Below are 288,358 nucleotides of genomic sequence, written 5' to 3' on the forward strand. Positions count from 1 at the left end.
TAAATATCAAATTAAGCCATTTTATTTCAGGTTAAAAAAATCTAAAAAGACATTATTTCTTCATAAAACTAATACTGAAGTTATATTTTTACTACAAGATGCTGAAGAAGCAAATCTTTATGACTTGACAGCATCACAGCAGAAAGTATATCAGGACTATTAAGCACAAAAACAACTTTCACTTCAAGCACTCACTCTCACCCCTTTTATAAATTGTGTAAGTCTGGCAAAATATTTCAGTAAAATATTATCATCTTATTGCCTGTATATTTTATCACTCACTATTATCACCCACTGTTCTTCCAGTATTTAGTGTTTGTCAGTCCTAGAGACAGAAGCCTAAGAAAGGAATTTCAGCGTGATTTATGTAACTGTCATATGCTTCTAAAAATAAATAAATATGTGTACCTGAAGATTATGCCTTTCTCAGATGACAGGGTTTTTTTTAAATCAAAAGTTATCAGACATTTAGAAAATAACATATCTTCAATTTAAAAAAAAATTTAGTGTATTTGGAAAACACAAAACACTTAATGATTGCTACTCAAATTACATTCTTACAGACTGCAAACCAAGAATCAAAGACACTTTGTGTTTGTAGCCAGAAATAAGAGGGAACTGCAATTTTACATGCCAATAATGTCACTAGCTGCTTGAAGAATAAGAAAAAAATGAAAAGGAACATCTTAGACAATCTGTTCTGGAATGCAATAGATTTCTCTGGCCTGGAGAACAAAACTTTCCCTTTGTTTTAAGGGTACCTATCACTAAACAAATTGTTCCATTGCAGACATGCAGCAATAATGTAATTGAAATGGCCAGTGCCCTTGTAATGCATGTCGTGTAATTCACTTTTTTTTACTTTATGATCCACGGTTTTGTCTGAAGTAAGGTGGCAAAAAGAATAGAATTATGCTGTCAAGCCATTACCAACAAAGTATTTGGACTTGCAACATGGAGAATACCTTAGTTGTGCTCTTGTCAGAGATGGAATTAAAAGTAGTCTGGTACAGGGTCAGATCAATTTTAGAAATGCATGCTTTGAGAAGCTATACTGTGCTGATGTAGTGATAGATAAATGACTAATTTCAGATTTCAAAGAAGTTCTGCATAAAAATTTCGACTGGCCTGAATTTTCTGATTAATCAGATTGTTTTACTTTAAAATATTTCAGCAAAACAGCATCATTTACAAAAATCTTCCAAAGGAGTACAGGCAGAATATATCTAATTTTGTCCTTGTTTCATGACAGCTCAAGTGCTACACCACCAAAGAGTCAATTCTGCTAAACAGAAGATGACCAAGCCATGACCCTGAAATCGAGTGGCAAGAACTGATTCCCATCCGTGCTTGTTAAAGTTGGTCTTGTGTAAGGCAAATTGCCCATGTGTGTCCTGAAAAGCACTCTGTCTTGAATCTCCCCTGGGTCCTTTGTGCTCTATTTGACAAAATTAGTATTTTTTTTCTGGAAATGTAGGACGTGAGGTTTTATGGGTTACTTGAGTGTACAGTGCTGTTGAGGGAGAGCTGGAGGGCTGCCTAAGGGAGAAAAATCCAAGACTGGTGGCATTTTCTCAGTACCCGTCTGGGTGACCTGGGATCAAACTGCTGGGATGGAGACCTTGACAAACCTGCTCTGACTTTCCAACTTGATACACTTTAGCCTTAGACTTGTCATGTCACTACAGATCTGTTCAGCTGTGTGGGCTGACCCTGGTGGATGCCAGACACCCACCAAAGGTTCTCTATCTCTCTCCTCCTCATCTGAGGAAATATAATAATATATATAAAATATATGAGGGGTTCATGGGTTGAGACAAGGGCAGGGACAGATCACTCACCAAATACCATCACGGGCAAATCAGATTTCAAAAGTTCTGTCCATAAATCACATCACATTTATAAATTTATTACTCTCAATCACCATTCACAGAACCCATTGACTCAGGGTATAAAACCCCTGTATTTTAAAACATTGAATACCGAGTCAATATTCACTGAACGCAACAGTGATGAATTCCATAAACTTCTACAGATTTTGATATTTTTTTTCAGAATGGGAGCTTTCATGTAAAAATAAATTCTCACACACTTTGGCTGTGAAAATAGCCTTCATTCCCTAAATCAATAGATTTCTGTCTTGTTCATTCTGCAGTCAAGACAGACTGAACAACATAACACCTGCAGAAGTGTAGATATCTTTCATCTGGATAGGATTTTAACTTCAAGGTCAGTATTTGACTCTTGAAATGGTTAGGGCCCAGTTTTCAGTTTGTAACAAAGTACAGAGATTTTGTAACCAAAATCACTGTTTAGTTTCCAGTTATTCCTGCTTCAGCAGAGGTAAATATGATATTGCCTCCTTCCCAAAGCAACTGCAGGGAACAAGAGTCTCACCACCTCAAGCAGCATCCCAGGAAGCAGCTTTTGGCACAGCTCATGCTGCTCCTGCATTAGGGTCAGTCTGGCAGAGACAGACCAAGTTCCTTCAGCCTTTTTGCTGCCCAGGTCTGACAAGGGAATTACAGCCTTGTCCCAAGCTTAACAAGACAATTTAACAAACAGATTCCAGATGGCCAAACCTGTATTTTTACACACAGCATCTGATATCTGACACCTGTGTGGGATGTTATGCAATCCCCCTTCAACCAGATAATAAAATGTTCTCTTTTTGTTTTGTTTTGTTTTGTTTTGTTTTGTTCTACACAGGTAAGTGAAAACCAAATCGAACTGAACTGCATGATATTAATTTTGCCCTTCATTCTAAGCAGTTCTTAAGTCTCAGCCACAACTGTCACTGGTTTTACAGTGTTAAAAACTCACTGACTTCTCATGGAAAATATTGACCAGCATTCAATAGTGGCAAAAAATATGTCCCCTCATGAATTATAATGACAAACAGCTTCCACTCTACACTGGTGGAAACATTGATTATTACAGTTTTGCTTATGTTTCACATTTGGGACAAAAATCTTTTGTATAGATTTTCTTGTAAAAGAAGAGAGGCTATATTGACAAAGGTGAATATCTAATATTATTGGAAGACATCTCTGAAAGCACTTAAAGTAGAAAACACTTGAGAAAAAAAATAAATGCACTAATAAAATTGCAAAGGAACTTTCTGAGAGCACTGTAAAATCAAATAATGCTGGATTGTCTCTTGGATTCCAAGTGGTTCAGGAAAGTAGCTGAAGTGTTGTGAAGCACGTCTGAAATTTCTGTGTGCTTATGCTGTGTGAGTGCTTGGCCCCCATTTATTCCCATTTTCCAGGAATGTTTACATTTGTGGATCTTAATTTTTTTTTAGGCACCACAAATTTACCTAAATTTCTATGGACCAGTGATGCAGAAAGATTTCAGCAAATGCTCCTGTCCTACAATGAAAAGCATTTACCCCCATATTGCTGTGCACAGACAAGTCAGTTTTGCTGAAAACTGTGAGAGATGCCAGAGGGGTCATTGTGGTAGAAAAAGCACATGTACACTTAAAAATTTGAACAGGCTGATATTTTAGATATAAAAATTAATGTAAAATATTGTGTCCCATAATAATAACAATAGAACTCCTTTTTTGCATAAATTTATGCTTTCAAGTAAAAGAAGGTTTTCTTCTTGAAAGAATTTCATAACAGAGTTTTGAAAAACTGTTTTGTCACTGTGTTAGGCTGACCTTGGTCAATGGCCACACACCCACGCAGCCACAATTTCACTCCTCTTCAACAGGACAGGGTGAGAAAAGAGAATAAAAAAGCTCATGGTTTTGAGGCAAAGACAGAGGGATGCTGTAGCAATTAGTGTCACGGATAAAACAGACTTGGCTTGAGAAAATTCATTTAATTTCTTTAAAATTAAAATAGATATGGATGGTGAGATACAAAGAAAAATTCCCTCCACCCTTTATTGTCAGGCTTTACTACACTCCTTCATCCATAGCTCTCTGACCTTGTTCCATCCTGAGCAGCCCAAGGGGAATGGGAGTTATGGCCAGCTTGTAACAGTTTCAGTCCTTCCTCACACTCTTTGTTTCAGTGAGGTCTCTCCACCTAGCTGCAGCTTCCTTCAGGGAATATCCATCTGCCACAGCATGGGCTCCTCCACAGGCTGCAGTGGGGTATCTTCTTCACCATAATCCTCCATGGGCTGTGGGGGGTCAGACTGCTTCCCTCCAGCTGCTCCATGGGCTGCAGGAATATCTCGGCTCTGGCACCTGAAACCCTTCCCTCCCTCTTTCTTCACTGACCCTGGTGTCTGTGGGATGACGTCTCATGCTTTTATTTTTTTCTCACTGGACTCTCTCACAAACTCTGCCATGAAGCATTTTGCCCTCTCTTCAGTATGTTTCCTGAAGGCATCACCAGCAGCATTGCTGGAAGTGCTGGCAGTGTCCAGCATGGGGCAACCCCTGGCCTCTCCTCACAGAGACCAGCACTGCCATTCCCCCTCTACCACCAACTCCTGGGCACCAATGCCCAATACAAAATCTGATATCTCCTTCCAGAAAAATGTAAAATAGTTCTCAATTGGTGTTTTTTTCACTTTTTCAGTTAAAACTTCCCAGAAAGGAGTGAACTGCTTTTATAACATGCTATAACTTCCTTCCTTGCATTTTAATGTTCAAAAGATTCCTTTTTTTCGGTTCCCATTTGCCAAATGAAAAAGCAGATTTTTCTCTCTGTGATTAAAAGAATCATAAAGTTATGGCTTAAACCCCCCAATGCATTCTATTCTGTATTCTGCAAATGTTTCTAATTAGCTCACTGGATGAAGTGGCAAAATGCATTAAAAGACTGGGATTTTTGGTGTTTTGTTTTCTTAGTTGGAGGTCAAAAATCCTTGGAACTGTAACAAACAGAAATAATTGTGGGGCATGGCTATAAGGCACAATAAGTACACAGCTCATAGCCTTTGGAATACGTGGATGAAAAAAAAAGTATTTTTAGAAGAAAGAGTCATTAGAGGCTGTTAGAAACAAGGATTTCACTCTGGCTTAATCAGCAAATAACATAATTCTAATAGCACATAAGTGATTTTTTCTAAGTAGAAGAATAATTACTAGGTTAGGACTGAGCAAAAAATAAGGATTACCTGCAGTTCTGCTTATTTTTGTGACATTAATAACTCTAAAAGTGCCCCATTTTGTAGGACTTACATACACACTGTTTTACCATTTATGCAATTAAGAAAATTAATTTCAGTAGAGAATAATCCACAAAATAACTCTCTTCTTAGAAATAAAAAGATGAAAATATCTATATGAAAGGATAGATATTTTCTAATATCAAATGGAGAGACTAATGGAGGAAGTTTAAAATTATGAATAAAAAAGAATTAATCTTTCTGTCTCCTGTGCTTGATGTTGAATTTCAGACTGATTTTAGAGGTGAAGACATGCAGTAATTTACCTTGAAAACCTAAAAAAAAGTTGTATCAGTTTTCCCTTTAACCATGTGTCAAATAGAATCAGTTCCTAATTACTGACCAGGTAAGGAAGTTGCTGTTGCTACAGTATATCCAGAGTCATTAATTTGGGAAGAGATGGTAGCGTTTTTTCTGTACTTTTAGTGTGTCTGGAAGATTGCACAGAGGAACTGTAGTCTATAACTGCAGCCGCTGCTGTAATAATGCAGCTAATTAATAGCAATTCATTATGTCATTTATACTATATAAAACTTAACTTTTCTTTCAGGAGCCAGATGCGCTGTTCAATAATCACTCAGAGCAAAAGAGTTTTACACTTTTAAACCTTAGTGCCTAAGTTCTAGCTGATCAGCATTGTATGACTTCAACATCTGTGCACTCCAACTGGTTCCAAATACCTTTTTTAAAAAGTTGAGGTATTTTAACTGAATTTATTTAATTGGAGTTGTAGAGGCAATTTAGCAGCCACCTTACACTGCTATTTTTAGTCTCACTTTAGATTAAAACTAACCTTCTTATTCATTCAAGCAAATCCACGACATTGGATTGATTATAAATTGGATTAGTGACAGTAGCTACAGTTTCACTGGCAATGCTGGAGGACTAGAACAGCACAAAGGGCAAAATTTGCAAAGCAGACTTGGATGAGTATTTGTCTTGTTACGTGCCACTAGCAATTTAAAAATCCAACTTATTTACCCACTACAATCCCAAATTTCTCTGTGCAGAGAACAATTGAACAGATTTTTTTCCTTAGTTTATAACTAAGGAAAAGACATATTTGGAAAATTATTTCACTTACCCACATGCTCTGGTTCAGCAGGCATGCTCAGAGCTTCTGAATCTGCATAAATAATGTTAATAAACTACTTCTCAATAAATAATTAGGGTTTGTATAAGAAATATGGAAGATCAGATGAAATTCCTTTCTTTGATCTGGAGTATGAATTTGTACTTTAGTTTCTCACATTCTCATTCCTTGTGGGCAGCACAGGCAGCAGCCTATTTATTCTTTCTCTGGTCTGCTTTATGCATGCTAAAACTCTGGGTTTGCCTGAAAATAACAATGACTCTGTGGACAGATGATCTGCACAATCACCAGGGCTTCAGATCCCCATTAACATCCTTGCTGCAGAGAAGTTTAATAAGAGAGAGTTTTCCACATCATAATACCCCTCAAAGAGACATACAGAATCAACTCATGCAAGAAAGCATGTTTCATACTGCTGAAATAAAGATTAAAATTAATAGCATGTAGAAAACAAAATTTTAATTAGGAGAAATGTCTGTCAGGACTATCCAGTGACCAAAGTGGGAATACTGATGTGCAGCGAGAAAGATGTCTCCCTAAAAGTTAGGTTTCAATTTGTTGGATTAATCAGTTCAGTTGTGGTTGAAGTGGTCCATGATATTTCCTTGTAGCTGGCGTCAGACAGATTACTTTCTAGTGAGCATGTAGATTTACCTGAGCCTTACACCTCGGTGTCTGCCTCCTTCTCTGTTTGTAAAGCATGTACCCCCATACATTTATGGACTTTGTAGACATCCGTACAGATACATCACCAGGTCACTGAGGGCACTACCACGCCTTACTGTCCCTGCCCAGCTCCACCTACTCCCCACATCACCCATGGTCGCAGGATCCCCCTTTTGGCCCACATGGGGATCATCTGTCCCTGCCCCAGCTGGGGTGTTATTCTGCAGTCCTTTCTCTGGCCCTGCCACTCAGAAGAACCTTGAGTTTCTCTGCACATAATCCATCTTGTGGGTGGACCATCAAGAGCCCACCTCCTTTTGCCCCTTTCTGGTGCCCCTGGCTGGCCTCTTGCCCTTGCTCTTCATTTGCCATGCCTTGTAAGGCCTGGTTGTTGATGATCCTGTTACTGGTACCTGGTGTTGCCCACCCTATGGGCCTGTCCCCCATAGAGAAGGCACAGCCTGTGATGTGGTCATCCTTGACCCCTGTGCCTCAGGGACCAGCTGTCCCTTGCTTCACTCTTACATATGTATCCTATGAGCTAAATTAAGAGCTGTGAAATTCACTAGGCACGTTAGCATTGTCTTGTGACACTTAGTAATCTTGGAATAAATTCCTGTTAGAATTATAGGTCCAGCTGTTTTCTGAGCAATAAGTCCATCAAAGTTCTTCAGGAAGACCAAAAGAAGCCAAACTGAACCTACGTCTGGTCAAAGATAATAGCTTGAAGCAGATTGGAATTAGCAAAACCTCACTTCCGGGTCAAACCATGACAACTCTTCATTAGGGAAACAATTCACCTGTCAGCAAATCCTTGTTTGGAGAAAAAATGAAACAGAAACTTGAACTGACAGCATCCAGGCTTAGTATCCCAGGAAAATTGTTTGCGTGTTTGTGACATACTTCTAAAAGGCAGAAGGCTGTAGGCTTCATTCCAGACTATATTATTATATCATATAACATTGCCTCACTTCTTAGTGAGGGAATATTATATAATATGATAATATAACCTGGAATAGCCCTGTTATATTCCCTTACTTATTAGTTGTTTGTGTGAAACAATGTGTTTCAAAGGTAAACTGACAACCCACAACTTTTTATTTTCTTTCATTTTCTACTGAAAAGAGCACTTAAAACCTGTGCAATTATTTATCCTGAGCAGCATTTGGAATGTGTGACCAGCTAACCATGCCATGGGCTTCAGGACTTATGAACTTTGTGCTAACATCAAGAACAACAGTGAAGTTCCTTGTCTTTGGATACCTGCCCCTGAAGCTTTGCAGTCTGCTTTGAAAGCATTTTGTTTTTCTCTCAGGTATTGGTAGTCGATAGTAGTTACTTCACACTACATTTAATTCTTCTCTTCTCTTCTCTTCTCTTCTCTTCTCTTCTCTTCTCTTCTCTTCTCTTTTCCCTCTCTCCCTTTCTCTTTTTTTTCACTTTTAGGTGTGGCACTAGAAGGATTCTTTTGGTATATTAAATTGGTTTGACCATTGGATCTGTTATGTTTCATAACATAAGTTTATGTTTCATAAGATAGATCTGTATATTTCATGACAGATAAATCCATTACAATAAAAGCAGCGGAATTGGCAGTTGAACAAGAAGCCTGTTCCTCTAGAACATTTGGTTGCCCCCTTAGTACTAAGACAACAATCTCACCAACTGCAGTAGCCTCACGCCTCACTCAAGTCACTAGAAGTGTTAAAAAGTATCAATTAGAAAATAAAGTTTCCTGTGGACTAAAATCTCAGACATTTTCAGGCATACATGTACCTAAAGAACAAGTTTTAAAAAGATTCCTATAATCGGTGCCACCTATTTATGCTTGAAATCACGTTTTTGCTGCCAGACATATGCAGAGACATATTCTGTAAGTCAGTAAGTGGCTCAGAGCTTTGCTCTACCTGAAGCTTACAGAATCCTCCAAACCATTTTTGCCAGCAGCCTGAATCAATGGGAAGTATGGAATACACCTAAAGACAGAATCTTCCTAAAGCACTGTCAGATATCTGATTGTGTTACCCCAGAAAAGTTATATCTAAAGCATAAGAATTTTCCATTGCAATTGTGAAAACAGGGAAAGATTCCTACCTAACCAGAGTTAGTCAAATGATGGAACACTTCTTTCTCTTCAGTTCAACACTGGCTTGTGTATGGCAATTGCCTTCTGAAAAATCTTGGCTAATGTACATACCTTGTGGCAACATGACATCTAGGTCACGGCAAAGACAGAATGCCTTCAAAAACATGGACCTACTATATTATTTCCCCTATATTTTTCTTTCCTTCAGGTACATGTTTCACTTGATTTCTGAGCTTCACTTGGGAGCACAGGAAGTTATCACATCCATTGAAGTTTCTGAAGCTTGAGACCTTTGTTACAATATACTCCAAAATTTGGTTCAGAGTTATGTTTTGTGACCTCCACTGATAATAAATTGCTTTCTGACTCACAAATGAAGCAGCTACTCTTAAGGCTTAAACCTGACCAGAAAGTAAGCCCCACTCATTCCCTCCAACACCAGTGAGATGGGGGAGAGAATCGAAAAAGTGAGAAAACTCATGGGATGAGGTAAAGACAGTTTAATAGGTCAAGCAAATGCCACACATGTCAGCGCAGAAAAACAAGGAATTTATCCACCACTTCCCATTGGCAGAGGACCTGGTGGTTCAGCCACCTCCAGGAAAGTCAGTCTCTGTCACACATAATGGCGAATTGGGAAGACAAATGCCATCACTACAAGCATGTTACCTCCCACTTAATTTTTCTTCACACAGATTTATATGCTGAGCATGATGCCATATGGCATGGAATATCCCTTTGGGTCTTTTGAGGCAGGTTGTCCTGGTTGTTTCCCCTCCCAGCTTCTTGTGCACCTCCAGCCCTCACTGGTGGGGTGAAGTGAGAGGTAGAAACGGCTTTGATACATTGTAAGTGTTACTCAACAATAATAAAAGCATTTCGTTGTTATCAATACTATTTTCATCAAAAATCGAAAACAGAGGCCCATACCAGCTACTATGAATAAAATTAACTTTACTCCAACCAAAACTAGCACAGTTACTTATGTTAAGTGTTTTAAAAATCTCTGTCATTCCACATAGTATTTGCAATGAAGATAGGTCTGCAGATCTTCTGGTTCTCCTCTCCTCAAATATAAAATATGTACATTCTGATGCTAAAAATATACTGCAGGCTGTTGTGGCACTCCACTTAGGTGAACAGAACACAGTGGCCCTTATTGTAACTTACTGGTGTTTGTTTGAAACTGTCCTGGCATTTTACAGGACAGTTATAGAGAAATAGAGAAATAGAGAAAGTAATGAAAACTATTTTCTGACAGATCTGCAGTTTTAGGGGATTTGTTGTTTAAAAGAAATGTTTGTCCTTTGTAAAAGAAATTATAATCATACATCTCTTCTACTCTTCTTTGACTACTAGTTTCAACATAGACAATGAAGAATAGAGGTGTGGCATCAACTTGCAAGTTACTTGATTTTTTCTTTTAATTTAAAACTTGCCTTTTTATATATCAGTCCTTAATGAAACCCAGGAACTGCTGGCCAATTAATAGATGCATCAGATCAAGAACAAAACATTTTAAGGAATGCTGTACAGTTGTAAAGTCATGGGTTGCATAAGTTTCCAGAAAAGGTTCGATTCAGAAGAAAATGCTGTTCTGCAAGCAAGTCTGAAAATCGTCTTAACTTACCAGATGTTGTCCATGAATCAAGGGTATTTAAAACTCTTTTAGAAATCTAGGGGTTTTTTCATCTAGGAACTGGGTAAATGACAGAGTAGAATACTCTCAATTTACTAAATATCTGATAATTGCATCTTGTCTGATTAAGCACCATTGTTGCATGGGTTTCTGTTCCATTTTCAATGTAAAATACAATCAATTCCACTTTTAAAATTATTTAATACATTGAGAAAAAAAAAGAAAAATACATTGGTTTAAAACTGGATTATACTATATAGGTTTAAAGAGACAGAGAATATCAGAACAGAGGGTGGAGGAACGGCAAAGCTAATGGGGCACATTTTGGTTATTGTTATTGCTGCTTTGTTTAGTAGCTCTCTAAACTATTAAATTCTGACAGCAAAAGATTCTGTCTGTAAGTCAGTCATGATTTTTAACATGAACAAATATAAACAGGACAAAGTCTAAGTTCAAAAGTAGGTCAGTGCTATTTACCTGTAGGTGGCAGAAAATTATATATAAATCTTAGACTCTAGTTGACTTAGCATGATGACTTTCTCTGTGTTGAAATGTAATGAGTTTTGTGAGCTACTTGGATTTTAAAGTATTTGTACATAAGCTTTGTTTCTCTGTTTTTGTTTTGTCCTCAAAAAAAAGTTTTATTGTGTGTGTAATTGTCTCCATACGAATGAAGTCAGGCAGAAAGTACAAACCAGTGACTTTGAAACAGCAGCAGTCTCTCCTGGAAAGAACAGGGCCTGGGGACATATAAGTCTCTAAAGACACACAATCATCTTCAAGCACAGCACAGAATTCTTTACTGCTTGTTCACTGCAGTTATACACTTGATATGATGACTCAAAAGAATGATTTGGTGAACGGAGATGTAGGCTCACTAAATAGACTGGCAACGTCAGAAAATTTAGGTTCTTATGGACTTGTAAGGTCAGAAAATTGTAAGTTCTTAGAAAGAATATATAAAATTGACTTGAAAGTTATTTGGCATGCTTCCTAGTACCATGCACTCCTGTAGGATACAAAAGATATTAAAATTAAGTCATTAATAAAATAGATTGCAAATTTTAAAAAATAAACCCAGAATGGTCATTATTCTAGACGCTATGCAATCATTGTAAACTATTCCAACACAAGCCCACCCCAAACCTTTCAAACTCAGAGTGTTTTGTGGGTGTTCCCAGAGCATCCACTGAGACTTTACCTTCTCAATAAATTAAAGCATTATTAAAGCTGCACTAATTATCTGTGTGCTTTCCATTGCATATCAAGAGATTATACTCTTTAAAGCAAAATAGCAAAAAGGACACTTTGCTGTGTCAGGATAATAAAGTCTTCATTACATTCTAGCCTTCTTTTTTTTCCTTTCCTTTTTTTTTTTTTTAATGGGGAAGATATAGCAATTTTTGCTAAAGTTAATTGGCAGTGGAGAGACTTAAAATAAGCATTTACCCTAAGGACATGGATTAAAGAACAAGCTCATGCAATTTTTACCCTGGAGGAGGTGTTTGGTTTGTGGGTCACTGATTCAGCAAGACAGAGATAGAAAGAGGTGACCTGAACACTGCATCGTTCAATGGGTAGAGAGAGGTTAAAGGTGAGCTGTAGCATTTACAGCACTAGCTCCTATACACAGATTGCATTAACAAAACTTCTTCCTGAAGCTGATGCCACTCTGTCTTTGCCATATCAGTGCACTCTCCTTCCAAATTAGCTGGAATTTTGGTCTCCAGCAATGAACAGGACATTTATGGGTTTTTTTCTACCCAAAGGATGGTTTAAAAGGCTAACAAGGGGAAACAGTTGCTACATTGCTGCCAAGAATGTTAATTTACTATGGCTGAAGTGAGCACTGGGGCCTTCATGTCCTGGGCATGCTTCCCACATCTCCCTTCTAGGAGCAAGAGTAGGGTTTTACTCACAAGTATCTTAAAGACCTCTACAGACTGCAGCGAGGATAAAGTTTAAAGCTTTTCTTTTTGCCACCTTTTAGCTGAGCTTTTGTCCAGCTTGGGAAAGCAGCATTTCTTGCCTTGTCCATTAACTTCCTCAGGTTTCTGAAAAGCTGCTTGTGAAAATATGACCACAAGCTCTCCTCTTCTTCCCTTATGGCCTCATGTGATATAAGAGAAAGTCTGTGAATGGTCTTGTGAGATATTTCTTCCTTAATAACTCTGCTTTGGGAGCAGACAGGCAATAAATAAAACTGAAATTTACCTATAGATATTTCAGATTTTAAGAAAATTGATAATTTATTCACTATCATCTTTATTGTTTTTCAGAGGAGAAAAATGGCTGGATAACAACGGAAGCCAAATCACAGAGTCACATAACCGGAAAATATTCTGAGTTGGAAGGGACCCACAAGGATCATCAATGTCCAACTCCTGGCCCTGAACAGGACCATTCCCAAGAATTTCACCATGTGTCTAAGAGCATTGTCCAAATGTGTCCTGAACTCTGTCAGGCTTGGTGCTGCGGCCTCTTCCTTGGGGAGCTTGTTCCAGGGCCAAGCCACCCTCTGGGTGAAGAAACTTTTCCTAATGTCCAACCTAAACTTTTTTTGACACAACTTCATGCTCTTCCCTGATCAGCAGATAGAAGAGATCAGTGTCTGCCTCTCCTCTTGCCCTCATGGAGAAGCCATAAGTGCAACGAGGCCTCCTCTCAGTCTCCTCCAGGCTGAACAGACCAAGTGACCTCAGCCACTACTCACGGCTTCACCTCCAGACCCTTCACCATCTTTGTTGCCCTCCTTTGGACTCTGTCTAATAGTTTAATGTGTTCCTTTCATTGTGGCACCCAAAACTGCCCCCAGCATTCGAGGTGAGGTCGCCCCAGTGCAGAGCAGAGCGGGATAATCCTCTCCCTTGTCCAGCTGGCCATGCTGTGCCTGATGCCCCCTGGGACTCATTTGGCCCTCCTGGCTTCCAGGGCACTGCTACTTCACATTTTTCTGTTGACCAGGACCCCCAGGTCTCTTTCTGCAGCACTGCTCTCCAGCCTCTCATTGCCCTGGAAATGAACCATTCTCAACCACCCAGTGCAGAGCAGAGCGGGACAATCCTCTCCCCTGTCCAGCTGGCCATGCTGTGCCTGATGCCCCCTGGGACTCATTTGGCCCTCCTGGCTTCCAGGGCACTGCTACTTCACATTTTTCTGTTGACCAGGACCCCCAGGTCTCTTTCTGCAGCACTGCTCTCCAGCCTCTCATTGCCCTGGGAATGAACCATTCTCAACCCAGGGTTAGCCCATCCCAGGTGCAGAATCCAGCACCTGTTAAACTTCGTACAGCTGGTGATAGCCCATCTCTCTAATTTGTTGGGGTCTCTCTGCAGGGCCTCTATGCCTTCAAGGTAGTCAACAGCTCCTCCTAATTTACTATCACCAATAAAACTTAGTATCCCATCAAGTCCTGAGTCCATGTCATTTATGAATCTTGCTGTCTTTTCCTGATCTTGACATCATAATACTAGGGGTGATAACTTACCTCTTCCACAGTAGAAAACAGTGGTTCATGTAGCATTTTGGAAGTGATTGCCTCAGCAATATTGGAGACGTCTCTCCAGAAGTACTGCAACTGAGACTCTGAAGCCCCTTGAGTACAGTCATCAGTAAATAAGTGGTTGACAGGGCTTTTACTGAAACACTGGTTAGAAAGAACCAAACCAAAGCACAACACCCTGCTGGTTATAAGGAATTTAAGCAGTAGTTTTTGGGTGCTAAAAGATAAAAGAATAAATCATGAAATATTGAAGTAGTTAATTGTTGTATCTGCAAAACATTTGTTTTTATTCATGTAGAATTGGAATTACTTTGATGAACAGAAGTATCCCTAGAAAACCTAATTAAGCAATAGAATCTCTTCTCCACTTATCTAATTCAAAAGATGTCCTCTGACCAATTTTTCTCACTGTCTCAATAATTTCTTTCAATATTAGTATGTAAATAATTTTATATGAAGTATATCACTTTCAGTGTAAGTCATGCAAACAACCCAGTATTTCCTACAGCCCAGTTGGTAGCTGCTGTAAGGAAGAAGTTGGTAGGTGCCGTATGGAAGGAAAAGGATTCAGACAAGACAAAGGTAATCTTTGTAATGGGTCTCCAGCATCCCATTCTAGCAGGATAAAAACAATGTTGGAAGTCGAAGGGGAGATCAGCTTCACATTTCTGGTGTGGCATGGAGTCCATAGCATTAAAACTTAATTACGTAGAACTAAACTTTTGCTTTAGAGAAGGGGGAAAAAAAAGTGTCATAGACCATTAGATTTTAAACAATTTAATGATCAAGAAATGAAGTTTAGAGTTAAGTGGAACTTCTTTGTTTCTTTCACTCTTTTCAGGTTTCCTGAATATTTTTTACACAAACCTAACTTATATTGCCAGTAGTCATCATTCTCATTTTTCAGAGGGGGAATAAATTCCATTGTTTTTCTATATTAAATTGACATTCATAAAATCTGGTCTTTCAAGGTCAATTTTTCTTAAATATTTATATAGTTTCAACATTTTCTTATGAGAAATCTCTAAGTACTGTGCTTCACATTTGGATAAGAAAGTGCTGAATATTATGGGCTTTTGCTGTGTCTCCAATCAATGAATTCCATTATTTTATTTTAATCTCCAAATATGTGATGACTTACCTGCTTTCTCATGAAGTTAGGTAGTTAAATTCTGAAGGTCAGAGTAACTATGACCGTGCTCAGCCAACAACTGGAAGATACTAGATGAAACATTAACTGTGACTCAGTGTTCTTCCTATAAGGAGCTGTTGCCAAGAGCACAGCCGTGGGTGTAGGTATTTATCGTGTTCAGGCTTCAGTAAGCTTCATCATGATAATTAATTCATGAGATAAAGAAGGTATACATGATTAAGGTCATTTCATCACCAAACAAAAAGTGAGAAGTTGTCTCTTAGCCCTGGTACTCGTGCTATTTATAAGTCCAAGTTCAGAGGGAAGTCTAGAAACCAAAGGCTGCTTTGATGATTTGTGCGACATGTCTTCAAATGAAGAAGCAAATATGATGGAAAGGTCCCTAGGGGTTTTCTTCTGCCTGCAGACATAACCTCTTTTTTCCTTGGATTTAGTTTCAATTAACTCCTCGTCAGCTATGTGCTGAGTTCAGCAAGGCACTAGACCAGTCAACAGTCTTCATAAAGTGTGACAAAAAATATTTTTGAATACAATCTGAATTATTTATCAGAGTCTATTATATCCTAGCCTTTCTTCCATGTTGTTTTGTTAACCATGGGTATGATGATTCAGTATTACTTAGCATTTTTGTGTGGTTATTTATGGTCCCACACAGTCTCTGCAAAAGATACTTTCTCTAATGTGATCATATTTTGCATTCCTTTTTTCTGTCACAGTGAATGGATCTCTAGATATTTGGTTTATATCTTTTTATGCTCTACATTTTTTCACTTTCTACCTTTCTTTAGGTTTACTAAATAACATCTAAATCAGTGTATCCCCAAGACAAGAAGTAAATCATTTATTACAGGTAGAGTCTGCAACTATATCTATATTTATTATTATAAAAAGGATTGACCCAGATGACTAATTTAAATGCAGCCATAAAAAATGTTTGTCCAGAACAAGGTACAATTTAGAATGCATTTGAAAGCTCTCTGGAGCTGACTGACAAAAGAGACATCTTTAAATATTACTTCTAGCCATGATTTGATATTAAAACATGTTTTATGTGCTATACCTTGAAAGCCAGCCTCTATTCTGCTTTCATATTGTTGTTTGCTATGTCAGAAACTGTGATAAATGACACTGCCTAGGCTGGAGATTTCCACAAAAAAAAAATCAGCATTTCATCCAAGAACATGATGATGATGAGACAAACTTTTAATAAACTAGCCCAAAACTAATCAGAAAGGTGTTGTGGTACCCAGGGATCTGACTTTATCCTAGCTGCTTAATGGAGTGAGAACTTAAATAAGTACTCATACTCTAGGAAAGATAGCTACCTGAAAAATTACTTCAGAAGTCCTTTTATGGACCTGCCATGTTCCTACAGGGAGTCTCCACTCAAAAATTTTGCATGAATCTTCCAGAAGTCTGGTAGAAATTATTATGGAATTCCTTGGTATGTGTAGATATGGTTTTCTTTCACTGGTTAACACTTGGGAAGGTCCTAAGGAACCTAAGTGGTATTCAACTTCTGCTTACACACCAGCAGGATACAGGAAAGTTACTGGGCTAATTGTAGAGGTATATTATACAGATAGTTGTACTCAAAAAGGTCAGAATGGAAGATGGGAACAACATCTCTCCATTCAACAACACTTCATTTTAGTAAGCAGACTAAACCTGCTATCTCCTAAACAACACTTCCCTCCAAATATTCTTTTCATTATACTCACTGTACAAGTTACTAAAAACCTAATATAGTAATAAGATTAATAATTTCCAAGCATGTTTGTTACTATATGTGCTTGTTACTGCTCAAAAGGTTGAAGGTTTTCCTCCGTTTTAAGTATTACAGAAGAAAACAAACACAGACTGAATTTTTTACTGGTGGTGTGATTTAAGCCCAGCTGGAAATTAGACACCATGTGGCCATTCGTTCAACCCTCCTCTCTTCCCCCCACCCCACTGGAATGAGGAGGAGAGTCAAAAGTAAAAGTTATAGGTTCAGACAAGAATAACTTAATAATTAAAAACAAAGTAAAGCACAATAATAGTGGTAAATAATAATAACAACACTAATAAGAAAAATAGACACAAATAAACAAGTGATGTGCCATGCAATTACTCACCATCCACTGACCAATGCCAGGCCCCTCTTCCCAAACTCAGATCAGTCCCCCCTTCTGGGTAACTCACCCCAGTTGGTCTAATGGGTATGATATTCTGTGATGTGGAGTATCCTTGTGGCCAGCTCAGATCACCTGTCCCAGCTGTACATCTGCTCAGTTTCTTTTGTGTATCTTCTCACCGGAACAGCATGAGACACACACACATAAAAATGTCCTTGACTTAGGATAAACACAAATCAGCAAAACCCAAAAGGTCTGTGTGTTATCAGCATTATTCTCATTCTGAATCTGAAACACAGCACTGTATCAGCTACTGGGAAGAAATTATCTGAACCAAGACCAAGAAAACTGGCTTTCATCTAACATAGCAGTGAGGATATTGTATGATGAAATGCGGCCTAAAAAAAGCTTAAAGCAAGCACTGAATGTTACAGTTAGTCCTTGAGAATTTCTGCAGAGCTGGTAACACCCCAGATGCCTGCAGAAGGTGCCTTGAGGATGATGCCCATTGATTTCCTGTTAAAGGGTCATTTTCTAAGAGATGTGTAGCAACTCAGTGCATTTCTATGATAAGGGGAGGGAAAGGAGCAGTAAAGATTCAAGATACATTTACTAGTAGTAGTAGCAGCAGCAGCAGCAGCAGCAGCAGCAAGGAGGAAAATAGATTAAATTGGCTAAGACCACGTACAGCATCTACTAAAAGTGATAAATATTGGCAGCCAAGTGACAGAGCAGGATCTAGTTATTGCAGGACTATGGATATACTTTTTTTTGTAAGTCTGGTAGTGCTCAGTATTTTCATTAAAAACCTGTTTAATGGAGAAAATTATGAGAAAATGTTAAAATCACATTGGTCGGAAAGAGAACTTGGGCTCTTTGGAAGACAGCCTGAGAATTCAGAATGGTCCATTGCAAATCATCAGTTGTCTTGATACGAATGACACCACCAAACAGACTTGCTAGGTAGGCAAGGAAAGAGAAGCTGGATTTTTGGTAGAGGTTGATAATAAGCACTAGTAGCAATAGAAAAGCCTTTGAACTTTATAAGACGTTATTTTCACAAGGCATATATGAAAATTTTCGACTGAAAATGACATCATCAAAAGGACACCAAAAACACTTTGGAAATTTGAATGTCAAGACAGGTTAAAGGAATTTGCCTTTGACTAGAAAAAACTGTGACTGAACTATTTTCCAGTATAAGAAGTTGCTATTAATGAGCATGATCAATTGTTCATCATATCTCATGAATGCAGTGCAATAAGTATTCAGCTTAATTTACAGCAAAGAAATTTTGGATAGACCAGGAAAATGTGGCCCTCAATATAAGACTTGCTAGAACAGGCTGTTTAATAGGCTATGGAAAGAGTATAATTTCAAGATTTAAAAGAAGTCACACAAGTTTCTGACATGGACAGGCTGGCTATACTTGAATTTCCTCAAAACAGAAAGTAAATCATCTTTCAAGGGAAGGCTGTTTGCTTTTGTTTTGGATTCCCAACCCCCAACCCATTTCTATGATTTTTGCTTATAAAATTTTGTACTTAAAAGATAAAGTTTACTTTTCTGCCTAACATTGTGTATTTCACAAGGCAATTTATCCCATGACAAATTTTCATGTTCAAAGCATCACATCCAGTTTATCAAACAATCTGGGAGCTATTAGGCTTATAGAAAATTCCCACTATCTTACTTAGCTGCTCTTGACACAGCAATAATAATGAAGCCAATATGCTAAACCAGGTTTCTGCTAGATCAGCTACATGCAATCACTAATGCATAGAAAGATTCTAAACAGAATTATGAAAATAAATCATACAGATGATAAATTGTAGAAATGGGGCAAAAAATTACATTAATAGTATATTAAACTCATTAATGAGTATCTTAGAGAAAAGGTGACGTAGAACTATGCGAAGAATCTTTAGAAAAATATTTTGTAACCCCATAAAAACTACAGCACAAATGACATCAGCCTTTGAAGCAATACCTGAGGAGGAATTATATAGCCAGAACATCATGTTGCAGATGGTTATCAGCAGAATTCGAAGGACATTCAAGAAGCAAGCTTTAGAACTACATACAACTCTTACTTAAACCATGGGTCATGGTAAAGTTCTCGGAGGAAGAAAATGCAGACAAAGAAACTATGAGTCTTCCATAATGAAAGGAACAAAACTATTCAGCTTCTGGTAAAAACCCCACAGTGAAGGCATTGGGCCAGAGACAATGACTTAGAAAAATACCCTGAGATAAAGCATTAGAGCAGATCATTGTGATTACAGGAAAAGAGCATGTCATATCCACCTGCAAATCTTTAGTTGAATAGGAGCTGACCAATAAAACTGGCTGTATCAGCTTAGTCATATAATAACTCAGCTGATCTTAGTAGTAAGAGGAGCTATTACTGTTTTCTCCAAGAAAATACAGGTGCTGCCTCTTTTTTAAGTTTCTACAAATCAAAGAGGAAAAAAGACCAGATACCTTACTAATACTTATATTTCCTACTGAGATCACAATGTTGTTTTAGCCAGATTCCAATATATTTGTAGTCTGAGGGTAATAAAAAAGTTTGCAGTCTACTCTTCTGATTTATATAAGGCTAACTCATTTCCAATGACCTATACAACAACTCATGTCGGTAATATTAATTGCATAATAATAGGCTGATGAATGAGATGATAGTTGGTATGACTGTGAGAAGGCAAAAGCTGAAAAAAATAATCATATATTCAGGGAAAACAATTAAAAAATTGCAAAACCTAAGTAGTAAAGAGGTCTCAGGAAAATGCCATACTGACTATGTTAGACTCATCTCATATTTCCAGATAAGTTCCTTCAGGAATGAGCATTCAGAAGTGTAGTCAATGTAATGAAAGAAAGAAATAATTTTGGTAATATAGCTAAATATGAAGACTATGGAAGTAAGCATTACAATAATTGCATATAAATTGTTCGCATTGTTTTTTCACACGTCTTTCCTATTAATACAAACTGTAATCCTCCTGTATTTTCAATCTTTTAAGTTTATAATTTAACATCACTGAAATTCAATATGCAAATGAGAAGTTTTAGCCACAGCAGAAAAGATGAAGCCAACCAAACATGGACTTAGACCTTGAGGGAAAGAACTGGAAATTTTGAGCTTCATTCTTCTATAGGGTCTTACATGTTCAAACTTCTGTATGAGCAGTCATTAGTGAAAAATGTCTCCTTTCATCATCTCATGCTAATTACTGAGAGAAGAAGCAAAATGTTAGTAGCACTAATGTACACTACACAAAATAATACCCTGCCATATATTAATTAGCATGAGAGTAGGAAAGAAAACTGTCTTTAGGAAATATCCCAGGAGTGCAAAAGGAACAGGAAAGAATAATCCTGTTTCAAAGTACTTGAAGGTAACAAGATAAAAAGCCAAACAAAACAAGCAAATCTTAAGAGCTGACTGCAATGTTTTGCTATTTTTTCTTTTTCAAATTGTCATAGTGAAAGGGGAAGTATCTTTTAAATGATGAATCTTCATTCATTCTCATTTAGCTTGTTGCCTGTATTCAGATTAAATAGTAGCTGTCTGCACCTCAATTAAGTATTATTACCAAGTCATCTTTGATTATAACCCTGTTTGTTCCCCATAGCGAGCTTGTAAATCACTCAAGTTGAGCACTGTGCCTTCCTCAGATGCCCTGCAGGGTGAAGACTGATTCCTCAAACATTTCTTGGAATTGGTCTCTTCCCCTAGGCTTTCTCTTACTGGAATTTTAATGTGATTTTACACTAGTTTGTTCTGTTTTAGAAGTCTGTGGCAACATTTCCTTTTTGTTTTAATTAATTTTCCCAACAATTTTCTTTTTCAATGAGAAATGCAAAACTTCGCAATACTTTGAAGAACAACATCTGTTCATTTGCATGGAGAAAATTTTATTTTGTCTGTTATTTTTCATTCCACTAGTAATTGACAAGTGAGGAAAATTGAAGTATCTTCTGGCAGAAGGAAGGGAAATAAGAATTTTTTTCCTCACGTATATATAAAGTGAAAGCTACACAGTTGTTTAAAATTATACCAAAGATGCTGTATTTGAAAACTTTGAAACAACCAAAGCCAAGATATTATGACTGTTCAAAAATAATTTGCTCCAGAACAGGCATTTTCATTAAATAAAAATAAGCATTTCTGCATGTCAGACTTACGTCCCTCATGTGGCCACATGTGGAAAGTGCTGTTAAATTTTTCAGTGACATGAAAGCCTAGTCCAGGAGGAAGTGGCTTTTCTCCCATTACCTCTTTGAGGTTTGAAATCTTTATGGTGTGGGATACTCCTTAAAAATGTAATTCACATCTGGCTTCTGAAGTTTTTAGGCACATGAGGAAAGACAGAATATCCTAGCAAAATTCAGAGTCGATTAAGAGAAGACTGCAGCCATGTGGAAAATCATAGCACCACATGTGATTTAAAAATATAGATGAGGACTTAAACAAATAGAGTAATAATTTAATGTTGATTTACCTGCAGATTGAAGGATATGCTTGAACATTGTAAACTAATTCAAGGGACTAATTCTGTATGTATTTACTAATACTGTATGCATTAGTTGTGCACATTCCTTCTTAAGTGATTTCTCAGAAAGCTTCTTCTCTAGCAAAGAAACTATTCTTTTTTTTTTTTTTTTAAGAGTCCAATACAACCTCCTTCGTATCTTTGTTAGCAAAAGGGTAAATTTTATGCCAATTACTCTGATACATTTTTTTTCCATAAGTATTTAATAATCTGTCATATAAAGACTTCCTAACACAAATATTTTGAAAACCAAAGCAAGAGCAAGCACAGAGTTCTCTGTAAAGCCATGATACATACCTATATTACACAAAGAAATTATGAAAAGCAGATATCATTAATAAATGGTGTTGATCAATATCTCCATGCATTTCAAATAACTGAATTTTGGATTAATGTCTCTGTGTTTTACAATAAATCTACAGGAAATATGGAAATAGCTGTGGTAATTTTTTTTCCCCACTGTTAATTCTGTGTTTTTCCCAGGACAATCAAAAAATCATCTCCACTCTAGAAAAAATATGAGATTACGTGGAATAAAATTACAATGGATTTAGAATTCAATATTCAGCTTTTACGTTTACTTTATTGCACAAACCTTACATATTTTGACTTGATTAAGTTAAGGAAAAAAAAAAAAAGGAATTCCAGTAGGCATACTTTTCTTATTTCAGGTAGCAAATATTAAATCATATTTGAATGCAGAAGTAAAATCTCAATAAAAGCAATAACAAAAACATCAATTTGCAAGTATTTTTCCATGTAAGTAATTGAAATTGTGAATAATTTGTGAATACATTTTATTCTGACATATTCATAAACTAATTATAAACTTCTAAAATCTTAGTTTTGTAAGTTTCATTTTTCTGCCCATAAAATATACTGGTATACTGCTCTGAGTCTCCTACTACTGTAGTTAAGTCATATTTTGCATGCAGGTAAAAATACTTATTTTTCAATACTTCAGTCTCTTTGTCAACAGTGAAATTGGAAGCTTGGAAGGTGGCAAAAGAAGTAAGTGAATGTATATATTTAGAGAATATAATCTTCTTTGTTTACATCATATATAGCAGTCTCACTTGTATCTTATAGATACTGGTGGTATGGCAAAGCTCCAAATAATTTTCTCACCTGAAAGTGGACATAAAAAATGTGTCAGTCGTAAATCAGATGCAACAATGCTGGAGACTTTTTCATTGCTCATATATTCAAAGGACTGTACAATTTAACTCCCTTGTGGAGGTGTTGTTCGTTGGTAAAATAGATATATTTTTTCCTCTGGAATCTTCAGATTTGTTTATTTAAAATTTTATATATATATATACATATATATGCTATGAGGATATGGACACTATTTTAAGAAGACTCAAGAGACATATTTAGGACTTCCTGTGACCATTAGTCTTACTGTCTGGAGTATTAAAAATTGATACTTTTATATTTTGAACTTGATTTTACTTTCATTGTTTCCACATTGACTTTCTTGGACTACAGCACTTATTCTATATGGACAATTTAAAAAAAAATCAGCCTCAACACAGGAGAATGGTTACACAGGTAGAGGAAGGGGGTACAAAAAGGGGTACATCATCTGGGGAGAATAAGGGGATACAAAATCAAAACTATTACAAAGTATTACAAAGTATAAAAGCACGCTACAACAAGCCTAAAATAAATGCAAGGCATTGATAAACAGACACAACAGAACCCATCTGAAATGACCATCACCCATAAGAAGCTGTCAGACAGACTATATCCATTGGAAGGTAATATCATAAAAATCCTCATTTTTTCACAAAGCCATTATGATTTGCATGCATCATCCTTGGTATTCCATCACCTGGAATAAAGCCAGCAGAAAAATCCACAGACCTGGAAATCTTCAATGTATTTTCCCTCACTGGAGACAGTAGCTAGCAGTGACTTTGCTCCAGCTCTGTGCTGTGCATTGTGCCAGGGCTTCTTTGCTCTGTTTATTAAGCTGGCGACACAGGCAATGCTAACTCTGGCATTGTAATTCTGTTTGCAATCAGAATTGGTTGTTTCAGTCAGAAAAGCCAAGCCGAGAAAGTATCAGCATACTGATCATCTCTCAATAACTTTTCATCCAAATTTCCTCAGGGAATGTGAGGGAGGAAGGGGACTTTGATCAGAAAGCTGAGTAGTTCAGAAAGTTCCTGAATAGTTGAACCTGAAAAGCAAGTTTTCACTCAGCTCAGCCATGTCATCTCCTTTTAATCTGGGTGTGTGGTGGATTCAATATGCTGGACTAAAAAGCAGTGGCAGTAGAAAACTGCATGTGAAGAAGCTCAAAAGAACAAGAATGAGATCCTTGTTGCAGTTGGGTTTCTGTGTCCTGTTACACCATATGCAATTATGCAGATAACTAAGATATATCTCAAAATCCACTCAAGGTACTGTAGGCAGGAGCAGTAGTTTATTTAGATTTATAGAAAACATGTTAATAAAGATATCTGGATGTCACCTAGTCCATTCCCTGGCCCAAAGGCAGAGTCCATTGAGAGGATGCAACAGGTGGAGCTGGTGTAGCCGTACTGAGCTACAGTCTGCCCAGCATGTCAACAACTGCTCTGATGCAAAAAGCTGAGGCATAAAAGCCTGAAAAAAAAAAGTCCTTCCTGCTGTTCCTACATTTTGTTTCTTCTGGAGAAGTACAGTCCCTCATCATATTGGTAAACCTTACTGTCACTGCAGTTCATTGTTAGTTACATCTGTCCTAGGAAATTAAATCTGGCAGAAGCATGGTCTGAAGTACAGGCATGAAAGCATCTCATGCAGAGGTCAGCTTGCTTTCAGGCATGGCTGCAGCTTGTGCCAAATAACCTCTGCCTGGCTCCTGTTCAAAAGATAGCACAAGCCAGAAATGCTTCCCAGTATGCAAACAGTAAAATCCGTGGAAACACAAGGGTTTAGTCATACAGACAAACTCTGCTGTGCCAGGGCCACAGAACAGGGTCTGTAAGGTTTCCTTATATTAGTAGAGCTACAGTCACTTAGGAAATGAGCCAAAAATCTAATTTTCCTTCAACTTTTCCCATCTTTGATGATCTGGGACTTATCACTTCTTACTTTTGGATCAGATTTCCATATTTACTGTTGAAGAAATGGGGATATGTCCTTGTCCCTCTACTAACACATATTTCTGGCATCACAGAATTCAGCAATCACAATTTTTCAATACTGAGACCAGAAGAAAAGGAGGTTTACAGCAGAACCTGAAACTGGGTCCATTTTTTTTTTTTTTTTTATTCTGTACCAATAACTGAATCTCAGGACTGTCCTTTGTGTTACCTAACTAGTGTTTAGTGTTTGATTCTGTCTTCATGGCATTTTATTACAAAGGTGACGTTGCATTCGTATCCTAAATCCCTTAGTGCATTCTGAAATCTGGCAAATCAGTCATGTTTCCACATTCATAGCATGTTACGAACAACCCAGGCCAGCTCAATGCATGAATTACATGCCAAAAAGACACAGTATAGTCACCATAACATGAGCATAACATTGCTCCCGAAATTGACTGTAAACTGGAGGCAAGCATAGGGAGATGCTTAATTGTTTTTCAGGAGAAAAGAAAGGTATGCATTGGGATAAGGAGATTGTGCATTACGTACATTATGTACAAGAATTATGTTACCATTTGAATCTGTTCCAAGGAGTTCCATTTTACACCAGAAAAAGTCCTTTAAGTCTGCCATAGCCCTTCTGAATTCTTAATTGAAGAATGTTGACTTCTTTCTACTCAATAATGACATAATGCACACCACCATCAAAATACAATTATATAGCGCTGCTATGGCAAATGAAACAACTACTTACTTGAAAAATTAATATTAGGAGAGTAACTCATTTTTTGCCATCTTCTAATACAATTTTGCTGCTGGAAATCTCCAAGGAAAGGTACCACTGGGCACTGGTGCAGCTCCTTGTGGCACATGAAGAACTGCTCTCTGGAACAGAAGACTGCTATGTTAGGTGGCCACTAGGAGCCTAATTAACATTTTCACTGAGTACTGCTTTCTTAATCTGAGAGCCAAATCAGATTTCGCTTCCAAGGCATTGCATCTAAAACAATAAATCAAACTGAAATACTGCTTGGCCATCTTCCAATGGGCTGCTAAATGCTGGCTCCTCCAAAAGCTAGAGATCAGAATCACTATCAATGCAGGAAAAAGTATAAGCTTTGATCTGTGAGTATATTGTCTGTACCCATCTGCATTTTATTGTCTCTACCTATCTGCATTTTCCATTCTTTCTTACTGTCATAGCCATTTTCAAATGTCTTGAAGCACTGCTGAAGAACAAGCAACAGATAAAGATGCTGAGCAATCTTAATCTAAAACAAAAATATCATTATTTTTCAGTGACTTCAAGACATTAGTCCTAGCACAAAACCCTCTAACAGTAACGAACCAGACTTTATATGTGCTGATCTGGCAGCTTTGTGCCAATTTCACTGACGTTTAATGCATTACACTTGGCAAAATTTGGGGTGCGTGCCAGCTCTGATGTTGAGCAGGCAAGTATATGTCCCATATAACAAACTGTTGTCAGTATTTTTGTAGATTTTGTGTAGTTTTTTTTATCACCTAGTAGCTAGGCAGCTGAGAAACTCAAACATTTACTTTATCATTTAGGAACAGCTTTTAGATTTCCTACAGTCCCTGGAGGATTTGGGGTCTTCTAAATGAATTGAGTATTTATGATAAATAAATAGTGTATTATGTCTGTGATAGATGAATTTTTCTCCCCACTAATGGTCTTCTGGCCAGTCTAGGAACTGAGGACTGTTGTTGGATGAAAAAGAGATATTGCAATATGGTGCCCGGAGGGGGTTATACCAGAGAATGAAATGAGAGAGGACCTTTTTCATGGGTATTGATAAAACCATAATTTTTTTTTTTTAAATATTCTAATTGTGGGAGCTTATTTGGTTTTGAATCTTATTTGGATTTGAATACTAAGAACATTTTTTCTTCCATAACTTTCTTACTTGCACAAAATTCTACATTCCATAGAATATCTAAGGAAAATATTAAAATCTTTAATTAATATAATAAAGCTCCACTGCCATGGATGAAGTCACAGTGGTTGACATCAACTGAGAATCTATCACAGAAATGAGATGTGGCTAATGGTTGTGAAGTGCACTTCTTTTTGCAAATTGTGAAAGACAAAAATGTGATATTTTTAGAAGCAATATTGTAAGAGACAACTTATGCATGCATGATATTAATGGCAAAAGACATTAAGCTCTGAAGGATTACTTTTCCTTTCTTGCATACCAATGCATTATTTTATACTTAACTGATATCTCAGATGGCTATCTCTTCTTCCACTCCTTTATTTATGTAATATGTTTTCGCCTTTTTCCCTTTTGCACATTTTGTTTGTCTTGTTATTTTTAGGGTCTGAACATTTATTCTGGGAATAGGTTTTGTCTGTTAGAATGAGTCATGCCCTACCTGCTTCTCTCATCCATACAAGCTCACAGGCAGAACTGAAATGTCCCTTATGTCTTCAGAGCAGGAAGAGTGTCTCTTGGTAGCATGTAATTTATTTCATATAATAGAGCTTTTATCGCAGGTGTACAGTGAACAACAGCTACTTTTGACTTGTTTACAGGTGAGTTTGGTTCTGGTTTGTTTTCTTTTAAATCCCAGTGGAGATAACCTCTACTAGATTCACATTTATGACCTGCAGACTAATACAAAACTGTTGGGTTTCTTACTGTTTAGTAAAACACATACTTATTCATTCCTATATAGTTTTCCTCTGTTTCTCATGTTGTGATGTCAATATTCAGTGCATGGCTATACATGATTTTATAGACAGTGTGTTTTATGTCTCCATTGAGAACTTATTTTTCATGATTTTTGTTATAACAGTGAAGTTTTTGGTATCATTGTGCATTTCCTTTGTAGGCAAATAGCATTTCATTCAGTTACATCTTTGAATTTCCTTTAAGCTGAGTTGTGTTCATGATGGCCATCAGATATGGTAATTACATTATCTCTTGCAATTAGGATAGTGATCCTTTTGCTTCTTTGACACACACTCACATGTGTGATGCATTCATGCATCATACATACAGGGAAGTGGCAATTCCAAAAGAAAATGTGTTGGAATACATTGGATATATTTTATAATTAAATGTAGCTATTTTAATCAGAAATATTGCCTTTTTAAGGCATATATTTGTGGATAAAACCTCCCATTAAAACTGGAGCTATTAAGAAGAATTAGAAAGTAGGTTTCTTTGGATAATTGCATCAGCATAACCACTGTAAGCATAACTTACTCTTTTTTTAAATTTCAGTCGTGGCCACAATATGTAAGATAATCTTTTTTGTTCCTCTTTCAACTCCCACACTTCACTCAATTTTTCTTCTTAAATTGGATTAGAATCTCTTGAGTAGAAGCAATTACCTTGACTCCTTAAATTCTCTGTCAAAGAAAGAAGGTCTCTGGAACACAAGGAAGGAACAATCTTCAGGATTGTTTTTCCTTTGTTGTAAAATCTGCCAATCACTTTCCAGGGAGGAACTGAAAAGAAGAGGAGAAGATGAGGAGGAAAATGAAAAAACATGTCAGAAACAGCACATGCATTTCTGTTTCTGTTTTACATTTTTTACTTTATGGTCAAAAGTCCAAAACTATAATTATTTTAAATCTGAATAATTGTAATCTTTCAGTCCTTTTACTTTGTCTGCAGAGATCTTTGTGAAGTAGACTCTTGAGAACATTATTCTCAGCCTTTGTAAATTGCAACAGTTCCATAGTGGATGTACAAAGTTTGTAAACAATTATATTTTTGGACCTTAGAGTCACAGACACACACTGAAATAACTGGCATGTAGGGAAACATAGCTTGTGGACTTCTCAAATATACAGGTTTGTTCAGTGATTCTAACTGAACTTGAGACTAAGTTTGCATGAATTGCATACAGAAGGATCAAGAGAGAGATGTAGAAGGCAAAGCAAATGTATAATGCATATGCAGTAGTTCAATGCACAAAAGGAATCTGATGAATACTTTATAAGCCTAATTTATAAGTGCATCCTGACTCCCTCAGTGTGCACTGTTTAAATTAAAAGTTTGTACATCTTGGATGGCATTCTCAGATTGTATCAACACCTCAGGGTCCTTTATCTCATTCCTAGCAATGGAACGTGGGTTTTGTGCACGTTTGACAGAGTAAAATGAGACCCAATACTAAGATACACAAAGAGAATGTGGCTGTGAACTTTGAAATTGTGTTGGCTCATTTCCTTCAATTCTTCTAATTGCTTAAAAATCTAATACATATGGGAATTTTTTTCAGCTTAGTTATAATGCTACTGCTAAACACTTGAGTAGGTTGTGGATGTCACAAACAGCTAATGTAGGCCAAGACAAAGTAGTTGAGTTAAAAGGACTACATCAGTGGATGTATGATAATTTAGACTTACACTGTCTTTTCTAATTGTTCTGCAAAGTAAGGAGAAAGACAAAGATGATTTGCTTACCCTAAGAAGCGACAGGATGAACATCTGTTTTTATGAAAGAGTGATACTTCCAAAAGCTTAGATTTAGAACACCTCCATTAGAAATGGCATGTTCTAAACTCAGAGTAAGTGAACTTTAAACTCCTCATCCAACAAAAAAAAAAACTTCAGTAGTGCCTGGAAACTTACAGGTACAAAGCCTTTAGAAGATATGACAGTAAATTAATCAGTTACGTTAATTTTCAGATCAAAAAGAATTAACTATGTATTGAGAAGGATTCTTATCTTCTCAAGCTGAACCTCTAACTACTGTTTTCACAAATGCATAAAAAGCACCAAGGCAAAGATACACAGTATTATGGGCAAGTCTGTAAATCTGTACATTTATCAAATGCCTGACTTTAGGTCCAGACGTGTGATGATGGAAAAAAGGACCATGAAAACTACAGACTATCACTGAAAGTAACTGGTGTGCTTACAAAAGCATAGAACTCCTCGTGTTTTACTAAGATATTGTGTCAGCAAGAACGAACAACAGAAGTGGCCCCTTTTATGCATTGAAGAACATATTTTCCCAGATCTTTTCCAACTGCAACATACTATTATAATTACTTTTAGATTTAATTTCTCTAAACTTGGGCATACCAAAAACCAATATATTTTAGCTTTCCAGTCAAATTACTTTTTAAAGTTTTCATACCTTATTTTTTTGCTATAAATTCTATAAGTAAATTTTTATCCTAAGAAAATTTCAAACCCTGGTTATCTTTTGGGAATTATTAAAATGATTTCATAGAGGGTTGTTTTATCCTGTTTTCCAGTGTCTACATCTTCAACCAAATTTGGCAATATAGCCTCTTTTCTAAAGAAACACTGAAGAATTAAATGCTTCGTGGGCATGATACTATAAACTCAAGTCATATAATTCAAATGAAGTATATTTGATTGTGAATCTGTATTATTTCAGTTATATAAATCAGCAATAACACTGACTTTTTTCTCTTTCTTCACTTTTAAAAAATGAACAGCATTGCATTAAATGAGGATGTGTTTACTTAGGAAATGTGATAATGGGAGCAGATATAATTATTTTAATTGCTGAAATTGTCTGGCTAGTAGATATTTAGCTGAAGATTTAGGTAAATCTGGGTTATCTGTCACCAGGAAGGGCAAGTCTAGTGGTGGTGCCTCTAGAATGCTCCAAAAGAATAAGCAAAGTAATGCCTGTAGGCAAAGGGAATAACAAACAAGAGGCAAACGTATGGAGATTTGATGCCAAGCTGTGATTATGAGTATTACAGCCCTCTAAAGAGAGATATTAGACAGTAGTCTGTGATCATTTTTTGTATAACACAGTGAATAAAATAATCCCTGAGCAGTGAGGAGATAAAGCTCCTACAGAGCCTGGGTCTTCACAACTGTGAAAACTAACTCACATGATTCCCAAAGCACAGATTCAGACCTCAAATCTCTCAGTTTAGGGAGCTGCCAGCAATGAGGATCCTGTAACTGGTTTTGGACCTATGAATATTCAAGCTGCCAATTCAAGCACCTCAAAAACTGCAGATTTTAGAAGATCCACTAGAGAAAGTTATATTTTATGTTTCTACTGCTGAGAGTAAAACCAATAATTTGTATTTCATCAAAATGCGCAGAAAGATCCCTCAGCTGAATGTTTTTGAGTCTGTAGCCCTTTGAAGGAAGATGACATTTTCTATGGAAATCTGTGCTACACTATTAGATTAAAATACATGAGGCAGGTACGTACTGAAGGACATAATATATGCATGATGGAATAAAACAGAAATGTCACTGTAGCACAAAGAGGTTACTAGAGGTTATTCTCTTAAAATCTTTCAATCTGAGGGAGGTGGAGAGGGAGGCAACTTTTATATCAAAAGGTCATTTTGGTCTAGCAGTCTAGAGCTATTCAGCTAGACAATCTGTTTCCCTCTCAGTGTTTGTTCCGTTCTTTCAAGTCTATGTCTTTAGCACTCAAAACCAACTGGAATGAAATGTTTACTTTTGAATGTCAAATAATTGCTTTTCCCCTCTTTATTAAATATGGAGATATATATATATATATATATATGCAAAAATGGGTATATTATGAAAACATGCATGTATATAATGCATGCATATATACATTGAATCACTGAGTTGGAAAAAACCCTTGAAATCATTGAGTAAACCCAGAAATGCAAGTCCACCACTAAGTCTTGTCCCTAAGTCCCACATGTCTCTGAAACACCTCCAGGGGTGGCAATTCTACCACTGCCCTGGGCAGCCTGTTCCCCTTTCAACCCTTTCAGTGAAGAAATTTTTCCCAATATACAATCTAGAGCTCTTCTGGCTCTAATTGAGTTTGTTTCTCTTTGTGTTATCACTTATTACCTGGGACAAGAGATTGACCCTCCAGTTCAATAAGTCCTCCTTTTACGTAGTTGCAGGGAGCAATAAGGTCTCTCCCAAGCCTTCTTTTCTTCAGCCTAAAAAAACTGCAGCTTCCTCAGCTGCTCCTCTTAAGATTTGTGCTCCAGACTCTTTTCCACCTCCACTGCACTTTTCTGCACGTGATCCAGAGCCTCAGTGTCCTTCTTGTAGTGAGGGGCCCAAAACTGAACACAGTTCTCAAGGTGTGGCCTCAGCAATACTGAATACAAGGGGACAATCATCACCCTGGTCCTGCCACCCACACTATTTCTGACACAGGCCAGGCTGCCTCTGGTCTTCTTGTCCACCTGGGCACACCTGGGTCATGTTCAGCCCCTGTCAAACATCACCCCCAGGTCCTTTTCCACTGAGCATCTTTCCAGCCACTCTTGCCCAGCCTGTAGAGCTGCATGGAGTTGTTGTGACTTGGTGGAAGGACCTTGCTCTTGGCCTTGCTGAACCTCATGCAATTGAATTCAGCTCATTGACTCATCCAGCCCAGATCCTCCTGCAGAGCCTTCCTTCCCTTCAGCAGAACAACAAACTTCTTCCCAACTTGGTGCCATCTTCAAACTAACAGAGGGTTCTCTCAACCCTCTTGTTCAGATCATTGATGACGTTAGACAGGACTGGCCCCAACACTGAGCCCTGGAGAACATTCACCACCACTCTCTGGGCCTGAGCATCCAGCAGTTCTTTACCCAGCAAAAAACCTGTCTAAGCCATGGGCTGCCAGATTTTCCAGTGGAATGCTGTGGGAGACAATGTCAAATGCTTTACTAAGTCTATGTAGATGGCATTTACAGCCTTCCTCTCATCTATTAAGCACGCCACCCTGTTGTAGAAGGAGATCAGGTTGGTCAAGCAGGACCTGCCTGTGTTAAACCCATGCTGACTGGGCCTGATCCCCTGGTTGTCCTGTACATGCCATGTGATGACACTCAAAATTATCTCCTCCATGACCTTCTGTTACACCAAGGTCAGGTGTTCACAGAATGCTCCTTTCAATCTTTATTGGTGTCACAGAATCCTCCTTTCAATCTTTATTGTGTCACAGTTTTTAACTTCCAGTCAACTGAGACCTCCCCAGTCAAACAGGACTCCTGCTGGTAAATGATGGAGAATGGCTCAGTGGCATTTGCACCAGCTTCCTCAGTACCTCAGGGTGGATGGATCCCATCCAGTCCCATAGATTTCTTGGATTATGGGGGTTTCATGCTGGTTCCCATCCATCTCGTTCCAGATCAAGGACAGGGTAACCCAAGAACAATTGCTCTTACTGTTAAAGATTGTGGTAAAGAAGGCATTAATTAAATCAAGCATTTTTGTCATTCATTGTCACTATGTTTTCCCCAAAATTGAATAAAAGAGGGAGATTTTCCTTAGCTCTCCTTGTATTTTTTTTTTTCTGATGCATTTATAGAAATGTTTTTTATTGCCTTATGTGCCAATTGTGGGATTAAGTTGTAGTTAAGCTTGGGCCCTTTTAATTTTCTCCCCACATAACCTCTCAATATCCTTGTAGTCTTTTCAAGGTGCCTGTGCCTTCTTCTAAAGATCATAAAATCCCATTTTTCCCCCTAAGTACATAGATATTATATATGTTGGACTATGAATTATTTATTTAATTGATGAATTATTATTTCATGTTATATTAACCTGACTAATTTGAATATAATACTGTGAATTTGATAATATTGAGAAACAGGAGTCCACATTCATCAAGATTTTAAAAATCATTATAGATGCGCTAGACAAAATATTTTCCTTTTCTCAACAACCATTTTGTGACCTTGTAATGCATTTTAAAATTATATCTACTGTAATAGAAATAAATAAGGGGTTTTGGAGGTTTTTGCTTTTAAGCAAAATAAGAAAATTATCCCTGGAGTCTTTGCCTTGCGTCCCTCTGGTCACACTTTTCAGATTTTGTTAATATCCTATTAAAACCTACAGCAAAAGGATTAATACTTTCATAGTGTATTTATGTTACTGCTTGCATGAGATCACTAGGGGGACAACAATTTCATGTACCTTTTTGTTTCTTTCTCTGAACTGAGAAAATAATGGTTTGCTTTTCTCTAGGAAGGCAACGTTGATGGCTACATTGCTGCCACAGGTCTCAGCATTTTAGTGAGAAGGGGTGTGTTTGAAATTCCTGTTTAGACAAAAAAAAAACCCACAAAACCCAAAACTTTGAAAATTCATTTGCAAGGCATTTCCCAAGAGAGTATGTTTGACATATTATACCTTTCTACCTTAGTAGATTTAAAACTGAATCATATTTGGCAAAGTGAGGTTGTATTTTATTGTGAAAATTTCACAATAGAGCCATGTGTCCCTAAAGTCCTTAAAGAATGATGGTTGTCCTGATAGCGATCTTATGGTTTCTAAACATGATGAATTGCTTTTGAGATTTATACATCTGGTACTAAAAATGCATGAAATGTTATGTCTGGCTGTTTTATTTTAGAAGAAAACCCTTCACATAGCAGACCTGGACACGGTGTAAAAGGATATTGCAACTCAATGTTTCAATTGCATGACAGATTGGAAGCTAGGACCCAACAGCTCCTAAAGCTTTTATAAGTATTACAAAGTATGAGGCAGTGTAAAATTACTATGGTCTTCACATCCAAACTACTTTTTGACAGAAAATGTAATATTTCCGTGAATTAGGTCTCACATGAATTAATCATTAATTAAAAACAATGATAACCACCATATAAAAAAACGCACTCCAAAACCAACCAGATCACTGGAGAGAAGACATCAGTACTGCTCCTCTTCTTCCCCTCTTGAGGAAGCTTGTACAATGGCAAGTTCCTATTTCTGGCTCAAAAATTAACATGTCTAAAATTAACAAGTCCAGGCTGAGGATATTGCTTGGGTGTGTAATAAAAGCTCTTGTGCACAACCTGGCTGTCTAAGCACAGCTGTGGGAAAGAGCCTCAATGCTGACATGTATTTCTATATTCTCAGTAGTCAGCCCTCCCCCTGCTCAGGCAGAGTGGGACAGGCAGGATGAGTCCCTTAACACTGCCTGTGTTTGTGTGAGGCCTCTGTGTGTCTGCATTACCTGTGCAACTGGCAGTTTACTGAACAATAATGTACTGAACAATGTGGTGTGCATGTGAGGACTGCAGGTACGCTCACTGCTGGGTGGGAGAGGGGACATGCCTCCTGTCTGCATGATTTGCCAATTCCAAACCAATATTGTTTGCTTCTGCACTGGAAACTCATTTCCTGTGGACTCGTCCGGTATGATCCCAAGTGTTTTCAAAGCTGTGGCTTACCAGGACAGTTCATTCTGTGTGAAAGGACTCCTTATGTTTAGGTGGTGCTTAAATGGCTCTGGTCACTTTTGTTACTGTTTGGTGCAAAATTCTCTCTTAGACTTTTCTCTCTAAGATATAGTCAGTAAAATACAGAGCACATGCCAAGGGAGGGGTGGTCATACCCCGACTGGGGGTAACTTTGGGATGGAGGCATGCCTTGATATTATAATTAGGTTACAATGAACCAAGCTCATTGGAGGAGAGCAATTTCAGCACAGCTGCAGGCTCACAAGCAGGACATGTCCCCTGCCTGCCCTGGCTGGCAGGTGCTGGGCCATTTCTCAGCTGCAAAGCACCATCAGGTTGCCCTCTCTGCAAAGATTTCAGCAGAGCCTGGCCATGGTGTCGGCTCTGCTCCCCTCTCTCCCTTTTCCATCCCCCTTGGCAGGTGCTATGGATGCAGATAATAGGTGGGAGGAATTATCATGGAATAGCTTTTGAGCATGCCAGCTGCATTCCATCCAGGGCACAGCAATTGTATTTTACCATATAATTCCTGTACAGTTATAACTTTTGTTAAGATGCAAATATTACTTCTCAGTTTCCTCTAATTTTATCCCCAGTCCCATACTACAAATTTAATTTTTTTTTCTAAGTCTGATTTTATTATGACAAGCTTATACTAAAGAGGTTATTCTATTTCATCTTTTTATATATTGGCACAACATTAATTTTTGTTCCAGATGTTTCCTGAATTTCTTCCACGTTTCAATACTTTTGAAAATCAACCTTGACAGTGTAGAGAACTCCTCTGACACTTCTGTTATAATACTTTGGTGCAAATTTCACAGACATGCTGATGATACATCCAAGTGAGAGGGAGAGGGAGAGTTTAACATCCTTCAGAGTAACTTTTGTAATGGAAATTTTTTTATTGTGAACTATGAATGGATTATATTATCTGGATATTTCCCAAAAGAGAACAGTGATACTGAAGGAGACCTTTTGCTTTGTCCACTGATAATAATTGTGTATTCATTATATTTTATTTTATTCCATGTTCAAATACAAAGAAGCCATACCTCAAATAGAAAAACTAACCCCGTATTCTCCTTGCTTATTTGCTACCCTGGAAGCTTTGAGTCCATCACTTAGGTCAGTGTGTTGAAACAGCTTTGCCATGATAGGCATGGATGGGAGAATTCCCAGGAGACCTCCTCATGCTCTACAGTCACTTTAATCCAAGAAAACACATAGTAAGAAAAGGCACAGAGATATTAATTTCACTAAGTAGCTGAAGGGCTGCAATTACATATTACATTTTACTATGTCCTTACATGGTGATTTGTCACATTTACACTAGAATAAAAGTGAAAAAGAAGCGGAATCAACAATCCAAACAAAATCTACTTGATGGATATCTTAACCTTACTTCATACAGCTTAGACCTGATGTAGCTATTGCTCCCATCCACAGTGTGGAAAGATAGCTCAAAAACACTGCTTAATGTAGGGAACCTGGCTTAATGTAGGGAAAATTAATTTTTTTTTTTCAGTCTGTAATACTTGTTTATAATTCTGAGATGCTAACTTCTTACTGTGCTGATCAGAGGGAGTACACCTAGTAATCCTGAGTTATTAAGCTCCATATTTGAAGGGATAAAAGAGAACAAGGGAAAAAGAGTGATAAAAGAGCAGTCTCATCTCTTTGTAGATAGAATGGACAGCTAGGGCTTTACATGTATTCTACTTAGGATCCACTTTTTTGTTTGCCATTACAGGTTTGTTTTACTTTATTTTGTCTTAATTTTAGATCTTACACAGAAATTTTTATTTGTAAAATTTACAGCCATAATTGTAAAATTAAATAGGCAAAATAGCTCATTTTGGTAGATCTGACATCTTCTTTTCAATGGCCATTAAGTTGTGGAGTTACAGGTATAACATTCCTGACACCAGTGGTCTTAATTACAAACCCTTTACTTAAAATATAATATAATAATATTAAAGAAAATTTTGTTTAAAAAGCTGAAATGCATCACTGATAGGTTTCCAATATTTCAAATGCTGTTTGCTCTCTGGCTTGTAAGTTTTTAACTTATCACAATTATACTTTTTTGTTTGTGTTTTGTGATTAATTCCATCTGCAAAGCTCACATCTGCTGATTGTTTATGTCTGTAATCAGCTGTGCAATCAGACATCTAAAGGAGTTGAATAACTCAACTAGTTTGCATGCATTTCCAAAATCCCCTGCAGGTATGGGGCCGGGGGAGTATCATCCTATCATCAGTGAGCGATAATTGAAGAATTCTCAGCTCTGTGTTGGACTCTAGAAAGGGGTGAGGCTTTGCAGTGGTGATTCTTACTCCAAGCATGTTGAATAGACAGACAGTTCTGCATTGCTGGTGCAAGGCGCTCTGGGCACTGAAGGCGGCTCCTGGCACCAAAGGGGATTCAGTGAGATCTGAATTGCCATCTGGCCACTCTGCAACAGTCACATGATCTCTGTTCATATGCACATTTTCCTCATGGTCATTGATACATTTTTCCTATCATTCCTTTGGGATAATATGATTAATGTCAGCTACTTTATGTCGTAGAAGCTCTCCTAGCTTACAACAGTTTAGCTTTTAATTCTGAATGTACACGGTAAACGTGGTCCATGCAATGGGTTGGCTTTGCATTTCAGGAATCCCAGTGATTTAATCTCTAACATCAAAAGGGATTTTTGTTGAAATCACTAGCGATGACTGTGCCAGCATACTGAGCTGTAAACTCAGAAATATGAGGATAAGATTCACTGTAAAACAAAGATCTAGGTGATGTTTCCCCATCAAAATCCTTGATGAGGTGATAAATTTTACCTTTTGACAAACAAATCTCAGGTTGTTTTTAATTCAATTAGTAGAATGCACATTTTCTCTCTTCACATTTGAAGTAGCTTGTGTTTTATCTAGGTATCTTTTGGGTCAGGGTCTGTTATCGAAGACAGGGACTCTGCCTAATTAATAAGTCCCAACAACCGTGGGAACTCAGAGTTCTTGAACTTTTTGATTTTGAATGGATTATATGAAATTTTATCAGACATTTCTTTGGATATTTTACTTTTAAGAAGAAAAGTTACTGAGCAAAACAGGTAAAAACAACAAATTTTTTGCTTTTTCTATGGATACAAACCCCAGCTATGAAAATAATATTAATTTGGCAAGAACAGTTGATTCTTTTTGGTTATCAAGGTAAATGACATTAATTTTGATGTATAGCCATTCATTTGAAGTCAGCATTTATATTATTTCTTTTTATGTAAACCTAACTGGACTTAAAAATACCATACCAACAATGACACCTCAGCCATGAAACCCAGCAAGGAAGATGGAATTCAATCACCAGTATTAAATTCAAATACATGTTGATGACCTCTTATCTTCAAAGATGAACTCATATGAAGCATAGTGTTCAATCTTGCCAAACATAATAATCTGTTGTTAGGAATTTAAACATATATTAATCCTTGCATTTAACTTGAAACACATGCTAAGCCCAAGTGTTTATACCTGTCAGGGGGATGGGAAGAAGAAGGTAACAGGGGAAAGAGATGGGCTAAAAGGAGATTGCCTGCCTATTCTTGTGTGATGTATAGCCCATTTAACAGATTTTATGAGCTGCAATTACCCATGCCTCTCATGAGAGACATTTTTCCTTCATTGTAGCCATCCTACTCAAACAAAAAATGTGTGACACACTTTTAGTCTTATCACTGCCACCAAAACAGGTAGCAAGGTGCTATCATAATTTGTTATAAATCATTATAGTCTGCAATACTATTTAAAGTTTTCTATAGAATTGTTCACATAAATTAATTGCAGATGAACTTTGCCTAGCCTGATGGCACAAAGTGGATTGGCTATTCAGCTATATAACAAACTCAGTGCACAGAATTAATGGAAGTCTTCCAGCAAATCATAACCCCCCCTAAAGCCAGATGTTTTTCTAGTCTCTAATGGTAATTGGTCCTTATCCAGGTCTTAGAAACAGCATATCTGAGAAAATAGTTTTATTCTGTCCTGGTTCCAAAGAAGACAGGGTTAATTTTTGCAGTAGCCAAGAGGGGCCAGGCTGAGATCCACCTCATGTTACTGCTGGGGGGAGGAGGAAGGGATTCTCTCTTCCAGGGAGAAGGCGTTTTCTCCTGGTGGTGGAGAAAATGCAGCAGAAGGAGACATCCACTATGGTCTATTATCAGGGAGTCTTTCTGTGTGAATAATTTCTTTTCTTATACCATTTGTTATTAATATTGTTGTTGTTACTGTTTGTTTTCTTGTCTCATTGCTGTTGCCAGGAAATTGTTCTTACCTCAACACATGATCTTTACTTTTTGTGCCTCTAGTTCTTGTCTCCCACCCTCTGAAGGAGAAAGGGAGGGAAAAATTGGGTGGAGTGAGTGGTAGCAGGAGTTTAGTGGGAGCACCAAATTGAAGAATAACATTCTTAAACCATGACCACTTGCATGTCTTTGAAGTGACTATTTTGTTTGGCAGTTACTTAACTCTGATAACCAAACACAAAAAATGAACCAAACAACAGCAACAAAAAACAAAAACAAACAAAACCAAACCCCCCACAAAACCAAACAAACCAGCTAATACTCCTATAAAACAGCCACAGCCACAGCATCCCCAGCCTATAACGTTGCAGGGGGTTATTGTGGCCAAAATGCAGCAAATAGTAAAAGTAAATATCATTGAGAAATATCAAAGTTTTTTAAAGCTTGGATGGAGAAGAGCCAAACAGATTCTATAATCAGAAATGTCTTCCACATGAATGCAGCGAACAGGCTGGGCTTTTGCTTCCTTCCTTCCTTCCTTCCTTCCTTCCTTCCTTCCTTCCTTCCTTCCTTCCTTCCTTCCCCTTGTCCTTCCTCCCTTCCCTTCCCCCGTCCCCTTTGCAAAATTTCACACAGGTGTGAACTTCACCAAGGATACAGCACTCTCTGCTGAGGTTATAAGGGGTATTAATTTCAAATCAGACTCAGAACTGGCTTTAAGAAGAGCACAGATGACAGCTGTGAACCAGCTCCCTTCATGTAGATGTCAAAAAGTTCCTTCGTACCAGGAGAGGTTTGCAACCTGTTCCTGATACGATTGAGTCCTCACTAGAAAGTCAGCACTGAAAGGACCTGTGCCCTTTAGACAATTTCGCAAACCAAGTTCCTTCAACCAACAAAAATAATTGTTTGATGAATGGAATATGTTTAGGATACATGGAATGTGATTAGGACACATGGAAAGTGTTTAGGACACTCCAGACAAAAAAAAATTAATTTCAAACATGGATTTCAGTCACATATGTGCTCCATAACATTGATAAAATCATTTTGCTAAGAGTTATATAACGTAGGTTAAGAATATGCGACAGGATGAAATTACATGATTAATAAATCTCCTTTAAAGCAAGTAAGATTTGCTTTAAAGAGGGGGAAAATCCACCATGTTTTTTCTGTCTCATATTGCACCAAAAACCATAAAATCAATTACCTAATATGTTTGCTCTGAAAAAGCCAAATTTTTTTCAATGTTTCAGATGCAGCCATCTGAAATAAGAACAATGTTGAGGGCTATAATGGATCAGTTTACAAGGCTGCAGTCGTAGGCCTCCAGGAAATCCATTTTGACTTAATCAGCTTTCCAATTTTTCAGGTAAAATGTAGCAGTTCTGGATCATATCCAAGAATGAGGATACAGTAATAAAAAAGACTCAATACATTTTGCATAGTCTTCACAATTTTAAATCAAGATGGTATTTTAGCAAGCATTAACACTTGTTTTCCCTCATGTTCCCTGTTCCGTCCCATTTTTTGGGTACTGTAATGAAAACTCTTCTCTCCCTACTTAAAACCAGATTATGAAATCCTTGTCTCTGAAGATGTTATGCACCAAGTTAAATACCTGAAATATTTCTATGTCACAAAACTAGTGTTTGCTGAAATTGCATTCTGCTACAGCAAAAAGACACTTCACAAGGTGCAGCACTATTGAACATCTTTCAGCATTTTCTGAAAAGGAAAAACATTCCCTAGTGTAGCACTTACCTTCTCTTTCTTCAGTGCAACTACCACAGTCCAGTGCTTTACCGTGTCTCAGCTGGTTAACTCAGGAGCATGAGAAGCAGCAGCTGAGATAACCACTGAGAACAGCAGCTGCTCTTGTGTGTCACAAAGTCACTTCTCTGTATTTCTGGCAAAGTGTACAGAAATTTTTCTGCAAGTTAAGCCTAACTGCATTTCACATATTTCTGTTTACCTCTAAAGTTCATGTATAATAGGCAAAACTGAGAACAGAGATAAAACTTGTGCATTTCTGAATTTGTTTAGTTAACAGCTAGAACGACTCTTCTCATTTTCATGGTCACTGGCAGAGAATCAGAGGCTAAGAATGATTGATCTATGTGTGTCTTCCTCTTTCCCTACATGTTTCTACCTATACTATCTTTGGAAAAAGTCATTGGAAATAAAACTATTTTGTAGAAATACCATATTTATATTCTTCCCTGAACAAGCTGCATTATTTTGTGAGGAGCTGGTGGCAAGCATACTATCAGTTGTAGATCTGTGTGATCTCCTAATAGACACTTCCTTTGCACAAAAAGTAAGATGGTTATCTGGGCAAAGGACATTTGAAATGCCTAATGTTTGTTTTTTTTTTATTTTATCACATTGGAGTGTAAGACAGTAGTTATACCTGCAGCCATACAGTGATTTGGATTGGATACTGTTACTCTTAGACACATTGCCCACATTCTAGGTATGTAGGTAGAAGTAATTAATTAAATTACTAGCAAGACATTGAGATGATACAGTGGGAATTGCTTTGTCAAATTTACAGGAAACTTAATTAACCTCGGTTATCCAGCTCCTGAAGTTCTCTAAATGAGGAAAAGTTGTCTGTCAAAGACTAGTCAGTAACACCACCATAAAACACTTTACTCAAGTAACCGTGATAGCATGGATGAAATGCAGTCAAAATCAATATCTCCTTCTATGGGCCAATTGCTCTAGTTGCCATAGGGGCCGACTCTGAATCTGTAGAAACCTCAGTTACATAACCAAGTGCCTTTGAATATGTTTTTGAGTTGAGTTTTGCTTCTGTTAATGTAAAAAAATTTCCTGTCATAATTACTGCTTTTACAGTTTTGCTAAGGAAGACTTTACTGTTTCTCTTCTTTCATTTCATTTGGAGTGCTAGGTCCTAGATGGTTTATACCATGGGTCAAGTCCTGGTCTTCAGCTCCCTTCTACTATTTTGTTCTTCTCCACTAAATAATGCCTCCTCTGCTACTTTTTGAATCACAGGAGCTTTGGATATTAACAATGATCCTGTTAATATTTTATTTCATATTTCAGTTTCATATTGGAGATATTCTGGGGAAAGAGCCACAAAGAGAGAAGTGAGAGCTGGAATGTTCTCTCTTTCTGCTGAAGCTTGTTTCAATCGCCACAGTGAGCCAGCACCTAACATTTTGAATATGATGGCTTAGAGCCCATAAATCAAAGGGCTGAAGAGCAGAAGAGAGCAAAAGACTTTCTTATGCTTCCCCCTGCCCTCTAGTATATACATACATTTTTTTTTTACACTGAGCTACCTTGTGTAAACACAGCCACTGGCATGTGCAACTCCTGCTGGACTTTGCTTCCTTGGTTCTTGAAGTTTTGGAAGGGGTTTATTTTGAGTCCTTGCCCTTCTTCTGTCCTTCATCGTAATACTGTAATTAGACCCACAACTTAGACTTATTGGCCAAAGGGAAGATTAACATAAAGTGTTGATGAGAGACATGTTTCCCTTGGGACACAGAAGTGTTCTGAGAGAGCTTCTTTTTCTTCATTCCACTATTTCCATTTATTTCCATTAGTTTTACAAAAAAAAAAAAAAAAAATCCTACCTTCTCAATGCCAGTAGATTTGGCCATAAACTAGGAACAAATGTATGGAAACAAATTAATTGGAAAAAAAGGGGTTGATATATTTTTGCTGTTTAACGTTATTCTAATATTAAAAAAATAGTAACAAATTTTTATATGGCCTGTGGAATTGTGGAATTTACTGACTAGATAGTGGTTTTAAATTTATCTAGATTTTTAAAAAATTCAGATTTCTGTATGGAAAACCAGTATCTAGAGCTAGCAAGAAAGCAGCAAATGTCAAGCTTCATTCTCTATTTGCTAAAGATACATATGAATTTTAAAATACTAGAAAATAATTGCATTTCTTCTTCTTATGAATTTTCTTACAATTTTTCTTTTCTAATTTGGATTCTACTGAAGACATTTTTTGGAATAAATGCAACATGGGTGATTCTGGGCAGAAGTTTCTTTGGTTTAAGTATAACATTCTTTAGAAAGATATCCAATCCAAACGGGGAATGAATATCTGAGCTTTTTCTGATCTTTATTTGTAGAAGGCAAATGCCAAGCTTCACAGAAGTCAGACTGCATTTTAAAATTAATCCTGTTCCAAGGCAATGAATTTTTATTTGAATATATTCAATGAAACCCCATTTATGTAGATGTTTTCAACCTGGAAATTCTACCAAAATTAATCCTGTTGAAGTTCCAGTAAAATGTAAATCCTAACTCATTTGTGAGGTAGAAAGGAGTTTAAGTTTCAGTACAATAGTTTGTACATCACAAACTTGTCTTTTTTTTTAATTTATTTTCATGACTGAATTTAGCTCCATCTTGCTGCACTGATCCTATTTTCCAATGGTAAAAACTTACTTGGTGACAAATTTTTTCTGGAGGCTGGAATCCTTCTCAGGATATGCCTGAAGCACATGTTCTATATTAAGCCAAATAAAATTAAATGTATCCTTAAAATTAAGCTTGTGCTTATTCTTTGCTTAATAAAAATTAATTAAGCATGTGTTAATTATTTACTGGCATTGAAGTCTGCTTGCTGAGCGAGAAGATAGACTTTTTGGATTCATTTTTAACAGTCCTCTTCATAAAAACACAGATGGAGCATTCAAATGTCCTGATTGCTCACATGTTCTCATGATCTGTAGCCAGGATCTGGTATGGGTTTTTTTCAGTTCAGTCAGAACAGGACTTCATCTGGAAAGCAGCAGATGGAAGGAAGGGAGGGGATCCAAGTTTTTAATCCTTTTTTCCTTTTTTTCTTTTCTGAACAGATGTTGTTGAGATGATCGAGCTACAGAGCCACAAATCCAACCAAAAACTGGGTAAAGAAATATATACAAACATATGTTGATACTTGGTACGTGGTTAATCAGGCAGGCTACAGTCATCTACTGCTGACATGAATATCTCCCTCGCATATAATGGAGATGACAAGATTTTTAGGGCTACTGTAGAAGGATTTAATTTTGTGTGCTGTTTTGATTTTTCATTCAGTCAAGAGAAAAGCTAACAACAGTCAAAATTACTTTAGTAACAGTTAAATGGATAAGCACAGGACCAGGAAGTTAGTGAACAACAAGCTGAAAAGTATGTGGAAGAAATTTTACCAGAATTACAGGAAGGTTATGGCATATGGCTCAGGTTCACAGACTTCAGTCTGGGGCTATAATTTCACTGACAACTGTCAGGTGGGATACTAAAAAAATAGAAAAATAATTGTATACAATAGGAATTGCTGATGAGTTAAGGAGCAGTATTTTTATGATTAGCAATTTTCATAAAGATAAGGCTATTAAATTAGAACTATGCTGATCTAACCATGGGGGTCATGATGAAGTAATTCTGATTTTGTCAGTGATATATTTATTGCATCTAGATCTTTAAAACCAAAATTCATTACTCTGATGACAATTCTTTCAAAGTAAAGTATAAATGAGATGCCTCACTTTCTTTTTTTGCAAAACTCACCAGTTAAATTAAATATATGCAAAACTTTGAAAAAGTTACTAATTACAGCTTATTAAAGCTTCTTCTATGTAGTAACTTCCTTGCTGAAATTCAGTAATTATGAATGAAGGGGATCCCAACAGGCACCTGTTTTACACTTGAAAGCTCAAAATTATTGCTCTACAGTAAAACATTGTGCTATGTAACATAAGTCAAAGGAGGAATTGCACAGCAATAGTTCTGTTATCTTGTCTGGGAAGATCAGAAATGGAGTTCAGCTTGGATGGGACAGGTTGTTGTCACTATACAAATAGTTATGACTGCAATACCCATGGCCAAAAGAAACAACATAATATGGAGAATACTTACACTAAATCAATATTTACTCTTTTTTGAAAAAATGTCTCCAGATCCTTAGAATGGAAAGAATTTAACTGCAAAGCATTATACTGTATGTACAAAAAGATTCTGGTATAATCTAGGTCATATCTGACTGATCCTATAGAATAAAATGTCCTTAATTTCTTGAGGTATAAACAGACAACTATAAAAGAAAATAATAATAGTCTACATAAAAGATGTAAAATTTTGAGGTTTTTATAAATACAGAAGGAAGAAAATCTAAGGAAATTCACTATGAATATTGAAGAGTCCATAACTGATTATTTTCTTTTCCTGACAAAATACCCTTAAATCTAAACCAGTTAAACACCAGGAATGCCTAGAAAATATTTTTGTGAGGAAGATCATATATAAACATACAATACTAAAAAAACTGAATGTCAGAGCAGCCTTCTCACAATACATGGAAATTTTCTGATTTGACATATTTCAGCCCTCTTGTATTTATGGAGTTTGGTATTTTACCAAGACTGTAAAGTACCTCATGGATACCCATTAGAAATGTAGGGATTTAAGTGCTGAATACAATAATTAATTTTATAAAACTGTCATAAAGCTACATAAATACTACAGCTTTCTTTAGACAAGGTAAAAGACATTGCTTTCATCATGTCATACATGAAATTGTGAACTTCACCAAAATCTGTCTATGTACCTAGCATTTTATAAAGAGGCCTTTACTCTTGTACTGACAATACACCAGAAAGAGACAGGAGTAAGAAGGACAGCTGACAACATAAACATTTAATAGAAGTTATGGCAGCCAGAAAAAGACATTTTAAGTATTAATCTAAACCAAATCTGCAATTTTTGCACTTTAAAAATACACAGTAAAATTCTCTGTAGGAAAATTCGTGAAAAACAAGGACTCAAGGACAAGGTAAGAATGGAAACTAAGAACAGTCCACTGAAAGCTATTTGGATAAAGGAATTAGGGCCATAACTTTGTATCAGAACTGAAGCAGAGAGACACACTCATTTCACAAGAATGAAAGAGAAGGCTACATGGCACATGGACTGTAAGAAGGACGTAAGGAAATGAAAGAAACATGATGCAAAGCATTTTGGCTCAATTCTAAGATCATAAAAAGTTGTATAGCTCATAGCAGGTGATCAAAATATCAGAAAAGATAATGACAGAATTACAGAATAATGGTTTTGAGGGATGTCTGGAAGTCATCTCATTCAATCTCTAAGAAGAAAACAAAAAATAACACAGAATGTAAAATAGAATCCCTGTTGCAAAGAAGTGGAAAAAAAAAAAGACAACACAACACAAGTGGAATAGATGGGCAGGCATGGTGATGCGTTAAGATTTTAGCCTTTATATTTTTCAAATCCTGTGCAGCATTAGTGCATAACTCTAAACTTCATATAAAGTGTTAACTACTGTCTTCAGAGTGTGGTCAGACAAAACAATTCCTCTGGGCCTGGAATCCAAGGACACTCTACAGCCAGAGGTCCTGAAAAGTATAAACAAAAGTAAATTGAGGGGGGAGTGGTGGGGAGAGTGATCTGGGGGAATATGACTTCATTAACTGAAGCTGGAATTGGACAGTTAACCTGTGATATGCAAACAGACCAAACTTTGTGTGAAAAACCCGTGACCATTGTCCATCTTGGGTGTAGCCGTTGTCAGGCTTTTGACTGCCCAAGGTTTATGTATTGAAGGCCTTTAATAAATACCCACTTTATTGTCTTAACTTTGTCTAGCCTCTATTCTAGGTAGCCTCTCCAAGGCATCAATGGGATGAGGAAAAGAATAAACATATTGATAGCAATAATGGTGTCAAAAATGTTTTAATGGGATAAAAGGCAATCCAGAACAGATTTCTGATTAAGATGTAAACAGTAAGTAATTCAAGTGGAAACAGAACAAGATGCTTCCAATGCAGTTACAATAAACTGTCTAAATAGCTCCATAATATTCCGAGAAAACATTATGATGTGAATAGAACAAGGCTGGATTCACTTAACAGAAAGATGCTGCTTTAATTTTGCATTTATCAAAAGGACAAATCATAAACATTACAGACAATTTATCAAAGGTAATGTGCAAAAGACTGAAAGTTAACAGGATTTTTCTGCTCTGGTTTTGAGGAAGAAAGTAGAAGATGAAAAACAATCATAAAATTGAAATAAAATTTCATTTCACTTAAAATTTATCTCCAGCCAAAAACATGTTCATAGGCATTAGGCATCAATCATATGCTGGTAAACCAAACAGTTCTGGTTTGAAATCTTCCATGGACTTCAGCACCAGTGTTGCCTCCTTTGTAAAATCTGGACTTAAATTTTCATCTGGAATCATGACCACTTGCATTCCTGCTGCCCGGGCTCCTTTGACTCCCTGTGGTGAATCTTCAAACACGAGACACTGAAAAACAAGAAGGTGAGGAGAAAAAAATAATTATGATGTTACTATGAACTTCTAATAGCTTGTTTTAAAAGAGAGAATGATCCTGAATGAAACTTAGTAGGAAAACTAAATTTTGTTCTTGTCTTAGACACCCCTAATTAGAACAAGAGCAAACCTCTCAGTTTGAACATCTGCACGGCAATTAACCTTTAATTAATTTCAATTCAAAAAACATCAATACACTTACTTAAATCCCAGAAAGTGGTTATCCAGATGTTCCTAAGTGCTTTAATAGGGATGTGTTTAATCACAAGTGTAAAGTAAAATTAAGCAAGTGCCTAAATAAGCAGGCAATTCAACTTTTTCAAACCAACTTTCAAACCTGCAAAATGGCAAAAGCAGTGTTTTCACTCATAGGTGTGGCATTTCCTACACACACAAGTTATGGGGAGCACTAAACTACCTAGGTCAACAATAGAACTTCGGATGAGTGGAGACAGACACTACTTATCAGAATAGTGCTGTCAAAGTCATACTCTATTTACTTAATTCTTCAAAATCAATGATGAGAAAGAAAACAAGCAATTATATTGGAAGGTTACATTTAGAGAAGAAAGACTTTAGTCAGGTAGAACTTCCATGCCTTACAATAGTCACAATCATTCCAGACTGCAGTTTGGAAGCAAAGCTAAAATTTTAAAAAATAATCATACATTATTTATGTGTATTTTGTAATTTAATGTTGGAATACTGAATAATAAACTAATAAGATAAACATATAAAAATCATATGATCTGAAATTTTATATAATGAAAGATAATGTTTCTGGAGCTAATTCCAGAATTTATATAATGAAGTGTCTCTTCCTGCCTCTTTCTGTCCATGACCTGCAAATTCAGTTTGGATTTTTGGTCATGGATAACCCAAAGCAACTTCTGGCATCCAAGGACCTGAAAAATTCTGACCTATACTGACACATGGTTTCTAACACTTCTCCAATTCATACTGCATTTATTATTAATATTAGCACTGCTACTATTATAATGCCAAAATCACTGCAACAAGTAATTTTAGTAATTGAAACCAGATATTGGGATAGTTAGGGCAATTTTCCTCACATCTAGTAATCAATGCTCTCAGGCATGGTGTTATTCCTGAGCCTGTCCTGTGCAGGGCCAGGAGCTGAACTTTGATAATCCTTGTGAGTCCTTTCAAACTCAGAATATTCTATGATTCTATGAACGTACAACATTATACTGCACCTTTTAGGTTCTGAAACACACAACTATTTCACTGCAGAACATAAAGGATGCACAGTGTTTGTTCTGGCTGTTCTCTAAAGGAACCAAGTTGCAACTTGCAAAAGCTTTATTACATACAAACAAAAACATTTTGCAAGATGTATTAAATGTCCGCCCCATATTTACCCTTCTATGGTATATATGGGACTGTGGATGGCATATATGGACTGTGGAAGGAGAAAAATGAAAGAACCCTCTCCTGATTTCCTTTCTTTTTAAAATATTTATTCTTGCCTTTCAACATATCAGCAACAACTTGGAGTTTGTGAAGTGAAAAGTAAAAGCTGCTTTCTACCTTGCTTGTAATAAAGTAAAACCTAATTAATAATTTTTAGTGAGCCAGAGGAATCACACCAATCTCTTTTGTGCTTATTTCCTTCATACGGTCACTGCCTTCCTGTTTGAACAATGTGATACTTTTAAAAGTTGATCATTATCACTATTACAAACTACAACTACGTAACCAGCTGATCCTGGAAAGCTTCGTACAATTGCTATTAGAATGGAAGAATGGCTCTGCCTATAGGTTTTGTTCTTAACAATAGCTTAGTTCATGACCTTAAGCACTCTGAGGACAATAAATGAAACTCTGACAGGCTTTGCTTTTTGAAGAATAAGCTTAAATGTTGCACAGAAGAGCATTAGCAAGGCCTTTCAGAAACCTTTTCTGATCCAGCTCATACAAAAGAATGTACTTCACTGCTCTGCCTTGAAAGACCTAACTGACTTCCATGATGTCACTAAGCTTACTGTATGAGAGGAGCCAATGATTATGGAAGGCAATATGCATAATGAAAAGCTTAACTATTTCCCTGGAACTAGACACAATTAAAACTCTTAATTACCAAAGAAACCAGGCAAATGACCCATAATTACAGTGTCTAGCATGTTACAGGAAATAAGTGTATTAGGTCTCCCTTATGTCTTTCTTTTTACTGAAACTTACTGTCAACAGCACAGTCACATTTTTAATAGATGACAAAAGGTTTACAGAGGTTCACACACAAAATGGATTTATTACACATAGAGATGTTAGAAACTCTTCACTGTCCTGGACCACCCACACACTAAATTTAGAGATATCAAAGCAGCCAAGTTCTTTCCCATTTTGCATAAATATTGCAACATCAGCATCACTCCAACTGAGAGACAGATGAGATTTATACAGACTTCAGCTGAGATTCTGGCTGCTTCTGTGCATTATTTCTAAAACTTGTGTCACTGATCAATACTACTTCTATGAGATCTCTCAAAAGGTCATACTAATATAGGACAGTTCTCACTTTGGAATGAACTAAATGCTTTAAAAATTACAGCAAAGTATATTAATTTATATTTCACTATATGAATCTAGAAAAAGAAAAATTAATCATGTAACCAGAGGAAGAAATAATATTACTGCAGCACCTCATTACCTCATCCTCCTACATTAAACGCAAAATATAAGAAAAGAGTGTTAGTTAGGCTCTTGGTATATACAGCAGGCCCTCTCTAAACTATATACTGCAAAAGTCTGGGTGGAATAGTTATGTGACTAACAAGGACATCCATAAGTGTTACTGCAGTTAGTGATAACCAAGAAAGCTGGAAGGATAAAAGATTAACATCAGTTTTAAAATTAAGATTTTGGAAGATCTGTGAATATAATATATATGCATAGGGACTGCTTATCTAACAAGTATCCTTGACTACATATGACACCACTACATCAGCTCTAAAACAGACTGAAGGATGAGACTAAAGATGCCATGATTTATATGTACAGAATTCATCTGCAAGTTTAACACTACCATCTATTGTTCTGTAAGAAAAAAATGAAAAGAAAGTTTTCATCACCTGTCCTCCAACGACACAGAAACATTTGGTATCAGAATGTGACATATTATGTTTTGGGCTTCTTAAGGATTGCATCTCACACTGTAACTTCTTCCTTTTTTAATTGATGTTTTTCCCCTTCCTAATCTAATCAACTGGTCAAAAGCATGATGGGAGATTTGTAAAATTTGCACTGTAGAAATATTTGATACCCATATACATTAATTTATATATATATATGCACAATAGAGTCTTCTATAAATGTTTAAGGACTAATTTAAATGTCATTATAAAAGCCTAAAAAAAAAAAAAAAAAGCCTCTAAAATTAAAGCCCCAGCACAGGCTGCAAGAAGAAATTCACCAAGTACAGCAGGTCTCGTGGATATCAGAATGACAGTTGATTTCTGTAAACCAAAAGGTGCTCAGGCATTCCATTTCTACAGATAACTTGCTGACCATTGCCAGAAGTGTTTTTATTCTTTTCTTTGTAAAAAACTAGCCCATACTATATGGTTAAAATTCAAAACTAAGTAGCATCTAAGAAGTAAATTATCAGTCTGAAACGTATTGCTACTGTAATCATGGCTTGTGGTTTGTTCAACAGCTTTTGTAATTTTTCCTTGCTCAATTTTTTTTAGATTTTCAAAATAATTCCAGTACTAACCAAATGTGTTAGTCATGTGAGTGACTCAGAAATTTTTAAGAACCATAATATAATTCAGAATACAACACAGATCCATCCATATCCCATACAAAATATTGAGATGCTTAAAAGGGGCTGTTTGTCATTTGTGGGAGGTGGTGGAAACTTGCAAAATGAGAGAGGAAACAACAGTTTTTACATCATAACACAGATGTTGGGCTATTTTTTAGCTCAATTTATATTTTCTTTTTTCTTATGTTTTCACTGTCCAAATACCTGGGAACAAGGGGAAAATGTATTTCTGGGTGACCCATTTACCATCAAAGTTACTTAAACATTGTTGAATTAATCCATTTTAAGCAGCTGCATTATTTGCAGTTTTGGCCTCCTACTGTGTTAATTCTCTGATGAATTAAGAAAAAACAATAATGAAATAATGTATTTAATGTTTCTCTCGTAATCTTTGGACTTACACTCCCTCCAGAAATAGTTGGGAAAAATTCCAATAGTGAATACAGTAATAAATTACATTTCATTTTATTTTAAGGACGTGCCAATTTGACCAGCCAGGGATAACAGAATCATAATAAATATGCTGCTAAGAAAGTAATGCAGCTTACAGCCCTACAACCTGGTTCCATTAAGGAAAATGAGAAGTAAGCCAAGATGTTTTTAAATGCTATAACAAACGAATAAACAGGAAACTAAAAATCAACTTAATTAAGCACCAGAAGATTCAGAATACTAACTACAACCACCATTCTTTATGAGTCAATGATTCATATTAAGAAGTGTTTGAAAATTACATGCACATATGCTTTTTAATTCAGATTTTTATTAACTCACTACTAGGAGTATGTTACAGACCAATATAAGAATCAAATTATTTACCATAAAATGTACAAAACAAAAAAATCATTAGCATAATTTCAAAAAGGAAAACAGAAATAAAAAAAGTGTTGCATCTGCACATAATTAGATCACTCTGGGTTTCTAGCTCTCACATAAATGCCACTTTACATTTCAGACCACACCATCAGTTCCTTTCTCACACACCAGTTCATGGAACATTATCTCAAGGAAGGCCAGAAGGATTAAAATGGTTTGGATGGAGAAGAAGGAAGAGAAATTTCAGATTTTTTGCTTGTTTTCAAGACTTGATCAAATGAAAGAAAGTGTTTCTGTGAGTGACAGTCAGGCCCAGACACAGTGGCTCTGTGAGGCAGGGAGAAGGTCACATTTACATGAGGGGTTACTCTGATCATTCCAGATGGCTGGAGCACTCTTTTCACAGAGCACTGTGTGTTTAGAGGACAGCACACTGGGAACTTTGTATGGTAACTTGTGTTACAGGCCTCAAGAAATTCTCAGGCGTTTCTGAAACAGTGTCCAATTATCCTGGCAGCAGAAATCTAACTCAATCAACTGCAGCTTGGATTAGCCATAGAAGGGTATTGTTCCTTTATGGAGAACACAAGGCAAATACTCAAGATGTTCTCTACTGAGGCTACTCATATTGCATAACATGCTGGAGTTTTATGTCACTTATCTCTAAAACTGGCCTAAAAAGTAATTCTGTACAATGAAATAGTTAATTTGTGCTGCCTTCCCTTCCACAGAAAACTACCTTTATCACACCCACTGACTTCCTTGTCATGTAATACACAACACATTGTGTGTTACACAATACACAATGTGTAATACACAACACAATGCACCTTGCATGCAGAGCTCAGAACTGCAGGACAAAATACACTGAGGGGGTGCATGAAGGCTATTTGGAAACACCCTATTCAATACATGTCCAGCCAAAGCAGGCTGCTCAGGTCCCTGGCCAGGTGAGCTTTGAGCATTTTCAAATATGCAGATTCCACATACCTCCTGGACACTTGTTCCCATACGATGAAACCATATGGTGAAACCAGCCCTATGGTGAAAATGGTTTTCCAAGAATCTAGGGGTTTCTTGTGTTCCACCTCCTGCCTGTTGCCTACTGCACGATCACTCTGCACCTTGGAGAAGAGGCTGAGCCCATCTTGAGAGCAAACACATCAGAGATACAAACCAGGTACACCCAAAGGAAAAACTGTTTTGATGCATCCAAATTCTAAGTCTTGAACTGAAACTGGAAGTAGGCACGAAAAGTATTTCCTGAATAAAAGCAATGAACTTTTTGCCACAGGGAATGTGGACAAACCCACAGGTGCAGGCTGCCAGAGCAGGTACCCTTCCTGTTTGTTTTGGGTAACTGGGCACCATCACTTGCCTACAACTGCCTCAGCAGGTGCTGCAGAAGGCACCTGATTCTCATGGAACAAGCTAATTTTTTTAAATCTATTTTGGCAATAGTTTGTTTTTGTTCTATAATGCCTCCTTGACCAGTGTTATTTTCCCACACAAAAAGATCAGCTTGCATAGTGAAATTTACAGGAATTTGATCTAAACATTATTTAATGATTGTGTAATCTTTAATGGATGTGTTAATAACAGCCCACATATGCTTCAGACATAAGGTCATTTTCTAGTTTCTTCAATAAAAAGAGAAAGGGTCTGAAAAGGCATTAACCTTTAAACAGGTTTTCATTGGGAGTGCAAAAACATAATGGAAAAGGTCCTTTTTTTTCTATTCAATACAAGCTTCTCACTGAACTGTACAAAAGAGTGTCACCAGTCTGGAGTGACTTGGTGAGATATAGCTGCATTACACTTTAGCTCTTCCTGATCAGGAAAAAAAAGAGCCTTTCTTTCAAAATTCAAAGCTGAGTGGTATTGTAGAAAATATTTAAGATTATTAGCATAAAACTCCAAGCACAAAGCCAGAAACTACCACCCTTAAATAAAACAAACAAAACACTAACAAAATTCTAACACGGATTTTCTATGTATTTCAACTACAGAAAAAAAAAAAAAACCCAAACCACATGAAAAATGGAAATTCTCTCTTCTCAATACAGATTTTCAGAGGGAAGTAGAGAAGAATGTACAAAACTAAGTTCGAAAAAAAAAAATTAACTCCTAAAGTTAAGAGGAGTATAAATGTTCCTGTTGGGCAGTATCTGAGTCACACAGGTTCATCCCTTCAACCTACCATGTTATACCTGGCATGCCTAAAGCTGACTGTACATGTAAATCCACAACAGCTATGCAAGTATTTCTGAATGTGCTCCTTCAACAGTAGCCCACCTGTGGCCATTGCGTCATGATAAGGAATGTCATAATTCTACAATTTATTTTTGCAACTGCAATCTAAAAATATCACATCTGAAATGAAAAGCCTCATTACATCAATAACCAGATCTATTTAAGTAACTGTCCTGTGATTTCAAAAGATGACTTCTCAGTCTTTTAGTTTGCAAAGCTGCTTTGACTCTGCGAGAAAATGAAACTCAGAACTCAAAATTTCTTTCATAATTCTCTTTACCTGAGAAATTATTTCTGTGTGCTAAATACAATATTTCTAAAAAATGTGAAATCTACCACCAAAAGTAAAAGAATTCATTATAAAACCCCTATTTCTATATGCACTATTTACAATATAGTTCCTTTTGGAACTATTTATTATGAGAAATAATTAATTCCATGGACCCACTCTCCTAACCCTGAATGAGGGATTAACTGTAAGTGCATTCAAGTTCTACTAGATCAATACAATTATTATTGGTAAAACCAAAATTTTTAATAAAAATGTATTATGTATTAAGAGGAAAGTTAAAAAAAATAATAATTTTTTTTTTTAGATTCCAGTAGAGAATTTGTGTTTTTCACATTAATCTCTAGCTTGTTTTTCTCATCTTCCTTTGTTTATTTTAGGGAAGCAATAGTTAGATAGGTATTTTTCTCTATGAAAAATGCAGAGAAGAAAAGCCAGTGAATATCAAGCAGTTTTATGTGAATCAACCATTAAAACAGGCTGCTCCTCTAGAAAATTTCTTTCTACTAAAACTCCAAGCCCAAATATTTCTGTAAATAAGAAAGTTAATATACTCTTAAAAATGAATTCACATGTAGAAAGTTAAGTCTTAATCTCAAAATATTTCAACATGTTTTTGCTGAAATTCCCCTTATATCTAGCCATTTTATATACCACATAGAAGCACTTTTTAAAATGCAATGATGACACAGTTATCAAGCTGCCCCTATTTTTCTATTAGACCAGCTCTACCAGATAAGAGAATGCTAACAGTCACTTCAACCAAGGGCTTTTAGTTCTTATTTTTGACTCAGGTATGCTTACAGGAAGAGTAATGGGTCATTTTCCATGAAAGGAATAAGGTGTGCATATAAATGAATGCATAATTAGAGTAAACAATGAACAAAAATAGAAAAATGTGTTTATTTAACTCTGTATGAACACCCGTGGACAAACACATGGTGTATATGGTCTCCATACAGATAGTGTCTCTCTGTGGCACAAGGCTTATTCAGTTTAAGAGATCCATTAGATCAGTAACTAACAGAGCCATGACACTGGCTTACCATGAACATTATTTTGGAAATACTAGCCATGGTATCAGTAACTTGTTACTATGCTTGTCACACAACTTCTGTCCTAACTTCTTTTGGGTACTCAGTTCTTCAAAGAAACAAGTTCATCAGTATCTGGGTTCTCATTAGCTTTTCAATATAATTTTTAATCTAAACCTCTCTCCCATTCTGTATATTTCAACCACAAATAATGTTCAGATTCAACAGGGTATAAAGCTGACAGATGGCAGACTAATTCAAAAAGAAAACTACCACACATTTGCCTGTAAAACAACCTCTCATGGGCAAAGTCCTCAAAACACTTCATCAGGCCATATGCTTAAGTGAAAACTACTTGCTCATCCAACAGAATAATGGCTTTATATTAAAAGTAAGAATCACTTAATGAATCTGCTGATCTGAAGTATCCTGCATTTGCTGACCTTCAACAGTTTGAGTGAATCTTTAGAAAAGGGATGAGGGTGGTTAATTTCCCATTTAAGCTGTGTCCATGTCTTTGAAACTTTTTGAATTGTTACTCTAAAGCTTGTTGCCACATCATTTTGCTATAAAATCATTAACTAACTATTGCTTTTTAATGGACCCCACATAATATACATATGTACACAGAAAATGTGCAAATGATATGTAAGTATTGTATGGACTCAGAATCACACTATTCCAGAATGGCTGGTTATAGTGTGGTGTTATAATGCTAAGGTTGTGGGTTTGATCCCTGTATGGGCCATTCACTTAAGAGGTGGACTCATGCTCCTTGTGGATCCCATCCAACTCAGAATATTCTGTGATTCTGTGATTCTGTGACTGAGATTGGAAGCAACCTCTGAAGGTCACCTGAGCCAACCTCCTGCTCAAGCAGGGACACCTACAGCCCAGGACAAGGTCTAGACAGTGTTTGAGTATCTCCAAGGAGGGAGACTCTGCCACCTCTCTGGGTTACCTGCAACAGTGCTCAGTCAACCTCATGGTGAAAAAGTATTTCCTGATGCTCAGAGGGAACCTCCTCTCTTTCAGTTTGTGTCCATTGCCTCTGACCACTAAAGAATGCCTGGCTCTTTGCATTCTCCCTTCAGGTATTTACTTGCATTAATGTTTCCCTGAGCCTTCTATTCTCCAAGCGCACTTTGCCTTTCGTCAAATGTGTTATGCTGAAATCCCTTAATTATCTTGGTGTCCCTTTGCTGGACTCCCTCCAGCAGCTCAATCTCTCTTGTACTGGGTAATGCAGAACTGTTCCCAGTATTTTCCAGGTGTGGCCTTACTAGTGCTGAGTAGAGGGACAAGATCAATTCCCTCAATCTGCTGGCAAGACACCTCCTCATCAGCCACCTTTGCTGCAATGGCACATTGCTGACTCATGGTCAACTCAGTGTCCACCAGACATTGTAATTACCTTTTTTTCTAACCACAGGAAATAAATCAATTGGGTTTTCTTTCCTGTTCAAAAGTGTGCAGCTAGATTCATTGCAGAGACAGATGGCACTGTAATGGAACTTGTAAATTTAAAGGTCTGAATGAAAAATGTGCAAAAAATACAGACAAAACTTAATGCTAAGTGACCATTAGAAAACCTATGATGAGCATATAAAGCAATCCATTAGGAAGTGTCTCAGTCACCCCAATACTGATATAAACACATTTCTTCATAGTTAAATCAAAGACAAATTGTGTTCTCTGCAAATGGCTGCAGTCAAATTACAGAGAAGCACCTGAATGAGAGTTAATGTGCTTATAAGACATGCTCAGATGGAAAAGAAAAATCTGATTTTTCTCTGTGTTAACAAAGTCCATTCTGCTTTCTTCTATTTAAAAACAAATTATGTGTATTTATATATTAGTTAAACTACCATGGCATACTGGAGTGATTTTACATTGCTCTAACCATCACAACACATGACCTGAAAGAAAGTACCTCTAATAAAGTAATACAATGAGTTCAGAAATAGATGCCAAGATATTGCCAAGAATGTGGATAAATTGGCAAGCAACTGAGGGCTACAAGCAGCATTTTACTGATAACTTGGAAGCTTCAGCACTCAGACATTATATAAAGATTCCCTAGGGAAACCAGACTGCAGCAGGTGTGTCAAGGTGAAAAAAGTATCACTGCCACACAGTCCACTGAATTATATGTTCTGGCTACCAGGTAAACTATGCTGTGACTAAAAAAAAAAAAAAAAAAGAGGATATGCTGCCTTTCAGATGAACATGCAAAAGAGAATCTTTGTGATTCAGCACACAGGAATTGGTGCAGGTGATTTTTTTTTCCTACTTTTGTTTCTGTTTTTTTTTTTTTTGTTTGTTTGTTTGTTTGTTTGTTTTTTAAGAAGTTGTAGTGATCTATTATAGTCTATTTCTATTATATTTCAGGTCTTTGCTAATTGATTCCAGCTGCCTCTAGTGAGCTTATGGGTAAGATTCATCATTCAATGGAGAAAATTGATAAATGAAATAGCAAATATGTCTAAAGATTGAGGACTGAAAATCTCATCCACACATAAAGACTGACTCTGGGATTTATGTTCTGGGTCTGCAGATCTTAAAGGTGTGGCTAAAAATACCTGTTTTATAGTCTTCAAAGCTTTGTAAGTTCCAGTTTTAGCAAGCAGAACAGTGTGAGAAAAGACACCAACAATTTTTTTTTCTCCATTGACCTTGCATCTGCAGAAAAAACCACTTCAGTACTTTTAAAGCCATAGAGAACAGCCTCCTCATTGACAACAAAACTATGAGTTTAAAAGGTAATTCTACTGGATATCAAGATGATAGATTAAAACTGTAAAGAAACAATTACTCTGTCTAGAAACACTGTTATTATATGCTCAACTAGGTCACATTTTAACTTTGTTACAAAAAGTAACAAGAAGAAAATCTTACAAAATCAAGTGATAATTATCCTTTTGAGCTAGTTCACATGGATACCCCAGTATCTTACACCTTGATGAGGAGTGAAGATGTTGTTCATGACTCTCAAAATGTTTTTCTAAATCAGATGTTCTTGTACTTTGCAGTGGTATTGCTGCAGGCTTCCAGCCAAGGTTCAAGTTTTACTATTTTCCCCATAAACTAAAAAAAGTTTTCTCTCTGCTTTGGTTGCCTTCCTGGCTACCTTCTTTGAAGAAAAGGAACACAGTTCAGGTAGGCTAATCTTAATGAATAAGAATCTCTCCTTCCAAGTACTCTGTGGTTATGAAACATAATATTAATACTATTTCAAAGAGCATGTATGGAACATAAGCACCTAAAATGGACATGTTTCTACAGAGAGGGATCTGAACATTTTCATATGCCGAAATACACACATATATGCAAACACATTAGTTTATGTGATAGAACTGTATAGGGGAAGAAGAATAACAGAAACAACATGGGCAGATGGGGGAGCCTGAAACACCCTGGGTCAGCTGCTCACAGACACACCCCAGCAGCCACACACACCAGCAGCCTACCAGAAGTTCATTCCTGTGCTGCCTGATGGGGCAGGATGAGCCCCAGCAGCCCTGTGAGACCCTGGTCCAGCCACTCCTGGTTCCATAAGGCCAGAACCACACAGACATGTCAACAGGAGAAGCTCCATGAGCCAGGGTACCCTGCGCGAATGGGAGACAGAAGGGGTTGGTGGGGTGCCAGTAGGGGCTGTCTGCATCAGTCTGTGTAGTCTGTCCTGTCTCCTCCAATTAAACTCCATTTCTAACAGTTTTTGTGGGCAAGGTTTACTGTTGTGCACACAAATGTGCATGGAGTGTCAGTCCTGCCATGGGACCAGGAGTCCCACATGCCCACAGTACAGCAGTGCAGTGATGACAGTAGGCAAGTGAGGGCTAGCAAAGAACATGCTGGAGTAGCTGGCAAGTAGATGAAGTATCCAGAAAGCCAGGCATGACCAGGCATGACCCTATGGGCAAGAGCACAGTCAGTCCTGGCTCCTGGAGGGACAGGGTTAGTCCTTGGGACAGTCCAAGAGATTTGTCTGTGTGTGCAGGAGAGACTCTGAGGAATGATGAAAGCCCAAGACTGGGATCCAGGGACAACTGACTACCTAAATCCAGCTGCTGGAAGGATCCTCATTGCAGGATGAATATAGGCAAGACTTGTCTCATATGTCTATGCATGAAAGTGACATAACAGTAACCCCGCAAGATCAATGTAGGTATTTGTTTGAAAACATTGATTTAAATTCTCTAAAATTCCAAGGCTTATTCAGAGCTGCAAAAATTAATGGAAGGTGTCTACTCTATGAACACAGGTACTTTTTGAAGAAGTACAGCATTTTAAACACTTGCCAACTAAGTTGATTTTGGTTTATGTTTTCCACACCAAACAAACAAAGAAAAAAACCCACCCAAAAAAGCCACACAAACTGTGGAAGACCCACAAACAAAGGCTTTTGCAAATAAAATGAGAGCCACAGTCAATCTAAACAATACTGATCCCTTTGCTGTATTTATAAGGAAATGCAAAAAGATGGTTGGCTTGTTTGGTTTTGTCAGGCAACACAAGCTTTTAATATCTCTAGTCATTCAGACGTTTGACTAAGATTTATTAACCCGTCAAACAAAAGCAATTTCACAACATATACAACTGCAGTTCATTTCAGAACATTTATTGCTCTGTAAACAGAAAATCCAGACTCTGCTTAAGCAATCTATTTCTTTTCTTCCTCTCGAAGCAAGAAGGAAGGCACAGTAGTAGGAGAAATTCTAAGTGAAAAAGAAAGAAGTATTTACAAACTTATACACTTTTATGGTGACTACCTCAACTGAGAAAACATCCCTCACCTTTGGGTAGTATGGAGAGGGGAAGGGCAAACAGAATAGGGGCACAGCTCCATGTTTACTTTGCACATTTTCTGCTATGCAGCTCAGTTAAAATGGCTATGAGAGATGTTTAGAAAGGAGGCAGCTCACTAGGAGACTAAAACAGAAGGAGTATGAAACCTACCTGGAACATGACCAGGTTATCCAATCTCCCTTTATAGAGAGAAACACGTGATGCTAGGGAATGGGTTACTGCTGTTTGGGGATAGAGCCTCATCTAATAGCCTGACAACGGGGAGGCAGACACAGCTCCATGCCCCAGCCCAAACAGTAGCAAGGCTGAGCACAAATCTCCCAGCAGGCACCAGAAAACACACATATAAATAAATAACTAAATATATATATCTATATACATAAGGCTAGACACACAGATCACTGCAGTTATACTCAGCACTCCCAAGGACCCCACAGAGTCATTCATGCCTCTTCTCTAGAGCTCACAGGCTTGCACTTTAGCCTGGCCACTGGCTCTGCAGATGTCTGGGCTGGGCCCCTGTGACCTGCAGTCCCAGGCTGTGGGCTGACACCTCATTTTGCCATTGCCAGCACCCAGATTCATGCCTGCTCCAGCTGCTGGCACCATGAACACATGGGCCTCTGCCTGAGTCTGGTTGCTGGCCACACACACACAGAGGCCATAGACCAGATGTCCTTCGACCAGGAAGTGTTAGAAGTGGAATTTGCTAACACAGAGCACACTATACTGGTAAGGTGCATGGCCAGACAAATGTGTTACCTATATACACATCCAATGCTTTTATTCTCTTATGTCTCTATTTCCCTCCAATAAATCCTGACTGAACCCCAAATTCTCTCTCCCTGCATTCCATACTGAGTGCCACACCCTAGGGTCTCCTCAGTCCAAAAAGATTGGTCCAGCATTTACCTTGATAGTGCTTCTGGGACAACCCCGGGAGGGCCTGAACAGGCTGTCCCTCCCTTTGAGATCTTAATCTGAACTTATGCCTACCTTTGGGACTCTGTGCTGCCCTGACCATATGGAGATGGGCACCTGATGGATGATGACTTCTGTGACAGATGTAGGAACTGTTGGGAAGGTGTGACTTGGGATCCCCCACCTGCTGTCACCTCTCTCAGCTCTTTTGTGGGTCTGCAAACAAGCTTTTAACAGCAACCCCAACATCTGCCTCTGGTAGCAGATCCTCCTTAGGATCCATCCAGCTCTGTGCAAGTTTATGCATCACATGCTGCTTGATTCCTAACATACAAGACCAGGAATCCAAGTAGTTTCTTTTACAGGTCTTTATAACCAGGGCCTGACATGCCATACACTATGCTAAATATAGAAATCAATAGAAGAAAAAATTATGCTCAAATCAGACATCCTATTTTATCCTTTCTTCTCAATGCTGCTATTATTCCAATGTTCAGTTTGATCCTAAAGCAATACACCACACCATGTCACACGCATTATTATGTCTTTATACTGCCGAGTAACTGAAATCCTTTTATTAAAATACAGCATTCTGTGATGGATTTCTTCATCCTTGGACTGACATTGAGCCTGAAGCTCTTACTAGTAATCACTTTACACAAAGCCAGATCACATACTCAACTCAGACAGAAAAGCTAAGGACTCAATTGGCAGATTTTTAAAAATGGTGTGAAAGCTGGTGAGACTGAATTATTCTAGCAAATAATAGACACATTTCAAAATTTCTGAGAAAAACTACACTGAAGGCCTTTTCTAAGTATTCTACTTACAGAACATTCATTCACTATTCATTAGCACTCTTTTATTTAAACAAAATCAGAGAAACAAGGATGTTACTGCACTAAATATTAATCATCTTAAAGAAAATTAAGGCTCTCACTTACTAATATCAGCTGTATAAAGGAGCTGTAAATATGAAGCTATCACTAAAACAGTCTTCCACCAGCCTACTCAAAGTCAACGATGATCCTTCAAACATACTTGCTCCTCAAGATTGGTAGGATGATAAGGGGGAAAAAAATCAATTGACAGGAGAAAGGGACAGTAATAAATTGTCCAAACATTTTAGAATTACTAGTTTATGCAATACAAGGATAGAAGATGAAACTCTGTCATCAGTGATCCTAAAGAAAACTTCTTTACTTTGAGAGACATGCCAAAGTGCACATTTGCAGCTGATTTTTCTTTCCACTATCTTTATGAGGTTTTAAATTTAGACATGTAGCATCCTCAATATTTGAAGAGTTTTTGCTGTAATGTTAGGTCTGTCACATCATCTACCAATCCTCATGAGACAGAATGCTTAGTTTCAAAAAAGTAAATGCTTTTACTATTTCAGTATATACATCATTAACTTATAGACCATTTCCTCACACTTCATCTACACTCCCTAAAAAATGCTTGAGAAAGCCATAAGGACAAATGGGCTACTGCACACTAGTAACTCTTTATTATTTATAATGCAGGTATATAGATTACTTAGTGTAGTTACAAATTAAAGTTTTCATTTTCACCTTCAAGGCCCTATATTATCTTACCCACAATTACTTATGTCTTGCTTTTATTTCCTTCTACTCCCTAGACATCTTCTATTCTTTCACTTAATTGCATTCTTTATCTTTTTCTCCCACTTCCAGCTGTATGTCTTATATCATGCTGACCTCTGTGCCTTGTGCAGTCTTCATGCCTACATTCTTCATCCTTCTCCAGCAGTATATTTAAAAATACAGTCTTTCTGGAATCATTGGTACATGCTCTTCTTCCTCCCTTTCTTATTGCTGGGCTATTAACTAAAATTTGTCGTGCTTAAATCACTTTTGCTCCTTGTTGGACCAGGGCAGCAGAGAACACAGCTGAAAGCAGATTTGTCTGATTTACTTCTTATTTCTATTAGGAATGACCTCTGTTAACTCTAACTCTGAGGAGAATTGAGGGACAATACTTGCTTGCCATCTAAAATGAGAAATTGGAATCTTGTTCACTTAAAAAGCCACAGTGTTCATTAAATAAATTGCAATCAGTGTGTGCTTATAGTGGTTAGTTACTACAAGCTACATCTGTACTTCTTATAGTCTTAGATATTTCTATTTATTTCATAGTGCTCCAACAATTGACCAGAGCAGACTCCATGCCTGTGATCCAGCATACATGAATATGATGCTTTTTATCCCCTCATGGTTTAATGTTTTATGTTACTTAATGTTTACTTAATGTAAATGTAATGTTTAATGTATTTACATTTACTTAAATGTAAATATGATGACCACACTGAGCAGCATACAAACATCAGGAAACCAGGGAAGCATTCCCAGATGCAGTATCAGTCATAGCATTATTCCTGACTTCTAGAACACATGACTACAGGAATTCCACCTTTCCAAACTTCAAACACCTACCCTACACAATATAACTCTTCACGGAATTATCATATGACCATTGTACTACATTGTAGTTATTACTACAACTAAAAAAAAAATACATCTTCTGAGGAACGTCTTAAAGACTGCAAACATTTTTTGCTGAAATTAAAAAAAAAATCCTCTCAATGAAAATTTTTGGCCTGAAAATTTAAAAAATCACAACTGATATCAATCTTCAAATTGTAGCTATTGTAGCTAATCTCCAGCTTGCAAATGCTTCCTACCTCAGATACATGATCATTCTTTCTAAAATTAAAGGTTCTGGTTGAGCTTGCTTGGGAAAACTGCATTAATGAAAGTGAAAAGCAGTAAGATAGGTTACATACTATTATGCTAAAAGTGCCCATGGCACTTTTTTGAATCAGTAGTATTTTGAGTCTTCAATAGTTCTGAAGTTCAGGACAATAGGCAATCTCTAATGTCTCCAGACTGAGATACAGGATGCAATAATATGTTCTGGAGACAAACTGAGTAGATCACTGTGACCAGTTGTCTGTTCAGGAGAAAGAAGACAATTTCCTAATGGAGGAAAACATGTTCTGTAACAGAAGATATTTTCAGCAATGGATGAAATCTCATCAACTACTCTTTGCTAGTCAGCAAAACATTGAGGCTTTGAAGCAACTAATTTATGAAGGAGTTACTAACATCAAAAGCCATTTCCATTACCATGCCACTATATTAGAAAATAGTTGTAGTTAAATTTTAAAATAATTCTGGTGCTATTCAGGGAAGTATCAACTAGCAATCCTTATCTCTATATTTAGTAAAATCTGCTGACAACACAAAGTTTTGTAGGTCATCTGGGATAACATCTGTAAGAACTTTGGAGTGACAAAGTAGTCTATTGGGCAGTCAATTGTCAAATTAAATGAAATGGTAAAGAAATGTGGCAGTACACATTAGCTGGAAGAAAATAAATTGCATACATTTTCTAATATTTGGTTTAAATACTGGACATCGCTGAAAACAGCTCAGTGAAAACTCAAGACTTGGAAGACCAGCTCAGTGAAAACTTAGAGCTTGGGTGATATTGTTTATATTCACAGACGTATATAAAATGGTCTCATCTGGAATGCTCTATGTACAATATCCCACAGACATTATTCTATGTTAAAATGGTTTCAATAGGAAAAGTCTGAAGAAATGCAAACAGAATGCTTATAAACAAAAAACCATATCACTGCCCCACCTCCACAAAAAATCCCAAACACAACCATTTCAAATGGTCAGGTTTTGAACAGACTCTAAAGAGCTTAATTTAAGGGGCAAAAATAAAAAGGGATGTGACAAGCAGTATTTACAATACTGACTGGCAGATCAATTGCTTCTTATCTGTCTCACTCATAACATATAAAAGCTGACACTGAAACATATGCAACATATAGAGAATTCATTGTCCCAGGCACACATCAGTATAAAGAAAAACTACAGATCCTGTGGGAGGGTTACTATAGCCTATTTTTGTCTGTTTTTGTTAAAAGCAACTTGATATGGGAACAATAGAATTTAAGTGGATAAATTAACCCCCTCTAGCTAAAAGGGGATTATTAAACTGTGATAATTAGCTGTCACCAGAGATGGTACCAAATAAGCCAGACACTGAATCTGAGAATGAACAGCAATTCCTGTATTTAGTATCATTTTGGCAAAAATGAAAAGTTTTTTTTTTTTTTGTTTTTTTTTTTTTTTTTTGTTTTTTTTTTTTTTTTTTTTTTTTTTTTTTGTTTTGTTTTTTTTCTAATGGAATAGAAGGACAACATTTCTACCATTGCTTGGAACTGTATTTTACTTTAAATCAGAATCACTCTAGTCTAACTGAAGTTTAACTGGAACCATTTTCATCTTGGCTTTGAATTATGCTATTATTCTAAGAAAAAAGGTGCTGAAATGGAAATGCTAAGCACCCTTTTTTAGCAGACAAGTCTTCAGTTCTTTTGTATACTACAAGGCCTTTTATCTTTATAACATCTATCACAATAACAATGAAGAAAAAATCTTCAGTACTGCTTTATGGAGTACACTTTGTAATCACCTTCTAAGTGCACTTATTTTGTGATGCAGCAATCAGTCGGAGGAAAAATCTTTGCCCTGTTTAGACTATAAATAATTTACCAGTGTTAATTGATGGTTCCTTATGTAGGTTTTATGCAATCATGCCAAAAAGACAGACTGTTACAAATTCTTTATCACACAACAGAATAAGAAAACCCTACCATGTAATACCAGCTCTCTGAAAATTGCCTACAACCACATCTCCACAAAGAACAAGTAATTTAAACAAACTGAGAGTAAGGAAAAAAAACCAAACAAAAACTCTTCATTCTCTAGCCTTAGCATATTAAAACAACTCATAGCTGATGTAGTCTTTCAGAGGTCTACAGAGATTTCCTCATTACATTAATTTACAAAGAACCAAACAAAAATAATGCCAACAATGCAATTTCTTCTTTCAGTCTTCATTCTTTGTCCTGAAGTGGTTGAAAACCACTGTTACAACAAGCTGTGGGTGATAACAAAGGCAACTCCAGATACAGAGAGAATCAATGCACTAGATCTTATTGAAAGAGGATTTATTCATGCTTGCTATAATTCAAAAGACATTAAAAACATTTTTTGTGAAAATTCTTGTTAATTAAAATCTAATTATTCAATGACTGCTGTTTGGCATTTCTAAGAAAACGCTCAAGGTCTTGAAAGAAAGAAAAGATAAATCAGTGAGCAAGTTATTATAAAACAAGGATTTTCCCCCTCTTTTTTCCTACTTACCATGCATAATTAATATGTGATAATACCCATAATGAGTTCCCTAAAACAATTAGCAACACATCTCCAGTGACCTGCTAATCTGAATATATCGCTTTTTGAATTTGGAGGTGCACCAGTCTTTTTGTGCTTACACACTCACCTCACGTAGAAGCAAAGAAGGCTGCAGAGCATAATTTATTATTCTGCATCACATTTCATCAAGTCCCTTAGCAGCTACTTGATACATTATCAAGACAAATGCAAGGAAAAAAAAAAGTATTCCTACCTCTCCACCCTCCCAAGTAGAGTACCCCAAAGACTAAGAACTAATTATAATCCTTCTTACCCCTTCCAATCATTAAGATACCTTCAGTGAAAGCAAACCTTGACCAGGTTACTTTTTGTATGGAATTTCAATGACTTTTTCATCTCCGTAAGACAAATACATCCATAAATAAATATGTACTGCAGTAACAAGGGCAATGTCTGGAACACTTAAAAGTTAAATTACTTGCAAGCCATACAACATCTCATTTTTCTTCCACAAATATATAATAAAGATTGCCAGCATGGGGAGGGGTAGGTTAGGAGAGTGCGTGAGTGCACGTGTGAACACACAAGAACACATGCTTCAGAAGAAAAGGGAGGAAGTAAATCAACCATAGGAACTGAGAGCAGGATAATTGAAAAAAAACTGAAAACGAACAAAGAAACAATCTCCTTCCTTTAATTATCTTTTAAGTATAAAATAGTGGCTTATTATGAATTTAGGGAAAAGATGCCTGTGTATAGTACTGTAGAGTACCAGACCTTAGCCTGTTTTGTCTCAAATATGCAGAGTATTGCTACAAGAAAGGGGATCAGAGGAAAGGGTCCCATGGAGGTGGGGCAGTGCTGTACTGAGCCAACTTTCTGCTCCCCTCTAAGACTTGTGCTCAATTCCCCCCACCCCAACTCATTACCTTTGTTTACTGGTATCGTGGCTTGTTTGTGAGCCAGCACTTTCTGAAGTGTTTCTGTGGGAGTTGTGAAGTGTACAAAGCTAAGGGCTTGTTAGCTGATACTTTTTGTGGGAATGCATTGTAAGAATTTAAGGGCATTTTAGCCAACACCTTTTGAGTGTAAACATTGGGCTGGTTGCCACAGTTAAGATTACTGTATAATAAAACATAAGAGTTCCCTGACATATGGTCCAGTGCCTTTGTTCCACCTGACAAGAACTTATAACCAACATCACACCCTCTACTCATGGGTTGTGACAAGCAGATCTTCAGAAGTCCTAGATTGTGAGACACAATGAAATACCTCATGTTCTTTTCTCTACAGCTGGAAGGCAATCTTCCTAACAACAGGCTTCATCATCCAGCCTGGGAGACACAAGTAAGGGCTACATTCTTAGACTAGGTAGCAGCTGAGGAAGGTGCAGGATTCAGCCAACAGGCTGTCCAACAGTGTATCACAATAGAAGTACATTCCACTACAGTGCTGTATCTTTGCATCCCAAGCTGAAAAGCGTCTAGAAATATATATTAAACTATATTGTTTGATACCTAATTACTTTAAATTTGCTCAGTATACAATTTAAAAGTATGATTCATTAATAATTTATTCCTTTAAATTTCTCCAGTGTTTATCTGATATCAATAGCTTCTCCAGCAGGGAGAGGAACCCATAAAAGAAGTTATGCTGTTTATTATTTTCCAAGTGCCCCATAATAGCAGGAATTCAAGAACTAGTCCAGCAACATATACTAAATAATCAAAAAACAACTTGCCTTCTAGAAATGCCTTTAGTCACATTGCAGAACCAGAAAAGTAAAGGCTTCAGGAATTCAGGAAAAACTTCTAGCCAAGAACCTTTCTGAGTAAAGAGCTGATGTATCATGTGGAAACTAGGACAATTCCCAAGGAAGCAAAAAAGGTTGGGAGACTGAATTTCTCAGGTTCAAAAGTATGCAAAAATATGTTTTCCTCCATTTTTTTCATGAAGTGGTCTACGCAATGGAAAAGACCAGGATAAAACTCTCTTCTGATCTGCTTTAAAAAGAAAGCAGAAGTTCCAGATTGCTGTTATGTTCTCTGTGGAGAATTTTTCTTGGCAGTGTAGAAATGTGCTGGAACTACTTTTCCAATTATGCTTTACAAAAGACTAACAGCTAGATATTTTTGGTTCCTGATAAAAAGACAGGCAATTTTCCTGTTAAGACTGGGCAATTTTGGATGTCTACATAAAGTAAAAAACACCATTCCTCCAAAAAAGCTTCAAAATCAGAAAAAGGGAGGATCCTTGGACTTGGCACCTCACCTTGGTTAGAAGGCAGACAAGTTGAAACATTATTTTCCCGAGCCCATAGATACACCCTTTTAGATTTCAACTGCTATCCACTTTCAACAATTCAGGGCATGTTTTACATGACAGAACTCAACTAATCTGGGCAGACACAAATGCTGGGGCATTCATAGTTCATTCACCTTTTAATCACTTCATGTACAATAAGAGTGAAACCTATGTAATCTATATTTAATCTACAATCTATTTTAGGGAGTGAACTCTGCTTTTGCTGCAAACCACTTAAGCAAGGTGTGTTACTCAGGAGCAGTGATTTCAGCCTCTCATGACACTGAATCAGTTGCTCAGCTGTCCTACCACCTCCCAGGGTGTACCATCCCCACCAGGGCACACTTCTGCCATGGGAGAATCCTCTCTGCTGTGTTTGGAAGCTGGTCACTGTGTAGCACAATATGCCAGGCTAACAAGAACACTGACAGAGTACAGCCCTCAGATGAGGGACAACTAGAAAACACACCCCAGAAACACTCAAACATCTGAGACCTTAATTCAGTCTACTAACCATATAGCTACACTGGAGTTGGCATCAGCAAATCAGACAACGCAAGAAGTTCTTTATTGACCCTAACCCATCAAATGCCTTAATGAACTGTAATACATCAGTAGAGAAAAGAAAGTCCAGTAGCTTCTGAAAAGAAAGACTAAATTCTGCTTTCTACCTCAAAATGCAGCTTCAGCCAGAAAGAGTTGTGGAGCAACACTGATCTCTCTTCATAATAAGCAGCCACTGGTCTGTGCTGTATCTGCCTCTGTCAAACCACACTGTCTGAGAACAACAGTGATCATCTACAAACTGTTAGTCACCTCTCCTCCTGAATGCAGCCTAGCACTTTAAACTTTATACCCTGACCATTACCATCACAGGTTATATCCACTGGAAAAAACAAGTATCTAACAATATGCTAAAACAGCTGGCGAGAACTGTGAGTCCAAGGAAACAAGGCAGAAGGGCTTGGATAAATCAGAATGGTTCATACCATGAACAGCTATTTAGACGGTTGTTTCAGATGAGAAAAAATTGGTAATCTAAGCCTATGCAAAGAAAAACTAGAGCCAAGCTTGAAGAAAAAGACATTGACGTATATTTGAACTAAGCTGAAAAATGTCAGTGGTTTTACACTTAATGCCTTTATTTCTAAAATAAAAAAATTGTGAATCGTAAACTCAGGAAAGAGTATAAGCCAATAAAATTGAAAAGGGACAGATTTATGGTGACTAAAACATTGATTTGAACAGCAGGGATTCCAATTTACAGCTCAGTGCACCACTTATGAATGGTTGTTCATGTCTGTAATTTCTGTACTTTAAATAAAGTACTCCTAATACATTCAACCTCCAGGTATACACAAGGAATAACAGCAACATCACTAATTAAATACTGTTTATCTGAAAACCATAGTGAGTAAAATATATACACTACATGCATACAGTAAAAATGGAGAAGTTGAGTGGGGAAAAAAAAAGTAGAAAAAGTTTAAAAATGAAGTGGATAATAGCGAAAACCAGTTTTAGCATCCTTTTTTATAACGGCCCACAATACCAATGGTCACATTAAGTGCTAAATTAGCCTTCTTTATCCTGTTTTAGTTGCACAATATACAATAAAATTACAAGATATTGGAATGTCATTATGTTCTGAATCTACTGTTCTTTCATTATATCTTCTAGAGCAAAAAAGTCACAGGAAATTTCTCTTTGAACTTCTCCATTCTATGACAAAATGCCCACTGAGATTCATAAATCCTAATGCCATTTAATCAGTCTGAAAAAATTTTAATGAGCTCTCTCTAGATTTGGTACAGAGATTATTTGTAACTATGGGATCAATTAATTAATTAGAAATGGAATAAATGGCAAAGAAATAGTGTTTTAAATTAAGGCAATGATTTACATCACTTGGAACTTTTTAAATAGAACAGATTGATTCTTCATAAGAGAGTTATGACCATTTGTATCACTACAATCTATCCCTCTGTTTAAAAAGTGAATATAAATGGATTTATTTGCTTTTAAACTACTACTAAGGTCCTTCATTTTACAGAAAAGCTATAAGCAAATCAACCAAAATACTGGAAAGCAATGCCTTAGCCTTCAATGCCCTTAAGCAGGAAGTTAATTAATCTGTGTGGTTTTGATGACAGAAATATATTGGAAATATGAATAAATGTTGGCATGCAAATGTCAGAAACCCTCTTATTCAGAGCCATATTTAAAATAAATTTATTTGCATGCCATTTTTGTTATTATGAAACAAAAGTTCTTCAAGATAGCACTGAAAATTACCATTGATATATAAATATATATATGTATAAATTATGAAAATACACCAAAAAAATGGCCTGGTTACTATAAACTCTTTTAAATAAAAAATTAATATTCTGGTATATCAAATTCCAAAAGCATGATTTTAAATAATGTGAGCTCTGTAAGTTATAGAGGAACAGAAAAATATTGTTCAGCAAAAGCCTATCTTTTTTCCTTTTTTTTTTTTTTTTTCCCAGATCAAATCTGTGAAGTTAATCACTGAATCACAGGATGAGTGAGATTGCAAGGGACCTCCAGAGCTCATCTGGTCCAGCCTCCTCCATTGCACAGGACTGTGTCCAGACATACTTTGTGTATCTCCACTACCTCCTGGACAACCTTTGCAAGTGCTTGGCCATCCTCACAGTACAAAAAACTGTTTCCTTGTGCTCAGTGTCCTGTGTATGTCTGTGTCCATTGCTTCTGGTTCCATCACTGGGCATCATTGAAAAAAGTCTGTCTCCTTCTTCATTACAGTCTTTCTTCAGGTATTCATATGCATTAATAAGATCCTATTGAGCATTCTCTTAATTCATTCACCACTAAAGCAGATGTTAAACAGGGCTGTACCCAGTATTCACCCTCAGAGCACACCACTAATCACTGGCAGCCAACTGTGCCACTGATCACAATCCTCTGAGCCTGGTCACTCAGCCAGTTTTCAAACCATTTCACTGTCTGCTCATCCACATCATATGGGCGAGAATGTCACAGGCATCACTGCAGTTCAGGTAGACAAAGCCACTGCTCTCACCATGTCCTCCAGGACAGTCACTTCATCAAAGAAGTTAACCAGGTTTGTTAAGCATGACTTTCCCTTGGTGTAGCCATACTGATTTCTCCTGATGGTTTGCTTATCCTTACTGTGCCTGGAAATGATTTTCAGGATAAGTTGTTAAATCATCTCTTTTCAGGGATTGGGATGAGGCTGAGAAGCCTGCAGCTTCATGGGTCATCCTTCTTGCCTGGCTTCAACACAGGAGTGATATTTGCTGTCTACAGCCTTCGAGCACTTCTCCCAATGGCCATGATAGATCAAAGATTATGGAAAATGTTCTTTTAATGACATCTTCCAGATCTCTCAGCACTTGAGAGTGCATCTCATTAGTATGCCTGGATTTATTAATGTTCTGTTTGTTAAAGTATTCCCTGACCAGAATCCAAAAGGAAATAATACTATGAAAAGCTCCAGATAGTTTTCATACAAGTTGCATCTGTGCATTTGAGAGCAAAATTTGGAATATATTTTAAAAATAAATTTTATTAAAATACAAAATTTCTAGTATTGAATTTCCAGATCATATTTTGACTATCTGGTTGATTTACTTAACTACTCATATGACCAGGCATTGGCACTAGTGTTGGAAGTTCATATGATGCTTCATGCAGCACAAGATAGGAAACCTAGGCTGAATTTGCAAGCTGTATCTTTTTTGAAGTTCCTGTGCTATCATTTTATCATTATGCTTATTAAGTTCCTAGTTAAGCGAAGACTGCAAACCAAAAGATCAACATCTAACAAATTTCAAGATGAATATTTATGACATCTTTCAATGACAGCATAGCAGATATCATATCCATTTATATATCACTTAAATACTGGTCTACTTGCACAAGTATGCCTGCACAGCAAGAGCCACTTGCTGATATGACACTACAGCTAAATTCTGGGTTTGGTTTTCTCTATGCCTACATTGTATTTTTTGCTAACAGCAGCAACAAAGTTTTGAAGCAAACTTGAAAGTTCTCATTTTCTCTCCGATAGCTGGTTTCACTGGGTAGTTTTGGTATGTACTAGGTTGCTCTAGCCAGCAGCTCCAGTGAAAGTTCTCTGCAGGCACTCATCAAGCAACCACCAATGTTTAAGAGTACATAAAGCTCCAAAGAACCTCATCTCAGCCCGGGATCACAGTAAATCCAATCCAATTGAAAACATTCAAATAATAAATAACATAGATATATGAGCCCAAGCACTGCCTATGGTGCTCTAACAAGTTGTTTTTCTTAAGTCCAATTATTTGCTTATGTAGATATTAGCTTTACCTCCTGATACCTGGCTGCATCCTTGCATGTTAATGACTGCTGGCATGAAACCCAAACCTGTAGCTCTATTAGTTCTTTGCTTGGGACAAAACACTGCAGATGACACTATTACACTGCAACTAGTCACAAATGTTTTGGATAGTTTCACATGCACTGTTTTCACTTCCTTCCTCTTGGGAATTCTGTGCAATTGTACATCAGCAAATCAGACAACGCAAGAAGTTCTTTATTGACCCTAACCCATCAAATGCCTTAATGAACTGTAATACATCAGTAGAGAAAAGAAAGTCCAGTAGCTTCTGAAAAGAAAGACTAAATTCTGCTTTCTACCTCAAAATGCAGCTTCAGCCAGAAAGAGTTGTGGAGCAACACTGATCTCTCTTCATAATAAGCAGCCACTGGTCTGTGCTGTATCTGCCTCTGTCAAACCACACTGTCTGAGAACAACAGTGATCATCTACAAACTGTTAGTCACCTCTCCTCCTGAATGCAGCCTAGCACTTTAAACTTTATACCCTGACCATTACCATCACAGGTTATATCCACTGGAAAAAACAAGTATCTAACAATATGCTAAAACAGCTGGCGAGAACTGTGAGTCCAAGGAAACAAGGCAGAAGGGCTTGGATAAATCAGAATGGTTCATACCATGAACAGCTATTTAGACGGTTGTTTCAGATGAGAAAAAATTGGTAATCTAAGCCTATGCAAAGAAAAACTAGAGCCAAGCTTGAAGAAAAAGACATTGACGTATATTTGAACTAAGCTGAAAAATGTCAGTGGTTTTACACTTAATGCCTTTATTTCTAAAATAAAAAAATTGTGAATCGTAAACTCAGGAAAGAGTATAAGCCAATAAAATTGAAAAGGGACAGATTTATGGTGACTAAAACATTGATTTGAACAGCAGGGATTCCAATTTACAGCTCAGTGCACCACTTATGAATGGTTGTTCATGTCTGTAATTTCTGTACTTTAAATAAAGTACTCCTAATACATTCAACCTCCAGGTATACACAAGGAATAACAGCAACATCACTAATTAAATACTGTTTATCTGAAAACCATAGTGAGTAAAATATATACACTACATGCATACAGTAAAAATGGAGAAGTTGAGTGGGGAAAAAAAGGTAGAAAAAGTTTAAAAATTAAGTGGATAATAGAGAAAACCAGTTTTAGCATCCTTTTTTATAACGGCCCACAATACCAATGGTCACATTAAGTGCTAAATTAGCCTTCTTTATCCTGTTTTAGTTGTACAATATAGAATAAAATTACAAAATATTGGAATGTCATTATGTTCTGAATCTACTGTTCTTTCATTATGTCTTCTAGAGCAAAAAAGTCACAGGAAATTTCTCTTTGAACTTCTCCATTCTATGACAAAATGCCCACTGAGATTCATAAATCCTAATGCTATTTAATCAGTCTGAAAAAATTTTAATGAGCTCTCTCTAGATTTGGTACAGAGATTATTTGTAACTATGGGATCAATTAATTAATTAGAAATGGAAGAAATGGCAAAGAAATAGTGTTTTAAATTAAGGCAATGATTTACATCACTTGGAACTTTTTAAATAGAACAGATTGATTCTTCATAAGAGAGTTATGACCATTTGTATCACTACAATCTATCCCTCTGTTTAAAAAGTGAATATAAATGGATTTATTTGCTTTTAAACTACTACTAAGGTCCTTCATTTTACAGAAAAGCTATAAGCAAATAAACCAAAATACTGGAAAGCAATGCCTTAGCCTTCAATGCCCTTAAGCAGGAAGTTAATTAATCTGTGTGGTTTTGATGACAGAAATATATTGGAAATATGAATAAATGTTGGCATGCAAATGTCAGAAACCCTCTTATTCAGAGCCATATTTAAAATAAATTTATTTGCATGCCATTTTTGTTATTATGAAACAAAAGTTCTTCAAGATAGCACTGAAAATTACCATTGATATATAAATATATATATGTATAAATTATGAAAATACACCAAAAAATGGCCTGGTTACTATAAACTCTTTTAAATAAAAAATTAATATTCTGGTATATCAAATTCCAAAAGCATGATTTTAAATAATGTGAGCTCTGTTAGTTATAGAGGAACAGAAAAATATTGTTCAGCAAAAGCCTATCTTTTTTCCTTTTTTTTTTTTTTTTTCCCAGATCAAATCTGTGAAGTTAATCACTGAATCACAGGATGAGTGAGATTGCAAGGGACCTCCAGAGCTCATCTGGTCCAGCCTCCTCCATTGCACAGGACTGTGTCCAGACATACTTTGTGTATCTCCACTACCTCCTGGACAACCTTTGCAAGTGCTTGGCCATCCTCACAGTACAAAAAAGTGTTTCCTTGTGCTCAGTGTCCTGTGTATGTCTGTGTCCATTGCTTCTGGTTCCATCACTGGGCATCATTGAAAAAAGTCTGTCTCCTTCTTCATTACAGTCTTTCTTCAGGTATTCATATGCATTAATAAGATCCTATTGAGCATTCTCTTAATTCATGCACACCACTAAAGCAGATGTTAAACAGGGCTGTACCCAGTATTCACCCTCAGAGCACACCACTAATCACTGGCACCCAACTGTGCCACTGATCACAATCCTCTGAGCCTGGTCACTCAGCCAGTTTTCAAACCATTTCACTGTCTGCTCATCCACATCATATGGGCGAGAATGTCACAGGCATCACTGCAGTTCAGGTAGACAAAGCCACTGCTCTCACCATGTCCTCCAGGACAGTCACTTCATCAAAGAAGTTAACCAGGTTTGTTAAGCATGACTTTCCCTTGGTGTAGCCATACTGATTTCTCCTGATGGTTTGCTTATCCTTACTGTGCCTGGAAATGATTTTCAGGATAAGTTGTTAAATCATCTCTTTTCAGGGATCGGGATGAGGCTGAGAAGCCTGCAGCTTCATGGGTCATCCTTCTTGCCTGGCTTCAACACAGGAGTGATATTTGCTGTCTACTGCCTTCGAGCACTTCTCCCAATGGCCATGATAGATCAAAGATTATGGAAAATGTTCTTTTAATGACATCTTCCAGATCTCTCAGCACTTGAGAGTGCATCTCATTAGTATGCCTGGATTTATTAATGTTCTGTTTGTTAAAGTATTCCCTGACCAGAATCCAAAAGGAAATAATACTATGAAAAGCTCCAGATAGTTTTCATACAAGTTGCATCTGTGCATTTGAGAGCAAAATTTGGAATATATTTTAAAAATAAATTTTATTAAAATACAAAATTTCTAGTATTGAATTTCCAGATCATATTTTGACTATCTGGCTGATTTACTTAACTACTCATATGACCAGGCATTGGCACTAGTGTTGGAAGTTCATATGATGCTTCATGCAGCACAAGATAGGAAACCTAGGCTGAATTTGCAAGCTGTATCTTTTTTGAAGTTCCTGTGCTATCATTTTATCATTATGCTTATTAAGTTCCTAGTTAAGCGAAGACTGCAAACCGAAAGATCAACATCTAACAAATTTCAAGACGAATATTTATGACATCCTTCAATGACAGCATAGCAGATATCATATCCATTTATATATCACTTAAATACTGGTCTACTTGCACAAGTATGCCTGCACAGCAAGAGCCACTTGCTGATATGACACTACAGCTAGCAGCCAGCCAGCAGCTCCAGTGAAAGTTCTCTGCAGGCACTCATCAAGCAACCACCAATGTTTAAGAGTACATAAAGCTCCAAAGAACCTCATCTCAGCCCGGGATCACAGTAAATCCAATCCAATTGAAAACATTCAAATAATAAATAACATAGATATATGAGCCCAAGCACTGCCTATGGTGCTCTAACAAGTTGTTTTTCTTAAGTCCAATTATTTGCTTATGTAGATATTAGCTTTACCTCCTGATACCTGGCTGCATCCTTGCATGTTAATGACTGCTGGCATGAAACCCAAACCTGTAGCTCTATTAGTTCTTTGCTTGGGACAAAACACTGCAGATGACACTATTACACTGCAACTAGTCACAAATGTTTTGGATAGTTTCACATGCACTGTTTTCACTTCCTTCCTCTTGGGAATTCTGTGCAATTGTAAATTTTCCACACTAACATTTGTGACTTTTGTAGATGAAACAAAAAAAAAGTTCAGCTGAATTATCTGCACTCAGGAAAGTTGATGCTGTAAACTTCTAACAAAGGAAAAATATGGATTCAAATATCTAGGCCCTTCTTCAAAGAAAAGTTAACAAAATTAAAAATACACAACTACTATTAACGATCTGTGACTTTGATTGTCTAACATACCTTTAAAGTTTAAAAATATTAAGTGTAATACAGATGCTATTGTTTCCTCATATTTTTTTTTTCAAAGCTAACACAACTAAAGAATACAAGTATCTACACAGTGTCACTGGTTCACTGGTTTTGTTGCTTCCTTTTGGTTTGTTTTTAAACTTTTTGTTCTTGTTAAGTATTACTATCTTGTGGGTTTTCTGAAACAGAACCACATAAACTAAGAGTTTTGAAAAAGCTGTCCTGCTCCTCCCATGAAATTATAGTTTAATTTGCCATTAACACAGCTGACATTCAATTTCCTTGGCTGTGTACATTTGGCATATCATTTCCGAACATGCAAGCTTACAAAGAAGTAGATTCACACATACAGAACATCAAAAGAAATTGCAACAGAAAAACAATCAAACCAAAACCCAAACCCAGTCTGGCTAACTCTGTTCAAAAGTAAACCACACTGCACCAAACTTAATTCACTTTGTATTCCCAGGCAATGAAAATACCATTTAGACTCTGGGTGAGATTTTGAAGTATAAAAGGTGAGGAATCTTAGCTAATCATTCCATAGGTACTTGTGTAGTACCAATAATTCTACTGAGAGAACAGTAATCACAGTCTAATCTACATAAATTTCTTCCTTAAAATTAGCATGCAACACATTTTCTGCAGTAATGAAAATAACTCCAAAACTTCAGAACTTACATTCCACTTGGCAATTTAAAGGCAATTTAATTTAAAATAAAAATGAAGACATTGTTTTAACTAACTCTCAGTTTATGTGAAATTTTCTCCCTACAGATTTCTACTTCAGAATAGTTTGTAAAGTTATATATAAGACAGGAAAAATTAACATATCTTTTATTTGAAAAAGATTGCTCAAACTGATAATTTTAAATCGGAAACAAGGACTATGATCTCAGAGATTTAGGCTGCTAGTGGAAAGATATACCTTCAGAAAAATATATGTCCTCATCACAAAGAACTATATTTAATGTTCCGACACTTAAGAGGTAAATCAGTCATGAATGTTTCCAAACTCTGAACAGTGAAGTTAAGTTTGCAGATTTATATATACAGCAGAAAATCATTACACTTTCCTATTACTGCATGCTACCACGTAGCAAATCAGAGCAATCTGCAACACAAACTCTAAATGTAGTGGATGGAAATCCCTCTCTTTGACAGCACAAACATCTTTGAAAATGGGGGTTGCTGACTTTAATAATGTTTATATTAATCTAAGTCTTTATTATATTAAAAAAAATTAATCCAAATATAGCTTAAACAGAAAATTCCTAAATTTAATTTGTGCCCTCCCCCTCTTACCTTCTCTGGCGGTGCAGGAGGTTCAAATCTCTTTGCACAAAGTAAAAATGGATCAGGATTCGGCTTGCCACGCTTCAACTCAGGATCCTCTCCCAACACAATATGATGAAAAAGACTAAATAAGTCTTTGTGTCTGCTTGTTTTTATCTCAAATGATGATACACTCGAGCTGGTGGCAACACCAATGGGTATCTTGTGTTTGTGTAAATGATGGATCAGCTTACTGACTCCTGAAAGACAAATATACACATTTTAGTTTACTATAAACTCTTTTAAATCAAAAATTAATATTCTGGTACTTCAAATTCCAAAAGCATGATTTTAAATAATGTGAGCTCTGCAAATTATAGAGGAACAAAAAAAATATTGTTCAGCAAAAGCCTTTCTTTTTTCCTGTTCTTTTTTTTTTTTTTCCCAGATCAAATCTATGGTTTTGGATTTTATAAATATGCATATAAGTTGGTATATGTATTAATGTTTATACACAATTACAAAGCATTTAGCAATACTTCAACAATGCTGTCTTACTGAACATAATAAACCTATTTCAAACAGTCAGTGTAAAAGAAAATTCTTGCTGTATCTGAAATGTTCCTTCTACACTCAAAAATCATGGAACATTCTGTAAGTTATATACACACTTTTTCAGTTATCAAAAAATTATTTTCTCAAAATCTGTCAAAAATGTGATTAACATCACTACATAATGAGACCCACTAGAAACTCATTAAGCAATGTCCCCACATTATGTAAGTTTATTAGTTAAAACTCTAAGAGTTTGAGAGAACATTTTCTTTCATATACAGTTATGCTCCTGGAAAAAAAAAAAAATCAAACATGTATACTCTTCTCACTGGATTGCAAAGTCTTAATTCCTGAAGCAGGTATCCAGCTGGCTCAAACCAGCCCATAAAAGAGCTCAGTTTCTCTCTTTTGCAATTACTAAAGCAAGTAACACTGGGCAGAGGAGAGCAGCTGTCAGTCACTGTTGTTAATACCAGAGCTTTATCTATTGATGCTGTGAACGCAGAGTAAGGAACACCTCAAGCCTAATGGGTAGAAACTTCAATCTGATCCAGTTTTCTAGGGAAGGTTAATGCAGTGAACAGTGAAAACACAACCAGTCTAAGAGGGATGCATACTTTGTTATTCAGTGCAAGTTTTGAGTCTTCTCTGAAGGGTTTTTAATGCTTCTTTGCTGAAGCATTGTAAATGCTGGATACCTTTCCCAGACAAAACAATTAGCATTATCTAATGAAGAACAAGTGTGGATGTCTGGTCTTTATCAATTCCCAAAAGAAAATTCTCCACACTTGTGAAATAATTTCAGCTGTGCTTTTTGGCATTAATCCCAACTGTACCGGACACAGGATATTAGTTTCCGTTAGTTTAGGTTCAAGTAGAGTCCGGTGGACTTTTGGCTCCTTGAAACAACTTGAGCACAATTCTATTTTCATGTTCCAACTACATTAATTCTTATCCTATTTTTTCATGCCTGGTTATACAAAAATAATCTTATTCCCTTCCTCCTGATTCACTGTCATCATTAGTGGTCTCCACTCCCTTAAACCATTCCTACTCTTCCTTTGTGACCTCAGCATCTCTGATTTGTATTTCCCTTGTGATCCAGCCATTCAATTCTATAAACAACTGTGTTATCTGCCATACATTTTTCCCAAGTACAGTCATATGCCCAACTTTGACAAACTGTAAGTGCTCCTGATAACAAAGCATGTAGATTAGTGAATAGGTGCAATAACTAATCTATCTGTCTGGAAACAGGACTTGTAGGTATGACTCTCTGCAGATTTCTCGTTTATTCTCCAGAATCGAATGAAACAATTAATAACTGATATTTCCAGCTCCATGCTTGTATTTGAAGATGGCCTTTGAACTTTAAATACATGCACTTCTCTAATGTTAGATTTTGAGATGGACAGATAGAACAAGCACTACTCTTCCTCTAAGGTCAATACATCAGCTATTTAAAAGCTTTCTTATGCTCCATTAAGTGGTTATACTAAGCAAGCGCACTTTTTCCAAAATGATGCTACTATGTCCTCTCACTAAAATACGATGTTAAATATGAGCTAGCTTTTTATTCCAGATAGTTTATATCTTCATTCTGAATCATGTGAAGTAAGTCTATATTAAATTAATGGAAGCACTGGTTCCTTAATGTAAAGCAGTAGTATAAGTGTCTCTTCCCTAAAATAAAATGCATTCATTCTAAGGAATTTAATAAACTGGAATGTTTAGCAAGGCTAGCATACGTAAGTGTTGTAAGACAAAGCAGTCCAAGGATTACACAAGCAGAAGACTTTTCCTACCTCCTACACCCTTGCTATGATATGGTTAGTTTTCTCTAAGGTTGTACTCTTTTCAAATAACTAATTTTCTTCACTCCCACTGCATCACAGCTTCAGTTCATCTCTCACTGGGTATACTTATTCTATGTTTCTATTGGAGGTAGCCAGCCAGAGAGAAGCACTATTGCAGAAATGTTATTTCTCCAGGGTTCTCTCTTGTATTCCTTCAGCATGTCATGATTTCAGTGTGTAAATGTGTATGCATGTGTGTTTGATTTTTCTTTTTGGCTTCCCTCACAACAAGGGAGCTAAAATGCAGTTGCCCCTAATATCTCCAGAGAGAAAATATTTACATTATTCAGAGAACATGCCACTTAAAAAAATTATTATTTGCATAGATGTAAATAGAGCAAAATAGAAAAAAATTGCAGGGGGCAAATCAGCTGCCAGAAAAAAAAATTAAACTGCATTTAGAAGAATAACTAGCATAACTTGACAAGCTCAGAACAGTAGCAGCTGAAAAATATTTTAATTTCAGGTTTGCTTTCCTCTTTGTAAAGCTGTACATCAGGAAAATCTATTTTTGTTTTTATCAATTACCACCAGTTTAGTTCTAGACACTTTGCCACTACATCAAATTACTGACACAATTATTTTACTAATTCAGCATATAATTCTTCATTAAGAAGATAATATCTTCCTTAATATCTTTCTAATGCTTTTTTTTTTTTAAGAAAACATTAGCAGAAGGGGAATTGAGGAACTGCTTTAAAGATCCATAAGAAACATCCCCCAGCAAATACTGTGTCATGATATCTTCTACAGCTACAAAGATTTTTCAGTGAAATGACAATTCAAAACTCAATGGCTATGAAGAAGGATACTGAAAATTCCCTTGATCTCCCTAACTTCTAATTTACTTGTGGCACCATGTAAGGGATCATGGCCCACCCATCCCAGAGGGACCCCTCTGCTAAACTTCTTGCGACTACCCTCCACCTCTCCTACTGAAAGCTTAGTAACATAGAGCAAGAATAAAAATTTGAGAAATATCAAAAGAAATAAGGATCTCTGTTTTTCCAGCATAAGAATACACTCCAAATGTTGCACACAGGCAATAAATATGCCCACAGGCAATAAATATCTTATGCAGAACAACATAAATTCTTCAAGTAGTTATAAAAAATTAGGAATAAACATCCCACATTGCTATGATTTATTTCCAAATATACTCTTGTTTCTAGATAGTAAAAGAGGAAAGTACTGTATCTTTACACTATCTCTTTAAGTAAGAAGTTTTAGATCAACACAGAACTTTAATATACACTAACTACAACAGCTAAGCATCAGTGACTATTGCACAGAAAAATAGGTGAAAAGAATTGTAAGCAGAGTTTTGTTACAGAAGCAGTAAAGAAGGAGGATCAACTTTAAATGTCAGCATCTTTAAAACCCAATTAATCACAAATGTCAATGAAGTTATCAACTTTGAGGGAAAAAAAGAAAACAAATTAAATGAACAGAAAGGACCTATTTCTTCTGAGACCACAGACATATTTAAAAGAAGGAGATTTGCTCTTTTGTTCTGAAACTTGCGGAAAAGCATATACATTATTTTATTTTTTTGAAAAATGAACTTTTATCCCTCCATTAGACTCCACATGTGGTGTTGTTCTTCTTAGATTCAGCTGATAACATGGTGACTAATAGATTGGATCAACTGACAAACTAAAAATAAAACTTATACTGAACAACAAAACCCTTGGGCTAACTGTCACATTTTCCTTCTAATTGACTAATACATACATGTACACCAGGAGTTCAGGAAACCAAATAATGTTACACTAAAATGATCTAATGAGAATCCCTATCTAATTATTTACATGCTATTACAAGACTATTTTCTACATTATTCCTTTTAAGCTATTATATTTTATAATCAAATGACATTATAGATCATGAAGTGAAAATTAACAAGATGAAACTCCAGAAAGCTGACTCAAATTGATCGAAAATGAAGGGAATTTTTATTTTCCTTTTAGCTTTATACAAACATAATCTCTGTGTCATGCACAAGAGTTTAAAACAGTGAACAGCACATACATTCTTGCTACATTTTATTTTATATAATTTCAAAATTTCTACCATCCATTTTCTTGTATTTATCTCTCCCTGAACAAAACACTGTTCTTAACTTGTACCAATTCTGTATATACAGATTCAGATCTATTTCTTTTAAAATGCTTTCAGATAAAGAAGGAAAGACTATAAAGCTCTTCTATTTTTTAAAAATGTTAATCTCCAACCAAACTTTCATCTATGAACATGTTACAGCAGTATATAAGAATATTTTTCAAGATAAACGAAAAAGTGATCTCCATGCTAAACTTGTAAAACACGTGAGATAAGGAAGAGAACTATACACACCACTTCAGGACTGAACCCTAATTTCAGTTTCCTCTGTTCCCCAACTGAATATCTCTTGTGTTGCATATCAGTAAAACCTTATAAAAGGAAGGCCTTATAAAATGGCTCAGGCCTGTTACTTTGGTTAACTAGAAAAGGACTGTGGGAAAGAGACTCAGCTGAATTAGGGGTAGAAAACAAGTTACGTAACCATGGTGCGTTCACATCGTAGTGCATGGTGAATTATGCTTGTTATGATTTGAATTATGTTTGTTATGATTTAAAAGTATGTAGCTGATAATGGGCTAACTGCTCAAAAAGGCCTGGGTTTTGCAATAAAGCAGCTCTCCTTTGCACCTGCCTGGGGGACTCTGTGTCACTACGGACCCCCATTCACCCACACTGGTGTTTATATTTCTGCTTGCAGTTGGTATATTTGAAGGCATAACACCATCATGCAGACAATCACACAGTAAGCTTTGACAGTACCTTAGCCTGAAAATCCACTGTTTGATGTTTTATACACACAGCTGAAGTCCTACAGTCTTCCAGTTTTAGGAAAACAGCTGGTTTGTGTACTGTCAGCACAGAGTGCAGGAGCACATAAATACTCAGACCTAAAAAGACAGCCCCCCTGTCTTCTCTAATGTCTCAGTCCTAAAAAGATAAACATAAGCTATGTAAGGAAAAAGCCCTTAAAAATGAACTTCACATGACCTTTTCTCAAGAAAGTATACACTGAAAATAGGACCAATAGGACCATAATAAGTTAAACACCTAGAATTTATAAGGTAGATTCTATGAAAACTAAGCTTAAAAATTACATTACAGGATCTCCTACATGGCTGAGAAGCCCTCAAATATACAGTGTCATTTTCAGTGGCATATGCTTTCACAAACACCACAGTGTACTATGCCCCTCTTGCCATTGCTTAGTTCTTCCCTGATTGGCACCTAGGTACCAATTACATCTTATTTCTGATAAATAGCATTTTATCCACAATGCAATCCCAGAAAGAAAATCAAGAACTCAATAGGAAAGAGAGAAATAGCAAATGTGTGTGTGTGTTGCTGCTCTTAATTTATCTGAAAGCTAGCATTCTCTGCTAGGAAGGACATATAGCAGACATATCCACGTTTTCCTACCCTTAAACAAAATCCAAACAGCTCCCAGGGCTTTCAGATCTGTCCCAACCATCATACATAATATTCCTTTAAAATTTACAACTAATTTAGCTGAACTGTTAACCAACTGGAAAACTTTTTGAGCAGGCTGGAAGAGAGAACCATCATATACAATAATACCTCATATTCTTCTAAATGATCACTGTCCTTATTAAAATAATTACAGTGTCAGACATCTAATAATCTAAGAAACAATATAAAGTAGGATTACTTTAGTTCAAGACAGTAAATAATAATAACAATAACAATAATAATAATATGTCTATACATAAATACAGTATATTTCTTAACCTAATTAAATGGAAGCACCAAGTAGACAATGAAAACAGGTTATATTGTGAAGTTTCTATAGATTCTGTGTATTCTTCAGATTCAAGTGGAAGTTCATATTAAATTATTACAGAAAGTGAAAGGCTACATGCATGGAAATAAAAACTTTAGCTAGGCTTAGGGTGATTATTCTGTCTTTCTCTTCATAGTTGGTTTTTTTTTGGAAAGTAAACACATGCAAACTCTGAAAACTCAAAATAGAAAACATGTATTTTAAAAGTGATATGAAGATGACTTACTATGTTCAAAAGCTTCTCCACACTCTGATTAGATTAATAAAAATACTACTTTTCATTTCACAGAATCACAGAATAAGCTGACTTGGAAGAGTTCCACAAGGGTCATCAGGTCCAAGAACATTTACTCACACAGGCCTCAAATAGTTATGATTAAAGTAACAATTTTAGTGCTACCCACTGCTGTTATGTATCCTTTGACATAGTTTTGGGGACTACAAAAATACTTCAGAAAAAGTGAGGTATTTAGGAAATTTTACAGATTGTCTTATCCCTCTCCTCAGGTGGTTACTGGTTACTTGATAAGTGATCCAGTTACAATCCTGTGCTGTGTTTGTCTATATTTTATAATCACAATCATTTGGTTGCCAGTCAATTTTCTCTGTTGAAAAGATACTCATTCTCCTTATTTAAGTAAGGTTTGAAGACCACTTTCCTTTGTGCTATGTACTAATGGGTACTATTAGTCATACTTATTTTAATGTCAACTGTAATGATAAGCCAAAGGAAAGGTTTTCTTTCCAAACTTTTTGATAAGAAACATGGTGGTTTGAAAAAATAGGGTATGGAAATACATTACAAAGTTCTTTTTAACAGAGAACAAAAACTGTATTCCATGGGCAACCAGATCTTTCCTTATGTATATTTTATCTATACATGCTTAAGCTTTCTTGGGAGGGGTAGTGGGGGTGGTGTAAGTTATTTATTTATTTAATCTGACTTTTTACTCTCATTCAAAAACACAATTGTTTTTATTTTTATTTTCATATCATGTTTGACTAATCTGTTAATCTGCTACCTCTTTTATTCTGTTTCCCTTTTCCTTTGCTGACATAGGTGTATTGTTTGTTTCTCTTTCCCTACTATAATTTTGGACCTTGTCTATGCCATTTTGCCTATGCTAATACAACCACACTTGCTAAGCCTTGTAGCTGAGATGCAGCATATTCTGAAGAAGAAACAACATGGGCTACAGACTTTTTAAAAGAACAAAGTATTAATTAACAGATTTTCAGACCTGTGCATTGAAATATTTGTTGGAAGAAGGATATCAATCACCATATTCTTTCCTCATGTATTTTGTGCACAAATTTGTAGAATGTTGGAAAGGACCTTGAAGAGTCCAACTCCCTGCCATGTGCAGGCAAACTTTTGTTAGATCCAGTTGCTCCAAGACCCATCCAGCCTGTCCTTGAAAACTCCAAGGGATGGGACATCCCTAGCTTCTCTAGGCAATCTTTTCTGGTGCCTCACCACACTCACAGAAAAGAATTTATTCCTAATATCTAACCTAAACCTACTACCTTTCAGTTTGAAGTCATTCCCCATTCTCCTGTCACTACAAGTCTTTGTAAAAAGTCCTTGTCCAGATTTCTTATGAGATACTGAAAGGTGCTATCAGGTCTCCCTTAAGTCTTCTCTTCTCCAGGCTGAACAACCCCTATTCTCTCAGTCAGCCTTCATAGAGAGATGCTTCATTCCTCTGATCAGATGATCACTGGTCCTCCTCTGAACTCGTTCCAACAGGTGCACATCCTTCTCATGTTGGGTGCCCCACAGCTGGATCCAGCACTCCAGGTGGGGTCTCAAAAAGAACAGAGTAGAAGGGCAGAATTGCCTCCCTTGACCCGCTGGCCATGCTTCTTTAGATGCAGTCCAGTTCACAGTTGGCTTTCTGGGATGCGAGCACACATTGCCAGCTTGTGTTGAGCTTCTTGTCAATCAACACCCCCAAGCCTCTCTTGTTATGGCTGCTCTCAATCCATTCTCTTCCCTGCCTGTATTGGTGCTTGGGATTACCTCAAATCAGGTGCAGGACCTTGCACTTGGTCTTGGTGACCGTCATGAGCTTTTCCTCGACACACCTCTCAAGCCTGTCCAAGTCCCCTCCGATGACACCTCTTCCCTTCAGCATGCTGACTGGGCCACACAGACCAGTATCATCAGCAAATCTGTTAAGGGGGCACTCAATCCCACTGTCCATGTTGCCAAAAAAAATGTTAAATGGCAAAGGTAAAATACAACTTTGCGCTTGTCTCACATTCAGTACTCCTACACGTACATCTACCACAGCATTGCTCTTCATTCACCACTGTGCAGATACAGTTACTTTTCTACTCACCCAAAGCAGCACAAGAACAGAGGACACCTGATCTCTGTGTGAAAATCAAGGTTCTTTAGACACATATATTCAAATCCACTTCATTTTGCTGTAATGTTGCACAAAACAAGCTGTCCAAGAGTGTGTGGTGTATATCCAGAAGAAAAGATTTACTGCTGAGAAAAAGACTAAAGGAAACCAAAGTGGTCCATGCAGTGTTTAAATTAACTGTGCATACATTATACATGTCTTGATAATTTATGTCCACTTGTACACAAATGGAAATCTCAAGGATAAATATAGCTTGTGTATTAAAAAGACTACTCCTTTCTTCCAAAATCATTTACAGTTCCCACACTGAATGTGATATGACACCACATGAATGTGGTAGAGCTTTTCAAGATTTCATCACTTTCTTTAATCAAAGTTAACATTTGCACTCAGCTTTGTCACGTTGATTAGATTTCTAACCAATATTATAATAATCTTTAAGTTCACAAAAACAAATCTATGGCAAGAAACCTCAGCAGCCTCTGAACACTAAGAGCACTCAGCAAAACAAAACAACTTCACAAAGAAAAAGAAGATACTGTTTCTTAACTTAAGTAATAAAATTATTTTAAATATTTTTATGAAGTCTGGTGTGCTACAACAATGGCAAGCCCATCACTGATGCTATTAATTTTACACACTTGCTCTCAATCCTTAGGTGAAGTCAAGATTGCTGCTGTGCAGGTGACAGTGTGACAGAGGTGGGGTTATCCACTGCTTGGTTTAATTGCCAAGAATGCTTTAAACTGGTCAGCCCTGAACAGGCAGTTGGACTAGATGACATTTGTAGGTCCCTTCCAACTGAAATAGTTATATTCTACTCTATTCTATTTCTGAATCTCATGAAACTATGAAAACACAACTCTCAGATCAACCTGCTTCCTTTTTTTGTTATGACATACTGTTTAAAAATGCCTTTTGCAATAGTATGGCATTCTTTCATTAAGCTACAAAAGTGGAAGTGGAAACTACCAGTCTACCCCCACTCTTTGGAAGGCCATGACTATAAATATGGAATTTTGTCTTCTCATCTTATTGCTCCCTAAAAAGTATTAGAGACCCTTCTGTTCAGAAAGACTTCCTATTCATCAAATCATTACTTTCATTTGAATCTGGACATACTGAGACATGCATGACCATAGAAGAAACATAAGTATTAAATTTTATATCATTCAAAACCTGCATCAACTATGTTGCTGATTTCCTGACAAAAGCATGTTTGGGATGCAGCCCTTTAGGACTTAATGTAAAGGTCAAATGTTTGATATCAGCCTAACAGGAAGCATCATTCTGTAGTTTGCAGCTAATTAGTTAATCTCTAGGGGTTACAGGCTCACTGAGCCCAGCATGGACTCACTAGAGCCTCCCACCATTAGAACAAAAACAGTAAGGAAGAGAAAAGTTCATGGTAGGAAGTCTGTTTAACTGTCAAGGGCACAATGTGAATCAAGAAAGCAATGGTTAAGCAAACTAGACTTCTGGTTGAATTGAACTGCTCAAGAAAAAAGAAATTTGGAGTGAGTTGCCATTGAAATTTAAACTGTTATCCTTTCTTCTCTTTTTGTGCTTTCTGACTGGCTTCATTTGGTACTAAAATTGAGGTATGAAATTATCTTCTCATGGTTGCAAAGGACAGTCAAGTATACTTGAACTGGAAAATAGTTTACAGATCACATTCCGCGCTGGCTGAAGAAGTGATGCAACAACTAAATCCCAGTCATCATGAAAACGGTCCAGGAATGGAAAATGTCTGAAAGGCATACACAGCCACACAATCCTTAAAGATTTGTGTTTTGCGATAATGATGATGAGCCAAAACCCAGAGACTACAGTGAAGAATAACAGTAGTTTCATAATCCTGACATGATTATAGCAACTGTTGGTAGTTGCATAATTTGGAGTTCAGTTTTTGTCACTGTATATATTCTAGGTTTATGCAAAAGCACACATATATACGTATAGGTAAATATACATATGCATGGTTTTCTTCTGTTCTGCTTGTCATTCCCTCATCTTCTGACTAAACACTTCCCTGCAACATAGAAAAACTCAAAATGCATTTGCAGAAACAGAAAGACTACTGCATTACTCTTGTAGATAAAAATGTCTGTATTCTGACAGAAATATTTAGAAAAGCAGCACAGCAGGCCTGTCATTTTTAAAGTGTCTTCTCGGATTAATTTCTTTCTATACTGAATCAAAATTACCATTCTTTAAGATTCTTTCAGAGCTAAAAATAAATCTAACTGTGAAAATAGTTACCCAAAATAGTTCCCAAATAGTTACCAGAAAATTCCATATTATAAATGGATGGTGCCTCTTCTTAAATGAAATTTGTATTTTGACCACAGCCTGATGTATTGAAGCTTGTCTGTCAGTTTGGTCATACTGAAATAGCCCAGATTCTGTCTTCAGCCACTTAAGTCTCAGAGGTGTCGTACACTAAGTGGTATGCCTGTCATATAGCCTGTGCCATGGTTTAACCCCAGCAGGACGCTAGGTACCACACAGCTTCTCACTTTGTGCGCATTCCTACCAGTAGGTCAGGAAGAAGAATCAGGAAAAAAAACAACTTGTGGGTTGAGATAAGAACAGATTAATAATAAAAATGAAGTAGTAATGATAATATTAATTCTACCAGTTGTAAAATGAAAGGGAAAGGGGAAGAGACAGACAAAATCTGAGAAGAGTGATGCAACAATTGCTCACCACCTGTTGACTGATGCCCCTACCATCCTCAAGCCACAGCTGGTCCCTTTCCTGGGTAACAACCTCAGTTTATACAGTGGGCATGATGTGCTATGGTATGGAATATCCCTTTGGCCAGAACAGATAAACTGTCTTGGCCATGCTCCCTCCTGTCTTATTGTGCACCTATTCACTGGCAGAGCATAAGAAAATGAAAAATCCTTGATTTGGGGTAAGCACTACTTAAACATCAGTGTGTTATCAACTTTATTCTTGTACTAAATCCAAGACACAGCACTGCACCTGGTACTAAGAAGAAAATAAACTCTATCTCAGTCAGAACTAGGACAAGTTTCTAACTTGTCAGATGAAGAACTGCTTTGCCAATTAAATATTCATTCAACTTCCACACTATCCTTAGCCATCACTGACATATCTGTAATTTTCTTGATTTAGGAATTTACAGCACTATCATCTTTGGCAAGATCATGTGCATAGCTCATCCAGAAAAAAGTACCACTTTATTTGAGTCACTTTTTCAAACATCATTGGCCACTGTTTAGCAGTGCTTTCCACCAAATCAAATTTCAATCTAATTTTTTTCACAACTTTTAGAAACGGTTTGAAAAATAGAATGTCACCTGTCTATTAACTGTCAAAAGATGACCAGAGACACAGAACTTTAGAGTCCTCTTACACTGCTAACATGACAATTAACTTTCACTTTCCTGTATTTACCTGTAACCATCTGAAAGATCAGTTTAGTCAGAGAACAATGGTAAACTCAAAATGTTAACATAATCTTACATCTTGCACAAAACTTTCAAGAAGCCCATGCTTAATTGAACAACATTGACTGTAGAATAAATCCACAATCCGTTAATAAACATCCTCAGAAGATACAAAAAGACAGAATTGGATTACAAAATCTGGTTAACTGGTAAACAGTTCTTAAAGAAACTGAATTGTAAGTAGCTGGAAACATTTTCCCCTATCTTATTAGCTGTCATCAACCTGGTTTCCCAAAATTCATGGCAATTCAGCTTGTATCCTAGTTCACATCAATTCTACTTTAGAATATGGACTGAAAAAATTATCATGTGTATTTAGTTGAACTGAGAAGATAATAGTTGAACAATTTTGGTGATGATGAAAATGTTTACTTGCTTCTCCTAGTACGAATTTTGCTTGTTTCATCCATAATAGTCCAGCTTCAATGAGAACAAAATTCACTTCATGAAACAGTAGAAAACCTCATGTTTCCTCTGGCTAATCTGTTCCATTACCTTTCTAACTCTGTTCAAGCCAGCTCAGCCACATTATCACAGTCTTCAGCAGGCATGGAATATCTCCTCTGTGCTACCCAACATTTTACCTAGTCTGTTCATCTGGCATTTTCTAAACCCATACAAGGTGTTTTTGTTTGGCTTGCAAGAGATATATTTGAAAAGTCAGTCCCAGAAGCTTGAGATGAAAAACAAAAGACACATCAATACAACTTGTTTTCTGGAAAGTTTATCTAGGCTTACAATGTCAGGTGGATGCGTAAGTGACCGAGATGCAATTTGAAAAATCATGCTTATAAAAGACATTAGAAAGATAACTAAGAGTGAGAACTAAGTTAGACACAAAATATACTAAAGCTTTTTAAGCTGCTGAAAAAAATCACACTTTTTTATTTTTGCTACTTGTTACTTATTCCTAACATATCACATATTTTTAACTTTCATCTTCTTAATGCATTATGAAACGAGGCATAAAAAGTTGCCCTAAAAATTAAAATATTAATGTACTGTGGAAATTGTCAGAACAAACGAGCACACATTCAAAGAGAAAAAATAACTGTTAAACATGTACAGTGACATACAGTTATTTCACTTCTAATACTTTTTTTATAGTCCTCTCCTTCTGTTTTGTTTTTTTTTTTTCCCATCATAAATTATTGATACTTGCTCCATAAAGTTTAACATTCTACTTAAAGTTAGCAGCAATCCCAGCTTTACATACTGATAGTGTTGTGTGGCTGAAGATTTCTCTTTAAGCATTTCAAATCTAAATGTAATTCAATACAAAAGAATGCATTCACACTACAGGTAAGATTCATCCTCTTGCTTATCTTGAGTTACCTTGTTGAAGCTACTCACTTGAGCATCCTACACAATCACTGGTAGAAGACTTATCTTCAGAAGGTAAGGAAATTCCCATCTTAGGATAACCTGAAAAACCCTCTTTCTCCACTGACACACTCAGATGCTGTACTTGAATTACAATATTTGGGTTAGGCGAGAATAATTCCTACAGAAAGAACCCATGGGCCCACATACTTTTATATGTGCAGGCAAATGCATCTGTGTTTAACAAAGTCAGACTATGCTCACAGCCACGTAAAACACAGCTGCCAAAAGCAGTTACAAAAAATCTCTAGTTTACCAAACAGAATTCATGCACATGTATCTAGTCTTTTTTGCTCTTTTAAAACATGAAAAAAGCTTTTCTCCATGTAAACAGGGCAAAAAAAAAAATCTGTCAACATTAAAAGGCAAAATATCCTCTTAAACAGGTAAATAAAAGGCAGATTTAGTAATTTTTTTAAAACAAGAGCAATGAAACATAATCTGTAAGAGTGACAGTTTTATGGAAGGCAGATTACAAACTTCTACCTTGATTAGCATTTAAATAATTCCCTAAAGAGGTTATAAATGCTGCAAAGAAACATACCTGGCATCAGCCCAGCAGTATGGAATATCTTCTCCAGCATTGTTTTACTTTCATTGAATAACTCTTCTTTGGTTATTGGAAGATCTAGAATATCTCGAATAATCCCTGCTGCTTCTGGGGCTTGTCTACCCAGAACCTGGGATTTCACATCCCAGTTATAGCTCTTTCCATAACGCTGACAGATCTCGTCATACACTTTTGTATACAGAATCTCAGTGTCTGAAAAAAAAAATAAAAGAAAAAAGAAATTTAAACCTATGTATAAACAAGTAGACAGCTGGTCTTGCTAAGAGACCACATAAAAGGTCAGAGCATGAACTGCCAGGAGCCAGAGGGCATGTAGCAGAGTGGATAAAATGCCTCCCTTTATTTGCAGGAGGGAACGAAGGCTTCTACCATCACCTCAGAGGTACCCAGGTTTTTCAAGCTGTCATTCTGCATTAAGAAAAATGTATCTTAGCGTCTCAACAAATAACTATCTGGACCTGCTCTTTCATCACCTTTCTTCACTATCCAAGTTAGCAAGCAATGTCTTAATATAAATACTCTATTTATGCTTTTCATGAGAAAGAAAAGAAAGGAAGGAAAGAAATCTGGTACTTTGGGGGGATGCCATTACATATTCCATGTAAATTAAAAAAAGAAAAAAGATTTAATTATTTAAGAGTGCCTTTGAGAGGAAGCTTCTAAGTGCCTTCAAAGACATTATGGTCATTATTACAGAGCTGCTGGCACCACTGCATTTACAAGAGATTACTCAAGCAAAACACACTCACTTGTATTTCCAGTAGATTTCAGACAAGAGCAAACTTCAGACTCAATTTTGGCAGTTATACTATCAGCTTATATCTCAAAGGTGGTATTAGGTTTAAAGATATTTTTTTAAATACAAACAAACAATTCATCCTTTCCTTCCTTCCTCCCCCTACACATTTTTTAAAAAGAAGGTAATTAGCATTGAATTTAACACTAATATGGGGATGACATGTACTTCCAGCTCTTGTCTTCATTTCAGCAAAGATCTCAAACACTGGCTTTTCTACCAGAGTGTTTATCTTTTAAGTAATCTCCTCTGAAAAGTCAGCTACTGCTGTTAACCATGTTTTAATTTCCTTTGCATGCATGTCTCTGCCTTCTGTATCTCTAAAGATATGTCTATTATCATCACTTTAGAAATAAAAGGCAAAATCAAGGAAAGAAAGAAGTTGCTCTTACGAGATTTATTTAGAGAAACTAGGGACTTCACTTATCAACGTGTCCTTTGCCATGTAAAATATTTTTAATGGAGATAATAAAATGCTGAAATTATTCATATAAATATTGTGTCACTTCCTGAATACATAAGAATTATGCAGGAGTTAAGCTTTAACAGAGGTACTATGAAGAACAGTCTGAAAAGAAAAGCACGGAGCCCGTGACTACAACAGATGCCAAGACCTTCCCTGCAGTCTGACAAACACTCTTTACTTCACCGCAGTAATGTCATCCTGAGATCAGCAGATGAGTCTCATCTGAAAGTGAATGAGAAACACAGGGGCCATTTCACCATGGTGTGAACCTACAGCAGTGCAGAATAGATTCTCTGCCACCTGTCAGAGTGCTCTAGTCCATGTCTCCTCTCAGTAACTAGAGGGGATGCTGGGCAAAAAGATCACATGAAGACCCAACATACTTGTCTGGAATGTTTAACAGAGCACCAAAGGGTTCACAAAAACCTCCTGCCTTAAAATAGAGGCAAAAAACCCCTGTACTACTGTAAATGCTCCTCAAACAACTACACATAAGGGAAAAAAATTACAAGGGATCTTGGAGACCTCTCAAACACACAGGAAAGGTATCACAACTGAAATGCAGGCAAATGGGGGCTCTGAAAAGTGTTAAGCTGGCTGACAGAAGAAAGGAGAAAAGAAAAAAGAACAATAACAAAAATTCCTCAATTTTGCTTGAAAATGCCAGCTGGTACTCTCTGCAAGCTAGGAACGTAAATTAAGAATACAATTTTTTTAATTCACAGCTCTCACTTTCCTTTTTTTAAAAAAGACTATTTTTTCTTCCATATCTCAGACTCATCAAGTGAAGGACATAAAATTCTTATTCTAAGTTTAAACTTGAAACTGAAAATCAATCGTCATCCTATTAAATAGTACAAACTAAGCAGAATTAAAACAAAGCAAGGAAACAAAAATTCTAGAACATGAAAATTTTCCTATGGGTCTCTACAGTAATTACACGTTAATCTATTTGAAGTGAAAGGTTCAACTTTATAGCTAAATATACTACTTTAACAGCCTCCTGCATTTCAAATATTACATAGCTGACTTGTAAATGAAATTTTATTTCTTTTCCTTAGAAAAATCAACATGATTTTAATTTTCATGAGTAGATGACAAAAGCATGGATGTAGGCATTTTACTTTCTGAAATAGATATGTTTCACTATGACACATGAATAAAAACTGAAATCTGAGGAAAAAATTATGTACACATACACTGTAAAATCCAGCTGGAATCTGAGAAGATCACTGCGGATAAAGCTGCATTTCTACATACATGTATAACAGATAAGAACGTGTTTCTTTTGATTGAAGACAAAGAAAGATCTATATGCTTCCCTAATAATTAAAGAGCATTACATGAATATTAAATAATGATATAACTTCAAGATTTCTTATTCCTATTGGAAAGGAGCAATCTCAAAAAAAAAAGGCAGGCTAGCTTTTTCACCATTGTAGCAAGAAAGAAACCACACACAGTTCAAATGATTGATCAGAGTTTAAATATATCAGTGAAGCATAATTTCATCCTGCTATAAACCTACTATACAAAACAAATTATATCTATCTCCCACACATGAATAAAACCCATTGATGAAATGACACAAGCAAGAAGAATTAGAAGTCCAACTCAAGTGCCTAATACAAGCACCTACAAGTATTTACTCTGGTATGTTCAAGATACCCACACACATCTAATGTTAAATAGGTAATTTGGGCAAGACTCACACTTCATGGCATAAGCAGCCAGATGATGCCCTACAGCATCCCAAGTGTTTCACACTCACACATTTCAGCAAGTGAATCCAGCCCCAGCTGCTAGCCTCCATCAGGAATACAAACGGAGAACACAACAGGACATATGTGGCAGTAGCCTGTTCTAATAATGGAAAGGAAAAGCAAGAATCCTTAGCTTCTGCAATTCTGAGTAAATGCATACGTTTTCAAAATACTTTTTATTTCTAGCTCTCATCTCTTGAAATATCTTTTACATGGACATTATCAGCCCAATATTCTGTCCATCTGGTTGCTACATTTCTCTGAGAATGAGTAATATTCATTCCCTAGTCACATATCATCTTCTAGTCATTTTTATAGTGACCCTTCTTCAATATATAAGCACCGTCAGCTCCACTGGTGTTGCTTAGAGTGTGTAAAAGCCAGCCACAATAAATACAAATAAAGTGACCAAAATCCAGAGGCACTGGATTACTCAGTTTGTGATCTGGCACAAAAATATGCTGACATGTATTCAGGAAGACCTGCAGGTCACTTGGAAACACACGACAGTGAACGTATGAAGTGCACGATCTGCTCAAATCACTGCAGAGTCACAATTAGATGTGCAGACCTACCTAGGCTGGGTGTACAGCAAACATTAAAACAGTATGGAAGCCTCATGTTTATCACTTCCACAACAAGACAGTTTAAGACAGAAAATTATGACTTCATGAACACAGAACTTAATTTTAGAAGGTTATACACCTTGTGATTGATTATTATGTTATTGTTACTCTAAAATAATCTCTAGTTCATCAAGTAGATGAGATTAGTAGGCATGAAACCTCCTTTTAGCCATAGCTCATCTTAATCACTAGTTTTGAGTTCTTTGTTTGAATAACCCATCTCAATTTTGCATTAAGCTTCCCAGATGAAGTCCACCTATGATTTATCCTTCTGCTGGAAGCCTAAACCATCTTAAAAAGAGTTTTAATTGTGTGTGCATTCAATATATTTCAGTAATTCAAAATCAGACCCTGGACAACTAAACTGCAGGATTTTTTAAAAAAATTATTATTTTTCTTATTGATAGAAAAGTAACCAAAGAGAAGAATTTTAAGTTTCTTGTGTCCATACCTGTGAGGAAATTTCTATTCACATGCAGAAGAGAATAATTTTCAGTATTCAATTTAGCATAATTTAGACACAATCAGTCATTTCCACCAACATTTTGGCCCAGGACTGAGAAAGACTCATTAGATTTTGCCATCATCAATAGCGAATGAAAATAGGTGTTAAAAACTATGATTTTGCTTTCCTATCAGCTTTCACATTATTTCCATAATCTCTTTAGAGTATGCAACAGTGTAAAGAAACACACAAATTACTGAAATGCTCAGCTGGGTTACAGGAGATAAATACAATTATAAACCAGAATATAATTATAGAAGTGTGAATTTTTACTTTGCTTTTTTGCAACTAATTTGGTGGCATTTAGTGCAGTATAAACTGTTAACTTGCAAACAAATCTATACAAGAGCTGAAATGGGGACAACTGGGACTAGATCAATCAAGATTAGATATATCCTCTACACTTATAGTAATGACATTCACATTTTCTCTCACTTTTGATCAGGATATAACACAGGCCTTGGTGTTGTGTGTTTATTCTCCCATTGTATCAACTGAACAATGTTAAAGAACATGAAATTTAAACACAGCAGTGGCAAAGCTAAAATAGTGACAGATTTCCCATCAGAAACACTATGCTTGTCCAGTCCAGAGCACCACATGCTCAGTCATAGATCCTTTCGCCCACCTATTTCAATATCAGCAAAATCATGTACATAGAGTTCTTCTTCCTCTCCCTCTCCCAAACACATGGAAGACATGGCTGAGCAGCTCATGGACCAGTTGTGTCAAGTCTGTGAGACTCAGAAGTAAAAGAAATGCTGCAGCACTGCATGAAAGCCAGGGAATTGATGTCTTTCAGCTGTCTCTGTACTGTAAAGAGATCTCTCATCAATCCTGCTATTCTACAACCTCTCTCCCCACAGACAAGTACCTGCTTTTAGCTCATTCAGTTACTTGAACCAATTCTTGAAATACGTGGATTTCAACAACTGAGGATGTGAGCATCAAACAGTGAGCCATTCAACACATTTCCAAATGGTATGTGGACAGCCACAAATTTTAGGAAGCACCACTGGCAAGATAAAAGCCACAAGGTTATCCACAAATTTGCAAGATTACTGGTAGTTTTGGTAAGCAGGAAAAGAGAAAAGAATGGGAAACCAATGGCCTCTGAACAGCAAACTTAGAGTGGAACATGGAACATCCTCTCAACACAAAGTAGTCAATGTATTATTATCCACAATTTATAAATTACAGCTCCATCTCAGACCCAAAAAACCCACAAAATCAAAAATGGTTGCTGAGGGAGCAATAGTCTATGTCACTGAATAAAGGTTTGTGCATAACTCATTCCCCATTCTTTTTTTTCTCCCTTATTTCTCTCAGAGAGAATCTGAGACTTTCCTCTTACAATATCAGCAAACAAGACAGATAAAACAAATATGAACAAAGCAAAAGAGTAGCAAGGATACAACTGCTGCTGAAACAGGTCTGAAATTGAAAAAGTTAGTTTAAATCACCAGAACCACTTAAGAATTATAGTTGAAGCCTCCTGAGTTAGCAGGAGGCAAGTTAGCAGTAAGAAAAGAGAAAATAAAGACCTTTTTTTTTTTTTTTTAATCAGACAACTGACAGACAGACAACTATAGCAGACAACTGTCTTGCAATTTGTGTCAAAAGGTCAGTTTTGCACTTCCCCCTCAACATTCCTCCATTCACACTTTCATTACTATGAAAGCTAGTTTAAAAATGTATGACTATGGTCACCCATGATGGCTAAAAGGAAAAATAATGCAGCAGTTTTACAGCTGACCTCAAAATCACTTACAGCAGCCCAGAAAAAGTAGGGATGAGGAAGGCGGGCAACAGACATTACCTTTTGCATAATAGCCTAACTATTAGAGCACTAGCTCAGAAAACAAAACTCAGTCCTTCAATCCACCCTAAGGGCCTAAGGCCGTTTTTCTAACATAACCTGACATTTTTTTACGCTATTATGTTATGTACATATATACACTTGTATACAGATAAACCATTTATATGCTGGTACATATATATATATATATATATACACACACATATGTATATATATATACACACACATATATACATATACATATATATACATACATATATATATATGTAAAGCATACAGATTTTTTTTTTAATATATTTACTTTTATATGGTGTATGTGTAGAACTGTGTTTTATGGCAAAAGTGTCCTTTAAAGAAGGAAACTTACGATGAGTATTAGCCAATGAATACAAATCAACCTGGAGCCTCTTGACTTAGGGGCTTATTAGAGGAATGTAGTTCAAAATGCTTAGCACTGAAAGTACAAAAGGAAAAGGGATGTTCAGTTCTTTATTGTAGTATTCCTCCATTCCTTACATGAACTTATTTAGGAAGAAAAATGAAATCTAAATTTGTCATCTTAGACATACCCACTTCACTGCCACAGGAGGAAATAAGCACTGTTTTCACACATGCTCAAGTGAAACATTTGAGCCATGCCTAAATGTCAAGGCTGATGTACCCAATCAGGCAAACTGAACCTAAAGGCAGTCTGGACCACCAAACCAAGGGAAATGCTGCTATCATATTCATGTCTTGTACCTTTCCACTCTCATAACCAGTACCACTTAAATTCATCTTACTGTTCCCTGGAAGTTAAAGGAAGGTGAAGTACCTATTAAAACAAACATCAAGCACCAAATAATGGCTACTTCAAAATCATAAGCTACTTACAAAGAACAAGTTATTTAGTAATCCATTTTACATGATTGATAAACCATAACTTCCAAAGATACAGAAAAAAAATAATTGCTGAAAATTAAAATTACTGCTTCCAATTTAACTGAGTAATGATTTGTAAACCATTAAGTTTTTGATTAGCATTTAGAAAAACTCACTGAAAAGATCCATTATTCATTTTAGTAAGGAGCAGGTCTAAGACTATTCTGGAGCTTTAATTTTTGCAAACCTACTTCTTATTTTCCCTTGTACTTGAATGTTAATGTAAGTACACTCCAACGCAGACAAACGTTGCATTGTGATTACTTTACTAAGTCCAGAGAAACATGTTGCTACTGGCTAATTCAGTGCTGTCTGTCTGTTTGCCCCTCTCTGAGAGATCCTACCATGAATTCAAGTAATTGCTAGCAGGTTTAAAAAGGAAGTAAATTTGATTCTCAAACAACAGCCGCTGCATGAAACTGTTCCCAAATGAGTATCACGTATTTCCCCCTGTGGGCTTGTATTACTAGGGGAATTTTTAAATGGCAGCCACAGAGGAAGCCAATTTCTCATTTTATAAGCAGAAAAACATGGTACTTCTATGGGGAGAGGAAGAAACTTCCGAACAAATACAAAAGGCTTTTTGTTTACATTAATACAGCAGACATATCTTAATGCTATCTTGTATTCATGTATACACCTTGTCCTTATTTCTTAATGCCACAGTGAAGTGAAAGAAACAGTTCACAAATAAAGCATGCAAACTTTTTCAATGTGGAGTGGTAAACAGTACGCTGGCACCAATGCAAAACACATGAAAACGTAAAGAGAAGTCTGCATTTCAATTCCAGAGCACGAGGGAATCAAACATTGAAATACAAAATATACATGACTTAATACAAAACATTCTAAAACTGTACTTATTAAGCATCATCTGTGTGACAGCATCTCATTAGTATAAAAATAGAAAAGCTGTTGATTCATAGCAACTGCTTGATAGTCTTTCTTAGGCTCTTAACCATTAAAGACAGAACTATGTAAACAAAAGTTAATATGGTGCCTGCAAAACCCTGCCTGTTGGGTGGAAATCTACAGTTTACAGAGACCAGCTTCTTAAAATGTGTATGGGGAGACGCAAGTCAGGCAACAGTTACACTGTCATTAGTATATGAGCTACTATAACATGGAAATTCATACAAGCAATGGTCTCAACCAGAGGAGCAATTACCAGCTCTGAACACCCTATCAGCTTATAGCATATTCACAAGGGAGTTAGCCTTTCACCAAGGAGGTATCTCCTCTTCTTGAGATGTTGCTGAAAACACAGAGCAGCAGTTCACTGGCCCAAGGAATGCAAAGCAAGGTTTAAAAGGTTGTTTTGAAATTAGATGCTCCAAGATACTTGTATAAAACCACTCCCCCACAAGGTAGATGAAACCAGAAGTGTCACTGTGTTATCAAAGTCAGCAGAAGAATAGCTAATTGTATCTTCTTAATTAACAATCTGGTAGGTCGTCCCTGTTTGGGCCAGGTACCCAGCCAAGCCCCAAGCTACTCTGTCATTCTCCTCCTCCTCAGCTGGACAAGGGAATGAAAATATAACAAAAGATTCACGGGTCAAGATGAGGGCAGGGAGAGATCACCCACCAGTTACCATCACAGGCAAAACAGACACAATTTGGGGAAATTATATCTGAGTAGGGGAATCAGAAATAAAACCAAATTTTAAAGAACTTTCCTTTACACCCGTCCCATCTTCCTAGGCTTAGCTTTATTCCTAACTTCTCCAACTTCTCTCCTGGAGCAGCACAGGTGAACAGAGAAGAAGGGTTGTGGTCAGCTCGTCACACATCTCTGCTGTTCCTTTCTCTGCAGGAGTAGGACTCCTCCAGCACAGGGAGCACATCCTCCCCCTCCTTCTTCACCAACCTCGATGCCTGCAGGCCTGTTTCTCTCACATATTCTAGCTCCTCTGCCCTGGCTGCTGTTGTTCACAAGGTGTTCTTTACCTTCTTAAGTCTGTTATCCCAGAGGTGCTTTCACTGTCACTGATGAGCTCAGCCTTCGCAGGTCTGTCTTGATCTGGCTGGCATTGATTCCGTCGGACATCAAGAAAGCTTCTGGCATTTTCCCACAGAAGCTACCCCTGTAACCCACCCTTCCCCACAACTCCTTGCTACCAAAATCTTGCCAAAAAAAAAGCCAAATAAAAATACATACTTTCTCTGGGAAGAGCTACCTATAAGAAACATAACCTTCCTTAAACAGATATCCCAGAGCTGTTCTGTTTAACCCACAACCTAAAAGAGCAGAAATGGAAAAACAAAAAGGTATGAAAGGAGAAAAAAGGTCAGGAAACTTTATTCCTTCCTCAAAAAGAAACACAACAAAATCAGGCCATAGCGAAAATTCTCTTCAGCACACCACAGGTCTCTCCTAATACCAATTTCCTTATTCTCAAAAAGCTTTTATCTTTCTAAGAATGTATGCATATATTCTCAGAGAGATTTTATATATATATATATATATATATATATTTTTTTAAGACTTGATCAAGCTGCAAATTCAAGGTGTTCAACTTTCAGTGTTACATGTTTTTAAATCACTTTCTGTAATACTGTCAAAATGTCTGTTTCCTCAACAGTGGAAACATTTTAAGACAGAGTGATTTCAATAGGGGAAAAAAAAAAAACAAACAACATTACATTTCTACTGTGGCCTTGAACAATGTTCTAAATTTAATGGTGGCAATGTGTCAAACGTACTACCACAGAGAAGGCACAGAGAACTACAGATTAATAAAGACAATCTCTTCTGTCCACTGAAGAGTGCCTAAAATTTTTGAGGTTAATCTGTTGATGGAGTGATTTCTCTGCGGTGATAACACCAAGAGCAGAAAACCAAACATCATCAAACAGCTTGGTTTTCCAAGAGCAAGGACATTTCATCATGGCTGACTATCTACATACAAGAGCAAAGTAACAGAAATACTGCAGAAGACCAGGTCACAATAATTCTTTAATAGTTGTATACCAAGCACTTCTTAGACTACCTATAATCTAAAATACACAAAAAAGAATCAAACCTTTGATATTCATGAGGAAAGTATTATACAGTGAATTGAAAATTATGTTTTATGAGCTGCAATGACTGTTTGTTTGAAAACAGTAGAAAATTCAAACCCATTATATAGATACCAATAAAACATAATACAACATAACAGGGAACTTCCACACAGGTGAGCCATAGGCTTCTCTGAAGATGCATGACCACCGCCCTCACCTCCCATGCGGGACTGAGGATCAGAACAGAGAGCTAGTCTCTCAGAGTACTCAAAGGCCTCACACAACAAAAAGAGTTGTCCTGTCTCCAGACTCAGCAGTAAGCCAGATGCAAGTTCTAACTGAGTCTTAGGTCAAATACAGCCTGTAGCCCAGAGAAAGACCACCTAAAGTTAGAACTGTCACAAATTATGGTCTTTTGGTTTCCCAACATCATTGGTAAAAGCACAGAAATAGTGGAAGACTGCAATTTGCTTTAGAATATAATCAACTTGCTTAAGATCGTCAGGATGAAATAAAACTTACACTTGGCCATAGAAACTTTTAACTATTCCCTATTGAACCCACTGGGAGATAGATACATAAACCATGGAATGTATTGGGTTGAAAGGGTCCCTTCAAATACAACTTATTCCAATCCCCTTGACAGGGGCAGGGACACCTTTCACTAGATCAGGTTGCTCATAGCCCCATCCAACACACAATGCTTTTGTGTTTGTGAGCTAAAATACCATTTGTACTTCAGAACCTGAACCACAGGCTGACAAATGCTGTGCATAGAGAACACCTCATATGGCAAAAAGAATGCCTATTCACAGGAAATTAGGCCAGTCACTCAAATGCTGTCATACTGTATCAGTACCAGGTCTTTGTAACAATATTCCCCAATAAACTGCCACTTACAGAGGTTAGTACACAATAACGGATTTTTAACAGCATTCATTTTCTTCATGAGTATTTTCACAACAATTCTCAGTCCTGATGCTGAAGAGCTGCATAGTTTTTCTCCCAGTATGCATCTGAAATTTTGCTGAAAAGCTTTAGCCTCTCTGCTTACATGTTTTAGTCTACCTCGTAATACAAGTATAGAACTTATACTAGTTATTCATTAGTATTAATTCTAACTACAGTTCTATAGTTAGAACTACAACTAGTTTAGTTATTATATAACTAAAAATAGACTGAGTTAACTTTCATTAAGTGGAAAATCTTACCAGAATATTTTAAGTTAGCCTTCTGTCATGAAAATTATTGCCCAAAATTCCTACCTCCCATCATATAAAATCTCTACTTAATATGGCAGATGCAGATTAGGAAGCCCGAAAAACAATAGCAAATAGCATCAACTACAGTTCAAGTAAGACATGAAAGAAACATTTCAAAATTAAATATCTGATGCAAAATACCTGTGAAAGGATTTCAAATCACCTCAGTTTGAAACCACCCCAGGGGCATTCATCTGCAAAAAACTTCATCAACCTCTATGCTGCCGTAAGAATTTAAAAATTATGGTTGCCTGCCTCAAACCCTGTTACCACTGAAGGATTTTGCCCATTGTGACAAAATATGTAAAGAAGCAAATGCTCATCTGCAACCACTGAAGGTGTCTACCCCAAATATACCTGCATTGATTCCAGGAACTTGGACTGTAAATTAAGCCACCTGACAGGAAGCTGAGAAAAGATAAAGGTGGTACTGTTGTCTGAGTGTTATCTCAGACTAGAGGGAGGTAAAAAAAGCTGTGGGAGAAGACTATATCACTGGTAATGGACAAGGAAAACCAACTGAGCAACACTGCTAAAAATCAGATCAGACTAAATCCGGCAGGGGGAGATCAGAGCCCACTGACTCAAGAAAGCCGCTGACTCAAAATCCAGAAGGACTGAGCATGGGATTAATTAGCATTAGAAGTGAGGGAATCATTTTACCAATAGAATAAGAGAACTATGTAGCCAAAGAACACAAATTTCTTTGTTTGCTAAAATGTATAAATAGTGAAAAATTTTTCACAACTTCGGGACCCTAACCACCAAGAAGCCCAGGGTGAAGAAGGACCAATGGGATGCTCTGGATCCTTGGGTGGTGACTATATGTTGCTTAATCTGTCTGTCAGTCTGTCTCTCCCTCCTCTCTTTTTTATCTTTCTACCTCACACTTTACTGTTAAATAAAATCCATACTTTTGATTTGGGCATATGATCCTGCTTTCACCTTAATTCAGATAGAAGCATCTCCCAGTAATGAGATCTTAACAACTGCACACTATTATTTTATTGTAGTAGAAGTGACACAGACAACACTTAAAAGATTGGCACATGTCAGGAACCTAAAGGCTGAAGTACTGGATCCAGCGCCCACTTTGAGTAAAGTATTTTAGCTTTTAAAGCTTTGCTGAGAGTGTCCCTTTCTTGGCAAAGAGGAGCTAATCAAGAAATCTTAACTCCCATGCTTGAGTCAAACTGACCTTGTATTATTTTAGCACATTACGAAAACTTTAAAGTAGCATAAGGTCTTCAAACATCAAAATGCATTTAACCTAAATACTACTATCTCTTGTTTAAAATGGGAAAAATAATAAAACAGTATCAGAGATATTTTATAAGAAGACATAAAACTTATTTACAGGACAATCCTGAAAGTATACTGTAATTACAAAAAGGTTCAGAGAGAGAATCTCACTAACATGTCAGTGAACACAATTCACATGAGGACTACAGGAGAAATGGAAACCTGGAAGGAGTCTCTCTGACAGTAGCTATTAGGGTTATATTCTTAGGTATCTCAAAGGGGAGAGGCTGAATCTTCTTTTGCTAGAGAGTGGTTCTGGGCATAATGGAAATATTACTTTATGACTCTCAGTGTGACAGCTTAGAGTTACAAGAAACACTGCTGTGTATCCTACTAAATGAAATAAAAAAAAATGTGTTTAGAGACTCAAAGAGTGCAAGAAATTTCAGTCCATCATTTCATTCTTCCATATGAGTAATGTGATAAAAAAAGAGAGATACTGAGAACTGAACTAGAAGTCATTCCCCTTTCCCTCAATCTTTCTTTCCTTCTGCCTCAGTTCTGCAAGCTGAGGTCAAAGTTTACATCTTGAGACACAAACAGCTTCACTCTCCAGGGGCTGAAATTTAATAAGCCTGACACAGGAGTTACTACTCTGGGGTGTTCTTAGTTTTACTGTAACATTGCTTGCAAAAGACAGGCTGGGAAATTATATGCTCAATAAGCAGATAGAAGAGATTTTTTACTTTATTTACAAAAATAGCCTAAACTTCCTTCACTCTATCTAAAAACTAAAGAAGGAAAAAAAAATCCAGTACCCTTTCTCCCACAATCAGCAAAAGGAAAAGCATCTGATTTATTTGCTGAATACATTCGGCTGAGCCACTGCACTTAATGACTTCTGGATAAAAAGTCCTATCCTTTTTGACCCATTATGTTTATTTAACTGACAGAACACATCCTAGGCATACAGTTAGAGCTGCATAACCAGTTATACACGGTAACTTACATGTTTCCTAAATGTAAGGAAAAAATAACTATGAGGTGTACAAGTTCAATAATAATAAAATAGATGGTCAGCCAAGGACCTTTCTTTTCTGCAAGAGATGCACACAGTCTAGGCCACATCTTTCTAACAGCCTCTGGGTAGTAGTTTTCAAAGAGATTAAAAACTGCACAAAAATGCAAACTTGGTTTTTGCATTTTGGTTTGCATAAACAAGCAGAACTACCTTTTTTTTCTTCTATTTTCTGAAAAGCAAATCTAAGTATTAATAAAATAATCCAATTGTATAGAACATTGCAATCAGAGAAAAGAGAACTACACATTGCTGACTACCCACTCCTGACTACAGCTACTGTCTACATTCTCTAATACAAAGGGTTGCTTTAGTCATTGACTTGTCGTAAGCAAAGAGATTGGAGATTTTCTCCTTGTGTTAGGTTGACACAGATCACGGTGGTATTGCTACAGGACTGTCAGGTTCTCATAATATCTGTTATGAACTTGTATTCTATACAACTTTAAAATTTTTTCACTAACAAATAAAATTGAAATTACACAAAAATAATAAAGCTGTTTTCTTCAGGAGAGGGATTTCTTCTTCACAGTACTCTCTACCTTAATTATTAATTATAGAAAATCTAGCATGTCTCTTGAGATTTTAAGTCCCTACACTGGACTCACAGAGGAGCTTAAGTAGCTCTTGAACTGGAAATAGGAGTCATCTACACTGTCAGTTCCAAAGTGATTAAATTGCATCATCATCATTATTCTGTGAAAAAAATAATTTCTTTGGTAGTCTGCAATTGTTTCCAAGGCTCCACTATAGACAATTAAAGTGGGTAAAAATTAAAGTAGGTAATACATTTTCCAGAATTAGACAGCCATTAAGTACATTTATACAATAGATGTAATCACAGATAATTGTAAATTATTTTGTTGAATATATGATTTACACTTCTGGGCTTCCATTATCAATACCACTTTTTTACAGATTGAAGGAAGGGAGTAGCTACTGTTATTTAAACAGAACTACGGGATATTGTAACCAATTCCTTTACTTCTACCCATCTGTAACCTACTCCATATTACACCTTTGATATCCTATATCGCCTAGGTATTGGGCACTTTGTAACCAGTCATAAATACAATTTTTCTGACTTATTTATTTATATGAGGGCCTCCTCTGAGAAAAAGAATGGCACAAAGAGCAAAAAAATAAAGCTGTTTTCTTCAGGAGAGGGATTTCTTCTTCACAGTACTCTCTACCCTAATTATTAATGGGGTTTGGGAAAAGTTATTTATATACACTATCAAATCAGCTGCCAAGTCAAGATGACTCAGACAAAATGAGAATTTCAAGATGGTAATGAGAATAATTTCTAGGAAAATCAGATCAAATCTTAGTTGAAGCTAAACTTATGGAGGTTTGGTTTTTATTTTTCTAAAGCAAGCCTGTTTTTAATTCACAACACAAGAACGCTTTAAAGGAACAGGATGAGAGAAGAAAGGTACATGTAGGGTCCAACCCTGAAAGAATGAATAGGTACTGAAAGTATTTTTCATATTGTTAAGTCTCCTGAGCTATATTTAGGAATGTTAGAGTATCAATGTAGTTTCTCATAGATACAATTAGAATGTAAAGCAGAGAACCGAAGCTCACAATTTCAGTATGTAAGACATTATGAAGAGAAAGGTAAACTAAGTATCTACTGAAAAGTACCCAGGGGAAAATAAGTACTATGCCTTCTTTTTTGTTACACAGAAATACAGAAATATCTGGATCAAACAGGAATACTTACATTAGTCCCTGAAAGCTGCAAAGAGAACGAAGAAAAAGAAAACATTAATCTGTTCCATGCTGATCTACAGTATTAGAAAAGGGAATGGGTTAAGAGAGGAATAACTTCCACAGTTTTGTGATAAATTTCAGAATTTTCCTTTTTCCCCTCTTAATATAAACTTCTAAGTTAAAACATAGAGCCACTTCTCAATAAACCAGGGGAATGAGTAGAGAAAAAATATGCTAACACACAATTTAACATCTTGTATTATTGTCTATGGGAGAGGCATGGGAAACATGAGGATTTATGTCGTGAGCACTTTAACCAGTATAATGCAGACAGGTACCAGCTGCAGACCCTGAAATGTCAACTCTTAAGGCTAGGAGTTTTGATTAGGGAAAAACCAGGCCTGGTTTAATAAACATAAGTCTTACAATCCAGTTTTACTGTTAGCTCTCCACTATGCTAAGAGACTTCTTCAAGAAATTTTTTGACATATCTTTAAGGCATTTCTCTTTGACAACTTAAGTTACTGAAGAGCTGCTCATTATCTTAATAGTTATTTAAATTAAAGAATCCTCTCCTTTGTATACATACACATACATGAAAAGACATTCCCTGTATCTCTAAAGCTTTAAACAGGAATTGTAGGGTCTTGTAGAGCACTGGAAAATTTCCAAACACAAGGAATATTATTTAAAAAGTTCTAGAGTGTGTAAAAGAAACAGATACCTAGAACAAAAAATGAATTAACAATACAGAAAGCCTAACTCTATAATAACATTTCAAAGACCTTCTATTTATGAAAAGTATTTGAGACAAAAGCAACACTTAACATAACATATCCAAGGAATGATATCCATATATCCATATCTGATAAATTCAGAATTTAGAGCAACCTTGGAAAAAACAATAAACATAAAATAAATTAAAAAATTCTAATGCTATGACACCTCCCAAGAAGCAAGCAAAGCTAAGACATTCCCTAGGAGACCAAGATGCCATATGAAAACTGCTGTATAAAGTATATTTGCATACACGTGTAAGTATAAACTCTTAGATACTGTTAACACTGCCATTAATAAGTGCAGTTACTCCTTGGGGTCCAATGTATAGATGTTTTGGAAATCGCAGGCTCTATGTGCACCCTAGGACGTAGAAACACTCATGTCACATGTTATTTCAAGTCTTCTCCCAATATATGCACAGACTGTCACCCTTCTGCACCATCCTGCTTTCCCTAGGAGAGGAATGGTCTGGACAGCAGTAGTGGCGCCACAGCAGACTGCAGAAAGCTCTCCTTTGACAGCAGCTCAGGAGCTAGCCTGAGCAGGGGAGGTTGTGTCTGACAGGTCACAGCCACCCAGAAATTTTGCAGTGGTAAAATATAAGGTTATTGAAAGATGCAGAGGTAGGTATGAAGAATCATGTAATAGGCAGCTAAATCATACATCAAAAGTCCTTCAAAACTTTGGATACGATTAGCTAGTAAAATTGATATTTTTTTAAAATCCCTAAAATAAAACTCTTTATTATTATTATTAAAAATAATACAACTGGCACTTTATGAAAAGAGGTATAAAGATGTAAACCTTTTTTTTTAACTTAAGAACTTAGAATTTTATCTTGTTACTGTTAAATCCATATATTCACTACCTGCTCTCTAAAACAAGTTGCAAAAGAATAAGGGGAATAGTTCACTTCCATTTTGAAAAAGGCAAAGCCATGATAAACAGTAAACTATGCAAAATGAACTCTGAATCAAACATTCCAAGGAATTAAATTTTGCAATACATTAGAATTTGCAATCAACTGACACATAAAACATTTGACATTTTAAAACACAAAAAACCAGAACAGCAACACGCCTTCTTGCTCTTTACTCCTAGATGCCTTCATCCATGAAAAATGAAAACACTTAAATTAAAAATGTTAGAAGGATAAATATAAGAAAAATATGATCTACAACAATAATAACAGTGAAAGTTATTAGGCAGCAGAATAGCAATTAGATAGACTATAATACCTTAGTGGCACAAATACTTTCATTTTCCTGAGACATGTTCCCCATGAAACACTGTTTTTAATTTTTAAAGACTAGAAATTTATTACATTGTGATAAGCTCTTTATGGCTCCATCTCCCCTGAGCCATAAAGCAAAGAACATTTTGTTAGTCCAGTAATAATATAATGCTATAGAGAAGACTCGGTCCTAGCATGAAAAGATCCACCATTTTACATGGTGTAATTTTTTGTAATAATGATTTTGTATCAGAATGCTGACTTTATCCAAGGTTATGTCACTTTATAGGCATGCATGAGTATACTCTTCTGCCCTGGAGAGACAGGTCAGAGGAGATTACTGTATGTAAATTACAAAACAAACAAAGAAAATTATTTTTACCATAGAACAATTTATTCAAATGAAATATGTCTCTGTATACTCATGCTCCACCTTAAACCATTTAATTTCTCGTACTTCAAACCTTCTGATACACTTTAATCCTATTTTTTTTCATTAAACACACATTATCCTTCATTTCATTCTTCTAGTGCTAGTACAATTTTTTTCCTCTTGCTTAGAAATGTTCCCAAATTACCAGTACTAGTGTCAAACTCATAAAACATCCCAATCCAAAAAATATAATCCCACTTATTACTGGTCAGTAATCAAATAAAGGTATATTCTATTAGTTTGAATAGGTACTCCGTATCAGCTTACATTACACACAAATGGAGCGATTAAAGCAGAAGATAATTTTGAGGACACAACGTTCCAAAAGATGCCCTGACATAAACAGGTTATTTCCTGTATACCGTGACACTGTGAAAGAGAACCTGAGTGAACTCATATTTATGCACAGCAGACAATCCATGCCCAGGGCTGAGCAGCTTGGCAGCAAACCCAGTGAGTGCAGCACGTGCGAGCATAGGGCTGCTGCAAAGGGCTAGCACGAGCCCATCCAGTGGAGAGCAAAGGTGACACGAGGCCCTGTTGCAGCAGGTCACAGAGCACACATTAATGAGCTGGAAGAATGAGACACCGTAACACTGCCCATATTGTATAATGACAAAGGTCATGAGCACATTCACAGAGATGTTAGCCAGAAAGACTGGACTGACAAATAATGAAGTGGGCTTTCCTCTTAAATGCCTTGCATTACCCTGAGACAAACTGCATGTGAAATTTACGACAAAAGAACGACACACAGGTAGAGGCAATCCAAAAACAAGCAGCAGAGAAAAAAGCAATGTTTGGAGTGCTAACACATAAGTGGTGCCCTGTAACGACTGAAGCACAGACTCAGACCAGCAGGAAATCTGAATGCTTGATTCAAAGAAGCCAGCTGGTTTTATACACTTTGTCAAGGCACAGTATTTCCTCTCATGGTAATTCTCACTATGTGACCTGTCCCATGTTGCAATGTCAGCAACACACTTTCTAAATGTCCTTCTGTGGAATGATCATGTGCTGTTCACCGTCTGTCAGCTTCTGGCAGGCTCCTCTCCGTAGGGCTCTGCCACGTGGCACCTCCTCCTCCAAGGTCAGGTGGAGACAGCCTCTCTGGGCCACCACATGCTCCTTTGTGCCACCATGTGCTCCTTTGTGCCACCACAGCGTTCTGCGGGCACGTACCACAGCCTGTAACTCAATTCTATCCTATCTCTTCCCACAGTGCCAAAAGGAAATCATTCAAGAACTAGAAATTACTTGCTTCATGAGACACAGTCTACTAGTACTTATTTGATGACTTTTACAAAAATATGTCATATATCTCTAAAGAGAAAGAGGAAGAAAAGTAAGAATATATTTTAAAAACAAACCAGTTATTATATATAACAATACCTTGGAAAAGTACATGAGAAAGAGTAATGTACGGTTAGATGAAAGTTTTTCCAAAATGCAGCATCAGATATACTGCCAAACTGCTACTGAATATGGTACTCATTATAAGAGGAATAAAAAGATTATTAAAAGCTGCACAAATACAGAAAACATACATGGAGACAGCAACAGTTGATACTGTCAACAGGTATGCAACCCTTCAAGAAACAAAATATTGCTTAAAAAAAAAAAGTTAAAAAAAGTTTTTAGCCATGAAAAAAAAGAGCCACAAAAGATACATTCTTCCCCAGTTATTGAAGCAAAGGAAGAAAAAACAGAGACTAAAAAATACAGGATGGTTTTCTCCTAAGTATCAAAAAAAATCTTGATGAAGGTTAACACTACCTCAACAAACCTTAGGTCAGAACAACAATTTTCTTAATATTATAATTCAAGAGATGCAAAAAGGGATAAGTCAAGGTCAGGAGCCTCTGAGAGAACCACTGTAAGCCATAAAAATTATCTTTGTTATATAATTCTCAGTAGTCTTATGAAAGAAATTAGTATCAATACAAAGATGTACATAAACACATAATAGGAGCAGCAACAATCATTAGCAGTATCTACTTCATGCCAGAGATGTCCATAATGAATGCAATAAAGTTTGAGAGAAGATATTTGGCTTAATTGCTTCTGTAGTTTTAGTTAACATAGTTCCTGGTCTTAAAAAGAGCAACGGTCATAGTGTGAAAATTATCATCTCCATTAAGGTCTGTTGCCAATATAAAAGAAAAAGAGTTAAAAATAATAGCAACCACAATCACCCTTCCTCCTCCTCCATTAGAAGTATAAATGCCAGTATTCAAGAGCGGGATTGTGTTCCAGAGAAAATATACCAGCAGAATTCATAGACCAGAAACTGCCTTGCCCAAATTAAGATGTTCTGAAAAATTCCACTCTAAAGAGCTCAATTAGCCAACTCACAACAAGGCTACATTGAATGAATTACAGCTACTCAGAACAAGAGCTGCAGAGCTGGTACAGAGTGTAACTATTGCCAGTATGTAGAATAATAAATCCAGGGTTGTTAATGCTGTTTTTCTTAAATAAGAAGAAAATTGGAATACAGCAGCTAGAAATTGTGTTATTATAATGGAAAATTCTACGCACCTTTTCTTTGTGTGTAATTCTGTTCCATTTATGATACCTTATTATTTACATTAAAGAAAAATAATTGGAACTTTATACACATGACAGTTTACGTATGCAACAAATTCTTATCATCTACAAACAGATTTGAAAATCCACTTTTAGGCGTAGCAAGAGACTAATTATAAATGGTCAAACTGTTGTATGCGCCTCTAAAATCACTAAACAGAACCTTTACACTCCCAGCATTTTCAAAACATACCTCTTCACTTACTACGGGCTCTCTATACAATTGCAAGTGTGTAACAGTCAGAAAACAAAAGCCACATTATTGAAAGGGAAATTGAAAAACTCTTGGGATTAACTTGTTTGGCATGTGGTTTCTCTCTTTTTTTTTTTTTTTCCCCTTACTTTACAGCCAAATGTTTTGGGTCTGGGGAAACTCATAAATAAGCACCAAAATTACATTGCATTTGTGTGTAATTCCTGTGCAACATTAAAATCAAATCATGGATCTTTCAGCTTGGGAGCATTCCTTGGTTAATTTCTCAAGAAAAAAAAAAAATCATTGTTCATGCTGCCACGGCATTTTGAAATGCGGTAGCCACTACAGAAATCAAAACCAAAACCCACAAAAAAAAAAAAACAAAAAAAAAAACCTGTTGAATGTTGAACTTACTCTGATTCTGGATTATTCTAACCACAAACAACAAGCAACCTTGTGGATGGGCAATTCGCAAATCAATCAAGGGAATAACAGAAGTCAGACTCTGGGTTAGTATGTTTGTTATGTTCTTGCCAAAATTTTTCTTGCTGTTAGATTAAAATGTTAGCTTTCAAGCATATGACAAATCTTATTTACCATATTTATGGTTAGTTAATTCTCAAAGAGGAGATGCTTTACTTATGTCCGAGAATTGCTCATGAAGCATCTATAGGGTATTCTAATCCAATAATATCCTTAATCTCTTTAATTTTGCAAGACATTTCAAGTACTGAACATAGGGGCAAGAGAATATTTTCCTTTCCCTCTTTGTTCCCAAAATCAGATGGAATGTGACAATGACAACAAAGTAAGTTTCCACTACACAGAAGCAGAAAATAGGCTTACAAAGATTGCCAGGTTGTAGCCTAAGAAGATTAATTCCTGCACTTAAGGCATAACATAAACCAATCTAGAAAGGACTGATGTTTAATGGAATTTGTGTTATTTGTTTGGATGCAGAAGAACTAGGAAGCTGTTTTAAATAAAAGACAGCATGCACATAAGCAAACTCCAGCATAGAACTCTCATCAGTTTCCTTGTAACAACCATCTCCTAGGCAACATGTGCAATAAAATGAAAGTAAGAGTACATTTTTGACTTCTGACCTTGTGACAATGAGTAGGTAACACTGGGGAGAAAGAAAACGTGCTGAAATTCTTGTGAATCTCACAACACTACAACAAATTTAACTGCAAGCTAATTCCTTCTATATTATAGACCAGAGATGACCTGTCTGGCCAGCCATGCAGAAGTGTCTTAGAAGTGGCACAAAACACAGCGGTCTCTACACAAATGAGACAGCGGCTATTAAAGCAGCAACTTCTGATCCCAATTGCCTTAACTACTTTTCATCCCTCTGGAAATGGTCACTAGCTGGCATACCTGTGCCTGTGCAGTCCAACATGACTTTGAGTTATGGTGAAGGTATCTTACAAAACTAAGCTGCTTTAGGAACCATCTCTCATATGTGAACACACCGATTTATCTCATGTAAAGATACTCTTTTCCAACACTAAGGAGCACTGACAAGGATAATAATTTACATGAAACAATCCTTACTCCTATGAGAAATATAAACAAAAATAAATACATGACTAAACTTCCTATACTAAAGTGTTATGCTCTTTGCATGTTAATTTAGCTCTAGTTCAGCTTTAAGCACAATGCTAAGAAATATCTTATCTTTGCAGCCATTTTCTTAGTTCATTTGTCAGTTGGGAAAGGTTACTATTACACGTAATAGATACATATTTTAATATTGCCTTTTTGCAAGTATTAAAATGGGTTTTATATGCGTGGTGTTAAAGTAACTTTGTTATAAAGATATAGTTTGTATTTCTGTTGTTAATTAAGCTTAGACATAGTGAAATAGCTATGCTTGCGTTAAATGCCTGCTGGATGGGATAACATTCAATAAACACAGGATGAGGACACCTGCTACAGATATGCCAAATATCAGCGCTCACCATTTGAAGGAAGCATGGGCCAAGGCCCAGACTAGAAGTGATAAAGAGGAGCCAAAACCACAGCCCAAAAACATGCATGCTCTTAAAAGGCGGACCCAAGTAGGAGCTGTGTAAAATAGTTCCTGGAAAATGTAAACTAGTTTATGGATATGCATATGGATCTATGAACATACAACAAGCTGATGTAAGGGAAAAGGTATTTAAGGGGTATCCCTGAAGGTGATGGTGTGGTCTTAGACGAGTGCCAAGATGCACCTGGCCGTAATAACCTTTGCTTTATGGTCCATATCTCCTATTGTCCTTTAATAAAATTTTTAAACTTTCACAAGAGAGTGAATGTGTTTTTCACACTACATGTAGCTTGTAGAGAATTTTAAATGTTTTCCACCCCCTATAAATTTAAGCACACATCATGAAAGGCAACATTCAATCCCATTTGTGTTTTGGTAGTAGGGTAGCTATTGGCTACAATTATATAACAATTGTAGCTTTTTAAGCTACTTGTCATAGCTTAAAAAGAAACTTATGCAGTGAGTTTATAAGATAGCTCCTGGGGGGCATTGCTCTGGTTTTATATTTTGCACAAGTTAATAGATTTTTTTCTTCTCTATCTTTAGCATTGATTTTGTATGTTTATACAATATGCTAAAATGCCAGGATCCAAACTGTACAACTATAATAACCGGACTTATTTAGGAATCAAATAACTCTAGTTTCTGTTGTTGTTGTTATTCTTATTTTCTATTAACCCTGTACTATTTGTTGGATAAGTGCATAGGTAGGTTTAATATTTCTAATATTATTATTTAATTTATTATATTTAATTAATTTATTATATTTATTAATTTATTTATTTATTAATATTTAGATTATTTTAGTATTTTTAACTATACCACATGCTAGCGGTTAGAACAGTACTCTTCTGTAGGTACAGACTACCGCATTTTAAGAAAAAGCAATCTACTATTCTGAGCATTTAATGTCATTATTTGCTGTAGGAAATCAAGTAGAAATTTAACTTAAGAAATGTAATGCCTTAATTAAAGTGCTGGGAGGTTTTGTTGTGGTTTTTTTTGTTGTTGTTGTCTTGGTTTTTTTGTTTGTTTTTTTTTTGTTGTTGTTGTTGTTTTTGAGAAAGTACAGCAGTACAACAAAAATTGAGATGTAGTTATTCCTTCCTTTGTACTACACAGTGCACCACTAATCAGTTATGATACTTAATTAGAGGGTGATCAGTCACTGGAACTGGCTCCCCCAGGCAGTCATCATGGCACCAAGGCTGTCAGAGTTCAAGGAGCATTTGGACAAGGTTCTCAGTCCTCTGCTTTAGTTTTCAGAAGTCCTGCAAGGAGCTGGACTCAATGAACCTTACGCTTATGCTAAGGATGGGATGGAGTTGAGCTGCAGGCTGTGGCACGCACCTGCAGAAGCACATGGCGGCACAGAGCTGACCTGACCTTGGGAGGAGGTGTCACGCGACAGACCCCTATGGAGAGGAGCCTGCTGGAAGCTGACAGACAGGTGAACAGCGCGTGATCACCCCTAAGATTCTTTCCAAGAGCTCAAAGGGAAAGATTAGGTAATAAAAAAAAGGAAGGGTAGATTGCATTGATTAGAAATGCAGACAAAGGAGGCTGACAGACAGGTGAACAGTGCGTGATCACCCCTAAGACTTCATCCAAGAGCTCAAAGGGAAAGATTAGGTAATAAAAAAAAAGGAAGAGTACATTGCATTGATTGGGAATGCAGAAAAAACTGGTGTTAGATAACCTTTGAAACAATGATACAGAAGGACTATGAATGAAAGGGCTGAAGGACTTCCACAGGCAGCTCAGAGGCAATAACTTCTGTGTTGAAAGTAAGCTGATACACCAAGGTGCAACTCAAGGACAACTTAATCAGCCTCAATTATATTAGAGGGAGGGGGGAGATAAAATATCAGTTGATCAGACTCAGCAACACTTTCACACAGCCAAGGATTAGCCAGTAAAGTATAGGCTGCAGGTTTTATAGGGTAACACTTGGATTTTTTCCAAAGTCAAGAACCTTGTGAACTCCTCATTTAAGGACTTTATACCCACAAAGATTTTGGAAATCTGTCTATCAGAAGATATCCTACCTTTCTTAATCAGAAGTATGTCAATTACAGAAAGCAAGTTCATAGCACATCACATCTGATGAACTTAATGCTCAATTATTCTCATCATTTATAGATCAATTTATATTTGTTCGATAAGATCAGTAGGGTTTAGGTGAAAACATATAAAAATAATCATGTACATTTGCAAACACTACTTTTTTTGGAAAAATTTTTGCAAAACCTGAAGCTTCAGATTCTAAAAATTGCAATCAAATGTCTAAATTTGATTTGAAACTATGCAATCAACCAACCACTTAAAAAAATTAGCAATAGATATTCAATAACAAAACTTTTATTTGTGCCCTTTGAAAGGAAGTACATTTGGGCCATTTCTGTAGCTTCTTGAAATATATATGTTATTCATTTTATAACCTCCAATGAACACATTAAAAAATTCTTAAGAAAATTACAGGGTTCTTATGTAGGTTAACATCAATATGAACATTTGTCTCATACAGAAGATTTACAGTAGGTAGGTTGGGCAGAGGGAATCTAATTTGTGCATGCCTTTTATCAGTCTTTCCCCCAAATCATTCCAAATTTCTTGAAACATTTAGGAATCTTGGGAAAGTCCAAGCAGTCTCCTGAATGCCTTTTTGCCTCCCAAGGATCACTGCTCACCATGAAACAAATAGGCTCACCAAGAATGTTAAACGTTTCATAGTATTCAGAGGCTGAAACATACTGAAGTCCTCTGAAATGAAGTGCACAGAATGAAAGTCACCAAAATAACGTCACTTTTACTCCTCTGTACTGGAAGATACTTGAAGAGTATTTTCAGTCTAATTCCTTGCAGCTGAAAGATTTCTGAAATACAATACATACTTTATATGTAACTTTTTAAAATAGAAGAAGTGACATATATGTATCATTACCAATACCATCCCATTAAGTTGACTATTGTCTGTGTGAAGGAGATTTCACCTTCTGACAAAGAGCAGTAGTAACGAAAAAAAAGCTTTCCTGACACTTCTAAGAATGAAATTAAAATAACTGGTTCTAGATTACAGGATTACACACACACACACACACACACACACACACATATATATATATACGTGTGTGTGTGTATCCCCAGGCTGTCTGAGACTCCAGAGAAGTCGAAAATGTAACTAAAATCTAAATGCAACTCAATCACTGTTTTGCATAGCATAGCTATTTTTGTTTTAAAAGGTAAATGTGGATCACCTTCACCTCTTATAGCTCTGAAGGAGGGAAAAGAGCACCTTTCTTGGAAACACAGTGTAATTCATCAGACTTCACAGCAGTCTTCCCAGAAATTGCAACAATTCAGGTTTTGTAGAAAGAAGGCACACACCTCCAGTTCACACCTTTTAGGAATTCACGTATATCCAAAACTGCTTCCTGTGTAATAACTCACAATAACTATTTCAATATAACTAAGTCACATGCCAAAATATTTCATTATTCTTCATCAGAGGGTCCTGATTCAGCGAATAGTTAAGAGCAGACTTAAAAACTGTCCTGGTTATAGCGACTATTCAAACATCCATATCTAATCGAGCTGCAGGAGGGGAAGCATCATGCTATACAGTAACCCTGCAAAGCAGAAAGTCTACTAATACCAAAACTAAGAGAAAACTATCAGAGTGGTGTCCAGGCTCATCAGCTGGAGAAGGTAGCTCTGAAGGCTGCCGAGCGCTGTCCAGCCCTCGGAGACCCGCGGCTCCCGGCCCTCGGCAGTGCGCGGCCCGGGGGTCCCTCAGCCGCACGCCGCATGCCCGTTCTGCTCCCCACCCACTCGCCCTGGCTGCCAGCCCCAGCCCGCCCCTCACCGCTCTCCCCACAGCCACCCCAGCCTGCTCAGCCCTCCGCCAGCCAGCGCAAGCGCCCCGCTCACGCCCAGCCCCTGGTCTGTTACTTTAAGGCGAAATCTGCGCCCGAAAGGCAGCAAGTAGAGGAAGCAGGAGAAGAAATTAACTCGTTTCCTGTTGCTTTAATCCCTTCACCCTGGTTTTAGCAGCGCCGCCCGGGGCGTTCTGGCTGCTCTCCCGGAGCGAGGAGGCCGTGAATGAGCAGCCACAGCCCGGGCTGCTCCGGCCGCGGGAGGCGGAGGGGAGGGGAAAGGGAAGGGAAAGAGGCTGCCCGCCGCCAGCTACGGCCCCTCGCTGTCGGGGCAGGCGGGCCGGGCCTGGTGGCGCGGTGGAACCCACCGGCGCGGGGCGGAGCGGGGACCTGGCCGTGGAAGGGAGAGGGGTTCAGGCTACGCACCCAGCAGCAGCCCGTCCATGTCAAAGATCAGGTGAGTGACCGGGCGCAGCGCGGTCGCCGAGGAGGAGGAAGCGGCCATGGCGAGGCAGAGCAGCCGGGGCGCAGGAGCAGGAGCCGAGGCAGATGGAGCCCGCGCGGTGCGAGACTGGCCAGGCCGGAAACCTAACGGGGAGATCGGGGTAGGGCGGCGGTTTATAGCGGCACCCGGGGCGGGCCGGGCCGGGCCTGCCGGACCTGCCGGACCTTTGTTCTGTCTTGTTCTACTTTTTTAAGCAAAGTCCATTTTTCTTCTTGGGGCCTCTTATCTTGCAGAACAGCGCTTCTTGCCCAGAGAGGTTGTGGAGTCTCCCTCTCTGGAAACATTCAAGAGCCATCTGGATGCAATTCTGTGCAGCGTGCTTTGGGATGACCCTGCTTAAGCAGGGAGGTTGGCCCGGACGACCCATGGTGGTCCCTTCCAACCAGACCTGTTTTGTGATTCCTGAGTCCTGTTTGGTGCTGCTGGTGGGAAATACAGAACAGTTGCTCTCACGTTGATGTGTTAGACGATGTCTCTTCTGCATACCTGTGTAGAGATTTACAGGGGTACTATTACCACCAGACTATAGTTGAAACAAAAAGATCTGTGTAAAACTGTGAGGGATGAGTAAAGTAATGGAGAGAAAAAATCTGTGAGAAGGGAGTAAATCTATCTCTTACAGGTTGCTGTGTGCAAGAATGGTTAATTGAAAGCTGTTTTGGGTGTTGTATGTTTTTTTCTGAAACATTCAGGAAGTTCTGAAGTTCAAGAAACAAGACTGTTCTTAAGTTGAAACAAAATCATCCTGCATGGACACTTCACCCAATTTTTACTGGGCAGTTGGGAGGGAAAGAGGGCACCTACTCATCATTTTTCCCTTTTGTATTTTTTCATGCAGGTAACTCTCCACTGGGCATCAAGATCATTGAAGCACCAGTTGCAGAGGCAGACATGAAAAGAGCTGAACCAGGCTCGCAAGGTGACATACTGGCTTGAAGATGTGTACTGCTGTGCCATTCTGTGTGAGGGTAGTGGTTGGTTGCAGCTTCACATAGGGGGAGTCCTCCTGTCTCATTTGTAGGTAGGCATTGCAGCAATTCCATTTTCCTAACAGTGCCTTCATTTGAATTGGCAACGTTTCACCATTTTAGCAAGTTAGTGGGGGCCATTAAAGCCTTAACTGTAGGTGTCACATAGCTATATTTGAATTTTAATTTAGGGTTGTTAAGCATCTTACCTACCCCCAAAACCTGTCCCTTGAAAGTACATTCACCCTACATTTGTGTGAAATGTAGACACAGAATTCTCCTGACACCTTCTCCTGTTTGGGAAATAAGTCAAATAAAACATCCTTGGCCTTTACTTGTACTTTTTGAATAATAAAACTTGACTTTCAAACAACATTTTTTTGAGTTTTGGGTTGGTTTTCTCTTATTTATTTTGTCTCATTCTGTAATGATAATGCTGCTTAGGCCCTCTCTGTGTAGGATAGGAAAAGGATTGTGCACAGTACCTTCAATATCTTTTAAAAATTCCGTATGTAGTCATGGAATTTGTTCCTGTGTAGATTTAAGGAAATGGCTCCTAAGCTTTGAGGGGGTTTTTTTGTAACCTTACAATATATGAGTATTAAAAATGCCCACGGCTGTTTCGTTTCTGCAATAAATACTGTGCAACAAGTCAATATTCCAGTTTTGTTTCCAGCAAACATTTATAGTTTCTTTTGTAGTACACTTAGGTGGGAGCATAGCTAGAATCAATAGAGGTAAAATCATAAATACAGTAGGTCAAGAAAGGTGTTAACCTCTTAAAGGCAATTAAAAAATAGTAATTTCAGTAGTTATAATGGTTGTGTTGCACTGTCCTGAGAAAGAATGTGATTCTGCTGTAAGAGACAAATATTTAAAGGGGATGGGTAATGATGTTGTATGACAGTGGTACCTGAGGCAGATTTATTAACTTTCTAATTAACAAATATTGTACAAATCTGCTTTTTAATTGTATGTATGGTGACAGAGTAAAACCTTCATGTGTTATTCAACAGATGTAGCTTTTTCTTGTTACCTTGATTAATTGTTCTAATTAGAAAAAAGTATTTGATCACAACTTCCATTGCTTCTAGCTCCTAAAAAGGGGAGAAAATTACTATTTTTAGCATGTAAATTCCTAGTTCATCTGAGAAAACAAGGGTTTTGCAAAACTCTTCAATATTTAAAGTGGAAATAAGTCGTAGGCAATCTATGTGAAAGTAGCCCACAAAATTAAAGTGTAATACAGAAGCTGAACATTTTTAGGGTTAAATGGTCTGGGTTACAAATCCTATGGTACACGTTTCAGGACTGTCACATTGCTGACAGGCTGATGACCTCAATTTGCTTTGCTTTGCTCTGGCTCATCAGTGATAATCAGTGTGATGTTAGCTTACTTGATTCTTCAAAGCTGTGTTCAAACACAGGAAAATCTTCCCAAGATAGAAAACTGTTTAGGTTTATTCTGTGTGATTAAGTCTTTTTACTAACAGAATGAAATGAAGTAAAAGTCCAAGTAACATGGTAGAGCATAATTTTCTAAATACATAAGGAAGAAATTGTGCTGATCTAAGTTTTGTTTGAGCGGTCTTAAATATCTGTATCTAACGACTCATCAGTAGTATTTGGTTTTGTTGTTGGGTTATTTTTTCCTTGAAAGGGAGTGAAAATTTGATTTTGAAAATTTGATGTTAAGAATTGTAGAATTGATTTTTTGCTTGCTGCTATTTTTTATTACTTATTTGAAGCTGGCTTTGAGTTATGAGGATTTCAATAACTTTAGAATTGTGGGAAGCATATTGTAGTTGAAGCGCAGTAGTTATGAACACCAATAATTAATTATATTCCTACAGACCTGACGTATGCCTATTCTTGAGAAGAATGAACTTCAATGTAACAATTAAGATGTAATTCTGTAACTGGACTTGAATCCTGGAAAGTTTGAAGAGCACAATTTTAACTTCATGTACATTGTAAAAATAATTGTTGCTATCTGGGGATACACCAAAGCAGATATATGGTGTTTTAAGGTACATATATATATGGATGTCCAGTTTTGTAAACACCTGGACATTTTAAATTAGCTGCCTGTAGGTAGCTGTACTTAATGCCAAACAAATCTATTTTCTCTGGTTTTGTAATAATATGTTAAAATCTCATTGGTTTTATTGTTCTTGAATGTGAGATAAAGTGAAAATAGGTGCTGTGGGGTTATTAAGTATGCAACACAATGTTTTATATACTAGGTAATTGTAATAGTTTTTAAACTTCTATATTTGTTTGAGTTTTCTTTACTTTGAAGCTGGAAGTTTTGTACCTCACTGAAATTTATGTGACTGAGTTCTTTCCTGGAGAGTAAAAGCGCCAGAATATACTTAAGTGTTTTCATAGGTAATACATTTGATTCAGTAATTGCAGTTTCCTATTTCACTATTTCATACTGTGCTCGAAGCACCAATTCACTTACCTATTTTTTATGCCATTCATAGGAGCATCATGCACTATGTGTTTCACACAGAAATGACTGACTTTATTTTTCTTTTTCTGCAGGCGCCTTGACAAAGAGGATAAACAGATTATAATCCATTTTGGTTTGAGTATTAAAAAAGAATCGAAAGACTTGAATAAATCCAGTAGTTTAAAAGCTTTCATAATGCTTTACATAAACAGCTGTTAAACCCACTATTAGGAACAAATTACTTGGAATGATTAAGAATTAAATGTAAATTCAGGTATCAGCTGAGATTCTCAACAGTTGCTATAGTTAAGCCTATAAGCCTTCAGAAAATGAAACCCCTCTGAGTGCTGGATGTCACCAAACATGAGCTTTTCACCTCAAGATTATGAATTACATGATTTGTATTGTTTCAGTTCATGTTTTTGTAGGTACAAAATGGAAGATGACCATATGTCTTAAAGCAATTAAATAGTACCATGGAACTCCTGATCTAGGTCATGTTTTATTGATTACATAAGTTAAAAGGGTGTATATGCTCTTTTAATCAATCACATGTGTCTTCTCTCAGCCAGGCAAATAGGGATAGGAGAGCCATGTGTTTTCTAGATTTTGGTATTGACAACCAGTTACAGGTGAGATAGTTACAAAGGCAAGGAAGATGATGTGTTATGCTGCAGGAGAATGAAGTGAAGATATGTGTTACATGTGTTCATCTCAGTAAATTTAGATGAGGCACTATAGAAAGGTTCATTTTTAGATGTCAATTGCTGTATTTATTGGTGGGATTGTACAACAGAACAAAGTTTCTGAAGCTGGGAAACGAAGATTTAATATCATGCTTTAGGGCCATTATTGCTTTTGTTAAGGTCACTGAGAACCGTTTACTCTCCTTTATGGATTGTGACTTAGCTTGTTGACATACTTTTTTGGTCTTTTAATAAAATATTGGCTGCAAACAGGCAAACTGTTCAGGTAATTAGCAGTGTGTCATTGTAATGAAAATCCTGAAGTGCCTAATGGCTGGGTCCTGCTTAGCCTTAAACTATCAGGAAGGTTAGAACAGAAGGGATTGCATTTCCAGATATTATATGAAGTATTGTATCCTGCTTTATTTTTCCTGTGATATGGATTTGCTGTAACTTTTTTTTGTTATGGTATAACTTTCATTTATTTATCTAACTTCCCATTCTTACTGGAACTTAAAATATTTGTTATTAACTTGGTTTTATGTCTTGTCTGCATGTGGATTTAATTGCTTTTTTGTTCATTTTACTACAGTTTGATTGTTACAGATTAATCAAAAGGTTTTGTATTTCTGCTGTCATGTGGAATGCACATTCTGTGAACCTTTCTGAGCAAGTCATCTATAACTTGGTTTCTGGCAGTAAAGGTGAAACTGAATGCAGTCACCCTTCCAGTGGTCCCTTTCAGCCTTGGGTTCCGAAGCTCAAACTTTTCAAAGGCTGTGGTAATTAGATCTTCAGATGGAGAAGAGAGAGAAGGAATTGTGATTCTCAGGATCACAAGGTCTCTAAGCCACTGATCTGTAATGCTGCTTCATGTTCAGGTTTTATATGCACGTTCCCTTTTTGGGATGCAACAAGCTGGGGAGTTGAATCTCCAGAGCTCAGACATTCTGCCTACTCTGTGGCTGTGTGCCCTTAAAAGTTTGTATCTATCCAGAAGATTTGAGTAGAAATAAATGAACTGGCTGACACTCAGCCCAGAATGGCTGCATGATCAGGAAGAACATGCTGACAGCCTGGGAAGTGCAGGGAGGTAGCTGGAGGCCAGCTATTGTACAGAACTGTGACCTTTTTTTCTTTGCAGTGATTCTCAGCTTCTAGAATTACCTAGGCAGAAAAGCAATAGTACTGTACTGATACATATAAAAAATAACAACTCTGATCAGGAAGAAGAAATGGTGCGGAGAGGAGAAGGGGCAATGCCAAGCAGACTTAGCCAGCTTCTTGAGTCCCCATTGCAGCAGAGTTGTATTAGACATCCAGGCTGTTCCTTACTGTGGAAGCTGGGACTTTTCCTTGATTGCCAGTTAGTGTGCCTCCCAAACAAGTCATAATTCAATTTTTTGAATTCTCTTGCCCCAGAAGCTACTGCTCTGTTCTCCTTCTCCCATGTACAGACACACAAAAGTACTGGTAGTATACCTCAGAACATGCTCTTGTGTACAGGCAATGGCAAATAGGCTTTGTTACCACTACCAAGTAAGGCGCTGAATAATTTTTGGGCGAGGAAATAGTTCCATCACTAAGCTGTCCACTTACTTTAAGTTCAGTTTATGTTTACCTATCTTAAGGAATTAGGTTCTGTGTATTGTAACAAAACAGATAAGGAAACAATGTAGCTTTTTTTCTTGCTTTAGACTTTCAATTGAATTGTTCTTTGTAGAAGACCAATAGCAGTCTCTTGTTTTCATAAGACATTTATAAAACAAGGAACACCACTCATAAATACTAATACAGTTAGGTGGTTAGATATTAGGGAGTCCTAGAAGAATGCAATGAAGTTCAAGTGTTGTCAAGCCAATCAGGCCCTGACTTTTTTCCCTAAGTGAGCTAGCTCCTCTAATCAGGTAATCTCAAACATTTCACCTTGAGTTCTGTAAAGTGAATGATTGCTTACACTGACACCAGAGGTTTAAAAGAGTCCTATATTTCCATTTCATGTACTTATAGGTAAGACCACAAGAGACATTCAAGCTCTAGATGAATTCTTTGCAATAGAATTGTATAGGCTTAAAATATCTGTCCAGATATTATGCTTAAAATTTTGTGAATCTTTCAGTGAATCTTTTGCTTTGCTAGGATATCCTGTGTTTTTCCTCTACTCTTTTTTTTTTGTCTTACAAATTTCATTTCTTTAATCTATTGCTGTAAGTTATGCTTTCTGAAGCTTTTAGTATTTTGATTACTCTTCAGCATTTTAGGTTTTCTGTATCCTTAGAGAAGTCCAGCACATGAGGACATTTATTGTAGCTGTGGGGTTTATAAATGACAAATAGAAAGTCATTTTTTGCCTTCTTAGTCCCAGATAGATCACCACCTTTGAATTAACATAAGAGCTGAATTACTGTCTTTGCCATAGTTTGGTTTTTACTGCTGATTAGTCAGGTTGTACCCCATGTTGTGCCAAGGCAAAAGCTCAAAACTTTTGTTGCTGTTTCTCCAATTTAAAATGTTCTTTATGGTTTGCTTCTATATGTAGTTTCACTAATTAAGAAGAGTCAGTGTCATGCTTCAGTGAAAGAGATCAGGGACAGTATCTCTAGCCCATTAAGAGCTTATTACCTCTTCATACAGTTCAAAATCTCTTTACGCATTTTTAAGTATGAAAAACTACTATCTTGCAAGCCTAATGAGGCAGATATCTGCAAGAATCTGTGCTGCAGAATGAATTGTTGTATCCTGGTTTTGGAAATGTTGTATGTGTCATTTAGACCAGTGACTGCTGCAAGCAGAAGGGAATAAGTATTATATTAATGACTGTGTTTGACAGCCTGGCTTCATAATCTGTTTTTCACTGACTTTTCCTTTTTATGCTAATAGTTATGCTCTCATCTGGAAAAATTAGAGTAATACGATTTTCCAAAAGCTATTAACAAGACTTTTAATATTAAGATGGCTATATATCGTAATGTACCATGCCAAAACTAAGCTTTTGTTGTGGTCTTGAAATGGGGCATGGTTAGGGTGTATTCTGGAGTTGCAGATCATGGAGGAAAGCCTACAGGCTTCAGGGGGCATAGAGCTTCGTTCAGGATGTGGCATTCTTGTCATCAACCATCAACTAGGTGAACTTTCTGAAGTTGGTGGAAATAAAGTAAAACCCTGCCTGATTTCAATTTTTCAATATTTGGGTGATTGTTGATTCTTGAAGGACCTGACAAAGTGGGGGGACATGAATATTCATATGCTTTTTCTGACTTCATCACATCCAGGGAATAAAATAAATGATCTTGTTGATCAAATGAAAAATATTTTTCCTACCTGTTCAAGCCCATCTTTGTTTAAAAATCATGTTTTGTTTATGACTTGCAGTACCTTAGACAAGTATTATTTGATAGTCAGAAACTGTGGTTATAGCAACTATAAAACCTGAATCTTTATTCTTGCATGGCATAGCCAACACATCAGCTAAACTCCCATGTGTAAGTCTTAACAAAAGTTAATCACAACCATTAAAAAAACCTTTAGACCAAACCTTTAGACAGTGTCATAGAGTTCTATGTACAAAAGGTTTTGGGACTTCCTCAGAGCTGTATAAAGTCCTCTGCAATCCACAGATTTCACAAGTTCATGTAATAACTTTCTATCAAGATACCTACATGACTACACAATTTTCAGAGGGAAACTTGCCAATGTTTTTTTGGACTAAGCTGAAGAATGAAGTTTAAGCATCTTTTCTCACTGGAGGTTTTTTAATGTTCTCTAGAATCCAATAACCCAATTGTACATAGTCCCTAGAATAGCAAAACTGTTATCTTTAAATTCTGGGTAAGTGTCTTTCAAAAATATCCTTTGAAATTAGCTATATTCCTTGCGTTTCGCTATGATAAGTTAACAAATACCTTTTGTTTCATCTTAGCTGTGTTGCTGCTATGTTTCATTTGAATCTAAATAAAATACAAGTTTGTATTAGCAGATTTATTTGGAAGCAGAAGCATTTACACGTGCACCAACGTGTAGGCAGGTTAAGATAGCAGTGTACCATGTTTTGTTTTTACCAAGACACTGGACTGTACATGGAAGATGAACATAGTGTGATGAAGTTGGATCCTAAGCTTCTAAAACTTTGGCGGAGATGTTTTGATGAACTGAAACAAAGGGTCTGACTTGCTGCAGCTCTGCTTTACCACTAAATTTTAGTAAATGGAGTCATGCATCCTTCTTCCTCCTTTTCATCCCAAACACTAATTAAAACCATAATTTCCTTTAGCAGTTCAATGAATTGAACTCTTTTATACATATGAACATTCATAAATATATCAGTAGATACTGGCTCCCAATTTGTGACCGGAAGTCCAAGGCACCTTAAAAAATAATGTTTCTAACATATTATGAAAGAAAAAAAATGGACTCTGTGTTCATATCTGACTCTGTGTTTCCGTGTGGAAAAAGAAACCCAAACCACAAAAACACCTGTTGGCCAAAATGGAAAATATAATCTGTTAAGTAACATGGATCATTGGAGACTACATTACTGGGTGACGTAGTACTCTCTTGGCCATGCCTAAATGCTGCCTCCCTGTTGGCATTTCCGTTTTCACTCCTGCTTAAGCTTTGAAGTCAGCAAGTAATTGTCACTTTAGCACCCTTTAGTGATGTTTAATCAAACACAGAAAAGAAACACAAACAAACAAACAAACCCCCTCTATTCAGTCTTCCTTCACTACTCAGATATGAGAGGATGTTTATTTTTACACTCATTACCTCATTGTAATTTTTTGCATACTGTTATAATTAGAATGAATAGATCTTTATACATTGCATTTTAGTTTTCCATATCAAATGCCTTAAATTGTCATGCTAATTCACATAGACCAGTCTGCTTTTCATCAATTTTATCTATATTTTGTCATACATATCCTTGTTTTATCATTACTTTCTTCTAATTTACATAATCATAAGGTTTTGAATGAATGTCAGTAATAATTTGTATTAATAAAATTTACTGTAAGTAGTTATTATGCATTTAAGAGCTGCAGTGTATGTACGCAAGAAATGTGTTTTGTCAGTAGATGTTGCTTCTCATCTGTTGTATCTCTAGTACTGCTTCTTTTGTCTATATACAGGGCTTTTTTAATACCTTCTAAAATATTATTAATCTAAAAATATAATTAATCAAAGGGATTAAAAGCAATTGGCTATTTATTTTAGAGAGATTGACAATATTTTTTGAAAATGTTTTTTATATTCGCTTACGAAAGCCTTGAATAAATGCAAGACAATAGTGCAATTTTTCAAAGGCTTAAGATAGGGCTAGCATTTCCTATCAGCATTTGAGATGGAGAAAAGGTGGGTAATTTAAAATTCTTTAAAAGTTGTTAATGTGGAATGTTATTTTAAAATAGACAGAGGAAAAATGCAGAGGAAAGCTCAGGACAAGCTGTACTGATTTCCTGAACCACAGAAAAATGTAATTTAAACTTTGCATTTAGGCAGCTTTTCAAAAATCTTGGTTCAATTTGATTTCTCAGAGTCATTGTGAGCTCTTAGGTTTTGCCTGGAAGAAAAGTAAAATTTCATACTTAGGCTGTAAGGCTTGGATTCTGTCAAGTTTCACCAGCAGTAGTTGTCACAAATCTTTGGACATCCATCTTTCTCTTCCTGATCAAATTTCTTTGTGACAAATACATAAATTGGGGTGAGGAGGACAATAGCTAAGAAGGAAGGTAATATGTCAACTAGCTAGGACTTTTTGAAGTTTAATGGATGATTTTTCATGTTAGGGTCCTTGGGCTTTCTGGAAGCAGTCATTTTCTGGGAGCACATATAGTTTCTAAGACAATGCATATTAAAGAAACCAGGATGGGCTATAGCGTATGGTATTTATAAAAAGAGAATCTCAAAATATTCTGTGCCTCCAAAAGTTTGAAAAATGCTGATCTGAAATTATACTTTAAAAGGTGTTTCAGTGTAGTTTGTACAAAATTGCTATGTAAATATTCTGTAGGAATGCTTCCCATGTGTACGGAAGGCAGAAATGTACTTGAGTTTCTGGCATAGCCCTTATTTTCCAAAAATACAGTGCAAATTCACAAAAAACTCTAACAGGAGATCTTCAGTAACAAACTAAAACAAGCATCTTAGTTAAGCATATCTATATATCCATTATGAGAACACTTTGTTTTGTACTAGTGAAGCAGTGTCTTATCAAGAAATCCTGTCAGTCTTGCATAAAATATCTTTTTCAGTGTTGTCCTTCTTCCCCTCCACTCTTCTGTTTCACTTCACATGACTGGACTTTGTACCCATATACTGATAAGTGCACAGCCATCTTGTTTGCATAGGAGAGGCAAAAACTGAAACAATTCCATGGTGCAAGGTAAAACACCCTTTCTGCCCCAAAGTCACATATATATAGTTTATATTGTAAACATTGGGGTAATGCGTAGTTTCAGTTCATGTTCTTCCACAGCTCAAAGAAATTCTTTATGGCAGGAAATTAGAGAAATAATAACATATTTGATGTTGTCTTTTCTGTGTTAACTTAAAACAATGTATTTTTTACAATGAAGAAGACATTGCTGAAACCATGCACTCATGTCTATAAGATGCTATCAAATATAGTGGCAAATTATTTTGTAACAGAATGCACTTTGTTGTCAGGTATTGCAATGGAGTAGAATATTCCCTGCTTTGAACAGAATAAAAAGAGTATAAGCATTAATTTAATTGTGAAAGCATTTTGAAGAAAATAGAAAGCGGGATCTTCATGAGCTAGAAGGTTTTCCAGCTGTGCCACAGCAGTTTTTTCTTAGCACTTAAGCTCTGGTTGTTTAAAAAGTAATGTTAAAATTGTATGTAATATTGATTATGGAGTCTGTTTCAAGGATCAAATGGAAATGAATTGTTAAATAGTTTTGGAGTGGGGTAGGTTCTGAAATAAGCTTGTAGTTTTGAAGCGGCTAGTTCATGTGCAGTGTATGTAATCTGAAAAAGTCCATTCAGTTCAAAGGTGGAAGTAACTTTTAAAGGGATATTAAATAAATCTAATCTTTTCCTTTGTAACCTCATACACATTCAACTTGCAAACTGGGAGTAAACGCAGCTACTGAGGGGAGAGTGTAAGAGGAATCTCTGAGATAGAGGAGAATGGCAAAAAGTAACAGAGAAAGGGAAAATGTAAGAAAAATTCATGGCTTCTGGATAGGTTGTATTTGCTAGGCTTAAACATAAAAAATTGCATTTGAGCAACCATGCTGAGGCAAGAAGAAGGAAGATGAAAGAGAAGCCTGTAGAACCAAAACAAGTGTTGGAACGGAATCTGACCATACATATTGCTTGCTATGCAGTTTTATAATGACTCATTAATAATATGTATTCCATAGATCCTGTTTTCTCCCAAACACGTATTTTGCTTTTGCCCTCAGGGTGCTGTGTGGGTGGATTTTAGTAAATATATGCTAAAACCCCATCAGTCCAACAGCTGAGGCTGCACTAACGCAGAGGAGAGCCCCAATCGCCAGTAGGGAGCACTGTGTGCTGCTGGCCCGTGGAGGAGCCCATGTTGAGGGAAGTCGTGGAGGAGGCAGGCAGCGAGGCACCGAAGCGCTCAGAGCAGTGACTAGTGCTAGAGAGGCAGTGACAATAGCAGCACCTGCGCAAGCAGAATCAGAGGAGTCGAGCCACTGCATCCGTAAGGTATTTAGCCTCAGTTTGCATTGGTGGCGCACTGATACGGGATTCTTGAGTAACAAGGGATTTGAAATAGGGTATAGCATGATTTAGAAAGATTGGGATTGCAGAAGAGTTTGTGGGGTGGCTTCTTGATTGTATGAGCGGAAGTTTGGGGATGAGGATGAATGAAATAAAAGTAGTTTAGGTGAGAAGTTAAGTTGAGAGCAGGACTACAGGACAATTGAGATGGCTTTTTAAGATGTGCCTAATAAGAATTGTGACTATGGCACTCTGAACACAAGTTTGAACAGCTTCAGGTATGCAATGACACTGATTTTGGATTTTTTTGTATTGTGGACCAACATTTCAAATTTGGTGCAAAAATGGCCTCTTCTTTTTTCTACAATGCTAAAGAATCAGATGACTAACCATACTCATAAGGAAGTCTTAGGGTACAGATCTCAAACAGATCTGTTTTTCTCTGTTATTGTTTATATTCTGCACTGCTGACAGAACTGACTATTATAATGAAGAAAACTAGAAGGTATCGACATGGGTTAGTCTCTTACAAGAGTAACTCTTAGCATCGCATGTCCAGGTCCTCTATTATTATAATAGACAGCTGGGTATGTTCTCTAGTAGTAGTTCTCTGTATTAGTTGTCTAATAATAGTAGTAAAGTATTGTCCTGAAAAAAGGCATTTTGGACAGAGGAATTGATACGTTCTTTTCTCACTGATGAACAGAATCCATCCTTTAAAAACATGGTTGTGTTGTACCTAAAGGCACAAAGCAAAGGAAAACATCTTTTCTTAAAAACGTATTTAAAAACATTCTCATACAGTTGGGAAAGCACGTTATTTGCTTCAGAAATACTGGCAGCATGCTCTAGACCAAGCCAAAACATAATGAGACCCCTGGAGCTATTACTGAGAAACTTTCAAATGTTAATGGAAAAGCTAATGCTGGTGTACCACAAGAAAAGGTGTGCCATAAGAAAATAGAAAAACGCCTTTTCTGAATACCTTTTAGTTTATTTATGATCTTAAAATGTCATACAAAATAAGGTGAAAATTAAATAAATTCCTATAGTTTTGAGCTACTGATAATTTTCATTTTGTCATCTTGGGATTGCCTGAGGGCAACAGCTTGTCCTCAGCTCCTATGTGCAAAAAAAAAAAAAAATGCTGTTCTGTTTTAATAGCAAGAATTTACAAGTTTCGTAGAGTTCCTATGTAAGCAAGGAGTAAATAACTAGAGAAAAAGAAGGGGAGAAAGGAAGGGATGGAGCAAGAGTCTCCTACTTGCACAGGGCAGAACAAACCAAGGTACCTCTGGCTTAAATTGCTGTTTTTCCTGTATTGCTGTAATACGATATTTGCATTTCTACAGTTTATTCAAGTATTTTTATTTTCTGTCTGTCTCTTAAGAATCTGCTTAGTCTCTTGTACTGTAGACATATATTTTTTGTCGTAGAATTATTTGCTGTTTCGGTAGCCTTCATTTTAAGACATTAATTTTATTTTTTACTTAGTCCTATGATGTTTAAAGTCTATCCCTCAAATATTTGGCCAAGCTAAGTATAGACACTTTTTTTTTTATTAAAGGGAAAGACAGTTATTCGTTTGTAGAATTATTGAAATTAGTAAATGATCAAATAATTGGAATTGAGACACAGATTTGGTTAATGTGTCTTGTTTTGTGAATGTCTTTGCCTTTTGGCTGCCATATTTTTTAGCAGACTCTTGATCTATGTAGTTTACAATCAGACTGCTATATAACCACTATGCAGCTCATCATCCTTCTTTTCTTAATTGTGTAAATGTTCTTTCTAGGGTAAACATTTTCCTGGTTTGTAAGACTCCTAATTTCATGATCCTTAGATATTGTTTTCAATTTTGTTTTGCAGTGATTGTATTTTATTTTTAAGCTGTTTTGTACCTTTATTTTTTTAGTGAATACTACTAGTGGAGTGCCTTGTCATTAAAGGTGGTAAGAAAATTACTTACCATCTTATTCCCCCCCCCCATCCCCTTTTCTAAAGCTCTTTTTTATTATGTTATTTGAGGGGAAAATAGAAATGGTGAATGGATAAAGCTATAATCTTTGTTTTAATTTTGTATTAGATGCTAAAAATTGGATAATTTGAGAGTTAGTCTTTTAACTCAAGTCAAAATAATGCAGTAAAAATATCTCCCAGCCTAAAAGAACAAAAAGAGTGGTTTGTGGTTTGTTTTCTCCTTGTAAGTGCTAAACAGGCTATTTTTCGTGTTTACAAATAAGGGAGAGTAATTTTTTTTTTAATTGCCTAATTTAAAAAAGAAAATACATTTTTGGTTTTTTTTTGTTTAAACCTAGATTTTTTTCCTGCTATAATGACTTTTGTAAAAAAAATTTCCAAACAATTTCATTCATAACTATTTGCAGAATGAGGACAACATTCCATGAATATTAGTTGTAGGACAAAAGTAACATAAACCAGATTTTCCGGTTTTAGAAGCTGTAGGGAAGGAGCTTGGTCTTTAATAAGCTACTGCTACTACTTGTCTATTTTTAATGTCTCTTACCTATGCAAATTAAGAGGAAGGAGATGTTTGTTTATGTCCTGTGAGCCTCCTTCTTACAGCAGCAACATCATAAGTCGGTTGGTCTCAAGTTTGGGTTTTTTTTTTTCTTAATAATCTTTGCCATTTCACTCCCTGGTGAAAAGTTCACTTTTATATCTAGATGGATTCAGTAACAGCAAAGAAATTTTTGGCTCCTGGTAATCAATGAAAATAATTTGCCATTGTATCCATTTATTCCTTTTCATTTTAAATGTGGTGGGTTGGCCCTGGCTAACAGCCAAGAACTCACACAGCTGCTCACTCCCTGCCTTCCTTCCCCAGGGATATGGGGAAAAATTAGTCGGAATGCGAGTGAAAAACTGGTGGTGAAACAAAGACAGGTAAATCCCTGCAATAGGCAAAACCACTTGGGGAATACAAATTAATTTATTGATAGGTAGCATAAATATTTAATTAGTTGGAGTATTGGGAAACAAAACAAAACAAAAAAAGGACAAACATATAATTTTACAGGAAAAACAGTTTTCTTCCCACTCTCCCAGGTTCAGCTTCAGATTCAGCTCTTTCACTTTCCTAGTCTCCACACCTTCACTCCTGACATGTCCACCTGTGTTACTGCTGATGCAGTGTGAGACACTTCCTACTGCTCTGGCTATTTTGTTCCTTCTTCTCCTCTCCCACTGCTTCTCACAGCCTTCTCTCTCTGTTCCTCTCCCTTCCCCACCCCATATTTTTGCCCTTTCTTAAATATGTTTCCCTCAGGGTGCACCTGTGATCAGCAGTGGGTCCATTGCAGAGCTGGCTGGAACTGATTATGTTCAGCACAGAGCAGCTCCTGGCCTGTCCTCAAAGAGGCATCTCCTGGAGTGTCCTTCCACTGTCAAAACAGCCTACCTCTTCTTCTACTTCTTATGTGACAGGACAAACGCTTGCATCACTGTTCCATGATTGGAATGAATGATTTTCCCATGGTGTGATGGGAGTCAGGAGAACATGGAAGATACTTGTACGTGTGAGTGGTGTCATGACCATAATGTTCACTGTCCATGTGACTTGCTGAACAGTGCCCATGGACAGTAACAGACTTTTTCTTACCATGTATCAGGAATTTAAGTGTTTTTTCTTCTGTGACAACGTCCTCATGAAGGCAAGTATCAGGATCTAGTGATCACTGGCGAGTCACTGGCTGTTTTGGTTGCCTTGTGTGTGTCGCTTGTAGGAAAGTAGGCAGGGAGTAGATGGGCTAAGCTCAGAGTCTGTTGGCTGGTCACCTCTGACAAGAGCTTCTTGATGTATCATCCTGCTTGAATAAATTCTGTTCTTTTAGAACTACATCAAAATAAAGTTTATTTTTCCAATCAGATTTGTGACTGCAACCTAAACACATGTTGGCTATAGCAGACTTCAATTAGAGAATTACCAATATTCCTATAAAATAATAATTGCTGTTGGATTGATCACTCTTGTCCCTTTTGTTTTAGAGTAATGAAAGAATAAAATATTTAAGATGGAATGTTCATCATATTGCTATACAGTCTGGAAAGGAAAAATACTTAAATTAATCCCTTGGGGGAAAATTTCGCTATTAATACTCCTGAAGAAAGAATCTAACTGCCCAGTTCTTAGATTTCTAGTAGGAATTACTACTCACAGAATAAGAAATCGTTACACCAGCAAGGTTGGTAGAGTACATCATACTAATTGAAATCTTCATGTCTGTTTATTACAAAAAGGGATTTTTTCCATATTTCATGCTGAGAGCATACAGACAACCGATCATCAGGGTGGAATTTATTTCATGTAACTATTACTTTTTTATAAATCTAGTCTAAACTAGGTCTTAAGACTTTCTAGTCTGTGGAAAGAGGTCACAAGCATTCCTTCCAAAATTTCTTGATACCAGTCTTAAGGAAAAAATTTTAAAGTGCCTGTATCTTCCTATTAATTAAAAATAAAGCTTAGGTAATTAACTCAGATTAAATGCCTAACATGAAGATGAATAAATTAATATGGATTTTCACTCATGGTTTGCATCATGAGTGTCTATTTGCTGTGGGCCATGTAGGTACTTAAGTTCTACATGGGTAAAATCACTCTTGGTTGAATTTAGCCATGTCTTAATTTTTCTATCTATTACAATCAGCAATATTGAGAGTCCTTAAGTGTTATCATAATGAGAGAAAAACAATAGAACTGGTATAAAAATAATAACTGTTTGAGAACAAACTAATTCAAATGCCTTTTTTATTTAAATGAAGCATTGTTTTGGTAATAGCATAACATATCAGGTCATTTTGTTATGTGTTACTTGCTAGCCTTATGTAGCAAAGAAAATTAACTGGCCATTTCCCTGCAATTTTCTCTGGTAAACTACTCTGTCTGATGAAGTGATTGTAGGTAGAGGAATATAGTGTTATAAAATCCAAAGCTTTGATCTTGACAGATTCCAGAGGATTCCATTAGGTAATTCAGGGGAGAGAGGTGGGTTTGGTTGGGGTTGTTTGAGTTGTTGGTTTGGGATTTTTGTTCTGTTTGGTTTCATGTTTTCCTCTGATAGACCTTCAAAGGCTACCATTTCGGTGAAAAGGTTTTAGAATCTGCTTTCAAATTAAAGGAAAATAAAATTCAGTGTTAAGCGGTTGGTTGTACTACTGTCCCTTCAGTGACTTAGAGCAGGACATAAATAACAACCTTCAGATCTGTGCTCTAACCCTATGAAGGCAGTGTGTTGGTGAAGTTGAGTGTTTTAATCAAATACTAGTTGTAATTAGAACTTCTATTTAAATTTTTAAACACTTCAGTGAATATGAATGGAAACTGAAAGGAGACTAGTTTGGCTCAGTTAGTCAAAGGTGAAGGGTTTGTGACCAGTCAGTGAGATGAAGCTGTGGTTTCTATTGTTGTCATGTTCAAGTGGATGTGACCAAACTGTTAATTTGATGTGTAAGAGTCACAGTCTTGCAGAGCTTTACAGTCTTTATCTGCTTGCAGAACTCTAAAGTGCACAATTTGAGGCACATAAGTTCTTTTGCACGTCCATTTGACACTCTTGAAGAAGGTGTTGTCAAAAATAGTAATTTCACTCAACATCTGCGTATATAAAAAAAAACCCTGACTCAACATCTTTCAAAACTGTTAAGTAAGCTAAATATAATGGCAGAGTTTTGCTAAGCCCTCAAAGTATGTAAGAAACACTTCTTTTAATTGGTTTGGATACTTATATCTTGTCTCCAGAAAGTGACATGACATAGTCAGTAGTAGTTAGTTACTCATGATTGGCTTTTTTTGTGTTTTAAAAGATTTTTCATTCTGAGGATGGTGCACAACTGGCAAATAAGATTAACTACCTGTTTTATCTTGAGGATATTTCTTATGTTGCTGATCAGAGCCCATAAACAAAATCAACTTTTTAATGAGCATTTGGCTAATGGAGAATATTACGAAACAGTAGAAGGGTAAAAATGTATGTGCTCTAATATGTGTATCTAATTATATAGGATTTTTATTACAAATCAAATAATAACATTATAACACAAAAAATTGTATTTTACTCCATTCAGGTTATAATTTGCTACCAGAAAGAATGTTTATTATTTAATAATACTGCATTTAAGTTCTGTAATTTAGTTGAGACAAAAGTAGAAAATTCTTGAGAGACCATTTTAAAAAGATACCTAAGCTAAACTTAGATCTGGTAGGGGATCTGTGACTTCATCTCTATTTAATTCAGATTCAATAATTATTCGCATGTAAAAAACATGATTTTGTTTAAATGTTTTTCCCAGCTTATATAAAGTGAAATTTCTTTCATGCAGTGGGAAAACTTTAGTGAATTAATTACAGATTTTCATATATGTATATAATTATGATGCATACTGAAATATAATGAAAAATTTCAGTAAAACAGTTATATTACATCAAAGATTCAACAGATATTACCGACTTGTAAGAAGATAATTAATTGAGAGAATTTAGAAAATCTTAAACTGATACCAGAAAAGAAGCAATTATACATAATATTACTTTGCCATTTCTTAAAATTTAAAAGCCTACTCTTTTTTTTTTTGTTTGTTTCTCACTAAGCTGAAGAATTTTCTCTGCAGAATCTTATGGAGGGCAGGACTTTCTCTAGTTTGTTTACATTGTGATTTTTTGTATGACTTTTGAGAAATTTTTGGAGTTTGAGCATTCTGTTGAGCAAGGTTGTTTTTTTTTTCTTTTTTTGCATACTGCTTAAGGACAGCACAGCATTTTTTAAATGAGGTCAATATCTTTAAATGTTGCTTATTTCATCAGAAAATATTGTACCTTCAAGGATAAAGTATATTAAGCATTTTCTCAAAGGGTTGTTTTACATTAAAAGAGTAGTTTGCAGATAAATTGCTTAATCAAAGTTAATAAAAATGCTGAGATGATTCAGTTGGGAAGAGATGTTTGAAAGACTTTAATTTAATTGTTCTTGTAAAGATGCATGTGTCTGTAGTTGCTGGATAAACACATCATGTGATGGGTGAGCAGCTGGCTCATGAGTCAGGTGCAAGGGGTTACAGGGAGTGGAGTGACTGGTGACCTGTCACTAGTGGGGTTCCACAGGGCTCCATTGTAGACCCAGTACTCTTCAACACCTTCATAAACAATGCAGGAGTGAAAGTATACTAAATAAGCTTGCCAATGATGCTAAACTGGGAGGATCTGTTCACTTCTTTGAAGGCAGAGAAACCCTGCAGAGACCTCAACAAATTAAAAGGACAGGGCAATCACCAACCATATGACGTTCAATAAGGGCAGGTGCCAGATTCTACACCTGGGATGGTGCAATCCTGGATGTATGGACAGACTTGGGAAGGAGAGGCTGGAGAGCAGTGCCAGGAAAGGGACCTGGGGGCGCTGATCGATGAGCCAGCAGTGCCCTGGCAGCCAGGAGGGACAACCCTGCCCTGGGGGCATCAGGCACAGCACGGCCAGCTGGGCAAGGGAGGGGATTGTCCTGCTCTGCTCTGAGCTGGGGCGGGCTCACCTCGAGTGCTGGGGGCAGTTTTGAGTGCCAAAGTATAAGAAACATATTAAAATATTAGAGAAGGCAACAAAGATGGTGGAGGGCCTTGAGAAGAAGGCTCAAAGAGGAGCGACTGAGATAATTTGGTTTGTTCATCCTGGAGAATGGAAGACCAAGTGCAAACCTCATTGCAGTTACAGCTTCCTCGTGAGGGTAAGAGGAAGAGTAGGCACTGATCTCTCTGGTGATCGGCGACAAGACTCGAGAGAATGGCCTGAAGCTGTGCCAGGGAAGGTTTATGTTGGATATTAGAGAAAGGCTCTTCACAAAGAGGGTGGCTGGGCACTGGAACAGGCTCCTCAAGGAAGTGGCCGCAGCATCTAGCCTGACAAGAGCTCAGGAAGTGTTTGGATAATGCTCACGGGCACATGGTGTGACTCTTCGGGATGTCCTGTGCAGGGCCAGGAGTTGGACTTTGATGATCCTTGTAGGTCCCCGACTTAGAATATTCTATAATTCTATGACAGCCATATCTTGAGTCAGTTACCCTGATGGAAAAAAAAAAAAAAAACAAACCAAAAAAAACCCCCAAAAACAAAAAAACCCACCTCTTTGACCAGCATTTTTTAATGAAGAAAATAAAAGCTTAAAAGAAGTGTTTGGTGAACTAGTGGATTGTATTTGTCTGGGGCTTTTCTTTTGTTCATTTATTCTTACATATTTGTACTTTGGGGTTTTTTAATGCTAATATAAAATATGTATTAGAATCACAAAAATATAATTTGGAGATACTTAGAAAAAGTAGGACATGTGTATATACCTCCACATACATGTGTGTATGTGCATATTGACATATCTGTGTGTGTATGTATTCATGTCTCTAGGTTCCTATACAGTGATTTAAGTATTGTAGGTTGAAATAAGGTATGTGAAATACAAATTCTTTTCTGGCTATTGTTGTAGGAGATTAAGCACCTCTTGAATCTATTCAACTTATCAGCCACCTTAGAAAGGAAGAAGCTACTTTTAGTTCTACTATATCATGGGGAAAATGAAGCAGAGGTTAAACCTTGTACTTAAGTGCCCCACACGCAAAAAAGAAGGAAAAGTGATGCCAAATGAATGTGAAACACAAGCCTTCAAAGCTGATGCCTACTGAAGGAACATCCAAAGAGTGTTACAGAACTAAAAAAATAAAATCAAATTTTTTCAGTGCAAGAAACCAAACCAAACCACAAGTTAATAAATTAAAAATAGACTGTAACAAATCCACGAAGGTTAAAATATCCATGAAGAAATGCTCATTACAATGTTCTCCTCTCCAAAATGCCTTTAATGCTGACTGCCAAAAGCTGAAAGGCTGTGCTAGTAAAAGAGATTTTTGCCAGGTTTTTTGGGTTTTTTTTTAAGTTTTCTTAAGCATTTGAGTTGGCTCTGGACAGAGAGGAAACATTACTTAGCTGGAAGCTTCATCTGATTTTGTGTTATCATTTTTCTGTTAGGACTACACCAGGAGAAACCCTGGTGTAATACAGACAGCCCTCAGCATTCTCAGAGATTCATTCATCTCACGTCCTTCCCTTTTAGCTCCTTGGAATTTCTTTGCTGTTGTCTGTTCCACTCAATTTCATCCATCTGATTTTTCTTCCTTTCTATGCGCATCCTTTCAAGACACATGAAAATCTGCTGCAGAAGGAGTACACCAGAGCAATCATAGTTGTTTGGATTATTTTTTTCCCTGTTTCCTTGTTGATTTCACTTCAGGGACATGATATCAGGTGAAGGCAAATAGCTCAATGTGTGAGATTATCTACAGATACTTCAGAGTAGAGAAGTATCCAGCAGTATTGTATGAGAGACAACATTCAATAACCTTTTGGCTGATTGACAAAATGAGAAATGGAGGTATTAAATGAGGCTACCTTCTGCAAGCCTTGCAAGCATCCATGCAGCTCTCTACATAATGTCACCAGCATATAATGTTCCCTTTTTCAACATGCCTGTTGCCATTGGCCTTTGAGACCTTTGCAGTCTGAACATAAGAGTAGGAACATAAGATCTGGCTGCAGTTTGTTCCTGTCCTCTTGGGTCGATTAGGGTGTTAATTGTTCTCTTGGAATGCATGGGAAGCAAATAACTTTTGTTTATCCTCTCAGGGAAGAAAGGCAAGTTTGCACCATAGTAGGGGCTACACAGCTTCATTAGTATGGTTATTTGATGAAGGATGAATTGGATGTATCCTATGCAGAAATGCATTTACTCTTTTACACTTACAGTTTGTGTATTTATTTATCATGTCTGAAGTGAAGTAGATTGCTTTCCATGGGATAAACAAGAGAACAATATACTGCAGTGATAAGGCTGGGATCTTTAGCTGAGTCTAAGCCAGAACTATGATCACCAAAGTGTTTATAAAATGTACCTTAAGCAGTAAAAAATAGCTAATATACTAAACGAGTTAAAGCCTTCTTTGTACCTATACTTTGTGACAGAACAGCAGTAGTGAATTTGGAATCAGAAGTCCCAGTCTGTTTTGGTTGATCCCTGCTATTTTGATCTCTTCTTAGTTATTTTAGTCCCAAATCTTATCTTCCCAGGTTCTTTCCAATCAGTTCTCTTCACTGACCGTAATAATAACTCCTCAGCTCTTTCCTCCCAGACATTCCCAGTTCTCTCCCACCTCTGTTCCTCAGTTTTGCTTTCCTGTTCACTGTCATCCCTTTCAGCTTCTTTATTACTGTGCCATTTCTCCTCATTTCTGCCTGCAATTCTCATTCCAGCTGGTTATCAACTTCCATTCTTGCTATTAACATCAGAGTAAAGCCTTCTAGTTCTGCCTATTTGTCTCCTCTACAAATAACTTTACCCACCTCATTTCTTCGTGAATCTGTCTCCTTTAATGTCTAGTCTCTGTACCAGGTCTTTCAAATTTGACTTCCTTCTCTCCAGTTACATTATCTACCATAATTCATTGATTTACAAGATTTTTCTTTCTTGACCAGCTATCCCCATTCTCTCTGGAAATTATTGTCTCTATCTCCTTTTTCAGCTCTTTCACTTAGAAATTTCTACCTAAGTCCTAGTTTCTTTCACTTGTCTGAGAATAATGCAGAGTGCAGGCGTGACTCAAGCCTCTCCTGCATTTTAAAAAGGCTGCTTTTGTCCAGAAAAGATGGGAATCTTACTAAGAGACAGAAGAGAGTCTCTGTTCTTTTTGATGTGTGTGCCTGGCACAGCCCATTACACCCTGAAGGCACTCAGTTTCAGCCAGGACATGGTCAGTGCAGTTTAACACAGGGACACAACAAGCTCTGATTAAGGTAAAACAGCATTCATATCATGCACATCTGCAAATACTCTGCTTTTACTATAAAAGCATATAATGGTGTATTGTGTACAATACATCCTTTTTCCTGTTTTAGGTTGGATATGGCATGGGCATTGTTTATAGAACATTGTGATATGATGTAAAATATTTTTAATTGATTTTGCTATAGACCCTGGTATTTGTAATGTTTGTGAAGAGCCTTTTCTTAAATACTCCTTACAATAATTTCATAGTGCATCTCTTCACCCTCTTTTCCATACTATTTATAACTTTTCGGAAACTTCAGCTGGGTTTTTTTCCCCCATTGTTGAAGAGAAATTCAGTAATTTACTTCATTAGTGGAATTAATTAACTTTTTTTTCTGCAGTGAGCCTTGGAGGTTTAAGTCCTATCTGTGTTCCTCAAATAGCATTTGTAAATGGGAAAAAAACCCAGCCAAACAAAAAAGACCAAACCAAACCAAAAAAGCAAACATACACACACAGACACAAACACACACAGACAAAAAAAAAAAAAAAAAAAAAAAAAAAAAAAAAAAAAAAAAAAAAAAAGAGAAAAAAATCCCCCAAGCGTCGTTAGCTCTCATGATTTATTACTATATAATAGTACGTGTATATGCAAAATTGCCACTGAGGTTGTACCTGGTTCTTTATTTGTCTTTATTTAAAGGCTTCATCTGTGTAAGGGAGTGGAAGGAAAAATTAGCCATATACTAAAATATGCATTTTTGTTTTTAATAAGTATGGTAGAAAAAATGCTTTAAAAAACTTCCAAGAAAAAAAAAAAGCCATCTAAAAGCATTCAATCTTTCTTTTTTTCTTTTACTATGCAAAGTGTAATAATAAGTATAAATTAGGTTAACAATCTATTTATTATATTTTCCACCTGTTCTTACACACCAGGAAGAAGATGGGGCTCCTTTTACTTCTAATAATTTGCCAGTGTGCCATAAACAATATCAAAACACACAGTGTTTCAAAGCCCAATATAATTTTACTGATGGCTGATGATCTTGGTATTGGAGACTTGGGATGTTACGGGAACAGAACCTTAAGGTAGGACGATAATTTGGTGGAGTCATAGCTTTATATTTAGTTTTCAATGGATTTTTAAAATTAAAAATGCCAGAACATTCAGAAGTTTGATTAGTTTTTTTTTTTTTTATGAGTAACCAAACTTGATATCTTTTCCAGAGATTTAAATATTCAATCCTTATTTTCTTTTTTTGATCAAAGACTTAGCTAATGCATTTATTTTGCTGAAAAGTTGCATTATAAACAGAGGATTGAGCAACCAACCAAATAAGGGTAGCTCTAGAGAGCTAAAGTATAATCAACAATTTTCTTCTAGAATATACATGACACAAGTACTATGAATTAAACATATTTTGAAACACTTATGATTTGGGACAAGCTTGTTGTTAACTAACTGGAAATAAAGAGCTGATATTTGTCCTTAATTTATCTTCATAGAGTAGTCAATCTATTAATTAAAGCAAATGTTAATGTACTTGAATAATACATCAGTGTGCCCTGGGATGTTTCTTGCTACCAGCTTAAATGTGATGGTTGTGTAAACAGAGCAAGTGATATCTAGCCATTGTGTTTCAGTGGTGCAAAGTTAAATAAAACATTCAGACTAGAAGCACTGTCTGTCAAATGTTAAATGCTCTTTTTCCTGCTGATGTTAGTTAGAAGTAAAATCTTCTCATAACTCAGATTAAAAATACAAATCAAGTTACAACTTCTGGTTTTAAACAAGGAAAAATATATAGAACATTGATGCTTGGATCACTCCCCTCGCAGGCACCAGAACAACCTCAAGATCTATATTCTCTGCTGAGAGAATTCTGAATTAGATTTTTGGAATATGATGAATTTTCATCTTTTTGATGATTGTTATCATTTGGTGGCTTTACAGATAGAAAATAATTCCATTGGGAAATTAATGTTTCTGTCTATTCAGACTTAGATGATGGGAGCACTAGTGTGCCTTGAGGTCACGGTCATTAATCTCCAGGGTCAGAGAGCTATTAGAGCATGCTTCAGCTGCTGGCCAGTCTGCATTAGTAATTTTTATCTGTAGAGCCAAGGACACAGATTTCTTCCTGCAGGACCCGATTTTAATCTGCATGACAAGCCAGGTCACAGACAAGTTTCCCATGCAGATATGGTAGCTGGGTTGTGCCCCTGGGTCTAATATAGCAGACATAATCATGTCAGATATGTAGATATTGTTAATATAGAGCATAACACAGAGTCATAATCATTTGAATCTCTTCTAATAGCTTATAGTACCACACAACATTATCCCTGCCCCGAAAAGCTTTTACTGGAGAGTGGCTGAAGATGCACCAAGTAGGGAGCAAGGAAGCACAACCTTTCTCTAGTCTCTCTTACCCTCATTACTGAAGCAAAAAAAAATTACAGTTCTGGTCAAGGAACACATTAAAAATGGTTGCAATATTATATATCCAGATGCTGCAGTTTAACACTGACCATGAAGAATAGAAGAAAGTGGAGAAAAATATTTTTGCTGCAATGTTACAGTGTCTCTTTTCAGACACCTCATGTAAAAATATTTGACGTGATAGGATTTGGAATTGCAATCCCACCACGCATTTGATAATTTACATACAGTAAATTAACTGGATTTTCCTGATAGTTCTTTCCTCAGATGCCTTGTTCTTATCATGCTTGTGTCCAAATAACCATCTTTGCTTTTGTATTTTTTTCACCTGCTTGTGTTTTTCCAGAACCCCTAATATTGACAGGCTAGCAGAAGAAGGAGTGACACTTACTCAGCATATAGCAGCATCCCCACTTTGTACTCCAAGCAGGGCAGCTTTCCTGACAGGGAGATATCCTATAAGATCAGGTAAAATCCCATCACTTTATTTATATATAAATATTTTATTTTATTTATAGCAAACTGTATGAAGGTATTTTGTCTGACCTTCCTTGATTTATCATTACGAGATTAAGTAATGGTAAATGATCAGTGACTGATCAAGCTCAGCAGGGTTGGTCTACATTAGAAATATTTCATATATGTGGGGAATTTTCACATTTCAGAAGAGTTGACACAAAAATGAAGTTTTTTTAGTGAGTAAAATAATTTTATTTGTTTAAATAGCAACAAAAGCAATCTGACTGTGGTTGTTTAATGCCAACCATGTCCTGGACTGCATCAGGCACATCACCAGCCAGGCAAGGGAGGGGATTGTTGTGAACTGCTCTGTGCTAGGGTGGCCTCACCACAAGTGCTGTGTACACCAAACCTGACAGAGTTCAAGAAGTGTTTGGACAATACTCTGGGGTACATGGTGTGACTCATGGGGATGTCCTGTGCAGGGCTGGATGTTGAATTCAAAGATCCCTTTAGGTCCCTTCCAGCTAATCATATCTTGTGATTCTCTGTGATTCTGTGAAGTTCCTCCACTATTCAATGACCCTAGGCTCTTTGCCTGCCTCCAAAGTTGCATTCAGGCTGCTCCCACTGTGTTGGTGGGCAGCCCAAGTATTGAACACCACAGAGATGCATCTAGAAAGACTCAGTGGAAGAACCCAATGTAAATACTTCTTCTCAGACATTTCTATTTCTGCTAAACCTTTTTGTTTGGACCGATGCCTCGGGTTTTAGCTTTTATATGTTTCAGATTCTATTCTGCTTTAGTGTGTAAGTCTAGGCTTCATATTAGGGGATAGTAAGCTCTCTCCACAGAATAGGTACACAAAGCAATTCCTTCTCTAGCTGGGGACCCAAGGATAGCAGATCCAGATCTCAAACACAAGAGCGTAAACAACGGTGGACCGAACAGAGAAAACAAGAAGGATGGGACTTCATGGGCTAAAGCTGTAATTGGAAAATTAGCTCCAATATGCTAATGGACCAGAACTTACAAAAATGTGAGACCCCGTGACCTGTTGCCCATTTTGTGGCCATTTTGGGTTATGCTGCCCAAGGAGGATCTATTTGAGGCCTCTTAATAAATACCTATTTTACTCTTTAGCTCCATCTAATCTCTGTTCTAGGTCATCCTTCACAAGGCATCAAGACAAATTGTTGGTGTTGGGTTTGTGGTTTGGTTTTCTTTTTTTTTTTTTTTTTTGAGTGGGGGAGGTAGGGGCAGGACAGTTCATTAAGGTGCTCAAGTTGCCTCAAAAACTGGGAAGAGAGCAAAAAATATCTCATCTATTTGAAGTGTTATTTTTGTTCCATATCTACCCATACACAGCATTAAGCATCCTGTGAATACATACATTTAATTTCTGTTACTTTCAAAGTACCTGATCCAAAGCATATTTGAGTCCATGAAGATCTAGTCTGTTTATTTTAGTGTGACTGAGCCTCTCAGTGCTTAGCCATGCAATTTTAACTTTCCCTTAACATCATTTTTAGCAAGGATCATTATACATTAATCAGATCACTTGTTCATTAGTGATAAAACATCCTGTCCTTGCTTCTGGGAATGAAAGCAAAGCAGGACTCTGGAGCCTACTTGATACGTTCGTGCTCACTCAAATCAAGTAACAAGCTTCTGCAAAAGTGCCAGCTAATATAACTTGCTAAATTTTCCATTGCATTCATCTGCAAAGGAAAATTTTATATACTTGTTACAGATACATTGCTATTAATATTTACTGTAGGTAAAGTCACAGGTCACGTTCCATTATGTTGCTTTTTCTTATTGAGAAATTAGGACTTGAACTAATTTTTTTCTTCACTGATCAGCTCTCAGACATACTTAATAATTTCCATGTAGGTACAAAAATTGAACTTTGTCTTACTTAAGTTACAAAATTTCTAAATATGGATTGTTTCTGAATATCAGTGAAGAACTAGTAAAGGCTTATTGTAGAAGACACTAGAATCATAATGTAGAAAATATGTTAGAAATATAAATCTCCTGCTAATAAAGCTGAAGAAAAAGATTCCAATATGCTGTATTGGATGAGACACAAGCTCAGAGAAAGGTAATGATGAAAAAAAAATAGAAATCATGCTTCTGTACTTTCATTCTGATAACTTAATGGAATTACACTGATTTCAGTTACAAGAGCTTGAAATATGTAAAAATAAATATAAATAAGTAAAATATAGATAAATATATGACTAAAGCTATCTGAAGTATTGATCAGCAAAACTATCTGGGGTGAAAAACTGAAGTCAGTATTTAAAGGGTAGGTTGAGCTCTCTTTAATAAACCAGTCTAACAAGTCTTTTTCTCATGTAACCAAAATGGATACCTGAGGGAGGATTCTGGTTGTCTACATCAGTCATGTAACTTGGGCACTGTAATCATCCAGTTGCATAATTTAGATTTCCTGAAGATACATCTGCACAGATTTGCATAGATATTCTCTGTTCTTACTGTCTATTTTCAGTGCCAGCTCTCATCTGGAATCCTAGTAATCTAATTTTCATGAACCTGAGCTCTCAAATTCCTCATCCTGAGAGCACTTTGTAAGCTCATTTGTGTTTCTCATACTCTTAGCATATAGAAATTACTGTGCCTTATTTAGATGTTGTCTTGTTAGCCAGTACCTGATGCTCCTTTAGTGCACTCATTCAGTGTGCATTGGATGATGTGTCTTTATGCCACTGGAGCACCCCATCAGTGCTGACAGCTCAAGCCACTCTATTTACAGGATCAGATTCCCTCTTGCTCTTTCTGACCTCATGATATTTACATGCCCAGAAGTAAGACTGCCCTATTTCAATATGCCTTCTCTCAAAAAAACCTTAAGGGCTTGTAGAAAACCACATATGAGAACAGGGGAAATTCTCAAAGTAGAACTTGGGAATGATCTCACTTAGTCCTCATCTTCTTTCCCTCCCTGTGTAAAACAAAAATAAATTATGCAAGCTCAACTTCTTAAAATTTTGCTATACCTTAGAAAATCTACAGAAGAGGCTGCAGCTGTTTATGTGATGTCTGGCCTCATGGTTATAAGATCAAATTTTTTTCTCCACATCTGTTTCTGGTGTCACTACAGGAAAGACCTCACTCGTCTAAATGAATGATTGTATCTTCCACTTGCAACACTTAGTGTCTGATTGTAATATGTCATTTAAGTGATACCACCTAAGGCAAAAAATTGCATGCAGAACTAATGAATGGAAAATCTTTCTTTGTATTATCCTGGTCTCATTCATTTGTACTGTATTTAGGAATGGCTGCCTTCTCACGAGTTGGTGTCTTCTTATTTTCTGCCTCTTCTGGAGGACTTCCTTCTGAAGAAATAACTTTTTCCAAACTCCTGAAGCAGAAAGGTTACACAACAGCTCTAATAGGTAAAATTGCAAACATGCACAGCACTGTTCTCTGTCATTTCAATGAAAAGACCATTAGCTTCCCGTATAGGCTTTTAAGGGCCTGCATTAAGCTTTTCTCCCCCACAGCATAATGAATTTATTTTTCTGGAACAAAGCTGAGCACATTCCCATGCTTATGTGAAGCACTAGTCAGGTAAGTACATCTAATTCACTTGTGTAGTTTTAGTCTCATTTTGTAAGGTACTGAAGAAACATGATGAACAAACTGAAAATTATTCAAGCTCTTGAAAAGTTTTCAGTAGAAATAGGAGTTTGATTACATCAGAGATACAATGAGTGGTTGATCAAAGGAGTACAAGCCAGCGCTTGGTTGTTTTAATTTCACCAGTGTTCAAATTCCCATAAAGTAAGTAGCGATGTACCTGGGCTACCATCTTAGTCATCAGACAGAAATGGACATTTCTAGGAATTTTTTTCATATTATCTGGTAGATATTTCATATAAAAATGTATTTCTCTCTCATTATAAAGATAGCTCAGACAACTGATTGCAGCACAAATATCCAGTGATGGGCAAAAGGAATCATAGTAGGTTAATATTAAATAGAATTGGAATTAATGTCATAAAAGTATAACATTAAAGATTTTTGAATTTTTTTTTCTTAATTTGGTGACTGACTTATTACACTCCACACTACTTATATTTCAGAAGATTCTTGAGAAGTTCAACTTGTATTACATAGTGTGTTTCTGTACTGGAATTGCCAGGGAATAGTTGTGCAGCGAACGTCATACTGGAATAATACTGAATTAATTTAGATGAAGGATGCACACAATTTATTTTTTAAATGGAACAGAAACTCGATTTTGAGAGTAATTTTTGTTTAAAAACAGGCGGTTTAGCAAGGCTAACAATTCACACCACTGTTCTGCATTATGTAGATAAACCAGTGTCAGCATTCTAACTAAAAATCCTACTTAGCTATACCCCAGTCTTATAAAGCATAAAATACCATGATGTCCTGAAAGATTGAAAATAGAAAACCAGAAATTTTTATTAGAAATTTATTTAATGTAAGTAAGTGTATTTGAACCATAGTACAAAAAAGCCGTTCATAATTTGTCATATTCCTTATGGACTTCATTTCTATTTCTCCATATTCAATTAAAGACTGAGTTTTTTCTGTTTGTAACAAGCACAGTAATACAACTCATTTTCTGGGGCTGACCCAGTTAATGTTCTTTTTTTAACTACTTTTGCTGCAGCATGACAGCTTGCCACTTAGATCTCCAGAAGTTCTTTCCATGATGCTTAATGAACAGTTCTTCCAAGTGGCCTGAGTGATAGCTATGAGACCATAAAATGTAATATTACCATATCCTTAGAATATAATGAAGGTTTCCAAAAATCAAAAAGTGCATTAAAATTAGGGATAAAGCATATGTAAATGACAGAAAGAAAAATTATGTAGATTTGAACACTAGATAGGCAGTCTGATTCACAACCAGTATATTTTCTGCTTTTGCTGTTGTTCTTATCACATCATATTGGTCTAGGTCAGGGAGTCTTTGCTTGGTTCAATCTAACTCAGCAGTTCCCGAAGAATTAATTGTCAAATCCTGCACCAGTGATGGATTGCCATAAGGGTAATTTGAAGCCTTTCTGATCCTGAAGCCTGTAGTGTCATTTCTATTTTTTTTTTTTTTTTTTTGCCAGTCTCCTCCCTGAGGACATTATTTTTCTTCCCTAGGCACATTGGTTTCTTTTTAAAAATTTTTTTTGTCCTCTGAATATATGCTTTCTTTTGTTTGATATGTCCCAAAATATATTTTATCTATAAATCTACTTTATGTATACACTTTTCTAGCTCATTGTTTTCCCCTGTGACATGAAGAAGGTGACAACCAATAGATCTGTCAGGAAAGCACACAATCAGATCTGCAACAAAATTAAGTTCTATCAAAAAAAGCAGATGCATAGAACACTTAATATTTCACCAGTGGGAAGAAATGCTGATGTTTTGTTGGAAATAGCTATTCATAATGCAAAAATTTCCCTTATATTTGATAGTATTTTGACTACTGCTTTACTCAATTAGAGCTGACTAAAGGTTAATTTTTCCTCATTGTTGCTATCCAGTGTGTTGTCCAGCATCCAGAGAAGTTTAAAATCCACCTATATAGCTTATTTCCAAACTGAAAATACTAATTGATAACTGGTATTTATTTCTTTCATAATGAATATTATAATGTTTGGGCACATCACAATAGTAAGGTGTCCAAGACTGACTGAGTCTATGGAGTGGAGTTAATACAACAGTTATTCATAAAACAGCCAAAAGTATGTCCATGTTAATACCATATGCACATGCACTTTTTATAAGTTTTGCTATGTACTTCAAATAAATATATTTCCTAAGAACATAAAATATTTCTGTTTGCATCTTGCTCCGCATCTTGTATCTTTCCATTTATCTGAAAAGCACAAAATCATTGCAAAAGAAATATATCATTATATAAAAATCAGTCTTTGTATCAAGACCACTGCAGTACTGTTCCCTTTTCCACTATCTGAGGGAAAAATAGAGGGGAAACATGGATTTCTGTAGTGTCTTCAGGATTCAAATAAGGGAGTTTCAAGTGATATTTCTTGGCTGAATAGGACTTGCCTCTCACTTCCACTTGCCTTTCACTGCATTGCTTTCGTTCTGCAGAAGTCTTAATTGTGGCTGATGGAGAGGGAAAAAAGTCTAGGTCTCAAATTATTACAGTACTCATAATTTACAATTAACAGCATAAATTTCACTGAAAAGCTTGGTAGAATCTGTTGAAATGCTTATGATGCTTGTGTGAAGTGTCCATTCTATGAAGCATCACTTGGCAAAGAGATGAGAGCATTTTTCATTGCTCTCAGATTCAGAAGGGCCCCAGAATCTAAGCACATTACAGTAATCTGTTCAAGCACTAGCTCTAGGCAGGGGTTATTGTCACAAGGAGTGAAACAAAACATGTATTGTGCACCCAGCCATCACTTGCTTTTTTAGAGTAGTGCAGGATCTATCAAAACCTTCTACCTCCCCAGCCATTTAAGAATGGCAGTTGTGTCATTCCGTCTCAGCTCCCAGTATAATTTGAGTGGGGGCTTCTGTTGCTTTTCCTGCTAACCTGATCTCTGCTTTGTTTGGCTTAAGTTGCTTCTCAACAAATCTTTTTCTGAGGCCCAAGTTTGTCTTGACATTGAACAATTTGTTGTGCTTGCTAAAGAAGCCCTTTCTATAAAAATAGGACTTATATTTCCCCCTGCCCTAATTTGTTACTGCAAGGTTTTTCTGTCCTGAGTTGTAGTTGAGATCCAGTTTAAAAATCCACTACATATCATAATAAGTAACCTTGAAAGTATATTTAATTTGTTTGAATTTCTTTTTGATATTTTCTTACTGAATTATAGGTGCTTTGAGATTAACATAGAAAAAAAAATTTGAAGCCTGAAGAGCATTTATATTCATGATTATAAGCCTCTACCTTTAAATCACTTATCTAACTTGATGACATTTGTTTCATGCTCACTCTGTTGCACATCTGGGTTTGTGATTATTCCATTAAGACACTCATTCAAACATAAGAGAAAAATTGAAGCATTTCTTCTCAAAAATCTGCATCTTTGGGTGCTGGGAATGCAAATCAGAGTTCCAGCCTTACCCAGCCCTTTAAAGCACCATTATAACTTCTGAAATTTCAGTACAATGGTGTGTACTTCTTGTTTTTTTAAATGATTACAATAATTTTTACTGAACCATGTCAAAAGTAGTGACCAGAATCATTCTGTTCAGAATACCACCTCCGGTGAGGGGCCATCTAACAGGGAAAAGTTATGATGGAATGAGAAAGGTGTAGAGGCATTAATTTCACTGGCATAAAAGCAGACCTGAAAATTTTTTATACCTGCTTTGATGATATACAGAAGTTATTTTTAACTTAAGACCATCAAGAGACATACAAGGACAACTGGACTCAACTAAGCACTCAGATTAAAGATTTTGAGCTTTTTCTCCACCTTTGCTGACAGATGAACTTAGGCATATGACATTCTCATCCTATAACTCAGTTCTTTGTGGAAGATAAATAAGAACATCCAGCTAATTTGCTAAATTTTAAAAAAGCAGAACTGATCCCCATGTTCACCCTCTTTGGTACTGCAGTACCTACATTTGTCACAGCCAAAGGAAAAAGTGCAGGACGAATGTGCTGTTCTGGAGACCCAGGAGGAGATGTTCAGGGCTGTTTGCATCAGGACTCTTACAGATGTGCAAAAGCTGTGATGATTTGAAAAAGGGGAAAATTCTGTGTATGCTTTTTTTTTTTTTCTGTTTTGCATTTACTGCCATGAGTATTCTTAATTCTCTGAAACAAGTATTTCAAATTTCTATGGGGTAAGTTATGGGAATGAAGACTTACTGGGTTTGTAGATTTTCTTGTTTATTTCTTTTGCAGTCACAACCCCTGAATTATGCTTGTCATGTTTAGGTGTTTGATTCAGAAAAATAAATAAAGTTTGGCCCAGCAGTATATAATGTCATCTGTTTTGTCGAGGCCAGCATGCTTTTTGAAAATATTCAGCACATTTTCTTGCTGAGAGCAAAGGCATAGCTCTATCTCAATAAGCTTAACTGAATTTGAATTTTTTTATAATTATGCATTTTGATTTAAGTAACAGCTACCAATTAGATCTGTTGTGCTAAGCAATGGATAAGCATGTGGTAAGAGGTTGTACCTGAGTCATGGAATAAATTCTCTAGATACTTACCATAATCAGCATGAATATAGATTGCATTAGTATAATGCAAATCAGGCTCGGTGGTTTCTTATGTCAGACAGTGTCCAACATTATTGCAGAATTAGAATGATTTCCTAGTGGTACAAAATGCTGTGAGAGAGTATTTGACAGCAATTTACTTGTTACTTTTGTTTTTTATTTATATATATGAAATATATAAATACAAAATAATTGGCCTCACTATATATATATATATATGTGTGTGTGTGTGTGTGTGTGTGTATTTTGAGGGATATTGGCAATTTCAAAGATTTTGCAATCATTTAAATAATAAATGCTTTAGTAATTTTCCTATTCTTGATTTATTTTCTATTTGTTACTGTTTTCCTATTATTATTTTGTCTTTTTTTTTTTAACTAGTCAAATTATTTGCCAGAAAACTTCAGAAAAGATATTTTGTACTTCCATATTTGTTCCTCTTCAATCAGTAGCTGCTAAAACCAGTATTTTCTTATGACAACTACACATGCTTAGTTTCCAAAGTTAACTGTCTGTTAGGGCTCTGTTGCACTTCAATGACCTGCTAGCCCACTCACAATTTAACGTTCTTCAGCAACAGCCATGTTAAGCTATTTCTAACTGAGATGAAGAGGGAGATATAAAAAAAAATCTTTGATGGAGGCACAAAGAAAGTTTAAATAGAAAATAGGGATCCACACAATAAATGCTGGGAGCAGGGGGATATCAGCCAGATAGTGACGGTTTAATGTTTGAAGTAATGCACATTAAAAGTAAGTTTGATGATTTAACTACAAAAATACTCCCTGTCCTTCTCTCTTTGTAGGAAAGTGGCATCTTGGGATGAACTGTGAAAGCAGTAATGACTTCTGTCACCACCCCCTCAGTCATGGATTTGATTACTTTTATGGCCTTCCCGTGACCAATTTTAGAGACTGCAAACCTGGCCAAGGCAGTGTATTTTTAAAAGGTGTTCAGAAAGACCTTGTCATCCCAATCCAAATCACTGGAATTGCCCTTGTGTCTTTGGCAGTAGTGCAGTACACTGGCCTTCTCAAAGTACCCTTCCAAGCATTAGGTTACTTCTTGTTAATAATCACAATTTCACTTGTGGTTTTGATTTTTTTCTTCTATAATTTTCGACAACTAAACTGCTTTTTAATGAGGGACCATCAGATTATCCAGCAGCCACTGTCCTATGAGAACCTTACTCAGAGGCTGACAAAAGAAGCCATGCAGTTTATTGAAAGGTAGGTTTCTAACTGTGTTTTAAGTTAACATTGGCATCTCGTAATGACAGTGCTTTTGAAAATTAGAAGTGAGCTGATGAGCTCAAGGAATATGTCATTATATATTATTGTAATTTTTTTCCTTTAAAAGATGACTGAATTTAATCTTGTTGGTAGGAATGACTGGTTTTCTCCTATCAGGTATGTAATTTATTTCTCTATAAAATGAAAAATGTTTTATTCTTAAGAATGTCATGTAATTTGAAATATGAATAATTTTTTGTGGTGTGACTTCATTCTGTGAAAGCAAAATGCAGAGTCATAATTCATGACTTTTCTGGAATGGGGAGATACTCTTCATGATTAAGTTGATGCATCCATTAAAAGGCATTCATATGGCTAATTTTTTAAGATACTGGCATTTTAGATGACTCCACTTTTATAACAGTAATTTTTAAAATATTTGATTTTCAGAAATTAATGTGCTAGCTTCTGTGCCTGGGACAGAATAACCCCAGGCACCAGGACAGCTGCTGGAAAGCAGCTCTGTGGAGAAGGACCTTGGGTGCTGGTGGACAACAAGCTGTCTATGAGGCAGCAGTGTGTCCTGGGGGCCAAGAAGGCCAGTGGGATCCTGGGGTGCATTAGGGAGAGCACTGCCAGCAGGGAGATGATCCTGCCCCTCTGCTCAGCCCTGGTGAGGCCACACCTGAAATGTTGTGTCCGGCTCTGGGATCCAGAGAGATGCAGAGCTCCTGGAGCAGGTCCAGCAGAGGTCAATAAAGTCAATTAAAGGACTGGAGCATCTCTCTTATGAGGAAAGGCTCAGGTAGCTGTGCCTGTTCAGCCTCAAGAAGAGGCAACTGAGAGAGAACCTCGTCACTGTACATAAGTATTTGCAGGGAGGTGTCAAGAGGACACACCCAGGCTCTGCTCAGTAATGCCAAGCAATAGGACAAGCGACAATGGGCAGAAACTGATGCACAGGAAGTTCCAGCTGAATATGAGAAAGATCTTTCCTGTGTCGGTGACAGTGCCTTGGAACAGTTAACCAGAGGGATTTTTAGTCTCCCTCACTAGAGATATGTAAGAGCTGTCTGGACATAATACTGTGCCATGTTCTCTTGGATGACCCTGAGGGATGTTGGACCAGATGACCCCACTGTTGTCCCTTCCATTATATCCATGATGTATTCTGTGATTCTGTGAAACAAATGGGTGTTTTGAAAACAGTGTTTTTAATAGTCATCGTATTGGGCCCCCTAAACATTGGGTTTACAAAACGCAAGTCATGGTTCATTTTTGCTAAGTCAGTTACTTTATCGTAATTGTCACCAGAAGGCTCTTAATGGGATTAAGTAAAAAATGTATACATTTGTATATTCTAAAATAGAAATCAATATATTTACAGAAAAAACATTTAATCAATTTAACTTCTGGAGAAAATATGTGTGTGTATTTTTCTCCACCATTTTTGACACAATTTGCAGTATTTTTAAAAATACTAAATCAAGGTAAAATCATATTCTAAGATATAGAATTACTATTATCCTGAATTTCTATTCTACATCCCTGAATCACTAGTCTTTAAAGTGTGAAGTATTAGTTTCTGTGGATACATGCAAATGGTGTCATTGCTGGATGAAAACATGTAACAGGAATCTGCAGCTAAATTTTGTAGACTTAATGACTGTACAGAGCAGCTGCTTCTAGCTGTTAGCAAGAAAAAATGTTCATCTAAAATCTTGATCTCATACTGCAATTTTTTATCATTTCCATCCTTATGAATATTTGATGGCTGTTTCTGCACATTATACTGAAAAAATGTTTTTTATAACAAATTTCCTTAAATGAGTAAGTCTTCCCAACAATCAACATTTTCATAAGTATTTATAAATTAACTAAACCATCTTCATTTCCTCTTGGTGATGGGTATAGATATAAAGATGCCTTCTCAGATACATTGTAACTAATTTAACAGTGAAGTACTTTGTTATTACAAACACATGAACAAACATATTTGAAAATTGTTAAGAGATTATGTGCTTAGTGACCAAGCATTTGGTGATTTCAAAAGACTCTCAAGTGCATTAACTATTTGTTGGTATATTCTTCCACTACTTGCAAGTATATAAAGTGCCTGTAGTGATACTCTTTTGGGTATCTATGAATGTATCACTAATTTCAATGCCATAACAATAAAATGGTTGTCTCAAAGTAGGTGAGTTCAAGACGGAAATTGATGGTAGAAAGCTACTAAGTCTTTTAACTGTATTAATATGTGTAATGTGCACAGTGTTACCATGTAGATTAGTGTTGTTGTTTGACCCCAGTATTTAGAGCTGGCAAAATAATGTATAATCTAAGTCAGCATAGCTTTGTTGACCCAGCTAGAGGTAAGTGACTTTACATCATTTAGGCACTTGGCCCTAAATGTCAGTGTAGTTTTCAGACAACACTGATGTTTAATTGAAGTCAAGGTTAATAGCACATATTCATAATTTACAACAAACTTTGTTACAGGAGTGCTGCAATTACAGTGAGAATTATAACCCTGACTCTTCATAGTCAATGCTATATTAGAGAATATCCAAACATGTTAAAATATTGAGAAGCATTAGGGCATTTGAGTAATCTTAACTGTGCCCTTTAATGAATGCACAAGCAAAGTATATGACCATAAACCTTACTTCTGGGGATATGAGTAATTGGATTAATATTCACTGAACTGATCTGCCCCATGTGTTAGTGTGAGCAAGAAAAACAATATTTGCTTTGACACACTAGTTCTGACATGATAGAGTTCATACCTATTAACTCCAGAGCGCCAGTAGACCATTGCTTTTATGACTAATCCACTGACTTTGGCCATTTGTAGGTGAATGAAGTAACTAAGTTGAATTTGTTGAATGAAGTTAGAGCGCCAGTAGACCATTGCTTTTATGACTAATCCACTGACTTTGGCCATTTGTAGGTGAATGACCACTAAGAAGTAACAAGGTCGCAGAAGCGAAGGGCCACAAAATTTTTTAAAGTCACAGTGCTTAACAGCATTCTTGTCATTCCAGTCCTTTCAGCCCTTTAGCCACATGTTTGAACATTGAACTTGTCACACAGTCTCCTTTTCTTTAGCTGACACATTAAGTAGCAAACTCATTCATGTACACTGTTAATCCTTGTGTACAATTATACCTGAGTGCAAACAATCCTGAAGTTAAAGAATTCAAGCTTTCTTCTTACCTGGTTCTGAATACACATTTCATCATCAAACTAAAAATCATCAGATATCATGTGTCTTTTAGTTGGTTAAATAACTTTACAATAAATGTGTGATGAAGCTCCAATCTTCACCAGCACTGATATTTCCTGTAAAGCTTTTTTTATGCTGTATTTATATGCAATGTATATGAATATATATTAATTTTCCCATGTTTTATTTATGTAAGTTAATTTTCCTATTGCCTTTATTACCTCTAGAAGTTCTTCAGAGTTCAGGTGATGGACTTCCAGACATTCTCTTTTCTAGCTGTTTCTCAGTAATTTTCAGTTTTGTGACTTGTATAAACATCAGATTCTTCAGAAGGAATAGGCAAAAAGGAGAGGCGGTGGGGTAGACCTTTATGGTAAGGAGTGTTTTGATTATCCAAAGCTTAATGATGGTGGTGATAAGTTTGAGTGTTTATGGATAAGAATCAGAGGATAGGCCAACAAGGTAGATACCAAGGTGGGAGTATGTCGTGGACCACCCAGACAGGATGAAGAGGAAGACAAAATATTCTGTAAGCAGCTGGGAGAAGTCTCACAATTCCTGGCCTTTGTTCACATGGGGGACTTCAGCTTACCAGAGCTGGAAATGCAGTGCAGTGGACAGGAAACTGTGTAAGTGGTTCTTGTAGTGTATGGAAGACAACTTCCTGACACAGCTGGTGAGTGAACCGACCTGGGGAGGGGTCCTTCCAGACCTGCTCTCTGTGAACAGAGGAACACTGGTGGGTGCTGAGGCGGCTGGAGGCTGTTTGGGCACATAGACCACAAAATGAGAGTTTGTGGTTCCTAGCAAAATAAGGAGAGAGGTCTTCCAGAACTACTACCTCAGATTGCTGGATGGTGGATTTTGGCCTGTGATTCTATATAATCATTAGAATTTGTATTTTTAAAGTCTTATAATGTCTTCATAATGTACAGCTATGTGCTGTTGTGCTTACTTTGGTCTGTTTTTTTGGAAAGGTGGTATTGTATTTTATCTTCCTTAGTCCAGTGCATGCATATTACAAGTTTTGTTTGTTCCTTAATAGACTGAAAGAGAGCAAGTACAAAATTCAATGTCCAAAAATGGCACTGGAGAAGAATGTATGCAATTACAAGTATCAGATCTGGTGTGTGAAAACAGGTAGTAGTTTAGTTGCTTGCCCTAATTGTAAGTGGGCAGGTCAGCTCTGTGTATGTTAATTCTAATTGCTTTTTCCTGAGAGGAAGTGTGTTTACATGTCGTAAACCTAACAGAATGCTCTCTTGGTAATACAACGTATTTGAAAGTCAAATGGGTCCTATTTATTTCATCTTAAATTCAATGTGGTTGTCACTCATACATCTTCAGCATGCCTTTCAATGACCAGCTGCACAGAAAATCCAATTATGCAAAATGCCAGTCTGTTTTCTAGCGTATCAGAAATTAACAACACAAAAATACCACTATGTGATACAGAATACCTCTCTGAGAAATTCCTATACCGGATCACAAGTAATAATAATATTTTTTAAAAGTCTAATGAAATCTAGTTTCTGGAAAACAGTATTTAAATACTAACATGATTATATTTAAAAGCTGTGGTGAAGGTGAATTTGAAGAATCTTCTTGCCTAGTTTTACCAATCATAGATTGCATAATGTTCTAAATTTTATAACAGTTAATAAATTGTAAATTTTCTCTTTATCTATTCTATTTTAGCCTTTGAAACACTGTTGCAACACCTTTTCAAATTTTTTTGTTAGCTATTGTAGCAGGCTGTGGTTTAGAATTTTTTCCGTGTATCGCTAGCCCTTAAGATCTAGCAGTTGTCATGTTGTATTAAGATACAGTTTTCAAATCCAGTGTTTTTATGAATCCTACAAGAATATTCCTTATAGTTTACAGTAAAATAAAAATAATAGAGAAGAATTTGTGTATCTCTGTATACATATAATGTATATGTTTACATATATTTAAAAATGTAGTAATTTATAAGCTCTAGAAACTCTACTAGATCTTCATACCTTTTCTCTTAGACCTCTGATTATGCCTTTTGGACAAGAAGGTAACAGGAATAAGGTGTGGGTTCATATAGGACTTAACAAATCTTTAGATCATTTAAGAATTATTAAGGTCCTCACTAGTTCTGCAATGAGTGGCAGACTGAATGGTGAATGGAACATTTCTAAAACAGAAGTAGATCTGTATACTGGACTCCAAAGCTTTGTGGATGCTTGTGCTAGATGATAATTTTTTTTTTTCTCCATGCCTACAAAATGTTCTTTAGGAAGGGGAGAAAAAAGGTTACATAGGAAGGAAATAAAAATTTATGTGAATTCTTTACCTTAATTATTTAAAGGAAGCATTGAAGGCATGAAATTAGAAAAATAAAAGCATCTAATCTATTGGCATGGAAGAATTATTTTAAAAATGCTGATACAGAGGCAACAAATTATACTTTTAATATCTACTAGAAAGAGTCAGATTTTCTATATATTTACATTTTTTTCTCCTCCCTCTGTTACATTTTCAACACCTTTTATGGTTCTTATAAGTTATCCCCCACTAGTCTGGAGTTCTATTTCTGATTTTGAAAAAAAATTGAAAATATCACATCTCTGTTTGAAGGTGTGTATTTTAAAAGAGCAAGACAGAAACATTCATTCATAGATTCATTCAGATTAACAAGAATTTTAGCACTGTTAGCAGTCATAATAAAACAAAATCTAGCATGTAAAACAGTCCTGCTTTGGTAAAACTAAGCCAAAATTTGGCTTTTCCTCCTGCAGGAACAAGAAGATTTAATGAAATGCATTCATCCACTGCTGTCACAAAGAGCACTGCCTTACTGGTGATCTAATCTGGACGTAGAGGAGGCATCCATGGGGATTAAGCACTAATTAATTTATCCACTGGGGGGGATACTGAATGAGAACTTTTTTAGTAAAAAGAAAATTACAGGAAAGGAAATGTTATGTTTCTATCTGCTTGTGTTTACACAGTGTTGATTCACCTAGAGTACTGTGTCTAGGTGTGAGGTGCTCAGCACAAGAAAGATGTGGACCTCTTACAGTGGGTCCAGAGGAGGACAAAGAAATTGATCAATGGAATGAAGCTCCTTTCCTATGAGGACAGGCTGAAAAAGCTGAAGTTGTTCAGCATGGAGAAGAGAAGGCTCAAGAGAGACCTCGCTGCAGCCTTCCAGTGCCTTGAGGGGGCTTATAGGAGGAGGGAGCGTGAATTTTTATAAGGACAGATAGTGAAAGGTGATAGTTTTAAACTAAAAGAGGGCAGGTTTAGATGAGGTGTTATGAAGAAATTCGTTACTCCAAGGGTGGTGAAGCACTGGAACTGGTAGAGCAGTTGCAGATGCCCCATCCCTGGAAGTGTTCAAAGATTACCTGCTGGTCATGCTGGTTTTGTTGAGGCCCGGGATACAGCAGCTTAATGGGCTGCAAGTGCATACTTTGCCAGCTAATATGGAGCTTCTTGTCAACCAACACCCCCAAGTTCTTCTCAGATTTGCTCCCAATCTATTCTTCATCCAGCCTGCATTTGTGTTTGGGATTGATATAACTCAGGTGCAGGCCTTTGCACTTGGCCTTGTTGAACTTCATTACATTTTCATGGGCTGAACTCTTGAGCTTGTCCAGGCACCTCTGGGTAGTGTTCCTTCCCTGCAATGTGTCAGCTGTGCCACTTAAGTGCACAGAAGAGCAAACAGTTGCCCAAGGAATTTTCAAAGCAGCAAGCATTTAGAACAGATTTGCAGGAAAAAAGTTAAAATACTTGTGTTTGAAGCACAAAGTCAGATTAGTTTTAATTGCTCTCTCATGCACTTTAAAGCTGTTTTTTATAGCTCAAGCCTGAGCTGAATCCTTGAGTAACATAAAGACACCTCACTATAAAAAAGAACTTGGTACTTTGCAATGCAGACGAGTCACCAGCAATGTGATGCTTTAAGATGTTTTCAAGATCCATTAAAAACACCCTGAAGAATATCTTATGTCAGATGCATGTAATCTCTCTAACTACTCGATAAATTGAAAAAACCTGTGTGACTCATGTGAGGATAAAAAAATCTCAAATCTTTTGAAAAGGAGATTCTCTGTGTTTGGGCTGTGTAAAAGATAGTGGAAATACATTTTTGAAAGAGCTGTTTTTTGAAGTGGTTCAGGAGTTAAGCTGTTATTGTCAAATTTCTCTCCTGCCGACTAGCTGGTATTGTCATTCCATTTTCAAGGTCAGAGTAAAGGTATTTAGTTGTGATTCTCCTCAGAGTGTTTTGGCAGGAGATAAATAGCTGCCTCTGATCTTTTATAGGATATTAATAGGTGAGACACTTCTCCACCCAACAGCAAGCTGTCAATCAAAAGTTGTCAATTTTAGTTGGAAAAAAAAGAATGATGTAGTGCCCTTCCATATCAGTCATTGATTTGATGACTCTTCATGAAAGTTAGATCTTTCTGTGAGTTCGACAAACAAAAATTGAATTATTACAAACAAACAAACAAACAAACAAACTTGAATTATTACATCTTGAAAATAGCATTCATAATGGAAGCTGTTGATACTTTTAGCAAAGCAAGTAGCCAGACATGAGAATGCAGTTTCTCTATGGCATTAGAAAAAGGTAGTTTGCATGAAAACTAAATATAGCCTGCAGTGTTAAAAATACAAAATCATTTTTTGTGGTGTTTTACCCTAGAATTTGTATATTAATCTCAATTCAGTGAACTGTGTTTAAGGAAAAAGTCAACAATAATCCCAGTCACTAAAAAATGGAATTGTAAAACAAAAATTATCTGCCTTGCAGTAAACTTCTCTAGTGAAAAGTCAGTATTACATTTATGTATATATTAAATAAGTAAAGTATATGTCTTTTTTTACTTCAATAGGTGATATTTTCAGCCTTTTTAATTGACTCAGGGATCTCTTGTTATTTGTTGCTAAAATTGTGAAAAGTTCTCACATATATGACCTTTCAAAGAGCAACAAAAAACTTAGTGGAAAGTGTATCTTTTATGAAAAATATGTCTTAAATTTTTTGGATCAGTACTTTATATTAATAAAGCAATACAGAAATGATGCACAAATATTTGTAAGAGAATTAAAATACTTTTTTATTCATCTTCCACGTGAAGAATGTAGTTTTTCTTCTGGGTTTCCTAAAAAATTAGATTTTTTTTTTTAATGAAGAAAAAATTCCCATCAGAAACACACTTATCAAGTGAGTAATTTGGATACAATATTCCCATTCTGTGTTTATATACTGCTGTATATGCCGCTAGAAAAAATGCTTTAATCATGCAACTTGTAAAAAACAGATCCAGCCAAGGAAAGAGGAAAAATGGATCATAAATATACTAGATTAAACTTAATTATTTTTCTTTAAGAGGAAAGAATTGATATCAGATTAATCTCTTCTACTAAAAAACTTTGTTTTCAAGTTCTAAATGTTCATATTTTTTTGTTAATTTTAAAGTAGTGGTTTTTATGAGCGTGCATGTATTGGGCATCCCCTCTTTAAAGGGTGGATGAACCAACTGCTTGAGGAAATACATGGTCTCCATTTGATGTTGATGTGAATCACAGGTATCATCAACCACAGCTTGGTGATGGAAAATATGGTAAATAGAACTAAAAGTAGTCTGCAATTAGCTGTGTGCTTTAAGGTGAGATCCAGACAAGTTTTGTGGGTAGTGATTTTGTGGTTCAGCTGATATTTACAATATGCATAATGTACTGCAAGTGCTGTTAGAGCATATAGCAGTAAATTTGGCTAGTACGGCACAATTTTAAGTAAAGTAGTATAAATAATGCATAAGGAGAAGTACTTGTTTGAGCTGTGCTTTCACAGCCTGCTAGAACTGATCATAAATATCGTGTTGACAGATCACATGAACAGCAAAATTTACAGAGAGTCTATTTATTGCACTGTTTCTTTTGTATCTGTTTAGGAAGTAGACAGAAGACAATGGAGACTGTTCATTACTCTGAGAACAAAAATTTTTATGTTAGTGTGACTTTGAGGTTGTGTAGAGTCACATGCATAGACATAGAGAGCTTTAAAAGAAAAGAGATTTGGTCATATACCTTAGTCCAGAATAAAGACCCAGGTCCCCATAACAGTTTAGTTGATCAGCTTCCACATAACTTTGTGAGGAAGGAAATTGTGTTTCACATGGATATGTAGTGCTGAGGGTATGTTTTTGAACAGAAATTGTATTCAAGTTTTTAAAAATATACTTGTAAAATGTGGAGAGGTGTTTGTATTCAGAAACTGCTGGATTCCTGCTTTTGAACAGCAAGTCTTTTCAATTTATATTGCGAATAGTATTTAGATAGATTTCGTCATTTATTTTTCTTTCAATTCAGAAAAAGAGTGGCATTTTTAATGGGTGTATGTTTATTCAGAATTATCCTGCAATCAATTACAGTATTCCTTTTCACTTTTTTTTTTTTTTTTTTTTTTGGTTTGGTGCTTGTTTTTTTGAGGGGGGACAGGTGGCTTTTTTAAAAAACTCTGTTGAAGAAAGATTTATTTGTAGAAATCTTATTATGAAATACACTAAGTGTTTGTGGGTTTGTTTTGTTTTCCAGGAACATTGATACACCATTTCTTGTCGTCCTGTCTTATCTTCATGTCCATACTGCTCTATATGCTTCAGAAAATTTCAAAGGAAAGAGCAAGCATGGTTTATATGGTGATGCAGTGGAGGAAATGGACTGGAGTGTAGGTATGTTACATATGCTTCTAACAGCAGTGGAAGGAATTCCATGATGACTTGTGTTCATGTTCACCAAATTGAGACCAGCAATTTGTGTTTCTAGTATATCTGTCATATTTGTCCTTTATACTTAGGGAAAAGAAACAGTCATTTAGAAAGCACAATAATCTGAGCTTTTGCAATATCTACTTTACTACCAAATTTATTGTGTCCTACAAAAGCAATTCCCTTCTTTGACTGTGAAGGTGGTGTATGGACTTAGAGATGTGGACATCTAACTGGACTTTTGAAGCTGAGTAGTTAAATCCAACCCTCTGAGCTTCTGAGTGCATCTGGCCTATCCAGATTATTCTTATAAAGCAATCTATTATTTTAAAAAGTGACCGTATGATATGAGAATCAAAATATTTTAAAATTAAGTATATAATATGCACTGTTGGCAAAATTAATTTGCTAATTATTTCAGTGAGTTCTCTGAATTACTGAAATCACTAAGATGAGGTCCACTTCTGTTTATGAAGAATAGTCCAAAAAAAAGAATTTGCCTTTCAGAGTCTTCCATTCTCTCTGAGGCTGGAGAGAAATTGGTCCTTAATTCTTTCAACAGGCTTCCTGTACATCTAGATGTATAGAAGTGTTTCTCTGATTCCAGAGATAATCACCTGAGAAAAAAAGTAACAGTTCATATTTGTAAATAATCATATGGTAGAGTAGCAAAATTGTAGGTGCCAAAGATGACTTTATGGTCCTCCTTCCTGTATACCCCAAGCTGATTCCCTTCCCAGTACAAGTCAATGCAAATTGGCTTTCTTCAAGAAAGCTTTCTGACTCAATTGCTATAAACAGATATTTAGCTTTGGTGCATACATAAATTATGCTGTTACATGTGCAGTTAAACATGTGTTCTTTGCATATTTTGCTTCAAGAAGTCTAGTTGCAGAAACAGTAGGCAAAAGGCAGCACATCATACTTAGTGATTTGTAGTGTACTTATTGCAGTATTTACAGGAATGGGGAGAGCCATTGTGGGAAATTGTAATGTGCTTAGGAAGGGCTTTCAATGTAGGAGATAACAGAACAATACTTTTTTGTTTATCATGTTTTGTAAAGAGAGAGCAGGTTTTGTTTTATTCCAGTTCTATCAACCCTGAAACTTTACCATGTCTGTCAGCTCCCACCAGCATTTGATCAACTGGGTACTTGCATTAGATAAAAGAATGCATGTGTTGTAATTTCTGTTTGCATCCACTGGGCATTGTAGCAATCCACTGGGCATTAGCTGGTTTTACTGTCTGGGTTTGATTTCCTGTTTCTTTTTCTGTTGTGCAATATTTACCTTATTCCAGCCTAATTGGTTATTTACTGCTGCCATTACATTTTGCTTTTTCCTTGCTGTCCCAGAGAGTGTCTCTAGGGTTTAAACAGCAAGTTGGAAAGCAGGGTAGCTGACATGCTGCTGTTTCAGGCTATTTAGTGATGCAGAGGTAGTAACAGATTGAAAACCACTGCTCTTTTCCAGAATGACCACAGGCTCTTAGGAGATGTGTCCAATAAACCAACTGTAGGACAGAAAAATGCTATTTAAAAAGCTTGGGCTAAATCAGAGATTCAAGTTTAACGATGATAATATAGGAAATTTAGAGATGTTGCACAAGATTCCTCAGGTATTGTCCTTTCCTGGTCATTGCAGTATCATCAGGGACAGTAGAGCTAGCTTAACCAGGAAACAGATCCACAGATCCAAAACTATCATTTACTAGTATAAAAGTAACAAATGTTTTTTTCAGTTGGTCTCAGTTTTGGTTACGTCTTGTAAAATCTTGTTGATGAGAGATGGCATATTTTGTCCAGGATGTAGAAAATGTGTTTAGTTCCTCTGCTACTTTCTCCTCCATTATTAGCCAGATGGGAAAAAAAAAAAAAAGTCATGGCTGTCATTTCCAAATGAATCTGGAAGAATTATATAGCTTTTTTTTTTTTTTTTTTTTTTTTTCAGTTGAAGGGAGTACTTATTTCCATTAACCTCCACTGAAAAGTCCAGTTTTAATGCATCAGCTATGTCAGGGCAAGTAGATTGATTCACTGTACTGCTGGTGTCAGTAACCACTATGTTCTTGGGAATGCCTCTGAACATGCCACAGTAGAAGAAGTTTTAAAAAATTATCTAGAAAAGATGAAAAAGTGAATACTGTGAGCTTTTCAGAAATTGAGGTTTTATCATTCACTTGAAAGAAATTAGTATTTATGCATAGATTAATGTAATTTGCAAAATCAGTAATGTAGCCATGATATTTTATGAAAAATCCTTTGCTAGGACTTTCCCTTATATCATAAGATAATAAATCAGCCTTCTGAAATGGAGTCCCCACATGTGGGGAGTTCCCAACACAATAAGTACAAAATAGCCAAGATACAGCACTATGCTGCAAGACTTTCTAACTAAAGACAACACAGCATATGAAGAAAAGATGAGTGTATTGAAAACTGCTTTATAGAACAACATCAGAAGTCTTTGACCTTTGGTAGGAAAAATACACCAACTTTCACTGAGTTCTTAAAGAAATTTACGGTGTTTTCTGCTGACTGATACATGTTGTGGAAGACCTTTGTGGATTACTTAAAAAAAAAAAAAAAAAAAGGAGTAGAAAAGGAGTAGAGGTTGCAGGTAGAAGTACTACCAGGTACCAGTGATGAAGACATAAAGATTGAACCATGGAATGCAACTGAGATTTTATTCCTCATTTGAGATATCAGATGGAATCAGAAAGACTTTAGGTGACATTTTCAAGAGAGAAAGCAAAAGCTTTTCTTGTAAGATGGAAAAGTCCACTCAAGACTCAGAATTCTAAATACAAAATGGTTCAATTTTCATTTGTTTATTTATTTAGAATCAATACCAAATTGGGCAATTATTCAATTGTAAGGCAATCGTCATACGAGGAGGAGAAAAGCCCAAAAAACACATGAATAAAATACTTTGAATATTTCATGTTTGTGACTTCTTAAACCAATACTGAAGAGTATGATTACAATCCATGTCAAAAATCCAAAATACAAAGCCTAGTGATAAGCTTTGGGATCATGTATGTCTATTGCTTTTTCATACTGATGTGTGTATAGCAGAATTCAATGTTGGAAGCATTCACAGTTATAATGTCACTGCATGTGACATGCCTTGGAGAATTATTCTCTGGCTAATAACATTAATTTTCTTTCAATGTAGGCTAAGCACCTTATTAATGCTATTAATTATAATTAATGTGAGAGCAGATGAAATAATCTTACAGTCTAAAAATGGAAAAAGAAATGATAAATGAATCAATGAATGCACTATCATCCTTTTCTTCCTTCTTCTATTCCCTTCTTTCATTCCTCCATTCCTGATTGAGTATAGGAAGAAAAATGGATATTCTCAGAAATTGTTTTTGATGTAAATTGCATCACACTAATTTATTCCAAAACAGATCACTGCAAAGAGTTTTGGAGCCCCCTGTAGACTTGCATGCAAGCTATGTGGAGACACTAATCCAACACCACTTTTGCAAATGTCTGGTTATTATTTTGTTAGCAGCAGCAGAGCTACATATCAGGTCTTCTTCCTTTGTAGGATAATTGCAACAGAAAGGCTTAGATGTAAAAAAGTCTCAGAAATAGTAGTATGTCACAGGCTAGGTAACTGTAAAGTGGGGGCCTTGTCTGGATGTCTTTATTATATGAATGTCCTGAAGGCTGAAAGACCTTAACTACCTGTCTCCCATGATCTTTTGACCTGTCTTAGAATCAAGTTAATATTACAAGAAAATATTACAAGTCATCCAATATTAGTTATTTAGAAGGAAAGGAAAGGAAAAAGGAATCCCAAAGCATCTTACATTTAGCTTTTACTTTAAATATCTTAAAAGGTTATAGAATTTTATAGGAAGAGTATAGCTCAATATGTTCCCAGTACCAGAGGGATAGAGAGCAACTGAACAGTGTCCTGCAAAGGATTATGAGAAAGACTGGAGCATTTTTTTAAGTGAAAAACCTGGGAGAGCTGGGACTGAAAACATATTCAGCCTGGAGAAGAGATTATCTTATTGACCTATATAAATACCTGAAGGAAGGGTGCTAAGAGAATGGGTCCAGGTTCTTCTCATTTGTGCCCAGTGGCAAGAAGAAATGGGCACAAATTGAAACATATGAGGTTTCCTCTGAGCATCAGGGAAAACTTTTTTACTCTGAGGATGATCACATGCTAATGCAGGTTTCCATAGGGGTGATGAAGTCTGGAGATAGTCCAGGGCTCCAAGTGGCCCTGTTTAAGCAGCAGGCTTGGGCAAGGTAGCCTCCAGAGGTCCCTTCCAGCATTAGTCATTCTGTGAAAAAAACCCTGTTCACTAAAGTCAAATCATATTTGAAACAAAATCAAATACAGCCTTTAAAAGTCAGTGTAGAGGAACAAAGGAACTCTGAAGCAAACAGAAGCAAGATACTGTCATGATACTTTCCTCCTCTGCTGTTCTCTAGTGTGACCCCACCTGGAGCAATGCATCCAGGTCCAGAGGAAAGCCACAGAAATGGCCAGAGGTCTGGAAACATTCTTCTCTGAAGAAAGGCTGGAAGAGCTGAGGTTCTTTAGCTTGGGGAGCTGAGGTTGTTTAGCCTGGGGAGGGAAATGTTCCAGGGTTATTGCTGCCTTTCAATATATAAAGGGGGCCTATAGAAAAGGTGGAGAGGGACTTGTTGCCAATGACTGTATAGACAAGGAGCAATGGTTTTAAATGAAAGAGAGCAGGTTTAGATTAGCTATTAGAAAGTAATTGTTTGTGATGAGGGCAGTGAGACACTGGACCCAGTTGCCCAGAGAAGCTGTGGGTCTCCCATCACTGGCAGTATTCAGGGTGAGGTTGCACAGGGCACAGAGCAATGTGGCAGGGAGATTGGACTAGATGATCTTTGAAGGTCCCTTCCAATCCAAACTATTTTGTGATTCTCTATTACTGTAGTGATTGACAAAATTTGAGGATGCTAGTGACACCTTAAGTAGATTTTCTTTACAAGGAAATAATATCCCATAATCTTTTTTAAAGTAAAAGTAACTATGCAATTAAACCTTAGATATCTGAAGAAATTGAACCTCACATGAAGAGTATTTATGACTTGTTGAAGCATTTGCAATATGCTGCAACACAACTCTCTGGGGCGACATGTAGCCCGTACTGAAATGCAGCAAGGCAGAAATCATACTTTCTTCACTGAGGAAGGACAGCTGGGGTGGAATCTAGTAGGACTATCTGAAAGTCAGACCACTTTTCAATTTTTTTTTTTTTTATTCCACTGTTATCATTATTAAGAAGTTTCTATAAATACATATCTTCACAAAGCATTTTCAAAGAGGAAGAGAAGGACAGAAGCTCCACCAAGCCAGCTCCAGACTTTTGAGAAAAACATCTAATTTATTTATTCCCTAATGAGATTTCCTAGTATTGTAAAAGAGATTATATCAGTAATATGTGCAGGATTAAGCTGTGGCTCCTAATCTCTATACCACCTAATTGTGAGATGATGAAAACTAAATCCTTACATACCTTTTATCTGATGAATTGGTGCTTGTTAGTTAATATGCTAAGTATGTGAACTTGATCACATCCTCTACTTTTGATCTTTATTCTATCTGGAATGATGTAAATGAAAGGTCTAAGTGAATACCATTCCAATTTAGTAGAAACTATTTTTAATGACCCCTGTGGCATCTTTCTTTCTTTTTAGTAATAGATGTAACACCACTTCATTAGTAAATTAAAATAATGCTTTCAGAAACAAAACAAAAGTTACTTTGGAAAATGTGGTATATTTAGGAGACAGAAAACTGAACTATGCCCAAAAGACTCATAGGAATTCTTGCTCTGATGAAAGTAACATAGTCTAATGCATTCACAAAGCAAAGAGAAAAAAGAGTAATTTTTTTTTCACTTTTTGCAGTCCTTTAAGCTCTTCAAGTTGACTTATTATTTTTAATTACAAAGTAATTAAAATTTAATTTTAATTTTTTTTCAGGCTATTCTGGCCTAAATTTACATGCCTAGAGGTTGGGTGTTTGGGGTTTTGTGGGGGTTTTGTGTGCTTTTTAATGTTCTTTCCAATACTGAACAGTAACTATCTTCCTTTTGGTAAACAGCATAGTATTATTAAATTTCATCAAGAAATGAAAATTTCTTCTGTTACATAAAATTGTTAGTGGTTGTTATTTTGAATTCTCATGTCTTTGTATCAGTTTGTTGTGTTTGTACACTTTGAACCTTTATTTAGAAACCAATTCTATAAGGGACAACCTAAAAATGTACCATAAATCCTCTGAGAATTCTGAATTGTACTAAAATTCAAAATAAACATTATTAATAATATGAGAAGAAAAAAAAAAAAAAGGATAAATTCCTATTGCTTTGAGAAAAAAAATGAATGAGCTATCTTTATTTTTTTCCCAAGAAAAAATCCTGCACACCAAGATAAACTTAATTTATCATGGCTTTTCACCTCATGTAGTCATTTGTAACATTGCAAAATCGATTAAAAAGATAAGCAAAGCAGAATGATGCCACATGATCAGAAGCAGCAGATAAGCACTGATCTTATCCAGCTACTGTGAATGTGACATAATGTTGTCTGAGCCTCAAAACCGAAAAATAGAATTTAAAGTCTGGAGATAGATGCCTGATGCTAATAATGCATTCCTTGACCTTGCATTTCTGAATGTATACTGCTGTACATCTCAAATCTATAAGGTTTAACATTAGGCTGGTTTTCTTATCATAAAAGATGTTCAGCCAGCACCTCTGAGGAAGAAGGTATTCAGCCAATACGGGTACTGTGTGACAAGGATAGAATTTTTTCACCCTGTCTTGCCATTCTGCTCTTACCCAAGCATTAAAGAGACTTTCTTCAGCTAAGACAGTAGTTAAGCTCCTGAAGCACATTCACTTTTTAGGTCACATCTAGGAAAATTGTCAGTGTGGGTGCAGATTAACAACATTTGTGGTTCTGCCTTTTATGATATGGATGTGTTCCAGTTACAATCTGCTCTAAAACCCAAACCCATTTCATATATCACTAAGCAGCAATGACTTTCAGTCACTACTGAATGGGACCAAATTTAAGAGGTGACTAGGTGATGAAGGACTCCTGTTTCCACTATGATAAGCCTCCTGATCTACCTAATCCTCTTTAAGTATAGTTTCTTTTTATATTTCACATCTTTGTATACAGCAAAGCTCCTTCTCAGAACATTATTTACAAGATTACAAGGCATATCTTAAGTCACCATTTCTGTTGCACTTTTTAATCAGTCATGTTCAAATAATGTCTTAGTACTCCATGATGGAAAAATTCATTGTAATGTAGTTTGTGGTAATAGTGCTGTGGTTCAAAATTTGTTGCCAGCTGCTTAAGAGGTTTTATTTGCATCTGATATTTCAGAAGTTAAATTTTCAGCACAATGTATGATAGGGCACTGTGCAATTGTCTTTACAAAAATATAGTCATGTAATGTTCAAAAATGTAAAGGCTTTCTGTTAATTATGAAGCTCTTAAAATTTGGTCTATTACAAAAACAGTGACATGACATTGTGTTAGATCAAAATGCTGTAATTGGTGAAAGAAAATTAGCATTACTCTTAGACAAGCTAATTTCCATTAGTAAGAGAAAGCTCAAAACCTGTTTTAGATAAACTAAATAAGAGAGAGTCCTGATGACTCCAAGCAATGAGGATAAATCCAGGCAAGGAGGATAGGAAATTCTCTAAAGAAATGTGCAACCAACCTTTTGTTTCACCTTTGCTCTGAAGTTTAATTTTACATGTAAGTGGTATTGTTGGATTTTGCTCCTTGCTTAAGGTGGGTAGGGAAAACAATCAGTGAGATTAAGAACACAGTGAGATTAAGAACAATTAAGAACACAGTTTTAAGCCAAAATTGACCTGCAGGAATTCAAGTCAATATGGACAAAGGTCTGAATATGAATTCAGATAAAGGTTACAATAAGGAAACAAAATGGAGCTAATTTTTTCAAATTGTAGATAATCTCCAAAATACAGACTGGAAAAAACAGTTTTAAGGGAGCTGCTAAAGGTTCTGCTCATCAAGGGCCTTTGCATAGCAACCTTTTTAGCACAGATAATGTGAAGCTTTAAAAAAAATTACATTTGCACTGTGCTAGAAAAGCTCCACAGGAATTTAGTAAATCAGTCATCCAGAGCAAGGGATCAGGATGACAGACTTTACTCACTTTGGTGGAAGTGTTGCTGTTGTCAGCCTTAACCTTCAGCTCTGAATTAGGAACATGACTTTTGCCATCCTTTTTCTTCAGTAGTTGGACACTGAAAGCATACCTGTGTAGGTATTTATGGAGCTTGTAATCATGGTTTTATAAAGAATGTGACTGTGTTAGAAGAGAAGGATGTTTCTGGTAGTAGTTGCATGTCTGAAAGAAGTCTAAACATGAAACTAAGGAACAAAGAAACTGAAAATGTCAAGGATTTTTAGTCTGTGTGTTTAAACCTTCTCATCCACCCCTCTTCCTTGTACCTTCAGATAGCTTTTTAGTGGATTACCCAGTACCCTACCATAGATGACACAGCATGTAAATGCATACAAACATGCAGAAGGCACAAGTGAACATTGTAAGACTTGAAGACAAGTACTTAAAGATAGAAAAAAATCATTCTTCCTATGCTTGTGTCGCGGGGTATAGTTTTCTAACATATGTTTACATGCCATTTCTTTTCCCATTGGAATCCTATCTCCTTATCAGAGTGCCTTCTTAATGAGCAGCTTCTCAACAGTAGGTATATTCCTCATTGTTAAATATGAGTTCTCATGTTTTATTTAACACATGCTATTGAAGTTCTGTTTTGAAGACAGATACTTTGACACATCTCATCTCTTCTGTGTCAGTACTTTGCTACAGTGTATAACAGATTTGCAAATAAGCATTTTCACAAAGCCTTTGTAAGATAAGGGAATATCATTAATCTGTTTCCCAGAAGAAAAACTGAGACACAGAGATGATGTTCAGTTTTAACTCCTGAGATATAACTTTGTTGCTAGTTACCCACTAATCCAGATCTGGATCTATAGTAAAGCATTAGGACTTTAATTCAGCTGGCATGGGATTTGGGAAGGGGGAAAGATAAGTAATTTTTTCATGGTCTTGATCCATGCTGGAGGCTGAAAATGGTTAGAATGTGCACCTGGGCTCAGGAACTCAGGTTTTCTTCTGGTCCTGGTGACTAAGTGGTACGTTTTAAGGATAATTAAATATCTTCTTCAATATACGGACCATAATGATATGAACAGTTTCTGTGATGGTTCAGGGAATGTCTTCCAGCCTTTTACCATTTTTTCATAGCTGGCTGCATATCAATTAGGTGTAGAAAAAAACCTAAAACTGATCATGTGCAGTTCAGTTTCAGTGATGATACTGAGAATGCTATTCTTTAAAAGTCTTAGAATAGTCCACAGTGGGGTTTTTTTTTTGAGAGAGATATTTTTTTGATGAAAATTTTTCATTCTTCTTTTGAAATGTATGTTAATTGTTTTGAGACTGTGCTGCTTAAAAAAAGGTAATCTAATTCTGAGTGAAAGCAGTAATCATACAATAAAGCTTATGACAATATCGATTCTGTATTCTTCATCAACAGACTGGTTCCAATTAGTGAATTTCCATGCAGAATTTCACACTGCTGAATCACAAGGCTCAAATTCCAGGTGGTAATAAGCTCTTATTGATGAGGTTTATAGAACTGTTTTTTTATTGATTCTGGCTTGTAATCTTTCAATGGTACATTTGACTTAGTGCTAAAACAACCACACTATATAATAGGCTGGGTGGTAGTACTGCTAAAGATCATTATTTTTATAAAATAATATTTTATAATAATATAATTATTTTATCATAATATAATAATATAATATTATTTTATAATATTTTTATAAAATAATATTTTTATAAAAACATATTGCATTAAAGAAAGCTTTTTATTGCTTTCTTTATAATAACAAAATATAAAAATTAGATAAATAATGAAATTTTTAGGGCTAGGAGAAGCAGTAGAGTAATGATGTCATGATTAGTGAAAGGCAGACTGGTAAAGTAATTTTGCTCTGGAGCTTTTCCCCTCATCACTTCATTGTAAAAAAGGGCATTTCTATTTCAATTTAGGATGCTGTTTAAGGAAAACTGAAACTGAATCTTTATTTTTCTTTTCTATCATTCTTTTTTAATACTGATTGTGGGGAAATGGTTGTATGTTTCACAGTGTACTCAGGTTATTTTTTACTAGTTTGAGTGCTTTCTTTTTGTTTTTGCTTTTTTTTGACTTTGTATACACACTTCTATTTTTAAATCATTCTCTCTCCCTACCCATGAAACTTCTTTATAACATTTCCTTATGAAGAGCACATTTCAGTAACCCTGAGAACACTGAACTGATTTTGTATTACAGTACTAAGCTCAATATCCAAAGGAACACCTGACCCCTAAGGGCTGAATTGCTTTCTTGGGATGAGCAAAAAAATACTCCATGATAATCAAATTCTTGCCTTAGACCAGCATGAAGTTATATTCTACAGCTTTAGTGGATCTTGCAGCCTTATGATTCCACAAGAAGGGAGGCAGAGCATCCTTCTCTCCCTTACCTCCTTTTTTTCTAACCAGCTTCCAGAAAAAATAGAAAGAAGGAGAAAGAAGAGAAAAAGAGAGGAATCTTCATTTTTCAGCAAGTGCCCTTTTAGCAAACAACTGGATGGACTCAACTATAACGTCACACTTGCATTGCCTACAATTAAGTGTGACTAACTTAGGTCCTTCAGTTTACAAGGTTTTATAGTCCTGTTGCCATTTCACTGTTGTGAGGGGAAAGGATTTTGGTTCTTTAGGCTCTTGTATCTCAGTGATTGAGATAGCTGTGGGTTAGAAATCAAGCTTACTTTGATTTCTTAATCAGACTTGCATCAAAAAACAAAGCAGGAAACAAGAAATAATACAAATGTAACTGCATTTTAATCCTAAAGAAAAGATTGGCCTAGCCCAAAAAAGCAGCATAAACTTTGCCTTCCCTTGAATCCAAAGATAACTTAATGCCAGGTGTTTGAAAGAAATTGATAGTTCAGGATGCCTCATTATTTCTAGTAAAGTCAAGGAAGATACTAGCTGTGCTAATGTGAAAAGTATAGCCAATACAGAGTATTCCAATGTATAGTATGTTGCTGTGTAAAAGGTAGAAAAGTGCTTCTAAACCAGAGTTCAGTTGATTTTGACATCACAAAATCACAGAGCATACATTAAGCAAGCAATAAATGAATACTTTTTTATTTGTTTATAATCCAAACATATATAATTTATCCTTTCCATTTGGCAGATTAAAAATTGGACATGAGCCAGCAGCATGAATTTGCAGGCCAGAAAGCCAACCATGTCCTAGGCTGCATCTAAAGCAGCATGGCCAGCAGGATGAGGGTGGTGTATCTGCCCCACTACTCTGCACTTGCTAGATCCCACCTGGAGTGCTGCATCCAGCTCTGGGATCCTCAGCACAGGAGAGATGTGTGCCTCTCAGGACTGGCCTAGAGGAGGTTGGTGAAGTTAAGCAGAGGGCTGGAGCATCTCTCCTATGAAGACAGACTGAGAGGACTGGGCTGAGAGAGATGCTGGAGAGAAAGCACGAGGGAGAGTATATAAAGGAAAATAAATAATAAGAAAGACTGAAGAAAGACGATACCAGTACTTGTAGTGATAGGACAAGGGACAAAAGTTTGAAACAGCAAAATGGTAGATTTAGATTGGACATTGGGAAGAAATATTGGACAATGAGGGCAGTAAGACACTGGAACTTTAAGGTTGCCCAGAAAAGTTGTGAATGCTGCATCACTGGAAGTGTTCAAAGCCAGATTTTAAGTAACCTGATCTAGTGACAGATGTCCCAAGCCAGGGATGTTGGACTAGATGATCTTTGAAGGCCCGTTCCAAACCAACATCAGGACAGAGTGAGACACAGTGTAACCAGCACATCCCACAGAACAATGTGCTAATTTAGAACTGAGGTAGTCAAGCTCCATATCCTCAATTTCTCAGTCCAACTTTTGTGTGATTCTGCTGCAGTTTGCCAATCTTCTTGTGCAATAACCCCCAGGTGCTGCTCGTAAAGAAATAGATGGCCTAGTTAAAGAGAGCTTTGAGGACCTGCTTGGCAAAAAATACTAGACAATAATATCATATTTACCTCTCAGACTGTAAACTGATTTTTGATGAGACATTTAGTTACTTCCCTGGTTATATATTAACTTTAGGAATTCATGGCAAAATAGTAGAAAATAATTGTTTTAAATAGGAGGAACTGGTATATTAAATATATTATCAGGAAATTAATGCTCTATCCTACTGTTACCATATTTACTTATTGAATCTTGATAACAATAGAGTCAGTTCCTGTGTATAGCCAGCCTTACTTTTCCAGTGCCTTCTAGAGCAGAAATCTATTTGCTGCATTGTACTTCCTTCTCTCTGTATGTGATACTGAAACACCAGTGTGTTACAGAGCTATTCATGTGAAATGTGAAGATTCCAAACATTTCCTGTTCAAAGACATCTGTTTATATACAAATTCTTAAATTTGATTTTATAAGTTCAGAAATGATTAGTTTATAATAAAAATACATTAATAATGAGGAACTAACCCTCTACCTGCCTGTCTATCCATAGGAATGGTGCTATTCCCATAAGTAACAAATGTGCTGCTTGGGGCCTTCAAGTGGTTATTTGCCATCTGTTCTTTGAAGAGTTTACCTTGGCAATACCTCCTCTCTTCCCCAAATAGTGTCTAATTACAGTTAGACTAATTTGTTCCATGTATCTATGTAAATATTTCAGCTGATCTCTGGTGTTTTTGTCAATGATCCTTCCTCATCTCACTTCTAGCCTTCAGATTTATCCTAAAATACACATCTCACTGTGTTCCTTATATGCAAGGCAGAGCCCTTTCAGAATTCTGCTTTGCCTTCACACAGGAAAAATATATTTGTCCATTTTTGTAACTTCTCATTACAAACAAAATGACACATAGCGTTCATGGTGTTAAACTTTTGCAAACTCATATTAATTATTAATTTCACATGTAACATGCTCATTTTTTTATTTTATTATTATATGAGTGAAAATTAGAGAAAAGGCAAAGAAATGAGCCTAATGGTCTCAGGCCCCTCTCTGATCTCATGACTCCACCATGTCTTAGGGGCATCAAACACATCTTGGTCTAAGCAGAGTCCTCAAGTATTTCCAAACCAATTTAAAACAAGAATGGCATATTTTTCTTTCCAGGCATCAGACCAGAAAAAGGCAGATTTTCTTTTTCTTCCTCATAGGCATCTGCTGTGCTACTGAATACTACTCTGAAACTTCAACAAAAACTCTTTTTGAATAGGCTGTAAACATTTTTTCAAGAGCACTTAGATGAAGTGATTAAGGATATTTTGATTAAGGAATCAAACTGCCATTTCATGAGATAGTGAGTAATCTTTTTGAGCTAGTAATCTATCATCAGTGAGGATGACCTGAAAAATGATTTGCCTTCCCTTCAGACAGGATCCTCTGGAACTGAAGTCAGCATATATTTGTCATGTTTAACACACATATACCAGAAGGAAAAGGTGCTTAATCATAATTTGTGGCTCTCAGTGTATTTGTTTGTATTTTTTTTTTCTAAATTCTGAAAGTCATCTAGAGAAGACAGAGTAGAGTCTACATCATAAGTGGAAAAGTCCCTTGAGACAATTTTCATAGTCAGGTTTGCTTTCTTATTGGTAGTAACGGTGTCTATATAGAGATTAATTATCAAGTAATATGTTTTGGAGATGGTGATTTCACAGTAGGCTTTGAGTGTCTAGTAGCATTTTGGCACAAAAGTTAGAGAAGTCGGTGAATTTAACAAGTGTGCATGGTGTCATTGTGCCTGGTGTCATGATCCTTGTGTCAAGAAGAAAAAAAAGGTGTATTGGGAATGAGTTAACACACACCTACTTTCATGTTAGATTAGATTTGCACAAATAAAATCAGAAAACCAGAAATTAAATTTATTGAGATTTCATGATGATATAATTCAATCATGATAAAACTCCTCTTAACTGTATGGCATGTAATTTATAGCAAGTGTTTAAAACCTGCTTCCAAATTCAGCAAAGATTAAGAAATTTGGCTGCTGAAAGATGATAAATGTTTATGCTCTGATGTCAGCCATTTTTTTACAATTTGAATTTTTCTTAATAAAAATGAAATAAAAAACTGGCAAATGCTTGAAGTTTTTAGAAAAGTGCAGAAGATTTAAATGGGGGGTTAATTTTTTCCTCTGCTTTACATTCTTCATAATGCTTCATATATTAATCTGGCAAAATGTTGTCATTATGCATTTGGTTCTAGGACCATATACATATTCAGTTTAAAACTTAGTCTGATATTAATAAATGTTTAAACCTTTGAAGACATAGGAAAGAGTTTCTTTTATCACTCCCCATTTGTGCAATCAATCACAATCAGCATATATTGGAATGGTCAAATACCTGAAGCCTTAAGTTCACCTGACAGTCTAATTCAAAATTGAATAGTACCCCTCAGTTGTCACTACAGTTTGCCAAGGTCACACCTAAAGAAATCCCTTTCATAATTTGGAAGAAAACATGGGAGACTTGAAAGTGGGAAATGAGACAATGTCTTTTTCATTATTCATCTTAGTTGTATGTGTGAAGTGGCATATTAGATATGTGCAGAATGAAGATGCAAATTTACCCAAAAAGTTATCACAGCTGTCATGCAAAATGCAAATGCAATGGACCCTCCTAAAATTGCATGACCATTTCTCATATTTTAGCATTTTAAGCAGGCTAAAAATCAAAACTTACTTTAGAAATACATTGACTTATGTTCAACAGATGTAAGGTCTAAAAGTGAATTTCAAGCAATGCATTTATTAGCTAATTTAAATACTAATAAGGAAATAGCTACTGATTAGCTATACTTTTTGACCTGTAATAATCCATCATTAGTGCTGCAGTACAGGAAGCTTTCCCATCCTGCATTGTCCCTATTGCTGCTATACTTACAGGTCTTCAGACACTTAACTCTGTGCTTGATTATGCACATGTACATATCTAAAATATCCTTCCAACTTTTATATTTAAAAAATAATTTAAACCTATGTGCATAAGAAAAATAAGAGATGTGGTACTCATGTCTAGGAAAAACCTTATGCATAAGTTAAAATTTGGTTAATTTATTCAAAGCTGCTAAGCAGTGTGCGTACCTAGTTTGCTGTGCACTGTGGTGAAAATTCATCCTGAGGGTCTAAAAGACACATTATACTTATAATATTGTATAAAGGGTCAAAGTGATTTGCAAGTTTACAGCTACATGGCAATCTGAATCCAAACAAAAAGCAAGTTGATACTGATTGCTTAGCTGACCACACCAAAGTTGCCTTGTTTTCTGATTAAAAGACTGCCCTTTTCTGAGCGCTTCTGCTTATTTACTTGTCCCTCTCTGAGTCTAGAGGAATCTAACAAAGAACTGTTGTTCTACAGACCATCTGGACCTAAGAACTTCTTATCTGATATCTTGTAGGTAGCTACATCTGTATTACTTTACATATAAGGTAATACAATCGCATTACCTTATTTCACTTAGAAAAGAATTCAGAATTTTTGGGGCCAAATTCTTAGCATAGGTGAGCTGCATATGAAAATCCATACTTTGTGCTTTGTGTATGAGTATGTAAATCCCACTCTCAATGTATCTGCAGCATACATGGCTGGAGCTGGATTGTGCCTGCTCTAGATTTCTACTGGAGGATTCATCAATCCTACCATGTTTAAAATTGCCGACAGTGGCAGGTCTGAACTGTCCTCTGATCTGGCAAAAGACTCTCAGCACACCAGAAGAGATTAGAAACCCACTTCAGATCAGCTCTACTGTGGTCCCTGACTGAATGCCTATGTGTGAATGCCTTAGTTGCATTCCCAGGATTTGTCCTTGAAATTAGACTTTGAAAGAAATCCAGCTCACAAAATCCAAGAGGGCTTTGCTATGGAAACATAAATATGTTAACTGTCCATGATTGGATTTACTGCAAATATGCATTCCTGTTACAAATTAAAACACTAATATAGATGTGTTTTTTCAGAACCAGATGCTACTTTTTGGCAGAATTTCCTGTTGACATTGAAGATCCCACTAACCTATCATAGCAGGAGCTTAGCACATTTGAGACTCCAGCTATGTACTTTTGGAGAAGATTTTGTTGTACGGATTGTTTCCATTGTGTAACTTTAGAAATAGTAGTGCAGTAGTACTGATTCAAGTCTTTGTACTGAATGTACACTCTACTTTCTTTCTGCAGGAAGAACCTTATACCTTTTGTAATTAGTTATGCATCTATTTTCTGTTCTAGTAAAAGAGTCGTACTATCTAGTATTCACTCTCACCTTTGAGGTTCATATGCTAATGTCCTCCTTATGGGAATCTTTGAAGTCTTTGAAGGTGGATGTGTTTTGTTGCCTGGCTAGATAATGTGCCATAGCACATTCTAAAGCTTTGTCCCAGAATTTCCACTCTGCAGTGGTTGTGTTGTAGCTCTGAATGTTAAACAAGTTGCGTGCAGAGTTTATGTACTGTTCATCATATGTGCAGCCACTTCTTGTGTTGCTGTCAATCGTTTTATTATTTTCCATCTTTACCTCAAGTGTTGTACTCAATGACTAGGTCTGAAAGTGATAATTACTTCCCGACTGCAGAGACAAGCTGATTTACATGTTTATCAAAGGAAACTGGATGGCTCTGAGCATACTATGGGAACATTTGCATATTTATAACCTCAAATGTACAAAAGCTAAAATTAAAATAGGGGTGTCTTGATCTTAGTTATAAGTTTGTTTTAATACAAAAGTTTTAGTCAGTGGATTTTGTAATCAGATCAGTGCATTAAAGTGAAGTAACTTTTCTTCATCACAGAAAATCAACATAGAGATTAAAATGATTGTTAGCTTGTGAATGATGGTATGCAGAAGCTGCAACATTAAGTTTTCATAAGGTTTTCAAATCTTAGCCTTTGAACCCTGAAGAGATGATTAACTGTGGCAAAACCTTAAACTGCTGTAGCAGAAAGGGACTCCCAAGAGGCTTACTATGTAGTAAACCTATGGGTATATAGTTGAAAGGCATCAATATATTTTCTGGGAGAAATGTGTGCTTCCAAATGCTTATGCAGGTAGCAGTAATTTTTAGGATTTTATGCGTTTATTCAAAGGCTTGCCACTCACAGAGGTGAGTACCCGGAGCTGACTACAAGTTGTGATTCTGGCTAATGGTGCTATTCAAAACCAAACAGGAGCAGCAGTAGCAAATTCTAAACAGCAAATAAAAACAATAAAACCCCAACACAATCAAACTGCCTCTTCTAGGCAGTGATGTGATGGCTTATTTTCCCAGGCTGATCTGTTGGAATCTTTGTTCAATAACTGTCTCAATCTTGCTGTAAGTTTCTGGATACAAGAGAGGCATGTGAAAGTGTACTGGAGTTGGAAAATAGTGTTACATGAATAGGAATTTCCTTTACTGTCAACTGTCTTTTCCTGAGACAGATCCTTAACCCTCCTTCTGGAACATGTTTTTTCTTTGAATCTGGCAGACTGCTTTAAAGCTTTCATCACAAGTGGAGGCTATTTTTTTCTAATGCCTAGATTACACAGAGGTATTCTATTTCCTAGCTTCTTATTCACAATTTCAGCAATACTCTAAATTATTTTGAATTAACACAAATAATATTTCTTTCCCATTGACTTGAAATGTCAGTAAACTAATTTTTGAATAAAATGCATTTGTTCATATGTTTGCTTGACTAAACACTTTTCCAAATCACTAAAGTGTTTGTAAACACATTTTTGTTTTTCAGTGTTTGTACCTTGTTTACAAATGAATAGTCATTTTTTATAAACCCTATCTCTTCTTGTAGATGCATACAGTAGGAGCTTTACATGAGTCAAAACTCAGTAATTACGATCATCATTAGCAAGGCTGGTTCAGCTACCATTCAGGCTGTGCTGGAGAAGTTGAAAAGCGGCATGGTGCTGTGTTTCCTTCCAAAGAACACAGTCAATTGCTCTTCTCATTTTCACATGGCTATCACTCCACTGAAATTGGCATTTTCACATTCAGAGTGAAACAATTCTTTATAATTTTACACAGCTTGAAGCAAGAATGGAGAGCGGAATACAGAAAGCGCTCCTCAGTATATTTCACAAAAAGCTTCACTTAAATTTTGGAGCACTAATATACTACTTAAAACAAGTAACATCTTAACACAGTTCTCAATCTGTTTTGTATCTTAAAAATACATAAATGGAAGAAGTATGTCCAATGATCTAGCACTTTTGTCTGCTACAATGTTAGTCACCTACATTGCAGAATACATTCCCATAATGGCAGTGGTAGGAGTAGCTTGATCTGAAATTCTAGTTGCTAAATAGCTGCAGAAATTATGAAGCTCCATCAGCTGGATTGATTTGGATATTCAGAAATGTTGTCTTTCCAACTATGTTCTGTTCAAATCAGAAAGAAAACAAACTGGTACCATCTACACAGATCAGTACAGCAATTAATTTTTCAGAATGTGGGTTTCAAGCAAGGTATTTTAATTTAAACTCTTTTTTGTGTTAATCGGAGTCATATCATTCAAATGCCCTTAAATGTGTCTTATCTCCTGGTAGCACACACTTTGCTGTTTATTTACCGTTTTCATTCAAGTAGGTGCCAGTGTTCAAGATCAAAATATAAATGGAAGGTTTGCTTTTGAGTGTGACTGCCATACTCTGACAATACTGTTTTTTGAATTACCACTATTAGTCCATCTGTACTGAAAAAGGTTGCTGCTAAGATAAATTGTCATTTTAGCATTCATTAGTTAAACCTAATGTAGGCAATCCTCTGTGTTTCAAAATCCTTTTGAAGGAAATTTAAGTTATACCATTGAGTTTAACAATGGATGAGAATTTCTATGCATTTTATATGGCTGGGTTTTTTCTAAAATGGGATGTGTTTGAGTGTCAGAATTTAATATTTTCTTCAGAGCAAGCTGAGTTACTCAACCTCATTAAAAACATTCATTATAATGTCTTATATTTAATTTTAATATTAATTTTTAATTTTAAGTTTAATTATCTGTGATAGTGAGACAATTTTCATTGCTTCTCATATCTTCCCAAATTAGTTGGTAAATCAAAGTGGTCATTATTGAATGATTGCCAATGCCTTTGATTACCAGAGATCATTTAATTTTATATACTGCTTGCCATTCTTATATTATTTTCATTTTGGTTTATATACAAGATTAATTTGAAAGTTCAATTTCATCATGAACATGATGTATGTAAAAAAAAATTGTTGTGCACATCACTGCACATATATTTCTCTGCACAATACTATTTATTGTCATTGTATCACAAAGCCATAGCGTGATGTACGTTGGAAGGGAACTCTGAAGGTCACGTGGCTGAATACTTACCTATCATTTACTAATTTATCTTTGTACTCTACGTTTTTATCATCGTTGTCACGTTTCCAAGAGATATTGTAATCACTTAGCACGTACATTCTCCAAACAGTTTCAGAAGCCAATGGGAAATTGCCTCGTTCTTTTCTAGCACTAAGTCCATCCACCTCATGCAGCAAGCGCATGGCTTGTCAGATGGATCTGCATGATTTTCCCTCAACCCACAAGCTTTAAAATGTCAGCCTTTGTAACAGATTTTCTCAGCTCTGTTGGGAAATTTCAACTCCCACGAGGCTTCAAAATTTACATAAACAAATTCTCCTACTCTTACATTTCTTTTTTGCTCCTACTTTACAAACAAGACCAACAGGTATCTACTTAAATTTAGCAGCTGATGTTCCTTTATTCTTGGCCCAGTCATTTGAAAAATTAAGACAGTCAACCATTTTAAAAAGACAGATTTAAAATGATATAGCATTAAGAGGCAGCTAGAAATAGTAGCAATAAAGTAAGGTAATTACTTCTTATCCAGAAAAAGAGCATAGCAACAGAAACAGTGATCTGAAAACCATTTAGGAGGCTCTGTATTTCAAAGTTCTTATCTCATCCTCTTTGACACAATAATTTGGCATCAGATGATGAATTAATTCTTAGTGGTCAGGTTAGCAAATCAAAATTAACATTCAAATTGGACCATTCTTGGATGCATAAGTAAAAGAATAAAGATAAAATGGTTGTGAAGACAGAATTATCTTTATTATGTTCTGAGATCCCTAAAGGACAGGTTCGTTGTCAGGCTGATGTGAAGAATTATATTCTTAAGTTTTGGTCATTTTCCAGGACCAATAATTTTAGATTCCTAATCAGTATAAAATTCACTGGAGCAAGTTCCAAAAAGAAGCTTCACTCTCATTCATACAGAAACACACTCTAAAGAGTTCAGTCTAAATAGGTTTCAGTGTAATTTATATAACTGCAAGGTCCTCCAGAGTGCCAAAGCAGTGTGAGGAGCCCTTTGTGAAAATGAAGCATGAACCCATGGTGCCTAAGAGGTACAAGACTTCTTTTAAATATATGCACCTGGGTATGTTTATTACCTTTCACATTTTGAGTTTAGTTGGTGTCTTTCCATATGATGAGATATTAAGGGCTAATTATTAGATTTGATAGTGAAATCATGCATACTTTAAAAGTGCTACATGCATTCTCTTACTTTTTTTTTTTTTTTTTTTTTTTTTTTTTTTTTTTTTTTTTTTTTTTTTTTGTCTTACTCTAATACTTGCGCTGAGATTTTTGCCATGCTGCCTCTATAGGTTGCTAGGCAGCAAGGCTTTACCCCTGAACTGTGAGATTACTCTGCATGCTGAGATTCTTTCCTCGGTGTTACTAAATATCCTCAGTGACTTGAATCTTCTGGCTAAGGGATTTCCTTGATTGAGAGCAACTGCTTCCAAAAGTCACTTGCTCTCTGTGGATTAGCCCTTTTCTCTGATGTGCACAAATCCTCTCATGTTGCACTTCAAGAAACCCTGCAGCAGCTGCGTCATGGTCCTGATTGCTACGAGCCCTGTGTGGTTGTGCCCTACTGTGTGCTGCATGTGCCAGTTGCTGAGTATAAGACAGTTTATGTGAAAAGTGGTCTCAAAAAGGCATAAGGACACAAATATTTATATGTGCCAAGGCTAATGAAAAAGTAATTTAAAGTCCCCAGCATCCAGAGGAGGGCAACAACGCTGGTGAAGGACTTGGAACACAAGCCCTGTCAAGAACAACTGAGGGAGCTGGGGTTGTTTAGCCTGGAAAACAGGAGACACAGGGGTGACCTCATCACTCTCTACAACTCCCTGAAATGTGGTTGTAGTCAGGTGGGGGTTGGTCTCTTTTTCCAGGCAACAACTGACAGTACGAGAGGACACAGTCTTAAGCTGCACCAGGGCAAGTTTAGGTTAGACACCAGAAAACATTTTTTCACTGAAAGAGTTATTGGGCACTGGAATTGTCTGGCCAGGGAGATGGTGAAGTCACCATCCTTGGACGTGTTTAAAAAACAGACTGGACATGGTACTCAGTGCCATGGTTTAGTTGATGAGGAAGTGTTAGGTTGGTCATAGGTTGGACTTGATGATCTCAAAGGTCTTTTCCAACCTAGTTCGTTCTGTGATTCTTAAAGCTGTCCTTAGTTTATTTTTCTTTTTTTTTACCTAGGGCAAGTTCTGGATGTGCTGGAGAAGTATAATCTGATTGACAAAACTCTTGTATACTTTACATCTGACCAAGGGGCTCATGTTGAAGAAATCTCCAGTGCTGGAGAAGTCCATGGAGGATACAATGGCATATATAAAGGTAAGTATTCTTTGATTGTTCTTGAAAAATGCAAGAAAAAACATCTCCTTTGGTTTGCACCAAAACTGTAATGTACTATGTGGCCAAAGTCAAATCTTTGATCTCTTAAAAATAAAGTAAGAATGTTTGTTTTTATTCTTTTTAATGAAATTCAATGAGTCTTCTTGTTTCTTTATGAGAGATTAATTTTTTTTCATTCTTTCACTAGGTAGAGGCTGTGTAATTTGTTTTCTACTCCTATTTCAGGGGTAAAGATCAAAGAAATCCAGCAATCTTATAGTAGTTGAACCTGGAAGGCTTCTCCCAAGGTCTGCAGTCCCAGCCCTGCAGAGCAGGGTTAGCTATAGCACACTGCTCAGGATTGTATCCAGTCAAGTTATGAAAATCTCCAGTGATGGAGACTTCATAGCCTCCTTGGGCAACTTTCTCTAGTGTTTGATCACACTTGCAAAAGAACACCAAAAAAAACCCAAAGAAAAACAAAAAAAACCCCAAAAAAACCAACAACAACAACAACAAAAAACCACCACTTTTCCTTATGTTTAAATGGAGTTTTCTGTGGTTTAGTTTGTGCCCATTGCCTCTTGTCCTGTCAGTGGCCCCCCACTAAAAGAGTCTAGCTCTGTCCTCTTTACTCAGATAAATCCATGTAATCCCTACTGATGGATAAGATCCTGGTCAGCATTTCTTCTCCGGAATGAGCATCTATCTTGGCCTCTCCTCATATGTTGAATTCTCCAGTTGCTTAATCATCCATCACCTTTGTTTGAACTCCTTCCAGCATGCCCATGTACCTAGTACTGGGGAGCTCTGCACTTGGACCCAGTGCTCCAGGCAGTCTCACCAGTGCTGAGCAGAGAGCAGGACTGGCCAGAAGCGTTCTTCCTAATGCATCGCAGAGTGATGTTGTCCTTCATTGCCAGAAGGGCACATTGCTGTCTCGTGTTCAGCTGGTTGCTCGTTAGAACCCTCCAGTCCCTCTCTGCAGAGCTGCTTTCCAGCCAGTTTCTCCCCAGCCTTTGCTTTGCTAGAGGTTGCTGCTGTGAAGGTTCAGGACTTGGTATTTCCTGTGCTGAACTTAATGGGGTCTCTTTTGGCCCATTTCTCCAAGCCTATCAAAGTCCCTTTGAAAAGTAACACAATTTTCCACTCTTGCCAGATTTATATCACCTGCCAAACTTCAAAAAGGAAAAAATTCAGGAATATAGAGTAAGCAATAACTATACAGAAGTTTTCAAGCAAGAAGACTCCACAGTTTTTAATCAGTAGGTATCTGTCTGAGAAATGACCCCTACATTTTAAGAGAGCTTCAAAGAAAATGCTACACAAGAAAAACAAGGAGTGCCAAAGTGATGAGGTCTGTCTATCATATGGGTCCCCTTGGGCTAACACCAGAGTGAAATGTATCTTGAACGTTAGCACACAGGCCTTGCATAGTGATTTAAGTAATTAAGGAACCATATGGTTACATATCTGTAGCCGCAGGCACAGCCTGAGGTGTTTTAGAAGCTCCAAAAAATATTTGCCTTCTAGAGTGCCAGACATAAGGTACAGGATAAATTATAAGGAAGGAAAAAAATACACTTGGGAATATGTCTTCTTGAAGAACTTTGATTAAATGGAGTCTTTCTCTCAAGGCTTGCAAAATTTTGTATTCATACTTACAGTGCAGAAAAAAACTTGAAATAGGTCTTACCTGGATTAAGAAAAAAGTCTTATTGATAGGTTTAGTTGGATAGTAATGGGGCTTCTTTTTTTAAAAAAAGGAAAAATTGTGTAGTTTGCTGTTAACACATCTGCTGTGCTGACAAGTGGGTTAGAAAATAATCACAATGTAAGAAACAAAATTGTTATTTTATGAGAAACATTCTTAATAAAATAAAAAGAAATTAAAAGACCTATGCAATCAGTTTTAGAATTTTAAAATACAATTAATTCTGCTTTACATTCCACTCCCTCCATATCAAAATAAATCCTTAATTTAACAGGTATATTATGCATCATTTTCAAAAGGACTGAGGTAAAAATTATCAATTAATTGCATTACTAGCAATTTTCATATGGAGGAATTTATTCATATTAAAACTCATGTGTGATGAAAAGTGTCTGTACATCTCTGTCAGAGTTAATGAGCAACAGACCTGTGAAGCCCCAAGACTAGCAATGTGCCTAAAAAAGCAGAAGGACAATCTTTATGCTGCATGCCCTTATGTGTCCACACATCAGGAATTCGCTTCCTTTGGTGTGTAGTTTAAAAACCTGTGAAACACACATATCCTTTCTCCCACCCTGTCTTAGCTAGTCAATCTCCACTACTTATCTTTTTGTCTCTGAGTGCTGTATGAATGCAAATATGAATCAAGGCACTTAACCCTCTTGTCAGAGCTGGAGCAGTATGCTCAGCAATAATTGCTTCTGCCCTAAAATCAGAAGCTCTTAACCAATCTCCACAATTCTAGCTCCCTAATTTCTCTTGATACCTAGCCAAATAAGCACCAATAATAAAATTTAAGAGGGGTTTGGAGAGTTAAGCTAGTGCTGCAAAATGCAATGCAAAAAGGGGAAATTGCTGTTTGAAGGTTTTATTACTCTGGATCCTAACTACAGAACAGTCCACCATAAATTTGGATAGTTAGAAACCAGAGCTAACCAATTGCTGTCATACACAGTCTGGTTTATTTCTGCAGTATTCCTTTTCAGAAGACATATAGCAATACTGAAGTGATGGATCAAAATCTCTTTCCAGTGGCCTTTTTCTCATGGTTGACTATCAAGATCTGTGTAGTAAATAAAATCGCTAAGAAGATCCTAATCCTAGACAGTATGACCTTGGTTTAAGATGTGAATCCCGACAATTTAGATTCTACAAAGATCCTTAACATTAATTATATAAGGTTTTATCATATAAAGATGAATTTCCACTTTGAGTCTTTCTAAAATCTGAGCATAACGTCTATCACTTATCCGTGGGAGCACAGTGTTTTCATTTATTATTATGAAAAGGGTCAGTTGCAAATTTTGTGGAACATCTTGAAGTTTAGTAACATGTTCTCACTGATATATCATAAGGGAGGGAAAATTTTAAATTTTCCATAGCTTAGATTTGTTTTGTATACTTTTACTGTGGCTCTTGGCAGAGGCAAAATTCAGAAGATAATTCTCTTCCATCTCTCTTATGACTTTTAATTGAAGAGTTTTTACTCATCCCTGATTTCTTGTTATTTTCCTCTGTGAATTACTTCCCTTTCAAAACTGAAGTAAATATACTAAAATAGTAAGGGGCTTAACATGGTGTAGCATCAAGGTACCTTACCATATTGTTTTTTGGGTATTTTTGCAAAGGGTCATAAGCTGTATGTTTTCTCTTTTTGTTTCCTCTTTTTGTTTTCTCTTTTTGTTTTCTCTTTTTGTTTTCTAGTCAGATTTGATTCATGACAATCCTTTGTCTCCTAACCCATGATTAATGTTCCAGTAACTTCCTGAAGGTCTTTGTCAAAGATCTTTCTAAGGTTTAAATCTAGATACAGATTCTGAAACAAAAAATAGAGGCTATTTTAGTAAGAATTTCTTCACGACTGAAGGCCTTCTTACCTAAACTCATGAAGTACTCCTGGGATTTGTACAAGACACTATTAATATTTCAATTAAATTTAAAATACTAACAATTTAATTAATACATTAATATAAACAATGTTATATTGAAAGTTAAAGGTGTAACTGAAGTATTTTCTTAAAAAATTCTATATAATTTTTCCAGTTTTTTCAGTTCTGTAATATTTGTCTGTTGAACATCAGACATTAGAACATTAAGGTATTGCTTGTATATATGATTTCCAGGATACCTGCACTGACTTCTTCTTAGGTGTTTTTCACTAGCTGCCTCACTGAAGCATGTCCATTTGATGTAGTCATCATAGCTTTCCTTTAGGAGCAGAAATAAGGTTAGTTTTTCCAAATACTTTGAATTTCTACTTTCAAGTAAGATGAGTAGAATAAAAAAATGAATAGAATTTCCTCTATATTAGCAAGATGTGTAAGGTGACTGATTTAAGGGAAGACATTATATTCTTCTTTGGTACCCTGAAGATTTTGAATGGCAATATTTTGTCGTAATTTCTATCTAGTTTCTTAGTGAGTAATTTCTTCAATTAGCCTCAGTGTGCTATCATATATATATATATATATATACACACATATACATAATTTGTATCAGTAAACAATGAAGGCAATAAAAACTTTCCTCTACACTTTCTCTCACTATAGTATTTCACTGGTACATATGCAGATAGTACAAGTCCTCCCTCGCTATCACTTGTTGACATCTGTCCCACTTTGTCACATACTGGATTTTCTGTTCATTCTCCTTACATCTTACTGTCTTTTGGATATGTACATTTTCCTGTACCTCAGACCTGCATTAGAAACAGTTTTTATTTGTACTTATGAAGCACTTAGCACGATACATATGCTTGGCTACTGTCATGCTGCCAGAGTGGGTCATAAGTGTGTGCAGAGTGGGTCTGCTGATAATGGAAGTGGAGCCAAACACTGAGAAAGTCAAATTGTGTGAACAACATTCATTTTAAGTGATTTGTGCCTTAGAAATAGGTATTATCATAGTTATTTGTTAATATCCATAGAAAATAATAACTAATATCTTATAAGGACTTAGGCCCTGATTTTTTTTTTAACTCTACTACAGATCTGTGAGACCAAAACAAGAAATGAATAACTAATTTTTTTTAATGTATTACTGTAAAAGAAGTTTATATACTGCAATGATAAGTTAGTTCAGCAGGGTTTTTTGGAGCTGTTAGTAAATCTTTTCCTTTCTGTAAGCCACAGAGAAATCAAGCTGACCACTACTTTGACCCCAGAATCATGCTATGGCAAATCTAGTGATATTTGTTGGAGTTTAGTTTTCACTTGAAAGAAAGCAGTAGTTGACTTTTTTTTCAAATGTACTGTATTTTTATAGTCTCTCTGAAGTGATCCACATTTTTTAAATAACCAACCCATCTTGTAACTTTGACTGAAATAAAAATTATCCTCAGAGATCATTTTGTTTGATTGGAGGAAATGTTAGATGAAAAACATCAAAATAAGCCATGTCTATTTCATTCAGCTGTACAAGAATAGCTCAGATTAACATAAATAAAATTAACAAAGACAGTACATGAAACAAGTTAAAAATCAGTAAGATTAAACTTGTCATTGAAAATAATTTTTTTTTCAACATTTTGTAAAGTAAGCAACAGTAACCAGTCTTGATTGTTGATATTTGTGGCATTAAGTCCAGTATAGATGGGTAGAATAATTAATGTTGTGTGTATCTATCATTCAAGAGAATAAATTGAGTTTGGAAGCTTTGTTTTTAAAAGGAGGAAAGTGTAGTATGGTTATAATCCAGGTGATTTAAGAAAGTTGTTTCAAATAGTTTTCATCATTCTTCACTCATAATGTTAATAGTGATTTACTGCAAAGTTCCCCTACAAAGCTGTACTGCCAGAGTTAGGTAATAGCAGTCAATTTAAACAAGAAGGGGGAAAAAAAAGATATATTCTTTTAGCTAAGATTTGAAATGAGGTGAAAATGGAAATTTGACATCATGTTGTGGATGACTACAGAGAGTTATGTCTGTATTATGCCTGCTTCTGCAGATTTTTCAGGAAAGGTGAATGTAGGCTATTGTTCAATATAACATTGAAAGGCACAACTACTCAGAAAACGTAGATGGCTAAGCAGGAACATACAGCCTCGTGTGTTTTGTGCTGTTTTAAAAACATTTTTAAAAGACTTTAAGAGAACAAAAATAACAAAAAGGTAGGTTGGTCTAGATTTTGCAAGGCATACAGGCTAGTAGATTTCAATCTTTTCTCTGTTTCAATGTTGTCAAGTCTGAGCAAAACACAAAACTAATGAGCCATGTCCTTAAATAACAAGAGATTTTGTTTAAAAATAATGATATTTTCCAGATTATTTAAAATTTAATTTTATTAGCCATTTATATGTTTCCTACATATTTCAAGTCTAAGTAGTAAAACCTTGATTTTTTTTATTTTTTTTAAGGGAAAAAGAATGCAGATATCTTAAAGTTTAACAGCTAGAGTTTTAAAGATGATAAATGTCCAGGGATTTGTAATCTTGTAATGGCATTAAGCACCTGCAGTCACTAAGCACAATTCTAATAAAAATGAACACCATGTAAGCAGAGATAATAGAAGACAGTCTTCTGCAATGACCTGTAATTCCTGTCCTGATTCCCTGCTATTCCCAGTCTCCAGAGACATAAATAAAAATATGCTCCAATTAGCCTTTTGAAAGGAAAACAGCAGTCACTTCTTCATAGATGTAAGTAAGGAGAAAGCCCTGCTATGGAATCCATTTTGCTTTTTCTGCCTTACAGCAGGGCATCAGAGTTTGTGTAGTGTTCCTTTGTACTTGGGTAATGTGCAATTTTTCTGTCCTTTTCTGCTGATTCAAGAAAATTGTACTGTGAACCTAAGAGCTGTGAAAGTGACCCAATATCTAGGTTTTAAGAATTGCAACATGTGTGAGAATCAGATTTACCACTTTGAAATTTCTCTGTCTTCAGATTATACAGGAGTTAACAGTATAACAAGACTTTATTTAAACATCCATCTAGTCTCTTACTTGGTTCAGACAGGCATACAGAAATAAAAGGAACATCATAGCTAAAGCTACCTAAGGTATAGATCCACTCATAGTGTTGTCTGTCTATTGGTCACCTTCAGTCATAAAGCTGCTGTCACGTATACACAGAATTAGGATCTGGCTCATGAACTAAATCACCTCCCTGGTGTATCTGTTCACTAAAAGTATGTTCCTTTGAGGATAACTGTAATTTTTTGGCCTTATGCTTGTATTTTTATTTGGATTAACCAATTCCCACTCAGTAGGGTTTTCTGTGCACCATAGCTCAGTCAGTTTATTAATCTTTCCTGCTGTGTAACACCTAATGCCCACCAAACTTTGAAAAACTTAATGGCTGTTGTACAGGGGTAGAGACATCTTTTCTACAGAAGATGGACACAGCTTATTAACACTGATTATGATTTCACCCAACAACATTAACAACTGATCAGCATACTTTTGGGTGAGCACTTTCTGCTGGTGACGGGTGTTCTACATCTCACCAAATAACACTTTATAAACTTAAATCTGCATTTTCTTCAGAGCTGTGTATTGAAAATAATATTTTACTCAAATGTAAATGAAAATAGGACATACATCTCATTCTTGAGTAGGTAGCCACACACTTCATCGTGAGAATGGAATTACATTTAACTCAGCGACAGTAAACTTTTATGTGTTCTAGAAGACAGACAATCCAGTAGAGTTCTGATCTTGACACCATTTTCAAAAAAATCTTTAAGCAAATATTGTTGCTTGACATAAGGCTGAATAGTAAAAAGTCTAACTTTTCTGATGTCAGACTAGATGTGTCCCTGACTATTAAATATGAGTTCTGATAAAGCCCATGAAAAAATTAAGCAAAAATCAGACAAAACAAAGAATCATGAGCTAATGGTCCTTCAGTTACAAGAAAAGAAAAAGGTAAATTTATACAAAAAAAGTGTTGTCTGTCTTGAAGTTACTACTTACCTTTACAAACAGTGAAAATCCTTTAGAAAATCAGGTCGATTGTAAACCCCCTTTGCTGAAATGGAAAAGATCATCAAGAAGTCATTAAAATAGACAGCATGTATAACAAGGCCTGGGGTCAATACCAAAGGTATTGACATCTATGAGGTGTTTTGGGTGTTTAAGATGCTGAGGAAACAGAGCTTTTGAAATACTGTATTGTAATTTTTTTTTTTTAACTTGAAAAAGGGAGGTAAAGGAAAAAAATAGTCCTGTAGTAGTTTTGCCTTGACCATGAATTGCTGTTTGGTTCATTTAATGGCAGAAGTCTAACCTATACATTTCTGCTTTTCCAGACATTTTAATTGTATAAAAGAATCTCAATTTATTTCCAAATGGCCCTGACCATGTTTAACCATATCCAAAACCCATCTGTTTAACAGACGTTTCTTTTTCAAGTGATATTAATTTCAAAGCTCACCCTGAAGTGTTCTGCATAGTCAAAACTGTGCAGGACATTGGTAATAGCATTTGTGATGCCTCTTCATACAGAGCCATGTCAAATATTTATTCAGTAATGGTGAACATGCTGTCAGAGAATAAACCCACTGCCCTTCTGCAAAAGGTGTTGGGAGGACTCAGCAGTGATGGATCTTGCAGAAACAGTAAATGACTGCAAGTCACTGTTGAATGCAATCTGTTGATAGTGCATTTGATGTAATTGTTTTGGTTTAGAACATAAAAAGTTCTTCACAGTATCCTGACAGTTATCATCACTGAAGTGAATTTCTTTCTAACGCAATGAATTGGAGAATTCAGTAACATACTTAAGTTAGTACTTTCTTCTATATAAAGCCATTAAGCACCATTTTTAATAAACATCTAAGTATAGCTCTTTTTTTTTTTTAATTTCTCTTTTTTGGTTATAGGTTCACATATCTATGGGCCACACTATCTAGGCCAATTCCTGTGTGAAGACTCCAGTGAAGTGCTTTTTTGATCTTCTACAACTACTTTTTTTTGGTGCAATTTACTGCATTTTATAAGCTCTGTCTAATACGTATTATTAAATTTACAGTGAGAAAGTACTACAGAAGTTAGAAAATTAAGAATAGGACAAATTTGCCTAATTGAAAGATTCTATCTAGACAGAATGTTTAATATTTGAAAACTGAATCATATGGGGTGGCTTTATCAAAAAATAAATTGATTTCTCAGCAAACAAAACTAAATTTTTCAGGTGGAAAATCAACGAACTGGGAAGGAGGTATTCGTGTGCCAGGTCTTCTCCGTTGGCCTGGAGTGGTACAGGCTGGTGCCTATATTGAAGAGCCAACAAGTAACATGGATATATTTCCTACCATAGTTAAACTTGCAGATGCACAGTTACCCTCTGACAGGTATGCTCTGTAGTCATCTCTGTTTCAGAGAAAGTGTCATGAGTGTTTTATTTGTCCTGGTGATATCTATTAAGATAGAGGTGAGAATGTAAAAAAGAAACTAAGTTTTATGCTTGGAATATTATGTTGTCTTTTTTCATATTGACAGACTGATAATATTTTACAGAAATGTTGTATGTAAATACAGCTTAACTCACAGAACAAGCACCAAGCACCAGAAAGATAACAGAATACCATCAGATCAATGTACAGTCAAATCAAACTTGGAATTACTTACTAAAAGCAAAAATGAATGTATCAAGAAAGGTTCTGTTCTGCATGAATGAATTTGGTGATAAAAGAAACTTTAAGTGTAAATTACTTTAAACTTAATGAGCTTAGCCTTGACCTGCTTAATATCACAAAACACATATAAATGCCAGCTAGACTTTTCTCACAGTTTTGTTTGGGGTTTTTTATTTTGTTTGGTCTTTTTTTTCTCTGTAGCAAGTTAGTCAAAATAATCCCATACAGGGTTTTGCATCCTGATAAGAAAAGCCACTGGACTTCCACAATTCATAAGATGCTTTCCTAACACTGAGACATCCCCAGACTATATCTTGTTTGTGAGATACACAGTCTCAGTGGCAAGGTGCCTCTACCTAAATGCTGTTGCTATCCAAATCCAGTAACTGGAGAAACCTGTTGATATGTGTATGCTTTGAACACATTGATAACTCACAGCTTTTGAGCACAAAGCATCAGGAATCCACATGGGGAAGCCCACTGGTGAGCAGAGTCATTCTGCTAATGATTATTCATTGAGTGTTTGAAGGAAATGGCAGGGCAGGACAAGTCTAAGACATGAAAAATTAGTCAGGTTGGTCCTGAGAGATGCAGATTACAAGCAGTAATTCTGTCGAACATCAGAAGTTCTGATTGTTCTTTATGTGGCAGATCTTTTGCATTTTGTTTCATATTGCTTGAGTGAATACTAAGTACTGATGTACTTAGTTTCTTTGATCCCCTTTATAGAAATTCAAATACAGTTGTGTAACTTCCACTTGTAGGTTGCTCCACTCTGATTCTTCTGTGTTACACTGTTGCCATAAGTAGTGCTTCATCTTAGGTCATAGAATAGCTTGAAGTATTTTTGTTCCAGCAGCTGGGTTCTTATAGCTCCACTGAATTCTTCCTGAGAAGTAAGAGAAGATAATATAATTAGTATTCTGTCACTGTGAGAAAGCAGGTTGAAAAGGAATGGAAGAGGTGCTCCTAGTTAAAGAAGAGAAATTAGTAATTGGAAAGAAAAGTCTCATATATTCCTCTGAATCCAGCAGCTGTAGCAATGCTGGAATACTGGAGACATTTTTCTGGAGATGCCTTTTCCCCCATCAACAGGATCTAGAACAGAAAGTGTTCAATAGACATGCATCTTTTAATGAGCAAACTTGCAAGACAAGAGCCTGTTACTCAGGCAAGAGAACATGAAAAACTGAAAGTGGGAAAGACTCTGTTTTAACAGACCCCCACAGACAGGGATTCACCCAGGTGGCAGTTATCAGACAAGACAAGCTTTCAAAATTCCAGGAAGTTTTCCTGCCAATCCTTTGAGAAAAGTGCTACTCTGAATGGCTTTGTTGCATACAGACAGTTGCTGACAAGAATTCAATAATCACATGCGACTTAAAAAAGTGAACTTAGTACCTGTCTTGTTACACTAACGTGAAAAATATTTTATGTAATGATAATGAAATGATCATGTATGGAAAGATAATGAAAATCACCATAGACCTTTTAAAACTTTTTATAAGTTTCAAAAAAAATTTATGGGATGTTGCTCAAAATCCTTGAGAAAGAATTATTTGCTGATCTTTATATCAGCAAAAAGTAATTTCTTATAGTACTTATTGAAGAATTTGTAATTCATGCGAGGTCAAAAATGCAGACTATGATTTCTCCCCTGCCAGCTGATGTCAGCAATTCAGAGGTTTAATATAGGGAAACAACTAAAAGTCTTGCTTATTTTATAACTCAGATTTTATGTAAATTGACTGACTCCTTCAAAGCATGATCAAATTGTCCACCAGCATTTAGAGAATTTATATATATTTATGTGCACATATGTGTGTGTGTGTGTGTGTGTGTGTGTGTGTGTGTGTGTGTGTGTGTGTAGCTGATAAATGCATATTTAAACAGTTAATTTTCAAATTTGAAATTACCACTTCTGTCTTAAATTCTGGCATACATAATATACTGAAAAGAGATATTACCACTACTTCTGGGGATGCTAGCACAGAACAACATATTTTCTCTAGTTTTAGGGTTACTTCGGCCAGACTAGTCCCAAAAACTTGAATGTGAAGGACTGTGTTGTAGCAATTTATTCAGTTATGTCTGTTCACTTTCCTAAAAGTGAAAAAAATGAGTTGAGGGAACTATTCATCATGGTAAAATGTAAAATTTTTTCCTTAAGTAATGTAAAACTCAAAGGGAAGAACACCTGAAGGTTTTTCTCCGAATTGACTAGTTGGAGGTGGCCATTCAGATTTGGGTATTTTTAAGCAGCAGATGAGCAGAATTATCATATCTTCTAGGAAAGTGAGGTTTGAGTTATTTTTCTGATTTTTAAATGCTTTCTTTCTCAGGATTATTGATGGACATGATCTGCTACCTTTACTTCAAGGAAAAGTTACTCAGTCTAAGCATGAATTTCTCTTCCATTACTGCAATGCATATTTAAATGCAGTGCGCTGGCATCCAGGAAACAGTAAGTAAACTTGCCTTTTCACATTTTAAATATTTAATATAATTTTTATTGCAGCTTGAAAAGAACCAGGAGGAAGCCTTGGGCTATAGTAACAAAAAAGCTGTTTAAAATATCTAGTCTTTTTCTTTCTCTTTCACTTTTGTCTTTGCTGTTACATTCCTATTCACCATTTCGCTGTTTGACATTATTTTGTTGTTATGTATTAATGGTAAATATGAATGCAATACTGAGATCTATGGTATCTGAAAATGTCCTTTTTTTAAACCTTCATGAGAGAGAGTCTGTGCAACAGAATGAAGTATTCAAGGTTGGCTCTTACATTGTCCTAAAAATGCATAGGTAATAGGATGGTTTGCCAAATAACAACAAAAGTATGATGTCAGCCTGGCCATTTTTGTTAGTCAGATGGCAAAACGTAGAAGGGTCCCTGAGTCAAAATCATAATTATCCAATAAATGAATATAGTATTATAGAGTTCCTTTTCATGCTTTTTATGAACGACATAATTCTACTTTGTAGGACAAGGAAAAAAGCATTTCTCACTGATTTGCTCTTTTTAAACTAACAGCTCACTGTTTCTAGTAGCACCTTCCACATTAACCAAGGCATATTTCCCTTTCTATAAAAATCTCAGTGCTGAATGAAGTTAAACACACATTTTGTCCCATCTCAGTTGATATTGAAAGTGATGACTGGTGTTACAGCTTCAAAATCTGAAACAAGCTTTGGCTTAGAATTTTTTTTTCATTTATTTAAGTGTTGTGGGAAAGGGCTTGTTTAATAGTTAATGCGCAAACTTAAAGTATTTAGAAACTCTGTCTTCTTGGTCACATGTAGGCTGACTCTCTACCTGTCTTGGACTTTAAACTAGGAAAAGGGAAAATATTAAATATAATATTTATTTACCATTACTGTGCCTGTACGTCTTGCATTTGATAAATAATCATAAGGAAGAACCAAGCAATGAGATCTAGAACCAGTTTGTATCTGCTGTTGGATGGAAGTTATTCTGCATCATGAGAGAAGTGGGCAGAGAAGCTGTTTTTCTCAAACATACACCTTTGCAAGATGCTATAACCCTTGTCTGAGGAAAGGGTCATCCTTATTATTCACGGAATGTGACGGGAAATGAATGTGAGAAACAGTGGGGGGCTGGTCTACTGTATTTACTTGATGAGCAACAGCAATGTAGAGTGTGATTCATCCTTTCTCCAAGGCATTCAAATGATAAAGCCCACTCATAACCTGGTGATAACATTTTCATAACCATGGGCTGGCTTTTGTACAGAAGGTTGTTGTGGTTTAATTCCAGACAGCAACTAAGACTGATAGAGCTGATCTGTGTCTCTTTCTCTGATGGGGAAGAGAACTGGAAAGGTAGAAGTGAGAAGACTCATGAGCTGAGATAAAGACATTTTAACAGATAAATCAAAAGCCACACGTGTCAGCTAAGCAAAACAAGGAATTAATTCATTATTTCCCATTGCCAGGGAGGTGTGCAGCCATCTCCAGGAAAGCTGGGCTCCATCACACATAGTTGTGACTTGGGAAAACAAATGTCATCACTGAGTATCCTCCCTTCCTTTTTATTTCTGCAGCTTTCTGTGCTGAACATGACGTCATTTGGTCTTGAATATGCCTTGGGTCAGTTAGGGTCAGCTGTACCAGCAGTGCTCCCATAAAGTGCTTCTTGTGTAACCCCAGCCTACTCACTGATAGGGTGGGGGGAGAGGCAGAAGAGCTTGTCTGCTCAGTAATAAATAAAACATCCCTGTTATAAACACTGTTTTCAGCACAAATGTGGAACACAGCCCCATATTATCTATTGTGAAGAAAATTGGCTCTATTCCAGACAAAACAAGCACAAAGGGCTTTTGATAGTCTGCCTTGTCAGTTTACATTGTAGTGAGAGTAGACAATGGCCAGGTATTCCTCGCTATTGTCTTATGTACCAATCCTCTGTGAGGGCTTCACACCATGTTCAGCATCTTCTGCACTTCTCTGGTAATGGGCCCTAACCCAAATGTCCAACTAGACTGCTCATTCCTTCATTAAACATGTAATTTCTATTAATTTCAAAGATGCACTTTTTGAAGAACAAAGAAACAACAGCTTAGAAGAGAAAGTTGGCAACAATTAAGGAAAATGTGATGTATGTATTTATCGATTAAGGTACAAGGTAATGGGACATATACTGTGTATATGCACTTATTAATGCATCTGTCAAGAGATTTCTTACTATATTTATTTTCTGGGAAGTCTCAATTTGCATATCAGTGACAGCTTGCCTATTCCACTATTTTTTCTAGATGCTCCAAGTGTAGCATTAGCTTTGATCCTCAGGAAAACCTCAGCTAAATTCTGCTTAACTATTTGGTCCCTTTTTAATTCCATCACCCTACAGTTCCCTTAGTAACTCCATCTTTGTCACTATTAGATTTTCACTGTGCTTCAGTCCAGACCTCCTTTTTGTTGGTTTAATTTTTGACTCTTACATATATATATGGAACAGGCAAATGTAGTATATGTTAAATTTTTGGTAGTTGCGCATCCAAACTTGCTTGCAAGATTCTAGTCTGACTTAAGCAGGCATGTTTCTCACATCATTCAGGGAAGGTCAGAAACTTCAGAATGAACAATTACCATTTTGCATTTATACATTCAGAGGGTAAGAGTTCCTCATAACCAAATCAATACACATCTTCATTAAGTTATATTAGTTAGGTCAGTTATTGCATTCACAATGTACTTTCCCCTTGATCAGTCCTTTGAAGGAGCTTTTAGAGGATATGTGCTATGCAATGATCTTCTCAAAAAAGTCTGCAGAATTTAAACCTTATGCTTTCTAGAGTCGTGAGGAAAATAATCTCTTGGGGTTTTTTCTCTTTTCTTTGTCTTTCTCAGCCACAGAAATAAGCTAACACCATTTTTTCTTCATTTCACTTTGACTCACATTTTACCTCATGATAGAAAATAATGCACATGAATATTCATATTCTGAATTTTTAAAAATGAATGAAATATCAGGCAATTTTCTTTTGCTCTCACAGACTTGTGCATGCCGATACTTCACAAAATCACAGAGTTACAGAATAAGCTGAGTTGGAAGGGACCCACATCCTTCCACTCAATGGAAGGGTCATTGAATCCAACTTGCTGTAATTGCCATGGAAGCAGCCAATATATACAGTCCAAGTCCTTGAAGGATGATTTCCTGTTATTTTGAAAGCTTATAAATATTTGTAATTTAATGTATCTGTTAAAAATACAGAGAAGAAGACATGTAAAAAAGTAAAGTGATTTCCCATTATCAATACTTTTTCTGCACAGCTGCTTGGTATACCACAGAGGCACCAATATATGAAAGCAACAACACCTTTAGAAAAAAGGACTACATTTTCTTTCTTCCCAGTATGGTGTAATCACCTTGTTTTTTAAAAGCACTGAGTAATTTTTTTTAATCATTAAGCATTTTTATCAGAAAATAAAACAGATGTAGGATCTGCCTTTACTTTCTTGAGCTGAGCCACCCAAAATTTTGTGTTGCTTTCTGTGATGTATGCCAGATAATATTTTGGCCTGTTTTAAGTCTGATCACATGTTCTTCTGCTTGAGCAAGTTGATCAGTACTTTTGTATTTGCTAACTTTATAATTTAGCATAACTGAGTACTAAAAAACTATCAAGAGCACTGTCTCCAGAATATTACTGGCATATGAATCAGTACTACTAAAAATGCATTGCTATGACAACTTAATTATAAGGGGAGGATTAATCAGATACACAGCAAATCTATCGTTGAATGAAACTTCATCTTTCAGGTTGCACTGCTTGTGTGCAAAATTTCAATTTGATAAGGAGAAAATATATTATAATGCTGTGTAATAAATATTGAGAAATATAATGCAATGCAGTCTGCATTATAAAGAAATAATGATCTTCACAGTATTTTCATACTACTGATAAAAATATACTAATGTTTCTGATAAATGCTAGAGTGACTTTACTAGCAGCACTTCACTTTTTCTATTTCAAAATGGATTTAGCTGTTCAGTGGAATAAGTCATTCAGTAAACAAAAGACAAGGAGATTTTCTATGGGAAGTTCAATTGAAGCAGACTACACTGCAATGCCAAACTAGCTTATTGTGCAAATATAATGACTTTTAAAGATAGTAGAAATTGACTGAAAAGCTTTATATAGAAATTTCCCACTTTGCTTCAATTAACAAAAAATATACATTTCAATTAGTGTTTATATTAACTTTCTTGAATGTTGTGAACTACCTCAATTACTGAAATTATTTCAGTCAAATTCACCAATGAGGGTTTCTCTCTGTACTATCACAGAATTCAAAGCTATTCTGATTCCTGGCTGTTGCAATATTCTCCAGCATCCAACAGTATTTCAGGAGACATATTTTGTTCTATGGCTAGGGGTTATGGGCCCTTCCTAGTAATTAATTTAGCCTTTTTCTACATTTTCAGTTGTAAAAATTGCAGGTGAAAAAACAAATAAAAAGTAAATGAGAGAGAAATATTTTGGTTTGCAGTGTTCAGACGAAATATATAGGATAAATTTACCAGAATATTGTTTTGGGTTTTTTAAGAGGTTCCTCCAGATTTAGTTTGACTAAAGACATTGGAGTCATAATAAAGAGAGGAGAAAGCATGAAAAGTCTGCTCAGAAGGGTCATTTTGTAACAATTGGCACAACCTTTCTTGTGAAATTAAGTTAAAATAGGCCTGTTTCTGAGGAAATTAGATATGAGGAATACCTTCCACTTTTCGTTACCTCTCAAAAGCCCAATGCTATTCATGCCTTAAAGGGTAGTAAGGGTTACCTTATAAACTAAGGGCACTTGCATTATTTATGGTGCCATTCTTAGCTTAATTTTTTTGTAATATCACATTCAGTGTTAATAGTTAAAAACTGTAAAATGAATTCATATGCTTAAAACATTGGCTTGTGAGCACAATATTGTAATCAGAGGAAAAACACAGGATTTGGAGTTTAGACAAGTAACAGAAACTGGAAAGCTTCTACAAAGCTCTGGAACCAGTTTGAAATGTTTTCTTTACAGTCAAGTTCTCAGTGTGAGGGAAATGAATCTACTGGTTGTCTCTAGCAATCAGAAATGCATTAATGTGTATATAAGGGAAATTTTGGAGTGTTATGTGGTGCCAAAACGCTGGTTTGTAAATGCCTGACCTTCCTTGTTTGGTATTAGTGCAGCTAAGAAATGTAATTATGCAGACATCCACAAAGTAAATGAACACTCCTCTTTGCTCAGAATTTAGAAGTATTTCCTAAGTATTTGATATTTTAAAGATGTCTTAATATTACTTCCACTCTCTGAATATAAACAAGAAGTTTCAAACCATGCATTCTCTAAAGCCTCATAAGCTTCTTTTTTATTACTTTCTTAGTAATAAGAGAGGAAATTTCTCAGTGTGTTCTTTACCATAGGGTGAACAAATGCTACAGCAGCTTCATTTGTGAGATGTGGGATGTGCTTGTCATACACAGAAGACCCATTGGCAGAACCCATACCCTTGCCTAACTTTTTCCTATTCTTTTTGCTTGCTTCCCTGAGGAGCTTTTTCCATTTACGGTTTATTTGCCTTCTCTGTGGGGAACAAAGGGCTTAGAAGATGTTACAGATTAGTAAAGACTCACATTGACCCTGAGAATGCCAGCAGTTACAGTTGCTTTCATTTCTTAACAGTACAAAGGAAGGTAAATTTAATAGAACCTTGATCCAGAATTTTTTTATTTTGCACAACATCTTCAAAGGAGAGATACTACCATGTGACTTCCACTGTTGTCAAGGAAACATTTTGTTTCCTTACAAAGAAACCTTTTTTTTTTTAATCACATCTTTTATCACACCAACCTTGTATCTTTTCTCAGAAAATAACAGACGAGAAAGGATAAAACAGAAAGAATAAGCATTTAAAGGAGTAAAACTTTCCTATTGTCACAAAAATTCTAGATTGCTATCTAGAAAGAATAGACTTTTTGTTTAGTTGTAGTAAAATTGATGGAGGAACATTTTTGTCTTAGAGGGCTGTTCTCTCAGTGAAGGACCAGGGTAAATGTCCCTCGACAGTGACATGATACACACAGACTTTCAGTGATCATATCAGAATGCTTTTTCTTCATACAAAAATAGAAGCTGCAACATACTGGTCTATTGAATTCAAAATATCTTGACCTAAATTAGCAATGTTTTTAGTGAACACTAAAAGATGTTGACAGGTTTCAGTGATCATATAATGGCAAAGGCATTTAAAGTAGATACTTCAGTGCTATTTAAAATTCAGCTTTAATGGTTTCCTGTCAGATGTTTTGTCGTGCACTAGTGACGTGTACAAAAGATAAATTTTAAAGGATTTTTTCTGTATACTTCACAGCTAAAACTTAAATAGAAAAATGTATCTGAGTTAGAGCAACTTCCCGATATATTTTTATTTATTTATAAATTTAGCAGTAGTCAAAACAACAACCACATAAAAGACTATGTAAAAATGCGCTGCAACTTTCAAAAATTAATTTCAGTATTCCAAGTAACATTAAAAGTGAGTCTTTAACAATATCTGGAGCATTACACTTCCAAAAATATCTTTAGCTCAATGTTGGATTTGAGCCTGCAGCATTTTGCATGTTACATTCAGAACATAGCGCTGATTCATCCTAATTTTAAAGTCGGATTCAAATGGCATATGTTGTCTTAGGCAATGTTCTTCAAGGGAAGTAGTTAATGCATGCACAACCCACGTGGAGTGTTCCGTGTACCACAGCCTCTAACCTCATATTATTACTCCTAGAAAATAAAGTAAACCATATGTTTATTAGAGAAATTCCCTAGAAAGTTGACTATCAATAGTGAAGTGACTTCTCAGTATGGCATAAAAAGACCTTGCCATGAAAGGCAGGAGAAATAAATGTAGAAGAAAACAGTGAATGTTTGCAGGCTAGGTGACTTGGGCAATACTATGGTGGAGGCCAGCGTGCAATCTGTGGATGTGCACTCTGTACCACGTAATTGCTCCTAAATTTAAGTTCTGATCAGTACTTTGGACAGAAAACACAAGCAGAATTACTCAGTAATCAGTGAAACTGTTCTCAGCCTGAGAAAAGATCACATCTCAGTACAAAGAGTGGTCTTTTTGTTGCTTTCAGACCATTTTATGTGGTCTCAAAATATCAGAGGGTATGTAACACGTTGAATTTTTCAAGTATCTTTTCTTAAGGCATTTGTAGTAAACTTAAAAGAGGGAAAAAACCCACAGCAAAGCACCAAACACATTTCTATAACTTGTTATTTGTTGTGTCATCCTTAGTACAGAAATTTTGTAGTGGATTTGTATGAAAGCTTTTTGAAACTGAAAGAGACTACATTTCCCTTGTAGTTTTTTATCATAGTTCTTTCAATGACCTCCTAGTAGAAAAGCGAATTAAGTGAAATAGTGTAGAATAGGTTCCTGCACATTGTAACATTTTTCACATTTATTCAAAGTTTTAACCCCAATTTTATTGAAAATAATTCTTCAGATGCAGTTCACTCCTATTCAGGAAAATTTTATGGTCTCATGGTTGTGGGACTCTAAGGTGAACATTTCTGAGACTCAATTACTCAGTGATCTTCAAGACTGACATTTTAAAGCAAAATAGGTATCTAGCATTCACAGTACAAGGAGGAAGTTAGAAATCATGGTTCATTCACAACATTAAAAGTCAACAAGACTATAAAACCTCAATAAAGATAATGAAAATTTAGTACTTAGAATTAGCACTAATGCAATAAAGAAAGGGTGACCCTTTTAGTATTAAGAAATATTAGTCATCCCTAAGATAATTTTGTCATTACCAAGTGTGTGCTAATTTTTCATGTACAACCTGTTACCTGTCTGTTGAACATTAATTTTTAAATGGTATTATATCACAGAAGCAAGATTCTCAGTCATCTCACTTGCTTGGTGAGTAGGGTCTTCAAGGCTCCATAGAGTCTTCAAGATTAACTTAATTATATTATCTGGACTGTCTTCAATGCCATATGATATTTACAGGCAGTTACTCAGTCTGGAAGTCTTATTTTTCTGTATGGTCCTGTTTGGTGACAAATACAGACTGTATCTCTGTCCTAAAAGCTTATAGTTACCTTAGCATTAGTTCATATTCTTAACAGCAAAACAGCTTAGCCACAAAGCTTTATAACCTGGACTCAAAACCAATATCTTGATTACTGTGTTGTTGATAATTCCACTTTGAATTCTCTACTCTAGCTCTACAGAACTGAAATTTTGGAAGGTTTTAGGTGATTCACATGGGTTTGGTTTTGTGTTTGTTTGTTTTTTGTTTTATTTTTGTTGGTTTTTTGGTTGGTTGGTTGGTTGGTTGGTTGGTGGGTTTTTTAACAAAGTGCCCCTCCCATTCCTATCCAATGCTAAGCTCCAAATACTTTATTATCTTCCAAAAGTCAGCATTGTTAATTAATCACTTGGTGAAGCTGCTAAAACAGTACCATCATACATAAACATAAATCTAATTAGATAGAGACAATAACATAGTATAAATGGTTTAATGAAGATTTTGGCTTTACCATTATGAAAGTATAAGACTGAAATATTAGACAAGAAAGTGTGAGTAAATAAAACTACCTGAGTGATGAATTACTTATTCTCTGAAAATGGTGTCTCAAAACTCTGGAATTTCTTTTGAATGCACTTTTAGAGCATTCTAGGATGCTCTGGGAAACATTAAAATTAAGGTTCATTAGTTCTTCATGACCACGTTGTCTTAGAACTGCAAATCCTTTCGTTCCATCAGGGTCTAAGTCCACTTTATCCCACAGCTGGTCATGGGGGCACTTTCATGCACTTTTTCTACTTCTTCATCTCTCACATTTTCCCAGTCTAGCAAATGGGATTTTATTGCAACTACATTGCTGTTTGCTTTTAATCAGCTGTTACCTTTCTGTCTCAGACATTGTTGTTTTACGGAAAAATTCAATTCCTGTCTACTGTAGGTACACTGTGGGTTTTAAGGCATTGATATAAAAATGGAGTTTGCTGTGCTGTAGGATATCCTTCTCTGTTTTATGCAGCATATCTAAATTAGAAGCTAAAACAATTCTTTTATTAATATATATATCTGCATCAGGTGCTCTATATGAGATCATAGTTTTAGTGTCTGATTTCTCAAAGTCTAATACTCAAACATAATTATGATTCATAAATGTTATATAAAAGTTTAAGATTTTGACTGACACCCAGAGAGGATGACACTGATAGCTCTATAATACTGAATGGTAAATTGCTTTTAGTATTTTTAGTTGACAATGATTTTTTGACTCTGAAAAACAATGTAATTGTTACTAAAACCAATTTTCAGCTGTAGCCCGAGGCTCTAGTACCACATACCTTTATGATTCAGAAACAACTGGAGCTTTTGAACATTCAGGTCACTTTTCAAAAAGCAACTTACAAGAAAGCCAGAGATTAAATAAAACTTATCATTTTTTCCAGACAAAATAATTTTCGTCAGTGAGGACTATTTGTGTGTATGCTGTGAAGGCAGGAGCTGATGTGAAAGTATGAGGACAAGTGCATGTTTCACAGAAGTAAAGATGTTTGAATTATGCTGTGAGAGGGAAGTTTTGCCTTAGAGTTGAAAATTTCCTAAAAATCCCAAATAGCATATGGAAGCTGTTATCCTAACAGAGCTGATCAGAATAAGAAGACCAAAGGTAAAATCAGAAAATAAGTGAGAGAGAAAAATGTAGCTATTATGTCATGCTGAAACTGAGTTTTTATATAATTGACTTTTTTTCAAAACAAATACAGAGACATGTAAATTTTTTAAAGCCCTGTTTGCAATGGTCAGTATTAAAATTTGAAAGAAAACTTTAGAATTTCATACATTATTTTAATTTTATTATCTAATTTTATGTTTTGAGTAAGGAAGATATTAATAATCTGATGCATTCCTTAGTGGCAGAAAATACATTATGTGACTTTAAATAGGGAATAGAATAAATTTAAATCCATTAAAAGTTAATTACAATACTTTAAATATTTGGATTATGATATTTGAATTTTTCAAAATTAGCAAAAATTACCCAATTTTTTACAACTATATTCTATTGGATATTATACTTTGACAGTTTTCAGGTTTTTCCTGAAAATAATGCAACGCTCATTAATGAGCTTATTTTAGCACAAGAGTAAGTACTGAACACAAATGTCTCAGTTCAGTTTCACGGTCAATGGAAACATAATCAGAGCAATTGGGAATTGCAAAAAATTGTACAAGTATACGTGTTGTTTTCTCATATGCTTCAGTTCATTCAGCTCTGCTCTAGTGGAGCTGTTGGGTCATTTAGAGGTTCTGGTGATTTCAAGAATGCTGAGTAGCACCAAATACCGGGATTGTGTTGTGGCATCAGAAGGCTGGCTTAGAAAACCATGCTGGTATTTACAGAGAGGCTGTAATAATCAAGAAAAAGGTGCTGAGAAATGCTTTAACTGGATTTGAGAACATGATACTAAATAGATAATACAAAGCCTGTACCTCCTGATAATTATCAAAGGCCTCATTTGCCCCCCCCCTTTTATATTGCCCAAATATTTGAGATCTCCAGATTAAAAGTGTTTAATATCTACCAGTAGTTTTAAATTGTGATGACATACTGATTTTTTGAAAAAAATTAACCAAGCCAAGTCAAACCAAAATAATAACCCTGAACTAAGATCTGAGAAGTATATATTGAATTTTTAGCAATCAGCAGGTGGAACTAAAAAAAAGTAAATGTGCCACTTGTACTTCAGAAAATATTTTTGAGTACATGTCTTTCAAAGAGTTTAATCCATGGGAAGTGTTTGTACTTGGAAGATAGAAAATGTGAAAAAATCAACATTACTCTCTTTAACCCAACTTAAATATGAAAAAGTTACAGATTTTTATCTCTTAATCAGGAAAAGTAAGTATAAATTATTAGAATGTTTTAAAGTATTACTCCGTTAGTGGGTATTTTTCAAAGATGTTGGCAAGTGATTACAAGGACAATGTCTACATGTCAAGCTTGATAAATCTGTTTTATTGCCATGGCATGGAGAAGTCAGAAACAGGTTTCTACCCCATTAACATGTGACTCTTAGAGCTTGGCTGAGCCTGTCAATGAAGTCTCTGCCTGGACACACAAGAACAGTTCCTGTGATAATTATATTTGGTCTTTTCTAACTAATTTCATGCAATTTGTTCTCTTTGCGGACCAAATTGACCTCAGATTTTTATTTTTTTTTTTGCCACACTGCACTGTTAGACTTTGCATTTCCATTGCTACATACTTGCAAAAGCTGTGTGAGGATGCATTGTGTCTCAGGGATGTAGAGGAGGAGCTTTAGGAAGGCTTAAACTATCTGCATTCTTGGACATCTGTACAGCTGTGTAATATGTCCATATATGGGTGTCTCAATCCTCCTGTAAATTTTGATCTGCTCTTGCAGAGCTAGCTGTGGAAGCCGATGACCTTTTCTATGCTTAAAGTTTTGGTCTTTTTATGTTTGATAGGTGAGAAGTGATCCAGAGTTCTGAAGTTAAATCTAGACAGATCTATGAGATTCAGCAGGACAGGCAAAGTTTTCAAAGTGAGGGTGAAGATCTGAATGACAGGTAAATTGTTTAGCAGGTCCATCTGCCTGGCCTGACTATCCCTTGAGTGCATTTTGGTTGGTAGATTTCCTGTTCTCTAATCCTGACTGAGTTTCAGGTTCTTTTTTTGTCTTCAGATTCTAACTGCCAAGACCTCCGTTAGGAATTCCCTCTGGGTATCAGTAAAAATTTAAGAGAGACTTTAATCTTGGACATGTTCAGGGTAAATGACAGCTAGTTAGAGACTTCTTTGGAAATGTTATAGAAAGTGTGTTTTAATTAATCACAAGATGAAATAGAGGTAAATGTCTGTCAGTGCAGTGCACTATAGTATGAAGGAAAGATTACTGCAAAGCACTGGTGAATGATAAACTAAACCTGGTTTACAGCAGAAAATAATTAATGTAATCCATTTTCTTTTCCATTGCAATGGATGAGGAATATGTGTAAGGTTATTTGCTTTGTGAAGAACATAAAAATGCTTAGAAGGGGTCATTGTAGTGAATAAAATAGAAAAACATTTCCTAGTCTTTCCTGTTGCCATTAATATTGTAACAGATTTTATAAGGAGTATTTTTACAAAGAAACCAGCTAAAATTGAGAGATGGAGGCTGAGTTTGCAGAACTATGAATTAAAAATTTAATGTAAGATTCAACAGTCCAGAAGCAACTACCAGTATGCAGATGTTTTTATTTCACAATATCATCACTCTTAGCTGCAGTGAGGAGTGAGGGCATATATAAAATTTATATCTGTCATGTAGTGCCAAAAGCACTTTCAGTTGTTCTGAGAAGGTACAATGTGTAACTGAATGACTTCAGACTACAAACAGTTTTATATTCTATTTATTTATATCACTTCTTAAAATAAGAGGTTAGAGCCCTAAAGAAAACCATAATGTATGGCAACTTACTCTTAGACCAATAAAAATGTTGTATAGTTGTATTTTATGCTCAAGGATAAAGCTTTCTTTGTTTAACTTGTCTTTGTAATTCTCTTGCTTAACATATCTTTAACCTCATAGTGCCCCAAGAAGTAATAATAGGTGTTGGATTGAGATTATGAAGTAAGTGCCCTCTTGAAAGATACTTTGAGGCTTGTTAGAATTATTACATTGAGTTATACAGTTAGCAAAAAATAAAAGATCAAGCCAAAGGCAACAAACATGTTTTCTACCCCCTCATTCACAGCAGTGGTCTACCTACTGTGCTCCAGAAACTGGAGGGAAAAAAAGCCCCACCAGTATTCCTTTTGACACTGAAGTATCCTCAAAACCCCTGGCCCTTCGTGACACTGTCTGAAGTTCTAGCACTTTTGTCTTTTTTACACAAAAATCTGTAAGAAAATATAGCACAGAGAATGAAGGACAGTGGATGGAGTTTCCAAGGTCCATTGCTGCATTCTTCTAGTTTGAGATGAACTCACTGCATAGCTGACTACATCTCAGCTGAGCACTGTGGGCATTGTGTAGGACTATCCAATGCTGATGAATCTCTCCAGAAGGCCCAAGAGCAGGGAAGGGCTTTGTTCAGATGCTGCACCCAGGTCCACGCATCACACAGGTCAAAAGCACCTGGATTTGCCTGGATATATTAAGTAGTATGCCACATATACACGTATATGCCGTAAGAAGAAAAGGCAACAAGATGTTACCACTGAGATGCTGAGTAACTGAGCAATGTATGTTTAGAGGAGAGGGTGTTGCTAAGCAGACAGGAGTTTAATCTTTAGGGAAGTAAGATGTGAATGTTGAACACTGATTTTTCTACAAGGCGGAGTTGTCCAATGAACAGGACAACTTGGTAAAACTTGATTTGAGTAGCTTCTTCCTTTAGGCCTTGAGACAACATTAAATAAATTCCTCACAGTATATCTATTAATATATATCAGTGTTGCAAAGAAATAAAAGAGTTCTTACTAACTGTTTTATTAAGCAATAGCACAGATGGCAAAAAAAAAAAAAAATTACTCATTATTTTTCATAAATTTGTTTGAAGTAGGAGATTTGATGGAAGTTGAGCAGCATATGCAGATCCTTGCTTAAACAATTAGTTAATCACACAGCAGCTTCAGTCATAGAATACATTGTACTTTGCTAAATTTAAGCATGGAGTTATTATTTTAAGCTAATATATGAATACTTTGTGGAACTGAAGGCAAACAAGATTAATCATCAGTAAATTCACAGGGATTTTAACATTCACTTCAGTGCACCACAACTCTACAAAAGGTGTGGAAATGGAATTTAGAATAGACAATGCAACAGGTAATTGAGGGATGGGGCAAACCAAATGAACTGTGAGACAGTCATCTGTACCAAAATCCTTATTTAAGCTCCAGAAAAAGTTTGTGAAGGATTTGTATTTGAAAAAGTTAGTAGATAAAACACCAAGTGAAAGGAGCATGCCAATAAAATGTCTTTGTCTTCTGCAATAAAGGAAATGAATGATAGTAGCACAAAAGTTACAACAGAAGACACCATACATCAAGAGAGCTCTTAGAAAATACATTGTGGAGAACAATTGTGCAGTGGCAGGGGGATGAATTAGATGACAAAAAGAAAATTCACTTGAAATACCTGAAATGCGGTTTTGTTCTTATTTTCTACAACTGGAACAGAAGAAACTGTACATATATATGAGCAAGATACAGCATCTCGTAAGCAGTGTTGATGTAGATGTACTGTAGTTAGTGACTGTTTCAAAGTTCATTGAATGATCATTAAGGATAAGTAAGGCTCATTTTAAAAAAGTATGCAGAAGTAACATATATGAACAAGGAAGGCAAACCCCTCTATTTTCTGGCCATGTCAGTGATATTTGTTGGTTTTACATGTACTTGAGAGGAGGAAATTTTTAATACCTTATGGATGAACACTGTGGGATTTTCATAAGCAACAACACCTTGTAGATATTTGACCCTAAAATTTAGGGTAGATGAGAGAATACTGGAGAGACAAGTTCAGCTTTCTAAGCAGGTTGACACTTCATCCTGAAGGTGAGTCCAACAGAACTGTGAGTGACCCCTGCACTGACTGTGACTTTACTGACAGAGCAATGTCTTCCAGCAGAATGAGCAGAGCTGGGTGCGTGTAAGAGACTCCACAGTAGCCCCAGTCCTGGCAAAGCGGTGAGTCCAGTTCCAGGTCTACCCAGGGACTGCAGAAAGGAGCAGGAAGAGATTAGAACACAGACAGAGCTGGAAGGAAGGCTGTAGCCTAGAGACATCCAGAGACAGGGCTAGGAACTGGCCACTGCTGCACCACTCAGGCAGGGACTGATGGCCTTGGGCTGAGCTGAAATGGGAATCCAGGTCCATAGGCAGGGTGCACAGATAAGGGTCCACCTGAGGTCTGGGCAGGGCCAGTGAGGCTGCTTGATACTTTCAAGACTCATAACACCTTGTTTTTTTAGCAAACTCTAAGGATGCTGATGACAACATGTACATGTATACGCTGTAGATGCCTGTCCTAGATTGAGAAGGAAGTGAGTTTTTCGGGAAGTTGTGGTCAAAACCAATAAGTGGTCAGATTTGAATATTGGCACCTGGTGTGGCCACTGAAGACATGGACCGCCTCTGAGAACACAGAGGGTTAAAAAGCAGAGAAATCCTAGGGGAATTCTCTTGGTTCTGGTCAGTGAAGGAGGTCAGAACTCCCCTGCCCAGCTGGGGCTGGCTGGGGGAGGAGAAGCCATGTGGCCAGGGTGAGGTAAGCCGGAGCCTTGGGCAGAGGAGGGGGGTGAAGGCCTTGCAGGATGGAAGGGTGGAGGAGCCCTGAGAGGCATTGGGCAGCTCCCCTGGGAGAGAGAGAGAGAGAGAGCGCCTGTGCCTGTGCTACCTTGAAATTTGATCTCATGTGCTGGTAGCACGGCCAGAGAAGAGGGGGTGCTGCGTGAGAAGGTGCCCAGCAGCTGTGGGAGTTCTGGGCGGGCAGAGTTTTTAACCCTTTTCTGGGATAATGGAAACTTTACAAATACTGATCCTCCTGGATCTGGATGAGAAGAGAGAGAGAGAGCTGAAACAGGAGGAAATGAGCAAGTGTGGTGAAAGTTTGTGCAAGTGGAAGATGGCAGAAGGAGTTGAGAAGAATCCTAGGTGGGAGGAGACGGTGGAGTGGCCTTGGGCTGGACTCTTTTCTTGTATAGCCATGGACATACCCATTTTTCCTGTGACACAGAGACTGCATTTAGGGGGAGGCAATGGCTTGGAACCAAGAGAGTGCAGTGATGCTATGTAAAGCAGTGGCATAAACAGAGACGGAGGAGGAGGGTGTGGGATACCCTCTGTCTTCAGTGAAGAGGAAGATTTCTGTTCTAGAGGTCCCTCGGCCCCTCGGGGGTGAATTTGGGGGGACTGGTGTCCCAAAAGTGAGAGACTGTTGCTTTTTTGGAAGTGGGCAAAGCATCCTTAAAAGGGGAACCTAGAAGCAGTTCTGGTCCATCTGCAGTGGTGAGAGCACTGGACATGGAAAGAAGACGGCAATGGCTTGGAACCAAGAGAGTGCAGTGATGCTATGTAAAGCAGTGGCATAAACAGAGACGGAGGAGGAGGGTGTGGGATACCCTCTGTCTTCAGTGAAGAGGAAGATTTCTGTTCTAGAGGTCCCTCGGCCCCTCGGGGGTGAATTTGGGGGGACTGGTGTCCCAAAAGTGAGAGACTGTTGCTTTTTTGGAAGTGGGCAAAGCATCCTTAAAAGGGGAACCTAGAAGCAGTTCTGGTCCATCTGCAGTGGTGAGAGCACTGGACATGGAAGGAAGACGTCACGAAGGCAGATGTTCTCCGGGCGGTGCTGCGAGTGACGTGGAAACACAAGAGGTTTCAATTGTGTTTCCGGGGGAAGCCTACGGTACAAGAGGGACTCCTCTCTCCTTGATGAACTGAAAGTTGATTACCTGAGGCATGGTGATGGACTGAGAGTTGATTATCTGAGGGGTGGTGATTGGATTGAAAATCTAAGGTCTTATGTTGTGGTGGAAACTGGGGGAAGGAGGAGAAATGGTTTAGAAGGTTTTCATTCCGAGTTCTGTGTCTGTTCCTTTATATATATATTGTAGTTAATAAAGGTTTTTTTTTCCCTTTATTCCTAAGTTGGAGCCTGCTTTGCTCTATTCCTGGTCACATCTCACAGCAGCCACTAGGGAGAATATATTTTCATGGGGGCACTGGCATTGTGCCAGCATCAAACCGTGACAATGCCTACATCTGAGCTGACCTGAGTGTGAGTTGCTCTCCTCAAAAGAGAAATTGATTACCTGAGGCATGGTGATGGACTGAGAGTTGATTATCTGAGGGGTGGTGATTGGATTGAAAATCTAAGGTCTTATGTTGTGGTGGAAACTGGGGGAAGGAGGAGAAATGGTTTAGAAGGTTTTCATTCCGAGTTCTGTGTCTGTTCCTTTATATATATATTGTAGTTAATAAAGGTTTTTTTTTCCCTTTATTCCTAAGTTGGAGCCTGCTTTGCTCTATTCCTGGTCACATCTCACAGCAGCCACTAGGGAGAATATATTTTCATGGGGGCACTGGCATTGTGCCAGCATCAAACCGTGACAATGCCTACATCTGAGCTGACCTGAGTGTGAGTTGCTCTCCTCAAAAGAGAAACAAGCATAACTCTTCTCATCCTAAACACCTCTAACAAAGTTACAAAGCAGATAAGTAAAGGCTGGTAACTAGCTTACATAAAGACCTGCACGTTGGTTGCAGTGATCCAAAATTAGGTGAGGTGACCAGATTGTCAGAGTGAATGCTAAGTAGCAGCAAAGTGATGAGCAATAAATCCTGTTTTAGTAGCATGAATTTAAAACTGGAGATTCCTTGCTACCTTTTTCACAGTCTGAAAAATAGTATTATTGTGCTAAGTGACAGGAAGAATACTATAGGAGTCTTTTGAAGTTGACTAGGAATTTTAGACTCAGGGAATTTATTTAGTGTAAATTTTTTTTGTTTTAAATCAGCAGAGACTCAAAAAAGGGCCTGTCTACATATATAGATAAATAAGATAGCCATTAAAATGTGCAATAAAATGCAAAGAGTTAATTGGTTTTGGAACATAAAGCAGCATTTTATTCATTCATTAGTGTCATGAAAGAACTGACAAGAATGGTCAGAAAGATATTAAAATGCAAATCCTGGCTTGAGTGGCACTGTCATAAATATCTTTAAAATCTAATTAACAAAGCACCACTCACTTTGCTTGTTCAATTTTCCTTTTAACACAAGACTAAAATTGTCATTTACTTTGTTAGCTATCAGCTCTCTGAGAATCTTTTTACTTTTTCTTGCAGGTGGTGTTGGTGATGGGGCAGCTCTTATTGTGGAAGGTGTCCCTCCACAAAATCATTTAAAAAATCTTCATTAGTCTCATTTAAACCTCATTCCTGGTCACCAGACTTTGTCTTAATATCAACACACAGTAGCAAAGTAATGTATCAAAGAAATTATGCAAAGACTTGTAGCAAAAAGTAACAAGCTTCCATAGATACATAGAAATATCTTTCACTGATATTAGACATTTGCATGTTATAGTTTACAGCAAAGTTGTTTCTTGAGGTTTCCTCACTAGTAGAAGACAAATGCTGCAGGCCACCTTTCTGGATTTGAGTGCTACCATTCATGAAAAACATTGAAGTGTCAGTGTGATATGAATTAGTGTTTGTTCTCCACTGAAGGACTTAAATAGCATCAAGTATCTGATTCATAATATGTAGGTCATGGGAGAAGATTCACTTTTCCTTCAGTAATAACTCAGGAGTCTTCACACTACTTACAGCACATTTTTGTTGGACAGAGAGCAGCCCCTTCCTCACCTCTGAACTGTGTGCTTTTACAGTGTTTTTGTGCTTTTCTTATCTGTTTATTCTTCTTTCTCTTTTTATTTCTAGTCTCACTGATAGTGAATCATCTTTTGATCCTCTTAATTGATCAAACCCTTGTGTGACCCTCCCTTCTGCAACTGCAGAAGCTGTAATGAACTCTGACACTCGTGAGGGGTTTTCTGTCATTTGTCTTTTGTTTTTCAGTCTCACAAGTTCCTTGACTTCCAGTGTTCTCTCTAGAGAAACCTGTTTTAGAAGTGGGTTTGGAATTGGTTTTTTTGTTGTTGATGATGATGATTATTTTTAAGATCTTTTTGGTTTCTTGAAACATCTGAATCACTTACTACTGTTTCTTGCTGTAGTTCATTGCAACCTTTTAATATACTTGATTATTGAAGATATTTTGTTTCCCTGCTTCCTAACTTGCTTTATGAGCATCATCTTATCTCCATGTTTGCCCCCTTTGATTTTTTTTTCCTCTCTCTCTACCTGATCTTCCCCACGTCATGGAGGCACCACAATCAAGGAAAGCTTCCAAAAATCTCAAATTGTCTCCCAAATCCCTTCTTTGTGTTCAGTGTTTCAACCACAGCACTGGAGGAAGCAAAACAAGCATCAAGTGTCATTTATCTAAACTATCTCATTAAGAATTTTAATATGCTATCTTGAGCCTCATATCAGAGCAGCTGCAGTTGAATTTGGGTGACACAGTTATGGACATATTATTTGATAAGTGTGAAATAACATGACTGTCAAAAGAGAGAAGAATATTTCTAGCATGAAGAGACACCAGGAAACAGTTTGTCTCAAGCTCAAGAAAATTGACCTAATAATCTGATACACATTTCTGCTCACAATTTTTTAGGTAGGAAAGTGTTCCCCCTGACAAGCATGACAAATACTGTTAAAGTATTTTCTTGCCTTTGCTCTGCTCTGTGTCGGTGGCAGCAGAGTTATTGTTAGGCTCAGGCAGAGCTATTTATACCCTGGGATTTGCAGTGCTCCATTCCCTACCAGCATTCCCCTACTTATTCTGGGAGAAAGAGAGAGAGAGAGAGAGAGAGAGAGAGAGAGAGAGAGAGAGAGAGAGAGAGAGAGATGAATAAAGGGAATGAAAATAAATTAAATAATATTCTTTAAAAAACACTAACTCTACTCCTAATCATGGCAAGAGCATAAAACAAACTTATTATCATAACTATTTAAGCTGAAATGGACACCTTTTTTTAATTTTTTTCCCTTCTGCTTCTTGTCTTATTTTCACATCCCTTTATCCTGGTTTAGAGTGCAAGCTAAGGGGCAGGAATATGGCTGCAGCATGGAAGGCACAAGCCAGACTTCCTGTACACAAATCCAATGAACAAGTCCTTACTAAAAAAAACCAAAAAACCAGCAACACAAAAAAACCAAAAACAAAAACAAAACAAAAACAAAATCCAAACAAACAAAAAAGACCAAAACAATAAAAAAGAAACCCAAAAAAACAACCCTCCCAAAACCAAATACCAAAAATCCACCATAAAATCCCAAAAAGACCAAACGAACAAACAAACCCTGAAAATTCAAAAATTATTTTGTATTAATTGAATGACAGACCTAAGTAACATTTTATGAAAAAGATGCTGGTGTTTCCATGTCCTCTATAAGGAACAGTTAAAACATATTTTTCTCATCTGCATCCACAGGACATCTTTCTCTGTTCTTGATTCTCAGAGGAAGGAGATTCTAGCAGGTCATTGCACTTCTGAAGGGTAAAGCGTGTTTTTCACTGCACAGTATGCATACATTTTTAAGCTGAAAATTTTAAGAGAGAGTCAGGATTCTTTCCTTTTTCCATTACTTGCTGTCATCTGGAGAACAGGTGGAGTTTTCTACATCCAACTTTGTATTTAACCAAAACAAGAAAATATTCCCATTACTTTACTAAAACTCTTGAAATTCAGATATTTTTGCTGCCTGTGGTTTTTACATAAATGTCCAAACTGGAGAATTGTTGGATTTCTCTGAAATACCATTACTTCAAACAAGTCAATGTGAAAGAGAAAATACACTTCTAAAAATATTCTTAGGAGCAAATTTGTAATTTTTACCAGAGTGCCTGTTGATCATCTGTAAGAGAACCTCCTGTGCTATGCCCTTTTCATGCAAAGGTTTTTAATTCAGGATTTGGAAGGATTTTTGCATTGTTTGCTCAGCATCAGGAAAACTGCAAATTTACAGTTTAACATAATTTGTAATCTTTTACTAGTTTCATATTTTGGAAAATACATGCATTTTCTAACACTGGGATAAAAACTGCTGTCTCGTATTTCAGATGCTAAACTGCACATACATCTTAACAATAAACCCAAATTTCAGTCATTGTGGGTTTTTTTTTAATTTTTAGGACTGCCTGGTATTGATATTTTTTGCACCAAATTACTTGCAAATGTTTGTTTTCTTCAATTTTTTTTAGTCTCATAAAAGAAACTCCATTGCTCTGTTGTCATTTATGCTTAACTGAATAAATTCTCAATTTTTTTTTTCAAAAGGTTGTCTAAGTGACCTAGTAGCTTTATAAAATAAAAGAAAAAATAAAATAATTCAACTAGCTAAGGCACTTGTAAGGAAGAGTAATTCACTTTTTTCTTTGACTTCTTAAAGAAAAGAAAATTATTGTTCAGTGTTCTTTGGCACAGCAGAAAATTTCAGGCAACTGCAGTTGCAAAATTTCAATTTTTCATTTTTAAAGTAACTTTGAACAATTATTTCTTTGGTTTTAGATGTATATCTGGTAACATAAACATTAGGTATGGTAGTAATTTTCATATTAATTATTTTGAGTACTTCACGAGCATTCCATGTGTCAACAGCTTATTTTTTGACATCCAAATTTTGAAAACTGTCTGAAATAATAATTTATAAAAAAAATTCCTGCGGATAGGTTTGGTTTTGGCTGACACCAACTTGTCTAAAAATATTTGCAGAAATTGCTTAGGACTTCAATGCCATCTTTCTCCCATATGTGTGATTAGTATCAGAATAATTGCTGTCTGAATCTTACAGATCTGTTCTTTTCACTCAGAAAAATTGCATCCACTTTATGAAAGAGGAAAATTATTGTCCCAAATTTATTTTCAGTTAGTAAAATGCATTCCTGAAGGACAGGAAAAATAATCCAAATACAAAACTCCATTCTGAATAGGTTTCTCTTTGGGTTTTGCCATCTTTGTTTCTGCTTTGTTCTTAACTGATTAATTGATTACTGAAAGGGTGTTCTTAATCTCTTACTACTTCCATGGAAAACCACTACATGAAAATCAAGACTATTTTTTTCATAAGCAATAAAATAAGGCTTTTCTGTTTTCAAGGGCTTTTAATATAGATTGAAAATGATCAGGTTTTTTTGGGTGAGTTTTTTTTTTCTGGTTTCGTTTGGTTTGGTTTAGGTTTCTTTTTTGTGTGTGTGCCAACATTATCTTCTGTCTTCAGCATACCATAAGCTGCTTCTTAGATGAACTGAAAATTACATAGACCATTCAGCAAGTAAATATTCTTCAAACAAATCTTTAGCAGGTGTCTGGATTATTTCCATGAAATTACTACAGATGGAATTTTTCTTCCAGAGCAGTATGTATTCTTCCATGTTGCTATCACCTAAGACATCTCAATATGAAGCATAACATTGCATTATAGCACTTCCTACTTTAGCACCATAATTTCTATACTCACAGATTCTTCCCTTTTAGGATGTTCTTCAACAAGAAAACACTGCAAATGATCAATCATTTCTTTTTGAAGGTGATGATGAAGAATTCAGGAAAATAATTCTTTTTCATCTACTACAATTCAACAGATAATCTTGACTTTTGAACAGAATTCAGTGGAAGTTTCTCATACCACAGCACTTACTCCAGATAATGAGCTCTGTCATGAGATTTCTGTCTTCAGCAGTCTGGGCATTCTTTCAGTGTGTCTTGTATTTTTCCTGCAGCAGTTGTTCAGTAAGATTATTGGATAGTCAGGAATGTGCAATCCATTCTGGTTTAATGGATACTTAACACTGTAGGATTTATTCTAAATATTTTAAAATCACTGCTACTGCTGGTTTTTTCGTAGGGTTCACTCAAATACTCTTAAGTTCTGCACAGTTCTTTATGCAAGTCTCTTCTAGCAACAAGTAATTGTTGTTAACCAGTATTGTATCTTTGAATATCACTCAGTTATTCTCCATCTACACTGGGACATAATGTGCTGTCTTTTGACTGGTGTAACAATATAACACCAGAAGATACCCAGACACTTAAAACAGATATCTAAAAAAAAAAAAAAAAAAATTAAAAAAGTAATTTTCATTGTAAGAACAATAAAGTTACAAATTTTTAAATTCAAATGGTGTATTTTTATTAGCTGTTTTAGGAATGCACGTAGTCATAAAAATAATATGTATCATTTCATTATAGTAACCAAACAGTATTGTCTTTGCTATATAGATATATATATAGTTCTACAAGAATTTCACAACTGAAGCCTTTTCTACATTGTTAAATTATTGAAGAGCTGAATATATGTGATATCTGCTATGAATAAGATTAGCAGAGAGCCTAAAAATTCTGAATGAACCTGGAAGAAGCAGGAAGAAAGGATTCAGTCTAATAACAAGAGTTATCTGAAGAAAGTAATTTTCAAGTGAGTTGCAGTTTTTATCTGCTACTGTCTAGAAATGTTGAAAAGCATGAGTTAGAGTGTGGGAGTTGACAATGACTACAGAGCACACCTGAGACACAGAAAAGTCTGTCTCAGTTTATGTTGGTCTGCTACACCCAAATGGCTCCCCTTAGAGACAGCAGAGTTCAAGCAGGATTAGCTCCCCAATGTACAGTGGAAAACAACCCTGTTTAACTTGTTCTTCTACAGAAAGAAGCAACACAATAATATAAGCAAAGGAAATGACAGTAGCTGCAAACCTATAAAGCTACTGTCAGAGATTAAATTCAGTGAAAATGAAGTCCAGGCAATAACACAACAATAGCTTCTCTTCACATCAAGAACTGCTTATCAGAAAACACCCATTTGCCATCAGTGATTAAGAAGGGTGTTTCTAAAACAGAAATGACATCCCTATCCAGTGTGTCACTTCATCTTGAATATATTAATATATCTTACTGAGAGACTTTTATTTAATTTCAAGACCTCCACCGATCTGTTGGAGCAACTATTGTCTGTATGAGAGGATAAATGACTGGGTAAAGGGGAATAAAAGGAGTCTTCTAGGGAGATTGAACACTAAACAACTGTGTTCATAGCAGATTTGCTTGGAATAATAGCAACCTATCTTTAACCTATTAATTTGAATTTGAAACCGATCTTATTTAGAAGTACAACTTCTTTAAATTTTGTTTTTCTTAACATGTAAAGGAAAGAGGTATTCTGAGATCAAACTTACTGGACAACTCAGAGAATTGGAGAATTGCAGGAAAATAGGACTGAAATTATTTGTGAAGCACTGGGACAGGACCTTTAAGGGCACTGCAGGCTTAGAGCCTGCCTGCTGTTTCAGAAGGGTCTTGATATACTTGGCTTTGGGGAAGCCCTGACAATTTTACTACTAACTTCACTGTGGAAGAGACATACAGTTATCTTTTTATATAACAAGGGTTTACTATCCAGATGCTTTGGAGAACACAGGTACTGTTAATTACTGGGAGATTAATTTGATCCTTATAGTTAACCTTCTGACAGAATGAGATTTTATGTCAGCTGAGAGACTGGGAGAGAGCTCTCTCTTTTTAATATCATGCCTTATAGAGTTCATCAGCTTTACTGATTAGCAGTCTGACAGTTCTTAATGTCTCCTGGTATACTGCACTGGCTGCTCCTCAGCCACAGCCGCTGACAGAAAGGCTTTAGTTTTTACAGTGCTTAGAAAAGAGGTGTTTAAAGTCTGCTGCTGCTTCTCCAGCACAACATGCAGTTCCAGAAACACTGCTACAGTGAAACAGATAAACATTGCACAGGAACAGGCTTTGCACTCCCAGAGCTCAGTGTTTCATGACATTCTATAGCTGCTTATCTGATAAAGTACCATCAGCTCTTCAGAGCACTAGCAGTGGCACTCAGACGCGAGATGATGTCACGCATGCCTTATCCCCAAACCCACACATGATTTTGAAACATGCTGTATGCTCTGCATATAACAAAACCTCAACAAGTCTTTATTTTGTGTGTGAAAAAAATCATGGTGCAACTTCCTTATTTCTTTCTTTCCCCATTTCTTACCTACATGGGCTGCTTGTACTGACTTCCATTAATTCTGAATTCCCAATTTTGTATTGCAGTCTGTAAGCCCTTCAGCAGACCTGGTGCTACAATGCCCAACACCAAAAAAAGTGGCTGAAAATGTTCTTTTCAATGTGATTCAGCACAGATGTACCGTGAAAGACCAATGTTCTCATGTGCATGGCCTTATTGGAATTTCTTTTAACTGACATTTTGGTAGCCGTATAATTTTTTTCTGCTGATCTTCGGTCAAGTTGTTATAGTGTTGTGAATCAAATTCTCAGGTGTGGCAAGTGTTGCATGTTCAACAATGGCACACAGTGCACTGATTAATCAAGCACTTTGGCTTGTTATGTTTTTTATCATCCATCTTGCCAGTTAAACGTGTCTGAGGAGGCTGAACCAATGCTTAGTACAGAATTACATGCCTTCCCAGAATAAAAATTCTAATCTTGGCAAACAAGAGGTATATTTCTTGGAAATGTTTTGTGCATAAGTTCAAAGAAATTTAAGTGCCAGTATTTGATTTTGTTTATTTTAATTCTAAGAAAACAAGAGACTCAAGTACCAGACCAACCTTTCAAAATGTTAGTGGAGATAGATGAAGGAATGCCATCTTATGCTACCTGGCCTTATCTTGCTTTGCCTTCCTTTAAATTTCCTTTCATTTTTTTCCCAGTAAGACTGTGCCATTGCGGCTGTCACAGCCAGAGCCTTTTAAAAGCTACCACATTCCATTGTCTGTGCCAGCAAGTCACTCAGCCTTTAAAAGTCCTTCCCCTTTGCTGACTTCCAAGAAGCATTTAGAGGGTTCTCCCAGTCTAATGTGTAAAACAGCCATCACCTATCCGACCCCGATTTAAGTGAAGACAAAGTGAACTGGTAGTCCCCAGGCTCTGTCATTGAATTGGTTCCTAAAGGAAAAATCACTTCTAATGTGAAAAATGCTGCGTAGTAGAAGAAGCTGTAAAGAATCTTAAGGTCACATACTGTCCTTTAAATCCATGCTATAGTCTAGAACTGCAGCCTGTGACCCTTTAGTCTGCTGAAACATTTCTCTTTAAGCCTGTTTTGATTCTTTAAAAGCTGAGTGTGATGTAGTTACAGTATGGCACATACCAGTTTATCTCTGCTCTACCCATCCCGCATTCTCTAGTGCCTTCCACTCTATTGTACTGATGAATTGATTAATAAATATTAACTACTGTAGCACACATAAATCTTTGAAAGTCTGTTACTAGGTTAACTAGGTGACCTTAACAAAATTCAACAAAATACCAAAAAGGGATTTTTCACCCAGTATTTAAAAACTTGAGGTGATAAAAAAAAATCACGATAAGGTGCTGAGAAATGTAAATTACTGATGACTACAGTTTTCCAATGTTTATATAGTGTCAACTGGGCAGTTAATCTGACATTAGAGATCTCAGTTGTTTAGTAACCTGCTTTTTAAGAATAAAATACAGATTTTTCTTCCTCTAATTAATTATTCTTTGTTCCATTTCCGAAGATCTATATACTTCATTGGTGTAGGAGGATGGTGTGCTTCCCTGGAAGTTTTGTTCTGTCTGTTTCTGCTTTTCCTATTTGTTCTGTGATACTTGAGGGAAATAGTAACAACTTTTTTGTTCACAGCTTTCTTGTTAAGTGTTTTCTGATCCTCCACTGACCTCTTTGAGGGCGCTTCTTGAAAAAACCAACTGATATTTGCCTATTCTTATTCCAAGAAATAAATAGGATTTTCAAACAGTGAAAGTACCAACTGAAGTTACATGAGGATGGACAGTTCCATTTTCTGTACCCAGAAAATTAAACTAAGAATGACCAGGCTATAAATGAAGCACTTTGGTCCTCATTTTGCAAAGCAGAATGTCACCTAAGAGTTGTGCTACTGCAACTGTTATTCATAATTTATATTTGGAAAAATCATAGGAATTTAGCATCCATTATGCCTTTTCATGTCACCCCATTTAATAAAATGAGTATCCAAGTGTTTGCAATGAAAGCATGGGGCAGAGGACAATGGGTTAATACAACAAAGAGAGGAAGAGAGGGAAAAGGTAACAATGAAATTAATTAGATAAACAAAATGAGAAGCAGATAGGGCCCAGCAGTGGGTAAGTATAGTCAAGAGGCAAAAATACATTTTATTAAGCCTTGAAGAAAACTTAGTATATATTTTTACAAATCTTCTTAGCAGTGTTTATATAAAACACAATGTTATTTAAAGTATTCTATAATTTGGTTAATCAGAATTCTTCCAAGGGAATTAAATTATCATAGTTGCTTCATAAATATGTGTAGCATGAAAATCATGATGTTTTGCTTATTTTTGCTTTGCTTAATCCTGTTTTAGCCTTTCAGTATGCTGCAATTTCTGTTACAGAGTGTCTGTACTGTTTTTTTACCAAAAGACTGACTTCCCATGTTGGTGGAATTTCCTAAGACCAGAGAACTTCCATTTTGTTATTTTATCCCTTTATCACCAGCTGTTTTGTACCTCTAAATTGCAGGTGAATCTGTCTGGAAAGTCTTCTTCTTCACTCCAAACTTCAGTCCTGAGGACTCCAATGGTTGCTATGATTCACACGTCTGCTTCTGCCATGGAGGATTCATTACACGACATGATCCTCCACTTCTCTTCGATCTGTCCAGAGACCCTGAAGAGAAAGTCCCACTGACTCCAAAAACTGAGAGCCGTTTCTACGAAATCCTCAGGGTCATACACCAAGCAGTGGACAACCACACCAGATCCCTGCATGCTGTTCCTAACCAGCTGTCGTGGGACAACCTTCTCTGGAAGCCATGGCTCCAGCTCTGCTGCTCATCTCTCTTTCAGTCTTGCTACTGTGACTATGAGTCAGGAGGGAGTCCATTGAAGGTGCATTTGGGATAAATAAGCTGCAATTCCCTTTCAGAGACTGAACCAGCTGAGTGTGAGTGTCTGACTTGAATTTGTGGTACAAGCCTTCAGAAGGTTTTGTTGTGTTGGTGGAGGACCAGTCTTCAAATACATATTGCAGTAAAAGAGAATTTCAGTCAAGAAAACATGCCAAGAGAGGGAAGGCAAGACACACCTTCTCTGTCCTTATCACACAGCATGAAGGACATGTTGCCGTCCTCATCTACACGTGGGTAGAACTGTAGGCATTTTCTATGGGAGATAATTTTCTAGACCTTCAGCTTGAGCTTTTGTCTTACGCAGCAAAGAATTTACCTATCAGGTCTGTCAATCACAACTACTAAATGCACACTTTCCTGTCCTTTTTACTAAGTGTTATCCATTAATAGGACATAGCACTGAGTAATTGAAAACAGAGAGATAATAGTGGAGAGGTCCTCCTGTGACAGTCATTTGGTAATTGATAGATAGGTTAAGAGCAGACTTGCAACAGATCTCTGTCAACAACCATGGCAAATATGAAAAAACTGACAGCTTGCCAAGTCTAACTTTGAATGTGCCATAAAAATGCACAGAGCTATGGTAGTAGAAGACGCTGTGTCCGTATTAAAATGATGCTCCCCACACCATATTTAATATGGACATATGTGTCCGTATTAAAATGAGGCACCAAGGCTGGTGGTACCAGCTGTGTGCTTGAGTATGTGCCATAAGTCTCCATATATATATGTATATATATATATATATATGTGCGTTTGTGTATATATATATATATATATGTGTGTGTGTGTGTGTGTGCAAGCTGAATTAATAACCCATAAATCCTTCAACCCCTCATATAGGGGCACCCTTATGATCATATTCCAATTGATAAAAGAAAATATTTGGTCCACACTTGGTATTTGAGTTCCAAATTCACATGATATTACAAATTTGTCTTTCACTTATTTATCATACCTATTCTTCCATTGGTGACAGTAATCACAAATAAATAAAATTTGGTCTTCCTTTAAATATGTTTTCCATCTTTTAAGGTCTCTGAATAGGGTTTATCATTTTCTGAAAATAAGCTTGGGCTTGAGTACTTAAAGCCAAATATAACTATCTCTGAGTTCTCAGCAAGGTCTTGGGAAATCTACTGTCCTCGAGGGCTAATTTTTGTATCCATTTTTATCTCTGTCTTATTCAGGCACATTTTCTTTCCACTCTACAGGCAGACAAACTATTTTCTTTGGCATATTGCAGATGAAAAGAAGAGATCAGCAAAATACTAAAATGATTTGATGCCTGATAATAGAAGGTGACTTGCTCCTTATCAGAAAGCAGCAGTTAATTCCCACATTACAATGTATTAAAACCTGTTTGGGGCAAAAGTGATCTGTGATGATAGTAATGCAGTAGTTTCAGTCAGCCAGCATTAAGGTTGTGACCCAGTTCTTGTGAGCTATTGAAGCCTTTCCTTTAAAAATATATTGTGATAAATGGTGTATTTCTCTGACTGTAAAACCTAGGCTTTTTTTTTATTTTTCCATTGCAGTTTCATTCAAAATTTCATTCTCCACAATACCCAGAAGCCTCTCCTGGGAAATGTACTTTTTCCTTGAAGTCCTATTTTTGATGTTTCACCTTGTGTTCATGATCTTAATTATGTCCTCAGCAAACTCTCTGTAGGAGGCAAAGCCCCGTGACAAATATTTATCACTGAATGTACTACATAACCTTAGGAAGAAAAATGCCTCTCATTTGAATACATATATTCTTCCATGAGAGCAGCTGCCTTTCAATGTCATGGCAGGATCTATACATCCCAAATTTTTGGTCCTCACCAGGTGGTCCTGGAACCCCTTGGGGCATGGCACTGGTGCCAGCATGTCCCTCTTTGCAGCCAAAGGGCAGCACTCAGGCCCAGCTGTGGCCAGAGTGCTGAAACACCGCGGTGTGGAGGGATGCTCTTTCCAGCTCCCACAGCTCTGCCACAGCTTACACAAAAGCTTTTCAAACAAGTACTCCTGAAGAAAATGGGAAAAAAAAAAAAAAAAGTGGTGTGTTCAGTATACAGTGCTAACTCAGACAAGGGGTTTGATGTCATCAGATCTCCTTTGTTTCCACAGTTTCTGGCCTGTGACCTTTACAGAGGACTAACTTTATATTCTCAAGGACACCACATTGACTTTTTTTTTAATCAGGAAGAGGCTGTATTGCTATTATTTCTTTTTCTTTCTTTTTGCAGGTACAAGAATTCTTTGTTCTGCTAGGCACAACAGTTGTTCTGTGCTGCTTGATTAAGTATCAAAAATGATGACTTTTCTACTGCTTTGATTTCTTCTTGCCTGAATATGATGTTTCTTTCATACCCCCCTTGGCTTTTAATGCCATCTTTCTAATCTCCTTTCTTAAAAAATCCACACCTCTGAAATATTTTTCCATCTATTTCTTTGCTACTCAGTCCTTCTGTTTGCTTGTCATATTGATTGTAATGGTTATTTTGCTTTAATCAATCAGAAAATGAAAAGTAGACTTTGTTATAAAATTTGATTTGTAGGGCTCCTTGATTCTGCTGATCTCCTGCTTATTTAAGGTCCAATAAGAATTAACTTTTCATTATGAAATATAAGTAATTAAAACATACCTGAGATGTTGTTTAATATACATAATATGAAATATTTCTTGTTTGTGGCACAAACTTCATATTTTACAAAATATTATTTAGTACAACGTTTAATACTTTGACATAAGCAGTAAAATCTGAAATCCATTCTTATAATAGTTCCTTCAAGAAAGATTCTGTGAAGAACAGGGCAGTATTTTTCATACTCTATATTAATACCTTTTCATTTAATACCTAAAAGAAACCTTCCTTGTATTGCAAATGTATTATACCTTTCAGTATTGTACCTTCTGTTCTGGAGATGGCATGTCACATCAGGGTAATTTAAGTAGTCTTGTTTATCTGCAAAATAAAATGTGGAGGACAATATACCATTTGTCTAATGGCACTGTCTGATCTAAGAAGGAATAGTTTTTTTATTAACAACAGGTTATTGATGGGATATCTGTGATTCACAACTTACTGACAAGGAAGGCTCAAGGAGAATGTGCTGCTTTGATACTTGGAAGCTGACTTCCAATCTGTCATTTAATGAGCACTGTTCTTGTAACATGGTGCCTGTTTATAGGATACGTCAGTTTAAACAGGGTGTTCAGCTTCAGAGGGCAGTGTATTCCTCTACAGTATTGTTTAACAGTATCATATCCTTATTTGTGACAGAGTCCCTGTACAGCCCAGAGCAAGTCATTTAACTCATTTCTCAGCTCCTCTGCTGCACTCAGAAAAGAAACACAGTATTTCTCTAACTGCTGGGAATACTGAAAGAACAGAAAATGCTGAATGTGGTAAGCTGGTAAAGGTGAACTTTCTTGTACTTTCTCTATAGAAGACACAATTTAAAAGCTGGAAAAATGGGATGTAAAAGATCCCCCTATATGAGGTGGTAGGTGATATACCCTTAACTTGAGGCTTGCAGGTTCTATGTGTAATTTAGTGCATGTGGGATTGTGATCTGGAGGAGAGAGAATAGATGGCTAAGAAAGATACATGCTTAGGCTTCAGAGAATATTGTAAGTCACATTTTTATAATTATATTTATTCTTTTTTTTTTAGCAGTCAGGAAACTACATGGAATAATAAATAATGTTTTTTCCTCAGGGACTGGATATCACAGGTTCTCAGCTCTTAAAAATAGAGATGTCCTGACTTGCCTCCAATTATGGTCAGAAAAATCAAAAGTAAAAAAAAAAAAAAAGGGAAATTGGATCTTTGGAGAAAGGTGTCAACTCACTTAAATCCAACTGAAAGTTTTCAGAGAACTAAGAGAATCTGTTCCGTATACTTCACAGGTCACTTGCCAGCAATTGTTTATTTCACACTGTAGTAATGGGAAATCTGGGTATTCAGATATGTGGACAATGTAAGAAATTTCACTTAAGATATCACTTGATACAGGAAAAAATGGAAAAAGAAAGAAGAGTGCAAGCATAGCTACAAAAAAATCATATGTTCTATTAAAGTATGTTTATTAAAAATTGTTTTATGTTTTTGACATACATTACTACAATAGTTTTTACTTACATTAGAACATAATAGTTCTGTGCTTAACACAGATCTTTTAATCTTCTCTGTCACCTCCCTTTCCTCTGGCATTGCCTGTGCAGTATCCAGAATATGCAGTGAGGAGCAAGAGGCAGCCACCCTGCCCATATACACTACAAGCTGTGTGGCCAGACATGTGGGCAGAGGAAAGGCTTAGGGCAAACTCTGCACTGGGAGCCACCAGGAAGCAAACAGTGTCTGGGCTTATCTCCAGTCTGAATACAGAGATCTGGAAACTGACCCTGAGATTAGGTCAGATGGTTAAGCTGGTTAGAGAGCAGTACTAATAACACCAGAGTTCAGGGTTGTATCCCCATGGGGGACATTCACTGAAGAGTTGGACTTGATAATCCTTCTGGGTCCCTTCCAACTAAGAATATTCTGTGATTCTGTGAAATTGCTGATTCCTCTGGGTCAGAGACTGCAAGTGACCATGAGGAATGAGGTCCCCTCTGTGGCCAGCTGGACTGTCATGTGTTCTGCAAGAGGGTCCTTCTGTGTCAGGATGTCAGGTGGAAATTAGTTTGGAACCCACAGGATGCAGGACCTCTTGCCTCTGAGTAATTATACCAAGCAGATTGCTCCTGAATCATCATACATTAGGTGACAGATCTTAGTCTGACACTCTAAGGCAGCAACAGTCTCTCACTTTTTTTGCTGGATGACCAGAAGACCTGAGCCAGGCTCTAGGGACTCCCAGTTTACAGGCTGCTAAAGCTGCAAATAATTCAGAGTCGTGGAAACACCCTGGCAGATAATATGGTTTTTCCACGCTCTTCATGGTAGCTTTTATTTACATCAAAACTAATAAGAATCTGCTTAAAACTTCACATGTACAAAAAACAAAGGATAGTGCAAATTTTTCTTAAAACCCACTCCCCCCCCCAATAATTTTAATCTGTGAGTTTGGTAGTGAGAACAATGAGATTGTGCCAACACAAGGCACAGCAACTGAAGGTTTCTTATACATATGGAAGATGTTGAATTCCAGACTCTCACTGGAGTTTGTGCTGTACTGGTTAGTGAGATAAAGACTGGCTTGATTATCTGTGCATCTATAATTGCACTGTCAAGGTTATGAAACATTTCTGAACTTGAGAGATGTGAATTACAGGTTTTGCAATGTTTATGCAGCATCTCCTGAATGCCTAAAAAACATTCCTTTAATATAAATCATGGTAGGTTCCCTATGTAGATTAATGTTAGTCTTATCTATTAGAAAATGGTGTTGCAGGTACTTTCCTTGGAAAAGAAAGCTATATTAGAAGATAACAAATTCAGCATGTGGGGGTCAGCTCGGTTATAAAAACCCTCCAATGCTTTTTATTCTACCTTTATCCAATAATAAAGCCTTTTTATGCAGATAATATTTGATTGTACCTGATTTATGTGAAAAATACTGTGAAATAGTTTAAATTATAAGGCAGAGTTCTTCATTGTGACACTTATTTTAAGAGAATTTGATATGAAGTTGCTTTGGGTAGCAATATTTATTACAAAGGATTAGATACAAAGCATCTCAAAAGCCTTATGGACTCAAGTTGGGCTGCAAGAGAATACCTTTGGTTTAATATGGTCTTTCTTGCTCAGAAATGAAAAACAAAGTAATGAAGAAAAGTCCTCAAACTTTAAGAATAGTTTTCCTGTGCTGTTACTGATAAAAAGAATACTTGAAGTTTGTACTATGTGTGAGAATTTTTTTTCCTTTTTTTCCTTATTATCTTTTATGTTATAGCTCCTCCTGCCAAGCAGACTAAATACTCAGATACAGGAAAATGTGCTGATTGGTTTGTAAGTGTCAACCTTGCATTGTCACATGCAATGCGTTTGAAAGTAACTGATTAATGCCACTCTTCTGGTGACTGTTTGAACTTCAGGGGGATTGTTAGAGTTGGAGTTTTACATCCTAACACTTCCCTGTCTGATACCCATGAGAAACAGAGTCATTTGGTGATGTGTCATCACAGACCAAGTTTTGAAAAGCATATTATTCTGCAAAATGAGCTGCCTCATACCCCATCCTTTTCTTCTATGATATTTACAAAAATTAAATGGAAATACTCTCTGATACTAAGCTTTACACTACCAAATCACAACCCTCTTCAATTATCTTTCAAGAAAATTCAGCCACAAAAGACCAACACCAGCAGCTAAGCACTCTGCCCTTTCTGGATTAATGACAATAAGGAATGCTAGAGCTCCAGCAGCTGCAGCAATGTGTACTAAAGGAATGCTGCCAGCACTCACTTTTTAAGCACTCAGTACTGGGCTATGTAGGGAATCTCCATCTTCACATATTAAACCTATCATTGTTTCAGCTATCTCCTGTGTTTTTCCTTTTGCTCTCAAGATCCAGTTTAAGGAATGTAGAATTCATGATGTAAGAAAGTGTACAGGCTGTCAATAAAAAAATAGCTCTTCATCATCTGACTGTGCCACTGCATGGTCAAAAATTTTAAATCCAGCAAACTAAGAGGGTAAAATTCCCTGGTAGCAAGGACACTCACCTGAGGTGTGGTGACAGCTTTACTATGAAACTTCAAGACTGATTAAGTGTTTTTAATCACATGAGGTACACATGTTGCCTCTGGAGCAGAGAGGGATATACCTTATGGCTATGAAGTCACTTTCTGTCTCCATTACTCACTACCTGACCTGGTGAAGGTAGCAGTCTTTGCTTCACAGCAGCAAAGCTTCTACAAAAAAGGCAGAAAGTACAGTGTAGTTCTCCTTGCCCACCCTCTTTTCACACCCAGCCAGATGCTTAGGAATGCTTTGTTTTAGCTGCATGTACCATCTAGAAAAACATCAAGGAGGGAAGGCTTGAAAGTATTATCTGTCTTCTTTGATCCCAGACTTAGAAATACTGTGCTTGTGCAGAAAGGACCTCATTCTCACACTGCCAGTGTGCTCTGAAAGTAGAATCAAAGTACTTAGATGACATAGGGAGGATGTATTCCCTGCCTGCAGAAGAATTTAGAAACCACTGTAGGTAGAAATATAGTTCTAGGTCTGAGATTTATTCAAGTTAAATGATGAAGACATCTATACCTGAGTTTCTCTCCATTTCTACCCAGGACAGACAAAACAAAGATGGGTCAATCCTAGCTTTTGTGGCCGTGTGAAGATTTTATTGGTCATGTCTAATAGTTATCTTTTTTCTTTTCTTTTTTTTTTTCCTTAGGCAAAAGAAAAAGAAAATGGCAGGAGTACAATTTAAACAACTTAAACATTTAAATATTAAACAGTTTAAACATTTAATAAAATCCCACAATACCTGTTTTTAGGGAGTAGAATCCTACTTCTTTCTGCTGGAATCTTTGAAATATTTTTTAAGTAGGAAAGTATGTATGAAATTTAAAATGGATCATCATAGTCAGAATTTTGCAACCAAATGCCTGCATTTCACTGAAAGGACTTTTCTTAAAGGATAAACGTCTTTGTTTATTGTTTGTTTCCTTGGGGTCTATTTGCACGGATCTTCGTTCTTTTTGTTTCTACTGTGCTCTGCAAGTAAGAGAAGAAATATCTTACTTAAAAGAAATGTCATCATTACAGAGGTCAAGCAATTTGTTTTTAAGATCATATTAGTCATTTTATGCTGCTTTAATTATTTTACTGTGGTGAGATATTTCAATTAGAATAGAGTTTTGCTAACAGTAACTTAAGACATTTTCCAATTTACATTTTCTTTTAACATCAGTTATGATTGTTTTGAAAGGACTGGGATTGAAGAATACTGCTGAACTTCTAGAAAAAAATGCCATGAAACTTAAAATACAGCTTTCAACCTCTACTATGGTGGACATTTAAGTGTTAAAAAATGTTCATTGTTATACACATATGACACATTTTCTATCTTCTTGTATCTTCAGAAATACTTTGCAGCCAAGCAAACATATAAACTGCACTGAATTATGCATGGAAAAATATTTTAGGTCTCCATCTGCTAGGCATTTTTTGCAGTTTATTTCTTAAGTTAAAAATGTTTCCGCTCCTTTATATTAGGTATAAAACTAGTTTCAGCACCTTAATCGATTTTATTTCCTAGTATTCTGTATTATCACATGACTTGTAAGAACACAGGGAGAAAGATCCTAGTTCAGCAGAAGATTTAAACAAATTTTGCTGATTGAGACCATGGAAGAGAAGATTAAGTAATGTATAATACTTTGTTTTTACTATCAGTATCTTTAATTTACTCAAAATTAAAAAAGTTTTGCATGTTTTAATTGCCAGGTGTTTCCAACCTTTCCAATTCCATAAATTTAGGCAATGTCCATGAGATATTTGTAAGCTTGCCTCCAGCCTTGCTTTTTTTTGAAAATGCCATGCAAATTATTTTTTTTTCTGAGCTGTAGAGCCAATTAGTTCTGTTACTAGGATACTGTTTACCATAAAGATCATGATGTAGAATTTACTGGATAAAAAGGAATAAAAAAACTAACAGAACAATGAAAAGCTTTCTGAGAGAATAAAATCCAAATTGATGATCAGCTACTATCCAGCTCAGCTATAATATGTACCTTTTTACATGGGTCACAACACTAAATCTGTTTGATTCCTTTGTTAAAATAGGACAGAAATATTTAAATGAGAGGTGAAAGAAGCATTTTACACATGGAGATAGAAATGAGCTAAGCCCAGCATTAGCAACTGTTACATTGGCTTATGACTCCACAAATAAAATGCTGTTGAAAGGATATCAAATAAACTAACATCCAGGAAAAAATGGATTCAAGTATAAAATATATGAATTTTTCAAGTAACCACAGAAAGATATAAAAAAAAAAATGTACACCAGCTCTGTCTATACTTGGATGTATATTGTATATTGATGTATATTTGGAAGTGTGTTTGAGAAGTTGTGGTAGTCTGGTGACATTTCCACTGATTGGAAAAGGGGGAACATGACCTCTATTTTTAAAAAAGGTAAGAAGCAAGACCCAGGGAGCTACAGATCAGTGAGTCTCACCTTTATGCCTAGCAAGTTCATGGAGCAGATCCTCCTGGAAACTATGCTGAGGCTCATGGAAAATAAGGAGGTGACAGCTGATATCTTCACAAAGGGCAATTCCTGTCTGACAAGTTTGGTGGTTGTCTGGGACAGGGTTACATCATTGGTGGCAGAGGGAGTAGTGACTGATCTCATCTACCTGGACTTGTGCAAAACATTTGATGCTGTCCCCCACAACATCCCGGTCTCCATACTGGAAAGGTGTGGATTTGATAGGTGGATCACTTGGCAGACAAGGGATTGACTGAATGGTTGCACTCAAATGGTCATTTGTGGTCAATGACTCACTGTCCAGGTGGAGACCAGTGACGAGTGGTGTTCCTCAGAGCCTGGTGTTGAGACCAGCTCTGTTTAACACCTTTGTTGGCATCATGGGCTTGAGTCCAGGCCCATGGACTCAGCAGGTCTGCCACGAGCTTGAGTCCAGGCCCATTGGGTGCACCCCCAGCAGGTCTGCCAAAATAGAGCAAGCTGTCAGGTGGGGTCAATGTGCTGCAGGCAAGAGGTGCCATCCAGAGGGACCTGTAAAGGCTCAAGAGGAGAAAACCTTTTGAAGTTCAACAAGGCCAAGTGCAAGGTCCTGCCTGCAAGTAATCTCAAGCACAAATGCAGGTGGAGAACAGATTGAAAGCAGGTCTGAGGAGAGAGATTTGGTGGTGTTGGCTGACAGGAAGTTCAACATGACTGAACAATGTGAGTTTGCAGCCCAGAAAGCCAACAGTGTCCTGGGCTACATCCAAAGCAGTGTGGGCAGCAGGGCAAGGTACTGGAAACTTCCCCACTGCTCTTCTCTGGTGACACCCCACCAGTAGTACTGAGTCCAGCTCTGGGGCCCCCAGCATAAGCAGGAAATGAACACGTTGGAGTGGGTCCAGAGAAGGGTCATGAAGAAGATAAGAGGGCTGAAGCAGCTCTCCTGTGAAGACAAAGAGTGAGATTTGATGCTGTTGATACTGGAGAATGCTCTGTGCAGAACTTCGAGCACCCTTCTGGTCCCTAGAGGGGATTAAAAAAGAATGCTGGAGAGGGACCTTTTGCCAGGGCATGTAGTGATGGGAAAAGGGGTAATGGCTTTAAACTAAAAGAGAGGAGGTTTAGATTAGATATTAATCTAATGAGACATTGGAACAGGTCGCTCAGAGAAGTTGTTGATGCCTCAGCCCTGAAAGTGTTCTAGGCCAGGTTGGATGGGGCTTTGAGCAACCTGGTCAAGTGGAAGGTGTCCCTGCCTATGGCAGAAGGTTTGGAACTAGATGGCTTTAAGGTCCCCTCCAAGCCAAAACCTTCTGTGATCCTATAAAAAGATCTGTTAGACTTGGACAGATATGAAGCCCTGTAATTGATGGAGGAATTCCCTCTAAATGCCTACTTTTTGTACATAAATTTAATGCAAAAATTACTTTGAAGGTTGTCAGAGGTATATCATATGCATGTCAATAATAAACAATAAAATTAAACACATAAGTTTCCCTCTGCAATTGTGCTAAAAGAGAAATTCCCAAAGCTAATTGTAGAGGAAGAAGCAATCCAGAAGCAGTGGTTTTGAAGTTGTTGTTGATCTGGGACACAGGATGTCCTCCAACATTTCCAGCAGCTTTTAAGGTAAGTCTATTCTTATTCCCCGAATAAAATGAAATAAATACTTAAGTGTGACTTTCACCAGACTATTTTAGTCAATGTTACAATAATGTAATGTTACCAAATACTTAGACAAAGTAAGTGTTGGGGCAGATAAGACATATTAATTTAAGAAACATGATGAGTACCTCTAGGGATGAAGAAATTATTCTTTACTTAACCTACTTTTAAAATATATTATCTTTGGAGAAGTATCCAAGTTTTATTTGTGTTTTTTTTTTGTTTGTTTGATATTTTTTTGGCAAGGGGGGGAGGGTTTGTTGGTTTGTTTGGTTTTTTTGTTTGTTGTTTTTTTTTAATGAAAGACATCAATAGAAACTAATTCAGGTTTGTTGGAATAGATGCTATGATCCCAGACTGAAAATGTAATATATGTTATACATGTTTCTAATTCTCTTTAAACCACATTTGTGCTTCGGGACATGTAAGTTTGTTTTGGTATGAATCACTAAGACAATAGTTGTTGATTCTCATTTCTCTTCCTCACTGTAACTCTGGTCTTTACCTACTTCCATTACAATGCAACATCATGATCCTAACATGTCAAGTATAATGCCCAATTGCTACTTCTACTAAATAAAACTCTAAAGCCTATTAAAATGTAGCTTCCAAAGGAATAACATCACTTAGAATCATAAATTAATCCTTGTTGAGTTTTGTGCTTACAAGGTAAAACTGCAAAGCAGCAGCTGGGTAAGCTCATTAAAAAATTCTCATTCTATCTACATTAGCTGCACCAAAATGTTAAGTACAGACATATTCAAAACTGAAGTAATTTGACATTAGCAAAATATCAGACTCAGACTCACACACTTCTCTTACCTTTCTGCTTGAATACTATAAGCATATTTAATGAATTATTAGCACTGACTTCCTCAGATAATGCAACAAAATACAATATATCCAAGAAACAATATAACCAAAGGGTGATTATTTCCTCTGGACAGATAAATGGGCTGTGGTCCTGATTGCTTGTTTCTGTTTCTAGCAATTCATAATTCATAGACGAACACAATAGAGAAGTTAGCAATGAACCCTCAAAGAAAAAAAAAAAAAAAAACAAGGAAAGAAAGAGATATTTCTAAAGATTTTAGTGTGTCAATCTTTCTGGAATAAAAAATAGTGAAAAAAAGAAAAGTTCAGAGTTGAAGCAGAAGACTCTCCAATCTTATGCATTTTTAATTGCCTTAACAAAAGTGGCATATACTTGTCAACATTAATTAGAAAATTCAAAGCATATTAATCTATTTAAGGAGTATCATATTAGGAAACCTACCTAATGTAACTGATTATTTAGAATCTACACCTTTTACTAATCACCTTAGATGAAAATCAAGCCTAGTGATCACAGAAGAGCATGGTTTCTTTATCCATGTTTCAATATTAATTTGCATTTAGTTTTCCGTAATTGAAATGAATTAGAATAAATGTGCATCAAATACTTAAGACGTCAGTAACCTGATTTCAGCAAAAGTTAAATTTCAGTTTCACAGAAATGTTTTCTGTATTTTTGTTCTATTTTTGTCCATCAAATTTATGTACTCTTTATTCCATTGCAATTTTCCTAATTTTCATGATCAAAGAGAAGCAGCATTTTCTAAAGAAAATATGAACACTGTTGCTAACTTTAAGAGGTGATTAACACAAGATATTCAGGGTGAAAATTCAATGAAATGGGGAAATGAGGTCTAGGAAAAAGGTTTAATCACTATTTCAGAAGATACACCAATGCAGATAGGTGAATGTGCAGCTAAGTTTCCTTAACTGGTGGATACCTCTAATAAAACACCATTAAATAATTTAATTTCTTGTAAGTCTCCTCTACGGGCCTCGCCTTGCCCTTTTATTCAACAATTTTTTAATCAGGGGAAGTCCTGCTAAACTTACAGCTGTGTAGTGATACTGGTGATTTTTAAGTCTTCACTACCCTGGCATTGGCAGAAGGGAAAGCTGAGGTGGAGGCAGCAAAGGACGCGTGTGGAGAGGAAGGGATGGTATAGGCATGGCTGCACAGGTAGCCCACAGGCTGCATGAGGAGAAGACCTGCCAGCTGAAATGTTGATGGTGAGGCAAAGAAAGGGTTGAAGGTGTGATCAAAACACCAGAACAAAATGACAAATTCACCAGAGAAACAAAGCAGTAGTACCAACAAAGGTATTCCTTTCATCAAAGTAGAGAAGAGAATAATATCTCAGCCCTAAAAAATAAACTGAAAATTTTGATTGGTCCTCTGAAGGTCAGTTTTTGCAAATAGACTTGGACTACATAGTTTCCTTACCTACCTAGGCTTCTTATCCCTCAAGGGTAAATGATGAAAATAGAAATGGTTCATGATTAATGCATTCAATGGTAGTTATAAAACACAAAACATTTTATAGGAAAGATTCTAGAGCCTTCCGTGCAAAAAGAATTATCTAATTTATTGAATCTAATTTATTGTTAGGAGGCCTTTGAAAGCAGGTACTGAAGCCACTCTGTGTTGCTACATGTTTAAATACATTGTCTGTCCTCAGCTTTTTCTCGGTGTCCTTGTACAAATAAGATTAAGTAACACTGACAGTTAAAAAGCCTTGATTTAACTTGCATAGATATATCTGGAGATCCATGCCAGACCTGAGTTCATTTAAGATGTTGCTTGACAACCTGATCCTTTGAACTCAATCTGTACTTGATCTTGCACCTCTATGTTGCCATGGCTCCCAGATTAAATAACTAACTATTTTGCCCTAAAGGCACACCAACAGCTTACATATCTGCAAAGAGGTCTTCCTGGTTGTGCTTTCAGGTCTGGAATACTGATCCGCAAAATCTCTTCTTGCACAAGCATACACATCATTAAGTCTCCTTTATAAACCTTCAGAACACCCTTTGAAAAAAAAAAAAAAAAAGAAAAGGATACAACTGGGATTTCTAAAACTCCATTAAAATAATTGTTATGGTCTCCAAACTGTTAACCTTTACAATAATATTTTCCACGGTAGCTGTTAAAATGCTTCCAGAGATATGCCAGAACAGGTGACATTGGCATTATCTTCTTCATTTTGCCACATCTTCAATGGGTAAAAGTGATTCTAATAAGTCTTCACCAATAATTATGATCCCCTAAAAATATTGCCCCTATCTTTCTGTAAGATATAAGAATTGGTAAAGGACATACCATTGTCACACCACGTGAATTGCACTTTGGAATATCATAAAAAAAATACAGCATCAAATGACAATACATGCCATGTGTTAGGAATGTAGGTGCATAAATGTATTCCTAATGTAAGCAGCTTTTCTTCACAGAAAAGAATGGTAATTTAAAGAGTAGCAGCAAAACATTTTTCTATCAAAGGCTGGAGCTGCAGGGGGCAATGGAAAGCTTTGTGATGTAGTACTTGAAAAGTCATGATTGTTAGCTACAGAATATACATTTTAAATTATTTTTCAAATGTTTACCACGTTAGTTTAGATTCAAACTGTGATATGCAGTCATGGTGGCAAACAGTTCCCAGCAATCACAATATTTTCAAAGAACTATCTGTAATGAAGCAGAATATTCATCTGAAATAGGGCATTTTGGGGTTTTTATTATGAAGCTTTTAGTTGTATAATTATGGAGGAAAACCAGATGAAATAAATTTAACTGGATTTTATTTCAAATATTAACTATTTTGAATTTTTTTTCTTGATGTATTCCTTTTTCTTTCTTCCTTTTGTGTTCTTTCTCTTTTTATTTAGAAATTTTTTAAGGTTACAAAAATTTGGATTTTTTACTTTTTTTTTTTTTGAGAAAAACATGAATGTGTGTTTATTGAAAACTTTAAATTTTGACAAAAAACTCACTATTATTAGTGGAAAATATAAGAACAATTTTAATGCTATGTCTTGTCATTCATCTAAGTGTTGTTATTCATGTTTTCTGTGGGTTAATAATCTTGTGTATGCCCTGAAAGCATTATTGCAATGTAAAAGGAAAAATGTATGTCTGATGCCTACAATCAGGGATATGAATCCATATATCAACTCATAACTAGAAAGGAATAATTTTTCAATTACCAAGTACTCCAAGCTATCTGTGTCTTAACTCTGAGAGTTAGGTACCTTAAGTTTTGCTATAAAATGTAGCATTCTGCTGTAGTACAACATTGCTTAAAAAGACATTTTGCAGCCAGTTTAGATTTTTCTTTTCCAAGGAACACAAAGTTTTGTCTAAACTAAAGGCTGACCTTTTTTTTGTGATATTTATTAATGCTCTGTGAGTATTCCCTGCCCTCTGTCACTGTGAAGTCTGGTTTTTATTTTTTTAAAGGCTTTGGAGCATGCATTATTTCAGTGTTCAAGACACGTTATTGTTCCAGTCAATGTTTCAGTAGGATGCTCTGTTACTGCCAGAGCACAGATAGCTCCCATTCAGCTCAGTGTTAGATAACACAGATTCTTGAACCAGATTACAGAAACAGAGAAAAACCATATGGCTGAGAAATCAGTCTCTATCATATGTAGTACTTTTACCACATTCATATCTTTGAATTTATAGGGTGTGCAAAGGCCTCTCACATAAAAGGTCCAAGATAGGAAGCAAGCATATTCTTCATGCTGGAGGAGTCCATCAGATATAGTACTGATGCCTAATGATGAGAAAGAAGGGACTCTGGTAGAAGTGTTTCCCTGTGTTTCTGGTGGTTTTATCCATGCCTTGAAAAGCAAGATGGTACTGAAATAATACTGAAATAATACTGAATAACACTGAAACGATGAATTTCCAAATTAAACTCCAACTATTCTGCGTTACTATGATACATGTGATCTTTTGAAGAGCATCTGAAATTCCATTGTTTATCAGTCTTGTGTGAGTTCCTTGCATCCACATTTTTTTGGCTGTTGATACTGTTTAAAACAGTTTATTAAGTGTAATCTACTGCCCACATCAATACTAATATACTTAGCATTAATCTTCTGTGTTGTGTTGCAAGAGCTCTGATTCTCCTGCCTCCTCACTAGAAGCTTGCTTGCCATCAATCAAGTCATCATGACATGCCACTTTTTTTTTTTTCCCTTTAATTCAAACGCGATGCACAGGATCCCCTTAATAAATGCAGCAGTAGGAACTCTGGAACTGTCAACCCCAGTGCTAGGGTTTCCCCAAAAGGAGAAATCCTTTTTCAACACAGTTATAAAACCTTAACAAAACAGATAAATAAGATAAAGTTTTAGGTTAGAGCTTGGAGATTTTTTGTTGGCTTTTTTTTTGATTGGTTTGTTTGTCTTGGCTTGTTTTTTTTTTTTTTTTTTTTTTTTTTTAATAGAATAACCTGCCAGCCCTGTTCTACCTGGAATTGCCAGCTCTGTCGCTTTTGTAATCAGTAACTGGAGTGAAGGCTGCTTTTTCAGCCCAAAAGTCAATCTTCAGTCTTGTGATTTCTTGTCCTTCAATCATCACACCCTTCCCCTGTGCTGATTCTTTTCTTTACTCCCCAGGAGTAGGCCACTTTTGGACACATTCCCCAGCAGAGCAGTATTTAGGGACAAGAGCTGGGGGCTTTGCTCTCTCTCTGCCACCACTATACTGAAGCAGGCAGCTCCAGGAATGTCTTGGCTCTTCCCCTTCCCAAAGTTTCAGTGTTCTCTGTTTCACCCATTCCTCACGTCTCAAGGGAGACTCCATGGGACAGAGCAGAGGGATGGGAGGGAGGAAGGGGAAGGAGAGGGTAGCTTTAAGGTGATGGGATTTTTCTGGTTTGCCCTACTAATTGTTTGTAAAAGGTATCCGCTGATACCTCTGACCCTCTCCCATGTCCATGCCTGTCTGCCACCTCCTCAGTGGAGGAGGAATACTTTGCAAAAGACCTTTCGTTGACTATGTATTGCCTACAGACTGGAGAGAGACCAAAATATTTCTCACTGGCAGAGTTCTAAAGTAGAGGAGGTTGGCGTTTTCCCATCACAAGGAGCAAGCAGGTCAGCAGGAGATAGCCAAATGGTGTTATTTCTTGTAGTCACACCCCGAGAGTTGGCAACTTTTAAGTGCCCTGTTATACTAAACTGACCTGGCATGTGTTCCAGGGATGTTTGCATTGCTTTATTAAACTCTGTTAGCATGTTTGAAGGGATATCGATTAAGACAATCAAAGTATGAAATAAACCTGAAAACAAGGACATGAGGAGTAGGAATTGGCTTAAATATAACCAGGAGGAAATAAAGAAAAGCTACTTGCTAAGGAAGACATCCAAAATGCTTTCTGAAAGGTAAGAGTTTAAAAGGCCAGCTTTAGTTTCGTCCCAAAAGAAGAAAATTAATTCAGACAGTAAGGGACTCAACCCAGGCACTGGTGGGTCACAAGCCCTATACAGCAGTTCAGGCTTGTGTTTAAATCCCCTTTCCTCAAAAAGAGGATGGAATGGAATCTGTGTGAATGGGAACTTTAATTACTTATTGTTTCTTATTTCAGTGGGGTGCACTCAGCCTATTACACTGGGATGACTGAGTTGTGACAGTCATAATTGCACTGGTGCTAACTCTAACATAAAGGGAAACTGGATTTTCTGATAAAAGATGCCAGATGGAGAAGAATCATTTCCCAGGTGTCTGGGAGGAGGCCATTACCTGTGGAATGCAAATTTTATTTTAAGTTTGATCTGGATGCATTTGTATGACAAATTGAGGAAGCAGCGAGTAAAGAGGTTAAACATATACAGAATATTAAGAAACTTTCAAGTAGATGGAGGCATGGAGCTTTATCTTTCAGTTGCATGGTTTGTCTTTGGAAGTGCCCTGACTAGAAAACTGACTGTACAAGAGCTTCTGGGATGTGTGTATGCACAAAGAGGTAGTTTTGATATAAAATCAGAGCAAAATGAGGAGAGTTTAAAAACCCAAATTCTGGAATGGTAGCCTAGAAATGGATGGCAGAATGCAGATGGGAGGGTGTGCTGAAACAATGCTTGGGTATTGGTAGTACTTCCAACACCTTTGTCCAATTTGAACACCTGTGATTTCTGTTTGATGAGCAGTGGGAATTGCCTGTGATGTTACAGCTCAGATTTCCAATGGATCCTATGGGCTCTGGAGCTGACCAGAAAATTCACTGCAGAGACATGATTTTCCTGCATTGCCATGTTTCCTTATTACTACAAAATCAGTTGGTTTTTTTTTACAAGAGAGCCTTTTAAGGATCTCCATATAAGAAAATGGATTTTTCCAATAGTGAAGATTTGTTGCAATGAGTAAAAAAGAAAACTGGTGTCATGTGATGTTGATTGACATAGTTTTAGCTGAAAATGAAGTGGACTGACATCAGAAGTTAGTGATGGCTATAATGGATGGTTGTATTCATACTAGTGGCTTCATGTCGGCCAATCACCACCATGTTACTAAAAAAGGGACAAAAATCTGGGGTTAGTATTGCTCAAAATAGAACTTAACATGTTTCAATTTCCCCCCTGAAGACATTCTACCCTGTGTGCAAAATGTGGGTTTTCTTGGGGTATTGGGGTATGTGTATTGGGGCAATGGTTTCTTTTTCATTGCTGCTGGGGTTTTTTTCAGTCAGGGGGGCACTCGTCTGCCATGAATATGATTTTTGACTTGTGCTTGAATTGCAAATTACGAGACTCAGACTATGAGATGTCTGATAGTTTTTCCATGCCATCCAAATCTCTGTCTCCTTGCTTACTTCACACAGCAAATTAATACTGAATCCTATAATACATATACATAAGTCAAATAACCTTGATGTGAGAAAATTTCTCTAATTATGTCAGATATATCCAGTATTCCCAAACTAGGTGATAAGATGCAATATAAGTAATAATACAATATAAATAATAAAAACTGTGCAACTTTCAATAAAAACTCAAGAAAAGCTTTTGATGAATGGATATCGACTGAAAATTTGTGGAGATGACTTTAAAAGCACTGATTAAATATTTTTAATTAATTTTTCAATAGCTAATAATATTGGTCTGCATGGAGTTGCTCACCTAATCATGGTAACACAATAGCCCATACCACATAATCTTTACAAGACAGCAAAGAGTCCCAGAATCCTGTGGCTTTTTGGAGACAGATGCAGTAAAAAATAGTTTGTTGTTTTACATTTTTAGCTCTCACCTCTCAATAATCTTCCTTGGTTTTTGTGCTAATATAATACATTTTCTGGTACAGCAGCCCTGGGTTTGTGTTTGCAGCACTCATAGAAAGTTATAATGAAATTACCTTATTAGAAGGAAAATATGATTTTAAAACTGTATATACATTAACTGCAGCACTTCAATTTTGAGTTATTCTTTTGGTAATATTTGTATACATTTTGGAGTGGTAGTAAGAATAGAAAACTGTATTAAAATCAGTTTTCATTTTGGTAATTTTACAGAGCACAATGTCAGTCATACAGCTCAAGAAGAGCTGTACCAAGGAAACTATGTAGTGGTGGAAGTCTCCTGTTTGACATGTTTTTCTGTTGAAGAGAGAGAACCAAATACCTTGGAGAGTTTTAGGCACTTAGAAGTCAGTTAATTTCAATTTAATCATAATTTCATCAATTTCAGTCTGTGGAACTTTAGCATCTGAATGGCTTTGGAGACGTGAGTGAAAGAGACTCAACATACTTAATAACTATGTTCAGCCACACAGATTAACACCTATAAAATGTCTTCAGTCTAAACTTGCTCAGCTGCAAAGGAGTCATAATTCTGCTTTATGGCATTACTTTAGAAGTTACTTTTCTTAATTAAACAGACAACTTCATTAAGTCATAGATTTTTTTTAATCATATATGATTTAATGATGCTATCACAGAATCACAGAACAGTAAATGGACCTCAAGAGTTCAGCTGGTCCAACCCCCTGATCAAACCAAGCCACACAGAGCCAGTTCTAAGAACCAGGTACTGTGGTATTTGAATATCTCCAAGGATGGAGAGTCCACAATCTCTCCAGGCAATCTGTACCAATGCTCAGTCACACTCACAGGAAAAAAAAAAAGTGTTTCCAAATGCTTTTGCTGGGACGGAATCTCCTGTGTTTCACTTTGTGACTGCTGACATGATTTCTGTCACTGGGCATCACTGAGGGAAGCCTGTATGCCTTACACATATATTGTTATACAAAGAAATGTACATTTAAAAGAGAAATATATACCCATCATTACTAATCCCAGATTTATGCCTCTTGCTGTCCATCTTGTTTGGTGTATCATGGAATTGATGCAATTGTCATAAATGGATATTTTGGAATTTTTGTTATGGGAAGTGTAAATAAAAAATAGTTCTGATTTTTATCCTTTTATATTTCCTGTTTTCTCTAAGTAATACTGCAGTAAAATAATAATTCTGGTTCTGCAGATGTTTCCTCAAATTTGAGCTGTTTTCCCACAAGTGAAAAATATATATACTTCTATTCCAGAGCTGAGAGTGCCAAAATAGGTTCCAGCTGAAGTAATTTATCACCTGCACTCTAGGACTTCGGTTTGGTTCCTGGATAAGAAAGTGTAATTAAAGCTGGATGTTTAGTGCAGCTTTTTAATTCCTGTAGACAGTGGAATGAGAGAGAGTCAGATGCCTCTAAAGGACTGCACATAAAGTTTCCCTTCCTTGAATACCAAAACTGTTAAACCTGCTACAACTAGATTCAATCTTTTGATAGTTTTTGCTTCTTGTTCATGTTCTTGTTCATACCAGTTTGATTCTTGCTAGGAAATAACTATAGGTATTTTTTCTTCCTTTTACCGTCCTAATCTCTATAGGCATTTGTATCTCTTTTTATGATGATGGTTCCTGCATGCACTTTTGTCCATGCTGGATTTGATGGAACAAGTTGTTGGTTGAAACACACACAGCAGAATTTCCATACAGTGTCAATTTGTATGTAGCATGTTTTTCATAAGCACCATTCATCATCCGGATCAATTTGTGCATTACACTCCTCGACTTTAGGATGTTAAATTTAAAATTGCCCTTCAGATTTCTCTTCTGCTTTTTATTGGCCACGTGTTGGAAGGACTGTAGCACATAGCAAACAGCAGCAGCTGCAACAGCAGCAGCAACAATGCAATTTTCCTGTCCATGCCTATGATGATACATAAGATTGCTACTTGCAAAGTGCCAGCTGGTGGCACTTCTTTTCTTGTTGACTAAAAGTGAAAGAAAAAGGAATTGAACAGATTATTTCTGTGACACACCACTTAATTCACAGATATTTCAGCAAACGTAAGGGCACATTCCATAGCTGAATATGTTTTACCCTTGGATGCATTCAATTTGTATCCATTTTAGGATTTACTCTGTTAATTAGAAAAGGTTATAAGATTAATAGGTAGTCATTACTAATATATGCAAAGGAATATAAGTTTCAGTTGATTTTTTTTCTCAAAGAGCCATTAGAGATTAGTTCATACAAATCATGGTGAGCAGTATATCCCATCTTTCAAAGCTGGTCTTTATGTTGATTTGTAATCTCTGAATCATTTCTAAAATCTCTGTAGAAAAGCCAACACAAATCCAGCAAACCATATGCTACCAACAAAAAAATGATACATTGAAATTTCATATACTCTTCTTGTAGAGTTAATTTTCAAGGAATTCTTTGTGGATGTATAATGACAGATATCTTAGAAACACACAGAGAATACTATAGCCTGTGAAATTACTCTTATTTGTTAAGAAAATGTAATATTAACTACAGTCTGGAGGTTTTTTTTCCAGTTTCAGGGTATTAGCCTGACCTTGGCATGTGTTCCAACCCCAGCCTATATCATGTTTGAGATTCATGACGATGACAGTGACCCAGAAGGGCAAGGCTCTCTCTGTAGTTCAACAAGATCAACGTACCCAAATTTCAGCTAACAGAAAAGGTCAGCCAGTGTCCTCTTCTTTGTGGCCACCCAGAGCGGGGTTCACTGCAGAAAGGTGCCAGGATGGCCTCTAGATAGGTGTTTTCCTGATTGGATCACTCCAGTATAAAAAGGCTCTTAAGATTCAGAATTTTTGAAGCTGGGAGGTGAATCATCCACTAGAGATGATCTCATCTCCACTGCAGGTGAAGAAAAGAGAATAAAATTTAATCATACAACCTCTTACTTTTGCTATGGATGGAAGAGACAGGTCAGATTTTAGCTAGACCTGGAATCTTCTCACATGTCAGTTGTAGTTCAGTCACTTTAATGTATCATGACATTTACTTTGGCTGACATTGTGGGAAAAAAATTGCGGCTTTTCTAGATGTTTATGAGCACAGGCCCTGAAAAGAGCTCAGAAGCTCATTAGCTCTCTCTGCTACTTGTAAATTATCTAGAGTTTTACTTTGAAAATTTTTTAAAGAGAAAAAAATTGTCTAAACCTATCCTTTCCCACCAAGCATGTTTATTTCAATATATAGACATTTTTTAGATTAAAAAAAAACAAAAAAAAAAAAAAGGGAAAGGAAATATCCCCATGCAGATATGTAACTGTATGTGTCTGTAATCTGAACACCTATTCAGAGGTCAGCTGATTCAGAAAATAAAATAGTTTTGGAAAATTTGTTACTTTTGAGAGGGAGTCTAAAGGGCATGTCAAGAATTGTGAGTTTCGCAAAACTGAAAAGTAAATTTGAGATTAACTTTTCCATTTTTATAATTTTTATAATTTTTTGAATGTTTGCAATACATAGCTTGCAAAAATTATGCCAACTAGGATTTTAGCTGCAAAAAATGCATTATGTTATTTGAAATGAAAGTCTGTGGGACTCTTAAGAAATGATATTCAATCAAAAAAATTCACTCCTGATCCTTTAAAGGCTTTGATATCATAGAGTTAACTTGATTAAGGAAATTAACATTAAAAATAACAACAACAAACAAATACTTATGTAATAAATTGAATTTGATAAATAATTTAGCTCCTGTAATTGGTATACCCTATATTTCATATAGGAGTAAATATAAGGAATATTGAAGGCAAGGGAAAAAATCTGCCCAAGGCAATTGAAACATTCTCTGGTATGATAATTAAATTAATATTACCAAACAATTTTAGTTGCCCATTGAGTTACCCTTTATTCCCTTTATTGACTTTTTCTTCCCCAGTAATAAAACCTGTATTTTTTCCTTTTTACTTTTAGATACAAATTATTGTGGTGAAATATAAGCTCAGAAATGTATGAACACATTTTCAGGAATTCAGTCAATGACCCACATTTAAGCAAAACACTGTCCATCTTTTGAAGGCATAAAAATCTATGTGCATTGTGATCCCTTAAGTGTGCCCACAACTTCTTGTGTAAAAATAGTCTTTATTAAAAACATATCATTCTTCTTTATTATACTGTAGTCTTTTACTGCTTTATATAAATACAGATTGTAGAAATGTTATATTAGAAATTAAATATTAATACGTTATGGGCTTTCAAAACACAAGCTTCAAAATACAGTTCATATTTTACTTTTAGTGCTCAGCTGAAAATCCTTGTGACTTTTCAAAATAAATCTGAACAACCACTGGACATTTTCATTTATGAGTAGAGGCTCTCCACATTAGTCTGTGATGACATAACAGTTAATAGACAGATTTTGCAATATAGTTTAAAAGGATCCAAACCTCCTGGGACCTGGTTTATCCTTCTGCAGTGCTGTGTCACTGGGTTTATTGAATGATCAAGAACAAGGGACCTTTTAACTGGGGACTAAACTTCCACAGATTTCAGTGAATGCTTACAAAAATCATCAATTAAAAGAGGTTTTGTATAATGTTTAAAGGTTTATTTATACATTTGATTGCAATGTGGTTACACGGTCATTTAAATAAAAGCTTTCAATTTTGTGCTGAACGCGTATTAAATGAGATAACTAAACCATCAGCTTGTTTGTAGTGGGCATAAGATATACTATGAATTATTTCTTCTGTTTCTAAATTATATTGGTTTTACTCTAAAATTCTGTTTGAAAAAGAAGACATTGAGATCTCATGCAGGTTTTAAGAGGACACTAAAGAATATACATCTGCTTAATCATCAGGTTTAATCAGAATGTCGTGCGCAGTAAACACTGTTTTCAGTGCAGTGATTGACCCACTTTGTGTTTCACAAACAGCTATGCAGAACAGCATTATCAGGTGTCCATTTCTCCAGATGTTAAAGGTAAGTATCACCACAACATGTAGTTAAAAGGATTAAATTATCATCCCATATTATTTTTTAAAAAAACAGCAAGCCAATAATAGCTTCCTAAATGGCCATACTTGAAAATTAGCGTGTTTACAAAAGCTCTGATATTAGAGTTCTGAAAACAGAGGTTTAAGTTAATAGAGAACTGCCTGTACCTTCACAGGAATGTGCTGATCATTTTCAGTACTTAAGAAACACAGACAAAGGAATTCAATCCTCACATTATAATCCTCCTTTTTGGAGATTATGCATACAAGTTGTGTCATCCAAAGAAGCCGCTTTCTCTTAGGTTTGAAAAATATTTTTTTAATACTTCTCTGGGGAAGAACAAACAATCTGAGACATTACAAAGAGTACATGAACTCACTTCCCTTCTTCCATTGACAGGCAAAAGTGAACAATACAGCAGAAACTAGGATTATGACATTTGTTCCTCTATCATCCGTCTGTCTGACAGCAATAGGAGAGATCATTAACAACCCAGACCCCTAATAAGTGCTCAAATGGAGACACTCTAAAAAAGCAGAGTGAGAACTGAGACACAGAGCAGCATTCCAGCTTTAGGAAGGATGTTAAGGAATCCCAGATGCTACATGAGAAACAGAGTAAAGGGAGGAACCGAGTTAGTGGGTTTATTTTGAAAAGAACAATATTGATTGAGAGACTTAGGGGCAGAATTAACTGTTGGGCTAGGAGTGAACAGCTGTGTGTTCATTAATTTCTGTCTCTCTTGGTCACAGGCACATACACACTTTTTCAATTAAGGTAAAAATTATTTCTATTTCATCTTGCTGTTTGTTTTGCTGTTTCCCCAGCAGATATTTAAAATTATAAAAGGTGCAAATTTAATATTTTTTTAATTCTTATTTTTCATAGTCTCATTTTTTACTCACATATTTTCATGTGATTACAGAAGAGTTCTGATTGAGGGGAATTAATCTCTGGCAAAGTTATAAAAACGACAAAACAAAAAACATTACCTCTCCTTTTATAGCAGAAAACTGCTGCATATACATTTACATGTATAAAATGTTTCTTCCAGGGGCACTTTAAATTATATTAATTCTTATTTTTAATTTTGTAACATCTTCCCATGCCAAAGCTTTACAGGCTTGTAAGTAGAAGCTGACAGCGAAGGTGTGACCTGGTCCACAATGAAGCAGTATGGTCTAGCAAGTGTACTTCTTGTAGAGAATCTATAAATGTCAAGACTCTTAACTATTTCACTGTTCAACAAAGCATGTCAGGAAAGTGAGAGAGTTTGTTCTCTGAAGAGGTGCTCAATCAGCTGTGAATGACAGCTCCTTTTTGTACCATGAATTTATAGCTTTGGGGAGTGTATTTATTTAATTTTTTTTTCTTTCCCCACCATTCCAGAGCCCAGCAGGACTCTGCAAGGCATCTGGCAGGACATGCCTCTGTTGTTATGAGACCAGGTTTCAGACACCCTCAACCAAGTTGTTTCCCACTTGAGTTTGGTTGCAGACTTGCAGTGCCCCTTGGAGGACACAGATCTGGAGCTCTTGCCTGTTCAGCTGGGCCTGTTCAGCTCAGATGGCTGCGGAGCTCAAGCCCAGCCTTGCAGTTTTTGACATAGCTACACTTCTTTTGGGGAAAGTCCTGCCAGGTAGGAAGCTTCATGAGATACAGTTTTCTGGTATCAGTGTCAGGTATTTCAACGTAGGACAAGTCAAGTCTGAACTGCCAAAGTAGGGCTTATAAGCATGTTTCAGACACTGCTGCTGTCCTCATACAGAAAATTCTGATAAGGGTAGTCTTCTTTGAAGAATAATAATGTCCTGTTGTCCTCAGTTAATGATTGTGCTAAATCAAAGTGCTAATATCTGAAAAATACTTTTAAAATGTGACTCTCAAATTGTTGGAGAACAGTCTAAAGAACAAGTAGTTGTAGATCATCTAAGGACTAGAAAAGCTCTACACAAGACTCCCATGATACTTTATGGAGAAAAAAGTTCAAATGTGCCATTGAAAAAGAGATAATGTGTTCTGAATAGAGTGGTAGTAATGACTGTTGTGTATGCACATACCCACCACACAAAAAGCTTAGTTCTCTAGTTAGAAAATGCATGTTGGAAGATGAAAATCTTTTGTAAAGAGGAAATGTGGGTTTGATTCTTACATTGGACTGCTGGCCAAGGAGGTCCAGTTTTGCGCTGTTTGATCACAATGCTAATGTATAGGTTTGTTTACCACAGTAAGCACCCTCAGATTAAGAAATCTGATTGACAAAAGAAATGTAAAGCCGGTCAAGCATTAAATTTATGTGTTTCCATAAGAAGATTTAGTTGTAAACTCTGGACCAGACAGCTGTGGCCAATGAAAAACATCTGCACCTTGTATGACATAAATAGGGCAGAGCTGCTGAAATGTCTCAGAGATTAGATAGTGGCCAGTGGGGCAGGGCAAAACATCACATGGTAGAAGAAGGGAGACAGTAAGGACTGATCAATGATAATAGCAATTTACATACGGTTTTGTTTTTTTTTTTTGTTTTGTTTTGGTTTTTTTGTTAAATGTTTTGATACTCCCCTGGCCATTCCTTTGCTCATGAGCAAACAGCACATCCTTATATCAAGAGATCAGAGCTGTACCAACAGATGAAGGAGCAAAGTCATTCTATGTCTGTTCACACTGCTGCAAGTGCCCTGTTGTTCCTTCCAGCACTGGATCAGGAAACTGCACCATTCAGTTTTAAATGCAGCAAATGCTTGCACTTTTTTCTTCACTTCTTTGAATTTTATCAAGGAGACTTCACAGTGACCAGAATTCCCATTATGTCCTTCTCCACCCACCCCCACAATGATTCCTGCAACACACCTTATGAATAGTATCACCCAGGAAAAACAACCCCCTTATGCAATTGAAATTATTGTTTCATCTTTAGTTGCTTGCTTTGCCAGAGGCTATGAGAGCTTATTATGAGCAGGTGGTGGTAGCCAAAGTCCTAGACTTTGCTTTATTATTTGTGTGCATTTACAACTTTCCTATGTGACAGTCTCATTTAGTCAGTGCTACAGGCAATCTCTGTCTGTACTTAAAATATCTTTAACAGCTACATGTAGGGAACAATCACAAGGGAAGGAAAAAAAGCATACAAAAGCAAAAGGCAACTTAGAAAGGAATTGGAGCCAGAGGAATTCATGGCTGGGGTTCTTTTATTACCTAAAAGGACACATATTTCGCGGAGCATGCAGAGTCTGCTTTTACTGATTCTATTTTTGTTGATATTTTGTCCGTTGCCACTGTTTGCTTAAAATAATTTCTCAGGAGATACCTGGTTTCAACTGGCAACAAATTTTAGCAAAGTAGCTCTGAAACTGAAAAATTGAATTATTCTCTACAGAAGACAACTACTTTATAAAGCACATGAAATATCTCTGAATCTTGGCATTATATATTGGGGAGTGTGACAAGTTCTTATAAACTCACAGACACAACCAAGAAATAATGCTAAGAAAATATTTTGCTCTCTTTTCAAACCTTCAGCTGGACAGACTGGGGAGTAGTATCTTCTATGTCTTTTTCTGGTACTCACTGGAATGTTCACATTTAAAAGTTCTTTTATGTCCTTTCTTCCCAAAGTCCTTGTTGCACTTATTATCTCACAAAGTTTGCCTTATCCCCTTCCTGCCTCCCTGTCACCACTTCAAAAATCGCTAAGCTAGGGCTGAGAAAAATCATTTGCTTGATGTAATCCCAAAGTGAAGACCTTAAACTGTCAAACAGAAACCAATTTATAACCTCTTTACAAACTATCCCTCTCTCTATTTCTATTATTTTCCGTAGATTTTCTGTGCTATAGGTGCTTATAAGTGTTTTGACTGAGTGATTGGGCAGTAAGTGCAGTATAGTCCAGTTTGTCACTGGGCACGCCATCAGGCTGTCTCACAGCCTGCCTGTTTCTCATACTGGTCTAAATCCTGATTAATTTCCTCCTTTCACCACACCCATGCTGCAGCTTTGAGATCATAATAGAAACAAGTTTTGGGATGTCCTAGCTTCTTGAGGGATACAATTTAGTATTTTCTTCATCCCAGAAGTGTAGGATGGTGAGTAGATTGTAAGATTCATGTTGTCGCCATTTTCAAGATGTTTTTATTTGTTCAACATTTGTTCCTTGAGGAACTTTAAGTGTGTTAGAAAGGAAGACCTACTCAGGAATGTAGAAAATAATGTGGTGTTCCTCATACCCAGTATAAGAAAGTATTTCATTGTATCCAATGTGCAAAGATATGATCATCATTTTCCCAGTCTTTTTGTGCTCATGTTACAAGGTACGAACAGCAGAAATATGTGCATCTTGCCCCTTGTACCAGTGCAAGAATGCCCACACATGCCCACATATTTTTTCTCATTTTTCCCTAGTAGACCATATCTGAATTATAAGGAGCTTTTGATTTCTCTGTCCCTCAATTTATTCTGAACAAATATTTTTCTACCCTGTCATGAAATCCACCATTAACTGGGATGTTATAACCTGCCTAAGTACTCTTTTCTGGTGCTTCACTAAATAGTCTTAATTCAAATACTTTCCCTCTAATTCCAAAGAGAATTTAAAAATGAAATAAATCTCCCACATAGACTTCATTGCTTCCAACTCTGGCAAGATTCTTCTAACCTACATTTAGATGTCCATATTAAAAATAAATAAATAAAAAATTAAAGTTGTGCTGACTGTCATTGGCTCCTTCTACAATCAATGGAGAAAATAAGACATTTCTAGACTTATATTCATTTGGCCTATTTTAGCAAATCAGTAAGATTAATCAATTTGGAATTTCCTACTTTACTTGTTTTGCTAGAGAGGGACCTCAAGTAAATTAAGATATAGATCTAAAGCTTTACATTTACTTTGGCAAATTCTACCTAAAAGAGACCACAAAGAACAATGTTATTACTTAAAACTTACTAATTTCTGAATTAAAACCAATCTTACCTATGGTATCCAGAATCAGCCAATAGCATCAAAATAGCTACTCAAACATACAAAATTAATCTGGTCAGTTTTTCACAGTCACAATTTCACAGTCAGTTCAAGTATGAAAAAAAAAAAAACAAAAATGAAGAGGAGTAAAAAATAAATGGGCATAAATTAAAGACACCCAAGGTGGTTTTTTTTTTTTTTTTTTTTTTTTTTTTTTAATGTTTCAGGACATTAACTATGATGAGGATGGAGAGTAGATGCATTAAAATGGGAAAAAATAAATGAAAGTTCTCCTGATTCATATAATAAATGAAATAATGGTCTGCTTTTAAAGGACCTAGAATTTAATTTAAAACTGAATTAAACTAAATAAATGGACTTCTAGCTGTTTAAATTAATGTGGAGTAAACTTTCCAAACATTAATGTTTTCAGAGATGCAGTAGTGATGTGGGGGCCTCTAAAGTGAATATCTGCACCTTTGCCTCTACTCATCTTACTGTGCAGCAGTGACACAAGCAGTTCAAGCCATCAGAAAGTAATGTGAAGACTTCAATTAAAAAAACCCTTGGGGGACATTCAAGCCAATGACTGAAAGAAATAAGCAAAAAGAAAATACTTGCTTGTAAGTTTCCTTTTCATGCTGAGATAAATTTCCTCACATTTTTGCGAAAACACAGAATAAATTTTAAAACAGCCATAGTTGTCAGTCATGAAGTCAAGCATCCAGAGCTTTTCTTTTTTATTTTTTTAAATGCAAAAATTCATGGATTTGATACAAATTTTTACAAATTTCTCTTTTTCCCAGAAGCCTACCTTATTCAATAAAAAAGAGACAAATTATGCAAAGAATTAGCAAATTTTCAGCATTTTTCTCTTATGCATTGAACAAAAGGTTCCATTATATGAGGAAGAGGCTAGAGGCTGCTTCCAGCCAACATTTCTGTAACAATTTTCAATACACACCTTGTAACAAGGTTTGAGAATAAGTGGAAAGCCTATTCAAGCATCTTCAGAAAATCTTAGACTAACACATTTTTTCACAGAATAAAATTTAAAATGAAAAGCACTAATCAAGATAAATAGTCAAATTCTTGCAAAACATTTCACACATACATCTGACGCAGGCTAAATCTACAACTACTTTTTTCCTTTTTGTGGGTGCGAGGTTTGAGTGAAAGACATCTGGGGAACTCTGAGCTAAGTTAATGTTTATCTAAAGTAAAAATATGTAAACACAAACAGGACAGAAGATAAATATTAGATACACTTTAGCAGAGCTTGCTGCTTATTATTTCTTGTTGAGTTACTAAAAGTGGGGACTTTTTAAAGTAAAAGCCTGGCTCACATATTTTTGCAGCTCATTGGGCTGAGAGGCACTGAGGCATCCTTGAGGCTGACTACTGGGAGTTCTGGAATATAAAAATAACTAAAGAAGTGTGCATTTGATTAACAAAAATAAACACCTCAGTAACTTCTGAACTGTGAATCAACAAATGAACACTACTTAGCTGTAAAAGATTGAGTTCTAAATGAAAAAAATATTTGCTGAATTTGTGATCACCCAGAAGAAATTTGCATTGCAGATAAGTGACACTTTGAAAGGGTCATATCAATTCTTGTGTGTGTTTCAACACTGCTGAAGCTTAATTTATGTACTGTCATTGGAGAGAGGGAAGTATAATGGATTTTTAATTATTCCAAGTTTCAAAGAGCAAATGGGAGGTAGTCCAGTTTCCAGACAAAGCAGGAAGAGAATTAAGAGTTATAAAGAGCAAATTACACAGTCATGTCCTATTAAAAATTTCTTGGGAATGTGGCATTCCTATTTTTTTACAATGTTTACATTTATTTCTTGATTCACTCCCAGGGTACAATGCTTTATCACATTTTTTAAATGGTTAACAAGGTTGCATGCACCAAATTAACTCTGGTTCATTTATATTCCCACATACCTCCTGACTTTTGGATAAGTAGGTTGAGGTACCCTACAAAGGCAACAAAGCTCTGCTATTACATTTAATATTTTGGGGTGTTTTTTTCCAGTTCCTTGACTAAAGAAAGTAGAAAGTTATTCACATACTTTGAAAGTTCTTCGTTCTCAGGTCATGAAATAAGGTACATCATTAATGGGATTTTCAAGCTTAAGTTCTTTCAGCAACTGCTAGCACTTAGGATGAGAATTTAAAGAGCCAGAATGATAGTCTCGTTCTGGAAAATTATTGTCTTGGTATGGTTTTGAATCTTAAACATTTTTGTTCAGTAATAGCTGATTGATTACCAGATAGATAGCAGTACTTTTCTATACCTCTTTTTATTTCTTTCTGTTCCCTAATAACATGATCCAGCACCTAAAAGTAGTCACAAAAAATCTTAATAATTTTGATTTGCACTTAAACCATCACAACACACAGAACATTTTTCCTTCCTAAACCTACCAGAACTTTACCACTAAAACTAATATTTAGTGTATTCACTGCTCCCTCAATGCACATCTTTCCAAGTCTTCCATGCCTCATTTTTTCTCTTTTCATCCTGGTTGCCACTGAAAGTGCATTTGACATGGGCTTTCATTAAAATAGGTAAACTCCTATGTGTTCCTTTTTTAGTTCAGTTCATCTAAATACAGAAAATTTTGATGCTTATACAGAGTTGGGTTGAAGTCTTTGAATAGTTTGAGCTTTAGAAGATATCTGGAGATTTTACAAAAAAATATTTTCTTGGGAAATTTAGAGCTTTTCTGCTTTTGGTTCTGAAATGCTGCTGCAAACCCTGTTGGTCTTTCATCATTTCCAGTTCCATCTGGAACCCATAAGGCAAATTTGCATACATAAAAGTAAAATGTTATTTGAATATTTCAGACCTTCATTAAAGGCTTGGTCTAATTTCAGGTCTAATCACAGATGAAACTCTAGTGGTGTTGGGGGACACTTAGATTTGGACTAGTTCATATCTAATTTTCATCATCAAGAAGACTGTGTTCTCTTGGGAAAAGGCAATAATTAAAACTCTGCTGCTTTTTCTCAAGATTATTGGAAAGTGAAACTAGAACTAAATGGATTGGATTCACATACTTGTTAAGCCTTTTAATAGGCTTTGAAGGACTACAAGTAAAGGAAAGTAAGAATTCAAAGTCAAAAAGACTGCATGCACCTATTGCTGATAATTCATATGTGCAGAAACTTCTCCAGTAGAGCAAAAGACTGGTTACGGACTCTCCAAATGAGTCTCCATATGGCAGTGACAGCTATGCTTCAACCATAAAGGAAATAAAGTATGTTTTTATTACTGTGTTAAAATTTTTGAAATAGATTGGTTTCATTGTTTTTTAGAACATTACTTCATTGTGTTTCACAGCAGAAAAATTCACACTGGGACCTTTTGAACACCCTGGTGTCTGGAGAGCTTGGGCACAATTTAGAGGGCTTGCAATTGAGCTGTCTGGGAATCCACAGAAGGAAACCCACTACTTCCATTATTTTGAGTTATTAGTGTTTGATTCCTGTATTTTTCTAATACATACACAGTGTATAACAGTTGATTTCTTTTCTCAAATTAGATTTAACAGTAAATGATAGCAGTTTCACCAGAAATGTTCATATACCACAGAGACCATGGCCACATCTGCTATCAATAACGTAAAGTAATATCTGGGACACTCCAGAGGCTACTAAAAGTGGAAACAACATCTACAGTATCGAGCTCTCAAACCAGAAAATTATGAAATGGCAACATCATAAAATCCACCTCTGTGAGTAATGGCAGACATGGATACAAGTCTCAGGCTCAGCCTTAAATATAATCTATTACTTCTGCTCCTGCCATTCCCTCATGACTGCTGCTGCACTCTGCAGGATGGAGAATGCAAGCTACCTCAAATGTGTTTGCTACTGTTGGTAGACTGCCTGTGAGAACAACATATAAAAAGGGAAATCAGACATGTGCCATACTTCCTGGGGAAGTTTTCCAGGAGGTATTTCAACCTGCTTTGAGGGAAAAGTGTGAGATGACATCTCTCTGTTTAGGAAATAGTGCTGGAAGTTGGGCCTGGTGAAGTTCTCTGGGAATAGAAAAAAGAAAAATTGTTAGCTTCTTCTAGGGTTCAAGATTATACCAGATAACTGTGGTGTAGTTACTAATAATAACATATATTTCAAAAATTAACTTTTAATCAAATGAAATATTTTTTTATCAAGCAAAACCACAGAATTTGAAGATGAATGTGTCTATCCTTAGTTCTGAACATTTTTGTAATTTTCTGCAACATCGCAGATAAAAAAGATACTTCATGTGGTTGGTGATTGCCTAGCCCTGTCAGCTGAAGTGCTACTGTTACTAAATGCATCAAGAATTTACCTTGCAGGTCATAGAGACTAGAAAAATAAGGACCAGAATAATACAGTCAGTATGGACTATTAAAAACAGTAACACCTCCTACCACATTGCTAACCCAGCCACAGGGAAGTGAAAATTGTTTCCTTATACAAATACTTGTTGCTACAGAAATAAAGCCAGGAGAGATCTGTGAATTACATTACCATCGTGAACAAGTTTTAAAATAAAAGCACTTATGAATAATGAGCAAGCTCTCTCAAGTCCTAACTTGAAAACCCTGAACTTCTGTGATGCAAAAAATAAAAAGGACAGACATTTAAAAATGATGCTACAAAAGTGTACAGAGATCCCATAGATGCTGAATACTGTTCCCAGTGCAGAAACTTAAGTGGCTTGCAAACATGCAGTTATCCTATAAGGAGTTGCCAGTGAGAATGAGTGATGAGAACAAGTCATGAGAATGAATAATGAAGAATTTAATCAAGATTAAGACAGTTTTTTGAGATATATAAGTGTGGTGGACATACATTTTCACCTGATTCCAGTTTGTTTTTCTGATCTGGTGTTTTTCAGACAATATGTGACCACTTGAGTATTGTTCTATCAGGAGTAAGGTTCTCCTTCTTGTAAATTTTGAAGAGAAAATGGCCTTTGGCATGGGTCTTCCACACCCTCTATATAAACTTGGTTTACTGGATGATGTGTACTGAATATTTGTGCCAGTTATCTTCAGAAATCATCCAGTCTGATCCTGATAATCTCTCCTTTGGAAGCCAGTACAGTTCCACTAAAAGGTGTAGTTGTGGCAAATCACTGTCATCTCCTCTGGTTATGTCTCTGCCATGACAAGTGCAATTCTTCTCTTTTCAGCAGATTGACAAGGTTCATTCTCCTTTAACTAGTCTCAACCTAGTTATGGTATTTTGACTAATAACTGAGGATTTTCTTACTGAGATCAAGAAAATTGATGAGAGTTAAAGATAAACTAAATTGCAGATGAACACCTAGTGCCTGTTAGATCCACAGATTTGCTATCAATCATAGCAGGGTTGAGATTTCCTAAATAAAAAGAAAAAGAAAAAAAAAAAAGAAAAGAAAAGAAAAGAAAGAAAATAAAAGCTTGTGGAAATATGTCAAGTAAAAAATATGTTTTAATTTTCTTTTTGTCATCACTGGGATATTGTCATCACCAAAGCCACCAAAGATCCTTATGACATATGATTGACAAAGTTTTTGTCTTTCTGTCTGCACTCAGAAAAAAAACCCAAACACCACACCTGAATTTGTTAAGTCTGCTTTTTGGTAAAATTTACAACATGACCTGAAAGAGCATTTATTTAAAAAAGCAAGATTATTTTCTTACCAAGGTCCATATCTCTGCCTGGATTTCTTTTTTTTTTTCTGATCAGGACATAGGAACAGACATCAGAATCAAGAAGCTATCACATCAAAGCTGTTTTCAGTGTGTTGTAATTAGAAATTCAAAGAGTGATGCTATTACAGGAGAAATATTCATTTCTATATCATGGCATGAACAGAGAACACACTTTATAAATCACTTAACTGAAAACCTAGAAGATATGGCAATCTACAGAAATATTTATAAACAAAAATACAGACATTGCAGCTTGTCATCAAAATCTCATGAACAGAAGTTTGTGGAAAATTGTTTAAATGGTAAAGCATGCTGAAAGGTGGAATTAAATTAATTAAAGCATATTAGAGACCATTTTGTTTTTTCTCTGCTTCACTGGGGTGAACTTTGTACCACATCTGTAAGATGTTCAGGTGTTTCATTTTACATCACTGTATGTGTGAAGCTGCTGTAGAAAGAGAGAGAATGCAAGATGACCCTCCTTGCAGCTCAGAAGGCAGAGAGGTTCCCACTCTGTGGTGGTGTAGAAGCTCCAAAACCTGCCATCCCTGCTGCTGTCCACACAGAAGGCTGATGATCCTTCTGTCACTAAGATCTGTTTCTGTTTCCCCCAAGAAAACTTTATATTCCGGGGAAAATAGAAAGAACCATAAAGTAAATTTCCATGTTTCCAAATTTCCAAATTCTCGTTTCTGACTTTTCTGTCTGTGGAGTGGTGTTCTCAGTGGATTGGAAGTGATGTAGATCCTGGTTTATTAAGATTACAGTGTAATCCTAACCAAAGGATCAGGTAGAGGTGGCAACAGCATTCTTTCACTGAAGGAAAACACATGGCTCTGTATAATAAAATTTTAAGTTATATGTCAGTGAAATAGATTTAATGCAGAAAGTCCCTAAAAACTTTCTTAGAATTAGGAAGAAACACATTTCCACTGCTTTAACATAATCTGACAATAATTTTTTTATCAAACTGAAAAAAATAGAAAAATTAAATCAGAAGATATTAACAGAAATCTGGTTCTTGAAAGTCAGCTGTGATTAAATAGATGTTAGGGAGCAAAGTCTTTGACAAATACCTCTGACAGCTAATTATTATTTTGCTTAAAATTTATTCTTTCAAAGCAAGGTCAGTGCAGGAGGATATATGAAAATGAATAAAAAGAATGAGTTGTCATGTGACATACTTTGCTATAAAATTAACAATATGCACTTATGTCAAGGTTATAATAGCACAAATGTAATACATTACATAAGCATCTTGGTTTATTTCATTATAAACTTTGCAGCAAAATTGTCCACCCCCTAGACCATAGACTGCAATCATGAGTAGCATTTATGTTTTTTTAGATTGTGGAATCGATAGGAGTATAGGGTAATGTGTAGCTTAATATACATACTAAAGTAGTTAGACAGTGGTTAAGTTGTTGGCATTGTATAAGTTAAAAAACAATTAAAATTTGTCATCACCCTAATGTGTACTCATTTTTAAGTGATACAAAGAAAAGGAGTAAGCATTTTATTTTACCATAGGTTCTCTTGGGAATTATATAGACACATATTCATGTACATGTGTAATTCCTTCTAAAGGCATGGATTGAATTCTTTCCTCCATGAAATCATTGAATCATAGAATTATTAGGGCTGGAAGGGACCTTAAAACCTTTTAGTTTCAATTCAGCTGCTGTGGGGAGGCAACCACTAAGACCAAGTTGCTCAGAGCCACATCTTTCCTGGCTTTGAACACCTCCAGGGATGGGATATCCATAACCTCTCTGGGCCACTTGCTCCAGTGCCTCACTCCCTAAGTAAAGAAAGTCTTCCCTATATCTAATCTAAGCTTCCTCTCCTTCAGCTTAAGACCATTCTCTCTTGCTCCATCACTGCATGCCCTTGTGAAAAGCCCCTCTCCTAAAATCATTAACTATTTTTCAATTTTATCTCTGTGTATATATGAATGAATAAATCAGGTCAACTTTTACCCATAGACTTCATCAGCACCCTGAAAAAAAGAAAAATGCTTTTAATAGTATGCAGAATTGGAATTATGCATTTTTGGGAATTTTTGTATCACTGTAAATTCTATAAAGGGTAATGTACTTATTAGTCCTATTAACATAAAAATTTTGAATGAATGCCAGAAAACAAGAATTGGCAAGAATTCTCCTTCTCATGGATTGAAGAAGTTTCTCTTTGTTTCATTAACTCTGTTGATTGAACAAGTGAAGATGTGATATGTTTCTGACAGTATCAAGCAAAAGGACTTGTTTCATTCCATCACTTGTAAATAGGTTGTTACCTTAAAAAATTTTTTTTTTTTAAATCATGAAAAAAATAGCAAATAAGTAATTTGAATCCTTTGCATGCCTGACAAAAACATCGTTATCTGGTGCAAAACAAAATGATAAATAATTTATTTCACTAAATATTATGGCATCATATTACACAGAAAGTGTCAGAATGAATAGTTAAACACATTATTATAATGAATAAAGATACAAGCTGCTGACCCGCTGAAGTAGCACATCTATAAAGTTTGAAATCTTTTGGCACTGAAATTTTGTCTATCACATTGAATGGCATCACCTCACCTTAAGGTGTCTCCAGCATAGGTTTATTCAAGGGTATCTAGACTATAAATTTATTCAGTTGAGACTTACTTAATGGCATCTGTGGCCTCCAGAGGTTTATTCATTCCACAGCAAAGCTGAATGTACGTTTGAGAAGATAACTGCATCTTAACCTCACATGCCTAGTTAGTCTGCTGTGAAGGAGACCCACACATGTTACTGACATGTAAAGGTCTGTTTCCTAAATGGACCTACCACTCTTATTTGTAAGAATCACAAGTTATTCTAACAAAGTAAAAGTGGAATGCACAGAACACCAGATTTTTTTTTTTTAGCTTTTTTAGCCAAGCATCATTTCATCCCATTAGTCATCTTGAGAGTGACAGTTGAAAAAAAATGAAAATGCACGTCTCTTTGCTTTAGCGTTAGTATATATCGATGTATTAAAGTAGGTCAACACTCACACTTCAGACTGATGAATATAAAGAAGAGTATAAAATGAACTATGGAACTTGAATGACTGACAAAAAATAGTTTCAACAGAGAGAATAAGGAGAAGTTTCAGTGTAAGGACATATCAAATAGCTATTATGTAAAACTCTGCTAAAGCACTTTTTCTTGGATGCCATTAATGGCGAACTTTCTTTTGTCTTAGGTAGTGGCAATACAAAATTTAGGAGAATGCTTCACATCTCATACCAGACATAACAGACCTTGTCAACCAAAGCCATGTGAGGCCAGGAGTATAAAGGTCTGTCTCATAAATAACAAGCAATTAGCTTTTGCTGCTTTGTGCTTAAAATAAAGGATAATGCTAGATTAGAACATTACATTTTTAAACAAATACAAAAAATAACAAGCTTAAAAGGAAGGGAAATATAATGGATTTATCAAATGAATGGTTATCCTGCAGGAAGCACTTTACTGAAATTTGTGTAGTATTTCTCTCTTTAAATATCTTTTTTCTGAGAATGTAAAGAAATTTAACAATGGAAATGTAAAGTAATCAGTAACAAAATGAAAATAATATGAAAAAAGAAAAAAATTTCAAAAATAATTATTAACATATTTAGAACACAAGGTATTTTGTACTGGAACACAATCACATATTGTACATATTTTATGTGGAATTTAATAGAGGTATGTGTACTTCTGTGTATGCATACTTATTCTTCCTTGGATGAGCCACACAAATTTCATCCTTTTAAACTCTATGAAAGACAGATAATGGAAACAAGAAAGGAAATATATACATTCATGGAAGTAAATGAAGCAATGACAAGAACATAACGAGGCACTAAGTCATAATTCTTTTTGCTGAGACAAAAGTTTTCCCAAAGGAGAGAAAACATCTGGTACTTAAGAGGCAGGGTTCTTGATTTTAGCATCTCTTCAGACACTCAGAGATCTTTTGACATCTCTAAATGGCAGAAAATGATCAGGAGTGACAGACTGACTATCCAGAACCAATATATACTGTGAGCAGTGAAAACTACTACAAATTAAATAGAAGCATCCCTGCTTACAGAGAAACCAAAGAAAACTAGATTGAAGAAATAATATTTGCATTTACTTTATGATCACATCTGCATTTTGTCCACTCATATGAAATATCTTCCTGGCATCCTGTTCAGACTCTAAAAAAGAGAGAAAAGTGTGGATTATTTTGGGTTAGAACCTAGGTTTCATAGTTTGAAAGAAAAATTTGCATTCTGAGGAAAGAGGATTCATTTGTCCTACACAGGACAAATCTACAGATTGGTTCTCATCTCTGGTGTGAACAGGGCATGAGAGAGGAAGAGGGAAAAGAAGATTTCTTAATCCAGAAAGTTGTCTCTAGTTATGATTATTAAAGATTGCTTATGAAGAGTTAAGTTGTGAACTGTATGATCATGTCTATATCATTTAATTACAAAATAAGATTGCTGTGCTATTTTTCTGTTTGGTTGTCTCCTATTATAGAAACAGTATCTAAATAGGGAGAGCCTTTTCTTTATCTGAGATGGTCATGAAAGGCAAAAAATCCCAGTGTAGTGAAAAGATGCAAGTCCTTCACAGCTGTGGGCTAGAGATAGTCTAGGAAATTGCAAGTCATTCAGACTATTGACAGCTGATCCAATGATCCATGAAATAGTCCAAATCTCTGCTAGTAAGATCCTGTATTCCCCAAAAGTGGGCAGGCGTAACCAAGCTACGAGTGGGCTGTGGTCCATTTCCACTATGAACCATGACTGGAAATTGTTTAGGAGACCATCAGTGGACAGTGTCTTCCAGAAAACAGAATGGACCCAGATTCCTGGGCTTGGGGAGGAAACTGTTCCAGGGATTGTTCACACAGACATACATGGGGGCAGCTTTCAAGACTTATGAGTCTGCTCAGTTTGCTTTGTCAAAGTCCCCCAATCTGCTGCTGAAGTCTTTTTTTTACCTTCATCTTCTGGCTTGCACAAAATCTTTGTGGATCCCTTCTCCATTTCTTCAGCTCTTCTGCAAGTTTTTGTCCTATTCCTGTTGCCTTCCCACCCTCTCTATGTGACTGTACCATTGCCTCTTCTGCTACTGCTTATTATCATTTGCCGCTGATTTTTGGGTTCCATTCTTAGCAGAACTGCACCACCACGTTGGGACCCTGGATGATACTGAGACACTCCAGTCTCTACACAAGTAGTCAGTAGTCCAGAGCTGCTTCTGGCCCTATCTGAAACAATTTACTTTTAATCTACTAACTGAAACTCTTTGGTGAAGTTTTATGTTGCATCACAATTCCTGTCAAGACTAGTAAGGAAGGACCTGACTGAAAAGCTCTATCCTAGGAGAGTATTAAAAACATAACATTGTGACTTGAAGCAGTCTAAATAAACTGGATATCTGAGCAAGTGTAACAAGCTGAGTGCCTTAACAGTCCTAGGAAAACAAAAATAGGAATAAGCCCTTCCTGTGTCACGTGGTTTTTGGCAGGAGATATGCCCCTAAGTCAGCTCAGCCATAAACGCTGGGTTGATGAGCCTTAGATCTTATTTATGGGCTTTCCCAGCAGTGTGACTCATCAGGATCTAAGTCATTCTTTTTGATCTCAATAGATTTGCTCTGTCTTTAAACTGTTAGATTGCCATTTTATGGTATGTACTTATGTGAGTTAGAAACAGTAGCAGGGAAAAACAACCAAATCTTATAAAAAAACCTATCAGATTGCACCAGCGAACCTAAACTGTCCTGAGGATGCTGTTGACATAAACTGGCATCTTTGCTCTGCCTTCTGCAAAATTGAAGGCTTAAAATGAAAGTGTCTTCCCCAAATAACACACAAAATAATTTACATGAAATGACATGGTTTTTCTTATCCTCATAAGCCCATCTGTGCAATACAGAATATGACAGAAATAGAAATTGCAAGGCAAGAGGGTAAAGCTATCTATCCACCACATCAATGTTCATGTAGTAGGCCAACTGAAGTGGCACATGAGCAATATGATGCTTTGCCTATTAACTTGGTGAGTGTGGTGAAACATATTCTGTGCCTTGGCTGGTCCATTTCTGTATTGATTTTGAAATAGTGCCACAGCTGAGTTATGGTCTTGGTTAACCTGTATTGTAGATTATGCCTCTGGTTCATTTAACATAGTTTGTCCCACAGCATGCCAATATGGACATAAACAAATAAAGGTAGAGAGGACCTTTCAAAGCATCTTTCTTCAACTAATTGCAATTAACTCCTATACAGCCATCAGAAATCTGTCCACTGAGCTTCTTATAGCATAGACTGGCAGCGTGTGTCATGTTTGTGGTTATCCAGGCTCATATCTGTAGAGAAGCTTGAGGAACTTTCTTTTGATAAATCATAATTTGTGGAATCATTTTGTACATGGCAAAGTCCATAAATCCAATACTTCCCTTTCCTTTGATATTAAGCTCTGGAGCCTCTTATGTAGCTAGTCTCTGGCTTTCACTCATTTCAGGACTAGCACAAGAATGCCTTCATATGTGTTCCACGAGTGGTTGAAATTGGAGGAAGGGCAGACCAAACAGCAAATTTCCATTAAAGCTTTTTGGCTCTGATTGTCCATTTGGTTCTGCAGATCAAAATACAATACTTTTTCCCTCTGTGTTACAAAATGTTCTTTGACCTGCAGGGGACAGAATTGTTGTTCCAGAAGTAATACTGTATGGCAGCAGCCATTTACCAATTCATAGCACAGACCATAGAGTTGTTAGGCCTGGGTGTTCTGATCAAACTGATGATCTTGTTTGTTGAGGTCTCTTCCTCACAGAGTATATATGATCATATCTTAACTGTTTAGACACACAAAGGATTGCTAAAGTCTGCTCCTACTGTAATAAAGGCATATACTTTGAATTTTACTTGAAACACGCACTTCCTTTTGAGTTTGAAAACTGAATGAAAAGCTGTACTTTTTTTTTGTCCTGCTGTGCCTAGTTACTATGCCAAACATCTAGCCACAATCCCCTGTACTTTACTATAACAACAGAGGGAGACCTTCCATTTAAACTGCATGATTTCCTAGGAAACTTGTTTTATCTCATAATGTGAGTGCCTTCAAAGCCCACAAAAGATCTACAGTTTGTACCATTTGACTTTTTGAAGAGTCTTGCAACCTTGAGGCAGATCTTCAATGCTATGTGTTTTTGTGCTAGAATTACAGTCAATTTTAAATGTGTTAAATTCTAAGGATAAAAGGAATATTAGTAGTGCTGTAGTGGTTTCGATATTTATAGTTAGGTATATTGAGCAGAGATTGGGTTTTTTTTTACCAGGTAACTGAATATTTGTTTGTTTAACTTAATAGATGTTCCCATCAACTCTAGCTTTCGCAAAACAAATGTAACATGATAAATGAACAAAACTATGGTGAGATGATAATGTGGAATTTGTTGCCATTTTCTGAGTAATGAATTACATTCCTCAATGCCAGAGCAATATACAGTCTAAAAATGGAGTGTATTTTCTCTAAAAACCTCACAGAATCCAGAGACCTAATGTGAAATATCAGAGTAAGCTATATGTTTTTCTTATATCTATGTCTTTGGTTTTTATCTTTTTAAATAGCAGATGGGATCACATTGAATAATACCTTGTGCCTGAGAAACCCATCTATGAATTTATTTATGATGAGTATGCTTACCTACCTATCACTCTGTTCCTTCCTTATTAACCATTACATGATAACACTTTATTTCACTTCTAATTGAAATACCCATGAGTTTATAATCTCATTCTGAAAACCATTCAGAAATGCATTTCTATATAATCTCAGAATAAACTGGATTGGAAGAAACCCTCAAGGCTCTTGGAGTCCAACTCCTGCTCCTGCACAAGACCATCCCCAACAATTGCACCATGTGCTCCAGACCATTGTTCAAATGCTTTGTGAACTCTTTCAGTTTTGGTGCTGTTACTGCTTCCCTGGGGAGCCCTTTCCAGTGCTCAGCCACCCTCTGGGTGAAAAACCTTTCTCTAATGTCCAGCCAAAACTTCCCCTGACACAACTTCAGGCCATTCCCTCAGGCCCTGTCACTGATCACCAGAGAGGAGAGATCAGTGTCTGCCTCACCTCTTCCCCTCAGGAGGAAGCTGTAACTGCAGTGAGGTCTCCCCTCCCAGGCTGAAAGACCAAGTGACCTCAGCTGCTCCTCCTATAAGCTTTCTTAAGGCACATGGATAACTGGGATGTGATTTGAGATAGCCAGCACTGTGTCACCATGGACAAGTCCTGTTTGACCAATCTAGTGGCCTTCTGTGATGGGGTGACTGCATCAGTGGACTACACTGGATCAGTGGAAGGGCTACAGATATCACTTATCTGGACTTCTGAAAAGCCATTGACACAGTCCCCCAGAACATCTTGCTTTCTAAATTGCTTGCTTTCTGTATCAGTCTCATCTGAATTCAGTTGATTTTAAATGTCTATGTGGAAGACATATTTATTTTTTAGAATTTCAGATCCTGCTGAAGAATTAAAACTCCACTTCCAAGACATATTTTTTCTCATAATGTTCTCTTGCTTTTCAAGCTAAACTTGCCTTGGCCAGAGGTTTATTTGTCTCTCCTAAAGTGAACTTTACATTGTATCCTGGATAGCATTTTACATCAACCTTTTACACATATAGACAAAAACATGCACTAAGTGACCTCAAAGCTTCCAAAATTCTTTCACCAACCCATTTGTTCACTGCACAAAGGTACCTTAAGCATTTCCTATTCTTGTCTCTATGAACTCAGAGGAGGAGAGTAGCTACTCTTTTTCAGAACAAAAATATTTCTTTTTGTCACTTAGGCCTCTTTTCGTAATTAGTGGTGAGTACTTTTGGAAGATATGTCACTTCTGAGCCTCACTGCTGTTGATATAAATGTTTCTGCCCCTTGGCTGCCACTGGAAGCAGATGGTAGGCTGACAAGATCTATTTAAGTTCTGAGTGCCTTGAAGGAAGTAAAAGCAGTAAAGGAAGGTAATTTGAAGCATGGGGAGTATAAATCATACCTTCATCAGCATAATTGTAAAACTAGGCTTTGATCTTGGAAGCAAAACTTCTCACACAGGAATCTGTACCTGATACCATCATATGTGGTGGTACTCTGTCAAAAACTCTCCAGTGCAGATCCTTTTCAAAAAACCTCAAATGTTCCAAGCCTTTATCCTACCTGAGATTAAAGACTCTGTGTGTAGCATCAACACTCCCTTCAGCCCAGTATGTCAGTTTTGACAATGATCATAAGCTGATGACTAGAGAATAGCATAAGAACAGGGCAATAATGTATAGGAGCTTTCCTCCGAGTACTTCACCAATAATCACTTATTTTCATGGATTCCACCAATTGTTTAGGTATTTCTTTATACTGGCAAATTTCTGTTCCATGGTTCTGATAGGAACCACTGCAATCTGCTGTTGCAGTCATACACCACTTAGAAGACCACCTTTAGCATTTATTTTTAAAGGTCTGGTGGACAGACAGTGATCACCACATGTCAATGAAATGCAATTGTCTGTGAGATGCCCAGATATCTCCTTTGGATGCAAGGAGAAACCAGCTTTGGCTGGGCTTCAAGCATAGGTACTTCAATTAGTTATGTGAGAATATGAATTTTGTAACTGACCTTGGCTTTTAGAAGACAGAATACTGCCAAGTGTTGAGTTGTCTGTCAAGGCAATTTACAAAAGAGATAGGAATAATATTATTTAGTGTTATAATAGTTGGGTATATACCCCAGAAAGACTTTTCCAAAATATGCAAATTTTCCCAAGGTTATGAGAAGCAGCAATAAAAGCCAGTTTCACATTTGAAGGGGTCACTACTAACAGACTAGCTCAAGTCTGATATCAGAAATCCAGAACAATTAACCTGAATTTTCCAGCCTACTTAATCCCTCATGCAATTATGAATTTATAAAATTTCACTCAAACTATAATATCATCAGTTCTTGCTGGGTAGCAAAGCTCAGTTTGAGCCAAATTGTTATTACAGTAAGAGTCACTTCTGCCTATAGTTTCTTACACATGCTTCAGTCATGCTATTCCTTTAGCCATTCCTTCTTCTGCTCCTGCATGCTGACCATGTGTGATAACCCAGAAGAGACACAGAGATTTTTATTTTGTACCTGACCAAATGTGGAATTCTTCTGAATACAAAATAAAGTCTGTTGCCATGCCTAATATCCTGGTTTTGATCAAATGAAACACACTTAGACAAGATTCTTAATTTCTTTCTAAATTCTCACTACTGAACCTTAGTTTCACATTATTTGAAGATACATGACCACTTATCCCATGTACATTTAGATATTGTTGATGGATTAGATTTCTCTATGAAATTGTAATTAGAAATTTCTTCTCTAGTCAGAAACAACACTCCATCTTCTTTTTTGGGTTGTCTCTGGAATTCTTGATAAAGAGAGCAGGGGAAGCCTGTAAGTTTTATTCTCATATTAGATCAAAGCTATGAGCCTGCACAAGGTACTCTTCTTTGATGCTATTTACTCATTACTCTCCAGTTGAGAACACAAACATATTTTATGAATTAATTTTTAGAGAGTTTCAAAACTGGGAGCACTTATTATTATAAAGAAAAAGTGTTAATCATATTTGGGAAAAATTAAATAAGCATTATCATTAATAGTTACTCATAAATCGACAAAAAAGAATTACTTGCTTACATTGCACTATATCTATGTTTCAATTTTTGCCCTAAAAATATCAAAACCTAACCTGAGACAAAACATATCCTGGCAAAATAAACAACGTAAATCTCTGACAAAAATAGAGAATGAAGCTGTTCCTTGATTTTTATATAAAAATGTTCGGAGACCTTGCTAAAAGATGGAAGAAACCTGGGTCAAAGAACTTGTTCAATTACTGCAATTGCTATATTACCTGTGGGGGAAAAAAAAAATATTTTGCATGCTTTTAATTAAGTTAAAAGGTCAAAATTCTAAGACTACATCTAAGATCAGTGGATAAAGGTGCAAAATGTGCAACATCAGGGTACATACACACATATAAGACAAAAGTTTGTTGTACTGTAGTAAAATGCCTAGAAGTGGTGCTTCTGACACGTCTCTACTCTGCAAAGGGAAGAGAGCAGTTGGAAGAAGCCTTCTCCTCATCAAGGTGTCCATATGATTCCAAGTAGAAAGGATTTTCACATACAACTCCAGAGTAACTCCCTTAGATGGGCATGTTTCATACTTCCTAGTGTGGGGTTGCGTGGCCTTGTTCAGGGAAGGAAAAACCTCTGCTTCTCGTTATTGGATTAAGAGAGCACAGGATGAAAAGGCATAAGGAAGTCAAAATCTGGTTATAATTGAGCTTTCAAATATAAATTTGTCCTGTTGAATCTAGCCTTTTATAGTGACCTGGATGTACCTGGACTAAAACAAACATTTGTTTGAGGACGATTCTCACTTGAAAGTCAAAGTATTTTCTTTTGTTGTAGTCATTACGCAAGTCAACCATTGAAAAGCTCAAATTAACCATGAAAAAAGTTAGGAATACATTACAGAAAAAAAATTGATTGACCCAGTGCATTGCTTCACCTGGTCAAACTGCTGTTTAGTTGAATAGAACTTGACAGTCTGGGAAAAATATATTGGGAATGAGATAAAGTTCTTGAAACTGGAAAGCACTAGTTTGGTTATAAAATTTTATGTGATTATAAATGCTCAGAATTATTTTTCAGGTAGTTTTTGTTGAGAAAATTTTATTGGAAAGGCTCAGTAAAGAATCATGCAAATTTTTGCTTCGAACTGCAAATTTTGACTGCATTGAAAACAGAGTAAAAATAAAAACTATTGTTTAGAACTACTCACATCTCTAACTGTCAATTAGGTTGTAAATTTTATCCTATTTTAATCCTAGTTTTAAGGTCAGAAGGCTATATGACCATCTACTTAAACCACTTAAAATCATCATTTATTAAAAATATCTTGGCTCTTACACTTTTTCAATGTTATTTAATTCTAAATAGCTTCCACTGTGTGCATATAACTCCTTAAATACATCTCCCCATCATATGCACCACCTTCCTGTATGTCTTGGGATGATTTTAGGATGCTGTAGCCCCCTATTTTTCCTTCATAAGACAAAATCTGCATTTGTTATGGGTATTAATATAGATGAGATTTTTGCAGTTTCCAAGTCTCATTATATTATTCTTTAAAATGTCAGCCAGAACCATGCTTATTGCAAAATAAACATCTGACATATAATTAGGAGACTTTTCCAAAGCTCTCCCTTGCTCATTGTCATGGCTGGTTATCTTAAAGGTAAAATTGTCTGGATGGAAGAACTGGCTTAAATTAACTCAACAGCACACATTCTTTTGACAGGATTATGACCAAAATTTCCACAGGCTAAGCTTCATTGAGGTAAGATGAGATTTTTTTTAAGCAACCTAGACCCCCAAACTGCTTGCTTTTGACTAATCACCAAACCAGTTCTGACAACTTTGAAAATCACAACTGACACACAAACCTGGCAAACTCACACAATCACATTTAAGTGAATGTCTTCCAGTGAGGAAAAATCCAACCCCAAATTAAAAAGTAATAAAAATCTGTTACTGCTGTCTATACTTTCAGGCCCACTCTCTAGTTTTGAGGCCTAGACATCTCCAGTTGCTGTCATGAAAATTTGTCCCAAATAGGTAAACTAGAGCATGTTAAGGTAACAAAATGAAAATGTTGTCAAATAAATGCCCCTTCCTTGCACCACAGCATGTTGTTGATCCACACAAAGCATCCTTTACACTCAGGGTTTATAGTCTGGAATTTCCCAAAAAGTTTTTCAGAAATGGAGACAGATGAAGCCTGGGAATATTCTACACCTCTAAGTATAAAGCACTAGATTTGAATAAATGGAAAAACATGCAAAACTCCTTCTTTTACCAGATCTTAGATTTCCCTTCACTGAAAATCACAAGCTGGACTCTATTCAGAGTGCAAGGATGCTGTTAATTCTACATCCTTCCTTTGAAGGCATCCTACTTTCCAAGAAAGCACAAGATATCGAACCTGCCAGAGATCAAGAGCATGTGCAAGACTGACTAGACCAGCAATTAGGGCATTTATCTGTCAAGGGAAATTCAAAGGTTCTGATTTATAGTCTCAGACTTTTATCGTTCATCTGTACAGTCCTTCAGAATTAGAGATAGTAGAGAAGGATTTGCTTAACCCAGGAGAAAGTACAGCAATTTTACAGTCCCTAGCAAGTTAACATCAGCAAAGTGTTAGCACAGGAAATGTTTATGAGATTAAGTACATTGTTCAGTTAATGATCTTTGTTGGCAGCAGACCCAGAATGAAGAATGCTTAATGGGTGTAGTAGGTGACTCCTGCTGACCAGCTCTGTGAAAGATATGTGGTGATGACAGCTCTTAAGTGAAAACAGACATGTGCATAATTTTCAGGACCTAAAATGCCTAATGGGAAACCACACCAGGGAGGATAATTGTCATAATTATAAACCTGTTATGTGAACTTTGCATAAGTAAACCTGAGAGACATAAAAGACTTATTAGGAAGATTCTGTGAATAAACAATAACAATGATTATGGTTAAATGTCTCCCTCCCTCTTTATACCCTTATTCTGCCAGAAGATACCTAATGATGTTTATTTTATATGTTTTGTTAAGACACTTCATAGTATAATTGCTACTCCATGTTTCAACATTACAATAATTGGCACCAGTCTTAAAATCAGTGTTCTTTATGTTGTCCTAGATGTCCTACTATTTAAAATGTCATACTAAATCAATTTCATAAAATCAGAATAATAGAAGCACAGATTCACAGAGTGGTTTGTATTGGAAAGGACCTTCAAAGATCACCTATTTCAACTCCCCTGACATGAGCAGGAACATTTTTCACTAGATTGTTTGAAGGCCACATCTAACCTGGCCTTAAAACCTCCATGGAGGAAGCATCCACAACTTCTCTAGTCAAAATGGCCCAATATCTCACCATCTTTACCATAAAAACTTTTTTTCTTACATCACATCTTTCAGATTAAAATCCTTGCCCCTTGTCCTGTGACTAGAGATCCTGATAAAAAGACTGTCTCCATCTTTTTTGTAAGCTGTCTTTTAGAAATCAAATGTGTCAATTAGGTCTCCCTGAGCCTCCTTTTTTCCAGACTAAACAAACCCACTTCTCTCAGCCTTTCTTCATGAGCCTCCTTTGGACCTGCTTTAACAAGCCCACATCTTTCCTGTGCTAAGGACTTGGAGCTCAATGCAGAACTCCAGGGGGAATCTCACCACAGCAGAGTAAAAGTGCAGAATCCCCTCTGTCACCCTGCTGGCCAGGCTGCTTTTGATGCAGCCCAGGCTACAGCTGACTTTCTGGGCTGCAAGCGCACATTGCTGGCTCATGACCCAGTTTTCATCCACCAGTATCTCCAAGTCCTTGTCTGTAGGGCTACTCAAAATCCATTTACCTTCCAGCTAGTATTAATATTGGGGATTGCTCCATTGAGGTGTAGATCTTTGAACTTGGTCTTGTTGAAGTTCATGAGGTTCACATGGACCCGCTCTGCAAGCCTTTCAAGGCGTCTCTGGGCGACATCTCATCCTTCAAGTGTATCAGCTGCCCATGCAGCCATCTGCTAACTTGCTGAGGGTGCACTCAATCCCACTCTCATGTCATTAATAAAGATACTGGTCCACATCAATCCCAATACTGCTCCCTGATGGACACCACTTCTTACTGATATCTGTTTGGACACTGAGCCATTGATTGAAATTCTTTGATGTGGTCATCCAGCCAATTCCTTATTCTTAACCTCTGTTTCTGATACAGACTTTGAATGACTTTGAAACCTAGTTATGGAGAGGGAAATCCATGTCATCAAGATTAATAAATCTTATATTTTGAATATTTATATTGTATTTGCGGGGACCCTTGTGGCAGCAAGGAACGGTGAATCCGACTCCATGTTCTCAGAAGGCTAATTTATTACTTTATGATACTATATTATATTAAAGAATACTATACTATACCAAAGAATACAGAAAGGATACTTACAGAATGCTCAAAAGATAATAATGAAAACTCGTGACTCTCTCCAGAGTCCCAACACAGCTTGGTACTGATTGGCCATTGACCACACCAGAAACCAATGAAACAATCACCTGTGGATAAACAATCTGCAAACATGCTCCAAAGGAGCAAAACACAGGAGAAGCAAATGAGATAATTATTGTTTTCCTTTTTCTCTGAGGCTTCTCAGCTTCCCAGGAGAAAAAACCTGGGCAAAGGGATTTTTTCAGAAAATATGAATGTGACATATTTAAATTCAAAATGTAATTTGTGCTAAAACATTTGCAGAAAGTTATGACAAAATTGAGATGCAACCATAGATGTGACATTTTGAAAGAAATGTGTCAGCATCATCATTCAAATGCATATTTAAAATTAAATGGCTTTGAACATTTTTATAATTCTTGTACGTATGTCTGCATTTTGTGCTTTTCATCTTTATGTATGTCCTGGTTTCAGCCAGGGTAGAGTTCATTTCTTCTCAGTAGCTGTTATAATGCTGTATTTGGTATTCAGAATGAGAAGTGTTGATAAAACACTGATGTTTTGGTCTTTCGCTAAAATATCTCAAGGCCTTTTTTTTGTCTCATGCTCTGCCAGTAAGGAGGTAACAAAAGAAACAGGGGGGACCATAGCTAGGACAGGGGACCCAGACTAACCAAAGGATATTCCACACCATGGAATGTCATGCTCAGTATATAAACTGAGGGGAATTACTCAGAAGGGAGGCTGATCTGGGTTTGGGAAAGTGGGTCTGTCTTCAGTCAGCAGGTGATAAACAATTGTATTGTACATCACTTGTTTTTCCCCTTATTATTATCATTAAGAGCACTATTACTGTATTTTAAATTTATTTTAGATTATTAAACTGCTCTTATCTCAATCTACAAGTTTAACATTGATTCTCCTACCCATTATCACTGTGTTGGGTGGGGGAGAGGTAGGATGAGTAAGGGGCTGTGTGGTGCCAGCTGGGCTTAAACCACCACAATGTGCAATAGTCAATATTTCTTATAATAGGATCTTGAAGTTAAGATGCATAATTGATGTTTGGGCTCTTAAGGATAAGACATGGTTTTCAAGGAACATTCGTTAAACACAAACCTGTAAGATAAGCTGACTCCTCACATCATAAAATGTAGAAATCTGATAAGCATATAATGTAAAGTAAGTTTTAGAAAATTGTCTCTAGAACTCCAAAAATGGGTTATGTACTGAAATCAGCCTTTCATGCCAAAATTTTAGAATCACTGAGCTAAGAAAATCAAAGCTAGGTAATGCCTTTGTAAGGATACTTGCGCACTGTGAAAAAAAAAAAAGTTGTAATAACAAGATCATATGGTATATTCAGATATTAGTATCTTTATTTTCCACTCTTTAAAATCAGCATATGCTTATATCCCTTATTTTATGTTTCTTTAACCAAAGTTTGCTTCTGGGTGTTTCTTTATCATTCATCACTACTGGATTTGGGAATGTAAACCTTTTTTAATGTATTACCCTAACTCTTCTGTCAAAGCAGTTCCATTTTGGATGGAAGAGAGGAACAGGTAAGATAAGTGTGAAAATGTGCAAGATGAGGTCCTTAATTTGACATTTCTCATGTCTGTTATTAGCAGAACACTTATCACCAAATAACACTTATGCCCAAAAATTAGCTCTCACTCATTGCTGTTTATTACTGTTACTGAGTAGCAGGTCCATCAATTAGATACCAGATTATCAAACTGAGCATTCAGAAAATAAGAAACACATAATAGTGATAATCTGTGAAGAGGCAGATTAACTGACTTGACATAGGAATTTTCCATAGAATCATTTGTTTGGTTTGACTAATGAGACCTTTTCTCTCTGCTTGCAATCACATTAGTCACTCAGTATGCTCTTTCTAAATTCAGCAACAAGAAAGAATTCTGCAATCAATGGCTTTCTTTACCACAAATGCTGACTTTTTGACACAGGAGATCTACTCTGCACATCCAATGAAGGAAAAAGAAAATAGAAAGTAGAAGGCAATAGCATACAGGGAGGTCAAGTAAAGGAAACCTCTATTCTGTTATGCTTAGGAGATCATAATGTCATAACAGATTTTAACAGGATGATGGCTGAAATCTCTACTCTGATATGCTTTGCATGGGTAAATAAAATTTCTTAATATACCTAAAAAGCAAGCTGGAAAAACATAAATGTGATCAAAATGATACCCATTTTTAGGCAGAGAACTTAGGAGATATGAGTCAGCTTTCACAGGTTACTATAGTCTCTTTTATTTAGTCATACTGGAGAAGTTGGAATCTAGATAAAATGCCTTTTTTAAGTCCTGTGAGAGGAAGAAAAATAAAAAAAAATTAAAAAAAATTGATACTTTATTGTGATCCTTTATTTTGATAATGTCATTGTTATAAAGTCATTATAATGGATGTGTCTTTTGATTTTTCTATTTATGCTATTATTTCTGCTGTTGGGCAAAATTTTAATTTTCAGTATACTGGTAATTAATAACAATTTCCTCATAAGTATAATTTTCTTAATGTCTTCCTTGTTTTCACTTCCTTACTGTGTACACTGCAAGAAAATTCATAGAATTCCTTTGATACTTTTCATTTTTGGAAATCTGATACACTAGTACACTCCTCTGTTACAGAACTGATGGGACTGAACATATCTAAAAATGAGACATCTAAATAATACAGGACATTCTAGCATATACTGGTCTCCCACTGAGCACCTCTAATCTTATTTGCCAAAAGCTTTCAGACTCTTCCCCAAATGATGAGCCCCATCTCAGAGCTTGGTCTCACCAGGCAAAAATACAGTGCAGAGAAGGAAAAGGAAAGAAGTCTGATATGAAACGCGAGAATACTAGGGGGTAAGAGGAAAGACAGATAATGAGATCTTGGCAAACTATGGCAAATATCCCATGGTAAAAAGTCTTGCATTGCAAGGAGGCAACTATTTTCTTGCAAATAATTTATCTTTATGCACGTTTGACAGGCTTTTGCAAGTGAAAAGGAGCCCATCCTACTTAAATCTTGAGTGATGAGGGTGCATTGCCACATAGCTGAGCCTGAATAAACACAATTGTCTTGTCAGCAGGATTTAGCACTACACTGAACCAGGTACTATGGTAACTGCATAGTGTAAACACCTGTCTGGACTAAGCAAACATTTTGCAGAACAACCCAGGGACTCAGTTACTGCAAATTTGCATATAAAGCTCACATTTATCTTCTCATAAATTTATTTGTGTTGTTAATATTTTATCTACTGGTGGGAATTACCTACGCCAGTATAGTCAGTGACTAAGGTTTGTGGGTATTGATTTCAATGCCTTCCTACATCACTGATTTTTCAAGTGGTCTTGGTCCATTTGCCATGTTTATGTTCCTCTAGAAAATGGAGAAAATAATTTTTTTCTGCAACTCGAGGTAGAAAGAACATTGAAGGCTTGTGAAGGTTTCAGATACTAAAAAGGGAGTTCTTCTAATTATTTAATAGGCTTTTATACATTTTTCTTGGTATCCTTCTGAAGAATATATATTTTAGGATTCCAAAAGTAATGAAAAGGAACAGACAAGAAACTAATGTTAAACAAATCTTTAGGAGAAAATGGATGGTCATGATAAGGTGGTGGACTCCATCCCCATATAGAGGGAGGAGCAGCCACATGGCCCGGCAGCATGACGTGATACAAATGTGTGATGCATCAGACAGAGAGCAAGTGGTGGGATGACAGAAGCTGAAATTCCTTGGCTCCTTTCAGTTATTACTGTAAATGCAAGCCTCCTCCTCAGGGGGTGGAGCCTAGGGGAAAATGCTCGTCTGACACAACTTTATCACATTTTTCTATTATATTGGGTATTGCTTAATGTCATTGTGTTGCAAGCATCACTGGAGTTTTTATGTTTGTTTTGTTTGTTTGCTTGGTTCGGGTGGGGTTTTTTTTGAGTGGTTTTGGTTTGTTTTTTTTTAAATTCAAATAATTAATTTTGTTTTTCCATAGTGGTCAACTGTATGATTCTCATTCTTTGTTAGTTTGCAAATATTCCCACTTAACCCATTCTCTATATTATTTGCAAATACATGAAAAATTATCATGTATGGAAATTATTTTTTAAGGATAATGCTTTAATCCAGACACTCCTTGGAAGTACAACTTTTTAATAGTTTCACTATGCTGTGGTCTTGATTTTTTTATTTTGCTTCCAAGAAAAGAGTAGAATCCAAGGGTTTTTGTGAGTCACACAGAAGTTAGATGCAGTATGTTACTAAATCGAATATAATTGGTGAACATCTATCCTTTTAAGACTCTCAAAAGAACATTGTGCCTGTCAGACACAGTCTGTGATTTGTCAACTTAACTTATTTTATTTCTCGTTAATGGATTTTTTTCAGTTGTTAAGTTAAATTCCCTAATTTCCATCTTCATTTCTTTTCTCAGGGAAAGAACAATATTAAAATAGTCTTGGTCATTTCCTTAGATAATTTTTTTTATTGGCAAATAAAAAAATAATTTTACTTTCTTTTCATCTACTCATTTAACAGTGCCTTTTTTCTTTTACAATCCATTTTCTTCCTTTTCTTCCTTTTACCCTATGTTTTATTCTCTATACATGCACTCCTGCTAAGACTTCTTCATCTTTGTTACTAGGTTATCCATCACAGCTGCCAGTGATTCTACCTTTTTTTGGCAGTTGGCCTCTATCCCTTCATTCTATTATTAGATACTTTTGCCTTCTCAAGTACTAGGCACTCTCCACATCTAATAAACACTAATGTACTTAGCTAAAGGAAACATTATTATTGCTGGGATTATTTTGCTGCAAAACAGAATAATTATCATAAAAGCCAGAAAATCCTGTTTATTCCCATGGCTGAATTTCTCCCATATATATATATATATATATATATATATATATATATAATTCCATTCTACTTTTTGACAAAATTCAAAATAGCAAAGCATAAGAACAGAACAGACAGAACAGCCTGCAGGCATACAGGCATAGTTGCCTTTGGACAAACGGTTACTTGCAATCCCTCATGAAGACTAATTATTCACTTTGTCATCCACTCTGATCTTGTCATTAAATATTCAACACAAAAACAGACTCTTCAATAGGATTCATAGAAGAAAGTTTTTCTAGAACAAGGTGGAATAAATGGAAATTTTTTTGGACAGACACTCAAATCCAAAGCTCAAATTGTAAACATTGGACGGTGTAACGCCATTCAGCATCTGTGATAACTCAGAATCTGCTTTGCTGGCAGTGGCTACCTTTTTGTTATTACTTTGCATCACAGGTTAAAATTCTGCTTTCACCAACTCTGCCTCCCTTGGAAAAAGCCTCTAATATCAAGAACAGTTCCATTCACTTCAAATCCTTTTGGCTATCAGCCTCAACAAGCTGGCATCTCTAACAAAGTGCATCCAAGCCAATAAATGAAAAATACCCTCTATCACCTGCCAGCAGACCTCAGGACCTTTGTTACTTATCCACATACATCAGGACAAAATGGGGAAAAAAGACTAGCTGTATTTGGAGAAATCCATCTTGGGTGATAATTTTGTTCTCTGGATAAGGAGAGATAAATAAAGGGATATGAAGGTTTTTTCAAGAGAAAAATATTATGAAGCTCTCTTAATGTATAAAGTCTAGTTTTTCACTCATGATCTAAGAAAATAGGTGTCAAAGATCTTATTTCTATAATTTATGTATTTTCAACATTTCCCTCTAGCTTCCCATAACTCTTCATCATCAGTTTTAGTTCAAGTCTGGCATTGTTCAGGATACTGCTGCTTAAACAGAGATGAAAATTCCTTTGGTACTTCTGCAAGTTTTTCTTGTCCACCATTGAAGCATCAGGGAAGATATGGTTGCATTGCTAGCATTTAGTGATCTGCCTCTGATTTACTTAACTAACTGCATCCATTCATTCATTAACTTTATGAATATTTTTTAAAAGCAAACAAAGAAAGAAAAACTGCCAAGAGTGTGGCCAATAGGGCTTACCATTTTCATAAAAATAATTTTTTTTCCTGGAAAATTTCTCATTCTTTTATGAATTTAGGGACCCGAAGAAATAGACTATCAAACTATGGGTATCAAGACTTTTTTTTTTTTCCTTCAGCATAGCCTGATATGAATTCAGTTATAAGAAGAAATAAAAGGAAGTGCATGTTTGCTCAAAAAATGTCTGCATAATCTTAAATATGAGGAATGTTAAAATGGAAATAAACCTTTAGATTAATTCCTGGGGATCTCTACTCCTTACTGTCTTCTAACACCACTAATACATGTGAGTTGCTTCATCATATTATTTATTTGATTATCTCAAGTATTTACAAGAATTCAGGTTAAAACACAGTTTCAAGCTCATCCAGGATTACAGAACAATTCCTCAATAAGTTATTATTGAAATATGACCAATATTTCTCAAGTTAGACATGGTTAGGTGTTTAAGCAATTTATTGAATTAACATACTACCTGTCTTCTCTCTTCCTGCATTACCTGATTTGTATTAAGAAATGTTTCTTGGTTTCATAAAAATTCACAAACTACATCTCATAAAAAAATCAATGAGATAAAATAGCTGACCATATTGCAATTTACATAACTGTAAATAAAGTAGTAAATCACTGATAATATTACAATATTAAAGTAACTTGATGAGATTACTTTAAAGAATGTGTTCCACTGTTGATTGATTTAGGATTTGGAGCATCCACTTTGCTTCATATCTCTTTCAGATTTATAGGGTCAGTCTGCCACAGAGTGCTGTAAGAGCAAAGAGATTCAGAGCCTGTCATTTCCAAAAGGATTTTTAGTTTGCAGTATCTGGGTGTCTGTGAAAGTTTAGCCTCATAAGACCTAAAGGTTAGCTTTATATCATAGCTTTTGTTAAAGTAACCTTTAGGGTGCTGAGAAGTTGGCCATCTCTTTGCAGTAAAACTGCCTAAACATGGTCATTATAGCTATTAGAATATATTTCAATGGTATTTCATTGCCAAGGAAAAGTTGTTTTCTATGAACAGTAATAGAAAATACTCAAAAGGCACCCCATCCAACTGGTTAAAATTAACCATGCATGAACCATTCTTTCAGATTCCATGTGTTCCTTTATATACCAACATTATTATCAAGGTTTCCCAGATCCAATGAAAGGAAATCAATAATTCATTAAACTTGTAGTCTAGTATTTGGAACAATGAGCAACACTTCTCTCACATTTCTTTGAAGAGAAAAAATGTTGATTCAGGCACTGCAACACCTTGCTACTGAGTCAACACAGAGCACTAATGCATGGGCTGAAGAAGTTCTGAGGAGAAGGACATGTGTGCATATTGTACGTGAAAATGAAGGTTCATTCTCTTCATTTGTGGCACTTGTCTGTGTAACAGATTTTTCTGAATGCTTTCACAGAGGTCAATAAATGGGTTTGTGCTTCATTTGACGTAGTATCCATACAGACAATATAATTTAAATTGTGACAGTTCATGAACTGTCCTTTAAGACTCATGTGAAAGTGTTTTCCCCCTTCTCTGCTTCTTTTATGTGTTTGGCATGCCAAAGTAATGTATATCTTCGTTTTTTAAGCAGTGGAAATCGCCTTGTTAACAAATACATGCAATTGCTTGACTGTCTCCTTCAGGAATTCTTTAAGATAAGTTAAACCAGAAACTAAAATCTATAAATAACTTACACAATTCTGTGGTACAGATAAATTAGCATTGCCACGGTCCTTGGTAATTTTTTGAGACCTCTCACTGTGCCATTCTTATGGAGTTCTAAATTGCTTATCAATTCTTCTTTATACTGTATGTTTTTGAAGTAGATTTCACTCTCTGTTAAAGCAGACAGATTGGAACATGTAGACATTTTTATTTTAATCTGGTAAGTAATACAAGGAAAGGAAGTTCTTACATGTGACCTACTGCCATGATTTGCCCTGATGGTGAGACTTTCTGGTGAATGGATGAAAGCAAATTGTTCTTTAGTCCCATTCTGTCTTATTTTCTTTTTGTACTGAGAAAGCTAATAAAAATTTTAACAAATGCAAACTGCTAAAGTATTTTATATTATTTTTTTTACTCATTTTCTATGTGGGAGATTAGGCCACTAGAAAGCAGACTGAGATCAATGCATTTTATATGCAGCAGGAAACAACCTTCTGAAAGTAATATCTCTTATTTAATAACTTGAGCTCAGTAGTGGAAAACTGATGTCTACTTTTAGAAGTCTTACTACTACCCCTGAAGCAGTTATGCAATCTCTGATTTAAAACATAAAAACATTTCCATACATAAAGATTACTGAGTAGTCTAACCCTTTGTGAAGCAGCCTTTGAACTCTGGTGCTCTGTCTCTGACCACCATTTAGAAGAGTTACATTTTAAAATGTAAAAGTTTACTTCTTGAAAGAGGCAGCTAGTGAAAGGACTTTTTTTTCCCCAGCTTGTAAGGTTTATTCTTGTCTTTCACTGAAAAATTAGATAAGAATTAATTAAATATTATTAAACACTACCCTACTTCCAGATAGCTGTTGCAAATTATTTATCCATTCCCCAGATGTGAGGCAGAAAGCAAACATTGCTTTTAGATTAGACTGACATAGCCTACAAGGATTGATTTATTTATTTTTTTTTTTTTTAAAACCTGTATTTTTTTGCAATGGTAGATTTCCTAGAGTCATCTGAGGACCTGACTGTGAAGCAGATGGTATTTTCTTTCCAGGGCACATTTTGGCCTTTGGGAAAAAAAAATTTAAGAAGTGAAAAGTAGCTAGTGTGGGGAAGCAATTGCAACCAGAGAAGAGAAGAATGAGAATTTGTGAGAGAAACAGCCCAGCAGACACCAACCATGGTGAAGATCTTGGTGAGGCAGCTGGGGCCGTGCATGCTGTGGAGGTCCATGGCAGGGCAGAGCTCCACCAATGGAGAATCGTAGTCTGGAGCAAGTGGATGCCTGAAGTAGGTTGTCTCCATGGGAAGACCATTCTAGGATCGGCTCCTGCCCAGACCTGTGGCCCCATGGAGAGAGGATACCATGTTGGAGCAGGTTTGCTGACAGGATCTGTGACCCTGTGGGGGACCCATGCTGGAGCAGTTTGTTCCTGAAGGACAGTACCCCATGGAAAGGATCCATGTTGGGGCAGTTTGTGAAGAAGTGCAGTCTGTGGGAAGGGCCCACGTTGGGGTACTCAAGCCTATGGGGGAAGGAGGTAGAGGACACGGGGAGTAAAGTTAAACCCAGGAAGAAAGGAAGGCAGGGGGAACATTTTTTTTAAAGTTTGGTTTTAATTCTCAGTATCTTACTCTGATTTGATTGGTAATAAAGTAAAATAATTTCTTTAAATCGAGTCTGTTTTACCAATGCCATACAAGCCCAATACACGTATATGCTATTATCTATATGTTAAATTGGCTTGCATGTCTTAGAGCTGATACTACTTAGAAGAAAGTAATTCACATTGGTAAATAATTCTGCACTGGGTTTTGCAATTTGTAGTTTGGTCATTAGAAAAGAACACATGACTAAAACCCAGTGCTACTGGAAAAAGTGAGTTATGTCAACCTTATATTGTAAATTACTTCAGGATCTGAATGCAAATAATTTCTAGCCAACAACATTCTCCCTATATTTAAATATAAATTTCTTTTTAAAAATCTTTCTAAGCACTAGAAATACCAGATAGGTACCCTAAAGTGTAGATTAAGGCTGCCACCTGTTCGGAACCTCATATATCATCAAATAATATGTTTTATCATTTTATGGAAAAATAGTAAAAATAGGTGTGCTTTCAATAGAAAAACATATTACATATCAAAACATATTTTCTGTTGCACTGTGAAATGAACTCCAGGACTGAGATTGTTTCCCTCTTACAAACAAAATATCCAGTTTCTGTTATTAAAGGAAAAGGATAACATTTAATGTTTTTCATTTTGCTATCCTCAGGGTAGCAGATATAAAAGGTCAACAGCGAAACCACTTTCTAATAAAAAGATGATAAAATAGTCAATAAAAAAGGAAATCAATGAAGGCCAGAGCACTTTCTTCTACCCACTGGTTTCTCTGAGCCCATAACACTGTAGCAACTACACAAAGTTTTCAAATCTTCACAGAGCTCTGCATTGGCCAGAGGTGGGTTTGTGATGAAGCCAGCTGGCATTGGGCCTGTTGGACATGGGGGAAGCTTCTGGAATCTTCGCACAGAAACCACCCTTATAGCCTTCCCTTGCACCCCTCCTCCAAAAAAAACCACCAAAAAACAAAAAACCAAGCTTGCCATGTAAATCCAATGCATTACAACAGAAATGCTGAATAATATAGTGAAAGAAACACCTGTTATAACGAGAAACACTCATTGCAAGCAGGCAGCATTTGTCTGCTATGCTCCTGTGGTCATAAAGGCTGCTTGTGGGACACTTACTCATCCGTCTACACCACAGCTGTGGAAAAATCTCATCTTAATCATCAGTTTTGCTCTCTGGCTGTACAGAACAACCATGGCTTGTGCAGAGCAACTTGCACATTTGATCACTTGTTTTCCACCTATTTCATCTTCCTGTGTGACAAGTCCACTTTCCAAAGTGTGTTAGAGCTGCATCTCTACCCTGTTCATGGTGACTCACCAAGTCAAATATTTCCGTGCCACGTGCAAGCACTGGGATTTGGACAGGTAATTTAGATGCTATAATAGCTATGGCTCCATAGAAATCCTTTCAGACAATCCAGCTTTAGCTCTTGAATAACATGCCATGAATTTCCACCCAAACATGTCCCTGTTGAGAATACCTAGGCAGCAAGAGAAAAATCTAACATTGATTATTTCTTCGCTCTTTCCCTTAAATAGCCACAGAAAAATTGAGTGACCATGATTTTCAGGCCTCTTTTTGGTCTGCTTTAAGGGTGAAATTTGTAGGGGTTTTAAGATAATAAGCATTTAGAACATATTGCAGTCTACAACAGCTTTAAAGATCATACACCAAAGTACCATAAAATATGTCAACTTCCCCTTCCTGCTTGTGCCTTATAGAATTATCTAAGAGAAAAGTGGAGGAGAGAGGGAGTGGAATTCCAATCAAAGATGACATTAGATTACATGAATGAGAAGAGTGTGTGCTGTTGTATCAAAAAAAGCACAAAGAGTTTGCAAGTATTAGCAATATCTGGACTTGCAAAATGCATCTTCCTTTATGGCCACTGCTTAGTGGCATGTTTGCACAGAGCAATTCTACACAGCAGCACACCTGAGGAATGTAGGTGTGCTGCTGTGAAGGTAGTGCAGAAAGAAACAAACTGAACTGAAATAGTGATATGCTAAATAATTTTTTTCCAGACCGAGCTCCTACCTGGTTAAAAAAAAAGAAGTTCTATTAGTCATAAATTCAGCAAAGTTATCCACTGATCATTGTTCAAATTATAGACCAGCTGTTGAACACCACTACCTTTAATTTTTTCTCTCCTTCTCACTTGCACAACTATATTGAATAAAATAGGTCTTCTGGGCATATTTTACACTCTATGAGTGCATTATAGTCCTTATCAGCCTGAAGTCTTGAGATTTGCTTCTGTTTAAATACATTTACTTAATTTTATTTAATTTGTGCACCAAAGCTTTTCATGATTGCATGGTAACTTCCAAAGACAGAAATTCTCAAGGCTAAAGCGATACTAAATTCATGGAATAAATAGAAAAAAAAAATAAAGTGCTATTTTACTTTTTAAGGAAAAAAGAAGACATAGTTGGCAGTGACATCTCAGTACAAAACATCATTTTAGTGGTAGATATGGTCACAATATTGGAGATTTTCTAAATTTGCACTGATCTTTAAGCAGCTCTGCTTTAAAAGTCATAAATTTAACATCTACCTCATCTGTAGATTTTTATGTATTACTTTCTTTTTTGTCTAATAAAATGTTATAATCTTGTTCCAGTCGTTGAAATTTACTCATGTTAAAGCACTTTCTACCACAGTCTCTGAATGTACCAGTTTGTAACATGCTGTTCACTAATGCTTCAAAATTGCTAAACTGTATGATACAGACTTTTTATTACTTACTCTGTTGATGAAAATATACTTCAGACACCTTATAATTTAATGGCATTTTAATGAGGTATCATGCCATGCATTTATGTTTGATGCAGGTGGCCTAGCATGTAATTAACAAGCACACAAATAGACTTTGGTGAAAAGGCTTTCAGACCTCCATAGGAATGGCCACTTAGAGGCTTCAGCCCAATAAAGAAGAGCTTCCT

The 288,358-nt window shown here is 36.4% G+C and overlaps 2 protein-coding genes across 5 annotated transcripts; one reads left to right on the plus strand and one right to left on the minus strand.

Annotated features, from left to right (window-relative positions):
• Nucleotides 1–47,395: 47,395 nt before the first annotated feature.
• On the minus strand, nt 47,396–120,267 carry LOC121356188 (pseudouridine 5'-phosphatase). Of its 3 annotated transcripts, none has more exons than XM_041472349.1 (4): nt 120,090–120,267; nt 93,293–93,511; nt 79,269–79,498; nt 47,396–47,805 (listed from the first exon to the last, which is right to left on the minus strand). In XM_041472349.1, the coding sequence occupies exons 1-4, from the start codon at nt 120,166–120,168 to the stop codon at nt 47,629–47,631; spliced, it is 705 nt and encodes a 234-aa protein (XP_041328283.1). In that variant the 5' UTR covers nt 120,169–120,267; the 3' UTR covers nt 47,396–47,628. The 3 variants fall into 3 exon arrangements, with proteins under 3 accessions (XP_041328283.1, XP_041328286.1, XP_041328285.1); XM_041472352.1 differs by lacking the exon at nt 120,090–120,267 and adding an exon at nt 96,353–96,444; XM_041472351.1 differs by lacking the exon at nt 120,090–120,267 and adding an exon at nt 96,294–96,315.
• Nucleotides 119,956–226,391, plus strand: STS (steroid sulfatase). Of its 2 annotated transcripts, XM_041472348.1 has the most exons (11): nt 119,956–120,120; nt 121,007–121,189; nt 143,747–143,899; nt 145,600–145,721; nt 149,019–149,141; nt 154,741–155,164; nt 164,976–165,112; nt 186,873–187,010; nt 195,856–196,015; nt 198,643–198,764; nt 226,009–226,391. In XM_041472348.1, the coding sequence occupies exons 3-11, from the start codon at nt 143,754–143,756 to the stop codon at nt 226,389–226,391; spliced, it is 1,755 nt and encodes a 584-aa protein (XP_041328282.1). In that variant the 5' UTR covers nt 119,956–120,120; nt 121,007–121,189; nt 143,747–143,753. The 2 variants fall into 2 exon arrangements, 1 of the variants encoding a protein (XP_041328282.1); XR_005955522.1 differs by lacking the exons at nt 143,747–143,899; nt 145,600–145,721; nt 149,019–149,141; ... (4 more) ...; nt 198,643–198,764; nt 226,009–226,391 and adding an exon at nt 123,687–127,948.
• The last annotated feature ends 61,967 nt before the right edge of the window (nt 226,392–288,358 follow it).

The sequence above is a fragment of the Pyrgilauda ruficollis genome, unplaced genomic scaffold, assembly GCF_017590135.1.
Source record: "Pyrgilauda ruficollis isolate IOZ18807 unplaced genomic scaffold, ASM1759013v1 scaffold29, whole genome shotgun sequence".
Taxonomy (NCBI): domain Eukaryota; kingdom Metazoa; phylum Chordata; class Aves; order Passeriformes; family Passeridae; genus Pyrgilauda; species Pyrgilauda ruficollis.

Coding starts and splice junctions, on each gene's coding strand:
- LOC121356188 (XM_041472349.1), bottom strand. CDS start 120,168: ATGGCCGCTTCCTCCTCCTCGGCGACCGCGCTGCGCCCGGTCACTCAC. Junction 79,499..93,292: donor TACTGCTGGGCTGATGCCAG/GTATGTTTCTTT, acceptor TTTGTCTTTCAG/GAGTCAGTAAGCTGATCCAT. Junction 47,806..79,268: donor CTCCTGCACCGCCAGAGAAG/GTAAGAGGGGGA, acceptor CTTGTTTTTCAG/TGTCTCGTGTTTGAAGATTC.
- STS (XM_041472348.1), top strand. CDS start 143,754: ATGGGGCTCCTTTTACTTCTAATAATTTGCCAGTGTGCCATAAACAAT. Junction 143,900..145,599: donor TACGGGAACAGAACCTTAAG/GTAGGACGATAA, acceptor GTGTTTTTCCAG/AACCCCTAATATTGACAGGC. Junction 155,165..164,975: donor GCCATGCAGTTTATTGAAAG/GTAGGTTTCTAA, acceptor TTTGTTTTCCAG/GAACATTGATACACCATTTC.